Genomic DNA, 288,358 nt, shown 5'->3' with positions numbered 1-288,358 from the left:
TAGTGTCATATGCACAATATCATAAGAAAACACAATACACAGATATACTAAAAATAAAGGTACTTTATTTTTATGACAATATGCCAAAAGTATCTCAGTGAGTACCCTCAGTATGAGGATAGCAAATATACACAAGATATATGTACACAATACCAAAATATGCAGTAATAGCAATAGAAAACAGTGCAAACAATGTATAGTCACAATAGAATGCAGTGGGGGCACATAGGAATAGGGGCAACACAAACCATATACTCTAGAAGTGGAATGCGAACCACGAATGGACCCCAAACCTATGTGACCTTGTAGAGGGTCGCTGGGACTGTAAGGAAACAGTGAGGGTTAGAAAAATAGCCCAACCCAAGACCCTGAAAAGTGGGTGCAAAGTGCACCTAAGTTCCCCAAAGAGCACAGAAGTCGTGATAGGGGAATTCTGCAGGAAAGACCAACACCAGCAATGCAACAACAATGGATTTCCAGACAAGAGTACCTGTGGAACAAGGGGACCAAGTCCAAAAGTCACAATCAAGTCGGGAGTGGGCAGATGCCCAGGAAATGCCAGCTGTGGGTGCAAAGAAGCTGCCACCGGGTGGTAGAAGCTGTGGATTCTGCAAGAACGACAAGGGCTGGAAACTTCCCCTTTGGAGGATGGATGTCCCACGTCGTGAAGAGTCGTGCAGAGGTGTTTTCGTGCAGAAAGACCACCAACAAGCCTTGCTAGCTGCAAGGGTCATGGTTAGGGTTTTTGGATGCTGCTGTGGCCCAGGAGGGACCAGGATGTCACCAATTGCGTGAGGAGACAGAGGGGGCATTCAGCAAGACAAAGAGCCCACTCAGAAGCAAGCAGCACCTGCAGAAGTGCCGGAACAGGCACTACAAAGTGGAGTGAACCGGAGCTCACCCGAAGTTGCACAAGAGGGTCCCACGACGCCAGAGGACAACTCAGGAGGTTGTGCAATGCAGGTTAGAGTGCCGGGGACCCAGGCTTGGCTGTGCACAAAGGAAATCCTTGAAGAGTGCACAGGAGCCGGAGTAGCTGCAAAACACGTGGTTCCCAGCAATGCAGTCTAGCGTGGGGAGGCAAGGACTTACCTCCACCAAACTTGGACTGAAGAGTCACTGGACTGTGGGAGTCACTTGGACAGAGTTACTGAGTTCAAGGGACCTCGCTCGTCGTGCTGAGAGGAGACCCAGAGGACCGTTGATGCAGTTCTTTGGTGCCTGCGGTTGCAGGGGGAAGATTCCGGTGACCCACAGGAGATTTCTTTGGAGCTTCTAGTGCAGAGAGGAGGCAGACTACCCCCAAAGCATGCACCACCAGGAAAACAGTCAAGAAGGCGGCAGGATCAGCGTTACAAGGTCGCAGTAGTCATCTTTGCTACTTTGTTGCAGTTTTGCAGGCTTCCAGCGCGGTCAGCAGTCGATTCCCAGGCAGAAGGTGAAGAGAGAGATGCAGAGGAACTCTGATGAGCTCTTGCATTCGTTATCTAAGGAATTCCCCAAAGCAGAGACCCTAAATAGCCAGAAAAGGAGGTTTGGCTACGTAGGAGAGAGGATAGGCTAGCAACACCTGAAGGAGCCTATCAGAAGGAGTCTCTGACGTCACCTGCTGGCACTGGCCACTCAGAGCAGTCCAGTGTGCCAGCAGCACCTCTGTTTCCAAGATGGCAGACGTCTGGAGCACACTGGAGGAGCTCTGGGCACCTCCCAGGGGAGGTGCAGGTCAGGGGAGTGGTCACTCCCCTTTCCTTTGTCCAGTTTCGCGCCAGAGCAGGGCTGAGGGATCCCTGAACCGGTGCAGACTGGCTTATGCAGAGATGGGCACCATCTGTGCCCATCAAGGCCTTTCCAGAGGCTGGGGGAGGCTACTCCTCCCCAGCCCTGACACCTTTTTCCAAAGGGAGAGGGTGTAACACCCTCTCTCTGAGGAAGTCCTTTGTTCTGCCTTCCTGGGCCAGGCCTGGCTGGACCCCAGGAGGGCAGAAACCTGCCTGAGGGGTTGGCAGCAGCAGCAGCTGCAGTGAAACCCCGGGAAAGGTAGTTTGGCAGTACCCGGGTCTGAGCTAGAGACTCAGGGGATCATGGAATTGTCTCCCCAATGCCAGAATGGCATTGGGGTGACAATTCCATGATCTTAGACATGTTACATGGCCATGTTCGGAGTTACCATTGTGACGCAATACATATGTCGTGACATATGCATAGTGCACGCGTGTAATGGTGTCCCCGCACTCACAAAGTCCGGGGAATTTGCCCTGAACAATGTGGGAGCACCTTGGCTAGTGCCAGGGTGCCCACACACTAAGTAACTTAGCACCAAACATTTACCAGGTAAAGGTTAGACATATAGGTGACTTATAAGTTACTTGAGTGCAGTGGTGAATGGCTGTGAAATAACGTGGACGTTATTTCACTCAGGCTGCACTGGCAGGCCTGTGTAAGAATTGTCAGATCTCCCTATGGGTGGCACAAGAAATGCTGCAGCCCATAGGGATCTCCTGGAACTCCAATACCCTGGGTACCTCAGTACCATATACTAGGGAATTATAAGGGTGTTCCAGTAAGCCAATGTAAATTGGTGAAATTGGTCACTAGCCTGTTAGTGACAATTTGGAAAGAAATGAGAGAGCATAAGCACTGAGGTTCTGGATAGCAGAGCCTCAGTGAGACAGTTAGTCATAACACAGGTAACACATACAGGGCACACTTATGAGCACTGGGGCCCTGGCTGGCAGGGTCCCAGTGACACATACAACTAAAACAACATATATACAGTGAAATATGGGGGTAACATGCCAGACAAGATGGTACTTTCCTACAGTGGTTTGCCAACTGTGCCATCCTGGGGAGTGCAAAGCCACAGTCTCTCAAGTCTTTCCAGTGGGTGGTTTGCCCACTGTGCCATCCTGGGGAGTGCAAAGCCACAGTCTCTCAAGTCTACACAGTGGGTGGTTTGCCCACTGTGCCATCCTGGGGAGTGCAAAGCCACAGTCTCTCAAGTCTCTACAGTGGGTGGTTTGCTCACTGTGCCATCCTGAGGAGTGCAAAGCCACAGTCTCTCAAGTAGATGCAGGTCTCTACTGGTACTGGGGGGGACTGGTGCCCAGACTGGATGAGTCTCCCCGTGAAAGTTCCTGTCCTGCCACAGTCCCAGCTGCACATGGGATAAGGATGCCTGATGTGGCGGTCCATTCATTCCTACCCGGTCTTTGCCCTGTTCAGTGGTGCTTTGCCATGGCGGTCTTTGGCCTGTTCAGCGGTGCTTTGCCATGGCGGTCTTTGCCCTGTTCAGCGGTGCTTTGACATGGTGGTTCAGGACTGTTCAGCTGTGCTTTGCCATGGCGGTTCAGGACTGTTCAGCGGTGCTTTGACATGGCGGTCTTTGCCCTGTTCAGCGGTGCTTTGCCATGGCGGTCTTTGCCCTGTTCAGCGGTGCTTTGACATAGCGGTTCAGGACTGTTCAGCGGTGCTTTGACATGGCGGTCTTTGCCCTGTTCAGCGGTGCTTTGCCATGGCGGTCTTTACCCTGTTCAGCGGTGCTTTGACATGGCGGTTCAGGACTGTTCAGCGGTGCTTTGCCATGGCGGTTCAGGACTGTTCAGCAGTGCTTTGACATGGCGGTTCTGATACGGACATTGGTGTGTGGCATGACGTTATCTACACTGTACGTTGGTGTGTGGCATGACGTTCTCTACACTGGGCATTGGTGTGTGGCATGATGTTCCATCATTTCCCAGCGAGGCTGTGGCAGCCGGGGCCCTCCAGGGCACTGACTCCGGTGGTGGTCTCTGGACCAGTGACGATACTTGAGCCCTCCTGGGCTGTGACTCCGGCGGTGGTCTCTGGACCAGTGACGATACTTGAGCCCTCCTGGGCTGTGACTCCGGCGGTGGTCTCTGGACACGTGACGATACTTGAGCCCTCCTGGGCTGTGACTCTGGCGGTGGTCTCTGGACCAGTGACGATACTTGGGCCCTCCTGGGCTGTGACTCCGGCTGTGGTCTCCTGACCAGTGACGATACTTGGGCCCTCCTGGGATGTGACTCCTGCGGTGGTCTCTGGACCAGTGACGAGACTTGTGCCCTCCTGGGCTGTGACTCTGGCGGTGGTCTCTGGACCAGTGACGAAACTTGGGCCCTTCTGGGCTGTGACTCCGGCGGTGGTCTCCGGACCAGTGACGATACTTGTGTCCTCCTGGGCTGTGACTCTGGCGGTGGTCTCCGGACCAGTGACGACGGTGCTGGCGGTTGTGTCTCGACCGCCGGAAATGATGGCGCACTTCTCCGCCGTGACACTCACAACAGGCTGGGCAGACTTCCTCTTGCCCTTCCCCACCTTTGGTGGAGTCACAGCTGACTCTCCAATCCCCTTGGAACCCATGTCAGTTGTTTTCCCACCAGGAGTCTTAACACGGTCCCGTCGTCCACTCTCCAATTTTAGAGCCTTTACAGGGGGTGGGCTGCCAGTGCCTTGGCTCCGGGTCCTACTGCCTGCCCTAGTGGCCGGTGCACTCCAAAAGCCTTGAACACGCACCACTGGTATTGGAGGCTTTTTGGCTGAGGCGCTACGACGGAACTGATGAATTGGAGGGTGGGGGTGGGGGCAAAAAGGTCAATTTTACAGAGGGACAGTTTCTGACGAACACTGGGATGGGTAGCTGGAGGGGGTCTGGGAGTGGAGGAAGAGGAGGTGGTTGTCGGAGGTGTCACTTTAGCTGTTTTGGGTGCAGGTGCAGGTACTGGAGGCTGTCGTGAGGTGGATGGATGTTGGGTGAGTGATTGCCAGCGTTTGTGTAATTTGGGAGGGGGCATCACAGACACACTGGGAGAGGACACAGGAGACGTGTAAATGGCAGTGGAGGTGGTGAGTGCAGGTGAGCGGCGTGTGGTGCTGGGTGTCCTGGTGCGATTCATGGTGCCTGTAGATGTGGTGCATGCAGGTGTGTGTGTAGACGAGACTGGGAGGGAGGAGGGAGAAGAGGAGGAGGGGGACACAGTGCAGTGAGTGGATGTTGCTGTGTCTGTATGTGGGTGAGGCTTGCGTGAGTGCCTGTGGTGTGTGTGGTGCCTATGTTTGCTTGAGCTACTTGTGTGTGGTGACTTGTGTGCATGCTGGTCTGTAGGTGTGCTTGGGATGGGCTGGGGTACAGGGGATTGGGTCTGGGTGGAGGAAGTTGGAGGGGGGAGGCTAGACACAGGGACAATGGCTGCCATCAGTGCTGAGGCCAGAGATTGCAGGGTTCGCTGAAGGGCAGCCTGACCAGAATGAATGCCCTCCAGGAATGCATTACCGTGTTGCAACTCTCGTTCTACACCCTGGATGGCATTTACAATGGTAGACTGCCCAACAGTGAGTGACCTGAGGAGGTCAATGGCCTCCTCACTGAGGGCAGCAGGGGAGACTGGGGCAGGGCCTGAGGTGCCTGGGGCAAAGGTGATGCCCTCCCTCCTGGGTGAGAGGGCACGGGGCGAACGCTGAGGGGCTGCTGGGAGGGCGGGGCTGGTGGGGGAGGTGGCGGCTGTACCTGTAGAGGTGGGGGGCACAGATGGTGCCGCCACCACAAGGGAGCCCCCATCGGCGAACGAGTCCGTGTTGCTGCTTGGTGATCCGGTGGCCGACGTGAAGCTCCCCTCGCCCTCCGTCCCACTGGTGCATTCAGAGTCCGTGGTGTGGCCCTCCACGGCCATGTGGGATGCAGCTCCCTCGTGCTTCGGTGCCACTGTACCTACGCCTGTTGATGCTGATGTACAAAAGGACAGGGAGAGCAGGAAAAGGGGGGGGAGACAGAAGAAAGAGAGTTTTAGTGCATGGCATACCGCTACCGCTGGCGGACAAGACAGACACAGCAGCCCCCTGCATTACGACGTGCTCCTGCCCTCTGCACACGCAATTTCTGGGATATGGCCTACATGGCAATGGTGGACATCTGCGCACATGGATGCCACAGGGGCAACTATACCTCGACTTGGCACTCTGCTGAGGTGGGGTAGAGTGCCACATGGCCTACATTACGGAGGGGCCTTGCCTACCTAACTCGTCCTGGCCTAGGGACACCCACAGCCCACCTCCCCCACCCAGACACCTCCACTGCACGCAAAGTCCGCAGAATGAGGTGGTATTCACCCCCTTGTTTCTGCTGTGATGCCCTCAATCACCCATCCAACTCCGGGTAGGCCACCGCCAGGATCCGGAACATCGGGGGGTCATGGTGCGACGGGCACCCCTCCCACGTTGGGAGGCCATCCCCAGCTGAGCCTTCGCCGTCTTCTTGCTGCAGCGGCGAATGTCCTCCCATCTCTTCCGGCAGTGGGTGCCCCGTCTCTGGTGGGCCCCCAGGGTCCGGACCTCCTTGGCGATGGCACGCCAGATGTCCCTCTTATGGTGGGCGCTGACCTACATGACATGCATAAGGGAAGAGGAACAGTCATTACCAACTGCACCGTCGTTGTGAGTGGCCCCCTCCCTACTCTGCCCATGTGGCCCATTCATTCCCATGCATTAATGTTCTATGAACTCTGCCCCCTTCCCTTTTCCATCCAGCCCTCTCCACCCAGGCCTAGCCCATACAACGTGCTCCCTGTGTACTCACCTGTTGGTCTGGAGGACCGTAGAGTAGCGTGTACTGGGGAGGACCCTATCCACAAGTTTCTCCAACTCCTGTGCAGTGAAGGCAGGGGCCCTTTCCCCAGACGCAGCAGCCATTGTCGCTTCCAGACCGAGGTCACAGCAGTACTTGCAGTGTAGGTCCTCTCCTGTCGAAGGTCAGGTATCTAGTGATTGAATAGATAGAAAATGGCGGTGACGTCCGCGGCGGTGACGTCCGCTGCGTTGCGCATCATCACCGCCGGTGCACCTGTTCATTGGCTCCTGGGACCCATAGGGTCCAATGTTAACCAATGCAGCATTGCGCCGCAGTCTACAACCGCCTACCGCGACGGTGAACAACGCCAGCGCAGTTACCCCACAATCCCATTGTCCCAGTTTAGAGGTCAGGCAGCCGCCATTTCAGGGGCCCACATGGCTTCAGTTACGACTGCGTCACACATAGCTAGGCCTACACTCAACACACATACAGGAAGGGTTTTGTGAGTGGTGTAGTCTTGTGTGTAACAGTGGGAAAATACCTGGAGGAATAATGACTGGTTCTTCGCTGTTGTCCTTCGTAGGCACCGTCAGCTGGGACATATGAGAAGATGGCGGAATCCTCCGGTGTACCGACCGCTGGTGGACCTGTTGACAATGGAAGAGAGACATGTCATCGTCACCTACCGGTTTGACCGTGCTACTATCCAGGAACTATGTACTCAGTTGGAGCCAGACCTGATGTCACCAATCCGCCATCCGACTGGAATCCCCCCTGACGTGCAGGTGCTGTCAGTGCTCCATTTCCTTGCAAGTGGGTCTTTTCAGACTACTGTGGCCATGGCATCAGGGATGTCCCAGCCTATGTTTTCCAATGTGTTGTCCAGAGTGTTGGCTGCCCTACTGAAACACATGCGGAGCTACATCATTTTCCCTCAGGTGGAGGATTTGCCTACAGTGAAAGGTGACTTCTATGCCCTGGGACATATCCCCAACGTCATAGTTGCCATTGATCGGACCCATGTAGCTCTGCCCCCCCCCCCCACAGGAGTGAACAGGTGTACAGGAACAGGAAGAGTTATCATTCCATGAATGTCCAGATGGTCTGTTTGGCAGACCAGTACATCTCGCAGGTAAATGCTATGTTCCCTGGCTCAGTCCATAACGCCTACATCCTGCGGAATAGCAGCATCCCTGATATGATGGGTCAACTCCAGAGGCACTGTGTATGGCTATTGGGGGACTCTGGTTACCCCAACCTTTCCTGGCTATTGACCCCAGTGAGGAATTCCAGGACCAGGGCAGAGGAACGGTACAATGAGGCCCATGGGCGGACTACGAGGGTGATCGAACGCATTACTGGGTACACAGTTCCTGGATTGTGGCACGGTCAAACCTGTAGGTGATGATTAAATGTCACTCCTCCATTGTCAACAGGTCCACCAGCGGTCGGTACACCGGAGGATTCCGCCATCTCCTCACATGTCCCAGCTGACGGTGCCAAGGAAGGACAACAGCGACCACAGAGTCAAGCAACTCAGAGGTATGTACCCACAGCTACAGAGAACACGAAACATAATCCCAAAAGTTGTCTGTATTTGTGTTGAGTCCAGGCCTAGGTATGTGTGACGCAGTTGAAAATGAAGCCATGTGGGCCCCTGAAATGGCGGCTGACTGACTTCTAAACTGGGACAATGGGATGTGAGGTAACTGCGCTGGCGTTGTACACCGTCGCGGTAGGCGGTCGAAGACCGCTGCGCAATGCTGCATTGGTTAACATTGGACCCTATGGGTCCCAGGAGCCAATGACGAAGTGCGCCGGCGGTGATGATACGCACCGCCGCGGACGTCACCGCCGTGGACGTCACTGCCATATTCTATCTGTTCAATCACTCGATACCTGATCTTCGACAGGAGAGGACCTATACTGCAAGTGCTGCTGTGACCTCATTCTGGAAGAGACAATGGCTCTTACGTCTGGGGAAAGGGCCCCTGCCTTCACTGCACAGGAGTTGGAGAAGCTCGTGGACGGGGTCCTCCCCCAGTACACACTACTCTACGGTCCTCCAGACCAACAGGTGAGTAAACAGGGAGCAAGTTGTATGGGCTATGGCTGGGTGGAGAGGGTGCAAGAAGGAAGGGGGCAGAGTTCTGCGAGCATGAAGGGCTGTGAATGCATGTGCCACATGGCAAGGGTAGGGATGTGGGCCACTCACTTTGACGGTGCACTTGGTATTGACTTCTCTTCTTCCCCTGTACATGTCATGTAGGTCAGCGCCCACCAGAAGGATATTTGGAGTGCCATCGCCAAGGATATCCGGACCCTGGGGGTCCACCAGAGACGGAGCACCCACTGCCGTAAAAGATGGGAGGACATTCGCCGCTGGAGCAAGAAGACGGCGGAGGCTCAGCTGGGGATGGCCTCCCAACGTGGGAGGGGTGCCCGTCGCACCATGACACCCCTGATGTTCCGGATCCTGGCGGTGGCCTACCCTGAGTTGGATGGGCACTTGAGGGCATCACAGCAGACACAAGGGGGTGAGTACACTCTCATTCAGCGGACTTTGCGCGCAGTGAAGGTGTCTGGGTGGGGAAGGAGGGCTGTGGGTTTCCCTAGGCGAGGGCGAGTTCTGTAGGCTAGGCCCCTCCGTAATGCAGGCCATGTGGCACTCCACCCCACCTCTGTAGAGTGCCTAGCCCCTGTGTCATCTATGTGTGCTGATGTCCACCATAGCCATGTAGGCCATATCCCAGGAACTGCATCTGTAGAGCCCAACAGCGCGGCGTAGTGCAGGGGGCTGCTGTGTCTGCATTGTCCGCCAACGGTAGCGGTAAGCCATGCACTCAACCTGTCTTTCTTCTGTCGTCCCCACCCCTTTTTGTGCTCTCCCTGTTCTTCTGTGCATCAACATCATCAGGAGGAGGTACAGTGGCACCGGAGCATGAGGGAGCTGCATCCCACATGGCCATGGAGGGCCACACCACGGACTCTGAATACACCAGTGGGACGGAGGGCGAGGGGAGCACCACGGCGGTCACAGGATCAGCAACCAGTGACACGGACTCGTCCTCCGATGGGAGCTCCCTTGTGGGGGCGGCAAAATCTGTGCCCCCCCCTTCTACAGGTACAGCCACCACCCCCCCCCCACCAGCACCGCTCTCCCAGCAGCCCCTCAGCCTTCGCCCCGTACCCGCTTACCCAGGAGGGTGGGCATCACCTTCGCCCCAGGCACCTCAGCCCCTGCCCCTGTCACCTCTGCTGCCCTCAGTGAGGAGGCCATTGACCTCCTCAGGTCACTCACTGCTGGGTAGTCAACCATTTTGAATGCCATCCAGGGTGTAGAAAGGGAGTTGCAATACACTAATGCATTCCTGGAGGGCATTCATTCTGGTCAGGCTGCCCTTCATCGAACCCTGCAATCTCTGGCCTCAGCACTGATGGCAGCCATTGTCCCTGTCTCTAGCCTCCCACCTCCAAATTCCTCCACCCAGACCCAATCCCCTGTACCCCAGCCTATCCGAAGCACGCCATCAGACCAGCCTGCACACACATCAACACACAAGGGAAGCTCAGGCAAACATAAGCACCACACATCCCACAGGCTCTCACGCAAGCATCACCCACATACAGACACAGCAACATCCACTGCCTCCGCTGTTTCCCCCTCCTCGTCATCTCCCTCCTCCCTCCCAGTGTCGTCTACACTCTCACCTGCATGCACTACCACTACAGCCACTAGTTCCCGCACCAGCACACCCACCACCACTCCCTGCTCACCTGCACTCACCATCCCCACTACCATTTACACGTCCCCTGTGTCCTTTCCCAGTGTGTCTGTGACGCCCCCTCCCAAAGTACACAAACGCGGGCACACACCCACCCAACATCCATCCACCTCACGACAGTCTCCAGCGCATTCACCTGCACCCAAAACAACAAAAGTTACACCTCCTACAACCACCTCCTCTTCCTCCACTCCCAGACCCCCTCCAGCTACCCGTCCCAGTGTTCGTAAGAAACTTTTCCTGAGCAACCTTGACCTCTTTCCCACCACCCCCCTCCAATTCATAGGTCCCGTACTAGCACCTCAGCCAAAAAATCTCCGGTACCAGTGGTGCCTGTTAGAGGTATGTGCAGTGCACCGGGCACCAGGGCAGCCAGTGTGAAACGGAGCCACAGCACAGCCAGTCCCCCCCGTGAAGCACCAGAAGTTTGACAGTGCCCAACAGGAGAGGGGGAAGACTGCAGCCGGCAATGCCGCTCACAAGGGTCCCGGGGGGAGTGTCCACTCAGCTGTGACTCCTCCCAAGGTGGGGAAGGGGCAGAAGAAAGCGCCAAAGTCTGGGAAGAGCAGCACGGCGGAGAAGCCCGCCATCATCCCCGCTGCCCAGGAGGCCACCGCCAGCCCCATCGTCACTGGCCAGGAGGCCACCGCCAGAGTCAGTGCCCAGGAGGGCAGTCCCATCATCACTGGTCAGGAGGCCCCCACCAGAGTCAGTGCCCAGGAGGGCAGTCCCATCGTCAGTGGCCAGGAGGCCACCGCCAGAGTCAGTGCCCAGGAGGGCAGTCCCATTGTCACTGGCCAGGAGGCCACCGCCAGAGTCAGTGCCCAGGAGGGCCCCGGCAGCCACTGCCCCGCTGGGCAATGAGGGACCACCATAGCAAACACCGCTGCACAGGTCAGAGACAGCAAAGTCAAGCACCGCTGAACAGGGCAAGCACCGCTGAACAGGACAAGCACTGCCATGGCAAGCACCGCTGAACAGGTCAGAGACAGCAAAGTCAAGCACTGCTGAACAGGGCAAGCACCGCTGAACAGGGTAAGCACCGCCATGGCAAGTACTGCTGAACAGGTCAGAGACAGCAAAGTCAAGCACCGCTGAACAGGGCAAGCACCGCCATGGAAAGCACTGCTGAACAGGTCAGAGACAGCACAGTCAAGCACCGCTGAACAGGCCAAGCACCGCTGAACAGGGCAAGCACCGCCAACTCAAGCACCGCTAGCCCATGTGCGGCAGGGCCAGTGACGGAACTGGGACCGTCACGGGGAGAGTGATGCACTCTGGGCACCAGTCCCCCTCCAGAACCAGTGGAGACATGCATCCACTACCTCAGTCCTTAACAGGAGGAAGCACTCTGGGCACCAGTCCCCCTCCAGAACCAATGGAGAACAGCATCCACTCCGTCTGTCCTTAACAGGATGAAGCACTCTGGGCACCAGTCCCCCTCCAGAACCAGTGGAGACATGCATCCACTACCTCTGTCCTTAACAGGATAAAGTACTCTGGGCACCAGTCCCCCTCCAGAACCAGTGGAGAACAGCATCCACTCCGTCTGTCCTTAACAGGATGAAGCACTCTGGGCACCAGTCCCCCTCCAGAACCAGTGGAGAACAGCATCCACTCCGTCTGTCCTTAACAGGATGATGCACTCTGGGCACCAGTCCCCCTCCAGAACCAGTGGAGAACAGCATCCACTCCGTCTGTCCTTAACAGGATGAAGCACTCTGGGCACCAGTCTCCCTCCAGAACCAGTGGTGAACAGCATCCACTCCGTCTGTCCTGCACAGGATGAAGCACTCTGGGCACCAGTCCCCCTCCAGAACCAGTGGAGACTGTTATCGACTTGAGAGACTGTGGCTTTGCACTCCCCAGGATTGAACAGTGGGCAACCCACCCACTGTATAGACTTGAGAGACTGTGGCTTTGCACTCCCCAGGATTGAACAGTGGGCAACCCACCCACTGTATAGACTTGAGAGACTGTGGCTTTGCACTCCCCAGGATACATCAATGGGCATGGAGCCCCGTCGTGGGTCTGGCGTGGCGCTGTCATCCGGCTGAGGTGCCCCCCCCCTTCCCTTCCCCCTGAGGTGCCTGTTGTATTTCTATCTGATGCCCCAGCAGTGTTCTCTCTGTTTTGCTCAGGTATCGTGTGTGGGCCTCGCCCATGCATTTTGGGCCTAGTGGTCCACGGACATTGAATGGTGCATTACCTGCACTACTAATCGTGATGTATATTTTGTTGAATGTGAAATTCTATCTGTATATATTTGCTTACTGATTTTTGATATATTACAATGGTTCAACTCATTTCCTTTTGTCTTTGCATTCTTCCGGGGGGGTTGGGGGGGTGTTACTGTAATGTATAGATATGCATTGGTGTGTGTGTTGTAGTGGGTGAGGGTCAGGGTGGGGGTGGGGGTGTTGCATGTGTGTGTCCCTGACTTTTGCCTCCCCCCTCCCCTATGTCGTAGGTGCAGTACTCACCGTTGTCTTCGGCGCCGGCGTTGATGATGATCGTACAGGAGCAGGAATACTAGCGCAGGGAGTATTTGGTTCGGGTTCCATGGTGTCCTCCTTCCTCGTGGAGTGTGTAGAGGTGAGCGTTTTCCCATTGAAATGGCTGTTTCCACCGTGTTTTTATCCACAGTGAATCCACCCCGGAAAAGGTGGCGGATTGGTAGGTTGTGATACTGTGGATGGTACTTTGTCTCCCGCCTGTCTGTTGGCGGTGACCGCCGCGCTGTTTGTCTGTACCGCCGTGGCAGTCGGAGTGTTAAAGTGGCTGTCTTTGTTGGTGGTTTCCGCCACGGTCGTAATTCCCTTTTTTTTCCGTCGGCCTGTTTGCGGTCTTACCGCCGCTTTAACACCGGCCGCCAGGGTTGTAATGACCCCCTTAGTGTCCATGTAGTCTTCTGCAGCTACTTCTAAATAAAGGCAGGCAATGAATTATCTGTGGATTATCTCTATCTCAGACTCCCTTATGAAGTGGAACATGTATTGGTTTTGAACACTGAAAACATTGAAAAGAAGATAGCGTTTAACATTCATATTTATTGTAATCAGTGATTCCTAATATAACAATGCTTGCATTTGTAAATGTTGATACATGTAATATGATTTCTGGTTACAACTTCTGTGAACTGAAGTATACAGCATGAATCAGTATAGCATTATCCATCTGATTATAATAATTATCCTTCTTGAACTATCAATACATTAAATTCGTGTTTGCAAATTGCTCACATATGTTTTGCGTCCTGTTTCTGATTTTGCAATGCAACCTATGTGATAATAGTTTACTTGTCAAAGTCCCTAGTCACAGGGGTCAAGGAATAACCTGTCTAAGATTATTAGAGATGTTGCTTTTGGTGAACCACTGTGAATGAGAACAAGGGCAGTAATAGTTGTCCACCATTCCTATGTTTGCATTCTCAAATGGGAAACAAGTTTTTTAAGTAACTCATGTTCCTTAAAGTAAGCAGTGCTTCTTTAAAAAAAAAAAAAGTATGCTGTTCGAGCAAACTTCGTAGGGAAAGCATGCAGTGGTACATTGGACCACTGACTTCTTTCTTGAGGTCAGCCAACACCATTCACTAAGGTAAACATATCCCTTGTGGTTGTAAAACGCAATGATACATACCAAATCACAATTAGGAGGGGACACCCCTTTGAACATTTTGGTGTGATTGTGGTACTGTGAAAGCTTGTCAAATATGTTAATTTCTGTGGCATTATGCAGTCTTGGCGGTTATGTTTATTATTGCTAAAATGTGCACACTAGACAAATATATGCATTACTGTAGAATTGTTCGATCTAGGCAAATAAGTTGAATATGTTATTGTGGAACACCTCTAGAAATGTGCACTCTGAAGCTTCATGGAAACTTCAACAATATGCTGTGAAAACAGAAATATGTGAACTACTGCTACATTGTAGAAACAGGGTTTTTTGAAAACTGGGCCATCATGTGACTTATTGCAGCATTGTGTCTGGGCAGATGTGTTAATTACTGTAACATTATTGTAACTGAGCAGATAACTGAAATAAAGTATCACTCTGAAAATTGCCATTGTTTCCTGAAATGTATTTTGCCTATGTGGCAACTGTGGGCCCATATCACAAAGATAAATATACATGGGTATATTTATGTGTCTTCATATGTCATCTAACACATAAGTGGAGCTCTCCACTTTTTTACCATTCACAATTTTTAAGTAGAGATTTACAACTTGTTGTAGACACTCTGTTTATGCTCCTTTCTAATTATGATTTGCTATGGGCACTAAACCCATTTTATGAGTCAGAAATAATTTTCCAACGTGCAAAATGTATTTAATCTATACCTAAAAGCCAATTAAAGATTGCAAGTGCTGTGTTTTTTTGTGAATCAAAGGGTTTGTGTCCACAAAATGAATTTGTACATGTGGCACAATACGCACATCGTAAGCCTATACAGTACAGTGCTAATCATAAAGGTAAAGGTAAATTGCATTTGTGAGTAAATCAACACATACTTTACTGAGAAACTTTAGTACTTTTGGCTATTTAGAAATTCAGATTGTAAAGTTACTCAAAGGTGTAGACTAACACCTTCTCACCCTCTGAAATAGGGAGTGGAGCCACTACAAAAAAGCAGGATACTGCAACCCCTCCCATAGAAAATACAGGAGTTAGGAACTTAAAATAAAACCCCATATGAAATGACCTTAAATTAATTTGTTACATTTAAATAGTTAGTTAAATATATAAGTAAATACAAACTAAGTTATAAAAAGTGTACACATTTTTAATTTATTTATACAACATTTAATAACTGTTGATTTTAAAAATTAAAGTCATAAATCATCTTATTAAAATATAATAAAACAACTTTCCTTAAATTGTATACATCCCATTTATTGAGTATAAATAAATGCATTATAAAAATATTTTTTACATTTATTTTCAATTCAAATTTCAGAAAAATAATTTTAATTTAATACATTTTATTTACATTAATTAAAGACTTAGTTCAAAATTAAGTTTACACTGATATAGCATTTTGTTCTTTATCTCTACATTTAAAATACATTTATAAAAACAATTTACATTAATATTTATAAAAAAAAAGTTTTAAAACATTTTTTGAGTCAAAATAATTGTTTAATTTTGCTTATACTTCACCATAGGGAAACTCCACAGTCAGGGCTAAACTTAATTTATTGTGAATCACTGTGGGCTTACTGTTTTTGGGTGGGTGGATGTCTCTCCCTAATCCTCTCCCTGGCCATCCCCTAACCCTTCCTTACTCCTCCCTAATCCCCTCCCATTTATGTGTAAGGATTCCCTAATTTCCAGCCACTTCCTGTGTCCCTCCCACATTTACTAATAAAATGTTTGTGCAGCCTCCACAGTCTGGACAGAGTTCTCCGCTCATAAACATATTGGAGAGCCAGTGGCATAAACTCTGCACTTAGATGTATAAATAGAATTTTGTAGTATGTTTTGTAGGCTACAAAATATACTACAAAAAGCAATTTGTGAATAGGCCCTAAATGCTTCTTGAGTTTTAAGGAGCCTTTCAATCAATCGATCAGGGAATTTGTAAAGTGCACTACTCACTCGTGAGGGTGTCAAGGCACTGAGTGGGGGACTGCTACTGCTCGAACAGCCAAGTCTTGAGATGGCTCCTGAAGGTGAGGAGGTCCTTGTTCTGATGCAGGTGGGTGGAAGAGTTTCCACGTCTTGGCAGCGAGGTGTGAGAATGATCTGCCGCTGGTGATTGTTCTGCGGATGCGTGGGACGGTGGTGAGGGCAAGGTCGGCAGAGCGAAGCTGTCGGGTTGGGGTGTAGGAGGAGAGCCGTATGTTGAAGTATTCTGGTCCGGTGTTGTGCAGTGCCTTGTGAGTATGGGTCAGGAGTTTGAAGGTTATTCTCTTGTTGACGGGGAGCCAATGCAGGTCTCTCAGGCGGGCTTTGAGGTGGCAGTGGCGGGGGATGTCCAGGATGAGGCATGCAGAGGTGTTCTGGATGCGTTGCAGTCTATTCTTGGGTTTGGCCGTGGTTCCTACGTGGAGGGCATTGCCGTAGTCCAGTTTGCTGCTTACAAGAACTTGGGTGACTGTTCTTGTGGTTTCAGTGGGGATCCATTTGTAGATCTTCCGAAGAATGCTGAGGGTGTTAAACCAGGAGGACGTGATGGCGTTGACTTGCCTCGTTACAGATAGTTAAGAGTCTCAGATGAATCCCAGGTTGCGTGCGTGGTTGGTGGGTGTCGGCACTGTTCCCAGTGTGGCAGGCCACCAGGAGTCGTCCCATACGGAGGGGGTGGAGCTGAAGATGAGGACGTCAGTGTTGTCGGAATTCAGGTTCAGGCAGCTGTATTTCATCCATTCGGCGATGGCCTTCATTTCTTCGTGGAGGTTGGTCTTGGCGATGTCGTTGGTGAGGGAGAGGGTCAGCTGAGTATCATTGGCCTATGAGATGATGTTGAGGTTGTGAGATTGGGCAATGTTAGCAAGCAGAGCCATGTAGATGTTGAAGAGGGTCGGACTGAGGGACAAGCCCTGGGGTACGCGGCAGATGATTTTGGTGTTTTCAGAACAGAATGGAGGGAGGCGGACTCTCTGAGTTCTGCTGGTGGGAGAGGAAGTGATCCAGTCCAGGGCTCTGTTGTGGATTCCTGCGTCACTGAGGCGTGTGCATAGGGGATGGTGGCAGACAGTGTTGAACGCAGCTGAGAGGTCCAGAAGGATGAGGGCCGCGGTTTCACAGTTGTCCAGTATGGTTTTGATGTCGTTGGTGGCGGTGATGAGGGCAGTTTTGGTGATGTGGTTGCTGCAGAATCTGGATTGGGATGGGTCCAGAGTGCTGTTCTCCTCAAGGAAATGGGTAATTTGTTTGTTGACAATTTTCTCTATGACTTTGCTGGGAAGGGGAGTAGGGAGATGGTCCAGAAGTTCTTGAAGTCCTTTGGGTCCGCCTTAGGTTTCTTGAGGAGGGCGTTGATGTTGGTGTGTTTCCATCTCTCCGGAAAGGTGGCGGACTCGAAGGAACTGCTGATGATCTTCCGGATGTAAAGTTGATCTGTTTTAAGTAATGTAAATGCAGTAGCATAGTCAGCAGAGAAATAACAATCTCCCATATGGTATATGTATCCCATATATGGGCAACATGTTAAGAATTTTAATGTTACATAGAATGTCAGTGGCATGCTTTTCCATTTCTAAAATATGATTGAAGAAAGGGAATGTGAATGCAGTAATAAGCCATTATTTGCCTAGGTATATTCAGTGTACAACGTTTCAACAATTTCATGGGGCATTTTAGAGCATTATATGTGACATAGGTGTGATCATACTTATGGTGTACAGAATAAGTAATACACATCCATTCTGGTTTTCTCCCACATAGTTACCCTGGCATGAGAAGAGTGAAAGAACCTCAAGTGTACTGTCCACTAGCAGACCTGTAGACCATGGAGGAGCGACATGTAATTTAGATCTTTCGTCTTGATATGCATACAATCATGGCTCTCCATTGTCAGTTGGAGCCAAATCTGATGCCTGCCATTCGTAATCCCTATAACATACCATCTATTATATAAGTTATGTCAGTGCTGCACTTCTTGGCCATGGGCTCCTTTCTAATTACAGTGGCCCTAACTGCAGGGATTTCTCAGCCTATGTTCAGTCTGGTCTCGAAGTCGGTACTGTCTGCATTGTTGAAACACTTGGACAGCTACATCAGATTTCAACAACGTGACGATTAGGCCCATGTAAAGGCTGATTGTTTTTGATTTGGGACACATTCCACATGTGGTTGGAGCCATAGATGGCACCCATGTAGCCTTGGTTCCCCCAAATGCCAATGAACATGTGTTTAGGAGCATGAAAAACTTCCACTCCATTAATGTCTAAGTGGTCTGTTTGGCTGACCTCTTCATTTCACAAGTTTGTGCAAAGTACCCGGGTCAGCCCATGATTCCTTCATCATGCATAACCACTGCTGATGACACAGCAATACACAGAGAGGGCCGGGGCTGGTTGGTAAATCACAAATGTCATGTGTGTCTGCAACTTTTATCTGCTAACAAATGTGTGGATGTCCATCACTTAAGTTTGCCTTTCTAAACTCTTCTTTACAGGGGACTCAGGTTACCCAAACCATCCCTGGTTGTTGACACCAGTGTGCTACACAACCACGCCAGGGTAAGTCCACTTCACTGAGGCCCGCGAAAGACAAGATGTGTCGTGGCATGGACTTTTGGGCTCCTGAAGGCAAGATTAGATAGCATTTATAAGTCTGGTGGAGTCCTCCTCTACTCACCCACCAAAGTATGTCAAATTATTGTTGCCATCAGGGCAGATTTTATCATTCAGTACTTCATTTGACTTTAGATATATGATGTTATGTAATTTGATTAACTCAGTGGGGTATTGATGGGGTTAGGGATGCTTGATAAGGGTCTTAGTATGACTATCAGACAAATCATAAGTAGCTTCAAAGCCCACAACTCAGATGTGCATGCAGAATACTACACAGAGTAGTGTGCAGCTTTTTTTTCACCAAAGTCTAAGTTTATCACAATGCACAGTCTGAGTTACCATTGTATGTAGGATTTGGTTGAATAATGTTTTTGTTTCAATGCGGCCTAGACCTTATGTTTGAAATTTATAATTTGCAAATTACTTCACAACGTCATCCTCATTTGGCAGTATCAGACAGTGTCAGAGGCAGGTGGGATTTGCAGACTGAAAAATGAAGTGAACATTAATTGAACCAGCTACTGTCAGGCATGAGATTTGTGGTGTGTGAGTTCTATGCCCAGACTGTCAGGACAGTGGGATGGTAGTGTCCTATTCCACTCAATAGGCCTGTTTGGCATTGGAGGTTTGTTCAATGGTGTCATGTGCGTGTTCATTTGTCTCTCACACGTGATCCTGTGCTATCCATACCTTCAACCCTCAGAATGGTTTGTATTGGTAATATCAACTTGTATGTAGCTGTCACTGTGTTTCCTCACTGTAAGCCACTGTGCATGTGTAGCAAGACTGGCATAGGTGAGTGGCATGCCTACTGATACCTGACAATGGTAAGTGGAAGTTTTCATGCCTGAGGGCCTTTGAACTGACCTCTGGCAGTATCATGGAGTATGGTCATTTTGGAGCAATGGCATGGGTATGTGATAAGGCTTTAGCTGATGATTCATTGAAACAATATGCATTCTCCCAACCTACATGTGGGAAAGATAACTGAAAGTGATTTGAGTTAAGTCTGTCATTATTATTCAGTGCAAAAGTGACCAAGATGTACCTCTGAGATGGAACAATACAAATGCCTTACACTTGAGAGAAAGGTTTTTGTGCAAGAGGTGTTATAGAAAATAGTTACATGTGGTTGATAAATGACTCTCACACATGATCTGTTGTTAAATATTATTTATTAAGGAGTGAACAGCAACATGAGTGAATTGTAACACATATGGCACAAAGGAAATATTGAAGGGTTCAGTCACGGTGGGCGAAATCATCAGGGTAGCTGCTACAACATTTTTGAGAAAGAAGTCCAGTATCCTTGTACGATAGGAAAATGGAGATAGGTTTAAGAAAAGTCAACAGGGTGTATCAGTGCCACAGAAGGAGAACCAATCAGTAGAGGTTCACTTCCTGGCAGTGGTTAGGGTCTTGGTATCTGCTCCTCCTGGATGTTATGGGGGACGTCCATGTTTGCCAGGGAGTTCTTCAGCTACAGAAGCAGGGGTGCCTGAGGCATGTCCTTGCCCTGGCAGGACCTCCATTCCACTAGCAGCCACAGATGTGAAAGGGGCAGATGTCTCATTGTTAGTGGAAGGGGCCACCTACTCAGGGTCATATTAAAATCTCTCACCACCCCTGCAGTGGAAGCCAAGTGGGCATTTTGGGCCTGCCATTGCTGTATGACTTCCTGGTGGTTGTCCCTCTGCTGCTGATTTATCTCCCCCATCACGGTAAATACCTGGCCCATCACGCCTTGGGAATGTTGATAAGCTCCCAAGACGTCAGAGATGTTGGTTCTGGCCAGTTGTATCCCTTGGAGCACCCACACTCTGGCTCATGCCATCCCTCCCACGAACGCTACCCCCACATGCATGGGCCCGTGGCACAGTTGGTCCACTCCCATTGGTGCCAGGTCCGTCATTGTCTGGTTTTATGACAGGAGACTCAGGTACAGGTACTGGGGGCACAAGATGGTAGACACTGTCCTTGGAACAGAGATTTGTGGATAAATGGTTGCCTGTGATATTGAAGAAATAGGGCTGGAAGGAGTCGATGCGGGCAGGGGTAGACTGACAGTTGTTGACTGACCAGGTGTCCCAGTTGGGCCAGCTTCATCCTCAATGTCAATGCACAGAAAGCCTTTACTAGATCCCCTGATATGACAAGGACACCTGCTTCCAGGTTACAGCTATATAGGACACAGAGATTTCCAATCGCATACACCTTGCTACAATATATGGGAGTATCTTGGTGGTTAGATGCCTGTTCATTGACTAATATCTTTTCTGATTGATGACTTGAAATTTTAAAGTGATGTAGAGGTTAGGTGTATAACACCATTGAGTCAATTAACAGCTGCATAAAGTACTATGGTAACAGAGCTGGCCCACAGTATAGGTGTTACCATTATACCTGGGTCTCTGTATGGGTGTACTCCATGTACATCCATCTTCCTATATTGGTGTCCCTTCCAGGCGAATATATGACATTGTTTGCATTGAGATTTAAAGGCAAGTTTAAAAGGGAACACAGCTGTAGCTGAGTGTTGCTTGTAATATTACTGGCAGATGGCCATAGCATTGATGTAATTGCCATGGACTTTATGATAGTGGAGAAGTCATGTGGGTTGAATTGATTATTAGTTTCACATGCAAGGCTATTCCACTTGTAGTACAATATTCTGGTTTCCTTAATGGTAGAACAGCACATGCTTGGAGTTGAAGTGCTGTCAGTCCCTGTACTACCTAGGCCATACACAAGCAGCGTGACCCAGGTGAGTTTAGTTGGCATTTGCTATGCTAGATAGGGGTATCTGGACATTAGGACACAAGGGTGGTGAGTGGGTTGGCTGTTAAGGTGGCCAAAGGTGACCAGAAAGCATGCAGTAAATTGCAGTTTGGTGACAGTTGTTGTATTGTGACTTACCTGACTCCACTCCCCCAGGTATTCCTGGCAAGCCCTCAGAATGCAGGATGTCCAAGACCTTTTCCTCCCATGATGTGAATGTTGGGGAGGAGGTTGGGGGCCACCGCCAGTCTTGAGGACTGCCAGCTGTTGTCTGGTGGCCATGGAATGTACCTTTCCCCTGAGGTCATTCAACCTCTTCCTAATGGCCTTCTTTGTGCGTTGGTAGCAGCCTACAGACTTTATCCTGTTGACAATTCTTTACCACAGCTACATTTTCCTGGCTATAGATGTTTGCTGGACTTGTGCTCCAAATAGGTGTGTCTCTACTCTGATGATTTCATCTACCATGACCATCAATTCATCACCTGTGGAATGGGGAGGGGATGTTTTTGTGGGGACATGGTAGTGGTGGACGAGCCGTTGAGGAAGAAAAAATAATAGGAAAAATAAGTTGGTGATAAGGTGTGGGTGCTGTGATGTGAGTTATTGACCTGTGGTGTTGAATGTGTGGGGTACTAATGTATGTGTTAGGTGGGTTGTGCAGATGTGGGATGAGTGCTATGTGAAGTGTGTAGAGGTGCCTATTTTATGTTTAGTATTTTTTTTGTGGCCTTGATCTAGCAGTGTAGGGCGTTCTAGTTGCAATAGATTGTGGTGTGTGAAGGGGTGTGTTTTATAGTGCAATGTGTAGGTGTGTGTCTGGAGAAGGATTTTCAAACTAATGTGGTGTAGTGTATTACTAATGTGACCACTGACCGCCATAGTTCACTCAGCTCTTGGTCTTCCACCATGGAAGAACCTCTATGTTTGAATGTTGTGATAGGTTTGGAGGGCTGACAGTGCTAGTGGTGGAACCGCCTTTTCCACACCCTCCCGTGTCCTGGCGGTTTCAGAATTTTGGCTGGATTTTGGTGGACTTCGCTGTGTGAATCATGATATGGCAGTCAGATTACCACCAACATGGCGGTCACCGCCATGGCAGAGTCTTGCCAAAAGACTGCCAAACTCTTAATGAGGGCCTGAGTCTCTTATAGACTAAGTCCACAGCTATTAATAAAACCTGTCCATTAGGCGATGGCCTTCATTTCTTCGTGGAGGTTGGTCTTGGCAGTGTCCTTGGTGAGGGAGAGGATCAGCTGGGTGTTATCGGCGAATGAGATGATGTTGAAGTTGTGAGATTGGGCGATGTTAGCGAGGAGAGCTATGTAGACGTTGAAGAAGGTCGGGCTGAGGGACAAACGCTGGGGTACGCCGCAGATGATTTTGGTGGCTTCAGAGCGGAATGGAGGGAGGCGGACTCTCTGAGTTCTGCCGGTGAGAAAGGAGGTGATCCACTGAAGAGCTCTGTTGCGTATTCCTGCATCGCTGAGGCATGTGCGTAGCGGGTGGTGGAAGACAGTGTTGAACGCGGCTGAGTGGTGCAGGAGGATGAAGGCCACGGTTTCACCATTGTCCAGTATGGTTCTGATGTCATCGGATGCCGTGATGAGGGCAGTTTTGGTGCTGTGGTTGCTGGGGAATCAGGATTGGGATGGGTCCAGAGTGCTGTTCTCCTTGAGGAAATGGGTCAGTTGTTTGTTGACAATTTTCTCTATGACTTATGCCGGGAAGGGGAGTAGGGAGATGGGCCGGAAGTTCTTGAAGTTCTTTGGGTCTGCCTTAGGTTTCTTGAGGTGGGCGTTGATCTCTTCATGTTTCCAGCTCTCCGGGAATGTGGCGGACTCGAAGGAACTGTTGATGATCTTCCGGAGTTGGGGTGTGATGACGGAGCTTGCTTTGTTGAAGATGTGGTGAGGGCGGGGGTCGGATGGTGAGCCGGAGTGAATGGTGTTCATGATTTCCATGGTGTCATTGTCGTTGATGTGGGTCCAGGAGAGCAGGAGGCTGGTGGGCGGTGAGTCTGAGGTGTAGGTGGTTGACAGGGGGTCTGAGTGCCGAAGCTGTCATTGATGTCCTCAATCTTGTGGCAGAAGAAGGTGGTGTTGAAGCAGATATGCTAATTAAGAGATTATTAATGAATGTTTATGTGTTTTGATTAACAAGAAATTGTTAGAAAAATAACATAGAGAAATAATGTGCACGTTTAAAAAAGGTGCCCATGAAGAGTGATTACCAGAATTCAAGAATTATACTAAAACAACTAACAATGAGTGAAATATTGAAAATGTGCAATAACAATGTAGTAATATATCATATTAAGATGTATAACGTATGTTTTGCATTATATTGTAGAGCTAACTGAGCCGAAGTTGTGGCCTAGTTTTGCCAGGCCTCATGCAGAAGCTGAATTACTAGCGCACTGTAGAGAAGCTAATGTAATGAACTGTCCCTGAACTTCTCATGTTAATAAAGTCTGCTTAGCTAGAATTTTCTTCAATGAACTGATGGACAGGAGATGAGCGCATAAAAATTGTAACAAAGGTCGTGTAAGGCAGACTTGATGTACTTTCCCGGGACTAGAACAATGAAGACACTGACTAGAGAAGAAGATGCAACATTTTCGATACCTGATGAGCTGGATGATGAGGACATTGTGTACGGTGAACCAATCAACACCTTGAGAATGACGTAATATTAGAATTCCTAGATTTGTAAAATTAAAATTATTGGTTAGGGAAATAACTGGTGATCAACTGACCAATCAGAAATTAGGGGGAAGGACTGAGTAACCTTAATAAAATGTCATGACACAGGGAAAAAACTTCAGAATTGAGGGAGACATTAGAGATGATGATCGAGGTTAGGTGTGGACGTTCAAAGAGACTTGATATTCTGTCATTGGGCTCATGCTCTTGAGAGCCTGATGCGTTGCTGGTCGATTGATGACCTGAAGATGAAGACTTACTTTGTTGCTGATCCATTCTGTGGATAAGTAGCCATGACAATGTGACTGTTAACTTTTGTGCCTTTCTTTCTAGGTACCAACTGCACTGTTTAAATAGTTTTTTCCTCTTAGCTAGATGTTTTTCCAAATTGATGTTCTAAATTGTTGTTGCATGAAGTCCCACATGCTAATGCTAATCTGGGTTAGGTAAGGTTCTTTTGGGAAACGCTGACAGTGACAAATGATTGACAAACTGATTGCTGAACTCTGCTATTAATGTTGATATATTTGTCTTTGTTGGCTTATGCTGAAGCATTAGAGCATATGTTTTCTCAAGTTCTTATTAGACTATGTTATTGGTGGTCATTGATGAATTAATTCTGAGTGAATTGAATAAAGTTTGAATTAACTGTATGACTTAGAATTGTGAAAAATAGGGAAATAAAACAGCTAAAACATATATTGAGTTGTGGTTATTCATGGAATGTTGATCTAATTGACTAATGATTAATAATTCTCTTAGTGGTTATTGATTGGATATTGAATATAGATAAACATTGGACACTACATGGCTAAGATGCTCCATGCGATCCAAAATGTTCATCGGCCTATACGGATCCCCTTATAAGTTTATTTACTAAGGACCAGGCGAGCCAGCAGTTTTTGCTAGCAGCTTGATGGTTAGTTTTCTTGGAGAACTAAGTTATGCGGTGGCTAAGGGTTATGGTGGTAGTTTGAGTTAGGGTAAGTTCTTTATTATTATTGTGATTTGGATTTTATTTTTCGTAATGGCAGTTGTAGCAAGCATGATGCCCCCTTAAGCCCAGAAATGACTTTCCCAGATCCTGGATCCCGCTACTAAAGTTGGGAATGTTCTCGGCGTTTTAGTGATAGTGTGAAAGTGATAGGTTGCGCTTTGTGAAGGCTTATGCAAATCGCAGATGAATTGTGATGTGTGAGAGGTAAAGTAGGGAGTATGCATACTCCAGTTGAGGTTTAGTAGGAGTGTGCGTACTCCGCAGTACGAGAGTAGGGAAGTCGTCGAACTTCATATGTGTGGCACTTTGTGCTAAAAAATTGTCCATGTGGCTGTTGGTGATGTACGGACCCTGCGAGGTCCAAGACTCCGGAGTATAATGACAGGTGTAGGAGACACTTGGTTATATGTTGTAATCTGTCTGGTTTAGTAGATTGATCGGGTGTGGTCAACAAGTCGGTGTGTGAGTTAAAGTGAGTACGTGTAAAATTTTGACTAAGATTGGGCGAGTCCTATGTGCACCAGGACAGACCCATTGATCAGTTGAGAGTGAAATTTGTGGGTCAAATTTTACCTGCGAATGTGGAAGACTGAGAAAGAGGACTAGCTGCCTGAGCGAAAGGGCCATCAGTGAAAATCCGCAAGGTCTCTGAAGCGATTGTGTACCTTCCTGTAGTAAACCAGCAGGTTTGTTTTTGGTTATTGGTTTTTGCATTAGTTTTGTGTGAATCGGAATTTAGGAGGACAAGCCACAAGACTTTTGTCATCCGCAGTGTGTGAGTGTGATATCAGAGTGAGTCACGCTGGGATAGGTTGGTTAGTGAGAAGAGTTGCAAGCGGATTGGCAGCCGTGCGTAAGAGGCAATTGGTTGAGAAAGCAGGTGAAGGGAATCTTGGGAGTAAAAGTAATTTCCTTATTGAATCGAATACACAAAAGATAGAAACGATGAAGCTTTTCAAAGCGTTTAAGAGTGCCATAAAGGGTGAAACATGCATTAAAGCGACAGTGGGGGAGCTGTGCCCACTGGAACATTCTCCGGCATTTATTGAGATGGAGGATCGAGGTGTCGCGCCATGTCTTTGGTTAAAGCAGTGGTGCAAATTGACAGAGAAACAGGGAGCTTTAGCGTTTCCGGGGCATGGAACATTTAATTTGAGAATTTTGGATCAGTTGCGAATGACATTATATGAGATGAAGCCACTTCCGAGACCAGCACAGTTTGAGGCTTTTAAGCGGTTTGGGAGCTCATACCAAGAAAGCAGCAAGAAATGAAATTCCAGAGGAGAATAAGGAAGGTAGAGAAGTCCCTAGCAGAGGCGAGATGGGATTGTGGACAGAAAAGGTGGAGAACAGAGACATTATAGGGTGTTAAGTTGTTTCCTGCTATCACAAAGGAAAATGAGTCAGTGATAAGAGTTTGTCAGGGAGTAAGAAGAAGAAAAAGAGCTATGTGTAAGAAGGTGATTCAGATGTTGAGGATCTTATTACTCAGGTGTTGAGGGATCGACCTCCACCATATGCGATACATGAAGGGGGTCCAAGTACTAGTTCTGCTCCAACTGCCCCAGCCCAAGTGTCGGGGACAGTGGGACCAGTACAGATAGATAATGGACATGTAAAAGGGGTAGTGCAGAGTACGTCAGTGGTGCAAGCGCATATGCACCCACCACCGATACAGGGAATTTATCCAGAGATACCAATTCTTGAGACAACTTCGAACTTAGAGGTGCTGACGGAGCAAGTGGTTCAGAGGTCAATGCTGGTTCAGACTGAGCCGACTCCAATGTTGTTGCCTCAGGCACAGCCACAGGGTTTGCAGAAGTTCACAACAATGACAGGGACACAGTCAGATGTGACACCAGTTATGAATCAGAGTATGGGAGTAGCCCTTCCACAAAATGCAGGTGTCAGAGCAGCACCAGATGCAATATGGTTTCCAATTACTGTTGGTCCAGCGGTACCATTGTTTGTGCAAAAGAAGCCGGTTACAGGATAACAAGGTGAAATGTCACAAAGCCTCATAAGGAAGGGGGTGAGAGATCATGTACAGGTATTATCATCTATGGGACAGACATTTGATGGATTATGCCGTTAATGGATCTTAGTCCACTTGTTGAGCTTCCAGATGCTGTAAATGGCCCGAGTGTAAGTCAGAGCTTGAAGCTTTTGACACCGCAAACTCCAGGTACAGTGGTACAACAGGTGCCAATGCCGAACGCGAGTAACATCACATTACAGGGATTAACAGCACAGCAGTTGAATGAGTGGTTAGATAGTTTGAATACTCCTTGAAAGACATCCAACGGTGAAGAGCAGATTAATCTTGTAAGATTGGCTACAGAGATAATGGAACTAGTCGAGGGATCGATGGGAGTTAATAGGTTAGAATACTATACTGATGAAGAACTGAAATATTTGTGTCCAATAATTACGAGAGAAGTGGGCAAGATACATCAGAAATTGGCAGATCTGGCAGATAAACATGACATAGAAATTGAGAAAACAAAGCACTTGAAAGGGAGTTACAGGTTAGATTTTGAGGCAAAGGATGTTGAGCACATGAGGTCAGCAGGGATGAAAGCGCATCTCAGAGAATTATTGCAGAATGCTCAGATTTGGGGAGCATTAGAGAAGTGGGAAGGCAGATGGGCAAAGAAGAAAGGGAATGGAAACGAGATTCACAAGAAGGGTCTGAGAGTGCTCAGAAAGAAAAGGATCCAGTAAAAATTTTACCAATGAGGGAAATTCCAGGAGGGCAATTTGTTCATGTTCCTTGGCACAGGAGTGATATTCTGTCATTCACAAATGATTATCCAAAATTTAGAGAGAAACCGGTTGAGTGGTACCAGCAGAAAGATAAATGTGTGAAGCTTTTGAAATGTCTGTGGGAAGACCTGAATACTCAGTTGGAGATAGTGGTTCCAGCTGACTTGTGGGTTGAGTGCAAGAGGGCAGTGGGTTGGCCGACGAGTGAACCGGAAAGAGATAGAGGTACACCCTCACCTGAAGTGATGAAACATTATTATAAGGTGACTGAGTTCCTGAAGACGAGAATTTCACCTAAACGTATTGATTGGCAGAGAATTGACAGGACAATGCAGGAAGGAGTCAATACATACTTATTATGAGAGAATGTTTAGGACGTTCAAGGAGTACAGTAGTAAGGAAGCAATCAAGCTGAAATACATGTTGCACTTTGTGTTCTGGTCGTGGAAGGATTGAGTAATTTGATTTGTTGGCAAGCAAAACCGATTGATGAGGTGTTGCAGTATGTGAAATACTGTAGTGACGAGATTGAATTGAAGCAGAAAAAGCTGAAGGAGAAGGTGATGGTGATGCAAATTAAGGCAGCTCAAACAGGAGTTCAACAGATGCCACAGCAGCAGGGAACTGTCATGTTCCAACCTCAGGTGGGAGGTAGGGGTCGTGGAGTCAATATGAATTGCGGTTCGGATTTGAGTACTGTAGTGGTTCAGAATTATGTGCAAGGGATGAAAAAGATGTTACCATATCATCTTTGCGGAAATATGGGACACTGGAAGCGGGAGTGTCCATTGACGGTGCAGGATGGTGTTGTTGTGGTGATGTTAAATCATTTCAAACTGTAAAAGTCCCTAGAATGAAAGGACTTAGGCCCTCATTCTGACCTTGGCGGTCGGCGGAGAGGCGGCGGTCGGACCGCGAACAGACCGGCGGTATTAAAAATGGCATTCTGACCGCGGCGGTCACCGCCGCGACCGACCGCCACTTCCCCACTCCGACAGCCACGGCGGTCATGACCGACGGGCTGGAGTCTGCGCACTCCGGTCCGGCGGTCGACCCAAGACCGCCAACGGTATCATGACCCTGCTTACCGCCGCGGTTTCTGGCGTTCGGGAACCGCCATGCGAACCATGGCGGTAGGCACTATCGGGGCCAGGGAATTCCTTCCCTGGCACTGATAGGGGTCTCCCCCACCCCCCACTGCCCCCCCGAGTCCTCCCCCCACACCCTCCACCCCCCTGCCACCCCCCAGAGGTGGTACGAACCCCCTCCCCACCCCCACCCCGACATGCACATACACGCACCCCGACATGCACACACCCCCAACATGCACATATACACACCCCCTACACACACACATACACAACGGGGGCACATACCCGCACACATACATGCCGACATGCGCACCCGCCGAACTACACACATTGCCCATAGGCACAGCAGCACTCCCCGCCCGCATGCACGCACTCACACACCCCCTCTACACACTCACACGCACACCCCCATGCACGCACACATCACACAACACCCCCCCACCCCCTCCCCTCACGGACGATCAACTTACCTTGTGCGTTGGTCCTCCGGGAGGCGACGGGAGCCATAGGGACGTGACCGCCAACAGAAGACCGCCAACAGAAGACCGCCACACAGAAATGTGGGTCGTAATTCTGGGGGCGGTGTTCTGCTGGCGTGGCGGTGGAGGTTGACCAGTCTCCACTTTCCCGCCGACCGCCAGTGTGGCTGCTGGCGGTATTCCGGCGGAACGCTCCCAGCGGTCGGAATACGCGCAGCGGCATACCGCCGCGGTCGGCGGTCTTTACCGCGGCGGTAACTCGGCGGTCTTGCGAAAAGACCGCCAAGGTCAGAATGAGGGCCTTAATCTGAATTTTCTAAATCAAGGGCAGAATTTTTAACCCATCCAGCAGGTGCAAATGCCTTATGCACAAATGACACAGTTGCAACCAATGCAGCAGCAGGTTCCTATAGTACCTAGATAGCAAATGCAGATACCTCAAGCCCTATGGAACAGCAAAAGATGATGCTTACTCAGCAGGTCACAGGTAAGAGACAAGACAGAAGTAGTGACACAGTGCACCAATTCCCATTTATTAGAGAGAATGAAATAAACGATGAATGGATGAGTATCAGTTTGGATGAAGAGTCATGTATGCTTGCAGCTTCATTAGAAGTAGATCATCGAGGACCCTTTGTAAAAGGAAAGGTGATGGGTCATAGGGTTTCATTCTTAATGGACACAGGAGCTACCTACAGTGAGAAGTGCAGAAGTTCAGAACTTACCTCTTTCAGGCAGAACAGGTTAGGTTGTGGGAGTAGCAAACAGACAGTTGATAAATCCTATCACAGATCCAGTACAGTTTGAGATTGTCAACTTCCAGGGACTGCATAAGTTTGTAGTTTGTGACTCAAGCCCAGTATCCCTACTGGGAAAGGGACTTATTGTGTAAGACCAGATGTTCGATCAATTGTTCAACCAATGGAATAGCGGTTCAGATGAACAGTGATGATGAGGAAGAACAAGCTCCTGAAACTGAGAATGAAAGCATTAATGAAGAATTGATTTAGTTTTTCCCAATGTTTACTGTGAAAGAATTGCATGCAGACTTGCAGAGAACAGTACAAGAGAATGTGTGGGACCTGACAGGTAAAGAAGTGGTTTTGATCAAGGGAGTGGAGCCGATTAAAATTAAGATCACTTTGAAGCCGAATGTAGTGTTTTCGCAGCTTCCACATTATAATATGACACAAGATGTTCTGATGAAAGTGGCTCAAATAATTGGAGATTTTCTGAAACAAGGGGTTTTGAAAGAAGTGTTGAGCAGTGTAGGAAAGTACCATCTTGTCTGGAATGTTACCCCCATTTTTCACTGTATGTATGTTGTTTTAGCCCTTGTGTCACTGGGATCCTGCTAGGAAGGACCCCAGTGCTCATAGTACGTGCCCTGTATGTGTTCCCTGTGTGGTGCCTAACTGTATCACTGAGGCTCTGCTAACCAGAACCTCAGTGTTTATGCTCTCTCTGCTTTCTAAATTTGTCACTGCAGGCTAGTGACTAAATTTACCAATTCTCATTGGCACACTGGTACACCCATATAATTCCCTTGTATATGGTACCTAGGTACCCAGGGTATTGGGGTTCCAGGAGATCCCCATGGGCTGCAGCATTTCTTTTGCCACCCATAGGGAGCTCAGGCAATTCTTACACAGGCCTGCCACTGGTCACATAGGTTTGGGGTCCATTCGTGGTTCGCATTCCACTTTTGGAGTATATGGTTTGTTTTGCCCCTATACCTATGCTCCTATTGCAATCTATTGTAACTTTACACTGCTTGCATTACTTATATCTTGTGTATATTTGTCATCCTCATATTGAGGGTACTCACTGAGATACTTTTGGCTTATTGTCATAAAAATAAAGTACCTTTATTTTTAGTATATCTGGTATTGTGTTTTCTTATGATATTGTGCATATGACACCAGTGGTATAGTAGGAGCTTTACATGTCTCCTAGTTCAGCCTAAGCTGCTTTGCCATAGCTACTTTCTATCAGCCTAAGCTGCTAGAAACACCCCTTCTTCACTAATAAGGGATAACTGGACCTGGCACAAGGTGTAAGTACCTCTGGTACCCACTACAAGCCAGGCCAGCCTCCTACAGGGAGTGGTCACTCCCCTTTCCTTTGTCCAGTTTCGCACAGAGCAGGGCTGGGGGATCCTTAAACCGGTGTAGACTGGCTTATGCAGAGATGGGCAGCATCTGTGCCCATCAAAGCATTTCCAGAGGCTGGGGGAGGCTACTCCTCCCCAGCCATCACACCTATTTCCAAAGGGAGAGGTTGTCACACCCTCTCTCAGAGGAAATCCTTTGTTCTGCCTTCCTGGGCCAGGGCTGCCTGGACCCCAGGAGGGCAGAAACCTATCTGAGGGGTTGGCAGCAGCAGCAGCTGCAGTGGAGACCCCAGAAAGGCAGTTTGGCAGTACCCGGGTTCTGTGCTAGAGACCCGGGGGATCATGGAATTGTCTCCCCAATGCCAGAATGGCATTGGGGTGACAATTCCATGATCTTAGACATGTTACATGGCCATGTTCGGAGTTACCATTGTGACGCTATACATACGTAGTGACCTATGTATAGTGCACGGATGTAATGGTGTCCCCGCACTCACAAAGTCCAGGTAATTTGCCCTGAACAACATGGGGGCACCTTGGCTAGTGCCAGGGTGCCCACACACTAAGTAACTTTGCATCCAACCTTCACCAGGTGAAGGTTAGACATATAGGTGACTTATAAGTTACTTAAGTGCAATGGTAAATGGCTGTGAAATAATGTGGACGTTATTTCACTCAGGCTGCACTGGCAGGCCTGTGTAAGAATTGTCAGATCTCCCTATGGGTGGCAAAAGAAATGCTGCAGCCCATAGGAATCTCCTGGAACCCCAATACCCTGGGTACCTCATTACCATATACTAGGGAATTATAAGGGTGTTCCAGTATGCCAATGTGAATTGGTGAAATTGGTCACTAGCCTGTTAGTGACAATTTGGAAAGCAGAGAGAGCATAACACTGAGGTTCTGGTTAGCAGAGCCTCAGTGAGACAGTTAGTCATCACACAGGGAACACATACAGGGCACATACTTATGAGCACTGAGGCCCTGCCTGGCAGGGTCCCAGTGACACATAGACTAAAACAACATATATACAGTGAAATATGGGGGTAACATGCCAGGCAAGATGGTACTTTCCTACACAACCCCCCACCCCAAACAAAGGACAATAAGACTAGCCATGACCTGATGAGTCTTCATTGTCTAAGTGGAAATATCTGGAGAGTCCATCTGCATTGGAGTGGGTATTCCCCGGTCTATGTTCCACTGTATAGTCCATTCCCTGTAGAGATATGGACAACCTCAACAATTTAGGGTTTTCACCTTTCATTTGTTTTAGCCAAAGTAGAGGCTTGTGGTCTGTCTGAACAATGAAGTGAGTGCCAAACAGGTATGGCCTCAACTTCTACAGTGCCCAGACCAACGCTTTTCTCTAGGGGTCAACCTCCTGCTGATAAAAGCAACAGGTTGATCCTGGCCCTTATAATTGAGTTGTGATAAGACTGCCCCTACCCCTAATTCAGATGCATCAGTTTGAACAATGAATTTCTTGGAGTAACATGGGCTTTTTAGGACCAGTGCAGTGCACATGGCCTGTTTGAGCTCCTCAAAAGCTTACTGACAGCTAGCTGTCCACAATACCTTTATAGGCATCTTCTTGCTAGTGAGATCATTAAGTGGGGCTGCAATGGAGCCATAATTGTTAATGAATCTCCTGTAATACCCAGTGAGGCCTAGGAAGGCTCTCACCTGGGTCTGTTTTGTAGGGGGAACCCAATCCATGATTGTCTCGATTTTCCCCTGAAGTGGTGCAATCTGTTCTCCACCTACCAGGTGTCCCAGATAAACCGCCTTTCCCTGCCCTCTCTGGCACTTTGAAGCCTTGATAGTGAGCCCTGCCTTTTGCAGGGCCTCCAAAACTTTCCACTGGTTGACCAGGTGATCATCCCAGGTGGAGTTAAAGACAGCTATATCGTCCAGATATGCTACACTAAATGCCTCCAACCCTTGCAGGACTGTATTCACCAACCTCTGAAAAGTGGCAGGTGCATTTTTCTAACCAAAGGGCATTACTGTGAATTGGTAGTGCCCTCCTATAGTAGAAAATGCAGTTTTTGCTTTAGCATCCTCTGCCAATTTGATATGCCAATACCCTGCAGTCAAATCAAAGGTGCTGAGATACTTGGCAGATGCCAGTGTATCTATGAGCTCATCTGCCCCGGGTATAGGGTGAGCGTCAGTTTTTGTTACCTGGTTGAGACCTCTGTAATCTACACAAAACCTCATCTCCCTTTGTCCATCTTTTGAGTGAGGCTTTGGTACAAGCACCACAGGAGAGGCCCCTGGGCTTTCAGAAGGTTCAACCACTCATAAGTCAAGCATTTTCTGAACTTCTTGCTTTATGGAGTCCCTGACATGGTCAGGCTGCCTATAGATTTTACTTTTGACAGGCATGCTGTCTCCAGTATCAATTGTGTGTTCACACCAAGATGTGATGCCTGGCACAGTTGAAAAGAGTTCAGAGAACTGACCAAGGAGATGTATGCAGTTGTCTTTCTGTTCTGCAGTAAGACAGCCTGTCAAAACTACTCCTTCCACTAGAGCATCCTCTTCTGTGGAAGAGAAGAGATCAGGGAGAGGGTCACTCTCTTCTTCCTGTCCCTCATCTTTTGCCATGAGCAGGGTGAGATCAGCCATGTCATAGTAGGGTTTTAAGCGGTTGACTTGAATCACCCTAAGGGGACTCCTGGCAGTGCCTAGGTCAACCAAGTAGGTGACCTCGCCCTTCTTTTCAACAATTAAATGGGGTCCACTCCATTTGTCTTGGAGTGCTCTTGGGGCCACAGGCCCCAATACCCACACCTTCTGTCCCAGTTGGTACTGAATCAGAACAGCCTTCTGGTCATGCCATTGCTTTTGGAGCTCTTGGCCTGAATGTTTTTACTGGCCTTTTTCATGTACTCCGCCAGTCTGGATCTTAGGCCAAGTACATAGTCCACTATATCCTACTTAGGAGATTTTAAAGGTTTTTTCCCAACCCTCCTTCACAAGTGTTAGTGGACCTCTGACAGGGTGCACAAATAGGAGTTCAAAGGGGCTGAAGCCCACTCCTTTCTGGGGTACCTCCCTGTAAGCAAAAAGGAGGCAAGGTAACAGGACATCCCATCTCCTCCTGAGTTTTTCAGGGAGTCCCATTATCATTCCTTTGAGAGTTTTATTAAACCTCTCTACCAGTCCATTTGTCTGTGGATGATAAGGTGTGGTGAATTTGTATGTTACACCACATTCCTTCCACATAGCCTTCAAGTATGCAGACATAAAGTTGCTACCCCTGTCTGATACAACCTCTTTTGGAAAACCCACCCTGGAAAATATTCCCAGGAGGGCTATTGCCACTGCAGGTGCTGTAGTGGTCCTTAGAGGAATAGCTTCAGGATATCTTGTGGCATGGTCCACAACCACCAAGATAAACCTATTGCCTGAAGCAGTAGGAGGGTCAAGGGGGCCAACTATGTCAACCCCTACCCTTTCAAAGGGAACCCCAACCACAGGTAGTGGCAGGTCACGCAAGACTTAGAAAAATCTTTAGTGTCCTCTGACATCCTAGGCCAGTGAAACAGGGGGACAAGTCTTTCCCATGTTTTAATCTGGCCCAAATGCCCAGCCAAGGGAATGTTATGTGCCAGAGTTAGGAGGAACTCTCTGTACTGCAGGGGAATGACCAATCTCCTGGCTGCTCCAGGTTTTGGATCCCTTGCCTCTGTGTACAAGAGGTTGTCCTCCCAGTAAACTCTATGTGAGTCAGTGACATCCCCATTTTGCTGCTTGACAGCTTGCTGTCTGAGACCCTCTAATGTGGGACAGGATTGCTGTGCCACACTCAGCTCTTCCCTGGCAGGCCCCCCCTCCACCCAAAATCTCAGCAGTGTCTGCTGCCAGCTCCTCTGGTGAAGGCTCTGCACAGGGAGGAAATTCTTCTTCCTCAGAAGTTGAATCATCTGTAGAGGGAGGGATAGTGGGTAAGGATTTACCCTTGCTACCCCTAGCTTTAGGGAGAACTTGATCCATTGTTTCAGGATCCAAGTCACCCTGTCCTTTTTGCTTTTTGGCCTGAGCCCTGGTTAAAGCATAAATATGCCCAGGAATGCCCAGCATTGCTGCATGAGCCTCCAACTCCACTTCTGCCCAAGCTGATGTCTCTAAATCATTTCCTAGTAGACAGTCTACAGGTAAATCTAAAGCAACCACAACTTTCTTTGGACCAGTAACCTCCCCGCCCCCCAGTTGGGGGTGGCTAAGAGTGTTGTTATGAGCGTCTGTCACTTGGTACTGGTGACCAAGTAGGTATTGTTCAGGGTGTACCAGTTTCTCTATCACCATGGTAACACTGGCACCTGTGTCCCAGTAGGCCTGAACCTCAACACCATTGATTAGGGGAAGTTGCTTGTACTTATCCATATTAAGGGGACAAGCAACCAAGGTGGCCAAATCAATGGCACCTTCAGAGACTAACACAGCCTCTGTGGTCTCCCTAACACGACCAACCCCAACTAAATTCTCAAAAGTGAGCCCAGCTACTCCCTTGGATTGGCTATTAGTAGGTTTGCTCCCACCACCACTGCTATTACTAGGGGCACTAGAGGTTGCAGTAGGGGTTGTGGTAGTGGGAGGTTTGGTGTTTTTCTTTGGACAACTGGCATCAGTTGTCCAATGGCCTATTTTCCATAAATAACACCAAGGCTTTTTTACTTGATTTGAAGAGGATTTGGACCCACCACCCCCACCAGAGTGTTTTTGTGGGCCTGATGAAGACTCATTTTTAGATTTGTCCCCATCCTTGTCAGAAGACTTACCATCCTTCTTCTTGCCATCCTAGTCACGCCCTGTATGAACTTTTCTGTTCACTCTTGTTCTGACCCATTTGTCTGCCTTCTTTCCCAATTTTTGGGGAGAGGTCAGATCTGAGTCCACTAGATATTGGTGTAACAAGTCAGACACACAGTTATTCAGAATATGCTCTCTCAGAATAAGATTATACAGGCTTTCATTGTCAGAAACTTTACTGCCATGTAACCACCCCTCCAAGGCCTACACTGAACAGTCAACAAAGTCTATCCAGTCTTGTGAGGGCTCTTTTCTGGTGTCTCTGAACTTAATCCTGTATTGTTCATTGGTTAAGCCAAATCCATCCAAGAGTGCATCCTTCAAAACTGCAAAATTATTGGCATCACTTTCTCTAACAGTAAGGAGCCTATTCCTACCCTTTCCATTGAAAGATAGCCGTAGGATAGCAGTCCACTGCCTTTGGGGGACCCCCTGTACCATACAGGCCCTATCAAGTGCAGCAAACCACTTGTTAATGTCATCCCCCTCCTTGTAAGGGGGAACTATCTTGTGCAGATTCCTGGAATCATGCTCTCTCACAGGATTACTATCAGGAATACTGCTGCTGCCACCATGGGGGCCAAACCCCAATCTCTGTCTCTCCTTCTCCAGGTCTAGGGATTCCCTGTCTAGAGCCAGCTGTTGCTGTTTAAGCTTCAGCCTGGTCTCTTCCACTCTCAACTTTTTGAGTTCCCTTTCTAACATGTTGTCTTCAGGGTGGGTGGGTTGGGAATGCTTGGACACTGAGGATATATTGGAACCAACAGAGGGAGACCTGTCCCTAACAGCTTGCACTCTAACAACCTGGCCTCCAGGAACAGAAACATCCCTACTACAATGGGAGCTTCTATTACTACCAGCATTGCTAGGTGGTCTGCTAAAGGGCAAATGTGGAATAGAACCCTCCACACCTCCCTCAAGGGGTTCCCCTGAGTCAGAGTGTGAGCTATCTACCATTTTCTCAATTGAAGTGCCAGCTAGGGACTTATCATTCTCAATGAGCAAATTAAATAGGAATTCTCTTGAAGGATTCTTTCCTATCACTAAACCTCTATCAATGCAGAGACTCCTTAGGTTCTTAAAGTTTAGATTGTCATAAGTAGTATTGACCATTTTAAGAGAAGTTCCTACATCAGACATGATAGAAGAAGGTTTAGAGACAGTGAGAAGAGAGAAAAAGTTTCAGGACTTTTTAAAGAACAGGGAAAAAAAAACTTTTTCAAACTTTTTCAAACTTTTAGAAAGTTTAGGAGTACTTTTCAGCACTTAGTAGAAAGTGAAAGAGAAGAAAAGCAAAACTGTTTGGTTAGGTGTACATACATACACTGAACTTGTTTTGTATATTATTTTCTTATGAAAAGTACAAAATGACAAAGTGGTAAGTAGTTATAAGTACTTATCCCACTTATCCTGCACAATCAATGTAGAAGGCTTGCCTGGCTTTTAGTGGGTACCAGAGGTACTTACACCTTGTGCCAGGTCCAGTTATCCCTTATTAGTGTAGAAGAGGTGTTTCTAGCAGCTTAGGCTGATAGAAGGTAGCTATGGCAAAGCAGCTCAGGCTGAACTAGGAGAGAGACATGTAAAGCTCCTACCATCCCACTGGTGTCATATGCACAATATCATAAGAAAACACAATACACAGATATACTAAAAATAAAGGTACTTTATTTTTATGAAAATATGCCAAAAGTGTCTCAGTGAGTACTCTCAGTATGAGGATGACAAATATACACAGGATATATGTACACAAACCAAAATTATGCAGGTTATAGCAAGAAAAGTAATGCAAGCAGTGTAAAGTTATAATAGATTGCAATAGGAGCACATAGGTATAGGGGCAACACAGACCATATACTCTAAAAGTGAAATGCGAACCACGAATGGACCCCAAACCTATGTGAGCTTGTAGAGGGTCGCTGGGACTGTAAGAAAACAGTGAGGGTTAGAAAAATAGCCCACCACAAGACACTGTAAGGTAGGTGTAAAGTGCACCTACAACCCCCAGAGAACACAGAAGTCGTGATAGGGGAATTCTGCAAGGAAAACCAACACCAGCAATGCAACAACAGTGGATTTCCGGACCTGAGTATCTGTAAGACAAGGGGACCAAGTCCAAGAGTCGCGACAGTGTCGAGAGTGGGCAGGAGCCCAGGAAATGCCAGCTGAGGGTGCAAGGAAGCTGCCACCGGATGGAAGAAGCTTGGTGTTTTGCAAGAACGAAGAGGACTAGGAACTTCCCCTTTAGAGGATGGATGTCCCATGTCATGAAGAAGCTTGCAGAGGTGTCCCCACGCAGAAAGACCGCAAACAAGCCTTGCTAGCTGCAAGGGTCGCGATTAGGGTTTTTGGATGCTGCTGTGGCCCAGGAGGGACCAGGATGTCGCCACTTGAATGAGGAGACAGAGGGGGCGCCCAGCAGGTCAGGGAGCCCTCACAGAAGCAGGAGGCACCTGCAGAAGTTCCAGATCAGGCACTTAGAAGAAGAGTGAACCAGAGTCCACCCAAAGTCAGAAAAGTGAGTCCCACGACGCCGGAGGACAACTGAGAAGGTTGTGCACTGCAGGTTAGAGTGTCGGGGACCCAGGCTTTGCTGTGCATAAACGAAATTCTGGAAGAGTGCACAGAGCCGGAGGAGCTGCGAATCATGCGGTACCCAGCAATGCAGTCTAGCGTGGGGAGGCAAGGACTTACCTCCACCAAACTTGGACTGAAGAGTCACTGGACTGTGGGAGTCACTAGGACATAGTCATACGCTGGCCCTCCAGTCTTCTTACCTTTTCTCTTGGAAGGTTGGGCCATTATTCCAGTCTCCAACATTTCTTTTTCACCATGTGCTCTGCACTCCGCTCTTCTTTTTACACAAACCAGTTCAGGGATTCCCAGCATGGCTACATGGGTTTTGAGCTCTTCCTCAGCCCAAGCTGAGGACTCCAGATCATTCGCTAGTAAGTATTCAATTGGGATTGCAGAAGAGACACTACCTGTTTCAGGCCAGTAACCCTTCCCAATTCTAAAGCCACTAAAGCTGTGGGATGGACCTTAGTTACATTGTCAGCATTGATGACTGGATAAGTTTGTCCGGCCAAATACTGTCCTGGGGAAACCAGTTTCTCTGTCACTGTGGTGACATTGGCACCTGTATCCCTCAGGGCTTCTATCTTTGTCCCATTAATTAAGAGGTGCTGTCTGTATTTTGCATGTTAGGCAGCCTGACAGCAAGTGTGGCAACATCTAGCCCACCCTCAGAGACTAAAGTAGCTTCAGTGAGGACCCTGATTTGCTCTGCGCACCTTGTTGATCCCACCTGGAGACCGGCTATACTAGTACTAACTGGAGCAGTGCTAGGGGGATTTTTTTGGGGACAGGCCAAGTCTCCAGTTTGGTGTCCATGCTGTTTACAGTTGTGACACCAGGCTTTTTTGGGATCAAAGGTTTTACCCTTGTACCCATGTGAGGACAGTGAAGATGCTCAGGCCCACTCTTCTATGCAGGTTTTTGGGGCCCTTGTGAAGACTCTTTGCTTTTGTCCTTAAGTGTCTCACCATCCTTTCCCCGGGGAAGCTCTGCAACCTCTTTCTTTTGGAAACTCCCAGTGGAAGTCTTGGTCACCCTAGTCTTTAACCAGGGGTCTGCCTTCTTTCCCAATTCCTGGGGAGAACTTAACTCTAGGTCTACCAGATATTGATGCAACTTGTCATTGAATCAGTTACTTAAAAGGTGTTCTTTCATAAACAAATTATAAAGCCCATCATAGTCATGCACTCCACTGCCAATTATCCAGCCATATAGTGTTTTCACTGAGTAGTCTACCAAATCAACCCAGGACTGGCTCAAGATTTTGTGAGCCCCCCTGAACCTAGTTCTATACTCCGTCTTGGTGAATCCAAAACCCTCAATCAGGGTAGCCTTCCTGTGGTCATAGGATTCAGCATCTGCACCAGAGAATGTGAGGAGTCTATTCCTACACTTACCAGCAAACAGTTCCCAAAGGAGAGCTCCTCAATGAGATTTGTTTAGCTTTCTGGGTGCACAAGCTCTCTCAAAAGCTGTGAACCACTCAGTGATATCATCACCTTCTTCATATTTGAAGACGATCCCTTTGGAGATTTTTAAGCCATCAGAATGCTCTCTGACCCTATTTAAATTGTTGCAACCATTAATCGGTGCTAAGCCCATTTCTGCTCTCTCCCTCTCTATAGCTAGAAGCTGTGGATCCAAGGCTAATCATTTTGCCATCCTTGCTAAAAATTATATCCTCTTCATTGAGGCTGCCCTCAATGTTCCCAAAGGAACCGCACTCCCCTGTGGAAAATCCAGATCATCTGAGCACTATCTTTGGAAATAAGGGCCTTGGGGTCCGGATCTCCCTAGTTGGGTGAGGAGGCAGGGTTCATCCTCCTTGTCGCTAACATCTTTCCTATCTGAGGGGAGGTCTTCATCCTCAGCAGGGTGGTTCCTTGTGTACTCCGCCAAGATCTCCTGGAGCTTGACCTTGGTAGGGTTGGAATCTGTTTTAATATTTTTCAGTCTGCAGAGGGACCTTAACTCTCCTATTCCTAGATGGAGGCAAGGGGTGAGGTTGAGCTCCACCACCATTTCCTCTGAGATGCTCATGATGTTGCTAAAGTTGGGGATTACATTGAGGAACTAGAAACTACTTCTAGTTACTAACCCCTAATTTAAAATAACTTTAAAAAAAAAGAAATGCTAAAGGGGACTCAACGAAGACCCTAGCAGTACTTTTAAAAATTTAGAAAAATTCGCAAATACAAAAATCAGTTTTTAAGGCAATTTTGGAATTTTTCTTGGATGATCAAGTATTGGCTGAGTAGTCCAGCAAATGCAAAGTCATAGACCCCACCGCCGATTCACTAATGAATGAAGCGGGCTCTCTTTATACTATATCAAAATGAGATATAGTGTGCAAAGAGTCCAGGGGTTCCCCAGAGGCTTAACAGATACTAAAGTAGATAATACTCTCATTTGTGGTAGTGTGGTCAAGCAGTTAGGGTTATCAGAGGGTAGTGCAAAGAGATTGCTGTACACACACACAGGCAATAAATGAATCACACACTCAATGACTAACTCCAGCCAATTGTCTTTATATAGCAAACATATATTTTGTTACTGTTTTTCTAGAACCACAAGATTCAAGTTGCAGGTAAGTACATTTGCAAGTAAGTATCCACAATATGTATCAATACCACTTTGTCTTGATTTGGCAAGTTTTAAGTTTTTTGAATAAATAGCAATAATCTCTTTTAAAAGTTGAAGTCGATTTAACATGGGCTCCTATGGAGACAGGGGGGCACTCAGAATCAGGCCTGCTTGCAGGTATGTATCTCCGTCTTCGGTGGGTAGACCTGGGGGGTTTAGAGGAGCACCGGTGGGCCACAGGTCAGCACCAAACACACACCCTCAGCGGCACGGGGGAGGCCGGATGCAGGGTCCAAACACAAAGTGAGGCTCCCAATGCTTTCCTAGCTGGATACCCAAGGGGTCACAAAGATGCTGCAGGTGGTGCCCAGAGGTTTGGCTCCAGAAAACCAAAGGCTGGATACGGACTAGGGCCACTTGCTGGAGATTGCTGCACCAAAGGTTGGATTGTACAAGCCCAGTGGGCTGTGGGTGCAAAGGTACGTTTTGGTGTCTGGAATCTTTGTCTGATTCTGTCGAGGTCAAGGGGGTCCTCCAGATTTAGGCTGCAGGCATTGTCATGTTGGACAGGAGGGGTCAACCCAGGGTGGGCACTTACTCAGAGTCACCTGGGGACCAACTCTAGTTAGTTGGGCCACCTGGACATGGGCCATGGGTGTCGGGTGCAGGGCGGACAGAACTCATGGATCCGGGGAGGCTCTGGAGTCCTTGGATGGAGTTTCTTCTTGGACAGCGCTGATGTCCACAGGAGTTCTTGGTCCTCTGGGGTGCAGGCAGTCCTCTTGAGGCTTTTCAGAGGTCACTGGTCCTGCAGGATGTGTCACCTTCTTTTAGCAGTGCTTTAGAAGCTGGAGACAGGCTGGTAGGGCTGGGGCCAAGTCAGTTTGCGTCTTCAGTCTTCTCTGCTGGGGGTCAGCTTAGCAGTTCTTCTTCTTTCTTCTTGTGAGGTCACCAGGATTCTGATTAGCTAGGTTCAGGGTAGTCCTTAAATCTTGGATTTAGGGGCGTTACAGAGGTCAGAGGGTAGTAGCCAATGGTTACTGTTCCTGAGTGTGACTACACCCTTCTGGTGTTCGCTCCCTTAGGGGAGGGGGACACAGATCTTACCCTATTGGTCCCTGTGCTCCAAACCAAGATGGGGGACTTTGCAAGGAGGGGGTCACTTCAGCTCTGGACACCATAGGGTTGTTCCCAGCTGAAGCAGTCACTCCCCCTTGTTTTCCCTAATTTTCCCACTGGACTTGCAGCCAAAATGGAGCTTTGTTGGGGGGCGGGTATCTTCAGTAGCTGGAGTGCCCTGGGGCACTGTAACAACAGGCCTGAGCCTTTGATGCTCACCGCCAGGTGTTACAGTTACTGCAGGGTGGGAAGTGTGAAGCACCTTGACTCAGTGCAGGCTTTGTTTCTGCCCACAGAGAGCACAAAGGCTCTCACCCCATGTGGTCAGAAACTCGTCTGGAAGTGGCAGACTGGCGCAGACTGGTCAGTCCTGCACTAGAAGTTTGGTTAAAATACAGGGGGCATCTCTAAGATGCCCTCAGAGTGCATTTTTCAATAAATCCAACACTGGCATCAGTGTGGGTTTATTGTGCAGGGAAGTTTGATACCAAACTTCCCAGACATCAGTGAAGCCATTATGGAGCTGTAGAGTTTGTAATGACTAACTCCCAGCCCTTATACTTTATTTGGCCACACTGCACTTACAGCGGCTAAGAATGGACCTAGACACTGTAGGGGAATATTGCTCATGCAGCATGCCCTCGTCTGTGGTATAGTGCACCCTGCCTTAGGATTGTAAGGCCTGGTAGAGGGATGACTTACCTATGCCATAGGCAGAGGTTTGTGGGCATGGCACCCTGAGAGGGGTGCCATTTCGTCTTTGCTTTTTTCTCATCACCAGCACACACAAGCTTCAAAGGCAGTGTGCATGTGCTTGGTGAGAGGTCCCCCAGGGTGGAATAATACATGCTGTTGCCCTTGGGGACCTTCCCTGGCCACAGGGCCCTTGGTGCCATAAGAAACCTTTTACAAGGGACTTAACTGTGTGCCAGGGGTGTGCCAATTGTGGAAGCAAGGGTATATTTTTAGGAAAAGAACACTGGTGCTGGGGCCTGGTTAACAGGATCCCAGCACACTCTCAGTCAAGTCAGCATCATTATCAGCCAAAAGGTGAGGGGTCACCATGCCAAAAGGGGCAATTTCCTACAGGTGTTACACCGCTAAAGGCCAGGAGGACAACATAAAATCAAGAAACAATGATTTCATGTAGCAGCCTAGGTTAATGCGTATATGGCAATTATTAAATTTGGCTGCCAATAGGTCTCTAATTATGGGCACATCCAGCATTGAAAGGCTCTGGACTTTTTATAGGTTGTCTATGATGCATTCCACCTTTCTACTAGGCCTGGGTTGAATTAGTGGCGTTCCAGTATGTGGAGCTCCGCGAAGTACCCATAAAACTCAGCTGTGCTACCTGGAGTTCCGCAAGCGACATAGTGCGTTAGGTCGCACTTGATATTTGGTGCCAGGTGTTTGTCGCATGCTGAAATATCAGGGTGAATGGCTCCCTGTGCAGTGCAAGAGGACGCTGCTTCTTTTCTGCTGCTCAAGTAGATTTTCTACTCGAGCTACAGCTTCCTCAAGGTGAACAAAAGGTTTCTCAACACGAGCGGTCGCAACCATCTGCAACCACCCACATTGAGAAATCTCACCGGAAGGTAGTCTTGAGTAAGATTTTCTGTGCTCACGACTTGACCACCTCAATGCGAGTGGAGTTCAACACCCACCCCTACGTTCTACACAAGAGCAACTAAGTACTTGTTTGGCTGGAGGAACAAGAGATGCACACAGGCTAGGCATGCAAGAGTAACCCACTGCCTGAGATGTTAGAGCGCCAAAATGGGGGTGTCTAGGTTTGTGGGCAGGCTCACAGGCTCCATGTACCTGCATGTTAAATTCCTGGATCTCCGTCAGTTTATTCCCTCATTGCATCAAACTAATACTGTGGCATTGCCTCACATTATAGACACTCATCATAACAAGAGTATTTTAGACGACTTCTGTCTCCCACAAAAATACACAAATGTATCCGCCCATTATATACTTAAAATAATAAAATAAACAGCTTTGTACAGTTGCTCATGTTTCAGGTCAATGCGAGGTGTCAAATGGGAGAACTGTGTTTGTGTTTGTACCAGGATATCAGATCAGAGGGCAGCAAGGAAGTAGTCAGAAAACGAAAACAACCCATACTTTGAACCATAATTCAAAAGGAACTATGGAAGCAAAGCCCAACCCTTCCTAAAAGAGTTCCTTTCTCCTATTCCTTCTCTCTTCCATTCAGCTATCCTTCATCCTTACTTTCATTCACCCTCCTTCTTTCCTTGTAGACTTCCTTCCATCATTCCTCCTTCCTTCTACATGTCCTTATTATCTTTCACCCTTCATTCCTTCCGTCTTCCACTTTTCCTCCTCATCTTTCTTTCTTTTTCGCTCCTCCTTAATTTTTTTCTTGTTTTCCTTTCCCTCTCTCACTGAGCAGTCTTCCAGCCAGCTATGTCTCGCCTGGACTACTGTAATGCTTTCTACCCAGCACTCCAATGAAACTCATTCAATACCTGATGGTCAGTTTTTCTCGGTCTGCCTTGCATGTGCTAGGTAACTGAGTTTCATAGAGCCCTAACTGGTTACCAGTAAGAAATCGCTCTACATTCCAAACAAGGTGTATTACTCACAGAGCATTCCATAAGCAAGGCCTCTGGTGCTGAAATCAAAGATTAGATGTTACGTTGAGCTTTAAGGTCAGCGGATGTTTTCTTGCTAGACATTGCGTATATCTTTCGTTCTCACAAGAGAGGTAGGGATTTCTCTTACCTTACTTCCAAACTGTGGAATTTGCTCCCTTTCTCTTTGGGCTGACATTTTGGCTTTCTATGCAAGTTATTTCTTTAGCGCCAGGACACCACACTTTTTGGGTAATCATTGAACTTTACAAAGACCCATCATCATCTTCATCAGTCTAGTTGTATTTCTACCTCGGCCCATTCTTTCTATTTTCATCTTTCCCATGGTTCTCCACTTGGCAGCACCCAACAAGGTACTCCAGTACAGTGTTATTTAGACTTTTTTGTGTTTGAAGGCAGGTGGGTAGAAAAGGGCCATAAAGCACTAGTGGACGTTTTAGTGTGAACAAGCTTATCAGCCCATCAATCCCATTGTTAACCTCCACATCAGCTGTTAGACTAGGGTATTCACACGACCGTAGGTGTGAAGTTCAACCCTGTGGGTATCTCACCATAGGATGGCAGTTCATTTGGCAGATCAAATGACATGTGCCCTGAATGAGCTATGCCCATGGTCTGGGACGCCAGTGCCGATGTTTCCAGGTAGTTTTGTCAAACCCTGACTTATGGTGATATCACGAGTCATCAATAATGGGACCTCTATGTGGTCTGCCAAATCAATGCACCTAAACAGTGACACACATCAGCCTCCGCCACCCTGGAGATAGAGAGTCACACAAATGCATAATTTAAACGAACCTTTGACAAGATGGTGTAGATGCTATACCTTTACAGAGACATCACTACTCTGAGTGTGAAAGGAGCTAGAGAAAGAGACCATTGCCAGACGGGGACGTTTTAGGATAAAGTCCCCCTTTCCTTTTTCTGCCTCTCCCTTTTGCCCAGTCTTGGTCCCCCCTCTTTCACTTCTTTTCATCTCAGTTGTTCCTGTTCTTCCAGTTCATCTCAATGTTTTTCAGTCTTTCCATTTACAACCTTCTCCACACATTCCTCTTTCTTGTGCCTCCCTCGCTCTCCTCTCTTTTTAATTCTTCGTTTTGGCCCTCGTCTATATCTCGAATGTATCCTTTCATATGTACTCCTATCTCTTACTTCTATTTCCGTCTTCACATCCTAGAGCAAGTGCAAGGATTGCGGGACCCTTTTAGACGGCACTTTCTTCTCTACACTCCCTCTCGCAATGGTGCTATGCTTTCTACTTACATTGGGAATAGGCAAATCCTTGAATGAGGACACCTAAACATCCACTTACCTTACCCAAAACGTGCCCATCAATTCTCCTTTGTCTCACACATCATCTGGTGTTTTCCACACTTCCTCTCTCTTCAACTTACCCACACTCAACCATTTTTCCTCTGACACACAGGCTCACCACAACCTCAGCCTTCTCACCCCTTTACTCGGCCTGTCACATTATCCACTCACCTCGTCCAATGTGTTGGGGTTTTTTACCACACCCATCTCTCTTTGTTTTCTGGCACTCTGATCTTGGTTCCTTTGTCACATCTTCCATTAGCTCACTACATACACACTCCTCACCTCAATCTGTTCTTCACTCACCAAATTCGCATCATTTTCCTGAAACGTCGTTTCCCACATCTTCTGCTTTCTTCTCACACTTCACCTGTTTCCCATATGCTCTTTGTCACTCTATCAGACACACTATTCTCAAGAGTGGCTGAGTTTTTTATGCTATCACCATTGCAAGTGCTAAACCATAATTTAGCAAACAACACTCGTGAAGAACCTGTGCTTCACGAATAAGAAATATCAGGGTACAAGCCTTGCTATTTTATCGTATTTTAGCAAGTACTGTACACTTAATACAATGCAGTGATGATTTCAAGATGAAACAAGGCTATTTAGCTATAAAAATGAAGCAAAAAATGGTTGGTGGTCATTTTCAAACAAACTTGTGTGGATTTTTGTTTTTCATGAGTTTTATTTATACAGTTGCCACGCGAATCAGTGGTTCTTGGTGTAGCTCAACCATCTGCTAAGTAATTTAAATCAGGACAGGCAAATTCCTGCCAACCTCTTCAAAAGGATTTGAATACAGATGTTGTTGCACTACTTCAAATTGTTAGAAAGAGCTATAAGGCTATTAGAATATTCCGCCACTAGAGGGCAGAATATTCTAATAAATAAAACTAAGTCCTCACGGAGCCCAAGGGGATGAACCCATGAACTGGCCGACTCCCGAAGTACCTCGCTGGTGCGGGTCATGATCAGTGCCCGACGCCAGCGAGGGGTTGAAAAATCCTCCGGTGCATTGCTGTTTTTTTATTTAATCCCCCATTGGGAGACACAGAAGAGGTTCTGTGTCAACCCACTTCCCCCCACCCCCCCACCAGCCCCTATCTGGCGTCAGAACGCCATGAGGTGCGCTGACGTCACAATCTGTTTTCACCACCGGAGCAGGAAGCAGTGGTAAGGTCGCTTCCTGCTCCAGTGGGGAAAACGGGCCCAAACGGGCCTCCTCACCATTCTGGAAGGCCTTGTTTGAAAGGGGGAATTCAATTTCAAACAAGGCCTTCCTGAAACGGTTTCATGGCCCTGCATCACACTAGAAACCAGGGATTTCACTTGGGGGGTCGGCCCCCACTGAAAACGGGCTGTCCCCCGGAGGCATATTTTCCTTTTTAAAATAAGTGTACCCGGGGGGGGGGCTCAATCTTATCCCCCCTCCCCCCAGGGGTTACATATATATATATTTTTTTAATGAAATGGACAGGGCGTCTCCCGTGAGCAGGGCGACCTCCTGTGGTGGGAATGTGTTTTTTTAATAGGCCATATGCATAGATCTATAAATGTATACATATATATATGTAGAGAGAGATAGATATCACTTATGTCAATGCATGAGTGGTTTCCCTGGGGGCTGTGATCGGCCCCCAGGAAAACCACACCCACATATAAAAGTGATCTATATATATATATATATATATATATATATATATAGACATAAATATTAATATATATATATATATATAGAGAGAGAGAGAGAGAGCAATATATTCGCCACCAGTTCTCTTACAGTTGCAGCTTGTATCTTCAAAGCAATGCACATACTTCAACTGACGCGTTTCAACTGCAGCTTTTAGGCAGCAATAAAAAAGTCAAGTCAGTCTTGTGATTATGTTTCTGCTACAAAAGGATCTGACTTTTGTCTAGTGGGTGTTTTGATGCCATAAAGTAACGCAGAATGTTTATTTGCCTACTGCAAAGATCAAATCTGTATTTTATGTAAATAGCTGCGTGGATTAGTAAATTCAACCATTAACTGTGCTATAATATAAATTAAATGTATGTGCGAGGGGGGCTATGGAGAGATAAAGGGCACTTTTGCTGGGTGGTAGTGAGGGAATCTGAAGAGAAGGTCATTGGAGTGGGAGCACCAATAATGATTGTTGGACTGGATGCCAGAGGCGCTAAAGACTGTGACGATTGGTATGTGACAAGGCGAAGTAAAAGTGTGTCTTTTTTGTTTTTTTTAGTTTCTTGAGAGATCGTGCTGGTTGAGGGAAGAAGCGAAGGTAAGGTGGCTGACTTTTACTGTTGCATGCATCACACACCCACTGGCAATTTTGTGACTGTCTACCTAGCCTAGTGTATTAGAGCAAGAGTTTAGCCAGTAGCAGAGATGGCGTCTCTTGGATGACTGCTGTTCAAGCCCTAACTCGGGTTATAGAGGACATGTAGGAAAGTACCATCTTGCCTGGCATGTTACCCCCATTTTTACTTGTGTGTCAATTTGTTTTTGCCTGTCTCACTGGAAACCTGTTAGCCAGGACCCCAGTGCTCATAGCTGTGGCCTGAATGTGTTCCCTGTGTTGTGCCTAACTGTGTCACTGAGGGTCTGCTAATCAGAACCTCAGTGCTTATGCTCTCTGCTTTTAAAATTGTCACCGCTGGCTAGTGACCATTTTTGACAATTCTGATTGGCACACTGGAACACCCTTATAATCCCCTAGTATTTGGTACCTAGGAACCTAGGGTATTGGGGTTCCAAGAGATCCCTATGGGCAACAGCATTTCTTTTGCCACCCATAGGGAGCTCAGACAATTCGTACACAGGACTGCCACTGCAGCCTGAGTGAAATAACGTCCATGGTATTTCACAGCCATTTTACATTGCACTTAAGTATCTTATAAGTCACCTATATCTCTAACCCTCACTTGGTGAAGGTTAGTTGCAAAGTTACTAAGTGTGAGGGCACCCTGGCACTAGCCAAGGTGCCCCTACATAGTTCAGGGCAATTTCCCCGGACTTTGTGAGTGCTGAGTCACCATTACACACGTGCACTACATATAGGTCAATACCTATATGTAGCTTCACAATGGCAACTCCGAATATGGCCATGTAACATGTCTAAGATCATGGAAATGTCCCCCCATGCCAAATCTGGTATTGAGGTGCCAATCCCATGCATTCCCGGGGCTCCAACATGGACCCCGGGTGCTGCCAAACTAGCTCTCTGGGTTTTCACTGCAGCTACCGCTGCTGCCAACCCACAGACAGGCTTCTGCCCTCCTGGGGTCTGGGCAACCCAGTCCCAGGAAGGCAGAACAAAGGATTTCCTCTGAGAGAGGGTGTTACATCCTCTCCCTTTGGAAATAGGTGTTAAGGGCCTGAGAGGAGTAGCCTCTTCTGGCCTCTGGGAATGCTTTGAAGGGCACAGATGGTGCCCTCCTTGCATAAACCAGTCTACACCAGTTCAGGGATCCCCCAACCCCTGCTCTGGTGCAAAACTGGACAAAGGAAAGGGGAGTGACCACTCCCCTGTCCATCGCCACCCCAGGGGTGGTGCCCAGAGCTCCTCCAGTGTGTCCCAGACCTCTGCCATCTTGAATGCAGAGGCGTGAGGGCACAATGGTGGCCTCTGAGTGGCCAGTGCCAGCAGGTGACATCAGAGGCCCCTCCTGATAGGTGCTTACCTGGTTAGGTGGCCAAACCTCCTCTTAGGGCTATTTAGGGTCTCTCCTGTGGGTTTCTATTCAGATAACGAATGCAAGAGCTCACCAGAGTTCCTCTGCATCTCCCTCTTCAACTTCTGCCAAGGATCGACCGCTGACTGCTCCAGGATGCCTGCAAAACTGCAATAAAGTAGCAAGACGACCACCAGCAACATTGCAGCGCCTAATCCTGCCGGCTTTGTCAACTGTTTCCTGGTGGTGCATGCTCTGAGGGCTGTCTGCCTTCACCCTGCACTGGAAGCCAAGAAGAAATCTCCCGTGGGTCAATGGAATCTTCCCCCTGCTACCGCAGACACCAAACGTCTGCCTCACCGGTCCTCTGGGTCCCCTCTCATTCACGAGCGTGGTCCCTGGAATACAGGAGCTGGATCCAAGTGACCTCGACAGTCCAGTGGTCCATCAGTACACATTTGGTGGAGGTACGTCCTTGCCTCCCCATGACAGACAGTAATCCTGTGTACTGCATGAACTGCAGCTGCTAGGGCTTCTGTGCACTTTTGCGAGGAATCCTTCATGCACAGCATAGTACAGGTTCCCAGCACTCTGTCCTGCAATGCTCAACTTCGTGGGACCCTCCTTTGTAGTGTTGAGATGACTGACATGCTCAGATATCTTGAACCCCTGTTCAAGTGCTTCTGTGGGTGCTGTCTGCTTCTGCATGGATGCTCTGTGTTGCTGAGCGCCCCCTCTGTCTTCTCCTCCAAGTGGCGACCTCCTGGCACCCATTTTCTTCAACCATGACCTTTGCAGCTAGCAAGGCTTGTTTGCGGTATTTCTGCCTGGAAACACTTCTGCAACATCCAGCATACCTGTCAGGATACTTCTATTCGATTTCCTCAGAAGCAGAAGACAACTCCTCAGTCCCGACCCGAGCTACTCACAACGAATATTAATCCTTCGTGCTGAGTACCCCGGAGGGGGAAAGGGGAATGGGATGGTAGAGAGACTGCCACAGAGATGATGAACGCCAGTACTCAGTCTGCCTCTTCACATCTAAGATTGGATGCAGCACCTGCAAGAGTCACAGTCGCAATTACTAGGGACATACAACATCAGTTTTTTCACTTTCTACTCTCAACACTTAATTCTCTTTAATTCTATTATTTCTTCACTCACCCTGAGTTCTCTGTAGCCTTGCTTCTCTCTATAAATGATAGCTCTTCTTAAAAAAAATGCTTATTACTGATTCTGGAAGAACTTCTCAACCTTTGTTAGAGATTGGTTTTAAGTTGCTATATATATATATATATATAGTTGGTGATAATGCGTTCTTCAAATCAGCTGATGTTATTTAATTTCTCTTGTCTTATTGTGACTTCTGTCAATACTTGTATTTGTAAATGCTTGTTTATTAAATTTCGTTTCTCCTTTCTTACTTCGACATTTGTTGATAACTTGTATTTGTAAATGCTTGTTTATTACAGTTAGTTTCTCCTTCCTTACTTCGACATCTGTCGATAACTTGTAGTTGTAAATGCTTGTTTATTTAAGTTTGTTTCTCTTTTAAACTCTGTTTTGGTTTATTACCATTGAATTTGTAAATGCTTATTTGTTAACAGTTCGTTTCTCCTTTAAACTTGGCCTTTGTTTATAACCTTGACATTTGTAGATACTTGCTCTTTTAAAGTTCGTTTTTTCTTTGACTTTAATATCTTAAACAAGAACCTTGTAAACATAAGGTTAATTCATACATTAACTCTGTAGCCTTGCCGACTTCCACGGGAACGGTCTACTATCAAACTCTTTGAATAAACCTTCACTATATTTATCTTTTTTCTGTAATATAATCTTCAAATGTAATTTTACCTCACAGGAGTTTCTGTTCTGAAGCGCGCTCTCTCTCCACACAGCTGATTCCTGTCAGACCTCAGTTGAAGTGCAAGGCTTCCAGCTGGAGAGCTCGTAACCTAGCAACCAACCGATTGCAAGACTAGAACTGTAACTAACCTTCAGGACTCACAGCGGCCATCTTGGATCTTCTCTTCTTGATTCTTCTTTTGAAATAAGCGCAAGATTACTCTGCAAACCTTCTTCCAGTTTGGGCTTTGCTGTCTCCACTGAGGATATCTCTTTGCTTTTCTCATGCACTTCTTTGTTTTGACTTGGCATGTTTGTGTGGTCATGACAGTACTCCCCCTCAAGGAACAGTTCTCCAATTTAGGTTTGCTTGGGTAGGTTCTATGAAAGTTTCTCACTAATCTTGAAGCATGTACATACTCGTGTGGCTCCCAGGATCGTTCCTCTGGACCATAACCTTTCCAATCAATTAAATAATAAAGCTGGCCATTACGGATTTTGGAATCTAAGATTTGATTGACCTCATACTCTTCTGCAGAGCTAATCTGGATAGGAATTGGAGGGGAGTTTTGACGTAAATTTGGAGGACTGTTCTTTAACAAGGAGACATGGAAAACAGGATGTATCTTTAGATGAGCTGGCAACTGCAATTTAACTGCCACTGGATTGATCACCTTGTCAACTTTGAATGGACCTATAAATCGTGGCTGAAATTTGCGATTTCCTTTGAGACGTAAATGACGAGTGGATAACCAAACTTTGTCTCCTTTCGAATAAATGGGGCTCTCTCTTCTTTTTCTATCAGCCTGAGTCTTATATGAGTCTTTTGCTTGAATTATGTTTTTTCTAGCCCTAACTAACGTGGTCTGCAAATCCCTCACCATCTCTTCTACTGCAGGCACTGAATCATCTTCTTTACCCAACATTACATTAGGATGTCTACCATGGTTCAGATAAAAGGGGGTGAACCCAGTGGTGGAATGAACAGCATTATTGTAAGCAAATTCAGCTGCCCACATCAACTCAGGCCATTCCTTCTCTTTATCGAATAAATTGAGTCTTAAATACTGTTCTAACTCTTGATTCACTCTCTCTGTTTGCCCATCGGTTTCAGGATGGTAACTGGTAGAGTAACGAGAATCAATTCCTAATCTTTTACTAAAGGCCTTCCAAAAGCGAGAAACAAATTGGGACCCCCTGTCAGAAACTAGAATTTTTGGGATACCATGGGCGCGTACTATGTGTTGTGTAAACAACTGTGCAACCTGTGGGGCTCGAGGGATTTCTTTCAAAGGAATGAAATGCGCCATTTTAGTGAAAGTGTCTACAAAAACTAGGATAGTGTTAAAACCTTGGCTACTAGGGAGGTCCACTATAAGATCCATAGTAACAGTATGCCAGGCATGGGGTGCAGTGGGCAAAGGTCTTAACAGACCTTGTGAAGCTGTTCTATTTGATTTCCCTCTTTGACATTTGTCACAAGTTGACACATATTGTCTTATCTGAGTTTTCATTTTTGGCCACCAAAATTCTCGTTGTATTAGATTTTGAGTCTTTTGAATTCCTTTGTGTCCAGCCAATTGATCGTCATGATAAGCCTGAATAATTTTTTCTTGCAGCTCCACAGTCGGAACATACAGTGCACCTTTAAAGTATGGCAAACCTTTTTTGATTTCTCTTCCTTGGCCTTCTTTGGACCACTTCAGCATTCCTTTGAATGCTAAGTTTTCTTGAATTTCTTTGGTTACATTTTCATACAATATGGCAGATATGAACTTCTCTTGTGGAATAATCAATTATTTTTCTGGAGGCTCTTTAACTGCACCGGTATCGATTCGATATAGAGCATCTGCCTTCCCATTTACTTTTCCTGGTCTGAAAGTGATAACAAAATCAAAGTCTGCAAAATATAGGGACCAACGCAGTTGTCTAGCTGTTAGAGTTCGAGCTGATTTTAAAAACTGTAAATTTCGGTGGTCCGTGTAAACGGTCACTTTATGCTTAGCTCCCAAAATGTAATGCCTCCACTCACGAAAAGTTTCTTTGACTGCCAATAGCTCCTTATCTGCAATTGAATAATTTATCTCTGGTGGTGTTAATTTTCGAGAGAAATAGGCCACTGGATGTAATTGACCTGTATCTTTATGACGCTGGGAAAGGATACCTCCTATGGCAACATCTGAAGCATCTGCCTCCACATAATATGGCTCATCTGGATTGGGGTGAAGCAAGATTGGAGCTGAGACGTAGGAATTCTTCAAAAAATTAAAAGCATTTTCAGCTTCTTTTGTCCACTCAAACTTCACTCCTTTCTTCAACAATCGAGTAATGGGTGTAACTGTTTGAGAAAAATTGGATATGAATCTTCGATAAAAATTAGCGAACCCCAAAAAACTCTGGATCTCTTTGACATTGCAAGGAGAAGGCCAATGTTGCACTGTCTTTATCTTGGCAGGATCCATACTAACGCCTTCTGGTGACAAAATGAATCCTAAGAACTCAACTCGTTCCACATGAAATGCACACTTCTCCAATTTTACATAGAGATGGTTTTCTTGCAACCTTGTGAGGATGGATCGAACATGGGAAATGTGCTCCTGTAGATTGTCGCAAAAGATTAAAATGTCATCTATATAAACCATGGCAATCCGGTCGAGAAATTCTCGTAATATATCATTAACGAAATGCTGGAAGGCAGCGGGAGCATTGCATAACCCATAAGGCATCACTTGATATTCAAATAATCCGTATCGAGTCCGAAAAGCGGTTTTCCATTCATCCCTTGAAGCCACTCGAATCAAATGATATGCTCCTCGCAGGTCCAATTTGGTGTAGATTCTAGCATTCTTTACTTGATCTAATAAAACTGACACTAAAGGCAGTGGGTATCGATTCTTGATGGTAACCTGATTGAGGGCTCGATAATCAATGCAAGTTCGAAGAATCCCATCCTTCTTTGGTATGAAAAATAGTGGGGATGACACTGGAGATTCAGAAGGGCGAATAAAACCATTAGCAAGATATTGATCCAAATACTCCTTTAAATGTTGATTCTCTGCTTCGGTCAATGCTTATATTCTGCTACATGGCAATATCGCACCTGGCTCCAGTTCAATTTTGCAGGCGTAGGGTCGATGTGGTGGCAATTTCTCAGCCTCCTTTTCATCAAAAACGGCGACTAAATCCTCATATTCTTTTGGGATTTCTGCTGTCTTTAGTGCACAGATCATTGAAGAGTGTGATGAGAAACAGGCCGCTTGGGACTTGGTGGACACTTCCACTCCATCATAAAAGCAATTCTCTTTGCAGTAAGAGGAATTCATCTTGATCGTTCTTTTGCTCCAATCAATTTGTGGATTATGCTCTGTAAGCCAGGGCAGACCCAAAATGAGTTGAAATTGTGGAGCATCTATCAAATTAAAGATTATCTGCTCCTGATGTCCACCAAAACCTTGCATCTGAATTGGTTCAGTCTCATGGGAAATGGGTCCTGAAGAAAGATTGGTTCCATCCAAAGCTCTTACTACTTCCAAAGTAGATTTCTTGATAAATCGAATACCCATTTTACGAGCGTATTTGATATCACAGAAGTTGCCCGTAGCTCCAGAGTCTATCATAACTGAGATCCCTTGAATTTCCTTCTCAAGGGTCTTAACTGATACTGTTTGTACCAAATGTGGCGCGGCGGTTTGTAAGGTATTCGCCACTCGTTGATCTAAAGGAGTTGTCTTGGGTTCTGCTTTCATCAGGGCAACTCCCTCTACTGATGAAGCTGGCCTTTTCCCGACTGAAGAGCTTTGGGTTTCTTGGGACAGTTTTTAACAAAATGCCCAGATGCACCGCAATATAAACATAGTTGATTCACTCTTCTTTTCTCTTTTTCTTCCTTAGATAAAGGACCTCGGATGGAACCAATTTGCATTGGTTCTTCTGTTGTTATCCCTTCTCCGGCTCTCGTATGATCATTTCTTACACGATCAATTCTCAGGGGAAATGGTCGATACTCTCTTCTCTTTTCTGCTCTTCGTTCAGTTAACCGGTGGTCAATCTGTAACACAAGATCAATTAACTCCGAAATTTCGGTGGGTCTATTTGGAACTTGTGCTAAGGCATCTTTCAATTCATCTCTCAGTCCACGATAAAATATGGCGGCTCTTTTTGACTCCGGCCAGGCAGTCTCTACAATGAGTTTATTGAAATGAGCCAGATAGGCTACTAGATCTTTATTACCTTGCCTGATTTCCAGTAGTTCATTGTCAGAGGCTTGAGCTGCAGTTCGCCGATCAAATATTCTTAAGAACTCTTCCTTGAAATTTTGGAAATTATATAAAACAGGATAATTTCTGGAAATTATTGGCATGGACCATGCGGCCGCATCTCCTGTCAGATAAGACAATATAAATGCCACTTTGGACTGGTCTTCGGAAAAAATGACTGGTCTACATAAAAAATGCAATGAACATTGGGTCAGAAAAATCTGCGTCTTATTTGGATCCCCACCGAAGTGCTCCGGTTGAGCCAAAGGAATAATAGGGGAAACCGCATGAATTACTTGAGTGGATATACCTGCAGACTGTGAAGGGCTATGGATTTGTGAAAACACAGATTCATTTGATTTAGCGGTGTTCCCTAACTCATTTATTCGCTGTTTTATTTGGACTGTTTCTTCTATGGTGTTATTTAATTGTTTCTGTAACCCTTCCAAAACGGTGGCTAATGCTTTTATATCAATTCCTTCTGCCATTCTGCTCAGGAGGAAATCTGTTTTTTTCCCTAAAATTAGGGTGACGGCACTTCAATCTGTCAGGATACTTCTATTCGATTTCCTCAGAAGCAGAAGACAACTCCTCAGTCCCGACCCGAGCTACTCACAACGAATATTAATCCTTCGTGCTGAGTACCCCGGAGGGGGAAAGGGGAATGGGATGGTAGAGAGACTGCCACAGAGATGATGAACGCCAGTACTCAGTCTGCCTCTTCACATCTAAGATTGGATACAGCACCTGCAAGAGTCACAGTCGCAATTACTAGGGACATACAACATCAGTTTTTTCACTTTCTACTCTCAACACTTAATTCTCTTTAATTCTATTATTTCTTCACTCACCCTGAGTTCTCTGTAGCCTTGCTTCTCTCTATAAATGATAGCTCTTCTTAAAAAAAATGCTTATTACTGATTCTGGAAGAACTTCTCAACCTTTGTTAGAGATTGGTTTTAAGTTGCTATATATATATATATATAGTTGGTGATAATGCGTTTTTCAAATCAGCTGATGTTATTTAATTTCTCTTGTCTTATTGTGACTTCTGTCAATACTTGTATTTGTAAATGCTTGTTTATTAAAGTTCGTTTCTCCTTTCTTACTTCGACATTTGTTGATAACTTGTATTTGTAAATGCTTGTTTATTACAGTTAGTTTCTCCTTCCTTACTTCGACATCTGTCGATAACTTGTAGTTGTAAATGCTTGTTTATTTAAGTTCGATTCTCTTTTAAACTCTGTTTTGATTTATTACCATTGAATTTGTAAATGCTTATTTGTTAACAGTTCGTTTCTCCTTTAAACTTGGCCTTTGTTTATAACCTTGACATTTGTAGATACTTGCTCTTTTAAAGTTCGTTTTTTCTTTGACTTTAATATCTTAAACAAGAACCTTGTAAACATAAGGTTAATTCATACATTAACTCTGTAGCCTTGCCGACTTCCACAGGAACGGTCTACTATCAAACTCTTTGAATAAACCTTCACTATATTTATCTTTTTTCTGTAATATAATCTTCAAATGTAATTTTACCTCACAGGAGTTTCTGTTCTGAAGCGCGCTCTCTCTCCACACAGCTGATTCCTGTCAGACCTCAGTTGAAGTGCAAGGCTTCCAGCTGGAGAGCTCGTAACCTAGCAACCAACCGATTGCAAGACTAGAACTGTAACTAACCTTCAGGACTCACAGCGGCCATCTTGGATCTTCTCTTCTTGATTCTTCTTTTGAAATAAGCGCAAGATTACTCTGCAAACCTTCTTCCAGTTTGGGCTTTGCTGTCTCCACTGAGGATATCTCTTTGCTTTTCTCATGCACTTCTTTGTTTTGACTTGGCATGTTTGTGTGGTCATGACAGTACTCCCCCTCAAGGAACAGTTCTCCAATTTAGGTTTGCTTGGGTAGGTTCTATGAAAGTTTCTCACTAATCTTGAAGCATGTACATACTCGTGTGGCTCCCAGGATCGTTCCTCTGGACCATAACCTTTCCAATCAATTAAATAATAAAGCTGGCCATTACGGATTTTGGAATCTAAGATTTGATTGACCTCATACTCTTCTGCAGAGCTAATCTGGATAGGAATTGGAGGGGAGTTTTGACGTAAATTTGGAGGACTGTTCTTTAACAAGGAGACATGGAAAACAGGATGTATCTTTAGATGAGCTGGCAACTGCAATTTAACTGCCACTGGATTGATCACCTTGTCAACTTTGAATGGACCTATAAATCGTGGCTGAAATTTGCGATTTCCTTTGAGACGTAAATGACGAGTGGATAACCAAACTTTGTCTCCTTTCGAATAAATGGGGCTCTCTCTTCTTTTTCTATCAGCCTGAGTCTTATATGAGTCTTTTGCTTGAATGATGTTTTTTCTAGCCCTAACTAACGTGGTCTGCAAATCCCTCACCATCTCTTCTACTGCAGGCACTGAATCATCTTCTTTACCCAACATTACATTAGGATGTCTACCATGGTTCAGATAAAAGGGGGTGAACCCAGTGGTGGAATGAACAGCATTATTGTAAGCAAATTCAGCTGCCCACATCAACTCGGGCCATTCCTTCTCTTTATCGAATAAATTGAGTCTTAAATACTGTTCTAACTCTTGATTCACTCTCTCTGTTTGCCCATCGGTTTCAGGATGGTAACTGGTAGAGTAACGAGAATCAATTCCTAATCTTTTACTAAAGGCCTTCCAAAAGCGAGAAACAAATTGGGACCCCCTGTCAGAAACTAGAATTTTTGGGATACCATGGGCGCGTACTATGTGTTGTGTAAACAACTGTGCAACCTGTGGGGCTCGAGGGATTTCTTTCAAAGGAATGAAATGCGCCATTTTAGTGAAAGTGTCTACAAAAACTAGGATAGTGTTAAAACCTTGGCTACTAGGGAGGTCCACTATAAGATCCATAGTAACAGTATGCCAGGCATGGGGTGCAGTGGGCAAAGGTCTTAACAGACCTTGTGAAGCTGTTCTATTTGATTTCCCTCTTTGACATTTGTCACAAGTTGACACATATTGTCTTATCTGAGTTTTCATTTTTGGCCACCAAAATTCTCGTTGTATTAGATTTTGAGTCTTTTGAATTCCTTTGTGTCCAGCCAATTGATCGTCATGATAAGCCTGAATAATTTTTTCTTGCAGCTCCACAGTCGGAACATACAGTGCACCTTTAAAGTATGGCAAACCTTTTTTGATTTCTCTTCCTTGGCCTTCTTTGGACCACTTCAGCATTCCTTTGAATGCTAAGTTTTCTTGAATTTCTTTGGTTACATTTTCATACAATATGGCAGATATGAACTTCTCTTGTGGAATAATCAATTATTTTTCTGGAGGCTCTTTAACTGCACCGGTATCGATTCGAGATAGAGCATCTGCCTTCCCATTTACTTTTCCTGGTCTGAAAGTGATAACAAAATCAAAGTCTGCAAAATATAGGGACCAACGCAGTTGTCTAGCTGTTAGAGTTCGAGCTGATTTTAAAAACTGTAAATTTCGGTGGTCCGTGTAAACGGTCACTTTATGCTTAGCTCCCAAAATGTAATGCCTCCACTCACGAAAAGTTTCTTTGACTGCCAATAGCTCCTTATCCGCAATTGAATAATTTATCTCTGGTGGTGTTAATTTTCGAGAGAAATAGGCCACTGGATGTAATTGACCTGTATCTTTATGACGCTGGGAAAGGATACCTCCTATGGCAACATCTGAAGCATCTGCCTCCACATAATATGGCTCATCTGGATTGGGGTGAAGCAAGATTGGAGCTGAGACGTAGGAATTCTTCAAAAAATTAAAAGCATTTTCAGCTTCTTTTGTCCACTCAAACTTCACTCCTTTCTTCAACAATCGAGTAATGGGTGTAACTGTTTGAGAAAAATTGGATATGAATCTTCGATAAAAATTAGCGAACCCCAAAAAACTCTGGATCTCTTTGACATTGCAAGGAGAAGGCCAATGTTGCACTGTCTTTATCTTGGCAGGATCCATACTAACGCCTTCTGGTGACAAAATGAATCCTAAGAACTCAACTCGTTCCACATGAAATGCACACTTCTCCAATTTTACATAGAGATGGTTTTCTTGCAACCTTGTGAGGATGGATCGAACATGGGAAATGTGCTCCTGTAGATTGTCGCAAAAGATTAAAATGTCATCTATATAAACCATGGCAATCCGGTCGAGGAATTCTCGTAATATATCATTAACGAAATGCTGGAAGGCAGCGGGAGCATTGCATAACCCATAAGGCATCACTTGATATTCAAATAATCCGTATCGAGTCCGAAAAGCGGTTTTCCATTCATCCCTTGAAGCCACTCGAATCAAATGATATGCTCCTCGCAGGTCCAATTTGGTGTAGATTCTAGCATTCTTTACTTGATCTAATAAAACTGACACTAAAGGCAGTGGGTATCGATTCTTGATGGTAACCTGATTGAGGGCTCGATAATCAATGCAAGTTCGAAGACTCCCATCCTTCTTTGGTATGAAAAATAGTGGGGATGACACTGGAGATTCAGAAGGGCGAATAAAACCATTAGCAAGATATTGATCCAAATACTCCTTTAAATGTTGATTCTCTGCTTCGGTCAATGCTTATATTCTGCTACATGGCAATATCGCACCTGGCTCCAGTTCAATTTTGCAGGCGTAGGGTCGATGTGGTGGCAATTTCTCAGCCTCCTTTTCATCAAAAACGGCGACTAAATCCTCATATTCTTTTGGGATTTCTGCTGTCTTTAGTGCACAGATCATTGAAGAGTGTGATGAGAAACAGGCCGCTTGGGACTTGGTGGACACTTCCACTCCATCATGAAAGCAATTCTCTTTGCAGTAAGAGGAATTCATCTTGATCGTTCTTTTGCTCCAATCAATTTGTGGATTATGCTCTGTAAGCCAGGGCAGACCCAAAATGAGTTGAAATTGTGGAGCATCTATCAAATTAAAGATTATCTGCTCCTGATGTCCACCAAAACCTTGCATCTGAATTGGTTCAGTCTCATGGGAAATGGGTCCTGAAGAAAGATTGGTTCCATCCACAGCTCTTACTACTTCCAAAGTAGATTTCTTGATAAATCGAATACCCATTTTACGAGCGTATTTGATATCACAGAAGTTGCCCGTAGCTCCAGAGTCTATCATAACTGAGATCCCTTGAATTTCCTTCTCAAGGGTCTTAACTGATACTGTTTGTACCAAATGTGGCGCGGCGGTTTGTAAGGTATTCGCCACTCGTTGATCTAAAGGAGTTGTCTTGGGTTCTGCTTTCATCAGGGCAACTCCCTCTACTGATGAAGCTGGCCTTTTCCCGACTGAAGAGCTTTGGGTTTCTTGGGACAGTTTTTAACAAAATGCCCAGATGCACCGCAATATAAACATAGTTGATTCACTCTTCTTTTCTCTTTTTCTTCCTTAGATAAAGGACCTCGGATGGAACCAATTTGCATTGGTTCTTCTGTTGTTATCCCTTCTCCGGCTCTCGTATGATCATTTCTTACACGATCAATTCTCAGGGGAAATGGTCGATACTCTCTTCTCTTTTCTGCTCTTCGTTCAGTTAACCGGTGGTCAATCTGTAACACAAGATCAATTAACTCCGAAATTTCGGTGGGTCTATTTGGAACTTGTGCTAAGGCATCTTTCAATTCATCTCTCAGTCCACGATAAAATATGGCGGCTCTTTTTGACTCCGGCCAGGCAGTCTCTACAATGAGTTTATTGAAATGAGCCAGATAGGCTACTAGATCTTTATTACCTTGCCTGATTTCCAGTAGTTCATTGTCAGAGGCTTGAGCTGCAGTTCGCCGATCAAATATTCTTAAGAACTCTTCCTTGAAATTTTGGAAATTATATAAAACAGGATAATTTCTGGAAATTATTGGCATGGACCATGCGGCCGCATCTCCTGTCAGATAAGACAATATAAATGCCACTTTGGACTGGTCTTCGGAAAAAATGACTGGTCTACATAAAAAATGCAATGAACATTGGGTCAGAAAAATCTGCGTCTTATTTGGATCCCCACCGAAGTGCTCCGGTTGAGCCAAAGGAATAATAGGGGAAACCGCATGAATTACTTGAGTGGATATACCTGCAGACAGTGAAGGGCTATGGATTTGTGAAAACACAGATTCATTTGATTTAGCGGTGTTCCCTAACTCATTTATTCGCTGTTTTATTTGGACTGTTTCTTCTATGGTGTTATTTAATTGTTTCTGTAACCCTTCCAAAACGGTGGCTAATGCTTTTATATCAATTCCTTCTGCCATTCTGCTCAGGAGGAAATCTGTTTTTTTCCCTAAAATTAGGGTGACGGCACTTCAATCTGTCAGGATACTTCTATTCGATTTCCTCAGAAGCAGAAGACAACTCCTCAGTCCCGACCCGAGCTACTCACAACGAATATTAATCCTTTGTGCTGAGTACCCCGGAGGGGGAAAGGGGAATGGGATGGTGGAGAGACTGCCACAGAGATGATGAACGCCAGTACTCAGTCTGCCTCTTCACATCTAAGATTGGATACAGCACCTGCAAGAGTCACAGTCGCAATTACTAGGGACATACAACATCAGTTTTTTCACTTTCTACTCTCAAAACTTAATTCTCTTTAATTCTATTATTTCTTCACTCACCCTGAGTTCTCTGTAGCCTTGCTTCTCTCTATAAATGATAGCTCTTCTTAAAAAAAATGCTTATTACTGATTCTGGAAGAACTTCTCAACCTTTGTTAGAGATTGGTTTTAAGTTGCTATATATATATATATATAGTTGGTGATAATGTGTTTTTCAAATCAGCTGATGTTATTTAATCTCTCTTGTCTTATTGTGACTTCTGTCAATACTTGTATTTGTAAATGCTTGTTTATTAAAGTTCGTTTCTCCTTTCTTACTTCAACATTTGTTGATAACTTGTATTTGTAAATGCTTGTTTATTACAGTTAGTTTCTCCTTCCTTACTTCGACATCTGTCGATAACTTGTAGTTGTAAATGCTTGTTTATTTAAGTTCGATTCTCTTTTAAACTCTGTTTTGATTTATTACCATTGAATTTGTAAATGCTTATTTGTTAACAGTTCGTTTCTCCTTTAAACTTGGCCTTTGTTTATAACCTTGACATTTGTAGATACTTGCTCTTTTAAAGTTCGTTTTTTCTTTTACTTTAATATCTTAAACAAGAACCTTGTAAACATAAGGTTAATTCATACATTAACTCTGTAGCCTTGCCGACTTCCACAGGAACGGTCTACTATCAAACTCTTTGAATAAACCTTCACTATATTTATCTTTTTTCTGTAATATAATCTTCAAATGTAATTTTACCTCACAGGAGTTTCTGTTCTGAAGCGCGCTCTCTCTCCACACAGCTGATTCCTGTCAGACCTCAGTTGAAGTGCAAGGCTTCCAGCTGGAGAGCTCGTAACCTAGCAACCAACCGATTGCAAGACTAGAACTGTAACTAACCTTCAGGACTCACAGCGGCCATCTTGGATCTTCTCTTCTTGATTCTTCTTTTGAAATAAGCGCAAGATTACTCTGCAAACCTTCTTCCAGTTTGGGCTTTGCTGTCTCCACTGAGGATATCTCTTTGCTTTTCTCATGCACTTCTTTGTTTTGACTTGGCATGTTTGTGTTGTCATGACAGTACAGTGGGACATATTCTGAGCAACGGAGAAGTTCCTGGCATCTTCCATTGTTGCAGAATCTTCAACTTCTTCCACCAGGAGGCAGCCCTTTTGCACCTTCATCCGGGGTTTAGTGGGCTCCTACCCCCCGGACACTTTTGTAACTCTTGGACTTGGTCCCCTTTCTTTACAGGTCATCAGGTCTAGGAATCCGTCTTCAGTGCTGTGCAGTCAGTTGTTGTCTGTGCAGAATCTCCTATCACGACTTTAGTGTGTTTCTGGGGAATTAGGGTCACTTAACTCCTACTTTTCAGGGTCTTGGGGTGGGGTATCTTGGACACCCTTAGTATTTTCTTACACTCCCCGCGACCTTCTACACACTTCCTAGGCCTGGGGTCCCTAAGTGGTTCACATTCAACTTTCTTAGTATATGGGTTGTGTTGCCCCTAGGCCTATTGCATCCTATTGTATTCTACAGTGTTTGCACTACTTTTCTAAATGTTTACTTACCGGATTTTGGTTTGTGAGTATATTTTGTGTATTTTGCTTACCTCCTAAGGGAGTATATAGTCTGAGATGTTTTTGGCACATTGTCGCTAAAATGAAGTACCTTTATTTTTAGTAACTCTGAGTATTGTGATTCTTATGATATAGTGCTATATGATGTAAGTGGCATAGTAGGAGCTTTGCATGTCTACTAGTTCAGCCTAAGCTGCTCTGCTATAGCAACCTCCATCAGCCTAATCTGCTATAACACTACTAATCTACTAATAAGGGATAACTGGACCTGGCACAAGGTGTAAGTACCAACAGGTACCCACTATAAGCTAGGCCAGCCTCCTACAGGACAGATCTGACGTAGGATCAGGGACTGAGGCAGCAGATACTGAGACAGCATCCGAGGTTTAGGACAATGGCGCATACTCTGGGAGTGATTTTACCAACAACTCCTCTTCCAGTGATTCTGAGGGAGGTGATGAGGACAGTCCTGCTGTCTCTTCGCAACCACAGTCTATGCCGCGGGAAAATAGCAGGTTAGCCCAACCCGGAGAGCAGGTGCATGTGGTGGCTGGCACAGAGAGAGTGCTCTCTTCGTAGCTCCCCAATTTAGTGCAGCCCCAAATTCCACCGTCCAAATCGTATTGTAGAGACATCAAAATTATCTATCACAAAACAACCTGTTTTTGTAAGGCAGGCACCTGAGTTTTTGATCCTGGGCTAAGCCGCTATATAGGGAATCCTACCAAACCCAGACATTTCTGGAAACTAGACACCCAGGGGAGTCCACTGAGGTGTGACTTGTGTGGATTCCCCAATATTTTCTACCCAGAATACCCTGCAAAGGTGAAATGTTGAATAAAAACTCTATTTTTTCTTCCATTTCTGTCACACAAACTACAGGAATATGTTGGGTTTCGCAAAATTCCTACCACCCCACTTGAGTACCTGTACCTAGTGCCTGTGTTACAAATGTATCACCCCAGGGACAGCAGTTGCCCTCATGTAAAGACTAACATTGCCCGTTGTGTGATCCATTCCTGACATGGGCACTAGTGAGGTACCATTTTTATCGGGAGACTTGGGGGAATGCTGGGTGGAAGGAAATTTGTGGCTCATCTCAGATTCCAGAACTTTCTATCACTGAAATGTGACGAAAAAGTATTTTTTTTTTGCCAAATGTTGAGATTTGCAAATGATTCTGGGTGACAGAACCTGGTGAGAGACCCACAAGTCACCCTATTCTGAATTTCCCCAGGTGTCTAGTTTCCAAAAATATTTAGGGTTGCTGGGTTTCCCTAGGTGCCGGCTGAGCTAGAGGCCAATATCCACAGCTAGGCACTATTCAAAAAAAGGTCCGTTTTCTTTGGGAAAATGTGATGTGTCCAAGTTGTGTTTTGGGCATTTCCTGGTGCGGGCACTAGGCCTACCCACAAAAGTGAGATACCATTTTTATCTGGAGACCCGGGTGAAAGCTGGGTGGAAGGAAGTTTGTGGCTCCTTGTAAGAAAGTAGCTTCTTTCTAGCATGGTTACCCCCACTTTTGGCCTGTTTGTGAGTGTGTGTCAGTGTGTTTTTACTGTGTCACTGGGATCCTGCTAGCCAAGACCCCAGTGCTCATAGATAAAAACCTATATGTCTGTGTGTTTTGCCTGTCTCACTGGGATCCTGCTTGCCAGGACCCCAGTGCTCATAGTTTGTGGCCTAATGTATATGTCTGTGTAGTGCCTAACTGTGTCACTGAGGCTCTGCTACTCAGAACCTCAGTGCTTCTGCTCTCTCTGCTTTTAAATTTGTCACTGTAGGCCAGTGACTTCATTTACCAATTTCAATTGGCATACTGGACCCCCCTTATAAGTCCCTAGTATATGGTACCTAGGTACCCAGGGCATTGGGGTTCCTGGAGATCCATATGGGCTGCAGCATTTCCTTTGCCACCCATAGGGAGCTCAGACAAACCCTTACACAGGACTGCCTCTGCAGCCTGCGTGAAATAGTGCACACACTATTTCACAGCCATTTTCACTGCACTTAAGTAATTTATAAGTCACCTATATATCTAACCTTCACTAGCTGAAGGTTAGGTGCAAAGTTACTAAGTGTGAGGGCACCCTTGCACTAGCAAAGGTGCCCCCACATAGCTCAGGGCCACTTCCCCGGACTTTGTGAGTGCGGGGACACCATTACACGTGTGCACTACATATAGGACAATACCTATATGTAGCTTCACAATGGTAACTCAGAATATGGTCATGTGACATGTCTAAGATCTGGAATTGTCCCCCCATTCCAAATCTAGTATTGGGGAGCCAATTCCATGCATCCTGGGGGCTCCACCATGGACTCCCAGTACTGCCAAACCAGCCCTCTGAGGCTTGCACTACAGCTACAACTGCTGCCAGCTCACAGACAGGGTTCTACCCTCCTGGGGTCTCGGCAGCCCAGTCCCAGGAAGGCAGAACAAAGCATTTCCTCTGAGAGTAGGGTGTTACACCTTCTCCCTTTCGAAATACAGTAGGTGTTAGAGGCTGGGGAGGGGTAGCCTCCCCAAGCCTCTGGAAATGCTCTGAAGGGCACAGATGGTGCCCTCCTTGCATAAACCAGTCTACACCGGTTCAGGGACCCCTTCTCCCCTGCTCTGGTGGGAAACTGGACAAAGGAAAGGGGAGTGACCACTCCCCGGTCCATCACCACCCCAGGGGTGGTGCCCAGAGCTCCTCCAGTGTGTCCCAGACTTCAGCCATCTTGCTTTGCAAGGTGTGGGGGCACTCTGGAATGCTCTGAGTGGCCAGTGCCAGCAGGGGATGTCAGAGACCCCTCCTGATAGGTCCATACCTGATAAGGTAGCCAAACCCCCTCTCAGGGCTATTTAGGGTCTCTCCTGTGGGTTCTCTTGAGATTCTGCTTGCAAGTTTCCTTCAGGAATCCTCTGCAACCATTTCAGACTCTTCTGACCTCAGATCAACCGCAGCCTGCTCCAAGAAACACTGTAACTGCAACAAAGTGTGTACAAGAGACACTTTTCTTCAGCAACCTCAGCTCCAAGTCAGCAACTGCAACAGTTTCCATGGTGTGCACGCTCTGGGGATGCCCTGTCTTCATCCTGCACCAGAAGAACCGAAGAAATCTCCAGTGGAGTGACGGAATCACTCCACTACTCCAAGCAGGCACCTTCCAAGGCGACGATCAGTACACTGGGACTCCTCTCACGGCAGCGGGCATGCTCCTAAGGACACAGAGGGTGGACATCATCAACATAGACTGTCCTGAGGTCCTGCTGATGCAATTTAGAGAAGGAAAGACCTTGCCTTCCCTGAGAACAACTGTACCCCTGTGTATGGTGTCTTCTTTGCCTCCTGAGGCCTCTGTGCACTCTTTGCAAAATTCCTTCATGCACACCCTGGCCTATGTCCACAGCATTCCACCCCACAACGCTCAACTCACTGAGTTGTTCTCTGGCAGCGTGGGACCTTCTTTTGTTGTGCTGCATCAACCGCATTTTGCACCTCCTTTGAACCCAGATCCTGCAGCTTCTGGGGGTGCTGGCTGGCATCCTGAGGGCTCTCTAAAGTGCTGAGAGTCCTCTCTTCCGACTCACACAGGGTTGAGGCCCCAGGTCCCTCCTGGGTCCATACAGTGCCATTTTGATGAAAAATGCACTTTTGCTATGGCCAAGGCTTGTTGGTGCCTTCCAACATGAAATCTTGTCTGCAACGATCTTCTGTCATGAACTGCGCACGGCTTCTCACCTCTGGATGCAGGCTTGGAAAAGACACCCGGTCTTCTGCTGGTTCTGGATAATCCCAGATAGGGGTGACCCTTTCTAGTAGCCACGGTGCCGCTTGACAGAAAAACACCTAAGCAGACCGTACCCTCCAGAAGGAGTCCCAGAGGAAAAACCCCAAGAAATGGTGAAAAAATCCTCAAAACAGGAATTCCTGGAAGGAAGAAAAAACAGGACTTGAAAACAGGACAAAAGGCAAAAATCACCAACAGCGAAACAGGAACGACGAACAGGAGAGAAGAGCACCACCAAAGGGAAGTGTTTGCAATGCAAGGCAGAACAAGATTGAGTGACTTATATACAGGAAAACAGGAAGTAACCTCACAGGAAAATGGAACAACACCATGTTGAATTGGGAAAAGCCCATAGAAAAGAATAGGAAAACAGGATGTAGTATAAAAGAAAAGGGCATTCTGGGAAAAGGAAACAGGAAGAAGACAAAATGGAGACCAGCAGGAATACAGAGGAAATGAAGAACACAGAAACCAAGAAAAAAGGTTAAAAAAAAGAGACAAGAAAGAGACCACCACCGACAGAAGAAAAGAGAATCCCTTAAAATAGATAAGGGCGACATGACCAGGAGCACAAAACATGCTTCCTGGAACGCGTTGCCAAAACGGGAAGAAAACGCGCAGGACGGCGCTCCGAAAATCAGAAGCGCGATCCGACCACGGTCGGAGAAAGAGACGCCGCGGTGAGGTGCTGCATCACAGTAGGTCCCCTCCCCGAGGCCCCAAGTTTGTCAGGGTGACGGGCAAAAAACAGGCGAACCAAGCGGGGAGCATGGACGGAGAGGCCTCCTCCCAAGAGCAGTCACTGAGAGGGTAGCCCTTCCAGTGAATCAAAAACTGCAGTCTGTTCTGAAAACATCGGGAATCACAAACTTCCTGTACTTCATATTCAGGATGGCCGCCCACAGAAAGAGGAGGAGGGCGCTGGAAGTGTCAGTGGTATGGATCAGGAATGAAAGGTTTCAATTGGGACACATGAAAAACTGGATGAACCCTCCAAGTATGAGGCAACCGCAGTCAAACAGCAACAGGATTCAAGATTTGCAAAATCCAAAAGGGTCCATAAAAACGTGGTTTTAATTTATTGAGAGAAAATTGGGAGGGTAGAAATCTGGAGGAAAGCCACACTTTCTGGCCCACTTGATATGTCGATGACGATCCACTTTCTGCTTCATTGCTTGTTTAGAAGCTAAGAGAGTTGTATGGATTAGGCCCTGGATTTGGCGGATCCATCGTGCAAAAGAAGTGACTGCAGGAACAGGAGAAGTTTTATAGGGAACAGTGGACATGGCCTAGGATGAAACCCATAGGTGCAATAAAAAGGTGTGGCCTTGGTCGCACTATGAACTGTGTTGTTATAGGAAAATTCAGCAAGGGCAAGAAAATCCAACCAATTACTTTGAGTGGCATTACAGTAACATCTCAGATATTGTTGGAGTTCCTGATTCACTCGTTCAGTTTGACCATTAGTTTGTGGATGGAAACCAGAGGGCAAGGATACCTCAATGTTTAACAAGGCACAAAAAGATCTCCAGAACCGTGATACATATTGTTGCCCTCTGTCCGAAATGACTTCTTGCGGAAGACCATGGAGGCGAAAAATATCTCGCATGAATATGCGACTCATTTCATGAGCGGTTGGTAATTCTTTCAAGGCTGTGAAGTGTGCCATCTTGGTGAAGGAATCAACTGTTACCATAATTACATGGTGTAGAAGGCTGGCCTGGCTTGTGGTGGGTACCAGAGGTACTTTCACCTTGTGCCAGGTCCAGTTATCTCTTATTAGTGTAGAAGAGGTGTTTCTAGCAGCTTAGGCTGATGTAAGGTAGCTATAGCAGAGCAGCTTAGGCTGAACTAGGAGACATGCAAAGCTCCTACTATACCACTGGTGTGATATGCACAATATCACAAGAAAACACAATACACAGTTATACTAAAAATAAAGGTACTTTATTTTTATGACAATATGCCAGAAGTATCTCAGTGAGTACCCTCAGTATGAGGATGCCAAATATACACAAGATATATGTACACAATACCAAAAATATGCAGTAATAGCAAAAGGAAGAAATGCAAGCAGTGTAAAGTTACAGTAGATTGCAATAGGAGCACGTAGGTATAGGGGCAACACAAACCATATACTCCAAAAGTGGAATGCGAACCACGAATGGACCCCAAACCTATGTGAGCTTGTAGAGGGTCACATGGACTGTAAGAAAACGGTGAGGGTTAGAAAAATAGCCCACCCCAAGACCCTGTAAGGTAGGTGTGAAGTGCACCTACAACCCCCAGAGAGCACAGAAGTCGTGATAGGGGGATTCTGCAAGGAAAACCAACACCAGCAATGCAACAACAGTGGATTTCCAGACCTGAGTACCTGTAAGACAAGGGGACCAAGTACAAGAGTCACGACAGTGTCGAGAGTGGGCAGGAGCCCAAGAAATGCCAGCTGAGGGTGCAAGGAAGCTGCCACCGGATGGAAGAAGCTTGGTGTTTTGCAAGAACGAAGAGGACTAGGAACTTCCCCTTTGGAGGATGGAAGTCCCACGTCGTGAAGAAGCTTGCAGAGGTGTTCCCACGCAGGCCGCAAACAAGCAATGCTAGCTGCAAGGGTCGCGGTTAGGGTTTTTGGATGCTGCTGTGGCCCAGGAGGGACCAGGATGTCGTCACTTGGATGAGGAGACAGAGGGGGCGTCCAGCAAGTCAGGGAGCCCTCACAGAAGCAGGCAGCACCCGCAGAAGTACCTGAACAGGCACTTAGAAGAGGAGTGAACTGGAGTCCACCCGAAGTCAGAAAAGGGAGTCCCACAACGCCAGAGGACAACTCAGAAGGTTGTGCACTGCAGGTTAGAGTGTCGGGAACCCAGGCTTGGCTGTGCACGAAGGAAATCCTGGAAGAGTGCACAGGAGCCGGAGCAGCTGAAAATCACGCGGTACCCAGCAATGCAGTCTAGCATGGGGAGGCAAGGACTTACCTCCACCAAACTTGGACTGAAGAGTCACTGGACTGTGGGAGTCACTTGGACAGAGTTGCTGAGTTCCAGGGACCACGCTCGTCATGCTGAGAAGGGACCCAGAGGACCGGTGATGCAGTCTTTTGTTGCCTGCGGTTGCAGGGGGAAGATTCCGTCGACCCACACGAGATATCTTCAGAGCTCCTGGTGCAGAAAGGAGGCAGGCTACCCCCAGAGCATGCACTAACAGGAAACAGTCGAGAAAGCCGGCAGGATGAGCGATACAAGGTTGCTGGTAGTCGTCTTTGCTACTTTGTTGCGGTTTTGCAGGCGTCCTGAGCAGTCAGCGGTCGATCCTTTGGCAGAAGGTGAAGAGGGAGATGCAGAGTAACTCTGGTGAGCTCTTGCATTCGGCATCTGAAGAATTCCCCAAAGCAGAGACCCTAAATAGCCAGAAAAGGAGGTTTGGCTACCTAGGAAGGAGGATAGGCTAGTAAGAAAGGTAAGAACCTATCAGAAGGAGCCTCTGACGTCACCTGCTGGCACTGGCCACTCAGAGCAGTCCAGTGTGCCAGAAACACCTCTGTTTCCAAGATGGCAGAGGTCTGGGGCACATGGAGGAGCTCTGGGCACCTCCCCTGGGAGGTCTAGGTCAGGGAAGTTGTCACTCCCCTTTCCTTTGTCCAGTTTCGCGCCAGAGCAGGGCTGGGGGATCCCTAAACCGGTGTAGACTGGCTTATGCAGAGATGGGCAGCATCTGTGCCCATCAAATGCTTTTCCAGAGGCTGGGGTAGGCTACACCTCCCCAGCCTTCACACCTATTTCCAAAGGGAGAGGGTGTTACACCCTCTCTCAGAGGAAATCCTTTGTTCTGCCTTCCTGGGCCATGGCTGCCTGAACCCCAGGAGGGCAGAAACCTGTCTGAGGGGTTGCAGTGGAGACCCCGGAAAGGCAGTTTGGCAGTACCCGGGTTCTGTGCTAGAGACCCAGGGGATCATGGAATTGTCACCCAATGCCAGAATGGCATTGGGGTGACAATTCCGTGATCTTAGACATGTTACATGGCCATGTTTGGAGTTACCATTGTGACGCTATACATAGGTAGTGACCTATGTATAGTGCACGCATGAAATGGTGTCCCCGCACTCACAAGGTCCGGGGAATTTGCCCTGAACAATGTGGGGGCACCTTGGCTAGTGCCAGGGTGCCCACACACTAAGTAACTTTGCACCCAACCTTCACCAGGTGAAGGTTAGACATATAGGTGACTTATAAGTTACTTAAGTGCAGTGGTAAATGGCTGTGAAATAACGTGGACATTATTTCACTCAGGCTGCACTGGCAGGCCTGTGTAAGAATAGTCAGATCTCCCTATGGGTGGCAAAAAAAATGCTGCAGCCCATAGTGATCTCCTGGAACCCCAATACCCTGGGTACCTCAGTACCATATACTAGGGAATTATAAGGGTGTTCCAGTATGCCAATGTGAATTGGTGAAATTGGTCACTAACCTGTTAGTGACAATTTGGAAAGCAGAGAGAACATAACCACTGAGGTTCTGGTTAGCAGAGCCTCAGTGAGACTGTTAGTCATCACACAGGGAACACAAACAGGGCACACTTATGAGCACTGGGGCCCTGCCTGGCAGGGTCCCAGTGACACATAGACTAAAACAACATATATACAGTGAAATATGGGGGTAACATGCCAGGCAAGATGGTACTTTCCTACACAACCCCCCCAAACGAAAGACAATAAGACTAGCCATGACCTGATGAGTCTTCATTGTCTAAGTGGAAATATCTGGAGAGTCCATCTGCATTGGAGTGGGTACTCCCAGGTCTATGTTCCACTGTATAGTCCATTCCCTGTAGAGATATGGACCACCTCAACAATTTAGGGTTTTCACTTTTCATTTGTTTTTGCCAAAGTAGAGGTTTGTGGTCTGTCTGAACAATGAAGTGAGTGCCAAACAGGTATGGCCTCAACTTCTTCAGCACCCAGACCACAGCAAAGGCCTCCCTCTCAATGGCAGACCAACACTTTTCTAGGAAGGCTCTCACCTGGGTCTGAGTTGTAGGGGGAACCCAATCCATGATCGTCTGGATTTTCCCCTGAAGTGGTGCAATCTGTTCTCCACCTACCAGGTGTCCCAGATAAACCACTTTCCCCTGCCCTATCTGGCACTTTGAAGCCTTGATAGTGAGGCCTGCCTTTTGCAGGGCCTCCAAAACTTTCCACAGGTGGACCAGGTCATCATCCCAGGTGGAGCTAAAGACAGCTATATCGTCCAGATATGCTGCACTAAAAGCCTCCAACCCTTGCAGGGCTGTATTCACCAACCTCTGAAAAGTGGCAGGTGCATTTTTCAAACCAAAGGGCATTACTGTGAATTGGTAGCGCCCTCCACTAGTCAAAAATGCAGTTTTTGCTTTAGCATCCTCTGATAATTTGATCTACCAATACCCTGCAGTCAAATCAAAGGTGCTTAGATACTTGGCAGATGAAAATGTATCTATGAGCTCATCTGCCCTGGGTATAGGGTGGGCATCAGTTTTTGTTACCTGGTTGAGACCTCTGTAATCTACACAAAACCTCATCTCCCTTTTTCCATCTTTTGAGTGAGGCTTTGATACAAACACCACAGGAGAGGCCCACGGGCTTTCAGAATGTTCAACCACTCCTAAGTCAAGCATTTCATTTTCTGAACTTCTTTCTTTATGCAGTCCCTGACATGGCCAGGCTGCCTATAGATTTTACTCTTGACAGGCATGCTGTCTCCAGTATCAATTGTGTGTTCACACCAAGATGTGGTGCCTGGGGCACAGTTGAAAAGAGTTCAGAAAACTGACCTAGGAGATTTATGCAGTTGTCTTTCTGCTCAGCATTAAGACAGTCTGCCAAAACTACACCTTCCACTAGAGCATCATCTTCTGTGGAAGAGAAGAGATCAGGGAGAGGGTCACTCTCTTCTTCCTGTCCCTCATCTGTTGCCATAAGCAGGGTGAGATAAGCCCTGTCATAGTAGGGTTTTAGGCAGTTGACATGGAGCACCCTAAGGGGACTCCTGGCAGTGCCTAGGTCAACCAAGTAGGTGACCTCGCCCTTCTTTTCAACAATGAGATGGGGTCCACTCCATTTGTCCTGGAGTGCTCTTGGGGCCACAGGCTCCAATACCCACACCTTCTGTTCTGGTTGGTACTGAATCAGAACAACCTTCTGGTCATGCCATTGCTTTTGGGGCTCTTGGCTGGCCTGAAGGTTTTTACTGGCCTTTTTCATGTACTCCGCCATTCTGGATCTTAGGCCAAGTACATAGTCCACTATATCTTGCTTAGGAGCTTTTAAAGGTTGTTCCCAACACTCCTTCACAAGTGTTAGAGGACCTCTTACAGGGTGCCCAAATAGGAGTTCAAAGGGGCTGAAGCCCACTCCTTTCTGGGGTACCTCCCTGTAAGCAAAAAGGAGGCAAGGTAACAGGACATCCCATCTCCTCCTGAGTTTTTCAGGGAGTCCCATTATCATTCCTTTGAGAGTTTTATTAAACCTCTCTACCAGTCCATTTGTCTGTGGATGATAAGGTGTGGTGAAGTTGTATGTTACACCACATTCCTTCCACATAGCCTTCAAGTATGCAGACATAAAGTTGCTACCCCTGTCTGATACAACCTCTTTTGGAAAACCCACCCTGGAAAAGATTCCCAGGAGGGCTTTTGCCACTGTAGGTGCTGTAGTGGTCCTTAGAGGAATAGCTTCAGGATATCTTGTTGCATGGTCCACTATCACCAAAATAAACCTATTGCCTGAAGCAGTAGGAGGGTCAAGGGGGCCAACTATGTCTACCCCTACCCTTTCAAAGGGAACCCCAACCACAGGTAGTGGAATAAGGGGAGCCTTTGGAGTGCCACTAGTCTTGCCACTGGCTTGGCAAGTCACGCAAGACTTGCAAAAATCTTTTGTGTCCTCTGACATCCTAGGCCAGTGAAACAGGGGGACAAGCCTTTCCCATGTTTTAATCTGCCCCAAATGTCCAGCCAAGGGAATGTCATGTGCCAGAGTTAGGAGGAACTCTCTGTACTGCAGGGGAATGACCAATCTCCTGGCTGCTCCAGGATTTGGGTACCTTGCCTCTGTGTACAAGAGGTTGTCCTCGCAGTAAACTCTATGTGAGTCACAGACATCCCCATTTTGCTGCTTGACAGCTTGCTGTCTGAGACCCTCTAATGTGGGACAGGATTGCTGTGCCACACTCAGCTCTTCCCAGGCAGACCCCCCTCCACCCAAAACTTCAGCAGTGTCTGCTGCCAGCTCCTCTGGTGAAGGTTCTGCACAGGGAGGAAATTCTTCTTCCTCAGAAGTAGAATCATCTGTAGAGGGAGGGATAGTGGGTAGGGATTTACCCTTGCTACCCGTAGCTTTAGGGAGCACTTGGTCCATTGTTCCAGGATCCAAGTCACCCTGTCCTTTTTGCTTTCTGGCCTGAGCCCTTGTCAAAGCAAAAATATGCCCAGGAATGCCCAGCATTGCTGCATGAGCCTCCAACTCCACTTCTGCCCAAGCTGATATCTCTAAATCATTTCCTAGTAGACAGTCTACAGGTAAATCTGATGCAACCACAACTTTCTTTGGACCAGTAACCCCCCCAGTTGAGATTCACAACAGCCATGGGGTGGCTAAGAGTGTTGTTATGAGCGTCTGTCACTTGGTACTGGTGACCAAGTAGGTGTTGTTCAGGGTGTACCAGTTTCTCTATCACCATGGTAACACTGGCACCTGTGTCCCTGTAGGCCTGAACCTCAACACCATTGATTAGGGGGAGTTGCTTGTACTTATCCATATTAAGGGGACAAACAACCAAGGTGGCCAAAACAATGGCATCTTCAGAGACTAACACAGCCTCTGTGGTCTCCCTAACAAGACCAACCCCAACTAAATTACCAAAAGTGAGCCCAGCTACTCCCTTGTATTGGCTATTAGTAGGTTTGCTTCCACCACCACTGCTATTACTAGGGGCACTAGAGGTTACAGTAGGGGTTGTGGTAGTGAGAGGTTTGATGTTTTTCTTTGGACAACTGGCATCAGTTGTCCAATGGCCTTTTACTTTACATAAATAACACCAAGGCTTTTTTACTTGATTAGAAGAGGATTTGGACCCACCACCCCACCAGAGTGTTTTTGTGGGCCTGATGAAGACTCATTTTTAGATTTGTCCCCACCCTTGTCAGAAGACTTACCATCCTTCTTCTTGCCATCCTTGTCACCCCCTGTATGAACTTTTCTGTTCACTCTTGTTCTGACCCATTTGTCTGCCTTCTTTCCCAATTCTTGGGGAGAGGTCAGATTTGAGTCCACTAGATATTGGTGTAACAAGTCAGACACGCAGTTATTCAGAATATGCTCTCTCAGAATAGGATTATACAGGCTTTCATAGTCAGAAACTTTACTGCCATGTAACCACCCCTCCAAGGCCTTCACTGAACAGTCAACAAAGTATATCCAGCCTTGTGTGGACTCTTTTCTGGTGTCTCTGAACGTAATCCTGTATTGTTCAGTGGTAAAGCCAAATCCATCCAAGAGTGCATCCTTCAAAACTGCAAAATTATTGGCATCAATTTCTCTAACAGTAAGGAGCCTATCCCTACCCTTTCCATTGAAATATAGCCATAGGATAGCAGCCCACTGCCTTTGAGGGACCCCCTATACCATACAGGCCCTTTCAAGTGCAGCAAACCACTTGTTAATGTCATCCCCCTCCTTGTAAGGGGGAACTATCTTATGCAGATTCCTGGAATCATGCTCTCTCACAGGATTGCTATCAGGAATACTGCTGCTGCCACCATGGGGTCCAAACCCCAACCTCTGTCTCTCCTTCTCCAGGTCTAGAGATTCCCTGTCTAGAGCCACCTGTTGCTGTTTAAGCTTCAGCCTGGTCTCTTCCACTCTCAACTTTTGAGTTCCCTTTCTAACATGTTGTCTTCAGGGTGGGTGGGTTGGGAATGCTTGGACACTGAGGATATATTGGAATTAACAGAGGGAGACCTGTCCCTAACAGTTTGCACTCTAACAACCTGGCCTTCAGTAACAAAAGCATCCCTACTATGATGAGAGCTTCTATTACTACCAGCATTGCTAGGAGGTCTGCTAAGGGGCATATTTGGAAGAGAACCCTGTACACCTCCCTCAAGGGGCTCCCCTGAGTCAGAGTGTGAGCTATCTACTAACTTCTCAGATGAAGTGCCACCTAGGGACTTATCATTCTCAATGAGAATGTTAAACAGAAATTCTCTAGAAGGGTTCTTTCCTACCACTAAACCTCTATCAATGCAGAGACTACTTAGGCTCTTAAAGTTAAGATTGTCATATGTTGTATTGACCATTTTAAGAGAAGTTCCTACATCAGACATGATAGAAGAAGGTTTAGAGACAGTGAGAAGAGAGAAAAACGTTTCAGGACTTTTTAAAGAACAGGAAAAAAAAACTTTTTGAAACTTTTAGAAAGTTTAGGAGTACTTTTCAGCACTTAGCAGAAAGTGTAAGAGAAGAAAATCAAAACTTTTTGGTTAGGTGTACATACACTGAACTTGTTTTGTATATTTTTCTCTTATGAAAAGTACAAAATTACAAAGTGGTAAGTAGTTACAAGTACTTATCCCACCGCTGCACAACCAATGTAGGAGGCTGGCCTGGCTTGTAGTGGGTACCAAAGGTACTTACACCTTGTGCCTGGTCCAGTTATCCCTTATTAGTGTAGAAGAGGTGTTTCTAGCAGCTTAGGCTGATAGAAGGTAGCTATAGCAGAGCAGCTTAGGCTGAACTAGGAGACAGCAAAGCTCCTACTATACCACTGGTGTCATATGCACAATATCATAAGAAAACACAATACACAGTTATACTAAAAATAAAGGTACTTTATTTTTATGACAATATGCCAAAAGTATCTCAGTGAGTACCCTGAGTATGAGGATGCCAAATATACACAAGATATATGTACACAATACCATAAATATGCAGTAATAGCAAAAGGAAGTAATGCAAGCAGTGTAAAGTTACAGTAGATTGCAGTAGGAGCAAGTAGGTATAGGGGCAACACAAACCATACACTCCAAAAGTGGAATGTGAACCACGAATGGACCCCAAACCTATGTGATCTTGTAGAGGGTCGCTGGGACCGTAAGAAAACAGTGAGGGTTAGAAAAATAGCCCACCCCAAGACCCTGTAAGGTAGGTGTAAAGTGCACCTACAACCCCCAGAGAGCACAGAAGTCGTGATAGGGGGATTCTGCAAGGAAGACCAACACCAGCAATGCAACAACAGTGGATTTCTGGACCTGAGTACCTGTAAGACAAGGGGACCAAGTCCAAGAGTCGCGATAGTGTCGAGAGTGGGCAGGAGCCCAGGAAATGCCAGCTGAGGGTGCAAGGAAGCTGCCACCGGACAGAAGAAGCTTGGTGTTTTGCAAGAACGAAGAGGACTAGGAACTCCCCCTTTGGAGGATGGATGCCCCACGTCGTGAAGAACCTTGCCGAGGTGTTCCCACGCAGAAAGACCGCAAATAAGCCTTGCTAGCTGCAAGGGTTGGGGTTAGGGTTTTTAGGTGCTGCTGTGGCCCAGGAGGAACCAGGATGTCGCCACTTGGATGAGGAGACAGAGGGGTCACCCAGCAAGTCAGGGAGCCCTCACAGAAGCAGGCAGCACCCACAGAAGTACTGGAACAGGCACTTAGAAGAGGAGTGAACCAGAGTCCACCCGATGTCAGAAAAGGGAATCCCACGACGCCGGAGGACAACTCAGAAGGTTGTGCACTGAAGGTTAGAGTGTCGGGGACCCAGGCTTGGCTGTGCCTGGAAGAGTGCACAGGAGCCAGAGCAGCTGCAAATCATGCGGTACCCAGCAATGCAGTCTAGCGTGGGGAGGCAAGGACTTACCTCCACCAAACTTAGACTGAAGAGTCACTGAACTGTGGGAGTCACTTGGACAGAGTTGCTGAGTTCCAGGGACCACGCTCGTCGTGCTGAGAGGGGACCCAGAGTACCGGTGATGCAGTCTTTTGTTGCCTGTGGTTGCAGGGGGAAGATTCCGTCGACCCACATCAGATTTCTTCAGAGCTCCTGGTGTAGAAAGGAGGCAGGCTACCCCCAGAGCATGCACCAACAGGAAACAGTCGAGAAAGCCGGCAGGATGAGCGATACAAGATTGCTGGTAGTCGTCTTTGCTACTTTGTTGCGGTTTTGCAGGCGTCCTGAGCAGTCAGCGGTCGATCCTTTGGCAGAAGGTGAAGAGGGAGATGCAGAGGAACTCTGGTGAGCTCTTGCATTCGGCATCTGAAGAATTCCCCAAAGCAGAGACTCTAAATAGCCAGAAAAGGAGGTTTGGCTACCTAGGAAGGAGGAAAGGCTAGTAAGAAAGGTAAGAGCCTATAAGAAGGAGCCTCTGATGTCACTTGCTGGCACTGGCCACTCAGAGCAGTCCAGTGTGCCAGCAACACCTCTGTTTCCAAGATGGCAGAGGTCTGGGGCACACTGGAGGAACAGGTCAGGGGAGTGGTCACTCCCCTTTCCTTTGTCCAGTTTCGCGCCAGAGCAGGGCTGGGGGATCCCTAGCCTGTAGACTGGCTTATGCAGAAATGGGCAGCATCTGTGCCCATCAAAGCATTTCCAGAGGCTGGGGGAGGCTACTCCTCCCCAGCCTTCACACCTATTTCGAAAGGGAGAGGGTGTTACACCCTCTCTCAGAGGAAATCCTTTGTTCTGCCTTTCTGGGCCAGGGCTGCCTGGACCCCAGGAGGGCAGAAACCTGTCTGAGGGGTTGGCAGCAGCAAAAGCTGCAGTGGAGACCCGTGAAAGGCAGTTTGGCAGTACCCAGGTTCTGTGCTAGAGACCTGGGGGTCATGGAATTGTCCCCCCCAATGCCAGAATGGCATTGGGGTGACAATTCCATGATCTTAGACATGTTACATGGCCATATTCGGAGTTACCATTGTGACGCTATCCATAGGTAGAGACCTATGTATAGTGTACGGGTGAAATGGTGTCCCCGCACTCACAAGGTCTGGGGAATTTGCCCTGAACAATGTGGGGGCACCTTGGCTAGTGCCAGGGTGTCCACACACTAAGTAACTTTGCACCCAACCTTCACCAGGTGAAGGTTAGACATATAGGTGACTTATAAGTTACTTAAGTGCAGTGGTAAATGGTTGTGAAATAAAGTGGACGTTATTTCACTCAGGCTGCACTGACAGGCCTGTGTAAGAATAGTCAGATCTCCCTATGGGTGGCAAAAGAAATGCTGCAGCCGATAGTGATCTCCTGGAACCCCAATCCCCTGGGTACCTCAGTACCATATACTAGGGAATTATAAGGGTGTTCTAGTATGCCAATGTGAATTGGTGAAATTGGTCACTAGCCTGTTAGTGACAATTTGGAAAGCAGAGAGAGCATAACCACTGAGGTTCTGGTTAGCAGAGCCTCAGTGAGACAGTTAGTCATCATACAGGGAACACATACAGGGCACATACTTAAGAGCACTGGGGGCCAGCCTGGCAGGGTCCCAGTGACACACAGACTAAAACAACATATATACAGTGAAATATGGGGGTAACATGCCAGGCAAGATGGTACTTTCCTACACAACCCCCCCCCCCCCCAAACGTCCAGTTTCGCGCCAGAGCAGGGCTGGGGGATCCCTAAACCGGTGTAGACTGGCTTATGCAGAGATGGGCAGCATCTGTGCCCATCAAAGCATTTCCAGAGGCTGGGGGAGGCTACTCCTCCCCAGCCTTCGCACCTATTTCCAAAGGGAGAGGGTGTTACACCCTCTCTCAGAGGAAATCCTTTGTTCTGCCTTCCTGGGCCATGGCTGCCTGGACCCCAGGAGGGCAGAAACCTGTCTGAGGGGTTGCAGTGGAGACCCCGGAAAGGCAGTTTGGCAGTACCCGGGTTCTGTGCTAAAGACCCAGGGGATCTTGGAATTGTCCCCCCAATGCCAGAATGGCATTGGGGTGACAATTCCATGATCTTGGACATGTTACTTGGCCATGTTCGGAGTTACCATTGTGACGCTATACATAGTTAGTGACCTATGTATAGTGCACGCGTGAAATGGTGTCCCCGCACTCACAAGGTCCGGGGAATTTGCCCTGAACAATGTGGGGGCACCTTGGCTAGTGCCAGGGTGCCAACACACTAAGTAAGTTTGCAGCCAACATTCACCAGGTGAAGGTTAGACATATAGGTGACTTATAAGTTACTTAAGTGCAGTGGTAAATGGCTGTGAAATAACGTGGACATTATTTCACTCAGGCTGCACTGGCAGGCCTGTGTAAGAATAGTCAGATCTCCCTATGTGTGGCAAAAAAATTGCTGCAGCCCATAGGGATCTCCTGGAACCCCAATACCCTGGGTACCTCAGTACCATATACTAGGGAATTATAAGGGTGTTCCAGTATGCCAATGTGAATTGGTGAAATTGGTCACTAACCTGTTAGTGACAATTTGGAAAGCAGAGAGAGCATAACCACTGAGGTTCTGGTTAGCAGAGCCTCAGTGAGACAGTTAGTCATCACACAGGGAACACATACAGGGCACACTTCTGAGCACTAGGGCCCTGCCTGGCAGGGTCCCAGAGACACATAGACTAAAACAACATATATACAGTGAAATATGTGGGTAACATGCCAGGCAAGATGGTACTTTCCTACACATGGTTACCAGAAGAGCATGGTAAGGAACAAATGAAATCCGTGGAAAGTGTACACCAAGGAGCTGAGGGAACAGGTAAAGGCATCAATAAACCTGCTGGTTTAGTCCTGGGTGTCTTGGTCTGGGCACATACTGGACATGCTAAGACATAGGTTTCTGTATCTTTCTTAAGGGAAGGCCACCAAAAAGATTGTTGTGGCAGCTCCTGGGTCTTCTTGATTCCTCGATGTCCGGCTACCGGGGAATCATGACACATTTATAATGCCTCCATCTGTACCGTTTTAGTAGGTAAGAAAAGAGCCTTCTGATGATAGAAGTAATCATTTTCCTCCTGTAAGAAGGGTGTCACTTTATTCTATTCTGCAATGGGAGGAAACTGGTACTCAGATTTGACGCGTTCCTGAAAAGATTGAGCAGCTCCTATGATTCTACTGGACTCAATAATGTGTGGAGAGGAGATCTTAGTGACGTCAGGATATCAACGGGATAAAGCATCTGCCACTACATTCTGGGAGCCAGGTATGAAAGTTATTATGAAATCATACTGGCTAAAGAAGAAGGCCAATCTTGCTTGGCGACTGTTTCGACACTGGAAACTTCGAAGACATTGTAAATTACGGTGGTCAGTCCTGGCTTCAAAAGGTTCTCTGGTACCCATCAAGAAATGTCTCCATTCCTTACATGCTACTTTGATAGCAAGTAATTTTCGTTCCAATACTGGATAATTGCGTTCTGCTTCTGTCAAAATATGAGATAGATAGAATATAGGATGTTCTAATCCATCGTTGTCTTGTTTCTGAAGCAGAACTGCTCCTATGGCTCTGTCAGGGGCATCTGTCACAACTATAAATTTGTTAGTAGTGTCTGAATGTCGCAGAATGGGTGCTTGGGTGAAGGATTTCTTTAATTTTTGAAAGTCCCGTTCAGCATCTTCTGTCCAGACAAAGCCCTTCTTCAAATTCTCTTTCTTGATAGTTTGGGAAATGAAACTTTGATGGTAGGCAAAGTCCTGAATAAACTGGCCGTAGAAGTTTGATAGCCCTAGAAAACATTGAGTTTCTTTTACTGAAGATGGAGAAGGCCAGTCTAGGATGGCTCTTACCTTGTCTGGGTCCATGGATATTCCTTGTTGATTGATACTGAATCCCAAATTTTTCACTTTGGTCTTATGAAATTCACACTTCTCTGGTTTACAGTATAACTGATTCCTTTTTAGTCTTTCCAAGACCTGCAGTGCATGTTCCGTATGTTGCTCAGGATTACGGGAATATATCAAGATGTCGTCCAGATAGATTACTAGATCGTGATTTAATAAGTCAGAGAATACTGAATCCATGAATCGTTGGAAAACAGAATGTGCATTGGTGAATCCAAAAGGCATGACACGATACTCATAGTGTCCGAAGGGAGTACGGAAAGCTGTTTTCCATTCATCTCCTTCTTTTATTCGTAAAAGATGATAGGCACCCCTTAGGTCTAATTTGGTGAACACCTTGCCTCATTGGATGGCATTCAATATATCCCGAATTAAGGGCAAGGGATAACGATCCTTAATGGTTATTTTATTGAGTCCACAAAAGTCGACACATGGACGCAGATCTTTTGTCTTCTTGGGGACGAAGAAAAGAGGAGCTCCAATAGGAGACGTAGAAGGAGCAATTAATCCATTTTGTAAGTTGTCATCTAGGTATTCCTTGAGCACCTTTTTTTCATGGTCTGTCAATGAATACATTCGACCAAAAGGTACTACTTCATTGGGAACCAATGGAATAGCACAATCATAGCTTCGATGGGGAGGTAGAATGGGACTACTGGGCTTCTGAAAGATCCCAAAGTATTCCTGATAACAGTTTGGAACTCCTTGAATCATATTTATAGTGTTGTTAATATCCTAAGTTGACTGAAAGGATCTTTTAGGAGACCAATAGGAGTTAGTTGAATAACAATTGTGCTGACAAAACAAAGATGTTAAAGATATGGTTCTTGTTTCCCAATTGATTTAGGGGTTGTGCCGGGTTAACCAGGGTATTCCTAAAATCATTGTGTGATTCAGTGAGGCTATAAGATCACAGGCAACATGTTCTTGGTGCACCCCAAAAGTCAAACAGAGCGTAGGAGTAGAGGCCACCACTGGACCGGAGGTTAAAGGAGAGCCATCAACCGTATACACCTGCTCAGGATTTTCTTTAGAAATATGAGGAATTCCTTTATTCTTAGCCCAGGTCTCATCCAAATAGATTCCACTGGATCCAAAGTCTATAAGCGCTAGGAGGTGTTCCTCTTGACCTTGTGAACATTGCAACGTGACCGAAAGGATAAACAGGGTGGACATACTTTCTCAGGAGGAAAATATCGATGGTACTTCAGCTCCTCCCGTCTCCTTCCCCCTGAAGTTGACATTTCCCAAAGGTCTGGAGGGACGAACAGGGCAACTACGAATCAGATGGCCTGCTTTGCCATAATAGAGACAAAGTCCTTTTCGTCTTTTATCCTCCTTTTCTGATTCGGTTAATGGACCATGGACAAGGTCAATTTGCATGGTTTCTTCTGTGGCAGATGGAGAGGCTTCGGAAGGGACATCGTCCGTTCGCCGACTGCTAGTTCGATTATTACCAGGCTGGTATGGAACTCGTGTTCTTCTTCTTTCCATCTTGCGCTCTTGCAGTCTAGATTCAATGTTCATGACTTGGTGCATTAATTCCTTTAAGGAACAGGCTGGAGTGGAATGTACTAATTCATCCTTAATTTCTTCACGCAGACCTCGGCGGAACAAGGTTACAAAGGTGGACCGAGAAGACAGGACTTGTCGTAGAGCAGTGTTTTCAGCCCCCAATTGCTGTAACTCTTGAGCTTGTTGTTGGGCTGCCTGCAGCATGGCTTGTGCATTTTCTGCTGTATCTCCCTGTGATCCTTCCATGGCTGCCTCGCAAAGTGGAATTTTTTTGCATTGCAATCTGTCACGAACTGCACACAGCTTCTCACCTCTGAATGCAGGATTGGAAAAGACATCAGGTCTTCTGCTGGTTCTGGATAATCCCAGATAGGGGTGACCGTTTCTAGTAGCCATGGTGCCGCTTGACAGAAAAACGCCTAAGCAGACCGTACCCTCCAGAAGGAGTCCCAGAGGAAAATCCCCAAGAAATGGGGGAAAAAAAATTTCAAAACAGGAACTCCTGGAAGGAAGAAAAAACAGGACTTGAAAACAGGATAAAAGGCAAAAATCACCAACAGCGAAACATGAACGACGGACAGGAGCGAAGAGCACCACCAAAGGGAAGTGTTTGCAGCGCAAGGCAGAACAAGACTGAGTGACTTATATACTGGAAAAAAGGAAGTGACCTCACAGGAAAATGAAACAACACCATCTTGAATTGGGAAAAGCCCATAGAAAAGAATATGAAAACAGGATGTAGTATAAAAGAAAAAGGCATGCTGGGAAATGGAAACAGGAAGAAGACAACATGGAGACCAGCAGGAATACGGAGGAAATGAAGAACACAGAAACCAAGAAGAAAGGAAAAAAAAGAGACCACCACCGACAGAATAAAAGAGAATCCCTTAAAATAGGTAAGGGCAACGCGACCAGGAGCACAAAACATGGTTCCTGGAACGCGTCGCCAAAACGGGGAGAAAACGCAGAGGACGGCGCTCCGAAAATCGCGGTCGGAGAAGGAGACGCCGTGGTGAGGCACGGCCTCACATCTTCACGCTGTGTGACATCTTTTGCATCATGCAGGAACCCACTGGCATCTTACTAGGATGATTTTCTGCAGTCTTCTACTAACCAGGGACTCTTCTTTTGCACCCTCTTCTGAGTTGGCAGGGGCTCCTGTCCTTCTTGGAACTTCTTTCGACTTCTGGACTTGGTACCCTTCCTTTGCAGCTCTTCAGGTCCAATAATCCAGCAGTTGTTCTTTGCAGACTTGGTTGGCTTCTGCAAATTCCCAAAAACAAGGTGTAGTGTGTCCTAAGGAAACTTGCAGTATTTTACTCCTGCTTTTCTGGGCTCTGCGGTGGGGTAATTTACTTACCTTTACTGTATTCTTACTCTCCAGGGATTCTGCACACACTACACTTCTCTAGGGGGGAATTTGTGATTCACATTCCACTTTTTTAGTATATGGTTTGTGTTGCCCCTAGACCTATTTTCTCCCATTGCATTTTATAGGATTTCCTACTGTTTGCATTGTTCTATGACTATTTACCTGTCTAATTTTGGTGTCTAGTGTATATATTGTGTAGAATACTTACCTCCAGAAGGAGTATTGTCTCTAAGATATCTTTGGTACTGTGTCACTGTAGGAAGGTAGCCTCTTTCTAGCCTTGTTAACCTCACTTTTGGCCTGTTTGTGAGTATATGTCAGGGTGTTTTTACTGTCTCATTGGGATCCTGCTAGCCAGGGCCAAGTGCTCATAGTGAAAACCCTATGTTGTCAGTACGTTTGATATGTGTCACTGGGGTCCTGCTAGCCAGGACCCCAGTGCTCATACGTTTATTGCCTATATGTGTTCCCTGTGTGGTGCCTAACTGTATCACTGAGGCTCTGCTAACCAGAACCTCAGTGTTTATGCTCTCTCTGCTTTTAAAATTGTCACTGCAGGCTAGTGACTAATTTTACCAATTTATATTGGCACACTGGAACACCCTTATAATTCCCTAGTATATGGTACCTAGGTACCCAGGGTATTGGGGTTCCAGGAGATCCCTATGGGCTGTATCATTTCTTTTGCCACCCATAGGGAGCTCAGACAATTCTTACACAGGACTGCCACTGCAGCCTGAGTGAATTAACGTCCACGGTATTTCACAGCCATTTTACACTGCACTTAAGTAACTTATAAGTCACCTATATGTCTAACCCTCACTTAGTGAAGGTTAGGTGCATAGTTACTTAGTGTGAGGCGCCCTTGCACTAGCCAAGGTGCCCCTACATCATTCAGGGCAAATTCCCCGGACTTTGTGAGTGCAAGGACACCATTACACGCGTGAACTACATATAGGTCAATACCTATATGTAGCGTCACAATGGTAACTCCGAACATGGCCATGTAACATGTCTAGGATCATGGAATTGTCACCCCAATACCATTTTGGTATTGGGGGGACAATTCCATGCATCCCCAGGGCTCCAGCATAGAGCCCGGGTACTGCCAAACTAGCTCTCTGGGGTTTTCTCTGCAGCTACCGCTGCTGCCAACCCTCAGACAGGTTTCTGCCCCCCTGGGGCCTGGGCAGCCCAGTCCCAGGAAGTCAGAACAAAGGATTTCCTCTGAGAGAGAGTGTTACACCCTCTCCCTTTGGAAATAGGTGTTAAGGGCCTGAGAGGATTAGCCTCTCCTAGCCTCTGGAAATGCTTTGAATGGCACAGATGGTGCACAGATGGTGCCCTCCTTGCATAAGCCAGTCTACACCAGTTCAAGGATCCCCCCAGCCCTTCTCTGGCGCGAAACTGGACAAAGGAAAGGGAAGTGACCACTCCCCTGACCAGCACCTCCCAAGGGGAGGTGCCCAGAGCTCCTCCAGTGTGTCCCAGACCTCTGCCATCTTGAATGCAGAGGTGTGAGGGCACAGTGGAGACCTCTGAGTGGCCAGTGCCAGCAGGTGACGTCAGAGACCCCTCCTGATAGGTGCTTACCTCTCTCTGTAGCCAATCCTCCTCTGAGGGCTATTGAGGGTCTCTCCTGTGGGTTTCTCATGAGATAACGAAGACAAGAGCTCACCAGAGTTCCTCTGCACTTCCCTCTTTGACTTCTGCCAAGGATCGACCACTGACTGCTCCAGGACTCCTGCAAAATCGCAACAAAGTAGCAAGAAGACTACCAGCAACATTGTAGCGCCTCATCCTGCCGGCTTTCTCGACTGTTTCCTGGTGGTGCATGCTCTGAGGGCTGTCTGCCTTCACCCTGCACTGGAAGCCAAGAAGAAATCTCCCGTGGGTCGACGGAATCCTCCCCCTGCTAACGCAGGCACCAAACTTCTGCATCACTGGTCCTCTGGGTCCCCTCTCATCTTGACGAGCGTGGTCCCCGGAACACAGGAGCTGGAACCAAGTGTCCCTGACAGTCCAGTGGCCCTTCTGTCCAAATTTGGTGGAGGTAAGTCCTTGCCTTCCCACGCCAGAGAGTAATCCTGTGTACTGCGTGACCTGCAGCTGCTAGGGCTTCTGTGCACTTTTGCAAGACTTCCTTTGTGCACAGCCTAGCCCAGGTCCCCAGCACTCCGTCCTGCATTGCCCAATCGCTGAGTTGGACTCCGACATCGTGGGACCCTCTTTTGTTGTGCTGAGTCAACCCTCATGCTCAGATCTTCTGAATGCCTGTTCAGGTGCTTCTGTGATTGCTGCCTGCTTCTGCATGGGCTCCATGTTCCTGAGCGCCCCCTCTGTCTATTCCTCCAAGGGGCGACTTCCAGGTCCTTCCTGGACCCTGGCAGCACCCAAAACCTTCAACCATGACTCTTGCAGCTAGCAAGACTTGTTTGCTGTCTTTCTGCATGCAAACAACTCTGCATCCTCCAACACGCCAAGGGACATCTTCTGACCAAAGGAGAAGTTCCTGGCACCTTCTGTTGTTGCAGATACTTCATCTTCTTCCACCCTGAGGCAGCCCTTTTGCACTTTCATCTGGGGTTTAGTGGGCTCCTGCCCCCCCCCCCCCCCGGACATTTGAGTGACTCTTGGACGTGGTCCCCTTCCTTTGCAGGTCCTCAGTTCCAGGAATCCGTCTTCAGTGCTTTGCAGTCAGTTGTTGTCTTTGCAGAATCCCCTATCTCGGTTTTTCTGTCTTTCTGGGGTAGTAGGCTAACTTTACTCCTATTTTTCAGGGTCTTGGGTTGGGGTATCTTGAAAACCCTTAGTGTTTTCTTACACTCCCAGCGACCCTCTACACACTATACTAGGCCTGTGGTCCATTCGTGGTTCGCATTCCACTTTTGGAGTATATGGTTTGTGTTGCCCCTAGGCCTATTGTCTCCTATTGCATTCTATTGTGTTCTATAATGTTTGCACTACTTTTCTAACTGTTTACTTACCTGATTTTGGTTTGTGTGTATATTTTGTGTATATTACTTACCTCCTAAGGGAGTATATCCTCTGAGATACTTTTGGCATATTGTCACTAAAATAAAGTACCTTTATTTTTAGTAACTCTGAGTATTGTGTTTTCTTATGATATAGTGATAAGTGATATCAGTGGTATAGTAGGAGCTTTGCATGTCTCCTCGTTCAGCCTAAGCTGCTCTGCTATAGCTACCTCTATCAGCCTAAGCTGCTAGAACACCTCTAATTTACTAATAAGGGATAACTGGACCTGCACAAGGTGTAAGTACCACTAGGTACCCATTATAAGCCAGGCCAGCCTCCTACAGTCACCCAAATAAATACCTTTAATTTTGGTAACACTGAGTATTATCTTTACTTGTGTATAAATATTGTGTAACTATAAGTGGTATTGCATGAGCTTTGCATGTCTCTTAGTTCAGCCTAAGCTGCTCTGCTGTAGCTACCTCTATCAGCCTAAGCTGCTAGAACACTACTACATTTCAATAAGAAGGGATAACTGGACCTGGTATAAGGTGTAAGTACCCAAGGCACCCACTACAAACCAGGCCAGCCTCCTACTCTCCTTTGAATTTCCAGAACTTTGCAGCACCAAAATCTGAGGGAAAAGTGTTTTTTTTGCCAAATTTTGAGGTTTGCAAAGAATTCTGGGTAACAGAACCTGGTGAGAGCCCCACAAGTCACGCTGGATTCTCCTAGGTGTCTTTTTTTAAAAAATGCACAGGTTTGCTAGGTTTCCTAGGAGCCGGCTGAGCTAGAGGCCAAAATCCACAGCTAGGCACTTTCCAAAAAAACACATCAGATTTCAATGTAAAAATGTGATGTGTCCATGTTGCGTTTCCTGTCGCTAGCAGTAGGCCCGCCCACACAAGTGAGGTACCATTTTTATTGCAACACTTGGGGGAACACAGAATAGAAAAACAGGTGTTATTGTCCCTTGTCTTTCTTTACATTTTTTCCTTCCAAATGCAAGACAGTGTGTAAAAAAGAAGTCTGTTTGAGAAATGCCTTGTAATTCACATGCTATTATGGGGACTCCGGAATTCAGAGATGTGCAAATAACCACTGCTTCTCAACACCTTATCTTGTGCCCATTTTGAAAATACAAAGGTTTCCTTGATAGCTATTTTTGATTCTTTACATTTCACCAAATGAATTGCTGTATACCCGGTATACAATGAAAACCCATTGCAAGGTGCAGCTCATTTATTGGCTCTGGGTACCTAGGGTTTTTGATTAACCTACAAGCCCTATATATCCCTGCAACCAGAAGAGCCCAGCAGACATAACAATATATTGCTTTCAAAAATCTGCCATAGCTGGAAAAATTTATATAAGAAAACGTGGACAGAAATGGCTCTTTTTTTCACCTCAATTTCAATATCTTTTTTTATTTTAGCTGTTACTTTCTGTAGGAAAACCTTGAAGGAGCTACACAAATGACCCCTTGCTGAATTCAGAATTTTGTCTACTTTTCAGAAATATTTAGCTGTCTGGGATCCAGCATTGATTTCTCACCCATTTCTGTCTCTAACTGATAGAAGGCTGAAAGCACAAAAAAATAGTAAAAATAGGGCATGTCCCAGTAAAATGCCAAAATTGTGTTGAAAAATGTGGTTTCCTGATTCAAGTCGGATTGTTCCTCAAAGCTGGGAAGATGGTGATTTTAGCACCGCAAACCCTTTATTGATGCCATTCTCAGGGAAAAAAAAACATATGCCTTTTTCTGCAGCCCTTTTTCCAATTTTTCTGAAAAAAATTAAATGTTAGCTGTATTTTGGCTAATTTCTTGGTCTCCCCCAGGGAAACCCACGAATTCTGGGTACCTTTAGAATCCCCATGATGTTCGGAAAAAAGGACGCAAATTTGGCATGGATAACTTATGTGGACAAAAATTTATGAAGGCCTAAGCGTGAACTACCAAAGATAGCCAAAAAAGGGCTCAGCACTGTGGGGTGTGTTGGGAGGAGGGGTTGTGGAGGGGGGGGGGGGGGATGTTAACGCTCTGGCCTTTTACCAGGCAGTTAAAGCCCAGAGCACTCCATTGTCTCCCAAAATTCCAATGTAGTAATAAAAAGTATTTGATAGGATGGCAACATTACTTGCTGTGATTTCATGCCACGCCATTGCACTTTGCTTACTCTAATAAGTACCCCCAGTAATGTTTTTAAGACTTGTGCCCCGCTAAAGGTCGTACATATAACTCCGAATTTCTCCGATCTAATGCATGGACTTTCAGCATCCCAAGTCGGAAAGAAAGAGGAAGTCCTTGCTCACTGTATGCAATTTGTGCTGTCTGCTGTACACTTTTCATTCATTAACTCAGAAAATTCCGAGTTATATCTACAAGCTTTAAACTCTGCAAGCACATAGAACAAGCATTTACAATGCGATGGGTCTCGCGTTTGCTCATGTTAGAGCTGACCGCGTTGTAAACTCTTAACCCGACTTTTCACCTATCGGGCAAAAGTGCATTTATGTACATAACCCAAAAAAGTGAAATCAAGTATGTAAAGCGCTCGACTTCTGCCAAGCAAGATCGCGCTCTAAATTAGAGAAAAAAAAGTCCACGAGCCCGATGGAAAACAGCGAGCCTCGCATGTTTTCTGTACTTGGTCGCTGCGCTCGAGGAGGGCTTGCCACCGGAAAAGGCATGACATATGGGTGCCTTCGACTAATGAAAGCAAGCAGATTTTATTAGGGAAGCCCACGAACCAATAAAAAGCACTGACGTGAAGTTGACAGGGCTCCGAGCCCTTTTTTAAATACAAAAGAGTCTCCCTGCGATACGCATGCGCGAGCGCATGCAACGCAGGCTCGACCCTAAAAAGGTGCCTTCTCTGAGCCAGCACAGTTCTTCATGATCTGACCCATTAAGGCGTCCCGTTTCGACACTTGTGTGACTGCACACGCACGCGTCTAAATGGAGGTGTCAGACAGTCCACGTGCATACAAGTCAGCTCGTGTACTGAATGCATATCTGAGTCTGTGTGCATTTGCATTTCAGCGTGCCTGTAAGCCAATCCGTGTCAAGATGCGTGGCATGCTAGCATGTCTGTCTCTTCATCTACAAATGACAATTCTAGCGAGCCACAAAGACAAAAAGTTTTGAATTCCGAAATATTTGCAAAGATTTAATAAAATAGATTGAATATTGCTGATCGGTAACATCGGTTTAAGAACGGAAAATACTTTTACACACATGAACAGAATATATATATGTAATAACCCAAACTCGAAATGGTCTCCCCATAAATCATCATGGTTACAGACACAAACCCCGCTGATCACTAGAACAATTACACTGTTTACCAATAGGCAAGAAAAGAGAGCGCAGCCCGTAACTTTGAAATAACGTTGGAAGCTCCAAAGAAAACGGGGGGATGGCGTCACAGGAGGGATAAGACTGTCCAACTGTTTTTCTAGGCCTCTGAGAGCCGAAAACAGGGGTCGCTCTCTAGGTGTCTCATGCACTGTCCATTTCATGTGACTTTGCGTCCCTTCGAGATAGGATTTCCACTTGCTTTTCGAGGCGTCTCAGACAATGAATACCCCATGTAACCTTGTTAGAGTCTCGGGCAATAAACATTCCACGTGACATTCCAACAGTCTCATTCAGTGATCATTCCATGCGTTTCTTCCAGTGTCTCTTGGTGTGGGCATCGCGTCTAAGTCTCCTGGTCTTTCAGAGCATGGACTTTTCATGGGCCTGTGCAGGAAAACGAGCATTTCAAGTGGCTTACAATGTGGGTCGGGAAATAGGATTTTCGATTGACTATTCGTGTTTCATGCATTCAGTGGTGAAGACCTGGGTCCCAGAGGCCCTGCGCATGGTATTTTCTGGTCTTAGCTCTGCCTTTAATCTTTGAGGAGGGCGGGTGAGTTGGGGAAGGGACAGTAAAGGTAGAAATGGAGAAGAGAGAAGAAAGGCGTAAAAAGGAGAGGGTAAAGGACGGGAAGGAGAGGGGAAAAAGGGACGGACTCGGAACAGAAGATGATGGTAAAAGAGAATTAACATTAGGACGAGCAAAAGGGGCAGCGGCAGAGCAGCGAGTAACAGAGAGGAAGGAGATGAAAGGCGAAAGTGATGGAGATAGGGAGGCAAGAAAGAAAGAAGTGCACAATGAGGAACTTAGTGACTCGTAAGCCCTAGCGCAGTGATTGTTGGGGCAGTCACACAGGGACCTAGGGGCGTGCGGGAACAACTGCTCCCCGACCAGGTTTATAGCTTATTACCGGCAATGAGTGTGTGTTATGTTGTTAACTCACGGCGCATTCCGTTTTCCCTATGTAACCCAAGTGTCTTCGGGATGAAGCCCCTGCCCCATTGGAACCTGTTGGTCCTGACCATGACGTCAGGACCTAGAGAATAAAAAGAATTGAACTTCCCGCCAGGAAGTTAGTCAGCCTCACAACTGGTGTCCATTATCACTCATTCTTTGGTTGCGGCGTTCTTTTAACTACAGCCGGAGCTGACCCACATGGCACTGGAGTCGTCTTGTGTCACTCAATATATAACAGTGTGCAGTGGACCATTTTCCTTCCTTGAATGAGGAACCATGACAACCAAGCTACGACACTAAAGTAGTGTCCCATCCCACCCTCCATGTGATTCAGTCAGTTCATAACCATACCAATCTGATGACAACTCAGGCGATGAGGATTTCTGGTATCCACAGAATAAACATATCATGTGATTCTCCTGCCGTTTCACACAAGTTACTCCGTGCCACTTTGCAGGTATCTCAAACAATGGACGTTTCCTACGACTAGACAGATTTCTGATACAATAGGCATTTCTGTGGCTGTGCATGTGTCTCCGACAGTGGAAAGTCTATGGGACTCAGTAGGTTTCTGAGGGACTCAATATTTCAGTGAGTCTCCAAGTGCCACAGACAATAGGCATTGTACAGGGGTCACAGATAATAGGCATTTCACAGATCTGTGCTGGCGTCCTAGAAAATAACGTCTTGTGTCTGCAGGTATTGCAGAAAATTGGTATGTCATGTGAGTAGTCATTGCCTAGGGCAACTGTTAGGTTTCTTGAACTGGGCGCACATCATGTGATTCTGATTGTGTGACATTTAAACATCATTTTAGTTAGTGTACAGATGTCCCAAAAATAGGAACTTCAAGTCTCTACTTCTAAGGAAATGGGCATTCAGGCAACACTCTGCGTACCTTAGAAATCACAAATGGTTTGGTGGAGTGAAAGCACTGTCGTAAATCAAGAATCAACACTGCATGGAGTTTATCAATAGTTCCGCACTCTATTTAGAGTGGGGGAAGCACAATGTTTTCACCGGTGTAGCTTCAGCTGGCTCTGCCTAAATAAACCGCTGATCTGGAGGCCTGATTGCCATGGAGCCACCAGGTCATAGTGGCAGTCTCCCAACTTTACTTAGGACAGCTTGCCTTCCATGCTATTCATCGCCAAGGGCAATGACCCAGGTGAATCCGGTGCACTCGGGCCATTGTTTTTTGTTCCTTCCGGACACAAACTCCACTTTTAGAGTTTATGTGCACAAGCAAAAAGAAAATTGCCGTATGGGACCATCAAGCATGGCACCCACTCAGCAAAGGATCAGTTCCTTCAGTACAGCCAATGCAGCAGCGACTCCACTGAAGATACAGCGATCTCCGCCAGTGTAGAAGGGAATCTGTAAATCTGGCAGATAGTCTTTGTCATGGCAGAAAAGGCCATAATCTCTGGTTATCTTGTGAACCAGCGGGCTGAGAACCAGACCATAAATGAGGCTTTTAGTCACAGTTGCTTGGTCCTATTCAAAAACACACAATCAGCATTTCATGTGACTGTGGATTCAGCAGGGATCCTGTTCATATCCCAAGGTCTCTCAGCCAACATTGGCCCCCGTGAAGCATTTTAGATAATGACAATTCCATGTTTATGGAATTGCAGTGGCATGTAGAGACTCAACACTGATGCTGAGAGGTTACTGAAAAAAGGGCTATTTTGGCATGGGGGGATTCCAAGGCTATTTGTTGACAGGAAATACTTTTTGACAAAATTTGAATTGTACAAAACACTTAATTTTAACTCTGGGAGTAGCTGTCTACGCAGTTTACCTTTTGTAGAGCTTTTCTATGGTTAAGGGCAATGGAAAGCAGAGGAACACTAAGGCCCTCATTACCGTTACCTTGGCATCGGTAAATCCACGGGTGGGGAAAATCTGTCCAGTTTACAGGGCCACTCATAATGAGGGCCTAAAAGCTAAATTCTGAGTTGGCCAGTAATGGAAAAGAAGATACCAGGGACGGCGATTTTGATTCAAGCTGTACCTTTACCCTAATTACTGGACATTTTGAGGTTTCTGCGATAAAAGGGGGGTATCATCCCGGGCTGAAATTGCCAGATCCTGTATCATAAAGAGTCCCTGATTTTGGGCCCTTTGCAGTGCAGATTTTCCTTTTGCTGCCACAAGGAGGAAGATCTGTGTGGAAACACATCGTTTTACAGGGGGCTCCATTCAAAATGAATAGGCTGGGGAAGTAACTCCCATGGAGATATTGCTCTACTCAACACAACATCAGGCCTGAACAGCTTTCTACAAATGGTATTTTTTTACAGAACCTATTGAATGCTCCTAAATAAGAATCTGCGCAAAAAAAAGATGTTGCAAACGTCATAATTATTAAGCATAACACAGAGTGAAAAAACGTTGCCGCTTTCAAGATGTTGCCAAGTGTTCCCTAGACCTTTGTGAAGGTTGTTAACAAACTTTTCAAATCCGGAGAACCAGCAGTCTAAGGCCCTAGACAGCATTAAAAGTGCCTATTAACGACAGGTGTGACGAATACAGGAAGGACATCATAACATTAAACCCACAGGGATTTGGCCCCCAGCTCAGGGCTGCACAGTCAGAATGAATAATGTCTAGACTCTTTGGATGAGGTTACATGTTGACTCTACGTGATAAATTAGTTGCAAGCTGAGATTTGTTAGATCTATTAGAAAAACAGCGATGGCTTTCACAATTGTAATCGGCAGCTTGGAAACTAATCATAAGTCACTTGAGTGCTAGTTTGCTTGGTAACTGTTGTGGTTATAGTGGTTGTTCTTGTGCTACTGTCAAGTACATCTGTTGTTGTCACTGTTGTTGTAGTGGTTGAAACTGGCTCCTGGATGAATGGGCGTGATGGAATTTGCAGGACCTCATCATTAGAGCTTAAGTTATCCTCTGCCACATGTGCATGATCTGTGGTATTTGTGGTTTCTACATTTATATGTGCATCTATGGTTATGATTGTAGTCATGCATGAACTGGAGATTACTGTTGTTTTTCTTGTTGTTTCATCTGTTTTTGCTGTTATAAGGGTGGTTGTTGTTGTGGTCTCCTCTGTGGTAATAACAGTGACTGCTATATTATCGATATTTCTGGTTTCAGTTGTGGTATGAACTTTGTTTTCAGTTTCTGTTTGGATTATTGTAACAGTGGGCTTAGGTGCAACAGGTGAAGTTGATTCAACATGATTTGTTGTTGAAGGCGCAAATGTAGTAGACACCAATGTTAATTGCTCAGGTGGTGGAGACTCAGTTTTTGAAATATTTTTTGTTGAGTATTCAGTGGTTGAGGGTTTAAAAGTTGAAGCCGCAAATGTTGAAGGTTCAGTTGATGAAGGCACATGTGTTGAAATATTCTCTGTTGAGCTCGCAAAATTTGTGATTTCAGGTGTTGAGGTTTCAACTGTTGACTGCTCAGTTTCTGAAGTCCCAAACGTTGAAAGTGTTACTGTAGAAGACTCTGTTGTTGGAAGTGTTGACTCAGGGGTTGAAGGCTTGAGAGTGGAAGTTTCAACTGTGGAAGTCTCAATTGGTGAAGCCTCAGTAGTTGAGGGTACTGGTGTAGAAGGCACCACAGTTGAAGTCTCAAATGGTGCAGTTCCTACTGACTCTGTGGATGTTTGTTGTGTTGTTGTTTCATTTGTAGCAGCTTCTGTGCTGGAAGTGGAGGATTCTGTGGTAGTCTCCATGGATGTTGTGGGTATTGCAGTTGTTATATCAGGGAGCCCGGTTTGTGGTATTTCAGATGGATCAATTGTTGAGGGTCCAACTGTAGAAAGTGTTGACTCAGGTGTTGAAGACTTGAGAGTGGAAGTTTCAAGTGTGGAAGTTTTGAATGTTGAAGGTTCAGTAGTTGAGGGTACTGATGTAGAAGGCACCACTGTTGAGGTTTCACTTGTTGAAGTCTCGAATGGTGTAGTTTCTACTGACTCTGTGTATGTCTGTTGTGTAATTTCAGTTGTAGTATCTTCTGTGGTGGCAGTGGAGGACTGTGTGGTAGTCACTATGGATGTTGAGGGTATTGCAGTTGTTGTTGTATCAGGGAGCCCGGTTTGTGGTATCTCAGATGGATCAATTGTTGAAGGTCCAACTGTAGAAAGTGTTGACTCAGGTGTTGAAGGCTTGAGAGTGGAAGTTTCAAGTGTGGAAGTTTTGAATGTTGAAGGCTCAGTAGTTGAGGGTACTGATGTAGAAGGCACCACTGTTGAGGTTTCACTTGTTGACGTCTCAAATGGTGTAGTTTCTACTGACTCTGTGGATGTCTGTTGTGTTATTTCAGTTGTTGTAGCTTCTGTGGTGGCAATGGAGGACTGTGTGGTAGTCACTATGGATGTTGAGGGTATTGCAGTTGTTGTTGTATCAGGGAGCCCGGTTTGTGGTAGCTCAGATGGATCAATTGTTGAAGGTCCAACTGTAGAAAGTGTTGACTCAGGTGTTGAAGGCTTGAGAGTGGAAGTTTCAAGTGTGGAAGTTTTGAATGTTGAAGGTTCAGTAGTTGAGGGTACTGATGTAGAAGGCACCACTGTTGAGGTTTCACTAGTTGAAGTCTCGAATGGTGTAGTTTCTACTGACTCTGTGTATGTCTGTTGTGTAATTTCAGTTGTAGTATCTTCTGTGGTGGCAGTGGAGGACTGTGTGGTAGTCACTATGGATGTTGAGGGTATTGCAGTTGTCGTTGTATCAGGGAGCCCGGTTTGTGGTATCTCAGATGGATCAATTGTTGAAGGTCCAACTGTAGAAAGTGTTGACTCAGGTGTTGAAGGCTTGAGAGTGGAAGTTTCAAGTGTGGAAGTTTTGAATGTTGAAGGCTCAGTAGTTGAGGGTACTGATGTAGAAGGCACCACTGTTGAGGTTTCACTTGTTGACGTCTCAAATGGTGTAGTTTCTACTGACTCTGTGGATGTCTGTTGTGTTGTTATTTCAGTTGTAGTAGCTTCTGTGGTGGAAGTGGAGGACTGTGTGGTAGTCGCTATGGATGTTGAGGGTATTGCAGTTGTTGTATCAAGGAGCCTGGTTTGCGGTATCTCAGCTGGATGAATTGTTGAAGGTCCAACTGTAGAAAGTGTTGACTCAGGTGTTGAAGGCTTTAGAGTGGAAGTTTCAAGTGTGGAAGTCTTGAATGTTGAAGGCTCAGTAGTTGAGGGTACTGATGTAGAAGGCACCACTGTTGAGGGTTCACTTGTTGAAGTCTCAAACAATGTAGTTGCTACTGTCTTTGTTGATGTCTGTTGTGTTGTTATTTCAGTTGTAGTAGCTTCTGTGGTGGCAGTGGAGGACTGTGTGGTCTTCGCTGTGGGTGTTGTGGGTATTGTAGTAGTTACTAGGACAGGGAGCGGAGATTGTGGTGTTTTAGATGGATCTAGAAGTCGAAGAAAAAAGATAAACCATGTATCAGGCAATCAAGTTTTAACTTTCAAGGCATTTAAAATGTAGCCCACATAATTAATACAGCCCAGTAATTCCTACATTCATCAATTAACATCTGTGTCACCATATCAATACTGAAAATGCTTGCAACACTGACTCAAGTTCAGCCCATATTAAGTACATTATTCTCTATCTAGCATCTGGTTTCTGCAGAAGCTAGATTGTGACCCTTGATCGTAGCCTGCAAACATTAGGCTATTGCATACATTGTGATGCAAACTTGTATTATCCTAGAATAACTTGCATTTGATGAGTATGCAATATTCTCAGCACTGACCAACATCTAAACTAGCATGTGTAGTGTTGGAAAGTGGATTATTGGTAAGGGCAGGAAAGTACCTAAACTTAGCTATAGCCCACAAACCACCTCCTTAGCACTGACCAATATCTAAATAAGAATGTGTAGTGTTGGAAAGTGGATTATTTGTAAGGGCAGGTACACTTAGCTATGACCCACAAACCGCCTCTAGGTCCAGTCAAGGTCTCAGTAAATTAAGCCTGGCTCAAACCTTAGTAGCTTGGCAACGAGCAGTTAGGCTTAACTTAGGAGACAGGTGTGTAAAGCATTTAATAGCCACTAAATATTTAAATAAGTAAAACACAAACCACAATAAAAATCCAACACCAATGTACAACAGTAAATTATATTTTTATCATTACAATGACACCAAAATGACAAAAATCTACTAGAGGGAACCAGAGATATGAATTAAAAAAAAAAATGTTTTTTAGTGGTTAGAAATCAAAAGCGCCAATCTGGCCATCTGGCCGTAGTCGACCGGGGCAAAGTCAAAAGCTGAGGTCGATCACGATGGAGCCCTCCTTGGCTACAATGAGCAGGAGGCCTCAGTTAAAGTTTTACCTTCACACAGTTGTTTTCTTGAAGATTTTTCCTCGACTGCGACAAAGTCACAAGTTGAGGCCGACCTCGCTGGAGCTCTCTTCAGATACACGTTGCAGGAGGCCTTGGTCCAGGTTCCTACATTCGCACTTAGAAACTTTTTCAGGATGGAAATGTTTGTCCGGTACTAAGTCAAAAGTTGAAGCCGACCTTGATGGAGCCCTCCTCAGATACACAGCGCAGGAAGCCTCGGTAAAACTTTTACCATTGGACTTAGAAACTTTTTTGGAGCTTTTCTTCCCTGACGTCAGACGACTCGCCTCAGCAAGCCTATTTAGATGCAAAATTGTCAGATTGACTTTCCACAAGCACCCAGTGAAACCCTTGTAGTCTGGGGCTCCGGAGCTTTTCAGCGGGATGAACCTGTAAGTCAGGCTGGGTCGCGGTTGACTTTGGCCGGTTGACTCACAACATTGGGTCAGTCAACTTATGCAGCTTTTTTCCAAAGTTCCTCTAAATGTCTATAAACTTCTGGATCTTCTTCCAGAAGTACCTTTAAGTTCCTTTAGGTGACAACAACTCACCTCAAAGTTCCAGAAGCTCTGAGTTGCTCCTTGGGGTTAGGACTCCGACTCCCAGTATGCACCTGGTTCAAATCCAAAAATGACCATTGGCACTGGTCAGCTGGGCTACTTTTGCAGTACTTGATGCAGGGGGGCTCTGGCCAGCTCCTTTTTACCTGTAGCTCACAGGGAATCCCTCCTTGAAGGTGTAGAAGTAAGGCAAAGTCATTTTCTTGGTGAAGCCCAAAGTGTGCAGCTGGTGCAGTTCTTCTGAGTGCAGTGTCCAGGTGCAGACCAGGGGCCCAGCAGGTCTGTCCTTCTTGTTTTGTTCCAGTGGGGATCTGAAGTGTGCGGCAGCTCTGCCATAGTTATCGTTGTTTCGGGGGTGAAAAGCAGTCATGTGCAGGCCACCACCCTCTTGACTGACCACTTCCTGGGACGTGTGGCAAAAATCAATCCCAGGAAGCAACATTCCTCCAAAATCCAAGATGGAAAAAATTCAGACTTAGAGTTTAGATCTGGCTGAGTCCAACCACTGGTGTGGCTAAGTTTCCTTTAACAGATCCCTTTCCAGCCCTCTCTTAATCTAATCAGGGGCACCCGGCTCTCTGGGACTGCAGGAAATGGGGGAGGTACAGTTGCTTTCCCAAATGTTCTTCCCTCCTTTTAAGTCCAGTTTGTGTGTTCTCCCCCCATCCTGTTCTACCATCTGCTGAGGCAGACCTCCTACCAGCAGATGCTTCCTTTGTTTCGGCCCAGGCCACTTCACATCTCATCAAGGCAGCCTGGCTCAGGCTACCAGAGGCCGACCAATCAGAGAAGGGCACTGCAGGGCTGAAGCTGGTAACTTTTTAGCAAGAGTTCTAAAACTCTTTCCCTGTTCAAGTTATATTCAATTCAGCAGTGGCAAGGTGTTGGATGTATTGTAACTTTGAATTCAAAACTAAACGTGCTATATGTAGCTTCTTCCTATGGAAAATAAGACTATATTATTTTAACATAAAGTCTCTCCATGTTAGCCTATAGAGCCTATTCACTACAATGGGGAAACACAATTTTGGCTATTTTTCCCTCACTAGGGCTTATAAAACATATTTTATAAAGTCTCTGCTCATAGTTACACTTCAGCCATCCCTGGGGGTACTTAGGGCATACCTTGGGGGTGATATGTGTACAAATAAGGTAGCTTAGGAGTTTGGAAGTACTTTTAATTCCACAGTCTAATTTTGGGTTAAATTTAACTTAAAAGCACCCAGGAAGACATGCCTGCTTTTAAAAGGGCACTGGGCACCACAGGAGTACATGTATGGGTGTTCTACCGATGCTGGGACACCTAAACCTACATGCCCGACCATATACTGGAGACTTATAGGTAGGTAGTGCAGCCAATTATATCTAGCCTAATTTGCGTATACTTTTTAAATCAGAGCACAGGCCCTGGGACTGTTTAGCAGTGCCCTGGACACCATCAGGTTCAGAAAAACACATGCATGAGTGCAAAATAGGGGCAAAAAGTGAGGGGACTTCTGCAGTCAGCCCAATTTTCCCACATGTAGTAAGCTGACTGAGGATCCACATCTAGAGAATATATAGCCTACCTCTACATCAGTATATATAATATCATGAACAGTAACCAACATCTGTATCAGTATAAAAACTCTGGCGCTCAGATTCAAATCTGGATCAGAGAATGTAATATACTGTGCACTGACCCACACTGGGCTCAGATTTTGTGATATCTTGAGCTCTGACTCTTGTGTATATCATAATCGTTAATGCCCTGAACATATACCAGAACTTGTTCAAAGTCTTTAATGGTCCAAGCTCTACCCCATATCTGCATCAAAGTCTGTACACTCCTGCGTGCTAATGCCCATCTGGATCTGTTTCTTATATCTGAGCAATGATCCACATGTGCATCAATGTTTGTAACAAGGTTTACATTTATCCTTATCTGTCTCAGAGTCTGTAATGTCCTTGGCACTAATCTCCATCAGGTTGAGACTTCATAATATCAGGACTTCCGTAAACACATTGAATAGCCTGTGGCTTACACACTATCTTTACCATAGCCTGTAACATCTGAGAAACTGTCCTACATTTGATGGAGCGTGCTTTGCAAATTAGTTAGTCTGAGATCATGGCATGAACTAACACCATCCATTTTATTTTTACATTTAATACATCCACTTTTTCTTCTTTGCCCTGACAAGACACTGACACAAATTTGATGCTCTTTTCAGAAATTGTGATTCCGCGATTCATGTAAGATTTTGTTTGTTCTCAATATCTTGTCAGCTCCTACTTGAATTTCAACAACTATCATGAAGCCCAGAAGCTAGTGCCAGCGTCAGGACAGCGGCAGAAGTGAATGCTAATGTTCGTGCCAGTTTCCTTGTATCGGAAAAAATTAAACAGGTATGTCTTATATCAAACCAACTTCCATCTTCTTTGCCCTTTTTAATTCTACATTCGCAATCTTCATACTCTTAGACAGTCTATTTAGCTATTAATTGAACAAGTGTTCATAAGGAAGCACATGCACAAAATGTCAACGGTAGATGAAGTGACATCACACACCATTCGACCCTCCAGTGGCATCACAAGTTTGCTCACTTGTCCGTTCCTTAAACACTCCTCCTGTTTACTGTTGAGGGTCTACTGGGAGGTCAAGTAGGCAAACTGTGGGCAGTAAACATTGCTGCTTACTTTGTGTCCAGGTCACTGCCTTTATGATTCCGAGAGCATGTTAGAAAGGACAGTGCAGGATTAGCGAAGGACAGGCCGGGATAAGAGCAGCTACCCCAGGCTACCTCTATACGATGTTATTGTTCAAAAACGTCCAAAATACAAAAGGAATTTCTTTTGTAATAATACCAATATGGCTGTTTCAGATTCGTCTTCTATATTATGAGCACAGTTATGCCATTCAAAATGCAATTTTTTTTTAACTAGGCATATTGTAATAATTTCACACTATTTAGTTTCAAAGCAATTTCTTTATCTTATCATGTTAACATAAAAGACAGACATGTGACACATTTGCTTTTTTTTCTGTCCGTGTTTGAATAAATATGGTGCACAGCTTGGTTACCTACCACATGTTCTTCTTTCATTACGTAAGAAATTGGCTCCATGTGGTTTACGATATTGTACATTTATATACGTGCATACACATTTTTTTCCAATGTCTTGTGGCCGTACTAAGAGCCTGATGTAGAGAGCTATTTTGCAGTCGCAAAGTCTGCAATTTGCATACAGGGGTTGTGAAAGAAAATGGCTATTTGTTATGTACATATAATGTAAGAATGGGGGAGGGACCGGGAGATTGATTGGTCCAGTGTACGCTCTCCCTATAATAATACAATACAACCAAAGTACACTGTTCCATAAAGAAGAAGCTCTAGGGGGATCTGAAAAATCAGGAGCAAGGGCCCTCAAGCATCACAATGGATGGCTGGTATCATCATTGGGTATTGCTCCTCGTCAAGCCGGCAGTGCAATGCCTGACGGTCTCCCCGTATAGAGGAGAACTAAGCCGTGTGTGTGTTAGTTACTGGTGAGTACTAACCATATCAAACGGGCATGCCTACATTCAAGCACCAGTACGTGAAGGAGAGAACAAGAAGACTCAAGGGTAAAATTGGTTACTCATCCCTACATATATCATCAATTTAATCAATAGTCAGAGATGAGGCCAAAATTAAAAACCAGGGGGAAGTAAATCTTGAGTGGCAATGCTCAATTACTTCTAGTGGACAAAAAAACTCGGAGGGATAGCCATCTAGGCATCTACCTCAAACAGGGTAATGAATTATTATTTAAAAGCCGCGTATTTGGGACGCCCCTTCCAAATAGCGATTCCTTTAATGATGTTATATTCCGGTCGCAAAACATTGACATTTACGACTCCTGAGTTGGAGTGGTAAAACACAAACGGCAAAGAGTCTTCTTGGGGCCCCTTTCACTTTGTGAATATAAAAAAAAGTTTGTTGGGGAGTAGGTTGTGTTCCAGGGGACCACTGCCAACTCTCACACAAACTTTAAAAAAATGTTTCTTTATAAATGCAGTCCCAATTCCCTTTAAAGAAAAAAGGCTGCATGTAAGAAAATGTAGCCTATTAAAATTCCATCACAGGCTGAGGGGGTCTTCCAACCCCAGTTGTCCACAAAGCCTGTGGTGGTGTCCAATCATAGTGAGTCACAATTCACGACCTACCACATGAATATTGATGAAGGTCAGCCTGCGACCTACTATGATTCAGAACTTTATGAACCAATCTTATAGCACATAGATAAGTTTCCAAAATTCTTTTCCATTCACAAAAAGTCAATCCACAATTTGCAATCACATTTTGAGAATAGAAACTTCATGTCAGACACTAGAATGTTTAAATTCTTACGAAGGAGCCACGTTTTTAATGCCCTTTACGAAGGTCGAGGGAAAGCTTTGGAACTTTGCAAAGTCTGCAAATTTTTTCACTTTGCCTCATTTGTGTGAAACTCGTGACATTTAGGACAATTTGGGTCAAACTAACATATTACTTTTGCAGAAGATGTACTTTATGCAGAAGGTGTTCTGATCCTCCACATTGGAAAAATCCTTGACACGTAAACTTGTTGAAAACTATTCTTCACACATTCGCTGTGCATAGGAAACACTTACAAAAGTTTCCACCTTCCCCGAAATGAACCACTGTATCTCATTAAATTTATTTCAATTGCCATCGCTTGAAGGGATTCCTGGGAGGATTCAGACATTTATGGTGCCCTATTGAATTAAAAGTGAATAAATGATGTGTTGTCTGTGTAGAAGTGTGCCATATGCGGTTTTTCAGGTGTGGCAAGTTGTTTGATCACTGTCTTTCCTGATCACCAAAATCTGATACATATAACATCATATTAAGTAGGGATATTAAACAAGGATCTGTCACAGTCTATCTGAGCCAACAATATCGAGATACAGAAATCAGAAATATTGTGTCAAAAAAATCGTTTCCCTATACTTATAATGGTAAGTAAAATATTATTCACACTAATATTGCTAAAAAAAACATACAAAAATATTGGGGCTCATTATGAGGCTGGTGGTCTTGAAACCGTCACTCTTGCGGTGGTGGTCAGACCACCAGGGTTCTGCCGTCTTCGCCGGGATCAGTGATCCCAACGGGTTGACGGTTGATGGAGGTCTAAATCAGCCAGTGTGGTGCTGCATGCATCGACGTCCTGCTGATTATGACCTTGTTGTCCACCAGCATTTCCAAGGCTGGTGGAAAACAGGTGCATTGGGCCACAGAGGGGCTCCTGCACTGCCCATGCACTTGGTCCCCCTGCCCAGCACCCTCACATTTCACTGCCTGCTATGCAGACAGTAAACATTGCAAGGGTGCTGGTGCACCCTGCAGGCACAGCATTGCCACCGGCTTGATTTTGAGCCGTAGACAATGCTGCCGCCAGTTTCCCGCTAGGCTGGCGGGCGGAAACCTAGGTTTCTGCCCGTCAGCCTAGCAGGAAACTCATAATGGGTCCAGCGGGGTGGTTGCAATTACGGTGGCAGCCACCCTGTCTGGAGTTTGGCAGGCGGGTGTTCCCATCCGCCAAACTCATAATTAGGCCAATTGTGGATAGATAGATAGAAAGCTAGATAGATGGATAGATAGATAGATAGATAGATAGATAGATAGATAGATAGATAGATAGATAGATAGATAGATAGATAGATAGATAGGATAAGCACTCTGTGCAACACACGCCATGTGCACTCAGAAGGAAATAAGCCAAAAGTTGATTTATTGAAAGGTGCTCCAGACCGTCTCTGTAACGCGTTTCGGCCCATCAACCTTGATCAGGCATAAAGGGTCACATGATATCCACCACCTAAATACCAGCAAAGTAATACTTTAACATCAACATAGAAGAAGGGCTGGTCATTGAAATGCAATGCATAAAAGGTTTTTGGCCATTTTGGAATGTAGTAGACCACAGGACAATGCTATTGTATAAAGTGTAAGCAGACAAATCTGGTAATCACACGAAAGCAATATATGCATAATTAATACAGAATATTATGAAACATCTGTATTTGCTTAGATCTAGTGGGCATTGACTTACATTTTACAGGTAGTCATACTCAATAAAATCATGTCACTGGAGGTTGAGCCTGTAAGCAAAGTTGCAAAGCAATGTAAATTAATATAAAACATATTGTAAAATATATAATAATGTACATATGCTCATTTGCTTGCCTAGAGGGCAGAATGGTATTCCAATAAGCTCAAGTGGGCATGCAATATTGCCCAAGTGGGCATAATAGCCTTGGGCAGCCTCTGGCAGCCTGGCCAGGTTGCCTTGATGAGGTGTGAAGTAGCCTGGGCTGAACACAAAGAAATATGCCAGGGGGAGGAGAACTTCCCTCAGCAGATGGAGAAGCAGGAAGGGGGAAGGGCTGCCAAACAGGTCTTCTAAGGCAGGGAAGGATATTTGGAGCAACCCAGCACCTCACTCACATCCTGCAAACCCAGACAATTAGGTGCCCCCTTGATTAGATTAGGAGAGGGGTGTGCTTAACATTTTTGCCAGACCAATGGGTGGGCTCAGCCAGATGTAAACTTCAAAAATCAGTTTTAGCCATGATGGATTTTTGAGGAATGTTGCTCCCTGTGATTGATTTTTGCCGCACTTCCCAGGAAGTGGTCATCACAGGGGGACTGACCCTGCACCTGATTGGAGAACCAGGACCCCCCTGTTTTTCACCCAGGGGCAAGGATAAAACTGGTAGACCTGCACCCCCACCTCAGATCCCTACAAGGAAGAACTACAGGAGAAGAAGGACTGCCCTACTGGACCCCTGACCAGCACCTTGACACTGCACTCTGGAGGACTGCACCAGCTGCACACTTGGGTTTCACCACAAGAAGGACTTTGCCTGGCTTCAACTGGTTCAAGGACGGACTCCTTGTTTGCTACAGGTAAAAAATGGCTAAACAGAGTCCCCTGCACCAACTCCTGAAGAAACTGACCAGCTGACCACTGTCCAGTGGCCAATTTGGAGTTTGCGCCAGGTGCATTCTGGGAGTTGTAGTTCGCACCCTCAAGGAGCATCTCAGAGCTTCTGGAACCTTGGGGTGAGCTGTGGGCCTCAAAAGAACCTTAAAAGAACATCTGGGAGGAGATCTTTTTGAAAAAAGCTCCATAAAGGGACTGACCCGTCGCAGCAACTCTAGCCGGCTTGCCTCAACCGTGACCCGGCCTGACTTGCAGGTTCGTCCCGGTGAAGAAAATCTCAGAAAAAGTGACTAAGTCCGAACATAGAAAGTTGACCGGGACCTCCCAGGCAGTGTACCTGAAGAGGGCTCCAAGGACGTCAAATGAGGATTCAGGTTTGCTACGGTCGAAGGATTTTCATCTCGGAAAAACAACTAAGTCTGAAGGTAGAAATCTCCACCGAGGACTCCCGCGTGGGTATCCGAGGAAGAGTTCCAGGAGGTCGGATTAGACTGACGCCTTGGTCCGACTGAAGAAAATCTTCAAGAAAACAACTAAGTTCGAAGGTAAACTTTTGACCGAGGCCTCCTGCAGGCTGTAGTCAACCAGGGCTCCATCGCGGTCGGCCTTAAACTTTGACTTTGCCCCGATGGAGGTGCGAGCAGATGACCAGATTGGCGCTATTAGTTTCTAAGCGCTAAAAAGCATTAATTCTTTAAAAATCCATACTTCCGGTTTCCATTAGCCGAGTTTATTGGTTTTGGTGTCATTGTAAAGCTAATAATATTTACTATGTTTATAAATTGGTTTTGGATTTTTAAACAGTTTCCTGTGTTTTATTTAATTACTATTTTGTGATATTTTAATACTTTATGCTTTGTCTCCTAACTTAAGCCTTGATGCTCATTGCCAAGCTACCAAGGGTTGAGATAGGTTTAATATTTTGAGACCTAACTGGACCTAAGTGGAGGTTAGCGGCCTATTGCTAAGTGTAGGTACTTACCTCCCCTTCCAATAACCCATTTTCCACAATTTGTGGTGCGCAGTGTAGGATCCTGTACTCGGGTTCAGTATCACGTTAGTTTTAAGAAAAGCAAATTAAAAATCCTTTAAATTGTCCTAGTGCAAAAATTGTTTTTTATTTTTAATTTGTATTAATTGTAATTATTGAATTTTTGAGATTTTTCCAAATTCTTCTTTCCAATTTTTGCAAAACGTTTTTGTTGACACCAAACTAGGGGACCATGGAGCTTGATCTGGTTAGCCTACCCACAATGACAGTAGTCCAGCTTAGAGGGATGTGTACTGAGTAGGGGGTTGTCTGCAGCCACTAACCTCAGGAAGCATGCTATGATTAAATCCCTGACAGCATGGGGTGAGGCCCAAGAAGTAGGCACAGAGGAAGCGCCAGAGGAGGAAGAAGTAGGGGAGAATGCTAGCTCCAACCACTCAGGGGAGGGAGGGCATCTGAGCCTAGGGGGGAGATGGTCCCTTTAAGAGGAGAGAACCTGTCCCTTAGGGAAAGAGAGCTGGAGGCCCAGCTAGCATTTATAGCTTTGGAGGCAGAGACGCTGGCCCTAGAAAAGAAAAAGTGAGTAAGGGAAGAGAAAAGAGATGGTGGCAGTGACAGAGAAGCTGAGGTGTCCAGGGGTGGGAGTCTTTGCCCCAGATTACCCAAGGGGGTGGTTCCTACCTATGTAAAGGGGGATGACATAGGCAAGTGGCTGGGGGCCTTTGAGAGGGCCCTCCAGATGGGGAGAGTTAAGCCTCAGTACTGGGGTTGACTTCTTTGGGAGTTGGTCCCCAGCTCTGGGAGGGATAGGCTTCTGACCTTAAGTGGGGAGGAGGCAGATTTATACGCTAGTATGAAGAGGTGCTTAACTAAAAAGTTTGGTCTGACCCCCAGAGCAGTATAGGCTCAAGTTTAGGGACAACCAAAAGACAAGCACCCAATCCTGGGTGGATTTTGTGGACATCTAAGTTAAGGCACTAGAGGGCTGGATATGGGGCAACAAGGTAAGTACCTTTTGAGGGGCTTTACAACTTGATTATGAGAGAGCACCTTCTAACTAATTGTGTCCAAGAGAAGCTCCACCAGTATCTAGTTGACTGTAAGTTGACTAACCCCAGAGAGCTGGGGAGGCAGCAGATGACTGGTTAAGAACTAGGGTTAACCAGAAACCCCACAAGAGTCCCCAAAAACGTCTCAGGGTGGGGGAGCCCCGAGCCAGGCCACCTCGAAGGGGAAGGGGTATCAGGGGAAGCATTATGATCCTGATAAGGCAGGAAAATTTCAGGAGCTTGCTAAGGCCAGCAAGTGTTTTGAGTGTCATCAACCTGGACACAAAAGAGGAGATGCTATCTGCTCCAAGAGCCCCCCCCCAGTGGGCAATCCCATGGAACTGCTAGTGTAGAGATGAGGGTGGAAGTTCGTCCAGGGCCGGGATCAGGGTATACCAAAGTCACCTTAGTGTCTGTGGGTGGGATGGACATTGCAACTATGTCCACCTTACCTCCCAGCATGGAAAGGTATAGGCAGAGGCCTGAAGTCAATGGGACTGAGGTGGAAGCTCTGATAGATACAGGAGCCAGTGTGACAATGGTCACAGAGAAGCTGGTTTCTCCAGAACAGGCTTTACCTGGTGTCTTCCACCAAGTAACATATGCAGATAGCAGAACCAAACTTCATCCCATGGCCTTGGTGAGCCTGGAATGGGGTGTGACTGGCCCTTAGAAGGTAGCAGCAGCTCCTGCCCTCCCAGTAGAGTGTCTGCTGGGAAATGATCCAGAAGCATCTGAATGGTAAGAGGTGGCAAGAAGGGTCCATGCACAGATGCTGGAACTCCCGGAGTGGGTGTGTGCTGTGACCAGGTCACAGGCAGCACAACAGGGAAGTGCTGGACCCTTGGACCCTGGAACAATGGGCCAAGCCTCCAATAAAAAGAGAAAGGGCACTGGGTCTGGCTTGCCAGTCCCAACCAGTACTGAGAGTCAGGAGGAATCCAATCCTAAGGGGAAGGATCTGACCTCTGGGGGAGGGCCCCCACCCCTGCAATCTCTGCCTGACATAGCAGAACTGCAAGGGGCAGGTTGGCCCACCAGAGAAGAATTGTACCAGGTACAAAGAGAGTGCCCCACTCTTGAGGGCCTAAGGCAGACCGCTGCCAGGCAAGAACAAAGGGGATACCAGTGGAACCCACAAGGTTTATTGAGAGGATGGAGTTCTCTACACCGAGGCAAGGGACCCCAAACCAGGGGCAACCAGGAGAGTGGTGGTCCCCCAGAAGTATAGAGAATTCCTCCTGACTTTAAGCCATGATATTCCCTTAGCTGGACATTTAGGACAGACCTGGAACAGGCTGGTCAACCATTTTTATTGGCCCCAAATGTCAGAAAATGTCAGGGAATTTTGCAGCTCCTTCGTCACCTGCCAGGTCAGTGGCAAGGCAGGGGGCAAGCCAAAGGCTCCCTAAATAAAACTGCCAGTGGTTGGGACTTCCTTTGAGAGGGTTGGTATTGCCATTGTTGGTCCCCTAGACCCACCAACTAACTCAGGCAAAAGGTAACATTTGGTGGTTGTGTTTACAGGCCACCAGGTACCCTGAGGTAATACCCCTCAGAAGAGTCACTGCTCCCACAGTGGCTATGGCTCTACTTGGTGTGTTCACCAGAGTGGGATTCCCAAAGGAGGTGGACTCAGATGGGGGCACAAATTCTATGACTGCCTATCTGAAAGCAATGTAGTATGAGTGTGGTGTTATTTATAAGTTCACCACCCACTATCATCCACAGACAAATGGTCTGGTGGAAAGATTTAATAAGACCCTGAAGGGCACGGTCATGGGTTTGTCTGACAAACTTAGTAGGAGATGGGATGTTCTCCTCCCATGCCTGCCGTTTGCCTACAGAGAAGTGCTACGGAAAGGGGTTGGATTCGGCCTCTTTGAGTTACTGTTTGGGCACCCTGTAAGAGGCCCATTATGCTTGGTGAGAGAGTTTTGGGAGAAGCCTCTCAAAGAAGCCAAGAAGAATGTGCTGGAGTATGTGCTGGGCCTGCGGTCACACATGGCTGAGTACATAAAGAAGGCAAGCAACAACCTGGAAGCCAGCCAAGTGCTCATGCAGCTCTGGGATGATCAGAAGTCTACTACTTCACATGAAAATTTGGAATGTTCTAAAAGAGTCAATGTCAGGGAAGGTTTCAGACCACAAAGTGGGAGATCTGAGAATTCTAGATTGATAACATTGCCAGCTAGGTATCAGATTTTGAAATGTACTAGTATTTCTTTATTCTTAAGCCTTCATATATTTTATTCTATAATAACAATTGCTGTGTTTTTTTGTTGTAATGGGGGAGTGAGGTAGTATCTAAGCATCCGCTAAAGTGCATTTATTAAATTGTACATGTATTCTGTAACACAATGATGTCATGTTCTATCTTGCAGCATTGGGTGAGTTCTTCGAACTGCAAGGGTAAGTTGATCGCAGTAGTCAGAACTGATCAGATGCTTCTTTGGTTGTGGCTCCACTGTTCATTCATTCTTGAAATAAAAGAAACCTATTTCATGAGGGTTTGTGTTGTATTTGTCATTGTTCATCTCCAGCCTGCTTTACAGATACCCTTGTCTCTCTTCCCGGGCACCCAGGGGCCTTGTGGTCGGACAGACCCACTCAGGCAATCCCATCATCTCCAAGTGAGACTAGAGCACTACCTCCCTCCACGTAGTGTGCTCCAGGTCATTGCCTAACAGACAATCTACAGGCATGGCAACGCTCGCAGTAACTTTCAAGGTACCTGAACCCCCCACCAACTCAAAGGGAACCAGAGCCACCAGTATATGGCTCTCACAATTGTTGGCGAGTATGACTTGGTGGAATGTGTTTGGTAGAACCTACTCTGCTGATACCAGCTGACACTTGACAGTTGCCATGCTGGCTCCTGTGTCATGCAGAGCCTCCACCCGCTGCCCATTAATTGTGACCCACTGCCTATACTTATAAGTATTTGCAGGCATGTGGGCTTTTGGCACCATTTCTTTATCCCTCAGAGACACTAGGGTTACCTCTATCTGTTGCCCAAAAAACTAGCTGGGACTACCTCCTCCCCGAGTGCACCACTGGCAAACACTGGTGTCTGCTGACCAGTGGAGGTCTGTGCCCTCTTGAGACATTTGGAGTTACCCTTAAAATTACCATACTTGAAGCATTCTGTACATTGGGGTACAAACCTCCCTGTCTTATGGTCAAAGAACCTTTTCTTTTTAGAATCAGACTAGGACTAGTTAGAACTACTCCACTGGTAATTATTTTGTGGACCTTTAGAGAACAACTCATTTATACGCTTTTCTCCCCTCTCTTTCATTTGATGGGAACTCTGACCAACTTTGTGGTTGCTCCCCCCCCCCCCGATACCTTTTTGGACACTGGTGCTAGCCCAGAGGCCCACCTTCTCAGCAACTTCCTGGGATCAGTCAGCTTACTGTCAACTAGGTGCTGGTGCAACTCTGTAAAACAGATACTGAACATATGCTCTTTCAAGATTAAATTGTACAACCCAATATAATTATTGACTTTGCTGCCCCGCACCCAGCCATTCAGTGTCTTAGTGGTTAATCAATTAAATCTGTCTGTCCCTGAATCTTTGGCAATACTTCTCAAGGGTCAGTCCAAATTTGGCAATCAAATGGCTTTCATGGGAGTGTGTTTGGTCTGATCCCCAACCTCTGTTAGAAGTGTGCCCCTCCTAAGTGTTGGCATGTGTTTCCACAGACGCACTCCCCAGTGCTTTTCAGGAACCCTGTGTACCTTCAGTGCAACTTCACAAGCAGAAAACTATTTATCGGTCTCATGTCCCATTATATAACTGGGCACCAAGTCCTTGAGAACCTTCTTATATCCATCAAGTACTGCATGTATGCTGCCACAATCACTGATGGAATCCACATGTCTGGCCTTGAGTTCCAGCTCTTTCAAACTCAACTCATGAGCCAACAAATGTTTCTTCTCAGCTAAGGATCTTTCAGTCTCAGCCTCCCTCTCCTCAGCCTCCATTTTTTATTTTGCCAACTGCTGCTTGAATTTTTTCTCCTCTCTACTTTTCTCTAGGGTCAGGCCATGTCTAGAGACACTGCTTCCTGCCCTCATAGATAGCACAAATCCAAGGGTGTCCTCCTTCACTGTTGCAGGTAGCTCCCTGGAAGAGCCATTCCTAGGCCCCCCAATTACTTTCTTGGGAGCAGGCCATCAGCACCCTTTGAAACTCCACCTTCTTAGTAGCTCCTTGGCAGGTAACCCCATCCTTTTGCAAAAGCCCTGAACCATGCATGCATCAACAACTGCTGCCTCATATCACTGTGCTCCAAAGAAGGACATTTCACCTGCATCCACTGCAGAGGCACCGCCACCACAACTTCATTAAACACCACATCCAACAATGCCACTTCTACTCCAGATGTAGACTCCACACCAGTCTAACTCAAATGCCTCCTGATCATTGCAAGATCACTCAGAAAACACGCCACAGAAACCTGGGACACCCTTTGCACCATCACCCTGGATGTGACCTTCATCACAGAGACCTGGCTCGTCCCCAAACCCTGCCCCAGGCATCGTTACGGCAACCCCTGGTGGCTATGAGATGAAGCACTGCAACAGCACCAACAGACCCGGAGGGGCAATCTAAATCATTCACAAGGAATCAATCATGTGCACCACCACCAAAGATGACACCACTCAGATTATGGAACACATGAACTTCCAGCTCCATGCCAACACCATCATCAAAGGAACTGTTGCATACAGACCACCAGGACCAAGAACCAGCCTCAGCACGCCATTGCCGATTTCATCACCCTGCTCGCCGTTGAATTAGAATACTACATCTTCCTGGGTAACCTCAACTTCCACCTGAAAGACTCCTCAGACACAAACACCACTGACCTCCTGGAAAGACTAGACAATGCCAGCCTCAAGAGGAGAGTCACCGACCCCACACACAAAGCAGGACATCCGCTAGGCCCCATCTTCACACCTTCACATCCAGGAACAGAATCATACACAGCCAGACAACTGAACTCACATGGATGGATCAACCCATCATTCACTTCTCACTCACCGGCTCTCTGTGCACCACCCCCAACCAACACAGCACCCCAAACCACAGCTGGACCAATGCAAATCATCAGCATAGGACCAATGCCTTCAGTACTTACCAGCCCAACACAAATAGCAACCAGGACCAAACAGTAGAGAATTTCAATGCTTGAATCACCAAAGCAGCCGACAAAGTCACCCCCACCAAGCCACCCAGACACACAGAGCCACTATTTGAGCCAGCTGGTACACAAGTGAATGCATCAAAATATGAATACAAAAAGCTGGGAAGAAGCTGGTGAACCAGAAGAAATGGCACTGACTGTGCCATCTACAAGGCAGCCCTCAAAGACTACCACCGCCAGCTCAAAGCTGGACAAACCGGAGATCCTGACACTCCAGAATGAGAACAGCTCCACCCAAGTCAAGGAACTTTTCAAAATTGCCAGAGAATTCACCTGTGTGTCAGACACACAGAAACCAATCCCACCTTCTCAGGAACTCTGCGATGCCCTCGCTAAGCACTCCCACAACAAAATAGCAACCACCTACAGAAACTTCTATCCCCAACCCTCTGACCTCCTCAGCAAACCATCAACTGCAACCATCCGCTCACCACATGGAAACAACTAAGCATACCGCAAATTTCCTCCCTGATGAACTCCATCCACTCAGGAGCACCCACCGGCCCATGCCCCCATTGTTTCTTCAACCCTTGAAACACTGAGATCAACCACCAAGTCACCGTTATCCTCAACATTTCCATAACTACAGCCACCTTTCCCAGTGCATGGAAGCGTGCAGAAGTGAGATCCCTCCTCAAGAAACCATCGTCCGACCCTAGCAAGCTTCAGAACTACCACCCCATCTCCCTCCTCCCGTTCCCTGCTAAAGTCCTAGAAAAAGCCATCAACCTCCAAATCACAGAGCATCTACAAAGAAACAAACTTCTGGACCCTTCACAGTCAGGCTTCAGAGCCAATCATAGCACCGAGATAGCCTTTATTGCTGCAACAGATTAAATCTGAACTCGTCTTGACAGAGGAGAATCAGCCACCCTCATTCTCCTGCACTGCTTCACAGCTTTCGACACCATCTACCACCATGCGCTCATCAACCAACTAGGCCAGATTGGAATCACCAACAACACATTCAGATGGATTACATCCTTTCTTACAGGGTGCACCCAGAGATCTCACCTCCCTCCCTTTTCCTCACAACCCAAGCACACCATCTGCAGAGTACCCAAAGGATCACCTCTCAGCCCCGCTCTCTTCAACATCTACATGATGCTGCTCGCAAGCATTATCAGATCCCACCACTTCAACATTATCTCCTATGCTGTCAACACACAGCTCATCCTCTCCCTTTTAGAGGACCCCACATCAGACCAACTTTTACAACTGCATGATGAACGTCACAACATGGATGAAAGACAACTAAATGAAGCTCAACCTAGACAAAACAGAAGTGCTGATCTTTGGCAGACACACCACCCACTGGAACCACTCCTGGTGGCCGACGCAGCTTGGACCGACCCCCATGCTGAAAGAACATGCCCCAACCACGGTATCATCCTGGACAGAGAAGTCTTCATGAAACGACAGATCAACGCCATCTCTGCAGCCTTCATCCACATGACCTGCATGCTCTGGAAAATTTTCAGATGGCTCCCGCTCAACACCAGGAAAACTGTAATTCAGTTACTCTTCACTATCCCACTTCACGACGGCAACTCTCTATATAATGGCACTACCACCAAACTCATGCAAAGACTCAAGACTGCCCAGAACACATCAGTCAGACAGATCCTCAACCGCCCTAAGAGAACACACATCACCCAGCACCTTAGAGACCTTCACTAGTTTCCTGTCCAGAAAAAATGCCATTTCAAACTCCTCACCCATGCCTACAAAGCTCTCCATGACCAAGGCACAGCCTACCTGGACCACCTCCTGACCTTCCACCTACCAACGATAAACTTCTGTTCCACACACCACATCCTCGCTCAGACACCTCGCATCCACCACAGCCGCTTTGGAGGACGCTCCTTCACCGACCTTGCCACCAAAACCTGGAACGAATTGCTCCTCCACTGTTGCACCACACCCTCACTGAACCAATTTAGGAAGGGACCCAAGTCTTGGTTCTTGGACTGGATCCTGCAGCACAGCACCAGGATTCTCCTTGGGTTGATTAGCTGCACTATATAAGTATGTTTGATTTGATTTGATAAGACGAAAACAACAAACATCCATTCATTGGAAGGCGAGATATGAATTTTTAAAGATTAAACGCGAAAACAGTGCTTACGAGTCGCTAGCAGTCAAATGGTTACTTGAAGTTGCACGGGACCAGTGCAAATCCAAAATCTAAGACAATTGCCATGAAGCATCAATATTTTCTATGCAGTTGCATAACTGCATTGTCGGCAGGCTCCGTTGTGGTAAATGCGATGAATCTTCGTCAGGCAGCAGCATCATTGTCGGAGATGCAAGGCTCCAATTTTTCTGCTCCACTCAGAACAATTGATCTAATTTGTTCTGTCACACTCAGAGCGATGCATCAGATTTTTTTGCCGCACTAGGGCGATGTGGCTATTTTGGCAGAATTCAGCTGCAGAACCCACTTCTGAGGCCTAGAGCTTGGAGGGGGCACCTCAGGCATGGGAGAGACTCACAGAGAGCAGATTCCAGCAGCACTACGATATATGTGGGCAGCCTTTGATGTCCCTGAGACTGCAGGAGAACAGGAGGCAAACCAGCAAGCCTTTGGAGATCACTCTAGTGGGAAGGCAGATTCCTTCCAGCAGGGTTAGAGGGCAGAAGGCAGCAGGGCAACAAGCAATCTGGATGGAATCTACAAAGGGACTGTCACCCAGCACAGACCAAACATGGATTGGAGACAGGCTGTAAGGCACATTGAGCAGTATCTGCAGAGAAATGGCTACTTTCTAATAGTGGTGTTTCTAACATAGTAACATTAAATTTGGCTTTACTAGTAAAGAGTATTTATCATTACCATTCCAAAGATAGCACACATGAGGGAGCTACAACTTTCTGATCAAGAATTACAGCTTTAAAGTATTTTAGGGAACTCCCAATTCTGGCCTAGGAGAGGAGAAGGTTTTGCAATAGTGAAACACAACTTTGGGTTGTTTTTCATAACCAGGACATGTAAAACTTAAAAGTGCATGTCCTGTCTTTCTAAGTACACTGCATCATGACCTGTGGTTCATATAGGGCCTCCCTTAAGGTGACTTATATGTAATAAAAAGGAAGTTAAGGATTGACAAAGGGTTTTAGATGCCAAGTCGAGGTGGTAGTATAACTGCACACACAAGCCTTGCAATAGCAGGCCTGAGATGTGGTTAAGGGGCTACTTATGTGGGTGGCACAATCAGTGCTGCAGGCCCACTAGTACCATTTAATCTACAGGCCATGGGCACATATAGTACACTTTACTATGAACTTATAGGTGACTTAAATATACCAATTAGGTAGGTGCCAATGTTACCATGTTTTAGGAGAGAGAGCAGAAGCACTTTATCACTGGTCAGTGGTGGCAAAGTGTGCAGAGTCCTAAATCCATCAAAAACAAGATCAGAAGAATGGAGGGAGACAGGCAAGAATTTGGGGGAAGGTAACCCTAAGGCTGTCAGGTATAATATTTGGCAATACTTTTCTGAACACCAATGTTGAAAGAGATGTTCGCTAGAGACATGTCCTTTCTTGGCTTGTATTCTTCATGCAGGGGATAAGCATTTGACCCAAAAGAATCTTTGCTGTTTTCACTGCCTGGGATAAAGAGAGGTGAATAGACCAACATGAAGGAGAACTGACTTTCCAGGAAGTTCTGGACAAGGCCTGTTGACTGAAGATGTGCACTGAAGCCACCTCAGAGGCCAAGCAACCCAGAAGAACAAAATAGTTGCTGTCCATCAGGCCAGAGTCATGCTGGCAAATTAAGAACACCATCTGGGTAACGGAGCCATAGAGATTGGTTTCTTGCTACAGCACTGGTGAGCCAGCAGCATCATCTACTGACCCACACACTAGGGACACCCATAGTAGTCCCAGAGGTGTACCGAGGTCTTTTCTTGTATATTCTGCTATTAGGGTTCTGCTCCTTTGCCTGCGAACAGTTGTCCTGACTTAATAACCATTTATCCCGCCCCTCTAGTGCCTGCAGACTAGAGATTTTATACATTTTCGGACAGTTTTACTGTAATCTCTGTCAGGAGGCCTCAAGCCCATTTTGTCATCCAGCTTACACCTAGAAGTGTAGTGAATCCTAGTTTGTTTTAACGGGATAACAGGAGTTAGCTTAGCCGTAGGCTTGTAAACTCGTGCCCCCGTCACCCAGTGACTTTTAACCTACTTAGCTTGCTCTGTCTTAGTCCATTTAATTATTTATTTCTGTTAAGATGGCGGCCTTGTTTATAGTTAGGCCACTTGGTATGGGTTCTATTATCAGTGTCACTGCGCCAAGGCGTCAAGATCAAGCACGAAAGACAAACATACAGTAGGCATTCACACTTAGGGATTTTCCCTCTCTATACTTTCGAGGGATTGTTGATATTAATTGCCGTCCCAAGCATGCCTGTTATCTATTGTTATGAATAACACTTATGTCAGGGGACCTTGTAGATCTGTATAAATACAACACACTTTAGACAGATAATCAGAGGGATTCCGACCAGAGGGCATCGCCACCATCGCTGATACCGATGCTGCAGTCATCTTGACGCTGACCCAGTCTTCGTGTCCCTGCGAAGTCTGAGATAGAGACCTTATTCCAAGGTAACGAGGGTTGGGGGTTCCTCTCATGGACACGGCTTTGGCAGATTAGGTTTAACGAACCCAGCTCTCCTTTTAGGTAGGAGGTTAGACCTATTCTCCTTAGGGTATTAGGGCTTATTCCAATCTTATACATATACATATATTTCTTTCATATATTGCACAATGGTGGGGGTCTTTATAACAATGACTCTCTTCTTCACAATACTGTTGCTTGGTATATTCATTATCCTAATCATTGCAGTTCATGCAACTTATCACAAATTGCAGTTATGTTGAATAAAAACTATTATAACTTCACTGCATCTGTGTTATTGCCTTTGTTTGTATGAGACATAATAAATCTGTGAGAAAAGGGTAATTTCCGTTTAAGCATGACAACCCTGAGAGATCTTACTTTGAGTCCATGCGTAAGCGACTGCTACAAATTACCTTTTACTATTGTGTTTCTGGTGAGGTACTGCTAGTAAGCCGGTAAGGTTTGGACAACAGTTACAACTAGTTGTAGGAAGAGACTAAGTCACCTACAAACGAAAGTAGTCATCCTGAGACCAGAAGTCTTGCTCAGAGCAAGAGTCCAAACTACGACATGGCGCCACCAACGATGGTGTTTAGGCACTAATTTACGGATACCCTGACTATCACTGTCTCACAGACAACAGGTACCCTCAGTACCATTATACGGAGACGTCCGTGGTCTTTGGGAGAATCCTCCTCAGCCAAACAGGTAACACCTAATTAGGATGTAGGTTGTTCGAGCTCGAACTCACAAAAGGAAAAACTTCCCCTATTTGGGTGTTCCGTTTCTCTAAACAACTATGGCTAATACCATAGACATTCCTGCAAATGCTAGACATGCACTTACACAACATTTATTAGCGCATGGCCTTACAGAAGAGGGCGGGGATGTTACTCTGATTATAGAAGCGACTGAAGCCTACCAAACAGAAACATTTTACTGTTGGGTTGTCTTTCCTGAGGCTGACCAACAAACGCACACATTTCACACTTATGACATTGCGGACGTACCCATAAGATACGAGGCATACCAGTATCATGAAATATCGCTCACATATCAAGAGCATCAGAACTGGTTTGAAGGCGCCCTACCACATGTACTACGACGGGTGAGGCTAGGTCCTTTAAGTAATGAAGGGCCTACATGGCCCATGTTTGCCACATATACACCTCACCCAGGCATACAGACTATGCCGATCGTAGATTTAAGAATATTATATAATGAATTAGTGGCATTATATAGACGATTGGTTCAGTTCGTAATGCGAACATTGAACACTACACCAGCGCGTCCAGCACCGCCAGTAGCTGGTGGATATCAATTGGCTACTGGGATTAATCCACAAACAGTGCATACCATTATGGGTAAAATGCCCACGGAACGAGAAAAAATACTGTTCTGGATTGCTCAGAAAACAAATCAGCTGGAAGCTGTGTTCCCTCATACAGGGCCACAGGAGAAACATAGATTGCTCACTATGTGCTTGCCATTCGGGATGGTTCCCTCGGTGGATGAATGTGCCACTTGGGGCACAGTCTTCGCTGCCGTGTATACTATCACACATGGTACCCCTACACTTGCCAATTTACCGGAAGTGTTAAAACAAATACAAAATGAGCATGGGGCTGCACCGGCCCTAGATCTGGGGATGAAATTGATGCGTAACTTTGATGCCGTCTCCTCTGTAATACTAAGTAATATTAAAGGGGAAGCGGTGGCACTGGCGATACGCCAGAGTCTCCGGGTAAATCCACATGTGGAACAGGAGAGACAACTACCGAAAATAATATCAGATACCTATACTAGTATAGGACGGGATGGGCTGGGAGCCAAACCTAAAAAAATTGGACATACCGAGTACCGCCCATAAGGAAGGTACAAAGCAAGCGCAAGAAGGCTCTAAAAAGCGCTGGGACAAACAAAAAGATTTCAAAGACAGGAGAAATAAAAGAGCTGATTCTCCACATCCAGAGTACTCCGAAAGGAGGTATAATCTCAGGAATAGGGATAACATTAGAACTCCAGACAGATATACTGATTCACGTCCTTCTCGTTCCTTTCAGGACGCACCGGATAGACGTAGCGAGAGAGGGGGTCGTCAAGATCGACGCCCGGAATACGTGAAAGAAAAGAAAGACTCGCCACAGTCTACCATTAAAAAAGAAGAAAAGACTCCTCAGCAAAAGCCACAATTTAAAAAGAAGAAAGTGGCAGCACTGACCATTAAAAATGCCAGTAGTATTGAGAACACTGTTGAGGAACAAGAGGTGGGCAGTGACTCTGTTGGACAGCGCGGCAGAGGTCATGATATGTCGCCAGAGTCTGAAAGATCATCTGGATGCGACAGCAACTAGCGATTACATCGCAGTTGAGACGGCAGATGGCCGCGTTCTCCCACCCGATCGGGTTTATGATTTAACAATCCAGATAGAGGGAGACGTGGAACGCATTATTAGTGTAATATTCTGGGATGAACTTACTAGTGATATCCTGTTGGCCGAGAGAGACTGGCCACCTGAACATGTCCTCAAGCTCCCACATGGGGAAGATGTCATTTTGCCTTATTGCTCCGATCTTGTTCCGGAGGCAGACAAAAAAGCCTATGCTGCTGAATGGGCTTTAGCGCAGGCACCTGCATTATACCGTAATCATGTAGGTTGGGACAAGGACTCTCCTTGTCATGTTATTCCCGTTCGGTCTACACCACACCCGCAGCCACAATACCCTGTTAAACATGAAGCGAAAGCTCCAGTAACGGAGATACTGTCACAACTTGAGTACCAGGGAGTAATTGAGCCCTGTACATCGGCAATGGATAATCCGCTATTTCCCGTTGCGAAACCTGATCATTCATATAGAATAGTGGTTGATTATAGACACTTAAATAGTCATACTCGCACATATGCTATAAAAAATTCACACAGCATGGCACTGATAAACAATATAGTGCGTAAAAAATATAAAAGTCCAAACTACGACAGAAGCAGAGAGAGTAAAAAAAAAGTGCCACACATATAGGCCCTCATTCTGACCTTGGCGGGCGGCGGAGGCCGCCCGCCAAAGTCCCGCCGTCAGATTACCGTTCCGCGGTCGAAAGACCGCGGTGGTAATTCTGACTTTCCCGCTGGGCTGGAGGGCGGTCGCCTTCAGACCGCCCGCCAGCCCAGCGGGAAAGAGGCTTCCACGATGAAGCCGGCTCGGAATCGAGCCGGCGGAGTGGAAGCTGTGCGACGGGTGCAGTTGGACCCGTCGCGTATTTCTCCGTCTGCGTAGCAGACAGTGAAATACATGTAGGGGCCCTCTTACGGGGGCCCCTGCAATGCCCATGCCAGTGGCATGGGCACTGCAGGGGCCCCCAGGGGCCCCGCGACTCCCCCTACCGCCATCCGGATCCCGGCGGTCGGACCGCCGGGATCTGGATGGCGGTAGGGGGGGTCGGAATCCCCGCGGCGGTGCAGCAAGCTGCGCCGCCGTGGAGGATTCAATGGGGCGGCGGTACACTGGCGGGAGCCCGCCAGTGGTGCCGGTCCGACCGCGGCTTTACCGCCGCGGTCGGAATCCCCATTGGAGCACCGCCGGCCTGTCGGCGGTGCTCCCGCGGTCCTCCGCCCTGGCAGTCAAAGACCGCCAGGGTCAGAATGACCGCCATAATTTCTTACCTTAGTACATGGTTTGTTTGTCTGGCAGCGGTGTTCGATTGATTGGAACTGTGCACAGAAATTATAGTGTACTGGGTGAGTCCCTAGAATTACAGAGCACCCTTAAGACTACGAAGCTCAATGTTATTTAAAAATTAAACATCTTGGACTCAATTATAAAATAGGTACAGTGGTATTTTCTGCATGCCGGAGTAAATAGCTTATATTTATTACGTATGGTAAAAACTGAAAGTCCATGGTCCGCCTGTATTATTAAGGACATACGCTGTGTATCACATATAGCATTTATCTCAAGCATAAAATAATGCACGCAGTAAATAAAACCTAATTACAAGCAGAAGGGTTATTGAACAGCACTGGAACAGCTACTACCACAGGGCCCTGGACTCTTGTGCGATTGATGCACCTGTTCCACCCACTCACACTCTCGGAGCCGACGGAGGAGCTCCTCCTCAAAGTGGCCCACGCTGTTACCGCAGGGCACTGCAGCTCATGAGGGGAACCGTCCTGTTCGCTCTGGCATTGGCATTATTGGGCACTGCCTTGTGGCTCTGGAGTCACATCTGGGCTGAACTCCGGATGTGGCATGCTGCAGATCTGAACACCCTGGATGATCTGTACAGCGATGACAAGCTGATTCCGTTCTCCACTCTGGTCACTGACATAGGCCTCCTGGTGAGACAGTTTCTGTTGTATAATTCACTATTGAGATCTTTATGAAGCAGGTGGGGAGACTTGACGATTGTTCCTCCAACCCACCTCCTAATACAATATATACAGGTCATGGGACAGGGCAGACATCTGATTAAATGGTTCAAGGAAGCACTCCGAACTCACCTGGGGCATGAACATAATACACTGCGTGCTGCCTGAGAGAGGGACTCGGGCGCGCCCTTCACGGACCTGCAGTGGAGTTCTGTTCTGTCCTGCCCCACCACTATTCCTCGCAACTCCAGGTTTGGACTCATACAATTCTACATTATTCACAGGACATACCTTACGCCAGCCTGCATCAATAGATATTTCCTTCGTTGTGACGCAGCCTGTCCCAATGCAAACATTTAGATGTAGACATCATACACATGCTATGGTCCTGCCCCTCACTGCATAACTATTGGGGATCCTTGGTCGCCTGTTTATCAGCATGCAGAACACGCACACTGCTACCCACAATGGAGACCTGTATACTGGGTTTGCTTCCAAGAGGACTGCGATACAGGCCTACTGCTAGATTCTTAGATCTGGGATTTATAACAGCCAAAAGCCTGATAACCTGCAGATGGAAAGCCTACGAGGCGCCAACTGTATTGGCCTGGAAGCAATCGTTCTTGATCTGGGCGGGAGCCGAGGGAGTGGCACTGAGACAGGAAGATACACTTGGCCTACGCAGGTACCCCCTTTCAGATAGCTGGGAAGTGATGTTGTTATTCTTACGGTCCCCAGAAACTGATTCTGACTCAGCGGAGATGATCTAGCACTGAGAGCAGTCCAGCGACCATTAGATGCTGGGGCCACCACGAACGGGTTACCGACACACTTAGCATTTATTGTACCCCCATGCTGATCACTTAAACTAGGACAGGGATGATACTGATTACCTGGTTCTAAAACACGGCTTACGTGCACAGATGAATCCCCACGTCATCGAGGGAGCTCCACACACACGAAGGCATAGCAATACTAGCACCGAATGTTTAAAGATAAGGTACTCCATTGTTTAAGAATGTTACTGTTTTCTATCCATTGTTATTCCAGGATCAGCATTTATATGCAAATGCGCAATAGTGTTCACAGTCAAATAGAAGGGCAAAAGAGCGGCATGATGATTGGTGTTATGGTTTTAGACCCAGAGATACAGCTATTTTCTATGCGCAATACTCCTACTTAGGCTTAATAAAATTCTACAGACTACAATATGTGATCCACAAGCTCGGGTCATTAGCTTATTATCCTTACTGTAATTGTTACATATATACTAACTGTTGTTGGACGACCTACGAGATTGTGAAATGTACAACCGTTGTAATTATCTACTGCGCCAATATTATAATGGCATTAAACTGTATTGATGTAATTGAAATGACAATAAAAAGATCCCTGAGAGATTGAATAGCACTGGAAGACACCACTTTGAGTGTGCGAGCATGGCAGTAACTGAGGTCTTAGTGTCAGAGTTAGGGTTTCACTAGTACGTGGTGTGACAGCAGCCGTATGGCACCACTTAGCGGGATGATGCCAAATTGTACGAAACATCACAAAATTTGATTTCTGTTGATGGGTGAGAGTGAGCCACTGGCAAAATAAAAGTTTAATTATCTTAAGTCTAATCAGTGATCTAAAAGTTCCTAACCCTTCTGATTTTCTGTGTTTACCTTACTTTTGACTGCCCCTTTTCATCTTAACTGCTCATAAAAGTGCTGTTCATCATCATCATCCGCTTTATTTCGGTAGAAATATACCATAAAAGCACAGTACAAAATATTTAAAAAGAATAGAACATAAAATCATTAACTTTAAAATAAAACATTAAAATACAATAAGATTTAAAAACAAGGCAGAATGCTTGGAGGTTTAGATAAATATACAAATGTTGTAGATAGCGTACAATATGAGTGGTACATTACCTAGAATGTGTTGCTAGTCGTGCGCTATGTTGCACAGCTATAAGATTACATTGCCTGCTTTCAATATCTATAGCTAAGATTTATCTTTTGAAACTCCAAGTCGGAAGTGCCAAATGGATTCAAACATTTTTGCCAGGGAACACGCCAGAAGCACAGATGGATCCGATTTAAATAACCTCAAAGCCGGTAGACAATTCCTAAAGCCCATCCATTTGCATAAAGCAGTGGTTCCCAATCTGTGCGCCGCGGCTCCCTGGTGCGCCGTCAAAACTAGCCAGGGGCGCCGCACACAGTTTGGGAACCACTCAGAGGTGCTTTGAATCGGTAGCTTTCATCATGGTATTTATTGTAAACAGAACACCCTGCATTAATTGCTGTGACCAGCGGAGAGCGCCAAAGTACCATTAATAATATCCCTATGACAAAAGAACAAAAATAGTTTCCAGTAAATGATTTTCAGCAACCTGAACGAGAGAATAAAGAAGACAAACTGTAAATAGTGTAGGAACAGGTAAATAGAGACAGACATGAGACTCCAGAGCGCCCAGCCTCTGTGAAAAATCTGAATGTGGGAACAATGAAACCAAAGTTCATTTCTCTGGCGCTGACAAAGCAAGACGGATACCAGAAAGACATAGGCCCTCATTCCAATGTTGGCGGGCGGCGGAGGCCGCCCGCCAGAATTCCCCCCTCCGAAATACCGCGCCGCTGTCAAAAGACTGCGGCGGGTATTACAAGTTTTCCCCTGGGCTGGCGGGCGGTTGCTGAAAAACCGCCCGCCAGCCCAGGGGAAAACGACCTTCCCACGAGGATGCCGGCTCGTAATCGAGCCGGCGGAGTGGGAAGGTGCGACGGGTGCAGTGGCACCCGTCGCGTATTTCAGTGTCTGCAAGGCAGACACTGAAATACTTTGCGGGCCCTCTTACGGGGGCCCCTGCCGTGCCCATGCCATTGGCATGGGCACGGCAGGGGCCCCCAAGGGCCCCGCGACCCCCCCCTACCGCCATCCTGTTCATGGCGGCTTTCCCGCCATGAACAGGATGGCGGTAGGGGGGGTCGGAATCCTCATGGCTGCGGAGCGCGCTCCGCAGCCATGGAGGATTCACACGAGCAGCGGAAAGTCGGCGGGAGACCGCTGACTTTCCGCTTCTGACCGCGGCTGAACCGCCGCGGTCAGAATGCTCGTTGGAGCACCGCCAGCCTGTTGGCGGTGCTCCCGTGGTCGGTGGCCCTGGCGGCCACCGGCCGCCAGGGTCAGAATGACCCTCATAATGTATGAAGGTGTCTGAGAAGAAAAGAGAATATCCAAGAAAAACTGAAAAATAATAACTGACCCATTCTAGCACAGGAAGGAGATGTCAGAAGCAGCCGCCAGATGGGTTACATCCTTTCATCAGTTTTGTCAAAGGAGGAGATATGGCCTAGCAGTTAGAGCTGTTGACTTTAGAACTGGGGAACAAGGCTGGAGTCCTGGCGTCGACTACCATCCTTTGATTCTGTTACTTAATCTCATCAGTGCCTATTTAAAAATAAAGCCTGACCCTATGTAGTATCATCTGGTGCTCTTCTAAAGCTCTCTAATGCCCTCATGAGTTTCATCCCAATTATTTTCCAGGCTAAAAATGGTAGTACTCCCGAGGCTGGGATTACGTTCCCCCACTTGCCAAAAAAAAGTAACATAATGGGGAGCCGTGGCCAACACGGCCAATAGGTCAAAGGAGCCGGGGATCGAAAAAGTTTGGGAACCACTGGCATAAAGGGATAATCCAATGGGCCCTCTTTTTGGAATATGCAGGACATTGGAAGAGGACATGAATCATAGATTCTTCATTCTCACAACCCAATGGGCATGACTTTGACTTGTTGGCTGAATTGGGCCATTTGTAAGTTAAGGTACGCAAGGGAAGGGACCCTATTCTAAATCTAGTATACAGAGAACGTGCAAATGGGGAGAGTATAATGTCCATATAATGCTCAAGCTCATAGTGGCATTTGGTTTGTAAGAAGCTGCCGGTCATGGTGGAAAAAGAATCTTCTTCCAGATGCGATGTTTGAACATTGAGCCAATATGCGTCCTTCAGGATCTCGGTGGCGGGTTTTGGAATAGAAAGAGGAACCCTCCAGCCGTTCCCCAGGCCAAGGGAGGGAAAGGTCTGTTCTACATAGATGCACCACTTAATTTTTGTAATAGAGCTGGTGCTCACCAAATTGCTCAGCCCAAGTCTATATGGGATGAGAGAGTCTGATGACCAGAGCTGAATCCAATACAACAGTGGCCATAGGGCAGCAATCTGGCTGATTGAAAACAGATTTCAATCCATTCGAATTGGCAGCATCTTTAAAAAGGAGTTTTCCACTTTTCCCAAGTCCTCCAAATTGCAGTAGCCCCATAATTCGGCTCCATATAGGGCCCCCCCTTGCTTGAGATTTATATATTTCTATAGCGGGAGTCATAGAAAATCTGGGGGACCTAGCTGCGAATCTCACAATGCTGCCTGCCCTTTGTTTCAAGCACATTGCGGATTTCTGGAGGTGGGCATGCCATTTATGTGAATCTTCCAATTTTAATCCTAGGTAGTCAAAGGCACCCACTCTTTCCAATGTGACGCCCTCCAAGCAGATGGGTCTCCTCATCTTATGCCTTGTGTCCCCAAATACCATGTATTTGGTTTTGATTGAATTAATTTCTAGGCCATGGTCTTTGCAAAAGGCCACATATGTCATGAGCAGATTGGAAAGGCCAGTGGCTGTTTGTGATATTAACAGGGTGTTGTCTGCGTATAACAGCCATGGGATCTTTTGCCCTCCCAATCTAGGGGCGTCCTTAGAACATTCCAGGAGATAAGGGATGCATGCATTTATAAATAGAAGGAATATTGTGGGAGCCAGCACACAGCCCTGCCTCACACCACGATTTGTGGGAAACTCCGATGTTAACTCACCTTTCGGACCCCACCGGATTGTAGCGCAATTTCCAGTGTAAAGATCTCTAATTATATTTAACATAGGGCCGGGAACCCCCACACTGCTCATGACTTCCCATAGTTTTTGGCGTGGGACGAGATCGAAGGCAGATTTTAGATCTACAAATGCCACAAAGAGATGACCTAAGTCCACGTCGACTATTTACCATTTAATGGAGAGAAATGGAACGCCTGATCGACTGTGCTTACTTTGTCTCTAAACCCCGCCTGGAGATGGCTAAGCACTTGGTTATCCGCTTTCCATTTTTTTAGCCTACTTAGTAACTTGTAGCAAAAGATTTTTTGTAAATTGTCTAAGAGGCTAATAGCTCTGTAGATCCCTGGGATTCCCTTCTCCCCTTTTTTATGTTTAGGCATGATGGTTGCTTCCTTCCATGACCGAGGGTAAGATCTATTTATCAAAACAGCATTTGAGACCCTATTCACATATGGGCCCCAGTTGTTCAGGTCTGTTTTGTACATGTCTGAGGGGATGCCATCTGGCCCTGGAGCCTTCCCTGGTTTTTGAGCAGTGATGGTGAGCTCAGTTTCTTTCAGTGAGAAGGGTGTCAAGGTGATCGAGGGCAGATCTGAAAGTAATGCCTCCCCAGGACTTGCAGAGTCACAGTCAGATGAAGAGCCATACAGTTCCCTGAAGTGATTAAGCCAAACTTCAGGGGGAATGTAGCACTCTGGCTTTGATACTTGGTTTTGATCACTTCGGGCCACCAAGGACCAGAAACGTTTAGGATCAGGGGCCCTGGCGGCCTAAGCCAGTTCTCTCCAGAACACCTCTTCCCAGTCGTTTTTGCAAGACTTACATATGGAAACATAGTTTTGTCTAGCATTAGCAATTGCATCTCTGTCTTTTGTTCGTAATGCTTCTATCAGGGAACTCTTGGCCTCTCTGCATCTCTTGTCAAACCACTCGTTTTTGGAGTGGGAGGGTAGATGGGCTGTTACCGTAACAGATTTAAAGAACACATTTTTGAGAGTAGAAAAGAGGTCCAAATGTAACAACATGACCTCAAATGGAGTAAGTAATGAGTAATCAACAAAAAGCTGATGAATGGAAACTAGGGTGCGTAGTTTACCCCATAATTTATTGGAGTTCTGAAAGGAATCCTATCTCACCACGCGATTGTTACTGGACACCTGCAGAACTCCGATGAATACAGGATCAGGGGAAGACACAGCGCCTAAAGAAAATTGACTATCATATGCTATTAGAAGAGGAGCATGGTCAATGGGGTACTGGTTGCCCACTTTCACGTCTTTTATGTGGTGCCAGACCCTTAAGTCAAAAAGAACAAGGTCCAGGGTGCTTCTGAATGACCCCCTAAAAACGGTTGGTCTGGCAGGATTATCAGCAGGGAAACGCCCATTACCAGGGCGAAGACCATGGAGTATCATAAGGTCTATTATCTGCAGAGCCCTAGTACTAGCTTTAGGGGGATTTGTCTCAGAGGAGTGAGAAGGGATATTCCATATGGCATCTTCGATCTGCGTAGCCTCAGAGAAGGTAGGGTTGGGCTTGATTAATGCATTGAAGTCCCCGGCTATGATGATATTGTGTGTTGGATGGAGATTCAATACAATAGTATTCAGAAGCTCTATGGTGGGGGACCGCTGATTGGAAAAATCCGGTCTGTTATAGATATTTATACACTGGACAGGGGGACCCGGATTTGGCTGTATGACTATAGCCAAGATGTCGGGGGAGTCTACATATAATTCCTTTACACCACCCACCTCTGTCGTTTTTACCCAAGTGGTAAGGCCCCCTGCTGCTCTGCCAGCGGGAGACGGTTTGGCTTTTTTCGAAAAAGAAGGAACCCCTGCCTATACGTGCTATGAATGGCCCAAATTTCCTGGAACATACAAATGTTGAAATTGTCAACGTACGCTCCCCAGTCTATGTCAGCTAGTTTACTGCTGATGCCAGCCACATTTCAGGACAAACACTTCGCTGTTGAGAGGACAGTAGAACAATTGGATTCATAAGGAATATCAGCAAAATAAAGACTATTGGAATGCTCAGCAGAATTTATAGTTGTTAGAGTATTGATGGGTACGAGTTGCGGCCTCCATAAAAGAACAGCTCCTAAAATTGGGGGTTTATTAATAGATGGTAAAACAACTGGACAGAGATTGTTATTAATATTATAGAGCACACATGGACATAGTCAGTCAATGTCAGAGGTAGCCCCCTGGGAGTCAAGTTCACATGCCTTATTTGCTTTAGGAACAGATCTTGTGTCCTTCATGGGGGCAGGGCCAGGTATTGTCCCATTAAAAACAGGATGTCCCAGGACCTTGCTCGATGTCATAAGGGCCAAGGTGGACAAAGGTTTGGGTCTCACTGTACCGGTGGCAGGCCAACTGCCACTGAGGAAGATAGCAGTTCCCTTTCGAGTGCAATTGCGTGCTTCCATATGCAACAAGCCCTTTACCAACTAAGAGCTGGTGAGACTAAGTTTTATGGCATCCCAATCACCAGATGTACTGCGTAGATGATCAGCTGATAGTATATCAGCATGGATAATTGAACCACAGCCTCTAACATGATGTAACCAATGCGAAGCCTTGTTGATGAGCGAGGATTTGTCTTCCCGCAACTTCGAGGGTAGGGGAGGGACATTACACATATAAATATGGTGGCGACTATTAGAATGTGAAATCTGGCCGTGTGCTGATGTTGTGTCCCATTCCAGTCCTGCACAACGCTTAACTTATCAGTGCTCTGGAAGAAGCTAGCAGCTTCTGGTTTCCAGCGTTTAGCTTCATGTTGATGGCCCTTTTTTTTTTACCTCACCTGTTCATAAAAAGGCCAAGTCTTTTTGGAAGTCACAGTGCATACTAAATATTGAGTTTACTGGGTGTTAATTAGTGTGTAAAAACTCATGATTTTTGGCCCTCGTAAACTCCCCACAATAGCCAGGAATAGTATGGCTACAGCTCACAGTTTTCAATGTTTTCTGCGTGTTAATTTCCAAATTAAAATCAGGAGTTTCGCATAAAAAGCATAACTTAATTTAAACTTTGTGACATGATTGGCAGCTCAATTTCAAATGGATGCTTTGCCAAGCGCCAGCAGCAAAAACACTCTTTTGTCTTTCATCTCCCCTTTGGAGTGCTCAAGCGTCACTCAGTTGCGCTACTAGGTACTAGGACAAGACGCCCATTTTGTTGTTGGTTCATTCATTTATTCATTCACCCACTCTATGTTCCTCTTACCGGTGCAGTAAACTTCAAAAGAAAATAGCCCCAAGAATTTATAGACGTAGAATCCGTTGCTCGTGCTCGTGTCCCCGGCTGGCTTCGGACAGGCTTTGATTAGGATGGAGCTGCTCTCACCGCAGGAATTCATGAAGTTCGAAAGCAGCTTCACGGTTTGGATCCCAGATCCCAAGGGCGGGTGGCTTCCCGCTGTGAGGGGCTGCCCTGAGCCACACTTCACTGGTCCAGTGCAGCCTTCGTGCATCCACACTCCCTCATTTCCGGTGAACCGGTACCAGCCGAATAAATACCTATCAGTTTGGAATACGCCAGTGGATGTGGTACTGGAGAGACGAGTAGATCCATCTATCGTCCCGTGGTTGCCGCTGTCGCAGGGGTCGGCACACGAGTAAATTTCATTCTTCTTAACACAGTCAGTGTTGTCGCCACAGGTCTCCCCCGGACTGCACTCGAGCGAGCGGTTCGATGAACACACGTAATTGGTGTTTAGATTTATGCAGGAAGCCTTAGGGGCGCACATGTTTAGGGTGTCACTGCTGCATTCATTGACGTCCATGCACCTCTTCATCGCAGTACTCCACGTGGTGCTGCCGGGGACACAGCACCGGGCCGTGGTGCAGCTCGCCATAGAGTAGCAGCTGATGCCGTTACCGCTGTTTCCCGGTAAACAGGTACAGGAGACGTATGTGGGGCCAGGCTCAGTGCCGAGAGTTTGACGGGCGGCCCTTGGGGAGCAGTAGTATGATGCCGCTGCATCTGGGGAGGAAAGAAGAAAGACGGTTAATGTTAATGTCTGGGCACGTCAATATCACATTTTCAATGCATCAGACAGAAATTACATTATAACCATCTTAAATTTTATTCTGAAACGATACTTGCTGGAAGTTGTGCGAATTACAAGTTAGGTCTATGTGTACATAAACCAGTACTATTCAAACTATAGGTGATTTTAGCTTAAAGAATAATGGCGTTATAGTTCCATTGTTTATATCAATTAATATTACATCCATGCGTTTATAAAATGTACACAATTATACACTGTCATTACACACCAGTAAATATATATAGTCTAAAAATAAATTCGCTAAATAGCACACTTCTACATTTGTAGAATCCACCTGAACAACTGTTTCTATATCATCAAAATTTACTACACTATTGAAAAACAGTTTTATCCTCAATCCATCTAATTTAATACATCTTTGTCAAGGGTCGTATCCATGCCAGATTTTTAGAATTACCAGTAAGTAAATTAACTCTCTTTAGATTGTTATTATTGTGGTGGATCTGGGATCCTGGCAAACCTCAGTGAAATGTGCTGACTATGTCCTAATGCAGTTTACCAACCCAGTACAAATCCAGTGCCACTCACATTTTGCATGCTTTGTGTACTGCTCAGCAACCTGCAGGGGGTGAGGGAGACCTCATACTCCGAGTTATACCCGGGCTTAAAAACAAATACCTCACTAAAGGGCCATCAGTGCTGTTCCAGACTCATCTGTTGTGTGGGCGTCTAGAGCATTAAAACCTTAATTCCAATGTCCAAAAGGATGCACTGGTATTTAGTTTGTCAGTTCACAAACATTTCAGCTAAATCATAACTTGTTAACAGGTTTTTGAGTGTTTCATACATAATCAGAATGCATGCACTGTAAGAAAGTCAGAGACATATATTAATGTAATTACATTAATCACCATGAATAAAATATTACTAATAATTCTTTAGCACTACCCAGAGGAACTTTGTAGCAATGAAAGAATGAGAAAAAACAGCATAGTTCTACACTTATACATTGTAGTTGGCATGTAGCACCTTGATACAGGTTGGATTATAACTTAATCTGCAGGAAAAATGAGGCTCTCTGTAGCAAAATCAGTAACCCACGGAGCAATTTACATAAAACACAAACCTGTGATCTCCATGTTACACTCTGTGCTTTGAAGCAGACACACTAACCCTTGATGCTGGTTTGTGATGGATAAAACGCTGAACTTGACTTCACACAGATTTCTCCAGCAATTTAATTAACCACTAAAACTATCGCATTTTTGTCATACCTTAGAAATTATGGTGTGCACAAAGATTTTAGCAGCACATGCCTTAATCCGTAAAATATTTTAAAACACAGCCTGTTTGTGACCAATTAGGTAAGCCAGACCAGATTCACTATCACATTTGTCCTCTTGCTAATTTATCAGCAGCAGAGTATTAACAACATAAGTGTGTACATTGACTCTCAGACTCTGCTACTCATGACTTTGTTCTTTGTGACTCCATCCCTTGGCCTTCAATTTATAGGACTCCAGAGCCATTTTATGCTCTGGTTTGACAGCATAGCTGTTGTCAAACAATTATGTGAGAATCACCAGATGAGGGACTTTGGCTCTGCCCATATGTTGGGAGCCAGAGTGCGTATGTTTTGATTGGGCAGAAGTTGTGTTTGCTTCCAAAAATGCTTGCCCTCCAAACAGCTGTGATCAATAAATGTATTTATCCAGCTGCCTGAGCTTGCATTTTCAGGGGCACACTTGACATAGTGATGCTATTAAAGTGTCTTAGATAGCTAGTTATTTTCTGGTGTTTTTCTCTGGCAGCAGCTCAGATGGGAGGAGGGCAGCCATAAACCAATATAGCATTTTAGGTCTGGTTTGACAGTGCCACTCTCACCTGATTCTTTATGGTCAATAAAATATGAGCTTGCAGAGTCCTACTGAGAGAGCGGCATAGGCTCCACCTGCATATTTGTCCCCTTGAACACAGGACTTAATTTTGCAGAATTTTTGTGCTTCGACTAAAGGACTGCATATATTGCACTTTTTGGCTTGTAGCAAAGTCTATACTCAATGCCGTAGGACTGAGTTGGTTATGGTAGCAAGCCAATTATCATGTCTATTGGCTTGATTTTTCATTAGGAAATGTTATGATAAAACCATTAGGCCTGGCGTATTTATTGTTAAAATCATATGTCAGCCCGTTGGGTGCCTAGGACGAGGTAGTCTCGCCCTCGTCCATGGCGCTGAGGCGCCACAGACGTAACCACCTCGTCCTGTCAACATCTTATCTTGTGACCATTTTGGAAATACAAATGTTTCCTTGATACCTATTTTTCACTCTTTATATTTCACCAAATGAATTGCTGTATACCAGGTATACAATGAAAAGCCATTGCAAGGTGCATCTCCTTTAATCCTTCTGGGTACCTAGGGTTCTTGATGAACGTACAAGCTTTATATATCCCCACAACCAGAAGAATCCAGCAGACATAACAATATATTACTTTTGAAAATCTGACATTGCAGGAAAAAGTTAGAGTAAAACGTTGAGAAAAAGTGTTTTTTTCACCTCAATTTCAACATTTTGTTCTTTCAGCTGTTATTGACTGTAGGAAAACCTTGCAGGATCTACACAAATGACCCCTTGCTGAATTTAGCATTTTGTCTACTTCTCAGAAATGTTTAGCCTTCTGGGATCCAGCACTGGTTTCACACCCATTTCTGTCACTAACTGGAAGGAGGCTAAAAGCACAAAAATAGTAGAAATGGGGTATCCCCCAGTAAAATACCCAAACTGTGTTGAAAAATCTGATTTTCTGATTCAAGTCTGCCTTTCCCTGAAAGCTGGGGAGATGGTGATTTTAGCACCACAAAACCTTTGTTGATGCCATTTTCAGGGTAAAAACCACAAGCCTTCTTCTGCAGCCTTTTTTTTTTTTTTTTTAAAGAAAACCAACTTTTTGCTTTATTTTGGCTAATTTCTTGGTCTCCTCCAGGGGAACCCACAAACTTTGGGTACCTCTAGAATCCCTAGGATGTTGAAAAAAAGGACACAAATTTGGCGTGGGTAGCTTATGTAGACAAAAAGTTATGAGGGCCTAAGCGCAAACTGCCCCAAATAGCCAAAAAAAGGCTTGGCACCTGAGGGGGAAAAGACCTGGCAGCGAATGGGTTAAAGTCCATAAGCTTTTAGGTGTTGATTATTATTACTATATATTAAAGCTTACTGATAGGTATTTTGCAACATGGAATCTCACAAATTAAAGTAATAGGCAAGGGTTTTGATGTTGACCACCCAATCTGGCAAACCTTGGGTGGGTAGGGATTGGAGGGGGGGTTGTTGGAGGGATTGGGGTTCAGTGTGATATTTCTTGTTAGGCTCTGTTCCAAGGGACTGTATATTGTGTTGCAAGCGGCATTTTTCTAAATATGTGTAATTTTATATAACTGTATACATGATTGTTACCAGTTTATGTACACTTGCGTAGGCCAGAGTTGGGTAAAGTGTAAAACCAATGTTTAAGGATAAACGCTTCAACAGTTAATTAGGAAAAGAACACCACATTTCATAGGTTTGATATGTTTATTATTAAACTTTAGATAAAGCCAGTAGGCCTGACATATTCCTTGTGAAAAGCATGCTGTTAGACTTTTTCATCCTTGGCGAGGTCTCCCTTAACTTTTTGACTCTGTTCCCAAGGTTGTAAATCAAATGCTACTAGTGGGCCTGCAGCACTGGTTGTGCCACCCACATAAGTAGCTCTGTAATCATGTCTCAGACCTGCCACTGCAGTGCCTGTGTGTGCAATTTTAACTGTAAATTCGACTTGGCAAGTGTACCCACTTCCCGGGCCTAAACCTTCCCTTTTCTTACATGTAACACACCGCTAAGGTAGGCCCTAGGTAGCCCCAAGGGCAGGGTGCAGTGTATGGTTAAGGTAGGACATTTAGTAATGTGTTTTATATGTCCTGACAGTGAAATATTGCTAAATTCGTTTTTCACTGTTGTAAGGCCCTGTCCCTCTCATAGGTTAACATGGGGGCTACCTTTAAATCTGATTAAAGTGTAGATTCCCTTTGGGAGCGGATGGACATGTGGAGTTTGGCATCTCTGAGCTCTCAATTTAAAAATACATCTTTTAGTAAAGTTGATTTTGAGATTGTGTGTTTGAAAATGCCACTTTTAGAAAGTGAGCATTTTCTTGCTTATACCATTTCTGTGACTCTGCCTGTTTGTGGATTCCCTGTCTGGGTCAGTTTGACAGTTGGGCTGGTTGCACCTCACACTAGACAGTGACACAAAGGGAGCTGGGGTGTAGCCTGCATATCCTGATGAGCCATCTGTGCTAGGAGGGAGGGGAGGAGTGGTCATTCACACCTGAAAGGGCTGTGCCTGCCCTCACACAATGCAGTCTCCAACCCCCTGGTGAGTGTCTGGGGCCTGGCCTGGGCAAGGCAGGATCTCACATTCCAAAGAGACTTTACTTTGAAGTAGGCCTACTTCAAAGGAGAAATTGGATATAAGAAGGGCACCCAAAACCACAGACTTTAGAAACACTTCTGGAACCAAAAGGAACCTCTGCCTGGAGAAGAGCTGAATAGCTGAGGAAGAAGAGCTGCCCTGCCTGTGACTGTGCTTTGTGGAGCTATCCTGCAGTTGCTGCTTCTGCCAGAGTAAGAGGGCAATGACTGGACTTTGTGTGCCTTCCATCTTGAGAAGAAATCTCCAAGGGCTTGATCTAGAGCTTGCCTCCTGTTGTTTGAAGTCTCAGGGACAGCAAAGACTTCTCTCTGCCAGCACCTGGAGTCTCTGGAGAGACTCCTACTCTGCCCTGTGGTGCCCATCCAGTTTCTGGGACCCTGAAAGGAGAAGCTGGCAGCCTAAAGACAAGAAAATCCACGCACAGAGCGCCGTGCGGAGAAAAGATTGACGCGAATCTGATCTGCGGCTGAGAAAAACGACGTGCCGTCGGCTCTGCAGCTGAGAAACGACGCTCACAGGAAACGCAACCAAAGAATCGATGCTCGGAGCAGGAGAAACTACGCGCAGAATCGTTGACGGAGGCTGGGAGATCACAACCTGCGCTGCGGGATTTTCGGATCATCGTGCGGCTGGATTTTCAACTCACGTACCGCCGTACGGAGTTATTTTTGATGCACACCCGCCCGTGCGGGGTTATTTTTGACGCGCACCAGGTACATTTTCACTCTAGCAGCGCTAGTGTGCATTTAAAACTACTTAAAGACTCTTTTTGATTTTTAATTGATAACTTGACTTGTGTATGGTGGATTTTTGTCGTTTTGGTCTTGTTTTTTCTAAATAAATATTTCGTATTTTTCTAAACCTGTGTTGTATAATTTTTGTAGTGTTTTCATTAAGTTACTGTGTGTGTTGGTACAAATACTTTACACCTAGCACTCTGAAGTTAAGCCTACTGCTCTGACAAGCTACCAAGGGGGTAAGCAGGGGTTAGCTGTGGGTGATTCTCTTTTACCCTGACTAGAGTGAGGGTCCTTGCTTGAACAGGGGGTAACCTGACTGTCAACCAAAGACCCTATTTCTAACCCATGTTTTAAAGACAATAGGATTTTACTGATGGTTTGTTGTTACACTGGGCTACAGCTTGTAGGCAGATAGCTTGTTAAATGGAATTTCATAGATTACTGTTGTAGGCAAGGGTTTTAGTGTTGGTGTTCTACCCAAACGGATTGTGGGATAGAGGATATGCACTACAATAATCCTCATTAGACTCTTTTAGGAAAAATAGCGTTATACTTTTATGATTGCATGCAGAACGGGTGCCTTGTGGAAAGCTTACACTCAATACAATGAGTTTATATTGGTTATGGTGACACTCCAATGCTAAAGGCTATATTTTTGGTTGTTTACTTTGAGAAGTTATGATGAAGGCAGCAGCCCTGAACAATTAATTATGAAAAGCATATGCAAAGCCAATAGGCAATTGAGGGTGGATTCCTATTATTCTGAAAAAAAGCCTACCAATTTTTGTTACATGGAATTTCATAAGTTATCCTACTAGGCAAGGAGTTTGGTGTTAGTTACCGCCTCTGACAAATTGCACTGTGAGAATCCTTGATAAGTACAGTTAGGAGATATACTATTTTGCTTTGCCAAATCTACTTTTATATATGTTTGCAGTTTTATGACTCTATGCCTGATGATTGCCTTATAGGAAAGCTCAATATCTCAATACAGTAAGCCTAAATTGGGTATGGTGACAAGCTAATAATACTAGCCATATGATTGCGATTGGTGTGCAGGGAAGTGTTGTGACAGATGCAATTAGTCTGGCGTGTTTATTACGAAAATCTATTACACAGGTAGTCGGCCTAGCTTACTTATTGTGAAAAACATATGGTAAAACCCATAGGCCTCTAACAGTGGATTGTTATCACATTTTGTCATAGTTTGCAGAAAGATAATTGGTTACATATAATCCCACAGATTACCATAATAGGCCAGGGATTTGGTGTTGGTCACCCACTCTAACAAACAAGGGAGTAGATTTTTACTATAGTTATTCTTGTTAGGCCCTATTGAGAGGGATGTATGTTGTTTTACCAATTTATTTTGTACATATTTGTAATTTTATAAATGTACTCTTGATGGTTGCCAGCTTCTGCACACTACTGAAGGCCTGTGTTGCATATAGTGTCAACCCATTGGTAAAAGGTAGAGGCCTTATCTATTCACTGGGAAGAGGTATATCAGATTCCTTAGGTGTGTTCAGTTAATAGTGAAAAGTTAAGACAAAGCAAGTAGGCCTTACTTCTTTTGAAAAGCATAGGTTAAAGGCCATCAGCTTTTAAGGATGGATTGTTATTACACTTTGCTAAAACCAGTAGGCAGGTTGTTTTTATACAATCTTAGAGATTACCAAAGAAGACAAGGTTTTAGATGCTGTGACCAAAGCTATATGTGCAAGCATTCAGAATTAAATACAAATAAAAGTCTTAAGCTACTTTTTAAAAATAGCTCCAGAAGGGAGGAACATAGATTGAGTGGGAAAAAATTCCAGAGCTTGAATGTAAGGTAAACAAACAATCCCCTCGGTCCCCTTTAACTTTATGGACCATTGGGATTTGCAGCAGTTTAGAAATATTTGTTTTCACTGTTCTGACCTGGCACTAAGATTTATATTTCTTCCTATAGTAGAGGTGTTCCTTCTGCTCAAACACTCTTTGGGCAAAAATTATCACCTTAAAGTGAAAGTGTTTGATTACAGGAAACCAATGCAGTTGTTGCAAATAAGATCACACTATTAGTCGAAAACTATTTTTTGAAATTAATTGAGCAGCATTTTGAAACAATCAAAGCTGCTGGACCAGATAAACCTGGAGGCTCAGATACGGACTGTTCGCATAGTAAAGCCTAGAGGTTACCATAGTGTGAACAATAATCTTTTGATTATGCTCTGGGACCAATTCTAACATTCTCCCTAAAGATTTGAGCGTTGCAAAGCAGCAAAAGGAAATTGTCTTAATTTGAGGTTCAATAGACTGATTAGTATCAAATTTGATACTCAAAATTTCGTAATGTTGATATAAGAGTTGGGGAAGGCCCAAGGTCAAACAGCCACCAAATGTTAGAACCTGGGAAGCATTTTGTCTCAAAAAAAGAGCCTCTATTTTATCAGAGTTCAATTTGAGAGAATTATGGTTTATGCATTCTACTACTGATTTAGACACTTTGTAAACAAGATGGGAACCTCCACTTTATTTTCCTGACTGAACAGGGGAAGTGGAATGTCGTCAGCATTTGAGATCACTTGCAAGTCCCACAATTCAACAAGACTCGTTATCAGCTCCAGGTATATAGTAAAAAGAGTGGGAATAAGTGCAGAGCCCTGTGGGACTCAGTATCAAAGAGGTTTTTGAGTGGATTTTAAGGCAGAAGATAAACAGCTGGAGTCCTGTCTTCAAGCTATCATCTCAGCCAAGTCAAGGCGCAACCTACGATTCCAATTTTCCTGGGCCTATTTAATAAAATTGAATGAGAGACTGTATCAAACACCAACAATAGGTCGAGTAGTACCACAGCTGCCAAATAAATCTGATTGAGATTGTCTTTAATAAATTCTGTCACTTCTAAGAAGGTGGAATCAGTACTACAATCTAAATGGAATCTGGACCGAGAGTCACGCAAGAGATAACTGGATTCCAAGCACTGGGTGATTTGTTTATAGACTAGTTTCCCCAGCATTTTCACCATGGTCAGCAAAAGGCAGATTGGTCTGAAATTGCGCATAAAATTTGGTTCACCATTTGGCTTCTTTAATAACGGAAGCAGAACTCTTTGGAACCATTGCAGACTCCAAAGTATTATTCATGATCTTATTCAGGATAGGATTAACAGGTGGAGAAACACACTTTAAGATGTATGGAGGATATTGACCTAAAGGGGATCCCCAGTTCTGAGATTAAAGACTGTTAGTCAAGAACCAGAAGTGAAGCTTGAGGCATCAAGATTGTCAATCATGCTTTGACTGGAAAACTGAGAATATATTGCTTGAATTTTCTTAAAAACAGATCTGAAAAATCGTCACATAGTTTATCCAAAGGAGTAATTTTATTTTCTAAGGCACAGGGATAAATAAAAGAACCAATGGTTTTAAAGAGTTTGTAGGGCATATTAGATGCAGGATATACTGAGGGGGAGATATAATCACTGTGAGCGTTTCAAATAGATTTACAAAACCTTTTTAAAGCATTTTTTTTTTTTTTTTTAGCCTTATCATCAAATAATTTCTCCATTTTCTTTTCAGTAATTTACATTGATGCTTTTCCTCTTTTACAACAGGTGAGATCCATGGAGCAGAAGGCTTTTTTGAGATATAGGCCCTCATTACAACGCCCGCCAAGTTGTATCCACCGGGTAGCCGTCAATGCGGCCGCACTCCTGCGGAGGCCATTTGGAGATCCCCGCTGGGCCGGTGGGTGGAAACCTGGTTTCCGCCCACCGGCCCGGGGGGATGTCAGCCACAACACGGGAGCCGGCTCAAAATGGAGCCGGTGGTGTTGCGGCGGTGCGACGGGCGCAGTTGCACCCATCGCGCTTTTCACTGTCTCTATGCAGACAGTGAAAAGCTCCATGGGGCCGTGGCAGTGGGCCCCGCGACTCCCCTTTCCGTCAGCCTTTTCATGGTGGTTCATACCGCCATGAAAAGGCTGGCAGGAGGGGGACTCGTAATCCCCTGGGCATCGCTGCAAGCAGCGCTGCCCTGGGGGATTACAACCACCAGGACAAAAGTGGTGGGAAACCGACGGTCCCAGCGGTGCGACCGCGGCGCTTTCGCTGCGGTCATAATTCCATGGGAAGCACCGCCAGCCTGTTGGCAGTGCTTCAGTCGAAACAGCCCTGGCGGTCTTTGACCGCCAGGGTTGTAATGAGGGCCATGTACTTTTTTTGTAACAATGAGATCTAAAGCCTCAGATAGCCATCTATTGAAGCTTTCAGCATAAGTAGCTTGAGAACTCGAAAGATGTAGTGGAATGGATTGAAGGGCCTCAGGCAATCGAGGTTCTAAGATTTTGTCCTAATTTCTTTAATGCTTATGTATTGCTTCTTGACAGCTGTAGTTCGAAGCAGTAGTAAGCACAAAAGGTATCAGAAAATTATCAGACTGAATGTGTTTAAGGGCAGGTTTAACATGTAGATTAGAAAGATAAAAAAACGAGATACCAAGTTTGGCCCACCTTATGTGTAGGTGCAACCACTAACTGATTTAAATTGAAACCTTCTACAACAGCCTCAAATTGCTTGGCTTCCTGACATGCAGATTAAAATCACATAATACTATAAAATTAGAACCATGAAACTACATTTACCCTATTGCATCCAGAAGTTATTGGAGGGAATCAGTATGGCAGTCTGGAGACCTATTGATTAGGGTACCAGACAGAGAATAAAAAGATGTCAGGTTAATTGAATAGGACAATCCTTCAATGTTTCCTACATCAGTCAATTTTGAAGTCAAACATTAAAAGATCGATCGATAAACTACTGCTCTCCACCTCCCATTTTACACTCCCAGTTTCTATACTGAATTGAAATACCTATGGTGGTAGCTACTGCAATATAAGGTGAAGCAACCTTAGAAAGGTCTATAGTGTTACAAGAAACATATTGACTGGTCAGATTAATTGAAGGAAAAATTACAAGATTTGCACCTATACATATGGCAGTAGCTAGAATTTCAATTCAAATTAAAGTGTGAGTCATATGGAGTACTTTGTAGTTTAATCAGTTCTTCCATAGAAAAAAGCTGAGAAGTGGAGTTTTGGCTGAGCCCCCCATCAGCAAGGCTGGCGCTGGACGTGATCCGGATGTGGGCAGTTGCAGGTGGACTTGCCTTTGTTGAGTCAGCGGGCACTAGTGGAACATCCCTTGCACAGCCATGGCTGGTTTCTAATCTCTAGATTATAACTAATCCAAAATAGCACCCCTGTGGTGAAATCTATGAAGAGTTAGGTAAAACAAGTTTCCATAAGAATTAAAAAAACATAAAACTATAGAGCAACACTCCTATCCCCCTATTTGTAGCTTAACAAATATATTACAAGAATGACAATTATCACCTATGAAACACTTTCAAATTATTAGCACATGCAGCCGCTGCATTTCTGCGGCATGGCCCCATTTATATGCCCATAATGAAGCTTTGTCTAGAGTTGGATTCCAACCACTACAGTGCAACTAAGCCAAAATGGCTCCTCTATAGTGGAATCTACAAAGAGAGAGGTAAAACTACAATTTCCCAAGAACTAAAACCTTTAAAAACCATAGAGCATCACTTCTCTCCCACAAAGAGCAGGTTAACAAATATTTTAAAAGAGTAACATTTGTTGCCTTTGAAACACTTTCAAATTACAGTAAAATACAGCCGCTGTGCACATGTGACATGCTTTGCTAAACTCTGCTTCAATCCATGACAATGAACTTCATGAGGTAAAAGTATATTTTTTCCCTGAGAATGATTGCATTTGTGGGCCATGCATGTAATTACCCCTGTAAAAGTCCTTTGTGTATCAGGGCTCGTCGGCCAGTCCTTTAATTTTGAATTGTCTGCTTTTATATTTTCCCCTTTTTTTCTTTGCTTGTTTCTTGTTTATTTTAATACTTTTAAGAAGATTCTGCAGCTCTCCAGGCAGTGCTAATGGGTTGCTTGGCTGCCACTCATTTGATCTAATATGTACCTCATTTCATGTGGCCTTTTCTGCTAAACCAGGAGATCATATAGGATTGCTATTGTCTATAATATTGCCCATGGTGTATCATTGTTTTACCATTCCAAGAGGGCCAACATATTGGATTTAAATGTGGCTGCATGCTTGAACTTTAAAATAAGACTATTTACAATACCTTTGCAAGATGGACACCCACTGCTAGGTTTCATATTAGTTCTGCAAACATATGTCCGCCATGTTTATAAGGGATCATGTGTTCTTTTTTTCTAAATGTAATTTTTTATGTATCTTGCATCTGTGGTTGAGTTTGTGTTCAATACAGTGTATCAGAGGGTGAATGGAAGGATGATTAAGTGGATTGAGGAATGGCTGGATTGAGTGTTTTTCCATCAGTTTCATAGGAAGCATACTCATTCATAAAACAGACCTATTTGCATAGCCAATGCTTATTTTCCATTTCCATCACTATATGAGGATACCTGGAATATTCGGCATGGAACCAGCCCTCCTGGCCCTATGTTTGACACTTTTCCATCTACATCTTCTAACAATTCTTCCTTTTGACATAGTTGGCATCTCCCATTATCTTTTTTCTTACCTAGCCCAGAAACTGTCACTGGTAAAATATGTAGTTGATTTAAAATAAACCACACCTACTTATTTCCATCCTCAAATGAAAGCGTTGCTGTCAAATAATTTGCCCTTTTATCAAACTTACAATGCACTCCGATGCAAGAGTGTGCTTTCTCTTTATAGTGAAATTTATCTTTGCACAGTTTAACTCAATTTTCTCGTACTAATTTATTCCTTGCACCAAATCACACACAAATGATGCCACCATGGCAAGTTTACAGTCATTGATTAGTCCGCCTTTGCCTGGTTCAGGTCACAGTAAAGGGTTTTGTTTTAACAGACCATTGACAGAAAGGTAATTTTGCCCAGTGTTGCACTCATCCTGCCACACAAACTGCATACAACAGCGTGACTGGTGTGTGACTGATCTCTGGTCCGGCTTGGAGGGTCTTAGTGCTTTGGGCTCATCAGAAGGCTCCTTTTTGGTTAGACACTAAAGCTCTTTAGTCACTGATAACAGAAATGTGTTGAAGAAGTCAGTGAGAATAGGGCTGGCAAGTTCATCCTCTCAGCCCGATTCCTGTTACCTTCTTTCTCACAGAGTATGGTCTACAGTTTTACATTGAGTTGTTCAGTGCAAATTTCCACCACTTTCTTTTCAAGGACCCTTGTTTGCTACAAGGTAGCCCCCTGCATTAATTTTCCATTCTGTGAAAATATATTTGTTACTTTTACTCTAAATTCATGCATAGACCTCGGTACTTAGGCAAACAACTCCAGAGACAAAAGCAGCTTTTGTACTTGCTTTGTACTTATCTGGAAATTTGTCTTGCCCCTTTCCCTCTGTGCAGTCATCATTCTATGTTTACATTCACGGTCCTCTCTTATTTGATTTAGCAGTATTTACTCAGCATCGGGTTCAGAAGTGGCTCCACACTCTGTGTATCCCATGACACCAATCTGTGGCCTTGATAACGAATAACCCAGTTTTGGATGCACTAATTATCTCACCCAACACAATTTGACACAGCTGCAATTGGAATTGGTATTTATCAACTAGGACAAATGTTGACATTTTCCAAGTTCCCCCCTCAAAAACGAGGCACAACATGGATTTTGGTGGTAACTACACTTAAATCTCAAAATTCCGGACAAGATAGATGATCATCTGAGCCAATCTCCTGAACTTGGTTGATGGTGTCCCCGCGCATACTGGGCTCCGGCTCGCTGAGACCTACCGGCGGCCCCAGGTAACGTCCCATGTTGATGAGACAGGGTAACTCGGATGTCGCCACTCTGTTGTACACCCCAGTGGCTTTACTAAGGGTGGGGGTTTCTCACTAATTAATTGCAATTGATCCGACACGCAGGAGGGGTCCACCACTCCACTCAATGGCAGTCTATACGGCTGTATTGCCCCGGATGGGCTCTAGGGCGACAGATGCTTCAAGGGTAGAAGTATGGGGTGGGGGGAGGTTGGGATGTTTAAAGCTCACGTTAGTGCTTAGTGTAGTGGTTAGGATAAGTTACCGTAACAACACCGACACCTATCGTATAAACCCATCTCAGTCAGTATGTCCATCTCTGGGTCCCAGATCGAGTCCTTGACTCCCCACCACACAGGAATGGCACAAGTAAGTCACCCACTGACACATATTCTATCTTGGAATGTTAACGGCCTCCTAGATAAAATCAAAAGATCCGCAGTGTTTAGCACGCTGCGCAGATACGCCCCCACAATGGTCCTTCTGCAGGAGACCCACCTGCTTGGAATCAAATGCCCCTTCCTTGCGCGGGGGGGTTTTGACAAGGTTTTTCACGCAGGCTTCGCAAGAGGTTCCAGGGGGGTGGCCATCCTATTCCATCGCTCACTACCAATAGTAGTTACCTCCACTACATCGGACCCACAGGGTAGATTCGTAACGGTGACCGGTACACTACACGGATCAACAGTTAACTTCGTATGTGCATACGCTCCCCTAGTTGGCTTCGACGCCTTCTTATTAAATCTACGCCGGACGCTCACTGACCTCCCACAGGGACTCACGCTCATAGGGGGAGATTTTAATTCTGTGTTAGACCCCAACTTAGACGTTTCTGGACCTGTCTCCTTAATCAGAGCCGGGAGAGCATCCAGCTTAGGCGGGTGGGCTACAAAGTTGGGACTGTGTGAGGTATGGAGGACAGGGCACCCCAGGGCAAGACAGTACACCCACACTTCAGCGGCTCACCACTCTCAGGCAAGAATTGACCTGGTGTTCATGCCTGCACTGGACATCTCTAGAGTCACTGGCACGGAGATATTGGCCCGAGGAGTCTCGGATCACTCCCCAATACGCATCCGAATGGCGAGTGTAACCCCCAATCAGCGCCCCACATGGCGCATGAATGCATGGTATTTACAGGATAATGACTACACCCGTGAAATAAGGGACCACCTTACCCAATATTTTGATCACAATTTGGGGTCCGTTCAGGCTCCGGGCACGATCTGGGCGGCATGTAAAGTCACACTTAGAGGCTACGCTAAGCATCGCGTTCGCGCCCGGGAGAGAGCTCGGGACCAGCGGGTGACAGCCCTTGAGGCCAGGGCCCTTGCACTGGAGCGGTCTACGACCACCGCCGCATCAGCTTCAGTTCTGAGACGCCTAACGGTAATTAGAGACGAAATAAAGCAGCTGGTACTCGAGGCCGCAAAACATGCTTGGAGGGCATCGGTGGCCCGTGTCTATGGATGGGGTGATAAAAATGGCAAGCTCCTTCATTGGTTGGCCTCGTGCCCCCTGGCCAACAGAGTTGTCCCCGAGGTCGTGGATGAGGCAGGATTGGTCGTGAGAACCCCCAGTGGAATTGCGAGGAGCTTTGCCTCCTATTACGCCCAGTTATATGCGGCGCGTCACCGCCCGCTAGCTGAAAGGGAGTCCCCTCTCCTGGACGACATTACTCTCCCCAGCATCTCACATACGACCAGGATGAGCCTGGATGAAGCCATAAACCTGGCCGAAATTACAACAGCTATAGCTGGCCTGACGTCGGGTAAAACACCCGGACCCGATGGCTTTCCGGCTGAGCTCTATAAAAGATGCGGGGACATCTTAGCCCCACACCTACTTAACATGTTTAATGAAGCTAGAGATGCACAGCAAAGGCTGCACCTATTTAGAGGTGAAATATTTAAAAGTAACAGAGTTCGTTTTTTGAGGAAACTACATTTACCATGATGCAATGGGGCTGATTACTTGCTGGGATGTTAGGCAGGTGTGCTCCAAACTGTTTGTGACTTTAAAAAGGCTCCCTTGAGCCACTGGGCTGACGAGCTCTGGAGCAGGCACCAGCATGCCAGTGAAGAGGTATTGAAACCAGATGATTAATGGCAGCATTTCCAGCACCCCGCAAATGTGCTTTATTTGTTCTCTGCTGAAGAAGGGATTAACCCAGAAACACATATGTGTCCAGAGATGCACAGCAAAGGCTGCACCTATTTAGAGGTGAAATATTTAAAAGTAACAGAGTTCGTTTTTTGAGGAAACTACATTTACCATGATGCAATGGGGCTGATTACTTGCTGGGATGTTAGGCAGGTGTGCTCCAAACTGTTTGTGGCATGTTTAATGAAGCAGAGAAGATCGACCGCTTCCCCGCTGGGATAGACCAAGCCACAATAGTGGTCATCCCAAAGACTCAGCCGCCCTCATGCAATCGTTCGACTTACAGACCAATCTCCCTGTTGAACGCGGAGATCAAGGTGCTATCAACACTACCTGCTACAAGACTGAAAGCGGTGCTCTCCACACTGGTACATCCTGATCAGTGTGGCACGAGACACTGCATAAGGAGATTACATGTCGCGCTGGCCCAGCGCGGCACCCTGACTGGATCCCCCCTCGCTCTTCTCCTGATAGACTTTGAAAAAGCCTTCGACACGGTGGACTGGTCATATCTAGAGCAAGTCTTAAGAAAAAATGGCTTTGGACCCAAGTTTCGAGGCCTTGTAAAATTACTTTACTCCAATCCAACTGCAAGTATTCAGGTAAACGGAGTGGCTTCCGATCCATTCCCTATCCGTCGCGGGACACGGCAAGGATGCCCGTTGTCCCTGCTGCTCTTTGCACTAGCGATTGAGCCGCTGGCCACGCTGTTGAGAAAGGACCCGCTGGTGACGGGCTGGGCGTGGCCCGTGAGCCCGGAAGACCGGGTTGCATTGTACGCAGATGACGTTCTCCTCTACCTTTCCAACCCAGCGACGAGTGGCCCTCGTGTCTTAGAACTCCTGGACCTCTTCGCGCAGGCCTCGGGTCTAACCTTAAATCCTAGTAAATCCCTGCTGATCCCCCTACACCTCTCTAGAGATTGCATAAGCTGGCAGGAAAACATCCCAATCCGCCGTAACAGTTTTAAATATCTAGGAGTCCATATAACGCTGCTTCCCGAACTAACATGGGAACTTAATATAACACCGCTCCTTAAGAAGACTAAAAAAGATCTTCAACGCTGGCGGGATTTACCACTTAACACACTGGGTAGAGTTGCACTATACAAGATGATGATACTCCCCAGTTTTCTATACCAGCTGCAGAACTTCCCACACCCAGTCCCATAGGAAGTGGTTTAACGAAATTGGGTCGACTGCACGCCAATTTCTATGTTACGGCTCACGAACCAAATTATCCCTTGCTATATGTCAAAGGGACATCTGTGAAGGGGGATTGGGGATGTCCAACATTTATTTTTATTTTCTGGCCATGCGCCTACAGGTGATTAATGATTGGCTGTCGCGGGGCTGGACGGACCCCGCATATAGACTGGAGCTCCAGGCGTTGGGATACAAAGGGGTTTTCGATGCTTTATACGGGGAACGATTCCACAAACCATCCCTGAAGTTACTAGGCTGGTGTTGATAGGGTGGCGAGCGGCACAGATGACCACGGGGTGGTGGCCTCGACTAACGCAACAGACACCTCTTTGGCGGGGGAGGTGGCTGAGGGAAGTTTCCACGCTGGGGGGGTTCCGAAAATGGGACATTATAGGGATATCCACACTGGGGGATGTCTGGGGGGACTCACAAATCAGGTCTGTTGAGGAGCTTCAGAGATCACATTCTTTAAACAAGACCCAATTTCATAAGTACCTTCAACTCAGGCATGCCTTGTCAGTACACTTACAATCGGGGGACAGCATCCCAGAACACAGCCCCCTCGAGGCGAAGGTCATGATGGGACACCTAAACAAAGGAGGGATCTCCCAGATTTATCGAACTATCCTTACAAATACTTCCCCCCCCCCTTGAGAAGCTTCGCCGGAAATGGGAGGGTTGGGTGGTCCCCATAGAAGACCTAGATTGGAAAGATGCGCTAGCGGCACCCCGAACATTGGCCATATCTACACGATTTCAAGTGTTACAGACCCTCTACTTACACTCAGCCTACCTCACCCCCAAAAGGCTTCACCAAGCTAACCTCCGCCCTACAGACGAGTGCCCCCGTAGCTTTCAAACAGGCGCTGACTTCTTCCATATGATTTGGACCTGCCCAATGATAGAGTCATACTGGGGGTCAGTCCTGGGGGAGATCTCCAAGGTCCTACAGACTGAGATAGAGGCATCCCCGATCCCACTTTTGTTGGGGGCCATGGACGGGATGGGGCTAGGCAGAACGAGTCGAACTTTCCTGGGGAGGGCCTGCTTGGTGGCGAAGAGAGACATCATGTCAGATCGGAAGGCAGCAAAAGCTCTGACCCTCGCCAAATGGAGACAAGGAATGGACTGGTGTGCAAGATGTGAAAAACTAATATATGAGGTGAGGGGATGCCCAGACAAATACATCAGAGTATGGGGGAACTGGGACAGTCTACTGGACACCTGATTAACCTATGAGAATAGAACTCCCCGGAGACTCCCTGGAGACACCGTTTGGCCCGGAGGGAAGTGACACAACTAGCTGCAACCCCTGCTTTGTAACAATGGAAGGGCCGGACCCACAAAAGGCGGTGTGAAGACGAAGTTGAACCCCATCAGATAGTGTGACATTGGGGACTGCAGACCCCGTGCTCAGGAGATGGGACCAAGCCCAGACTCTAATCCATATCCTAGACCACAAGGAACTGGAGAGGGCCGTTAAGGCCGTTAAGGTCATTAAGACCATTAAGACAAACAATTTGGATGTGGAAGATGTTATATCCCAATGATGGTGTCAAGTTGTCGGTCGTTGTCGGTATTTGTATTTGTATTCATAGTTATAATGTGTTTTTGCTGTTCCTTTTAAACAAAATGAATAAAAAATCTTTATAAAAAAAAAGAAAATCTCAAAATTCCTTTATTGAAGGTATCGGATGGATTTACCTGCTGAAATTCACCTTGGGGTTGCAGATTTTTATTGTTACTTGGAATTTCTATTGCACACTCCCATGATTCGTAAGGCGACTTACAGCCTGATTTTGATTCAAGTGGACAGGTTACTCCGTCACAACGTGGCCGGTGTCCAGTCTGCCGAAATATAAATCCTATAGAAAACAATGGGATTTATATTTCGGGGGACGGAACATCTGTCACCGTTGTGATGGTGTAACCTGTCCGCCGAAATCTAAATCAGACCCTAACTAAGTGTCCATCTACTCCCACTGTCTGCTTTCTGTTTGTCTCCTGGCATCTCCCTCATCACTTTATGTCTTGAATACTTATCTAAGGATTGCTTTTAAAATGCTGATGCATTTACATGGCTGTACTCTATCTTTATTTTTACATTCAGTCCCTTCAAATTCCAGATTGTGCTGCTGGTTTTACTCATAAAAGGACTTGAAGCCTTTCTTTACGATCTCGCAACATTTACCTGTTTCTGCAGCTTTGACCTCCTGACTGCCTCTCCTGCTCATTGATGTTCTTGTTAATACTCTCATGTGACACTTGTTGATGTGTTTCCTGTATTTCAGAATGCTTTACCAGAATCGTTTCTACCACCTCTCTTGAGTACCAAAATGCACTTCCCTTTCTGCTTTTAACTGCTTGCTTGCAATAAACCTTTGATGTTCAACTCAATAACTTTCATAATTTAAATTCTATAACAGGAAAGATTTACTACCAGAATATTGAGCTTTAAATATGGTGCTACATAATTACCATAACAAGAATATCGACAGCAAACATGCCACATACTTTTAAGAGCACGCAGGATTTTCATTGGGAGGGAGATTTTGAGACAGAGAATGTGTTTTCTTGCTTCAGTTGAGGGGTAACTGATATTAGTGTTGGAGGTTGGTCAACCAGAGCCAGAGCTAAAAGCAGGGATTTATTAGTCCATTCTGAGATGAACAATAACCAGGGTGAAATAGAAAGAATTATTCAGACATGTAGATGTATCATGTAATACATGATGGACAGTGGTTGTGTCAACAACATTCTGAAGAAACACTCAGAAAGGATGAACACTTTAAATAATTTCTCAGGAATGCATTCCATAAAAAGTATATCACTTGAAGATATCCTAACTGCCAGTCATATGAAACCTGTCAACACTGTGGGACAACATGATTGGCTTAGCAGTGAAAGTGAAGGCTTTTGAAAGTGTGGCATGTGTACGGCCTGTGACAATGGAGTTAATAAAAATACTGTACAATGTTTTAAGGATCTAAGAGAAATGTCACAAACAGGATCACAAGCCACATGGAATATGTAGTTTTCGTCCTGGATGGATGTCACAAGTTGTATATTGGCAACACCATCAAGAAATTAATGGTGAGGATTCAACAACATCTTGGAGCAATAAGAAACAGAGAAGTGATTAGTCCCGTTGCTAAATGCAAGTGGGAAAAGCATGAGAGAATTTAGTGTTTTATGGCATCAAGTGCATCTTGAAGAACTAACAAGGGGTCAATAGCGAGCTCACCTTACAAAATGCAGGAAATGGATTGAGAACAGGGGTAGGTTAGTTAACCAACCACACGCTCAGCACAAAGCCTTTTTAGATCAAGCCACGTCTTTGATGTCCAAGGAGCCCTTTCCTGCATTCAGGAGGGTCACTGACTTATTGAACATAAACTTAATAGTAAACATTGTCTGCCTTTGTATATATATTGTTGGTAAATAACACTTTCCACATAGGGAAAGATACACAAATATATTACAGGCATTTCCATTGTGTTGGGGAAGATTAGGTATATCATTTTATGGGTCCTGAGGAAATGCCATTTGATCCTTATTTGATATTTCTAGGCATGAAACATGTTGATTGAGAACTAAGACCAATGCAGATCTACTTGATTCGACCATATTCAATATACCACGAAATCTGAATCTTTTCTTTAGAAACCAGAATCATTATGTCCTTGAGTTTCTCACACTGGTTTTAATTGGACATAGATCTGGATTTTAAATTAAACTAAATCTTTATTAGATCTATAGTAAATTGCAATCTATGCACTCTGGGTAGTTCCCAAGTTTAGGTGGAGAGCAGCTCTTGCCAAGCGCATCTACAACACCACCGACACTCTAAATCTACCCACCTCAAATTTCTGTTTTAATATCAGTTTTCAAGCATAGGAGTAGAACAGTGCTATCCATGGAAAGCTGGAGAAGTGACAAACCTTTATAGCATTTTTTCAGCAAAGTCCTTAAGAATAGAATAGTCATTGTTAGCCAGACCGAGTTAAAAAAATGAAATCACAAAATACATTTACTACTTCAGATACAGTATTATAGCTTTGGAGACGTAAAATATTATCAAAGCAAACCTTGAGTGATGGAAAGCAACCCCTGTGTTTAGTCCTCATCAGAGCTTTTCAGAGAAGCATAACTTTGTCTCAGCACAAGGGAGCACCCAGTACAGGCCAAAACCAAACACTCATAAGTTTAGAGTACCACATAAATTATGCCCATGAAGGTTAGGAACTCTGAGCAGTTCCCAGACTTAAGTGGAGGAGTCTTTGGCAAATAGAGTAACAGTAATTGAGATGATGGAAACTATAGTCACTGGAGAGAATACTTATTTCATGATTAGGCAAAAGAGAAAACAAGAGGAAAGAGAACTTTGGAGAAAGGAATCAATGCAACTCAACAGAATTAGTGAAAGAAACCATCAGAAAACGGGAAAATGGAACTCTAGCTACAGACGTAAAATAACTCTAAACAAAAGAGAGGAAATCTGGAGACGTGGTACAGCTGTACAGAACACAGTGGGTAGTTTTCACATAGGTATACTGACACCCAAGTATCTACATATGTTGGTTTACTCTGAGACTTTTAAGTAACTTTACTACTTTGGGCTAGTCACCATTTACAAGTTTAAAGTTACTCAAAAGTGTAGATTTACATGTGTCAGGGATGGAGGCACATTTACAAGTGTAAACTGACTACTGCCAAAAAGGAGCAGTAGTAAGTCCAGTACCATAGATGGTCAACCACGAATACCGAAGCACTCTCCTGTAGAATATAATTGCGGTAGGAACTCAAGAAGAAATAATGTTAAATTAAATTAGAATATTTAAAACAGTTAAAATATAAATAAATTTAATTTAATGTAAAAAAATTATCTAAAAATAAAAAATATTTTCTATTTTATTTTAACATATTTAAATACAGTTTTAATTCTATATGTCAGTTTTAATATTAATTAATAAATAATAGAAAAATACATTTCCACATTAGATAGTAATTTTCCTATTTTAAATCCAATTAATGATAATGTACTATGTTTAAATGATTTAAATAATTAATTACAAAATAAGTTATGCAAAGGTTGTAACTGGAAAGTAGCCTGGAGAGGAAATATGAAAGAACAACCACTCCCAACCAGTTCTGGTATCTAAAATACAATCATGTTAATCTTTGCACCCATAAATACGAATTTGTGTTTTCTGAAATATAAAGGAATGCTTAAGAGCACCCAAGCTATCTGAAGCCGTGCTACTTTTTCTATCTGTAGTCCTGGAACAGTGTAACCTAGCAAATACAGAGCCAAAATGATGTAACTGGAGAGTGATCTCTTAATGTGCAATAGTTCAGTCTGTTTTGGTTATTTATGTAGGGAACGAACTCCATCATGCAACCATTCTCTTTGCCTTGATTGGTTCTGAGGCTTTTCTGCATTACGACCCACAGTGAGCATGCTGGAAAATAGAGTGCCACAGCAGGAGACTCAGAGCTTAAGGCACTGCTATGCCGGTTCCAGTTGCCTATCGGGGGCTGGAGGACTGATTACAAAATTATCTTTGCCCTTAAAATGCTACACAAAACGTGCCCAATGCCCCTCCAAGTTATCACTAGTGACTGCACAGATAGCAAGCCCTTAAAGGCGCCGACAATTAAGCTGTGTTTCCTAAACATTTCTAATACTAGGCTATGGAAGTCCAAGCATAAGCAGGACACCATCTTGCCACATTGTGGACATGATTATAGTTATACACATGCACACAAATGCATGTGCTTATGCAGGCGCACGTCAGAAAAGAAATTCTAGAAAGTCTGAGTAGTACACTAGGCTTAGGGTGAATCGACCAGTTTAGCCACACCTGGCGCCGAGCTCGGAACACTTTTTTTAGAAATAACTGATGGGTTTAAGAACACCTGTTGGTTGAGTGTCCAGCAGTTTTCGAGAACAATAAAAATGTCAAGATAACTCTGGTGATTAATGTTCTTGCTGTTGAGAGACTGAGGTTTTGTCTAGTGGCTGTTTTGACTCTCCATAATGTAGCACAGATGGTTAATGTGCCTGTTGTAAAGAACGTGTAGCAAGCACAACACAGAGCTGTTTCCTATGTGGATAGCTCAGTAGCTTTCTGCTTTTGTCACAGATATTCTTTTGTGATTTGCATTTCGTAAATTATAATCCATATATAAAACTGTGACCTATCAAAGAGCTGCATGCAAACTGCTATTAATGATTTAAATGTTATGTTTTCCTCCCCAGTATTTGATTATCCTGATGTTGCTAAAAAGGGTTCATTTGAGTGGAAATACATTGCTATGTAGTAAAGGTAACCCGAAGCACTGGTATGTTTTAAATCCTGATTTTGTGCTTCTCCACAGCAAACACTCTTAACCCCTTGGATGCTCAGGACAGTTTGAAACCGTCTTTAGCTATATTGGCCATGTGCTGAGGATGACTCCAAGCCATCCTAGCACCCATCTGTGTTGGGAGCACTGGTGCTTGCCCTACGGGCCACCCCACCATGTGCCCCCACCAGAGATGGCAGCAGAAGCGCTTCCGCTGCCACCCTCAACATCCCAGATGATCTAATGACTTTAGCATGCACTGCTCATGCAGACATCATAAAACATGGCAGGGATGTGCTAGAAGCCATTTGCTTCCAGGGTGTCCAGGAAGAAGGTAAGGTTTTCCCCAGGGAGGGATCGGGGAGGGTAGAGGCACTGGGGGAAAGCAAAGAGTTTTTCCTTTGTCCTGGCGTCTCTGTGCAGTGCATCCCTGATGTGGGATTGTGGGTGGGTCTGCAGTTGTGCAGCAGGAATGCACCTATTAGCCCCCAGGGATTTTGTTTTCTTGAAGGGAGCGGCCACTTGGACAAGGGTAGCTTCCCAGTTTTGGGGCAAAATCTTGTCTGTTTTCTCAGCCTCAAGCAGGGCAGAAAACCACTACACACCAGGGATTTTCTTTTTTATATATATTTTTTTTATATATGAGCAAGGGTTGCTCCCCATTTTTGGGGCAATATTTTGGCCATTTTCTGTTCCCAGGGGCAGATCAGCCATATTTTTAGGCCCATCTGCTCCCAAGGAGGGCATAAAACCACAAGACACCAGGGATTTTTTTGTTTATATTTCAGGAAATGGCCACTTGAGCAAGGGTCGCGCCCCAATTTTGGGGCAATATTTTGGCTATTTTCTGCTGCCATACTTTTTAGGCCCATCTGCTTCCAAGGGGGACAGAAAACCACAAGACACCAGGGATAATGTTATATGTCGGGGATCGGTCCCTTGGGTAAGGGTTGCTTACTATTATAAGGGCAATATTATGGCCATTTTCTGTCCCCTCTGGGGGCAGATCAGCTATAATTTTAGGACCATCTTCCCCCAAAGGAGCAGACAACTATTAGACACCAGGGATTATTTTATTTAGATGTTGGGGAGTGGTCCTGGGGGAAGGCCCACTACCCATTATTGGGGATGTGTTTTGGTCATTTTCTGCCCCCATTGGGGCAGATCAGCCATTATTTTATTCCAACATGCAACCAAGGGGGGGGGGGCAGAAACTCATTACCACCAGGGAAGAAATTTCTGTGTGTGTGTGTGAACTGGAGTTTGGCTGACGGTCTACATGTACTTTTGTTTGTCTGACTGTGTGTGTACTGGCATTTGGCTGGTGGCGTGTGTGGACTGGCCTTTGGTTGATGGCGTGCTTGAACTGTGGATTTTGCTGGTGGTGTGTGTGGACTGGCTTCTGGCTGGTGATGTGCGTGGCTGGCGTTCAGACGGTGGTGTGCTTCAAGTGGTGTTTAGCTGCTGTAAGAGTCACTCCCCTCTACAGTGTCAATTTCTTGCCTTTGCTTTGTGCCCCCCCTTGCGGGCAGATCAGACATTTGTGATGCTGATCTTCCCCCACGGCCAGACTTCATAGTTTTTATTATGTTAACTGTTTTAAATCTTGTCATCATTTGCATTTGTTATCTTAATGTTTTATTTCTACTTTTTATTCTACTTCAAAGCTTTTGTTTACTTGGTGGAGACTCCTACTTGCGGTTTCGGCACTGGTATATCTGCAGTTTCTGTAGTTACATCTGTTTAGTAAGAAAACATTTTTTGTACCATTTACTTCAAATGAATATCACTGCCCTGCATAAATGTGTTTTTTTAAATGGTGTAATAATTTCAGCATACTCAGCTTCTTCTTTATTGTGTGTCAAAATGTCTTTGGATTTGTGCAAGATGTGTAGAGTGTTGTGTGTAATTTTCCTTAGTTTTTCCTTTTTAGGGGGATATCGTTGGTGCTTACTGTGTCTGTGAAGAGTAGGCGCAGGTGATCCTCAGTCTAGCTGTCTCTAGCAAGTGAGTGGTATTGTTTTTGAGTATATAGGTCTTTGTGTACTTAGTATTGTTTGAAATCCTTCTGAATGACTATATGCCAGTAATTAAACTTTTTGTTAGATAAAGCCACAGTTTGTTTATTGCCTATTTATTTTACCCAGTGTTGGTTATTGTTGACTTATTTGTTATGTTACTTTTATTAGCAATGATTATGGCTAACCCCAAGTTTACCGCTCAGCAGGTTGTTGGTATGCGTTTTGAATCGTAGTCTGACCATGGTTCTGAGAATGACTCTGCATCTGAGGCAGAGGGTGAAGTCCATGATTCTGGCAGTGAATTTTCTGCCCAAGAGGAATCATCTGATGGTGAAGGCTCTATCAGTGCTGAGGAAGTGTCTCTCTGAGAGGAGGACATTGCACAGCAAGGGGAATTTCTACTGCAGCCTGGGGCTGGGAGACTTCCCATTGAAAGTGCTGAACCCTGGGTTGCCCCAAACATGGTGCAGCCTATGTTGCCTGCCTTTAGTGGTGTCGCAGAGTGTAGGGTCAATACAGAAAACTTTTTGGCTATAACTTTTTTTCAGTTGTTTATGGACAATGTATTTTTGAGATAGTTGACCAGACTAAGGCCCAAATTCTCAAGTTTAATGTTACCTTTGTAAAGCTAAACCAATGCTAATTTTTTTTATTTTTTTTAGATTTACAAACCAACGCAAATTGGCATGTGCATTGGTTTGTTCAACAAAGTAATGCAAAGCAGAGCAAAACACTACTTTGCATTACTTTGCGTCAAGGGGACATTACATGGGTGGTACATGGGTGTACCCATGATGCCATCTATGCTTTTTTGAGGCTAATCCCTTTACTGAAACATCAGAAGAAAGGGTTTAACCCCCAAAATTAACACCACTGAAAAGCAGACATTAAATAGAGAAATTATTTTATTTCCCCCTGCTTTTCTAACTTTGCATTTGTGCTGCACTGCACAGCATACATACAAAGTAGTAAAAACATTTTCACTTGTCTAGGCATTGTATTCTGTACAAGAAGGGTACGGTTACTGTCCAAAACTTGTGCTAGTCTCACGCACACATCCTAGCACTCTAGTGCTAAGGTGTGTGCGAGGGACATGGCTGCTGAAATCAGCCAGCGCTAGGGAGAGAGGAGAGTGCCATTTCTATGTGAATATGGCACTCTCCTGCTCTCTCCTTGTCATAAAGTGCAGCATTTGTGGATGCTGCACTGTGCTACGTGACACCTTTCAGAATCTGGAACTAATTTGAATACTGAACAGTATTTGAGGAAAAACAGTGTCAGACTTAAGCCCTACTCTGGAGCTAGCCGGGAGACTCCCACAAATGTGGATGAGGTGAAGAAGCTCTGGAGTTTAAATTTGGTAATGGGATTGATAAGGAAGCTCTTGCTTTCTTCATATTGGTCTCCTAGTCCCCTGATGGCAACTGCTATATTTCCTGCAAACATGAGATGTGATCATATTTCCTTCTGCTTTGGATGCTGCATTGTGTTGATAATGTTCCTGCTTTGCCAGAGGATCACCCTGATTGTGACCCTCTTTTCAAGATTCAGCCCATCCTTGAGCATTTTCAAAGATCTCTGTTACAGGGAAAGAAACAGCTCAGTATAAGTCTTTGGTCCTAGTCGAGGGCCTTTTGGTTTTTAGACAGTGCATTCCTAGCAAGAGGGCATGTTATGGAATTAAGATGTATATGCTGTCTGAGAGTAGTACTGGATAGGTCTATCATTTCAGGGTGTACATTGGTAGGGATTCTTCCATTGAACCCCCTGTTTGACAGTGCTCTTTTGGAGTCAGTGAGAAAATTGTGTGGTATTGGACTTTTTTTTTCTTATCAAAGATCATCATTTATATGTAGGTAACTTGTACACTGGTATGCAATTGTTCAAGGGACTGTTCCAAGTGAGTACTGTTGCATTTGGCACAATCTGCTCTAACTGTACACGTTACATTAAAGAGCTTGTATGTGAAAAAGCTTCAGAGGGGACAGTGCAGTGCCTTGCAAAGTGATGAACTAATTTTCAGACAGGAGTGATTTGCACATGCCTATTACCATTCATGGTGAAAGTACTTCACCTGTGGCTGTTTGTGGTCAGGTTGCTGAACTGCGCAAACCTTTGTGCATTTTAGACTGCAATAATCAAGTAGGTGGTGGAGATAGAGTCGATCAGAGGCTGGAGCCTTACAGTGCTGTTTGTAAGTTATACCTTTGGTATAAGAAGTTGCCTGTCCGTTTGGTTCATTTGGCAACCTTCAATGCTTTTGTTGTATTCAAGGATTGTTATTTAGATTTTAAGATGACTTTTGTTTATTTTCAGCAATCTGAAATAGGCAGTCTTGTTGTAGTGGAGCAGGCAAGAGATTCTTGAGCTAGAGTTGTGGAGGATGTGGCTATATTGAAAGATCTCCACTTTCCTAATTACATTCCTCCCCCACCCAAAAAGAACTTTCCCTGTAGGTATGTCCTTCTAATCCTGGGCTGTTTGTGCCCGTATGTTTTAAATTGTACCATACACAACTCAAGTATTAGGAACAACCATGAGAGTAAAAGTGAACTGACTTGTCTGTATCGTTTTATATTTTTAGTTCAGTTTCACAGCTTGCTGTAGTTTTATGTATTTAGTTAGACTTGTTGTGCTTGTAGTCATAGTTGTTTTTTTATCTCCTGCAAATTGGTTTGTGTGTTCTTTTGTGTTAAAAAAATGTGATGGTGGTGTGCGTGGACTGGCACGTGGCCGTGGTGTGTATGGACTGACGCTTGGCTGGAAGTGTGTATGTACTGGTGCTTGGCTGGTGGTGTGTGTGCACTGGCGGATGGCTGGTGGTGTGTATGTATTGGCACTTTACTGGTGAGGCATATGGACTGGCATTTGGCTGGTGGTGTGCTTGGACTGGTGCTTGGCTGGCGGTGTGTGTGGACTGGCACTTAGCTGGCAGTGTTTGTGAGCTGGCATTTGGATGGTGGTTTATGTGCAGTGACCTGTTGCTGATCACAAAACACACATTGCCAGCCAAATGCCAGACAACATGCTCCGTCAGCTGCCAACTGAATGCCATGTCAGTACTGTGGGTGTATGAATGTGATGGGCCCGTGAATGGTGCTGTTTGTTGATGTGAGTATTGTAATGTTCTGAGCCGCGGCTGGCGGTGTGAATGGTTTTGTGTGTGTCATACATGAAAGGTGTGTGAATGAGCAGTAAAGTGGTCGGTGCCTTGTTGTGGCTTTACACCTCACAATCTGTAAGTCATTGGTTCAGCAATTGTGAGCGTTCAGTTGTTAACACTGAATTTCATTTTTCTAAAATTCTTTCTTATTAAAATGTATATTTTGAACTTTTCATTCACCCTTTGGCAGCCACATAGGAAAACCTACCAAACCTAGGTATTTCTGAAACCTAGACACACAGGGGAGTACAGGGTGGTGTGCCTCTCATGAATCCTATGAAGTTTTCTTATCCACAATGCCCTGCAAATCTCACAATTTGACTTTTGTCGCAGATTTTCATTGCATTTCTGTGATATTCTTCCAGAATCAGAAGGAATCCATACAATTCTTATCACCCAGCATTTCCCCACTTGACCAAATGAAAATGCTGCCCCACTTATGTGATTGGGCCTCTTGCCCACGACGGGAATGGTTCAACCTAACATTCGTGGAAGTTTTCGCAAAGGGAAAGCCATTGAATTTAGTTTGATCTGTTCCTGCTAGAGGAACTAGTACCAACCAAACAAGTGGGACAACATTTTCATTGGAATAAGTAAGAGAATGTTGAATGGAATGAATTGTGTGGATTTCTGATGGTTCCAGAACTTTCCATCACAGAAATGTGAGGGAAATGTGTGTTTTTCAAGGTTTGAGGTTTACAAGGGCGACTAGGTAGGAAAACCTGCTGGAAGCCACACAGTCACAAGTCACCCCAGCCTGGATTCCCTTCAGGTGTCTAGTTTTTAAAAAATGTGCAGGTTTGCTACATTTCAATATGTGCCGGCTGAGCTACGACCCAAAATCTACAGCTGGGCACATTGTAAAAAAAAAAGGGTCAATTTTTAGTGGAAAGATATGCTGAGTTCATGTTGCATTTTGGTGCCTTTTGTGTCGCAGCGGTTAGTCCTACCCACACAAGTGGGTGCATTGGACCACGGAGGGCAGAAGGAATGGGATAGGGACATTGGCTCAGACAACAGAGGGCAGGAGAGAGGTGGGAAGGGGTACCATAATGGGCAGGCATCAGGGGTTGCAGCACAATAGACCACACAGGCAGTGATGTAACGTAATCTGAGGAGGGCCCTCTGTTAAGTACATGGAGGGGCTTCCTTTCTGACTTACTCTGAAACTGTCAGGCCAGGTAGCTGTGCTGAGGGGGGCCCTCTGGAGCTCTGGGGCCCACTCACATTGCAGGGTTGCAGGGGCCTTTGTTACGCCTCTGCACACTGGGACAAGTGGGAAGGCAGTGCAGCACAATGGACCATGGAAAGCAATAGGGAGGGGGCAGGGCCATGCACAAAGACAGATAGACAGAGAGGAAAGCAGCAAGGTCATAGCTGATCATACCAGCCAGACAGGAGGGACAGTTGCAGCACAACAAACTATGAAGTACATCAGGGAGGGAGCAGGGGTACGCAAACAGATTGGGAAGGGGTGTGGCAGAACCATAGCCACACAGGGCTTGATGAGGGGGCTGGGGTATGAACTTTGACAATAGAGGACAAGGAGGAGAGGAGGCAGGGTCAGCATGCTTGAACGGGGCAGCACAAAGAATAATGCCAAGCCAGACCTTGCATCCAGTACCCTGCTGTGCATTATGATGCACATTTTACTTTACATTAAAAAAACAATAGAAATTCACAAAAAAAACAAAGGTTAAAGTTACGTCATAGTTAGGAATTGTAGGAATATCTAACTTTACAATTTAAAAAACCTTGCAAATTCACTGAAAAAAAAAGTTAAAAGGATGTTATAGTTAAATGAAAATGTAATGCAAAACATACCATTTGAAACTAACAAAACCACTGCAGTTCACCAGCTATTCTTATCTAAAATATCTCTGCTTTTACCCTCACATATTAAATCACTCATGGTGTATTAATTGACTACATTTATAATATCCCTAACCACATTTGAAATGCCATTATTGTTGATAATACTGTGTAATGTGAGGGCACAAATTATAGTAGCTTTAGGGTACGCATTTAGTAGCCTGATGTGCAAAGCATTTTCCAGTTGCAAACGGCCAGATTTACAGATGCTTTTTCAAATGTACGAAATGCAATTTGCGTTCGCGATTCAATATTTGGAAGTAGGATGTTTAGGTTGTCCCCTCCAAATACCGAATCGGTATGGTATGAATTGTTCTTTTGTGACAGAATTCCTAATGAAAAATAGTAATACTTTACCACCAATTTAAAACTGATGGTATCACATTCGAAAATGGGAGTGGGTCCCCAAAAGACCCTTCTCCTTTGAGAATGTAAGTAATATTATTTTTTAAGAGCAGGCATTGGTCCCACGGAGAAAAAGGGGGTTCCCAAAACACATTTCTCACATTCATTGTTACATAGGGATTTCGAACAGCGATAGCGCCAAAACTACTGGATGGAATTACACCAAATTTGGCAGAAAGGTAGGTCATGGTCCATAATGAGTAGAAAAAATAAATAAAAAGGGCCAGGGTATGAACACCCTAACCCCTTTCTCTGGTAGAAGGGTCCCACAGGGTCCCCCTGGGCTATAAAGCATTTGTTTAAATTAATGATTGGCGTTGCGGTGGATCTGCTGATCTGCCATAAAATAAAATAAAAAGCGCAGGCTCCCACGCTTCATTATTATAAAGCCTCGGTGGGCCAAGTCCCAAGTGCATTTGTTTAAAAAAGCGGTGGGAGCCTCATGGTCCCCTCCCACTGCCCTGGTGACTGTCACCTACCCGGGGCTTATAATTGATTTTGTGGGACCACGTGACCCCCCACTGCCCTGGGGCCCACCACCTCCCAAGCACTGTGATTAAATATGCGGGGGGCTATGGGCCCCCACGCTGCCCCGGGGACCAATACCTTGCTGGTGCGTTACAGTAATAATATGTGGTGGGCCGTTTGCCACCCTGCTGCTCTGGAGACCACCACCTCCCCATGGCTGTGAATATGCAGGGGGGGCATGTGCCTCCTCCCGCTGCCCAGGGGACCCCCACCTCCCTGGGCCAATCAATGAGATTTATGTGGGGGGCTGTGGCCCTCCCTGCACCCTGGGGACCACCACCCCTTGAGGCAAATGGTTAAAAAAGAAAGTGGGTCCCTTTTAGACCCCCAGCCCTGGGGACCACCACCTCACCGGGGCTATGCATACATTGGAGGGGTGCCACACGGCCCCCTTTGAGGAGCCACATCAACACTTTTGTTTGACAGTGGAACCTGTCCAACAGGTTCTGCTGTCAAAAACTGAAGCTTTCATCTATGCCCCCTGCACAGGCGCAGGGAACAGAGACGCAATGCTTCAGCAAGGAGGGAGCTGCTGTCAAAGCAGCTCCTTGTTTGCTGAAGCAATGGCACCACAAGGGAAGCCTTCATTCCCCTGCAGTTCTAGTTAGCCCATAGTGGCATTTTTGTAAAATAAAATATTAAATAATTAAATATGGAGGGACCATGGGGGAGTCCTTGAGGACTTCCTCACGGTCTCAGATAGCCCATAAAGGGCTAAAAAAAATTATAAAATAAATTAAAATCAAAAACAATAACTCAGTGTGAAGGTTGCAGTCCTTCACAGTGTGCACTCAGGGTTTGATTTGAAACCAGCCAGACTTGCTACCCTTTTTTTTAAATTACAAATTAATTTAGTTTGTAACAATGACAAATACAGTTTTTATATTAAACTGCACAGAAATATTTTATTCTAAGTAGATCATACATCAAAACCTAAAAAAAATCCCTATCTCTCTCCCTCTTTCTCTTTTTCTCTCTCTTTCAATCTTTTTCTCCAACTCACACACGTACTCAGACCCTTACGCACCCACTCACAGACCTACCCAGACCCTCATGCACCCACTCACAGATCCACTCAGTCCCTTGTGCACACACTCACAGCGCCAGTCAGACCCTCATCCACCCACTCACAGACTCACTCAGACAGTTACGCACCCACTAACAGACCCATTCAGACTCTCACGCACCCACTCGCAGACCCACTGACAGCCTCATGCACTCACTCACTAACCCGCACACACTGGCACACTCACTAAACCACTGATGTATACAGTCTCACACCCAGACAGACACTCTCACAGCCACTCTCACCCCCAGATTCCCCCTCTCCCACCTATTCTGACACCCAGAGAGGCAGCAGTCTCTAAGGTAACTATAACTTGCACGCTCGCCATGCACTGCTAATTACCCCACACATTACGGCACTAATGACATCTTTGATAATATCATTGATAATATCAAGTAATCTTTGTATGAGTTATAGTTACCTTAGGGCATGAGTTATAGTTACATGAGGTAACTCTAACTATACCTGATGAATTCCTATGGTTCTGTACGTTTGAAATGTGAGCCTAACCATAACATTTCATGTAACCTTTGGTGTTTTAAGTGTGTACATATATATATATATGGATATATATATATGTACATGCATATATATATATATGTGTGTGTGTATGGTCATTTGTTAATTATGTTTTAAATGTTAAGTATTTTTATGATTTTTTTCATGTTGTTAGGTTTATTGGATTATTGACTGAGTAGAGTATTTTATTATTCAAGTATTAATTAATGATAGTTAAAACATGTGTTGATTGTTTTATATATTTTAATGGTTATTTATTTGTACAATTAGTAATAAGTATTGTATTTATGCATTACATTTTCCTTTTTCTTGTGTGGTTTATTGGGTGGGTGCTGTTTTAAATGTAATAGATCATGTATATTGTAGGAAAGGGAAGTATTATGCAGTGATGCTGGTTAGGCTTCACAATGTAATACTCTCACAATAATCCAAAGATAGTCCTTGGATTCTAAATGATAAATCCCTAGCTTAGTCCTGGTAGTGTGGCAAAGAGCAGTCAGCTTTTACTAGAGGAATATGTGTTAAGCATTTCAGAGTACCAACATGGGCGATGAGTAATTTACATGACTCAAAAGAAATCAGACACAAATTTATAAAAATAAAGCAGATTTTTATATGAATTTAGACACCAAGAATATGTAAATCAGATATGTGTAATCAGAGTTATGGAATGTCAAGTAAAAAATAATTCAATGTAGTTCAAGCAGTTAAACCTTAACCATTGTCGTAAATGGGGAAACTCACTAGTGACACTCGGCCACTGTTGGGGTGAGTTCAGAGAACCTCACTTGTGGTTAAGGTCACGCAGGTGCAGGACTCAGCTGCTACAGTCAGACCAATTTTACCTGGCTCACGTGGCCGGGATGCAGAGGTGTCCGGCTGTCCTTGGTGTGAACGTGGGAGCCACGGTTGCTGAAAAATGGTACTTGTGACACTCTGGGGGTCATTATGAGCTCGGCATATGGCTTTTACAGTTCGCTGAACTTCCGACAGGGAGGTTGCCACCACACAGGATATCTACCCGCCGGCCCCATTAAGAGTTTCCTGCTAGGTCAGAGGTTCCTCCCCCTGGCCTAGAGGGAAACAGGCTGCAGCATTGTTTCCAGCTCGTAATCGAGTTGGCGACAATGCTGTAGCCTGTAGGGTGCACCAGCCTGTAGGGTGCAAAGCAGACAGTGAACATTGTGATGGTGCTGGCCAGGGGGGCCCCTGCACCCATTCTCCACCCGCATTTGCATCTGCATTGGTGGCGGTCCGATCACCATCTGCAAGTCTGGCGGTCTAGTGACCACCAGACTCGTAATGACCCCCTCAGTCACTTGCAGATTGAGTTCATGGGGAGCCCACTGGTGGTTAAGCCTGTCTGGGTCCCTGGACCAGGATTCACCAGGCAGAACAACTCTACCTAGCTCAGGCGTCGTTGGTGCAGAGGTGTGCTTGGCTATCCTTGGTGCTGAATGTGAGCTGCGGTTGCTGGCTTTACCATTGTGACGGTGCAGTCAAGGAAACAGATGCAAAAACTCGACAATAGAGCCACTGGTGACGTTGGATGTGGATGTTTTGGTGTGCTCTCTGTTTGTAGCATCAAGTAAAGTTAGTGATGACCTGTCTAGCCACCAACAAGCCTTGGCAGTAGTAAGGTGGGGGAAAGCTATCTCCCCTTCCTGAGGTCCTGAGGAAAGCGATAATCACCTGTAACTTGGTGGAGAGCTGGATCCCTTGGGCCGGTCACAGCTCCCTAGCCACTCCATGGCCTTCCCACCAGGTCCTCCCACAGTCTCTCAGCGCGTCTTCTGATGCTACCTTTCTGCATCTGCTGCTCATATCCTCCTGCCCTCCCACCTCCCACCCAGGCCCCTCCCACCTCCTAGGACATTTAATGCCTGCCGCTGCACAGTCTGGTTTTAAGGAGTGCGTGACCCCTTGAGTGGGTCACAGCTCCCCAGCCACTCCATGGCCTTCCTGTCAGCTCCGCTGACATTCTGTCAGCGCTTCTTCCGATTCTATTTTCATGCCTCTGCTGCTTGCTCCCTCCTGTCTCCCACCCATTCCCCTCCCATCTTCCAGGACATTTAATACAGGCCACGGCATGGCTGTGCAGCAGACGCACCAAAGACATCCTTCCACTGCTACAACACCAAGGAGCTTCAGGCCCTGAACATCGGACTTCGCAACAACAGCTGCAGTTTCTCCTGCAACTCAGAACCACCAACCCTCACTGACACCTGCACTGTACCCTCATAGAGGATTGCAACCAACCCAAAACCTCTCTAGTGCATCATGCTCATCGCCTGTTCCCTATGCAAATACCATGGAAATCTGTGACACCATCACCATCTATGACTTGAACACCGCTTTCATCACCGAATCATGGCATACCCCTTCTGAAACCCCAACATCACCACAGCCACCCCTGCTGAATACAAGATGATACACAAAGGCCACACTAACACACACGGTGGTGGCATAACCCTCATATCCAAGGAATCCATCCAAAGCACCATCACGGACGACAACCAAACAGTCATCATGGAACTCCTTAACTTCTGACTCCAGACCGATGCCAACACTACAATAGAAAGCACAGTAGTATCCAGAACCCCAGGACCACCCCCTGCCTTCTGCAATACCATCGTCAACCTCATCACCACCCTTGCCATCGCTTCCCTTCACTATTTTCTACTCTGCGATCTCAATTTCCAATTTCTCCATTTCCACCTCAATGACCCCAACAACATCAACTCCACCTCCCACCTGGAGAACCTCAGTAACATTGGCCTCACCCAGCTGGTCACCAAGCCCACGCACAAAGCCGGGCCCACACTGGATCTCATCTTCACTTCCAGTGAGAGAGTCAAATTCACCCATGTTGGAACTCACAAGGACTGACCACAACATCATCCACTTCACCATCTCCAATGCTGAGCACACCATCGCCAAGCACCACAGCACCCGCCTGAAACTGGGGCAAGATAACCAAGGTCCTATGGACACAGGCCTTAGGCACCTCACATCACGAGCCCACCGCAGACCTCAACCAGGTCGTTCCGAACTTCACCACCTGGATCACCAAATGTGCTGACAGAGTCACCCCACTGAAACTAGCAAAAACCAACAACACCTCCAAGCAAGCAAGTTGGTAGACTTCAGAGCACAGAACTGCCAAAGGTAACTGCCACTGACTTGAGAAAAAATTACACATAATGTAAGACCCGATCCACAGAGCAGCTCACAAGGCAGCCTTCAACAACTACTACCATCACATTAAGGCAGCAAGAGAGCAGCTATTACCGCCCGCATCAACACCACAGCCAAGCACACAAAAGAACTCTTTAAAATCATAAAGGAATTCTCCAACCAGCCAGGGAAACCACCATCCACCCATCCCAAGAACTCTGCAATATTCTCTCAGACTACTTCCACAGCAAGTTTACCTCTGTCCATAAAAACTCTGACCCCCAAACCACAACTTCCAACCTTGACAACCTCCCTCAATCAGAGATCACCAGCCACATGATAACCACCTGGTCCCCGATCACCACGCAGACCACTGCAACCCTCATGGCATCCATCCACTCAGGGGACCCCACCGTCTCTTCAAACTCAGAACCAACACCATCAGCATGGAACTAGCCAGCATCCTCAACACCTCAATCTCCACTGCAACTTTCCTGGACGGATGGAAGCACCCACAGGTCAGAACCCTCCTAAAGAAACCCTCTGCCAACCTCAGTGACCTCAAAAATTATAGACCAATCTCATTTGTCCCCTAACCTGCCAAAGTACTCGAAAAAGCCATCAATCAACAGCTTGTCAAATACCTAGAATGAAGCTATCTTCTCGACTCCTCACAATCTGGATTCAGTGCCAACCACAAAATGGAGACCACACTGATCCCTGCCATTGATTTACATCAGGACCCTCCTCGACGTTCAACACAGTCTCCCACCACAATCTCCTCTACAGACTCCACAACATAGGTATTATACAAAATGCCCTCAAATGGATCGCCTCTTTTCTCTCAGGCTGCACTCAGAGCATCCACCTCCGCCCTTTCACCTCTGCACCCTAAACCATCACCTGCGGCATACCCCAAGGTTCTTCCCTCATCCCCACCCTCTTCAAAATCTACATGACCCACCTCGCAGACATTGTCAGAGCCCATGGACTCAACATAGTCTTCTACTCTGATGACCCCCAACTTATACTTTCACTTACCAAGGACCCCCACAATGCCAAAACCAATCTCTGCAACGCCATAACCAACATAGCAACATGGAGGAAGACAGCTGCCTCAAACTAAAAACGGACAAAACGGAAGTCCTAATCTTCGGGAAGAACACTTCCGTACAGGTCGCCAGAAGATCTCGGACCAACACCCTCTCCATCTGATGACGCACAAAACCTCTGCATCATCCTCGAAAGCCAACTGGCCATGATTTAACAAGAAATCTCAGTTGCCTTCTCCCGCTTCCACATACTCAGAATTCTCTATTGAATTTTCAAATGGATCCTAACCAACACCAGAAAAACTGTCACACATGCACTGGTCACCAGTCACCTTGACTACGGCAACATTCTTTATGCCAGAATTACCACTCGGCTACTCAAAAGACTACAAACCACACAGAACACTATAGCTAGACTCATCCTGAACCTCTCCAAATGTGCCAGCATCACTCCTCACCTCAAGGTCATCCACTTGCTCCCGAGCCAGAAGAGATGCCAGTTCAAGATCCTTACACTGGTGTACAAAGCTCTGCACAATCAAGGGCCATCCTACATCAACCACCAACTAAGCTTCCACCTCCCCACAAGACGACTGCGCTAAGCCACACTCAACCTTGTGCAGACCCCTTGCATCCATCGCTCTGGAAGCGGGGGTCGCTCCTTCTCCTACATCTAAGCCAAGTCCTGGAACAACCTCCCCCTTCACCTTCAGACAGCTCCCTCTTTGGAAGTTTTCAGAAGTAGACTTAAGACATGGCTCTTCGACGGAGACACAACACCTTCAGCGTCCAGATACCCTTAGGGGTGATAGTGCTGTTCTATGCAGATGATTGATTGATTGACCAAGCTTCCCTCAATGCACCGGATAACCTGCTATTGGACAATCCTTCAGAGGGCCCAATGGTCAACACTTCTTTAGTTCCAGTAGATGCTTTATACCTGTGCTGTGCAGTGGACTAGTGTCACTAGTCTAGGGGTGTCTGGTCATGCTGTTGGCTCACAAACAGTTTGCCTCTTGCTGCGGGAAATTTTACTTTGCTTAAGGATGAGCCACAATTGAGCAGATCCAGAGAGGTTGCTACAGGTTCAAGGTATTAAGTCTATGGTTTGTGCAGGTTTATGTTGTTATTGATGCAGGTTTCCTTCTGTCCTTTCTTTGCAAGTTGTTGCAGATCTGAAGTTCTGGTGCCAGAGGTGCCCTTTAAATCATACATTTAGTGGCGTTAGGGATGTGAGTGCATTGGCTAATCTGCCCTGAGGTGACCACATCTGGTGGGTTGTGGCAGCTTTTCTAGCCATAACCCTCCATTTTGACACTTTTCAAGATAGCAGACATTTTCCTAGGCTGTACAGACCAGAAAGCCCACCAGAGAGAGGTGGATAGCCTTCTGGGGGTATACCCCTCATGACTTACTAATTGTCCTGCCTGCGCCGGTGCAAATGTGACCTCCACTGGGGGACAGCCTACTTGCATATCAGAGGCAGTGTGCCCTTTGAAGCTCACTGCCTTGATGTGCCACTTGACCTCCTTCCTTCCCTGGCCTTTGTTCTGAGCCCTGGGAGTGTTCACACTTCTGCCCAAGAGTCAGAATCTTGTCTTGATAGCAGCATCTGCGAGAAGGCAGCCAGGACACTGGAAAACTGGGACAAATAGGTGGACAACTTCTAAGATCACCACCTGAGTGCATGCCACATCGCCCTCAACATGAGATTCGTGACAGGGGTGAGAAAGCATGTTGTTTGATACCGAATTTGATAACCATTTTGAAGGTACCATAATGGAGCTGGCAACCTTGGGTTTGCCCAGATGCCAGCCTATGTTATCCTATAGACCGCTTTTCACTTAAAGTGGTCTTCAATTAAATAGGCCACTATAGGAACATATAAGCTTGCACTTATATGCCCATACCTTCAATATAATGCACCCTGCCTTCTGGGCTCAGGAGACCTTCCTTAAGGGTGTCTAACTTACATTAAAGATAGTGCTCTGACTGTGCTGCACATGGTGTGGGCACTGTCCAGTTCAAGCAATTTACACTTCTCCTGCAATCTGCAGTGGCAGGCCTGCTTTCATTCATTTAAGTGGGTCACTCAGGGTAGCACAAACAGTGCTTCATGCCTTTGTGACCTCTTTAACACCCACGCCCTGGGTGAGAGTCTCCCCTTTCCATCAATGCCTTCCTAGCACCGTTTCTTGGCCATGGATCGCAGCGCGGCTGTGATCCATGGCCAGGAAAAGACCCTATTCACCAGGGATATTGTTTGGGTGGTCGGCCCGTGTGAGTGGGTCGCCCCCCTCCGTGGGAGCACAGTTTACAGGAAAGAACTCTACCCTAAACCCTGTAGGCTGCCCTCCCACGATAGGGGTCACAGGTAAGATTGTATGGGAACTTGTCCAGCCACTCCTTCACGAAGGTTATAACCTTTATATGGACAATATCTATTCAGGAGTAGAGCTGTTCGGTGAGCTCTACAAAGCTGTCACTGTGGCCTGCAGTACAGTTTGTTGTAACCACAAAGGATTCCCGCAGGAGCTTGTTTGCAAGAAGCTCCAGAAATCCCAGAGTACTGCATTGCATTGCGTTCCAACAAACTGCTCGCAGTCAAGTTCTTGGATAGGCATGATTTATACATGCTCACTACAATTCATGAAGCAAGCACTACCCCCATCAGGGTTTGGGGTCAGATGGCCAAAGTAAACAAGCCCATTTGCATACTTGATTACAATAAGTACATGGGCGGAGTGGACAAGAATGACCAGGTTCTTCAGCCATACAATATGTGTTGTAAAACTCGCACTTGGTACAAGAAACTGTTTACCCACATGATCCAGGTGGCAACATACAGTGCGTATGTTGTTTACTATCAGACAACCACAGGAAGACTCATGACTTTCCTTGACTTCCAGTTGTCTGCAATTAAAAGCCTCACTGCTGTTACAGAAGAAGCAGCAGCCTCTACCTCATATGTTCTGGAGGATGTTGCAAGGCTGCAGGAGGGACACTTTGCTGATTGCATTCCTAAAACACCCAAAAAGGATTGTCCATGTCATCGCTGTAAAGTGTGCTCAAAGCATGGAAAGGGGCAGGAGAGTCGGTATTACTGTCCCCAGTGCCCATCTCAACCAGGCCTCTGTGTCCCTATTTGCTTTACGTTGTATCATACTGAAGCAAAGTTCTGGGAAATTGACTGAGGTGGCGCTGCTGTTGGGTTATCCTTTCAGTGGCTGTGCATGGATACCAAACATCCATGAGCCACTGCTTCGTTAGGCAAGCAGCAACAGAATTTCACTTCATCTACTTCAGCAAATCATGGACTTCCTTATGGCCTGCTCGAGACCTATATCCACCGTCAGAACATGGTAGGTGTTCTGTTCAATTAACATGCATTGTTGTCCCCATACTGCACATACAAGTGGACAGAACATATGCCACATTGTCACGGAGTACCATGTGTGGCAAAATATTAAAGGCATGACTGAATTTTGAAGTGCTTGTTGGGGAACTTATGTATGCTACACAAGGACCACCATGATTCCCAACGAGAACCAGAGTAAGTGTAATAAGTCAAACAAATGTCCTGTCAGACATATTCACCAACATTTCTACTTGTTTGAAAGTGTGCAAACTCAATTTCTAGCTTCACTTTCAAAGCAAAAGTAGAAGTGTTGGTGAACGAGTCCCACAGGATATTTGACTTTTTACTTTAGAGACCTTAGGATTTCTTCACCAGCATGTCTGCCTTAGTTTCAACTGTAGATATGCACGTTCAGTCCAAGGAATAGGCCTCCCAAGGCATACTCAGAGACCCCCAACTTGCATCCACAAACTAGTATAGGTTCATTTGGCAATTATACAGGATTAGTCAGGACCCTGATAGGGACAGAGACATGAGTGGGTAAGGAAAGTTTATGGTAGGTGTGCCTTCACAGGGATATTGCACAGGTAGAAGGCAGATAGTAAAGGTAGTACAGATGTACATCATCTACACCTATGGATTCAAACCCATTAGTGCCATCCCAGCACTGAAGGACAGTGACACGTATGGGTCAGTGTTTGACCTGCTTTTCATGTTCATCCTCCTTCAGAACATAGTGTATGTTCAATTTGCTGTATGATAAGTGCATTACAGTCACAGCACTGCACATAATGTTGGCTGGGACATATGCTACATTTTCACTGGCTCCCCTGTGTGCCAAACACTACCCCTTTTCATAGCCTATGACCTTCTCTTTAGGGAACATCGCAAGAATTCCCAAGTACGTCTGCCTTAGTTTAAAACGTCGATATGCTCACTCAGTTCGAGGAATCAGTTTGTACAGCATACTCAGACAACCCCAACTTGCATCCACAAACTGGAAGGAGTTGGATTTTAAGTTTTTAAATTTTAAGAGAAGGTAAAGAAATTGGGAATTTATGTATTTTTGTTTGTTTGTTTTTAGATAGATCTGAAAAGTATATAGTGTTGGGAGTATATTTTATTGTCCTGAAGAAGGTGGTGGAAGGACTTTGAAAGACCACCAAAACGTGTTGATGCAAATTGGATTGTGGACCCATTGGAACTGGCCTAAAATTGAACAGGGACTGTGGACAGAAATCGATTGGCCTGTATATACCAAGATTGAGACAGCTTATACATAATAGACCCAATTGGATGTCTTTCGTTTTGACTCCTTTATTTTTGATTTTTATATGTGATGGTTTTATCATTTTTCTCTGTCTTTTGAAGGGTGGTTTTATTTTGTAATTTTATGGGATTGCATTATTAAATAATTTTTTTATTGATTCCTTTATTTTAGATTGATCAATGGAGTGATAGAGTGGTTGAGATAGTGTATTGTGTGTTGTATAGTCTTCTGATCTCACTGTGGAGTTACTCTTTTTCACTGTGTCATGGTGCCCTATCCCCTTTGGGTGATAGGTTTAGGAGGGCCCTCTCTCCCTTTTCTGGAATTAGGAGTTGGGTTTAGGACAGTGAGTGTGCTAAAGGCGCATGAAAAACATGGCTTCCTGAGCCTCGGGTGGCTGTCATGGGAGTCATTAGTAAAGGTTTGTTATGTATGCCTTCGGTAATTTTCAGGAAGAAGGAGGTGGTTACCAGACAGGTGGTAAAATGTAGTCAAACTTATTCCGTCCTGTGGCATATAAATGTGATGGGCCCTTGTCTGGCAGCGATAAGTTAATGTGAGTGCAGTGATTGGTTGGATTGGGCCCGTGGCCGGCAGTATAGCCGGCGGTATGAAAGGGTTGTTTGTTATGCATGAATGGCGTATGAATGGACAATAAACAGGTTGGTGCCTGGACGTGGCCTTATGGCCCACCTTCGGAAGGCTTGGTTTCAATATTCAGATACTTTGATAAGTATTCATGCTTTGAAAGTATAATTTCTGGAGGTGTTTAAACCAACCAGTGTGAGTGGTGGATTAACTTTAACATACTAGCACCAGGGGAGTCCAAGGGTGCAGGACTTGTGTGGCTCTCACTAGTTTTCCTTCGCCCAGAATCCCCTTAAAATCACAAACTTTGCTTAAAAAACACTTTTGCCTTGCATTGTAGTGAGGAGAAGTCCTGGAATCTGCAGGGAGCCACACATTTTCTACCACTCAGAGTTCCACTAAGTCTCCAGAGAAAAGCATTGCCTCACTTTAGTGGGTGGGCAAGTGACCACAACAGGGAAGTACCCAAAACGGATTGTGGAGACATCAGAATTACTTACCACAAAACAGCCTGGTTTTGTAAGATCTTTGTGGTCAATATTCTGTCATAGCTGCTCAAACAAATCTCATTGAGAATCATAGACAAGCAGCGGAAGGATATCTAATAAACAGAAGTTAAGATAGGTTTGTGAAAAGAAAGTGACAGGCTTATCTGTTATCATTCTGGCAAACATTTTCTAGTTCTCAGAATGAAGGATAGGTAGTTGAATAGGTACGCAACATATAGTACACACTCTGAAGGGAAATTATTAAAATTGTTGGAGAATCTGATGAAAATACAAACATCAGAAAAAAATATAACATTTGGAGATGATAGGAAGAACAAACAAGCAAATCTGGGCTTGTGTGATTGATGTTAGATTTATCTGTAAGAAGAAAGTAAATCACTTATGGCTTAACAAAATAAAATCTAAACAACCTGGTGGTAAAAGATAACAGGAATGCCTAATTATGGTTGTGCTAATGGCAGCAATCTGGATTAGTGCAGCCAATTTGATTTTGTGTATAATAATGCAAATGCAACATTTGTTTACAGTATGAGGCAGGTAGTAAAAAAGGCAGAGGACCAGGGTGCAATTTATAGTACATCAATCTTTCCATCTGCAACTTGTGAATTAGGCAACTTTGTGATCTGTATGAAGTTGGACAAGTTTAAAAAGGTGAGCAGAAAAGCTTGGACAAAAATTCAGATTTTATGTAACAATTCACATCCCATTTTTTAGGGACAGTGCCCTTTCAAGACTGTTTTTGGAAGAAACTTCAAGCACAGCCAAGGCTGTATCAAGTTCACACACTTTACAATTTCATGACGTGCAAATCTTGTACCTTATTTACAACTTTGTTGGTGGACTTTTAATTTAGCACATCACTAGTATTCATAATTGATAAATTTTGAATATCTAATTTTGCTTAAGGAAGCATGATATCATAATTAAACTGACACATGTAAGTTAATTCAAATATGGTGGGCCAACAAATGAAGGTGACAGAGGGATCAATGTACGAAGAGTGTTTAAAAGAGACTGAAATATCTGGTGATTGAGATCAGAGCTGGTTAACTTTTTAACTGATGCTCTGAAATAATCCAAGTTTTACATCCAAAACTCTGAATCAAGATTGCAGAGTTTGGTTTGGATTCGTTTGTCCTAGGACTTGTCTAGTCATAAAAAGAATGTATTCAGTTTTTGCCATTAATTAATTTCTCTTACAATGTTACTGTGCAAGATGGTTTAGCATCACAAACGGGTAGTTCAAACTGTGTGGAAACAAAGTTTCCCAAAGTGTGACCATTTCTAGTTATAGCATTTCAATATAAATATGTTAGCAACAGTGTAGATAACTGTATGGGACATATTTGATAATTTGATATATATGAAGAAGTACTACCACAAAAAGCAATTGTTTGGTACTAAACCTTTTTCAGTATTAGTGCATCTGCCTGCAGTGTCGCTCTGGTTTGACATACTTATGTCAGGATTTATGCACAGCATATTCAATACACATGAATCCCACATTTTTGCACTTCAGAACACAAGAAGCATAAGAATGGCAGGGTTCCTGTAGTGCAGCAAGGGAGGAGCTTAATGATCTCATTGTACTGGTGATAACGTTGGAATAATACTCAGAGGCACCTGTGCTCTAAAATGGGGTGGATGTAAAAATCATTGAGTTCTTTGATTGCAAATGTGGGTACGTATAATGACCCTGTGGTTCATACACTGCCCAAACTGGTGGACATAGTGATTCCAGGGTTCCAATACTACAGCTGAATATGGACATAATAATGTCCTGAATTCTGAACTGCACATGAATTGAATATAATGATGCACCACAGCAGTGGCTGAATAAATGACGATCTGAGGAATATTGCAGTACATTATAGAGTGAATATAATTGTCACTTCTTTCCTGCACAGTAGCATGGGCTAGATACAATGGTTCTTGCTTCCGTGCACTGCAGCAAGGGATGGGCACAGTCCACAGTCCTGTTTCTCAGTCAGTTTTGGACTGGTTTGTGGTATCCCTGCTAACTGTACTAGCACCCGAGCATTCCTAAGCAACTGACTCTTGACTCTCATGCAGTCATTTATCAAAGAGGTAGGAAAACAGGCATTAAAGAGTTTGATACTCACCACCAGAATACGTCCCTCCAAAGAAGGTGAGCAGCAGCATAAGTACGAGGAGTGCCTTCATTTCTTCTGGAGGCTGTCTTTAGTTTCACACCTGCGAACAGTCACATAATTCCCTCAGTTATTGGCCAGTGGTGTTAGTACAGGAACATCAAAGCCAGCTCCGACAGAATACTCCCCTTCTTCATAATATAGCAGTCAATAAAGACAATAAAGTTGGGTTGTCTGGCAAATAATTATGGATCTCCCAAGTCGTACTATTGAATATCAAGACCAACAATGCTGAGATACAATAATATCGAGGACAGAATATTGAGGGATGAAATGTTGAATGGTAGGTGCATGTGGATAAGAATAGATGTACTCTACCCAACTATACCTCTATGCACTTTGCAGCTATATGTACCGTGAAGGCACATTTATGTGGCGTTAGCTAGAGAAATACTGACTTACTTACCTTTCAATTGTTTTTGGATATTTTGTCCCTAGTATTCTGTCCCACCAATACAGTATTGTGGGATCAATATACAGGATACATACCAATTATGACCAACTCTTCCTCCATCCCCACCCTGATAGACCAAAGGGCAAAGAAAAAATGGGTGTATGTTGAACACTTTAATGCACAGCCCACTAATGGCTTGTGAGAAGCTGCCATGGACAAACTTTTCATATTCTAAAACTGTGCTTCTCAATTTTTCTGCCCTGAGAGGAGAACACTTGACTTGTTTATTCTTTACCAAGCTACCTGGATGTTCCCGACATACAATCTGTACTAGTCTGACTCTATGAGTCAAAGAGAAATTATGGGTAAAATAAAGGACCTGAGTATAATTTGCATAGACACATTTTCCTAGAGAAGGCCAGAAACACTGACTATACTCACATTTTGGGGCTGGTAAAAACACATTGTTCAGGGCTTCCCTTAAGTCCCACTCTACCACTGCAAACAAGTTCAAACTATGTTTACTGTGAATGTGATGAAGAGAGCTTGGATACCGGTGGCTTTCTATGTATTCCACAGGTCTCCTGTTTTAGGGACGGAAGGAAGATGTCCTTCAAGAGCACAACAAAAGCCCACAACATCTCTCTTTGCTCTTTTATATTTTTAGAGGGAACATGGGAATGGGCCCTTAAATTGTTTTCATGGTGTATTTTAAAAGAAATCCATTTTGGAATTCAACAGGTTAAAAAATACTTGACTGTAGCAACAGTTATGACATTATAAATTAAACCCTGTAAATAGATGCACAGAGTCCCTCTACTTTGGTATTGAAACATGTGAAGTCCTCCTATAATGCAATTTTTCTGAGCTAAGGTTGGAATGATGGAATAAGAAGTGGTTATACAGAATTTTGGAAATCCGTAATAGCTATTATTATCCTTAATCAAATGCTGATATTGTCTCAGCTAATAAGAATACTTAGGATGTTAGAACTAACTATTTCTGTTTTCATGCATGCTTAAGTTGTGGAAGCATGAAGCAGGGACACAGAGGGAATGGGAACAGTAGACCTGTTTGTCTGCTTGCTTATCTTTTTATGCTGTCAGATGTTGATAGCTGTTATGTTCCCTCCTGCCCATTATCTGTCCATGCCTTTGGCATTGACCCGTTATTTTAGGATGTGCAAATAACAATGGTTAATGTTTTCTGATAAGACATTAACCAATCTTAAGAAACTGCACTGAAAAGGAAGTCTTAATTAACAGGTTCAACAATTTAAATAGATAGTTATTTCAGACAGCCAATCAAACACCCAATGAGATTAACTGGAATGCAGCCTGTAACTACTATGGGATGACCGCACCTGCAACTTTTTTCTTAGGGAGCAGAGAACAAATGTGGTGACAGAGCAGAAACACCCCTGTGCTCATATGAAAACAGACCTTAAAACAAGTCAGTGAGGTTACAGCAGTGCCTTTTCTCCCCAGGTACACACTTCCCTGTAATACAGGGGCATACATTTGTGCAAGGAAAATTAAGTAATGGTGCTGCTGGGCTTTCTCAGTTTTTTAGTTTTGATTGTATTGACTATAGAGTGATTCCTAGAAGGTGCAGTAGTGAAAGACCATTTTCTCCACACTGACCCGAAAAATTGCATTCTAAATCTGCAATGGTCTTTAGTGGGAGTTGTGATCAAGCAGTCAGGGTGCAACTTAAGGGCGGTCGTATGAAGGTTGATACCATACACAATATAGAATAAGTTAGCACAGTCTCATCATAAGGATTTTGGGGTCCTGGGCATACATACTTTTGGGACCCCTGTATGGAGTAACTTTGAATGTTATTACCCATTTACAGGTAATTTACTCCCACAAGATGACAAACAATACTAAACTATATGTTAAACTTTAGGAGAGACACACAAAAGCCGTTGATATATGCCTTGCCCAGAACCCCAAAAATCCTTAAGATGTTACTACAGAGAGAGTCAGAGGTAGAGGTAGGCAGAGAGAGAAAGAGGTTTAGGTGAAAAGAATAGCATAGGCAGCATAACATTGAGGCAATTTTCACTTTCCCAGTGGGCCGCTTGGAAGGTGGGGGCTCTGAGCAATTGCCCACTTAATCCACGCTTTAAAACATTTCTGAGTCAACAGTAGACTGGCATGGACACTGGGGTCACTTCTTGGAATATACAATTTTAAAGATTTTTATTGCTCCTAGGGCCTTGTAAGCTTTTGCCGCTATGTAGTTCATATTAGAGACACAGAGGCAGTTATATTGTGCTTCTAAAATTATCATGGTACAGCTTTCCTTCCTGCTTGGAGTTACTCTTGATACTTCAGCCTACTGGATCTGCTTAAGGTCTAAAACAGAAAGGAGGGGTCAAATGTATTTCAGGAGTGGGCAGTTGGCACCAGTGCTAGACCTCAGCACTGCTGCAGCAGTGTATGAGTGTATGTCTCCTGGGACACAGCCCTGGCTCAATAGCAGCCTAAATAGAGCAGGCATGCTTTGGGGCCAAGGGGGCCAGCGAGGCCTTCTTGAAAACAGAGAAGGCACAGGCCCAATCTACCGAGGTGGTGCATCAGGTAAGACGCTAGTAAATTGCTTGTGCAGGTGGGGTTAAACCACCAGCGCCTACCTGATTTTTACACCAACTAGGTTAGCCATTCATTATAACTCATTAGTTTTGGGCAGTTTTAGATGTTCAGGGAGCTGTCAGGCTTATTGTGGGCCAAGGATTGTGTAGATCCTTTACTGAATGGTGCTCTTTTCTCATAAACAGGGACTTCAGACAAGCACATCTGATCTCCAGGAAAGGAAAATAACTTACTCAAGTTTGAATCCAGCTGCAGTGGAATGGGAAAAGTGAGGCCTACTACGAGGAATGTACTCCCTAAGACTGTACATATCATCCTGATTATTCTGTGTACTTGTTGAAGAACCCAACTCAGAAGAGATCTACACTGGTGCAGCTACCATAGAATGGAGAACACTGTTTGAATTTCAAATATACTGAGCATTGCGAGATAAGAGATTCACATTGGTGTGAAGTGGGCCTGCAATGGGAGTACAGCTCGCTCTGGAGTGAAGGTGCCCTGCCCCAAGATATGCCAGAGCACAGGTTGGCAGGACACTGAAACTGAACCCTGATCAGTTCATCTCCTTTCTATTTGTACCCTCTGGCCACGCCCAGCCATTAGGTTGCGGGCATCATGTGGACTGCTTTATTGAGCTGGATGGCTCACTACACCCCCCAAACCTCAGTTCAATACACAGCCCTGGGACAGCCTAATGGCATACACAAGGGCTCAGATTCTGAAAGGTTTAGCTTCGGGTTAGTGTTACCACTGATAAACTATTTTTGCGTCAAGGGGGAGTTACAGTGGTGGTATATGGGCGTACTGTGCTACCACCCATGCTTTTTAGCACTAAATCCTATTGAGAAACATGAGTAGAAACTGTGAAGTGCCTAAAATGAATGCAGCTGAAAAGCAAGCATTAAATGGAGAAATGTATTTATTTCTCCCTGAGTTTCCAGCTTTGTATGTGTGCTGCACTGTACAACACACATATAAAGTGGGAAAAACATTTCCACTTGTCTAGGCATAGTATTTTGTACCCTTTCTGTACAAAACCTATGCTAGACTCACATACACACCCTAGCACTATGGCACTAAGGTATGTGGGTGGCACACAGCAGCTGAAATCAGCGCCAACGCTAGGGAGAGGGAAGGAGAGTGCCATATAAAGAATGTGAATGCTCCTTCTCTCTCCTTGTCACGCAGCACAGCGCAGCAATTTTGGCTGCTGCACTGAGCTGCGTGACACCTTTCAGAATCTGGGACATAGTCTCAAAATATTTTGCTGCGCGCAGGGGTAAGGTGCATGTTGAATATATGACTTCTGGTGGCACTAGGAGCGGCTGCTTGCTCCTCTGGGTGTTCCCATCCAGCATCTCGTCTGGGGAGGTGTGGGTGATATTAAAAGGGGCCACACCAGCCTGTGTGTCCATTGATGTTGATGGTGGTCCCAATTCCCCTAATCCTTTGTCGTACTCATCTCTCCAGGTGTCCTGGTTACATTTGCTAATTCCTTTATTGTTCTGTTCAGCTCTGATATTAATCTTCTTAAACCAAGACATGTTCCAGTCCCCACTTTGTGTCATCAGTGTGCTGAGACCAGAGTTTCTTTTACTTAGGTTACAGACCACTGTCCTCGCTCATATATGTGTGGAATTTTCATCTGGGGTGCCTGTCAGAAATGAGGACCTGGTCTCCCACAGGTAAACCCGATACCTGGACTCACCGACAGTGGTTGGCCAGGTTGTTGGTGTTTCTCCATCTGTCTTAGGTCCCATCGGGGTCAAATGCTGGATATTGCCACAGAGAGCTCGCTCGGGTGGTGTCCCATCCTGGCAACCCTAGCATCAGCGCAAGGGGTGAGCATCTCATTGTACAGTGCAGAGTGCCCTGATAAATCCATAGGAACTGGTACGGTCTGACCTCCAGATTGGCTTCCAAATCGTTGGTGATGCACATTGGCTTGTTAAGGATGCACCTGAATCATTCTACATCGCTGTTGGCCTGAGGTCATTGGGTTGTGATTATCGGGTGACAAATCTTTAGGTTCTCCAAAAACTCTCTGAACTTGGCCTTTTCTTTTTTTAAAGTGTTTATTATCTGTCCACACTTCTTCAGGGAGACCAAGGCCCTCATTATGACTTTGGCTGTCACTGAGCAAGACCACCAAAGCCATGGGTGCCAGAAGACCGCCAGTGCTGGAGGTCTTCCGCCCACCATATAATGGGTACTGCCGGATTTCCGCCACACTGTGGGCTGATATCGGGCAGTAGCCATGCTGGTGGGTGGTGGCGCCCTGGCGTTGCTACCTCCTGCAGTGCCCCACCAGTAGGATGCCGCCAGCCGTATTCAGACCAATATTACGCCTGGCGGTGTCTTGCTGGCAGGGTGCTGCCGGCGGTGGCAGCACCCCTTCCTTTCCTGACAACCTCCTCGCCGGATAAGGTAAGTCAGGCTTCCAACAGGGGAGTGGGGTGGGAGGACGGGGTGTGTTGTGTGTGAATGTGTGGTGTCTGCGTGTGTGAATGCAACTGTGAATGTTGTGATATATGCGTGGTTGTATGCGTGTGAGTGAATGCATGTATGAATGTTGAAGTGAGTGCGTGTCTGCATGTCAGTGTGTGAGTTTGCGTGTTTGGAGGTTTTTTGTGTGTGTGGCTGAATGTGTGTGAGTATGTGTGAGTGAATGCGTGTATGGATGCGTGTGAGTGAATGCATGTCTGGAAGTGTAGGTGAATGGGTGTAAGCGTGGTGCATGTGGGTGTCTGTGTGCATGTATGCTGGTAGGGGGTGGGGGGATGGGGCATCATATAAGTAGAGGGTGGGGGCGCTATGTAAGTAGGGGAGTGGGGACGCTGTGACTGTCAGTTGCTTGCTGGGGGGATGGGGGAGCTGTCTACTGGTGACAGGAAAGGAATTCTCTGTCACCGGTAGCCCTACAGCCATGGTTTTCGTGGCAGTGCTACGGCTGCGGAAACCATGGTGGTAGAGCAGCTCCTAATACCGCTGGCAGTCCTCTGTGGACCTCAGGGTCGGAGATGAACATCTCCAGCCCGGTGGTTCATACCGCCATGGCGGTATGGGTGGAGATGTGGTGGGTTGGCAGTGGCCAGCCCGCCACACTCATAAAGTGGCGGTCTTCACCACCAGCCTGTTGGCAGTGATACCGCCACATTAACCCTTGCGGTCGGAAGACCGCCAGGGTCATATTTACCACCCAAATGTTGTGGAAGACTTTCTCCACCAGAGGCTCCAATCTGCTGAACTCCGTGCACTCTGTCAGTTCCACCAGCGAATATTTTGAATATCCATCAATCATCACCGCAGAGAGATGTCTGTTGGGGAAGCTTCTGAAGTTCAAACTGACTCAGCCCACAATGCTATGCCTGGATCTTCCATGCTCACAGAAGCCAGCACGCTCATCCCACTGGTCAGTCATTATGGCAGACAATGTGCTATGGTGTTGTCAACAGAGGCATCAATCCCTGGGAACCACACTTTCTTTCACAAGCACACTTTCATCTTTGCAATTCTCTAATGACGTCTGTGCACCAAACCAACTACCCTCCCATACAGGGCTGAAAGAATTCTGATGCAGTGGCCTCTCAGGAGCAAGCCGTATGATGACATGCTCAAGTCATCTCTCATCCGCCACAATTTAGATAAATAGTCTTTGTCCATGCCTATCAATTGGTTGCCACTCTGCCTGATCCTTACCACTGTCAGAACCTTTGGGCATGTTCTGCAGGTCACTGGCCACATGTGTTTTTCCACTTTGGGTTCCATTGTCTGAAAGCAGTCTTGTAGACTCACTGAGTGAGGTTATTTTTCCCTGGGCCGTAGATGACATTGACATGAAACTACTGCAGCTGAATAGCCCATCATTCGATGTGTGACATGGGTGAGGTTCTGTGCCTGACAAACAACGTGACTATAGGCATGTGATCTGTGATCACCGTGAATTTCCTACCCCAAAGCTATAGATGGAAGTAATTGCACCCCCATTTGATGGCCAGGGCCTCCCTCTCAATCTGAGCATATTGGGCCCCAGTAGCTGTGAGGGCTCTGCTTGCAGACACCCCGGGACAACTGGCTCTTGTTCTTGCATGAGCACTGCCCATAGGCCAATGGGGCTGACATCGATGATTAGTCCTGACTCGGAGAACTTCTCTTGTTCAAAGTAGGCCGCCATTAACAGTGGACATTTAGGCCCATATTTAACAAAAAATGACGGAAAGCAACGCTGGGTCACAATTGGCAGCGGCGCGCTCTGTCTTTTTCACAATGCAGGGGTGTGCCGTATTTCATTGACTATGGCGCACCCCTGTGTCCCCTGTGCCTTCGCTAAATTGAGCTGCCTAGCGCCAATGCAGACATCCTTGCACTATTGTTCAAGGATGTCTGCGCTGAGGGGTTTGATTGTTTATGTGTGGGAAGGTGTTCCTTCCTGCACATAAACAATCACTAATGGTGATTTGGCGCTTCTGTGTATGCTGCATAATGCAGCACACACAGAAGTGCGAAATCGTAATTTTGTAATAATTGTTTAGGTGCAGGAAGGGACATCTTCCTGCACATAAACATTCATGTCTGGCATTGTGCTCCATCTATGTTTGCTGCTGAATGCAGCACACATAGAAAAAGCAAAAAAACAAGAAAGAATAAGAGTAGTCCTCCTCTTTGCACCTTGCTAATGCCACCCTAGGGGGTGGCATTAGATGTTACCACTGATTCAGGTTTACAAAAACTTGGAAATCTGAGGTAGCGTCAAAATGCAGTGGGTGTTGCAGTGGCATGCCCACAGCAACACCAACTGCACGCCCCTTCCAGGCAAAGGGCTGTGAGTGAAGGGGCTGTATTTAAGGGCTGTGTAAGGTGGCGTAAAGCCACAAAAAGTATTAACGCTACTTTGTAAATACTGCACAGAGCATTGTGCCACTGGAGCGTCACGAAAAATGATGCTCCAGTAAAGCTAGAGTTTCATAAATATGCCCCTAATATTCTCAGATACCTTTTCCTTCATATCAAGGCTTTTGACAGGAAAGCGGAATTTGATAAAATATCTACTTGTTCATTGGGCAGGGTACTTAATAAATCTAATTGTCCTGTAAAAAAATCTACCTGCTTTGGTGCCATGTAATGCAGCGAACATTTAGGGCAGCAGTCTTGTTACATAATAGACCATTTTGATGCCAGGGCTAAGTCTATAGTATGGTTTGAATATTAGCAATTTCTTTATTTTTCCACCTTTCTGCAGAGCTACATACTGGTTCTGGAGGAAACAGTACGCAATAGTTTTAGGGCTGGAATGCCTTTGACTGCAAACCTATTAATGTGCTTGTTTCAAGGATTTTCACCATACAGAGGAAGGTTTTCTCCTGACAAGGGCGGAATTAAGAGTTCTTCCAGGGTTGGGAAAAAGTGGTTGGAGGGAAAGGGAACTTGTAAACGCTCAAAAGATTTTCGCATGAGGAAATCTACCCACGCATATTTGCTTGTGGTAAAATACAGTTCACAAATATTTTCTAGGAGTACAATTTCCTGGTCTACTTATGTAAATTCTAGGGAATTCATGAAAGCCACAATTCAACACTAATGTAAAGATCTATACCATGGGTTCACTTTTGTGACTTTCCTTAAGAATTGGACTCCTCATTAAATTGGACTTTAACCTAGGCCTTTTGTTTTTATTAAAATGTTATTTCTCTTTTGATCCATCTATCAGATGTCTTTACTGTGAGTGATAGCATTCTGCTTTTTCACAAGGAGCATATTGGCACACAAAGTAGTTTTGTTCAGTGCCTGGAACTACTGTGGCAGTGTGAGCTTTGGGAGATTTTTTGCTTTTTGCCAATATTAGTTACAATGTGAGGGCCTAGTAGCTCCCACAACAATAAGATTTTACAAATTCCATGTCAAAACAGGACAGGCATTAACAAAACCAAAACACTGACCACCAATATCAGAGCTCTGCCAATGCTTGTTTATTTTCTCTTTTCTGATAATAGTGTGGAAACTGGTTGCATTGATTTTCCATAATGAATATTTTTGGGAAATAGTGGCATGCATCAACCCATTTTACTAAAGGATGCTAGAAAGAAAATGGCACCTAAAATTTCACAGTAGTTTAGCAAAACGATTTTTTCCTAGTTGCATTTTTTTATGAACATTTTATTTTAAAAGTAAAAATCATCAATCTTCCTTCAAGCTTCTTCAAACATTTGGATCCAATCAAAGAGCATTCTGGGAGCATTACACATCACCTCACATTGGTAAATCTTTCAAACGTGTGTACACATGTGTTTTTTAGTGGAACCCCTGTCAGTAGAGCAGTCCGAGCTGACCACATTTATTTAGAGAGCTCACCCTAATAAAATAGATTTTGCATTGATTGACCATAACTGCAAGTTTGAACAGCAATAACATACAGCCACAAATAAGACCTTCCTTCCTGGACAGTTCCCTTCCAGGTAAACTACCAACTAAAGGATTTGTGCTACAGGGGGTACTTGTCCCAAAAACATGCGACCTTAACCTCAATCAATATGGCCTGAGTATCAGGTCTGAGTCTTTCTAGGTCAAGTTCCACTAATGGTTGGAGGTGAAATAGGATTCTATGTTGTTGAAGAGCGAGGGGCTTGACTGACTTGCTTGAGTGTAACTTCACAGGAGCACCCTTTAAGCATTCTAGACCTTGAAAGAGTAGTGGAAAATATTCAAGGATGTAGTCTTTCTGGAGGGAGTGGACAGACTTTGCAAAGAAAACCAGTTCAAAATCTGCTGTGGTGTGACACCTCAGGGGTGTCTCCTCCTCCTGTTTTGCAACATGAAATATGGCCAGTGCTCTTTCTGACTACATTGCACCACAATGCCAATCCCTCCTGCCAATGGGAGAGGTCATTGGCTTGCTAAGGCATACATTTAGGTCTTGGCTGGCGATAGTATTGGCTGCTGTTTCAGGTGATTGTACTGTTTCATACTCATGACATTCACGGACACCCCTGTGTCAATCAGGGTTTTGACCATTGTGCCAGTCATCAAGACTTCACAGACTTGCTGGGGTCACCTACCGCCAATTGCAGGAGAGATGAATTAATTGAAGAACACATCCTCCTCATTAATACCCTCTTCCTTCCGGTCTTCTACCTAGCTAGGTTGCATAGTCAGTATGCCTGCACCTTTCCCCTTCCTCAATATTGAGATTGCAAATCACTAAGGACGGAGTGGTTCTTCCCTTTGGTTTGTGCCCCTTCTCTCTACAGCAACAGATGAGGGTGAAATAATTCACCTTCCCGCAGGTACATCACATCTTCCCCTGCACAGGGAATCTCTCCGCAGCACAGTATGCTGACAGGACATAGGAACCTGCTAGGACTAGAATATCCTCCTACTTGATGTCAGGATGATGCAAGATGAGTTCCCGGATACTGCAGATTTGCACCCGTTTATGATTTTGGCCCAGATCTTTATGCCCTGGTTGTTGTCCGTGCATGTGGTTGCCAGTTCACAGAGACATGCGCAGAAAGTAGGAATGGTTTTGCCCTCCCACTGGTGAGCTTAATGGAGTTTCAATCATTAAAATTTCAGATTGAGCTTGGAGTCAAAATGCTCATTTAGCGCTCTGACCCCAGTGTCGTAGATGTCAGCAGTGCCTATCAACAGTAGGTACTCAAATTATTTTATATTTCCTCAACGGCAAAATGGAGCAGGAGTGACATCTAGTTGGCACCATCCATCTCCCCAGTGGCCATGAAGTAATTATTTAAATGTCCCCCCAAGTCTTCCACCTGGGGCCACAGTGGCTGAGTCTGTAAGTTCACTGAATGACTAGGGTGCCATGAGCTTGCTATGAACACTCACCACACGAGCAGGCTGACCAGCCAGAGCTCCACAACTAGCCAGGACATTACAAGTCTTATCTAACATCTTTCTCCTTGTTCCTCGCGGTTGACAGGGTCAGACACAGTACCACTCTTCAGGAAGGGTGTCCAGGTGGGCAATGGGACATCCACATGGGTGATTGGTGGCTTTAATGGACAGTGGGGCTGACAGGCCTTGTCACTCACCATCTATGCTGGGTTTGTAGAACGGTATGCAGTGCTCCAAAGCAACTCTCTAGGATTAAAGAGTGGCGGGCTGCTCACTCAGGAACACCAGGGCAGGAGTAGCTCTGGAAGTGCACAGGTGCATTGTCACAATGCACCACAGGAGGGCGGAATGCTTTCTTCCCCTGCGTTTGCACAGCAGGAAATACAGCCAAATCTGCCATCTCCTTCACAAGGCTCGGTGGTCCGACCACGCTCTGAGGCCACAAGGGGTGCTGTCTTTGACCGGCATAGGCAGGACCAATGTGGCACTGAATGACGTGCAGGCAGGTGCGGGCCCCCACCAGAGGAGCAGGTGTGCTCAATGGAGGCTGCACCCACCTCATTGTCAATGTGGAGCAAGTCCACACTGGGAGAGCAGCCTTCTTGCTCCAGAGTCAAATTGCTGTGCCCCCAAAAGTGCACACAGCACACATGTTCTTGTGATACTGTGACTGAATCCCAGGCAGTTCATTCTCCCTTTACCTATACCCTCCACCCACGCCTGGACATCTGGTTGAATGCGTTGAGCGGAATACTATGATGAGTAGGGGTGAGCCGTGAGCTCTGCTCCACTGGTGGAGCTAATGGAGTTTCTCATGGAGTTTGACCAAAAACTCCCCTAGCCCCACCAGCAGAGTGGAGCTCCCTACGTACTCACTGCATTCCAGACAGTCTGCGCTTGCATTGAGTGGCCCATAACTGGGCTGCAGTGCGCACTCACCCGATGTAGGCATTATCGTGAAGCTGCTCGCCAGCTGCCCAGCCCAGCAGCTCCGGATCTGAGGCCAGGCCTCCCTCCGCCAGCAGCCCGGGCTGGGAGCAGGAGGCAGAGAGCTAGGTTGCTGGCAATGAGGACCCCCTAGGAGGACCCAGGTAAGTCCTCTTTTTTTCTATGTGCACACTGGTGCACAAAAGACCTGAAACTGCCCTGGCCTGAATTCAGACCAGAGCCAAAGGCAGTGAAAGCTGCTGTTCCAGGCCTCTTGTGCACTGGCCTGTCTCGTGTGCAGTTAGTGCTAACGGGGCAGGCCAGTGCACAAGAGGCCTGAAATGACAGCTTTCACTGTCTAAGGCCCTGGCCGGAATTCAGACCAGAGCCGTAGGCAGCAAAGTCTGCCATTTCAGTTATCTTGTGCACTGCCCTGCCCCATGTGCAGTGACTGCACACGGGGCTTGCTGTTGCACAAGAGGCCCAAAATGGCAGCTTTTGCTGCCTCTGGCCCTGACCTGAATGCGACTGATCTCGGAAGCACTAAGGCCTCACCTGCTTAGCGCTTCTGAAAGCAGGTGCATTCAGGACAGGGTGCCACTCCCCAGCTCATGGAACTCCGCCTCTGCAGAATTTCATGGAGTTTTAAATCAAGTCCACGGAATTCCACGGAGTGGAACTCCATGAGCTCCACCCACCGCTAATGATGAGGCAGTTGGCTCACTACAAAGGGCTCCCTTGCTGGCAGGCATGCAGTGTTAGACTAGCTTAGCAGGAAGCAGGTCCTTGCGAAGGGAAGGGGGCAATATTTCCAGGCCCAAGCTTTTTTCAGCACGCTATGCTTGTGCTGCAAAATTTATTTATAGTTTTGAAAAAAAGTTTGCCCTGTTTATAAATCATGAGGCTGCTAATTATAGTGGATGGAGCCATGTCTTCTCTTTTGTTGCATGTCCTTTCAAACATAGAAATAAATGCTTGTTATATGCTCCAAACCCATACTTGCCAATAGACTTGATTCAGGTGGGAGACTCCTGATTATTTAAGCAGACAATGGTTTAATTTTGGCGGTCTACTGCCTGAAACACCGGAACACTCCAAACCTAGAACCACAGATGCCCGCCGCGACCTCATCAACTGCCTCCTTCTAAATATACACTCCCTCCATAAGCACACCACAGAACTTTGGGACCTGATCGACTCTACCCATCTGGACATCACATTCCTAACCAAGACCTGGTCCAACCCTAGCTCCGGACCAGACATTGCCATCACAATCCCAGACGGATACAACATCCTAAGGAAGGACTGGCCCTCCCGTCCAGGTGGACGACTGGCCGTTGTACACAAGTCCTCATTCTGCATCACGGTCAACATGGAGGAACATTGCTCTTCAACGGAACACCTACATTTCCACACCAATCACAACTCCCTCAGTGGCACCCTGGTCTACAGACTGCCACCCCCCATGCCCTGGCATCCACCGACTACCTCCTCCTCTCCAACTTGAACTTCCACCTCGAGGACAGCAACGACCAAAACACAATTTTCCTACTCGACAATCTTGCCACCCTCGGACTCCAACAACTAATCACCGTGCCCATGCACGTGGCAGAACACACGCTAGATCCCATTTTCACCTCAAGTAACGGGTTACCATCAAGAATATCTCCATCCCGGACTGAACTGACCATCACTGCCTACACTTCGCCATCATCGCACAACAGCTGCCTCCGGGTCCCCAGGGCCCCACACAGGAAATGGAATGAAATCACAGACGAGTAGCTCACCACGATCCTTGCCAAATCACCCCAGCCCCCCACTGACAACGCCAACACTGCAGCACGCAACCTCAATGCGTGGATCACTGAATGCACCAATTCCTTAGCCCCCCTCCGATCAACTCCGGTCAAGCGCATCCCAAAAAGAGCCAGCTGGTTCACCACTGAACTCCAACAATCCAAGCGCACTTGCAGGCACCTAGAGAAGAAATGGAGAAACAGCTAAACCAGCAAAGGCTTCTCCTCCTTCAGAACCGCCACTGCTACCTATCACAGATGCATCAAGAACGCAAAAAAAGCTGCACTCTGGGAACGCATCAACACCTCCCCGCACAACACAAGAGAACTCTTCACGGTAATCAATGAATTTGCCAATCCCCTCTCCGAAGCCACCAACATCCCCATATCGCAAGACGTCTGTGACAAACTGGCCACCTTCTTCCACTGCAAGACTAAGGACATCTATGACAACTTCCTCACGCAGAACCCGCCCAGCATCAGAACCTACAATCGACTCAGCCCCCCAGAACCCACCCATATTGTCCACAGCTGGTCCACTCTCACCACAGAAGAGACTGAAATCATCATGAACAGCATTCACTCTAGAGCTCCCAAAGACCCCTATCCTCACCACATCTACAAAAGAGCCAGTGCATCCATCGCCCCTGAACTCCGCAAGACACTAAACTGCTCTATCAAAACAGCCACCTTCCCCAATGATAGGAAACACGCTGAAGTCTGCCCTCTCCTGAAAAGACCCACAGCCGACCCATCAGAGCTAAAGAATTTTCGGCCCATCCCGCTACTACCCTACCCGGCCAAAGTCCTGGAAAAAGCCATCAAAGACAACAACTCTCTCGATACCTCCCAGTCTGGCTTCTGCAGAAACCACAGCACGGAGATAGCTCTTCTTGCAGCCACTGATGACATCCACAGACTCCTCGACCGTGGCCACTCTGCAGCACTCATTCTCCTCGACCTCTCAGCAACCATCAACACCATCTCCCACAGCACCTTATGCTCCAGACTCCACGACGTAGGAATCCAAGGAAAAGTCTTGCAATGGATTCACTCCTTCCTTACCAGAAGAACACAGAGTCAGGCTCCCACCCTTCATATCCAAACCAACAGAAGTCAGCTGCTGAGTCCCTCAGGGATCCTTCCTGAGCTCTTCAACATCTTCATGGCCCCGCTTGTAGCCATCGTCAGAGGCCATGGAATGAACATCGTGTCATACCCTGATGACACACAACTCATCATTTCCCTCACTGAAGACGCGGACAAAGCCAAGAGGAACTTTCACACCAGAATGACCGCCGTCCCCACCTGGATGAGGGAGAGCTGCCTCAAGCTCAACTCAGAGAAGACCGAGTACATCATCTTCAGAAAATCCACTTCAGCCTGGGATGACTCCTGGCGGCCCACATCGCTCAGCATCCCACCTACAATGACTGACCACACCCGCAACCTGGGAATCATCTTCAACTCCTCCCTAACAATGACCCGACAGATAAAAGTAGTCACCTCTTCCTGCTGGCACATCCTCTGCAAAATCTTCAAATTGCTCCCGGACGACTGACACAATATAGTCACCATGCCCTAGTCACAAGCAAGCTCGACTACGATAACGCACTTTACGCCGGCCCCACGACAACGAACATCAGGAAACTACAACTCATCCAAAATGCCACCGCCAGACTCGTCCTGAACCTCCCCCACCAGGAACACATCTCCCAATACCTGAGACTCCTCCATTAGCTTCCGGTGTAGAAGCGAATCAACTTCAAACTACTCGCCCACACCTACAAGGCCCTTCACAACATCGGACCAGCCTACCTGAATCATTGTATCTCTTTCCATAACCCTGCCAGACACCACTGATCTGCGCAGCAGGCACCAGACACCATTCCACGCATCTGAAAAACCACCACCGGAGGAAGGTCTTTCACCTACCTCGCGGCCAAGAGCTGGAACAAGCTATCCACGCACCTCAGACAAAGCCCATCGCGCACCATTTTAAGGAAGAACCTCAAGACATGGCTCTTCGAATGAGACCCAGACCCACCACCAGTGCCTTGAGACCCTCATGGGTGAGTATTTGCGCTTCATAAAAACTGATTGATTGATTGATTGATTGAAATTGCTTCTGCTTCAGTAGGAGCCATTGAAGGAAATACATTCTCTGGATTTTTTTTTCTAAAACTTCCCACTTTCCTCTTCTAAAATGTTGGCATGTATGCAAACCCCCATAAAAACCTCTGACATGGCTGCCTGGAAGCAATGTGTATTCACAGCCAAGCCGTGCATTAGAAAAACAAATTGTAAAGGCCCCAAGCAGAAGCACTAGTATAAGTCAGCTTTGCTGTATGTTTGCTAAGGGTTTGTGAAGTTAAAACTTTGGCACCAAAATCAGGTGAAGTTGGGAATCTTCACTCTTTCTAAGGGGGATCAGAATTTCCTGACTTGCCAATGGGATTTACGTCAGAAATAAAACAGAAAAGGGACTATAATTCAATGTGCGCGGCCATCTTGTAGGGTGTTTTTTTCACATTCCCGATAAAGATGCCCAAAAAAAACTAAAGATGGACACAGTAAATTCTTCCTTGTGCCAACACGGCTCAGTAAGTGAATAAATAGAATCCAGAAAGAGAGTAAATGGAAGAAATACTCGTAAAAAATGATCTATTTGGTAAAACTACTGACAGTGTTGTGACAAGAATTAATTAGAGCGTGGTCCTGTACGAAAATAGATAGCATAAACATGCTGGTTCATGAACATACAAAGGAAAGAAAGGTGTCCACCAAAAGAATAAGTGTTAGAAAATGATGTATACTTGCATCTATTCCATGTTTAGAATATTGTTAGTGGATAGCAAAGGTATTAAATAGAAAAAAAGAACAGTATCAATGTGAGTCAAAAGTTCTGATCCTTTCTGTGATGTGATCATAGGTATTTGTTGATGCAAAGAATCAGTAATATACCAAATCCGTCACAGCCAATATGTGAGCCATCAAACATAAATATGGGGCATCAATAAAGTCATAAGCGGTACAAAAATAGTAGAGTGAATTTACATAGAAGTAGTTAACAATTGTCAGTGCTTGTCAGCATAAGTTTCATAACTTATCTTGTTCACAGTCTTTTTGTGTGCATAGTTCAATCATTGACAATAACATGATACAAATACATACTACGAGACTGATCATGTTCTTTTTCTTATTGACATAGGATGTCATCATGTACTTTTATAGCTTCCCAGGATTTTACGTTCTTTCTTAAGGCAGCTAATATCATATCTAACTGACCTTAATCTCCTAAAAAATATTCTTATTCCCGATCTGTATTGAGACCTACTTCTACTACTCTAAGACGTAATATCCACAATGCTTCCTTCCTACGTAAAGCTAATTCTCGATTACCCCCCTGGGATCCATTGCTACGTGTTCAATATCAAAGAATTCAAAGGTTTTACGGACACCTTGTGATTCACATGTCATTATGTGTGCAACCAATGGGTATCTGAAATCTTCATGTAAAAGTGCCCTGACATGTTCCCCAATCCTCACTCTGAGCGGATGAATTGTACTGCCCACATAAAAACGATTGCATTTGCAGGAAACAATGAAGACCACAAATGAAGTGCTGCAGTTCGATCTGATTTTGAAAGTCTGGCCTGTGATATCAGTGAATTCCTTCTTTCCCTGGCAGGCCCATTTGCACAATCCACAGTGCCCACAACTGTTGAAGCCCACTCTATGGGCAGATAACCAATCCTCTCTATTGTGTATTATAGGAAAGCTGGGGCTGAGAAGACTCCTAAGGGATTTACCTCTGCGATATGTGATTTCCGGTTTGCTATTAATAATATCCCTCAGAGTTTCATCTTGTTTTAGAATGTGCCAGTGCTTGTGGAAATATGTTCGCAGCATCTTTGAAGTTTCGGTATAATCTGTGACCAGTCTCACCTTACCATGATCATCTCGTGCTGTGTGCTCTCTGGGTTTGAGTGTATCACCCCTATTAATGTGTTTAACTCTGCGCTGTGCTTTATCAATAATATGCCTCTGATATCCTTGTTGTTCAAATCGTTCGCTCCTTTCTACAAGGCATGCCTCGAATTCCTCATGCTTACTGCAGTTATGTCTTGCCCTGATCATCTCCCCAAAGGGTATTGAAGTGATTTGATGTTGTGGATGGGCACTTTCAGCGTGTAGGATCGAATTGCACGCTGTTGACTACCTGTATAGTCTGCTATGTATTCTATTGTTTTCTGTAAACAGTTGTACATCAACAAATTCAATAAGATTAGCACTGTATTGGTAAGTAAATCTCACATTCATGTCATTTAGATTAAGAAATTCACAGAATTTGAGCAATTGCTCTACACTGCCCGTCCAGATCATGAGGCAGTCATCAACGTAAGGGCCCCAGTATAGTATATCCGTGTGCCACTGGGCAGCATCAAGGCCCCAGACCCACCTCTCCTCAAAGCAACCCATGAATAGGTTAGCGTAAGAAGGGGAAAATCTTGAGCCCATCGCCACCCCCTGCTTTTGTCAGTACCAATCGTTTTTGAAGAGGAAGAAATTATTATTAAAAATTAGGTCAATCATTTCCAATATCATCCTTGTATGTTCCCATAAAGTAGCTGATCTCCTATTAAGAAACAATTCAGCCGCTTTAAGACCCAAGTCGTGTTTTATACATGTGTACAGTGAAACAACATCCAAGGTAACTAATAACATGTAGGTGTCCCACTCAGTATCACTTAATATACTCAAGATGTGTGTTGTGTTTTTAATATATGAAGGAAGATTGTTAACTAGTGGTTGAAGGAACACATCCACATATTTTGACATTTTTTCGGTGGGTCCAGAGATACCCGAAATAATGGGTCTCCCTGGAGGGAAGGGTAATTCAATGTGTATTTTTGGCAAGGTATATAAACATGGAAACCTGGAATGATCCACCAAGAGATATTGAAATTCATCTTTATTTAATAGTTTGTGCTCATACCACTTCCTTAGTTTGTTGTGGATAATATTAGACAATCCAGATATAGGATTGTATGTTAGTTTTTCATAACATTGGGCGTCATTCAATTGTGTAAGAAGTTCGTTCTCATAGTCAGATTTGTTCATGATCACCACATTACCTCCTTTGTCTACTTGCCTAATCATAACATGATCATTTTGTTGGAGTTCCCTAAGAGCTCTCCGTTCCACATAATTTAAATTGGAGGTAGTGTTGTGTGATTTAACTTTGGAATTGTAGTTATCTAGGTCCCTACATACTAGATCAAAAAAAGTATCCAAGTTATTGTTACCAAAAAGCCTGGGGACCCATTGTGATTTCTTTCTGAGACCACTACTGACACTAGTATCATACGTTATATTTAGATCCTCCAAAACCTGCGAAAAAATGATTGGGATCTCCTCGTGTTCAGCAACAGATAATAATGTAGCAGTGTCATGAAGATCTTTGATTGATAAAGCATTCAAGTTTAGACCTTGTGCTGGACTATCCGTCCTTTGTGTATCTGATGAATTCAGTGTAAAGTACTTCTTCAATTTCAATCTACGTATGAATTTGTAGAGGTCTATCTTAGATCTGCATATATCACCTCGATTCGTAAGGCAAAAGTTCAAGCCCTTCTCTAAGAGCGATTTCATTTCATTTGAGAGACTCATGTCAGACAAGTTTACAACATTTATTGAGTGCATTTTGTTATGATTTAGACTCGTTTGTCCCAAGATCTCGTTTTCATGCCTGCTTTTTCTGTTGTGTTTTCCCCCTCTCCTTCCCCTTCTAATCTTACGGTATTTAATCTCTTTTTGTTTTGATTGCGATTGTTCTGCTTGATCCTCATTAGCTCCCGTAAAAAACCTCCCCTGTTATTGTCTGAACATTGTGAAGACATTCCCATACCACCTTCAGTATCACTGTCACTGGACACCTGAGCACTTGTGTAAGTAGAGCCAGAGGCAATAGAAGACTGGGATCCTTGTCTAGTCACGTTTGACTGAACCAAATGATCATATTTTCTAGCAAAAGTAAAAACCCTACCCGATTTGTAATCCCTTTCATCTCTTTTTAGCTTCCTTGCCTTTCTCTGTGTAACTTCCTCTTGGAATTGTAATAAGATCTCATTCAAAATTTTATAGTCTTTTTCAGTTGCTTCAGGAAAATTTAACTCTTTGATCTCAGCCTCAAGAATAGCAATTCCTGATTGCAAACTGGAAACCTTTCTTTCTGCGTTAGTGATAAGGATTTCCATAAGTCTTAATGAACTAGAAGTTAGTTCCTTATCCCAAAGAGACAGTAAATCTGTATCCAGATCATCGTAGGTTGGAAAAATCTGGGATCTTAAACCCTGTGGAATACGATTAAGTTTTACATATTGTTTTAGTGTTGCCCCATCCCACCATTTTGATAGTTCGTTTTTTTAAGCTTTTCTAGTCTTATAAACTTATTTCTTAAACCCTCCTTATGAGAGCTATTGACATTAGTTATTGTATCTGGAATTGTGCCGCCTCGTGCCAAATTTCGGAAGAGTTCCTCAGCTAACTTTACTCTATCCATATTCTGAAATTAAAGACCTCGTCTCAGCAGCCCTTCCCTTACTGACAAAAATTCCTACTTTGGTGAGGGTGTATTCTTGTGGGAAAGATTGGCGCTCAAGGCTACGAGGTGACTGTAAGTATTGGCATAAGTTCTCACATGGTGCACTCTTAGAGGACCACACCCCTGATCCCCAACTGTGTGGCGAACCAAACAGATAACCAATAGAGAACAACAAGAGGCACTCGTTAAATCAGCATTAGTATACTAGATAGTACAATAATATCCGTCGAAGTTGCTGGAACTATCTTTTAAAATACCATTCACTGTATCTTTGGGATGGTGTGAAATACAAACACTTAAATCGAGAGGCGAGTCAATCTTCAGTACGATTCCAAAAATTCTTGGGCTTTAATTTCAATGTCCAAAATCAATCCAGGAAGAACAATGTCCAAGTTCAATCCAGTTTGTTTATTCAGCAGCGAATGCCTTGAGTAATGTTCCAATCCTGATACCACAGCCAACACGTGTTTCGTCTGGGGGATACCCCATCGACTTCGTCAGGGCTGAAATTTACCAAAGATAAGCCTAATAACCAAATTTGAACAATCTACAATTGCTTGGATGATAGTGAACCTGTCACCATATCAAAAAATTGTTCACCACTGGTTCGGTGGTGTGCACACTGTTCACCTGCGCTGCGTTTGGCTTTCCCTGACACAGCAGTGGCGCTACAGCAAACTTTTGCAAAGTGATTTAGACAGCCACATTTGAGGCACAGTTTTCCTTGTGCTAGGCACCCTCTTTAGGAATTATGGATCATTCTGCAGTTTCCACACCCATTTTCACTGTGTCTTGTGCTGTTACTCCCACATGGTCTAATCAGATGTCGTTGTATTGCCTCATCTTGCTTCTCTTTGACGTTTACCACCTGTAATGTTGCCTGACCAGTCACGCTGCATGCAAAAGTGGATTCTATTTCCCCTGCCCGACTGTCTGCCAGGTCATGGGAGCAAGCCAGGATTAGGATATCATCCAGCGTAATGCCGGGCAGCCTCAAGATCAGTTTATGGAGGTTGGATGAATGGCACCTTGAATCAATTGTACCCTTATCTCGTATTGCTTTTCAGTCCCAGCGTATGTGCTCCCTAAGTTGTGCAGCCATATTATAAATGTGTCCACCATTTCTCTTCTCTTCTTCCTGGTGTGCTTGCTGGAGTTTAACTCTTTCATAGTCTATGTATTGATCAGGTTCAAAATGCCTGTTCAGGGCCACAACGGCAACATCGAAATCATCAGCCCGAGTGTTGGGTAAATCTTCGAGAAACTCATACAGCTCATAATCTCCCATGTGTAGCATCATTGATCTTTTACCAGTACTGTTTTACTTGTGGTGAGAAAGTGATGCTTCAAGTTTCCAAGCCATTGGTGCCACTGCAGCACTGCTGTAACAGGATCTGCCAGTTGGCTAAATGGCAGTAACACAGTGACTGGGGCATGTGCACAACGCTGTGGTGCAGGAGGTGCTATTGCTTGAGGTGGTGCTGAAATTGCTCCATAGAGTTTCTTGGCCTGGGCGTTTGCCTGTTGATGGCTGTAGTGCTAGCTGCTCACAAAGGTTTGCCTGTTAATACTACTCCTTACCAGTTCCTCAGCCAAAAAGTATTTATTGTATTACCACTTCACCCTCCACCCTGTGGCTAATGTGCAGCAAATGCAAGTGTCTTTTTTGGCATAAAAGTGCCACCCCTAAATCTGCACCAGAGAGAGAACTGAAGAAAGAATGCCTTGCTATTCTCTGGACCCAGCAAAGAGAGACTGCACCAAAGTCTAGACTGCACCTGCGAATTCGTATCTATATTTGCTTGATCACCACTGACCGCTAAAGCAAAACCTGGGAGACCAGGGTCCTCCTTACGACCCTGGTGGTCATGAGACCACCAGGGCCGCAGTGGAGGTCGGATCACCGCCAAAAAACTGGTCTGGCATCCACATTACGACCGTGGCGGAGCTGACACGGTCTGACAGCCGGCACTGCCGGGTTGCCACCAACTGACAGGCTGGCGGTACCGGTGGTCTCAATATGTCAGGGCAGTGCTGCGAGGAGCGCCACGCTCCAGATTATGAGTCCTATTTTTGCCAGCCTTTGCATGGCGGTCCCACCACCATGCAAAGGCTGGTGGAAAGGAGGAGCTGGGGGCCCCATAGTGGCCCCTTGCACTGCCCATGCACTTTGCATGGGCAGTGCAGGGGCCCCCATGGACAGCCCCGTTACAAATTAAAAAATCTGTTTTTTGGCTGGACTTCAATTGGACTTCTCAGGAGCATCTATCTCTATGGCCGAATTCACCACATCATGTTTATGGACCAAGGGGTGGCCCCAGGAAGAACCCCAATAACAGAATGAACATCTTCAGTGTCTTCTGCATCAGGTATCATTTGCGTCAGGACCACTCCATTGATGTTTATGGTGGTTCGCCCCTAGAGCCTGGAACTGGACTGCAGATTTCTTTGACTGTAAGGTAACTGTCCTGCTAAGCCTTATTGACCCCTGTAACTCGTTTCCTGCCAGAGTTGGTCAGCCAGAGTGGACTGGAGTAACCAAAAACAACTTTTTGAAAACTTTTCCAAAGCCTTTGAAATAACCACTAACCACAATAGATGCCCATGCTTGTTTGTGATATGAATGGAAAGCAGTGATTTATTATTTTCTTAATAGTTTATGACTTCAGAACCCTACGGGGGATTTTGTTCATTTTAGTGTCTAAAAATTCATTAAAATGATAACTATTTTTATAAATTTGTGTTGGATTTTCTTGGTGTCATGTTTTTTTGTTATTCAGCTGTTTTGGTACTACTAAATGCTTTACATTTGTTCCTTTGACAAAGCATAACTGGTTAAAGCCACATCTATCCAAGGTTGAGCTAACGTCTTGAAAATGAACCTGACGGGACCCAAGAAGCATTGGCAAGTTTATTACACTGTGAGGTCACACAACCACACCATATAATAAACCGGTTTCTTCACATACACTATGGAAATCACATAGAAAAAGTTTGCATGTTTAAGCATTGCCCTTAATTACATAGACTACACCCCTTTAAGAGACCCTCCGAATTGTTTTTTATTTTGAAGACTATACCGAAATGAAAGGGAAAATAAAAAGTGCATGGAAATAGGAAAATTACATAACTTGTAAGTATGTATGCAATTTTACAGGTGAGTTGTGACTACCTCCCTTTGACCTTGGAGAGTCTTTGGCATGACTCTAACAAGCAAATGTGGAGTGTTCTGAGTGGTGGTGGTGTTGCCTATAGAGCCCTAGGTTTCAGGTCCAGACTAATTCTATTTCAGAACCTTTAGAAGATTGTTGATTGTCTGATCCAGGATATTAGGAAAAGCCAAATATTTGTGATTGCCTAAGAACATCAAGCATGAACCCCAGATGGCCCCCAGGGCCTTTGATTACTTCATAGATGTTGTGAATGCTAGCCACATTTTGTCCAATACATAGACCTTATTGTGGACTATGTTGGATAGCTTCTCCATTGCAAAAAGGGCTCATAACTTGCTCCATTCGATAGTGAGATGTTGTGTTGCTGATTGTTTCCAGAACGGAGTGATTGAGAGTCAAGCTGCCATCAGCAGGTGGGAGTCAAGTTTGCCTAGGGATATATTGAAAGGGAAAACATTGTTGTTACCTGGATCACCCCGTAGGAGGACCAGTGGCTGTAGGTTGGTGATAGATTTAATGTGGGATAGGGTTTCTCTAAAACATATTGCCATGTGAGTGCCCCCTCATCAAACATGGATAAATGTACTTCTCTCCCTGCAGCCTTTCTGACATAAATATGACCCTTCAGGCATTGCTTTTGCCAGTGGGTCATTATTTTGTAGTCATTTGTATTGGCCACAGATTGATACTTTGATTGCATAATACCAAATCACAATCCAGAAAGACTCTGGGATCTCTGTCCTTCCGTTTTGCTCCCATAGCTGGGTGTAGATATGTTTGGATTGGGAGTGGAGCTTTGAAGGTATTTTTAAAACGAAAGTAAGAAAAATGCCCTTGCATCGACATCTCTTGATGAAAAGACTTTCGGGTGGAGTAGGTGATTTTTGGAGGTTCTCTTTCACATTTTACTGGATGGGCAGTGAGTTAATTGTGTGAGTCTGAAGTTATTGGGGGGGGTTAGTTGAAGCACTGCTGAATTTCCTCTGGAGTCAACATTTTGTTGTCTTTAAAGAGCTACCCCAGCCTGGGCGGGTCTTCAGAGTTCCAGGAGCAGAAAAGAGGGTAGGTCATCCATGGTGGAAAGTCAGGGTTGTGAATGATTTGTGTTGTGCAAGGGATGTAGTGTGGAGCTTTTATTGAACATTACCTGTTTTCAGTATTTAAAAAAATGGTTGTGGAGAGTAGGTCTGGACTCCCATTTGGGACCTCTGTAGAAGCCAGAGAATTAGCAATAGAGTAATGGCGAAAAACTCCTGTTCTTCTCTGATCCCGGTTTTATGATCAGTGTCATAGCTCCAGTGTAGCGGCAGGTGAATTTGTACTCCCTGAACATGAGGGTATGTGAGGGAGTCTCAGGCCTCCATCAGTCATAGTTTAGTTTAGTTTTAGGAATTTGTAAAGCACATGGCTACCCGATGACCTACCAGCGCTAGACAGTAAGCAGAACTACAAGGAGAAGGCTTATGCTGTAAACAGGAGGGTCTTCAGATTCTTACGAAAAGAAGGTTCTTGGCTATCTTAACAGAGCTCCAAGGGAAAGGAGTTCCAGAGATTTGAGGCTTTATATGCTAGGGATCGGCCTCCCCATCGTGCTTTCTTAATCTGTGGGACTTTAATTAGGAAGTCAGTCGAGGATCTAAGAGCCCTTTGAGGGATATAGGGCATTGCGAAGGCTGGAGCCTTAATGTGCAGGGCTTTGTGCAAAGTGCAGCGGGCCTTGAAGTTAATCCATTGTTCCATAGGCAGCCAGTGAAGGAAGGCTAAAGCAGGTTTTTCGTACAAGTGTCTGGGGATGTTCATGAGTAGGCGTGCAGTGGCGTTCTGCGACACCTGAAGTCTTTTTAGTACATATTGAGGTGAACTAGGGCTATCCTCCCATCGTAGATTGGGCACGCGCCAGACTCTGACCCCCTAATGGCCTGCATACTGGTGGGGCGTATCCCAAGCTTGATGAGCAGTTGAGGGACTCGTGCTAATTGACTGCTGCTGCTGTTGCTGCCGGGGCGGAGGAGAAGGCCCCTTTAAATCTCAAGGAGCGCTCCCGCCTCACGGGACGCGCTGGTTTCTGCAGCCTGGGGCAGGGAGGAGCCCCTCTTTGAAATATCGTGTAGCGCCCGCTTTGCGGGTCGCGCTCATTGACTGCTGCTGCTGTTGCTGCCGGGGTGGAGGAGAAGGCCCCTTTAAATCTCAAGGAGTGCTCCCACTTCGCGGGACGCGCTGGTTTCTGCAGCCTGGGGCTAGGGAGGAGCCCCTCTTTGAAATATCGTGTAGCGCCTGCTTTGCGGGTCGCGCTAATTGACTGCTGCTGCTGTTGCTGCCGGGCGGAGGAGAAGGTCCCTTTAAATCTCAAGGAGCGCTCCCGCCCTGCTGGACGTGCGCGGGTGGGCCCGTCCTTCGCCTGTCAGCGCCTGGCCGAGGCTGGGCTGGGCCTCCCTCTGACATTTCCTCTGCGATCTCTGGACTTGGTCATTAAGCCTCTAAGCAGGTACTTTTACTTCTTTGATTTCTTGCAGCAGGGTATTTAACTTTGCATTTTTGACCACCCTGCAAAACAGACTTTCAGCACTGTGAGATGATAATTTTTATTATTAACCTTGTATTGTCACAGTCACATAGAGATTGTTTTATCTGTGTTAGTCTTTCATTCTCTATTAGCAAGGAGTGTTTTTAGAGCATTACTGCTGAACCTTTTTAGGATTAAAGAATTAGTACGAATGGGTAAAAGGGAGCAACCTAGTGCAAAAGATACTACTTCTTAGAAAGATCATTCATCAATACTAACATTTATCTCAGGAGCCATGGGGGCAATTGATAAACAGATTACTAATGTTGAGGAAAAGATATTAATTCTGAAGGGCCCGTCGGGACCTCCTCATTTACTCCCACCAGCAATAACCTCTCAAAAACCGACCAACTTTTTGGCAAGCGGAATTCAAATTAGAGGTATAAATTGTTGTATCCAAGATACAATTGATTTTATTTCAAATGCTGATGAGCGTTCACCTTCTCCTAAACGTTTAAGAAACCCTAAATTAGCCAGGAAGGATAAAGTCTCCAGTCAAGAGCCACTCGATAGTACCAGACGCAGTACTTCTGGAGCTCAATTCATGGAACCTACGCAATACGTACAAATCGTTTGTGAGAAAATAAAATCTGGCCAGAGGAATAAACAACCTAAAGCGAAAGTGAAAACCAACCCCCTAGAGACCACTAATGCCTTGGAAGATCTAGTTAGGTCTTCTTTTGACCAAATGATAAAACGTTTAACCCAATTGGAGGAAAATGTGGAGCTAATGTTCAACTTAATGAAGGCACAGTTTGCAAGCTTAACAGCTGCATCTACTCAACATTGTGATGATTCAGACCCAAACGGTAATCCCCTAATAGAGCATCAACAGCCACCATTCATTCCTCAGTCTACCCAAAGATATGTAGACTCACGTACTCCACCAGTTAGTACCAGAAGTCCCCAATACCAAAATGCGAAGACAAACAGAGGGGAAATACCGAACAGTTAGAAACTTTCCCGGGATTTTTCCCCAACATCAAGAGATATATTAGATCTTCCTCCTGCGGCAACTCCCTACGTGATAGTCCTCGCAACTGTTCCTACCCTATCCGGGGATCACAGGGGATCATGGACAGCTTTGAGGAACAAATCCCTGAACTGGATAGGAACTCGTATGAAATCTGGCATGACAGATGTACTCTTTGAGGATATTAAGATGGTCAGAAGGGTAAAATGGGTGGGCAGGAACCACAAAATACTCAGGGGTGACTGTGTGGTACTCTCGTTTAAATCCCCGAAACTGGTTGAAGGCATTCTGAGAACCCTAAGCCCACAGCAGATCACAGACCACGGCATTGTACTGCTCCCTCTGGGTTTTTTTATACCCGTAATCCTGGCCATGATTGCTTTGGTCCCAATCCTGAAAAACAAATAAGCAGGTCTGAGAGATATTACACTATTCCTGTTAAGAATAGATTTCATGCTCTTTGCTCGGAAGAAGTTGATTGACTGCCATTCGATCAGGAAGCGGGTGGGTCTAAGCCTATTGTGATAACCCCAGTTCCTGACTTATTGAAGGATGGCGATGGTCTGGTGGAGAGCATCGGAGATGAATGGATGGACATGGAATCTTCACCGAGACAAATTGTCAACGATGAAGCTCCAATAAGCGGACTTCCTGTCCTATCGCTCCTCTCTGCATCAACTTCTTTTCCCCACAAAGAGAGTCTCTTGCGGGACAAGGTACTAATACTTGGAGAGAGGATTTTTTATTTCTATTTTGGAATGTGGCGGTCTGCATTCTAAAATCAAGAAAAAGGACTGGTTAGAATACATTCGATCTTTTTCTTGGGTGTGCTTACAAGAGACTTGGTCCGTGAATCCTATTCACATAAACGGTTTCAGGACATTTCATACCCCCGCAGTTCCTTGTTCACGGGGCAGGGCAAAAGGTGGTCTGTGCACTTTCATTTCTAACAAGTTCGATTTAATTAAGGACACTAGCTTAATTTCTAATACATTTTATCAATTGATTACATGTGAACTAAAAAACATAGCATAACTGGTGATTATTAATTTTTACAACAATGCTCCTCAACAAAAATTTCTATCTGTACTCAAGCTGTTGCAGGAAGACCTGGATCGAGCATGTAATTCATTGCATAAAGAGACTTTTATTGTGTTGGGGGGGGATTTCAATACACATTTGTGCCCTCAAACCGCTGAGAAATTTTGCTCCTCCGGCACAGGTGGAGATGATGATTCATTCCATTTCACACATAATTATTATGGTAACCTGTTGAATGAAGCACTATTTAAATTTGACCTCCTACGTGTAATAGTTTAAATCATAGTAAATCACAGTTAAAACCCACTTTTAATGGCAGACACGCCAATCCAATAATTGATTTGATATTATTATTTAATAATTTTCTTTTTTATGTATCTGAGTATAAAATTCAGGATGTCATGTTTAGTGACCATTACCCTCAAAGTCTAAGCCTTGCATTGCCACAAGCTATAACCAAACACAAGGAACCAGTAGAGAAGGTAGTGAACATTGAACTGGGAGCAAGAAATGGCTATACTATCCGGTGGTCACAGATTGAACCTATGGGTTTTATGAAACAATTAATGAGTAAATTTTCCAACAAGTTTGAAACCTGTCTTTCAGACAATATCAGTTTGCAGGATTGTATTAAAGCTTTCATTGCTATCACCACCAGAATAAAACAGTCCCTTACAGTTAGTTTTGGCAAACCTAGGTCTCATGTAGACAAAGGATGGTTTGATAGCGAATGTACACAAGCCCACAAGAACTTAAAACAGTATTTACAAAGACAAAATCCTGACAAACATGGTATAAGCCTTCGGAGGAAGGAGTACAAAAAGGCTATAAAAAAAGGAAACAGAATCTAAAAAATAAGGCATGGCACTCTCTTCATGACGCAAGTCTTCAGAATGACAATGTCAAATTCTGGAAAATTGTGAACTCTCCTCTTCTATGTGATGGAACGTCACCAAAAATTGAAATAGCCATCACGGAAGAGGATTGGGTCACTTTTTTTTCCAATATATACTCCTTAAAAAACTTGGCTCTGGAATCAAATCCCCCTAGACCAGATTCCCACTCCATCACTCCACCATTTAGTTTAAATGAGGTTACTGGCGCTATTAACGCTAGTAAAAGCGGGAAAGCACCAGGCCTAGATGGAGTCCCAATTGATATTTACAAGTCCAATGTTTCACTATGGGGCCCATTACTGACACAGGTTTTACGTGCCTGCTGTGCCACAGCCTTTATCCCGACCTGGGCCGAATCCATTATTGTTCCAATCTTTAAAAAGGGAGATCGTCAAAACCCTGCATGTTATCACCTAATCTCTTGCAAAGATTGCTGGACGTATTGTTCTAAATAGGTTATGAGATTGGACGGAAGAAAATAATATTCTTTCAGACTAGAAAAACGGCTTTAGGGCAGGGATAGGGCCCATGGAGCAGGCTCTGAACTTAGACATCATACTTGGCAAATACACGAGGGCCAAGGCAGGAGTGTTATACCTTGTGTTTGTCGACCTGACTTCAGCATTTGACTGTGTGGTTCACAGCAAATTGTGGCCCATCTTATTGGACATGGGGGTAAATACAACTATAGTTAATTTCATTAGGGAACTATATGCCGGAGCTAATGCCAGGGTGCGCTATGGGCCTCAGGGGGAATGTACCTCAACTTTTCCCATTGAGCAGAGGGTACGTCAAGGCTGTGTTCTAGCTCCCTTATTGTTTGCTTTATATATTAACAAACTAGAGGGGGTGTTATCTGACGTTTGCAGTGATCTCCCAGAAGTTGGTTCTCGAAAGATCCCAGCACTTCTGTATGCGGATGACGCCGTTATGATGGCCCGTACTCCAGTAGCCTTGCAGCAGCTACTAATAATTTTTGATAATTATATGGAAGCCTTAGGCCTTAGAATCAACCTTTCTAAAACCTTCTCAATGACATGTGGTAGAAATTCCACAAAGAAACCCCAGATCATGCTAAAAGGCGTGAAACTAGATGACACAGGAACCTTTTCATACTTAGGCATCATGTTTGATAATAAAGGTTTATGGTCACAAGCCATAAAATCGAGGAAATTGTTATTTACAAAAACTATTATGGCTATAAAAACAAATTCTAAAACGGTTGGTAGAGCGACCCCTAAGGACATAATGTAAAATTTATTTCTGTTGCATTGTATGGGGCGGGACTCTGGGGATATAGGAATTGTAATATCTTACAGCTAGCTGAAAACGATCTTTTAAAGGCTATTTTAAGTGTTCCAAAATCTACCTCAACATGCCATATAGAAATGGGGGCAACATACCTCATAGACTTAATTCGCACTCAACCAATCTTATTATGGCATAAAGTATGGACTTCTGACTCTGCTAGGCTGAACAGGGCCATTATAGAAGACGCACTAGCATTAACTCACTCGCCGAAAATCCCATGGCTGAATTCCATAAAGAATTTTCTCACAGAGTTGGGCTATTCTGAGCTATATTTTACTCCGGACAAAATGGAAACAATCTCCAGGAAAGACTTGAAAAACATTTGTCTTACTCATCTGGCTGATTTGAGATGGGCTACTGAGGTAAAGAAATCTAGCTTAAGGAGGAACCTTATGTTGCAACAGATGGCATGGAACCATATTTAAGAAATGTATTCCGGTTTGTCCTTACGCGCCTAAGACTAGAGATTTTTCATTGTCTCGTTAGCTTCCCGCTTATTAATGACTGGACTTTAGCTTTGAAAAAATGTCCTTGTGATTCAGTGTCTGATCAAAGTACAATGCAAATACATTTTTTCTGCAAATTTTATTCAGAATTGAGGAAAGTGTTTATGATCCCACTTTTAAAATCAATGCATTTTAAACAACGTCGCCCAGCCTTTATTTATCTCTTGTCCCTCCCATCAATTATGATCTGTAATGGATTAGCTTTATTTGTATGTGCAGTGATCAAGGCTAGATCATATTATTAGGTAATCCAGTGAGGTCTTTTAACTTTTACAAGTATTTTACCTAAGATAACATCTTCTGTTTAAAACACACTGTTTTATTGATTTTATATTGCTTCCCATGAGAATTCATTTAACCTCTTGTAATGTAACCTGTTATATGGCCCTTATTTTTAGGTATGGCTTGATTTATTATGAGTTTCTTTTATCTTTTTCGATTATTGACCGATGTTATCAGTATGTATTATTTGCTTTTATGATTGTTGAATTCAATCGAATAAAGTATCTTGATGATGATGAGGGGAACTCAAATAAAGGATAGTTCCATAGTCCATGTGAGAAATTATGAGAGCCTGAGTGATCATTCTTTTGGCTTGAAATGGAACTATCTTAAGGACTTTTCTAAGAAGTCTTAGTAGACTAAAACAGGTAGCTGCCAGCTTTTTAGATTTATAGTCCATAGTAAGGGGGCAGTCCAGCCAAAAGCCCAAGGACTTTATGTTATCTCTTGGCGGAGACAGTCCTTCCAACCCTTCAGGGAATAGAGAAGGGGATTTGAGTGGGCCATAATTACCCACAAGCTTTACTTTGGTTTTATCTTTGTTCAGCTTACGTTTACAGCCGGCCATTCATCTAGCTACTGCTTGAAGGCAGGGTGCCAAATTAGGCTGGTCTGTCTCAGAAATGGTTGAAAATGAGAAGACTAGCTGCGCATCGTCAGCATAGGAAACCAGTGACAGACCGTAAGGATCTACTAAGTCAGCCAGAGGGGACATATAGATATTAAACAATGTAGGGCTGAGGGTGGAGGCCTGGGGAACGCCACAGCTGAGAGGAAGACTGTTGAAAAAAAGGAGCTTTCAAGAACTTGAAAGGTTCTATCCCCCAAAAAGGAGGAGACCCGTTTCAAAGCGTGCCCCTTGGTGCCTGCATTGAAAATTCTTTGAAGCAAGATGTTATGATCTACGGTGTCAAAAGCTTTGCTTAGGTCCAAGAGAATGATGGCGGCAGCACCCCTGAGTCCAGTCGTCATCGAACATCTTCGACAACTGCCAGAAGGGAAGTCTCAGTACTTTGTTGGGGTCTGAAGCCCATTTGAGTATTATGAAGGATCTTGTGATCCTCAAGTAAACCTGACAGATGTCTATTGACATGTTTTTCGAGCAGTTTAGCTGCTATAGGCAAAAGAGAGATTGGCCTATAGTTACTCAGTAGGGCTGCATTTAGATGAGACTTTTTAATTAAAGGCTTAATACTGGTATGTTTCCAATATGATGCAACATGGCATTTTATTAAAGACTCATTAAGGGCCTTAGTCAGGATAGGGGCTATGATGTCTGAGCCTAATGCCAAAATGTAGTGGGGGGCAGGGTCCAGTGGAGATCCTTATTTTATAATGTGTAACAGGTTGATTACTGAGTCCTCCATTAGGGGTGGAAAATCTAGAAGAGGATCTCTGGAGTATAGAACCTGAACCTGACCGGCAAAGTTGTCTTTCTGGGCAGTCATGTCTGGGAAGGCTTAGATATCAACAATTGTCTTTTGAAAAAACAGGCCAAGTTTTTGCTGTGCTCCTCAGAGGGCACCTTAATGATTTCTTTAAATATTGAGAAGATTTATTTTGGACAATTGGAGGACTGATCTATTTTGGAAGCATAATATAATAGCTGTTTGGCTTTAATTTCTGTATGAAAGTATCTAATTGCTTTCCTATATTCATTTTTTGTGGACATATTGTAAGTTTTCCTCCATTTCCTTTCAAGGCATTTACGCTCCTTTTTTAACAGCAGTAGCTGAGGAGTGAACCATGGAGATTTTTTATGACCTGCACCTCGGGTGATAGTTTTTATTGGTAGTACAGAGTTTTGGGATGTGGAGATCCAGTCAGTGAATTTATCTGCTGAGCTTAAGGTGGAATTAGGAAGAGTAGCTCTAGTGTTCTCAAGAGCAGAGATCCATTCCTTGAAGTTTAGCTTTGACCATTGCCGACCAGATCACTTGTTAGCCTGTCGACCTGTATCAGTGGCGGAATCGGTTAGCAAGACAGAGGAAATAATGGCAATCCCTCCACCCCTTGCATGTGCCCTATTGTACCGGTTTATTGAGTAACCATGAGGCAGGGCCAGGGTGACTTCCGGAGAGGATTCCTCACAGAGCCAGGATTCTGTCAGAAATAAAACTTCTGGGGCATAGTCACTCAACAGTAAATGAATATCAATTTTGTGGGCGGGTTGGGCAATTAACTAATAGGAACTTGCTGGCTAACCCATTGTACTTTCTTCGAAGGTGCACGGATACACTCTGAGGAGTCCATAAGCAGTTATTGCAGACCCATTGTGGGAGATAAGGGTCAAAGGAGTGCTGGCAGCAGTTCGAAATAGGCGTTCTAAGGGCAAGGAGTTGACTAGCTGCAAATGCTATTATATCTAGGCTGAAATGGGCAGCATCTCTGGCCCCTGGTCCAAGCTGTGGCGTAGACAGGCGCAGACGGGCTTGCCACTGGAGCACCCGCTGCATGCATCTGCTGTTTCATCACCCTTATACAGGGGTCAGAGAGGCGGCAGACAGGGCAGCTAGACTGGCTCCCGAAATGGCGTTCCCTCGAGGCACAGAAGCCTAGATGGAAAATGACACCTGTTACTGGCAGACAACAGAAATAGATATCTATACCATGGAAAAGACCAGCACTTCTAGGCGCAGGCCAAAGAGTGAACGCCTAAAAATTTTAAAAGTGTTAAAAATTGTAAAGTAAGACACTTATAGGTAGCAAGCACCACCTGCTGCCACTGAACACAGGCATCAGGGGTAAATTGAGGAAAGAGGGAGGAAGGAACAGGGAAAAAAGACATGCACACAGCAATGAAGCAAAGCGATAGACAGCCTCAATGAAGTCTGTCTTACCAATTGTCTTCAGGTCCGCAGTCATAGACCTCATTAAGGTAGCTTTGGGAACTCTGGGCTTCTTTCCCTTCCAAACCAAACCTTCATGAAATGAAGCACCACTTTTCTTAAATCTGGGTCCAAATTAATTAATTTGTTTTGAATTCGAGCTAGGATTGGGGCTGATAGACTGAAGGACAATGTTTGCACCACTTATAGGACACAAGGGAGGACGTTTTCTTAGGCTTACAGTTGGACCCATCCAGGAAATGTCAAACTTATCTCAGTGATAAAGGTCTTTGAAAAGGGTCTACAACAAAGGAGGACGTTGCTGCTATACAAATGTCTCATCCCTAGGTGGGAGATAGATGCGTAAATATTTTTTCAGATTTCCAGTCCATCTAAAATCTGCCTCTCGGACCCCTTGTTTAGCCTTCTGTGGGGGATCTGCCACCCTCATTCCTTGAGATTATTTATAGTTGTTTTGGAATTGCAAGACCTCATAGAACCTTGACAGTTCCAGTTGGAGGGCAGGCTAAGAGGAATGGGGATCTGTGGTGAAGTATAGGATGTTGTCAGCAAAAAATGCCAGTTTGTGTTCAACTGTTTTCAATAGAATTCCCTGGATATCCGTTTGCAAATTATGCCCTAATCTAATGGTTGCATAAAGGGAGCGAACATTGAGGGCAAAATAGGGAAGCCTTGGTGCATTCCTTCAGAGATCGGATTAGGGCCTGAAAGTTCCTCTTTAATCTTGAGCCTTGTAGAGGGGTTGCAATAGAGGGTTTGAATGAATGTCTTCATTTTTATCCCCATGGCCGTGCAATCTACATGCCATACTATTCCAAGGCTAGTTCAACCAGCATTTATAACCTTTAGGCTCAACCCATGCTACTGCAATATTCTCACCTTTATTGTAGTGAAACAGGCTTTTTGCAGGTTCCCCCCACTCACTTTTTGCCCCATCTGCATTACTACCTGCTGGTTTATGACTCATAAAATGTCTGGGAGCCTGCTAACCAGGCTCCAGTGCCAGTGCTCTCTCCCTAAAAATGATCTATGTGAATTGGTATCCCCAGTTGGCAAGGACTTAAACCCCCTTATCAGTCTCTCGTAAATGGTACCAGTGGTACCCAGGGCGTTGGGGTAAAAGGGGTCTCTAGGGACTGAAGCACTATTTGTGCCTCCCTGAGTGACCCAGTAAACATATGTCAGCAGGACTGCTATTGCAGAGTGCAGGAACAGGGCAAACTGCCCCCACTCAACATCTCCCTCACCATGTGCCGCAAAGTCAAAGCACTACCTTTAATATGTGCGAGTCACCCCTAAGGTAGGCCTCCTAGGCCCAGCAGGCATTATATTAAAGATGTATATTTATAAGTGCAAGCTTATATGTCCCTATAGTGGTTTCTTTTGATCAAGAGTTACTATAAGTAGCCCTGCTCCCCTTTCCAGCAAAGATTCTCAATAAGGCAATCAATCAGCAACTCACTGAACACCTGGAACACAACAATCCCACTGACCCCTCTCAATCCAGATTCCAGCACTGAGACAGCCCTGATTGTGGCCAACTATGCCATCTGGGCCATCCTGGATCCCTGCATGGCAGCAGCCCTCATCCTACTGGACTTGTCAGCCACCTTTGACACCATCTCCCATCACATCTTGACCAACAGACTCCACCACATCAGATTCCAGGGAGACACCATCAAATGGATCACCTCATACCACACCAGAAGAACCCAGAGAATCTCTTTCCCAACATTCAACTCTGAACTCAAGAAGATTACCTGCGGCATACCCCAAGGATCGTCCCTCTGACACCCCCTGGATCTGTTGAGGCAACAACAGAGGACACTCCTTCTCAGACCTTGCAGTCAAAGTTTAAATGATCTTCCCCTGCAACTCAGGACTACCTCATCACTCCAGCAATTCATAAAAGGACTCAAGACTTGGCTGTTTGAATGAACAGATCACCATGAAGCAGTTAGCAACTCCAGTGCCTTGAGCCCCTCCAGGTGATTTTCTGTGCTTTCTAAATCCTTGATTGATTGATTGATTGATTAATTGATAAATGGTCAGTGGCCATAGGCTAAAATGAGCTGGTACCTGGGAATCCCGAGGTCACGCGCTTCATCATGGCCCTGCTGAAGTATGTCATGTTTGGCATCAAACGACTTATCTCATTCAGCCGGATTTTATTTTGAAGTCAGATTTATTATGAAGTGCACCCAGGTGGCTTCCCTAGAGGTTGCCCACATGGTTACCCTAGCATTTCCTGTGCCTCTGCTGACAGCCTGCAGGTGTTGCAGCCAAGACAGGAATCAGACCCCCTGCAAAGATCTGTAAACACTATCAGGAGCCAGAAACAAAGGCCTGCCTGGGCTAGGGGTGTCACCTCCCTCCCTGACAGGATGGCTAGTGAAGTGGCACATCACTTCCCCAGGCAGATTTCACCCAGCACCCGGGCAGGAAGGAAAATTAGGTATTCCGGGGGCGTACACCTCCAGAAAGCTAGCCACACCCTTTGAGTGGGCTACATGGTCTGCACAGCAGACATACGGTTCTGCAATTTCTAAAAGTCATAGAATAGGGGCTTCTTAGTGGAAAAGCGACACACACCATTGATGTAGTCAACTCAGAGACAGATTAGCCACTGGGGATGGTAGCCCGTTAGCCACTTGCACCCACCTCCCTAACACTCCTAAATATAGGATTTAAGGGGCACCCCTGACACCAGAACCTCGGATCTGATTTGACTTGCAAGAAGGACAAAGTAGAGACCCAAGACTGCAGCCATAGGATTTGCAAAAATCAAACTCATGATATTCAACACCTGTGGCAAACACCCTGCAACTGCACAATCAAGACTCATCCCGAACCAGAGATCAGTTCCAAAGGCAAGACAAACTTCTCCGAGCACCTAAGGCAACTCCAGAACTTCCTTGTACTAAAGGCATGAGTCCTCTGCAGCCCACAGGTAACCAAATGCTCCTGTAACCAAAGTATCACTGGGCATTGGGCCCACCAAGGGATCGCCCAAAAGTAAATGGTCTAGTGCATCATGGGAAATGTAGTCCTGATTTTCTGCAAGTTACAGGTGGCTACTGTCTTCCCCTAGACTTCAGAATGCATGAGTAACTGTACACTGGATTTGCCGCTGCCAAAGCTTTTTGGTGGCCAAGCAGGCTATTACTACCTTCGTTGGACGTTGCACATCAAGGGAACCTCACAGCACCTTCACCCATCTACCTCATTGGCACTGTTGTAGAGTTTCTGCATCTGTTTCTTCACCAGCACTGTCTAAGTGGGTTTCTCTGAACTCGACTTGCAAGTGTCTGGGTGTCAATAGTGTGTTTTTTCAGCACTCAGCTCCTGCATTTAGCACCAAGTAAAGCCAGAACAAATTTGCACCACGGCCCAATGAACCTGGTATATTTGTACTGACTGCTGAACCCTGGTCCTGGGACCCACATCACCGTAATCCCCAGTGGCTTCACTGGACTCGACCTGCAAGTGACCAAGTGTCACTAGCTTCTTTCTCTATTGACCACAATGTTAAAGGTTGACAGTAGTGAACTGCACTGATTTATTTTTCCTTCTAAAATCCATAACTCAGTATATACATATCTGATTATGTCAATTTTTGTGTTTACGTTTATATAAAAAAACCTGCTTTATGTTTATAAATTGCTGTCTGACTTCTTTAGAGTTGTGTCAATTATTTATTGTCCATGTTGGTACTCTAAAATGCTTAACACACGTTCCTCTACTGCCTGACTGGTGTTAGAGAGGAAACGAAATATGAAGAAGTTGCATCACAGACAATAATAGAAGGTGTTACAGAGTCATACATGGTTAAAAAAACAATGTAGGCTCAAGTTCCACAATGGCGCAAGACAGGTGAAGAGCTCACTGGAAAATAGAATGCATGATCAGCAAGGTCTTAGCTAAAGGAAAATCTGTGTTTTGCAAGCTTATAAGAATTTAAGATCACAGCACATAAGCACTCTTTGTTCTTGGTAAATTGAAAACAAGACTGAAACAATGTGAGCAGGAGATATGATTTCCCAGGTACACACAGAATCAGATCAGACATCTTGGGAGCAGAGCAATAAAAACACACTCATACACATACAAACAAAAGAAGCAAACAAAGAGTTGGATAACCATTGATACAATTACGATGAAGAATCTTTAGAGCTAAGGTGAGGAGTTCAACAAAGATTTCTTATAACAAAGATCTACTTGTTGAGTAACATATCATGTGACCTTTAGTGAAAAACATTGTTTATGCAACTATATAAGTGGCTGTCTGTGAACAGCCAATTGGGACCAGCTGTCTACCTGTGGCAGGATATCTACTCCCCCTGCTTGGACAGTAAACTTGCTTTGACCTTGCCAAGAGGGCTCCTATTTTTACTTATTTCAGTTTCCCTACAACACTGGTTTGTGCCACGCCACCAAGACCAAGCTAGGGATTTAGGCCCGTATTTATACTCCGTTTGCGCCGAATTTGCGTCGTTTTTTTCGACGCAAATTCGACGCTAAACTAACGCCAACTAACGCCATATTTATACTATGGCGTTAGACGCTTCGGGCGCCAAAGTGCGTCATTTTTTAGCGTGAACCCCTTCCTTGCGTTAATGATATGCAAGGGAGGCGTTCCCGTCTTAAAAAATGACTCCCAGGCCTTTACGTGGTATTTATAGTCCCGGGCAAAAATGACGCCCGGGAGTGGGCGTGGCCAAAAACGGCGCTTTTGCGCCGCTTTTTAACGCCTGGGTCAGGCATGGCGTTAAGGGACAAGTGGGCTCAAAATGAGCCCAGAGTGCCCTCCCCTGCCCCCAGGGACCCCCCCTGCCACCCTTGCCCACCCCAGGACCAAACACCCAAGAACGGAGGGACCCATCCCATGGACATTAAGGTAAGTTCAGGTAAGTATTTTTTTTTTTTTTTTTGTGGCATAGGGGGGCCTGATTTGTGCCCCCCTACATGCCACTATGCCCAATGACCATGCCCAGGGGACAGAAGTCCCCTGGGCATGGCCATTGGGCAAGGGGGCATGACTCCTATCTTTACAATGATAGGAGTCATGTTGATGGGGGATGGGCGTCGAAAAAACATGGCGCAAGTCGGGTTACGATGATTTTTTCGACGTAACCTGACTTGCCCCATTTTAAGACGCCCATACGCCATTTTCCCCCTACGCCGGCGCTGTCTGGTGTACGTGGTTTTTTTCCACGCACACCAGGCAGCGCCGGTCCGCTTGCGCCGGCTAACGCCATTCCATAAATACGGCGCCCGCATGCCGCTTCAGAATGGCGTTAGACGGCGCAAAATCTTTTGACGCTAAACTGCGTTAGCGCAGTTTAGCGTCAAAAAGTATAAATATGGGCCTTATTATTTAGAATCCAAAAGACTCATTTTGTGGTAACATGAGAGTATTGCATGGAGAGACGTAGCCAGCCTCACTACATAAAACTCTATTTTCTTACATTGTTGCTAGAGCGGTGGGATCCTGAACTTATGTTTCCCAGTACCACTTGGTCATCAGTGATTTGTTGCACAAGAAAATCCACTATTGACATTAGACCCAAATTTAGTTTTCAGATTTTTTCAAAAGAGTTTTTTTTATTTGAAACGCTTAGGACAGCCTTTTCAAAAGTAATCCAAAATTTTTAGAAAGCTAGGCAAAAGTTTTAAATGTTCTTAAAACATTTTGAAAGGGCTCAACTTCCAGATAAGGTTGGTGCACAATGGAGACTAAAAAGTATCTTGACCTGTCTGTCATCCCAGCTCTAAAGATCAGTGATCTAAGAGTGTTCTGCAATGTTAGGAGCATTGGCTATAGAGCAACAGCTAAAAGGGAGGACCTTAGAAGGGCCCTGTGCTCCTATGAGAAAGCAACACTAGAGAGGGTGGGCCATTCCTCTGAAGAAAACCTTGAAAAATGTAAGGAATAGCTTGAGGAAAGGAGACTAGCCCTTCAAGAAAGAAGGGGCAAGATGGACTTCAAGCTTAAAGATAATGGTGGCAGCAATGCTCATTGGGAAAAAGAGGAAACCTTTAACCCTAAGATTCCAAAGGGGTTGCCCCAACGTTCTGTGATGGTGATGACATTGATATATGGTGATGACACTGATAAATGGTTTGCAGCCTTTGAGAGGGCCTGAACATAAGGAGTATAGTTCACCAGCACTGGGGGTCTCTGATATGGGAGTTGTCTTCAGTGAAGGGCAGACTTCTGACCCTTAGTGAGGATATGGCTGAGTCCTATCAGCATATGCTGAAGACATTGATAGAAGGATTTGGACTCACCACAGAAGAGTATAGACTGAACTTTAAGGATGACCATAGAGATTAAAACCAGACATGGGTGGACTGTGTAGAATTCTCAGTCAAGGCACAAAAAGGCTGGATAAAAATAAATAAGGCGGACACTTATGATGGGCTATATAATTTAATTATGAAAGAGCACATCTTGAGCAATTGTACCTCAGACAAATTACAGCAGCATCCAGTGGATTCTGAATTTTCTCGCCCTAGAAATTTGGTCAAATGTACCCAGGAAAAACCAGGGGGTGTTCCCAAGAAAGGGGGTAAGGCCCACAAAAGGAAAAGGAGGGAGGTGGTAAGCCCATCACAGAAACTCCCTCAGAACCCAAGGCTTTTTGGTTGTCAGCCAGGCTATCTCTCCTGTGGTCAACACTGGACCTCCAGGGAATCCCACAGTACCTTCAGCCATCACGCTCAGTTGCTCTGTTGTTGAGTTTTTGCATCTGTTTCCTCACCAGCACCGTCTAAGTGGTAAAACCAGCACATGCATGTCTCACGTTCCACACCAAGGACAGCCAGGAACTCTATGCACTCAGGACGTACAAGCTAGGTTAACTTGTACTGCCCGGTGGACCAGGCACCCACACCATCTTAACCCCCAGTGGATTCCTCTGAACTTGACATGTAAGTGACCAAATGTCACTAGTGTTTTTCCCAGAACCCACGATTCCCACTTTCAGCACCAAGGAAAGCCAGGACAACTTTGCACCCAGACCCTTTCAGCCAGGTAAAATTATACTGACTGCTGAACCCTGGACCTCGGACCTGCATCAGCTTAACCCCCACTGGCTTCCACTGGACGTGACCTGCAAGTTACCAAGTGTCACTACCTATTCTCGCCATCAAGCCAAATATTAAAGGTTGCCAGTAGTGAGCTGCACTGATTTATGTTTCCCTCTAAAATCCATAAATCTGGTTACAAATATCTGATGGAGTTCATTTTAGTGTCTACGTTTTTATAGAAATCTGCTCTATTTTAATAAATTGATGATGGATTTCTTTCGAAGTTGTGTCAATTACTTATTTTTCCATGTAGGTACTCTGAAATGTTTAACACATTTTCCTCTAGTGAAGCCTGACTGTTCTGTGCCCCACTACCGGGACTGAGCTAGAAATTCATGATTGTGAATTCAAGGGACCAAGGCTGGGGTAATGTGAGAATACTGAATAATGAGATCTAACCAGCCTCATGGCATAGTACCCCACATTCCTACATATAGTCAGTATTTAAAAAGAACACTAGTCATACCCTGCATGATTCCATCCTATTCCAGTAATGAACACAGATCAAATAGCTCTACAAATATACCTCAATCCTGCCATCAATATTAATATGCAGTATCACCTGATATTGCAATACTGGAGTTCAAACACTGCACCAGTTATGCACTAACGAACTGATCCAGAGCATCCCTTGTCTTTCCAGAACTGCAACCTACACAGGTCTTCCAGTGATCTCCTGCACCTCAATTATTTTTCACCCACTGTGAAAACCTAGCTGTAAAAATGCTTCTCTAGGATAGTATGAAACACTATTTATATAAATCTATAAACACTATTATATAAGTCTATATATAAGTATATATGTCTATATATATACGTATATATCAAATATGTCTATACAAATATGTTCGGCTGCATGTAGGGGGAGGTGGAGATCCATGTCCAAAAAATTTGAGATTCGGGGGTCGCCCTGTGTCCCATGCACAGCATTGTACATGGGACCATCCTGCCGATCGAGCTCACAGGCAAAAGTGCATGGCTGGCAATGGCTCTGTTGCAAGGCCCTCTGCCTCGGCCTGCCTGCCACTCCAGTCCCATGGGGAACTTGTAACATGGTGGGCCAACTACCGTTAGGCTGCTGAAATTCAAAGGACCACCACCAGTCAGATCGTCAAACTCATAATGAGGCCCAAAATCTTCACTGCGACTTCGTCCAATGGCTCCCCAATGACGTCTTCTCTTTGGACACCGCCTGCCCCACTGAACTTTACCTTCTCAAACATTTTCCATAAAAATTTGCCTAATTCTGAAGGTATGCACCACCTCTTGTATCCAACCCCCTCTATTTCAGTCATCTATATTTTTTTTACTTTGACCCAGTCTCACATGACTATATTTCCACAGTTTGGCAATTTGATCTTTTAATTGCTAGTTTTTACCTTAAGCTTTCAAAATTGACAACACTGGCCCTCCTGGGGTCCAAAAAAATTATTAAATGTACTCTAGTTTTCTAAATTATTGTGGGATTTTTCTTGTGTTTTGTTCTCACTTTATTACTGTTTGTGTGTTGCATAAATACTTCACACGTTCCCTTTAAGTTAAGCCTGGCTACATTTGTGTCAAGCTACCTGAGGGCTAAGCACAGGTTAATTTAGTGACTTTAGTGGGTCACCTTGATGGGGATTGTGGTGGTTGCTTGAGCAGGGTTATCACTCCACTCAATCAACATCCCATTTTCTTACAGTAATTATAAGCATTCAATTCCCGACCTCCGACACACTGGCTATATTAGTATTAACTAATCGAAGCTCTGTTGGTACATTTCTGTCTTAACCTGCTGCAATCCCTGATAGTCCAGATTTGGGACACCCTCATAGTTCTTTGTAAGTAGAACAACGAGCAGGGAGCGATGAGGCTTATTTTGCAGCATAGCTTTACAAATTTTAGATATGTGGTCAGTAAATTTACCCTCTAACACTGCACCTCAACTCAGATGAGATTCGCAAGATCTAATAATATACGGTCCTGTAATATAATAACACCAGTTTAGACTGTGGCCTTTTAAAATACAATTTGCATTAATCCAGCTCCTGTGACTCTTCCTTGTACTTTTCCTCCAGCTCTTACCTTTCCCACCAGCTGGTGGGCAGCATGCACCCTTTCTTCCCTGCACATTGCTGGTTCAGTAGTAGACACAGTAAGGTAATTGGGGCACTCATGAAATTAAAATCAGCAGAAAGGTTGACACTGAGAAATGTCACAATGCAAAGCATAGCCCCTTACTGACGTGACTGCTATCTGTACAATTCTTCTCTTCCCTCAATTAAAACTGAAGTAACTCTTTTTTTATTCAAGAATAAAAAGACAATAAATCCTAACATAAGCCAGTATGCCATATAGTCAACAACATAGTAGGATGTGATCTATATATCTATATATCAAAATAAAAAGAAGAAACATACATTAAAATGAATAAGTCACCAAAAAGGCTGTACATACAGAGTGATATTATAACTTAAGCTCCCAGGTTTTAATTTTTTACTGATTTTTATAGCTAAATACAGACAGCAAAAAATGTGTTTCCTCTCTGTATTTATTTTTAAAGGTGGAAAATACAGAACACTTGGCATCTTCCCAGTGACACCACATCTTGTTTATGTATTCCAAGCCAATAGTCAGACAGATTGAGAGCATGTGGGGTTTTTAAAAAAGCATGAGGTTTCCTTGAGCAACCTCTGATTTTGCTATTAGGCTAATGTTTTCATGTGGATTTATTGTTTTCTTTTATTTGGCCCTGTAATGTGCTAGAACTGGATAGGCATCAAAGTATGAGTGCACATTTAGTTGTTACATTAATTTGGAAATATATGTGTTACTGTTTTATTTATTCACGAATCACAGTTATGGATAAATACTAATGAAATGACCAAAAAATAAATATGGATGAATACAGATGGAAATGTTAAAAATAAATACCATAAAACTGGGAGCCCTAATTATAATATGAAAAAAGAAAGCTAGAAGGAGAAAGAAAAATATTTAAAAAAGGAGAGAGTGAAAAGATGAATGTATGAAGGATATCAAGTACATATGAAGTTGGGGTTAAATGTATAAAATAGTAAGAGATGAGAGAATGTCCTATTAAAGTATGAGTGAAATATAAGATGAATAATAATTCATAGCCTATATGGAATTCATCAAAAAGTGGTTAGTCTTATAACAGGATATCAGCATTAGTGATAGCACTATTTGCTAAATAATTGGCAACCACATTTTGGCACAGTTAAATGCTAACCTTAGGGAGTTCAGATTAAATCTGCCCAATTAGTGGCTGTGACATATTAAATTCCATCAACAGTTAATAGAAATATTTTGTTTAGAGTTCCAGTCAGAAAGAATAACTTGTAAAGCAATTGCTATTGAAAGGTCTATAAGTTGTCCTAGCAATATGTTATGATGGCAACTATAGTGTACCCCTCCTAAAACAATTTATCTAATGAAAAAGAAGGAATCATTGATAATGACTTCAACCTTTTGCCAAACTTGAGCCGAAATTCAGAAACAACAAGGCACAGAAACAACATATGCAAGTATGAACCAGCATGAACCAGCATTTGCATAACATGATGAAACATTGGTAATAACACCAGCCTTTTGAAAAACATGAGTCCAAAATTCAGAAACAACAGGGCATAGAAGAAACATATGCAAGTATGAACCAGCATGTGCATCACAATGCCAACAAGTATCTTGTTGAATGAGTTTAGTTTTAAAAAGAAAAAACAGAGTTTGTGTTAAAGTAACTCATCAAACTGTAGAGCCTACTTTGACCTAGGTTTTATCCAACGTGAAAACCGACCAAGCGCAATGAAACTCTAATTTCCATAAAGTTAGGAACCTTAGGTCTTTCCATATTGGGTGGTTGGAATAATTTTTATATGACAACTGCTTCTGAGAGCAAATGCCTAGAAATAGGATTATTCTGCACATGAGGTGCCAGAAGGCTAGAAGAGGTGAGTGGCCAAAATGCAATGTAGGGAAGACCTTTAAGCTTATTATATAGTGTTAACATATAATTTGAGAGATTGCATGTGCTGGATAGTTTGGAAAACGAAACAACTGAGCTATTCTTTCCACAATATAGTTTTACAATTGTTCTGAAGTAGTATACCAGATGGGACTGCTAAAAAACTAATTAAAAGTGGATAAATCTGAAACTATAGACGGTTTCAGAAAGGAACAAGAGTGTGATATGGTAGACGACAACCAAAACTTGGGTGTATTAGACATAAAACTAACATTTGTCTGAGAAAAAGGGAAACCAAAGCCCGGTCTAGATAGAACCATAACTTACCAATGTTACAACCAGGATCCACTAAATGAACCTGAATTGGTTTAAGCCGAAATGCCCAGTGATAAGTGGAGAAATCCAGAAAATTAACACCTCCAGACACTTTGGGATTTTTCAATCTTTCTACAAAATATTCTAGGTCTCTTCCTATTCCAAGGAAACTTAGATAATATGCTATCTAAGGTAGCAAAACACGTTTAAAAAGTTTAATCAGCATCATTATAAGAAAAAAGATTACAATTGACAGAATCATGATCTTGATTGTGTCAGTGCAACCCCACCAAGATACAAATACATGAGGCAATTTTTGTGAAAGGTGACAGGTTTGACTAACTATTTCATCTGTATTGATGCTAAGAGTTTCCCTAATAGAATCACAGTACCAGATCACTAAACATTTTATCTTAGTTGTATTCCAGAGTAAACGTGCTGCAATAAATGGCTCTTTTGTGCAATGTGTTTTAAGAGGCATAACCTCTGATTTATCTATAATACGTTCATAATCCTAAACCTAAGAATTATGCCATTTACTATCACTGACAATTTATGAGAAGAATACAATAGTGAAATAAGCTCTAAAAAGTTCGGACCAAAACCATGCCACTTCACTGCTTCCATGAAAAACTGCCATTTAACCCTGTCAAAAACCTTCTCTGCATCGAGAGTAAGTGCAGTCATGGCCATTTTGAAAGCTTTGTTGATACTTTTTTTTTTTTTAAAGTACAAGAATTATCGACTATGTTTTTTATTTTTAACAAAACCAGACTGTTCAAGGCCAATTAAGTCCTGTATGAGCTAACTAGTCTAAGGGCCAGCTCTTTGACAAATATTTTACGTGCAGTATTGATGTGAGAAATAGGCCTGTAGATCTCAGGTTTTTTTTTAGGAATATTACAAATCACAGCCTCTGCAAAAGAACCGAAAGAGCCATTCGAAGTTGACAAATGATTAATCAGCTTACATTACATATTAAAAATATTCTTTTAAAAACACAAATAGAATTCTAATATGAATCCATCTGGACTTGGTGCTTTCCCTTTTGGGGGGAGAAGTTTAACAACAGAGTATAGCTCTTTGATTTGTAAATGGTTTTCTATAAGGGGCAAATCTATATTATGTATATTCCTTTTCCTAAGCCTAGAGCAGCAGGAGTTAATAAGAACCTCAGAATGATTAGCCCCAGGAGAGTATACATTTTTGTAGTATTATGCAAAGCAAGCTGGAATATCAGAATCTCTGAACACTTTCAATACCAAGTCAATTACAATAGATTTAATAGGTGACTTCTCCCTTTCCCACCTCAAATAATTAGTCAATAAAGAATTCTTCCTCTCACCATAATACATAGCATTCATTTTAAGAAGAACCCAAAAAGCTTTTTCAGTAGTGTATTTGTTGAACTATATTTTGGCTGCCATCAGCGTGTCTAAATCAGCATTATTATGTTTTGAAGTATAGTATTTATGCTCTAACTGTTGTCAGAAATAGATGCACAATGTTTTTCAGCATTCTTCTTTTCGAAGAAAACATAACTAATTATACTATTCTACCCGGGTGCCTGTGCCATTACTGACCAATGATTATAAACGTGTTACCTGGCTGAAGGGGTTGGAAAACCATTTTCTGCGGGAGGGGATCTACAAAATGTTTATTGATGCGTTATCCTACTATGAGGACTTTGAAGTTGAAAATATTCAAATTCTTGATATTTCTGAGACCCTGGTTCTTAAACCACGGGGTAGTTTTTAAAGTAAGACTACTACCAAGAGGATTGCACCTACAAATGCTAAAAACGATAATAAGTGGCTCAGCAAAGACTGTCAAAAGGCAAAATCAGCACTGAAGACAGCGTTCGTGTCTTGCTCACAGGGAAGATTAGGTTGGCTAGAGCGGGTTATAATAAAGCGCTAGCACAGGCGACAAAAGATTGGGGTGATACTGTTTGGCAGAATTTGCTTGAAGCAACCAATTTAAATGACAGCAGGTCCTTTTGGAAGTGACTCTCCCAAAATTACAATGATATAGGCAGTTACAATCATTATTACATCCATCCAGAGAGTTGGGTTGATCATTTTTCCAATCTTATTCGTGGCACAATGGCGAAATCAGTAGCGACTCTTTTCTCTTGAGGTAGATAAAACCGAACCCGTGTCAGGTGGGCTTGAGGTGGGCCATAATAGTCCTGATGACCACATTGTTTTCCCGCTGGGAGAAACTAGCACTGCAATTGCTTCCCTGAAATCCTCCAAAGCCCCTGGCCCTGATAAAATACCTGGGGTTTTATATAAATCTGAGCCAAAAATTTGGTGTAGTTACATAAATATGCTATCCAATGCTATAGCAGCAGGGTCCCCACCCCTGCTACCTGGAACAGTGCTGAAAATATACCTAACTATAGAAATGGAGAAGTGAGCTCTCCTGCTAACAATATACCAATCAGCCTTATTGACAATCTACAGAAAATCTTGGCAAAACAGGTTTTGGATGGGCTTCTAGAGTGGATAGATGATAACCATATGCTGTCCCATCTCCAGGTGGGCTCTAGACCCAAAACAAGTACTGTAGACTAAGGCGGTCATTCTGACCCTGGCGGTCAAAGACCGCCAGGGCGGAGGACCGCGGGAGCACCGCCGACAGGCCGGCGGTGCTCCAATGGGGATTCCGACCGCGGCGGTAAAGCCGCGGTCGGACCGGCACCACTGGCGGGCTCCCGCCAGTGTACCGCCGCCCCATTGAATCCTCCAAGGCGGCGCAGCTTGCTGCGCCGCCGAGGGGATTCCGACCCCCCCTACCGCCATCCAGATCCCGGCGGTCCGACCGCCGGGATTCGGATGGCGGTAGGGTGGGTCGCGGGGCCCCTGGGGGCCCCTGCAGTGCCCATGCCACTGGCATGGGCATTGCAGGGGCCCCCGTAAGAGGGCCCCTACATGTATTTCACTGTCTGCTGCGCAGACAGTGAAATACGCGACGGGTGCAACTGCACCCGTCGCACAGCTTCCACTCCGCCGGCTCGATTCCGAGCCGGCTTCATCGTGGAAGCCTCTTTCCCGCTGGGCTGGCGGGCGGTCTGAAGGCGACCGCCCGCCAGCCCAGCGGGAAAGTCAGAATTACCGCCGCGGTCTTTCGACCGCGGAACGGTAACCTGACGGCGGGACTTTGGCGGGCGGCCTCCGCCGCCCGCCAAGGTCAGAATGAGGGCCTAAGTCTTCTGGCCGGCTCTTTTAAATTGGAAATATGTAACACTCACCAAACAAAGTCTGTATGTTGTTTTCATGGACCATCGGTCTGCTTTTGATGATGATTCCCAGACGGAAACTATGGGAGGTTTTAGACAAAGTGGTTATACCCAGGAAGTTAATTCCTAGTGTGGCTCCATGAAGATACACACACCCAGGTGTGATGGGGTAAATGGGGGGAATTAACTGATCACATCCCCATCCTGCGGGGGGAATTGGCAAGGTTGGGTTCTGGCACACTTGCTATTCACCTTGTATATAAATGGGGGGGTGCAAGCCTTGTCTTCTTGTCAGAACGATGCCCCCTCTTTAAATGCTCAACAAATTCCCATATTACTCTTTGCGGATGACCCCTCCTCATTTCTAAAACTCTGAAAGGGCTACAGATCCCTACGGGTAGGTGTACAACTTTTTGTACAGATCATGGACTCAAATTAAATGTTAGCAAAGCCAAATTGATGGTGCTTAGTCCTGGGCCACCTGAGAGATACACAATTTCTGTAGATGGTGTCCCTTTGTCACGGTTGGTTCCATAGACTACCTTGGTGTTAGGATTTCAAATAATTTTAAATGAGAGGATCAGATAAGTAATAGCAATCTTATCATGCAATATAGATCAGGTGCTATTCTGTGGTTGAATAAGAGCACCGGTGCAAGAGCAGTATCCCCGGCCTTGAAGATTTATACAGCCTAAGCACAGAATGCTGCAACCTATGGTGTAGAGGTGTGGGGTTGCTATGAAGTTCATAGATTGTGTGTGTGTGAGAACAATTTTGTCAGAGGATTACTTGCATGCCCAAGCAGCACTCCTTTAGTTCTTATTTACCTTGATCTTGGTCTTAATCGTATTTTAGATATATTCGATTTAAAACCCTTGTTATACTGGATAAGGTTATGGGCAACCCCGGAACTCAGTACCTATAGAATTTCACATACTGCTTTTTGCAAATAGACCTAATGTACCTTCTATTCCATGGTTTAAGCATGTGTCAAATTGGTTCCTATCTTGGGTCTTTGGAGCTTTTGGGAGAATCCTCAGGGACTAGGGAAAGCCCAAATGCTATCTTTGAAATCAGTTTATTGGACGTATGCTAGGCACACACATCTTCTCATTATAACTCATGGGTGACTGACCAATCAATTTCTCAACCTTAAGTGGTATCCTCGATATGAGCCTTTCCTATATATTATCTTCGATCCCCTTGCCATGAGCTTATACATTCACGCTAATGTCCGTGACAAGTAGCTGGAGGGCAACACCTGTATCGAATACATGCCTAGTTTGGGTGTAGACCCTGAGACCGTTGAACATATTTTACTCTTTTGCACAGCTTCTGTTCTCCCTCGACATAAATGGATAATACCCATCTGCCGGAACCTGGGCACTCGGCAATATGCTACTGCTTTTAGGATCTTAAAAAGTGATACTTCTTCTGTTATGGTGCTGGCAGTTGGCAAGTTTCTTGTGGCTGCATGGCATATATGACCCATTTTTAAAGGACTGTATATGAATTTTGTTAACAAGTTGTGCTAATCTTTCACATATGGTGCAAACATGCTAGTTTTGTTTTTAATCCTAATGAATCATGTTATTAAGTATGGAACTATGTATGCTGAGCACCCTAGGCTTGGGGTATGATAGGATTTTATTCCCCCTGCTCGTGTTTTATCTTGGCTTTTATCCAATGTATTTAATATTGTCATTAAGTGTGCTTCTTGTTGGTTGCTTTGATGGTTCAATGACCGAATAAAGCTTGTGTGACAGTGAACTAATTATGAAACTTCTGGAACCTGCTTTAAATGCATTTCAAATCTAGTGGAAAGTAGTGTCCCCTGTGTTATTATTATCAAAATATAAATTGACAACATTTTTAGATAGTAATTATTAGCAATTTAGAAAGTAATCATACTTTTACTTAAAAATAAATATTAATTTCAAGTTTGAGAATTATGAGTTGCTGAGTAATAAGAGAACTCTTGAAGATATGCGTTAACCTCCAGGATTCATATAGGGAGTTTTGTGAACTGGCACTCTTAAATGCTTTATGAGCACTGCTAAGAACAAATCTAGCTGATGAATACCTATCAAGAAAGGGGTCCAATAATTGATTATAATCCACACCTAGCTGGAAATTATCACCAGAGCATTCAAGTATTTTCTGTGAAATGAGATTTCAAAACAGTTGATCCAGATAAGTAGTGCCATATACATCCACTATTAAAAGAATATTATCCACTTTTTTGAGTTTAACTAAAATCCACAGTCCCTCAGAATAATTTTCTTGTGAGATAAAACAATAGGCAAATTCTTGTGACAAATTATAGTAACACCATTCTTATTAGAGATAGAGGAAGAGAACAATACTTCACCAATCCATTACTTTTTTAATTTTAACAACCTAAATATTAGAAAGATGTGTTTCTTGTTATACACATTAGCTGGCCATTGAGCCTAGATAAATGTAGCAAGACTACTTGCCTCTTAAAAGATTTTTGTAAATCCTTTGCATTTCACATAACAATTCTAAGATTAATTACAAATAATGTGGTTGGAAACATCTTGACTTAATAAATGTGTATTATGTAACACTTCTATGAAAAAAAGAAAAAAAGAAGAGCAGGAAGGAGTAATAGTATAGAAAGAAAACAAGAAGTGGGGAACAATCCCTAACAGACTAACAAAGACAAGAATGATGAAATAGGAAATGAAAGCTGCCTAGATGTAGTTGACCCAATATTGATATGAAATGAAATACCTCGAAGCATTTGAGAATTGTGGAGCACCTTAATGCAGACCTTGACTCCAATGGAAGGAAAAGGAAAGAAAAAATGTATATACCAGAGTCATGAATTAAAAAGAAAAGAAAACATGAGGAAGAGCAAGGACAACAGGCAAAACAAAGCTCAGTATTGAAGAGTAGAAACGGAAAAACAACATAATGACAATTTTTACAACCATTTCTGAAATTACCATTAATGACCTAAGGACAGGTCAAAAACAAACTAGTAGAGGAACAACAACAGAAGGTGGAAACAGAACAAACAAGTGTCCAACAAACCAGTCTGAAATATAAAAATAATTAGATATTGTTTATGAATAACCATGCAGTCACCTAAAACCAGGAAAGATGGAACATGTTAGATACAATTAGAGATTTCCTAACCGTGAAGATGAACACTTAAATCATTTACTAACTTAAGAAGTCAGTTCACTTTCTTCAGATGCATGCTGTCTGATGAGCTTTCTGAGTTTGCCAGGATCATCAAATGTAAAAGTCGTACATTCCTTGAAAAAGTAGGGCTGCACTAAACCATATATAACATTCATATGTTTGAGTTGCAGGCAAATACAAGAAGGTGTTTCCCTCTAAGTGCTGTATTATTGGAGACATCTTGAGAAAAGAAGACTTTGTTCTCTGACCAGTACAATTCTCTGATGCTGCTGAAAGAACAACCATCAATTCTGTGAACTGTAGGAACAGAATGATGATGCCACTTGGCCTTGTGCTGGATGGCGATTAACATGTGTTGGAGGCAAACTATGGGGGTCATAATGAGTTTGGCGAACGGAAAAGGCTGTTCGCCAAACGTCTGTGGTCAGGTTACCGCCAGTGCGGTCCCCTTCTAGTGGGCCCCATTAAGATTTTCCTGCTAGGTCGGCCGGTGGAAACAGAGTTTCTGCCCACTGACCCTGTGGGAAATGGCCTACAACATTGACGTGGTCCGTGCAGAGTGAAACATTGAGTAGAAAGTGGGTGAAGTTGGAGATTGGTCATACTTGGAACTTGAGGAGAGTTGCTTTGATCCAAAAGGATAGGAGAGATGTGCTGGAACCAGTGAGGGCAGTTAAGAGGTGTTCTCGTGGTTCATGATGGAAGGTGCATATTTTCAGGTGATTGTGTGCTAGAGGAGATACCTTGGGTACTCATGTGGATGGATTGATCATTTGAGAATGCGAGCAGTTTGGTCCCAGAGACCTCCAGGGTGGTTGGGTGACTTTATGTGGGGGTGCTGCTTCTCTGTTATGTGTGTTGCTTCCTCTTTTGTATAGTTTCAATTTTGGGGGTTAGTGTCTTGTTTCGTTTTGGCCCAGTTGCCTTGCCTACGTTTGGTGGGTATTCCAGGGTATGTGTCTTGTTTCATTGTGGTCCAGTTGTCTTGTCATTGCTTGTTGTTTGTGTTTTGTGTGGGAATATTTGTGTTTCGGGAAAGAAAGGGATTGTGTTATAGTATGGGCTTATGCTATCTAGCCTGTGCTCCTCCAGCCATCTAGCCCAGTAATGTTACCCCAAAATTTATGTGAGGGTGTGTGATTTCATGGTGTTCCCAGGCGGTTGGTGGAAGAAAGAGGCTGTTGGTGTCTGGCTTGCCAGGCACAGGATTCTGTCTGACAATAAACTTGAAGACGATCAACTCCATTAGAACTGTTTAAAAGAAGCCCAAGGCTTTGAAACAATGTCAGACTGTGCTTTATAGAAACACCAATGTCAATAACATAACAAACTATGGTAACATAATGAACAGGCACCCCCTGACATTTTTAACTTGTTTTTGACCTGTATTTAATAATATAATGATCACATTTTTCCAGAACCTGAATTTCACTGACGGGCACTTAGCAGCAAAGGAATCATCAGCTATTCCCACCAGTTTAGCCTCTCCAGTTGCAAATGGGGGCTTCACTACTCTTAACTGTACTGGCAGAACGACACAGGGAACTCCAAAGACAAAGACAAATCAGCCTTTTGACTTGTATTTGGACTTAGATGCTTCCTCTTCTATATGTGGATACTCCGAGTGCTTAATTTTTACAAAAATATTTTCACCTGCCCTTGTCCTGAAACTGCTAAATGTCCGAGTGGTTGTCTTGCCTCATGCTTTTTTCATCCACCATGCTACACTTCTTGCCTCTTTATCTCACTCTTGAGGATGCTTTTTTATCCCATCTTTCTCCCTTTGTCACTTTTTTCTCTTCTTTCCCTTTCTTCTTAGTCTGCATTTTTCCCTCATCCCATAGATCAAAGTTTGATGATGAAAAATGTGCTGGTACCCTGAAATGAGTCTTGTGGCACCACCTGCAATCACTACCTCACATGGGGCACTGCATATTCCAGAAAATCGCTAATAGGTGAATTTAATCTTCAGTTGACTTTGAATATGGTATCTAGGCCTAGCAAAGTCTGTTACATAAGTTACAAACTCAGTATCAGGGAACGTGGCATAGTTTCCTGGAGCAAGTGCTCTGAGGGTCAGAGTCTGCAATACCAAGTATTTAGATTTGGAATTGTACAACTTTGATATATAGTTGTGTCTGCCTAGCAGCCAAGGACAATTTTTGAATTCCTTTCTTTTCTGATCTGTCGCTCTTAAGAGCATCACAGGAAGAAAAAAGGGCCCAGTATTCTGTGGTGTTATCAAACATCAAACATTAGAGAGAATTATCAAAATAGCGAGAACAGCCAGGGTAGTCTTCCATTGTGTTGGCTAGGAAAGTAGAATGGCACCGATGTGGTCGTTTTCATTTTGTTCAATATTGGCACTTCTCTGACCTGTGAACCTTATGAAAAATATAGTTTTTCTATGTTTCCGCAATATAACTTCCCTTTAGATCACCTCAGTCTGGTCCCTTCCCATTCTGCAGTGAGCGAACCTCTGAAGTGAATCGTGTGGGCCATGTCACAGATCTAGGGAAACTGCTACCCAATGGTTTGGTCTGTCAGTGATGAGTAGGTAGGGATACATTTGAGATTCCCCCTCGTTGTGGAATTGTTTAACCTACTGATGGCAGATGTGAAGTTGGTAACCTGTTTCCATTAAAAAAAATTCACGTTTTAAGACAATGTACATATACCTGGTGTACTTTATAATCCTAGGTGAGAAAAGCTTATTACTCAAAATGCGGGCATGCTCAGTAAGGTAACAAAGGCCCCTGCAGTCCCCACGGCGCGGGGGGTGGCGACCTCTAGGGGTCCCGTCAGCACAGCACCTGGCCTAATTGAGTCCGGAGGGTGGGGGGGCTGCGTGTTCTGTGCGGGCCCCCCACCTTCACTTTCGATACGCCACTAAGTATGCTCTACAGGCTATCACCTCAATCCAAGAATTCGAGACCACTGGGAAATCACACTTGACAGTGACTGAACATTTGCATTTATAATATACATCCAGCGAGGCTTTTTGTGGTCCTACTCGACTGTTCATCATGTCTCACAGCTGTCAATGTAACCACCCAGACATCTTTGTTGCTTGGACTGCATTATATTGTGCAAAGGATTGCTCTTAAGCCACTGGAGTACATTTTAGACTGTAATGTGGTGACAAACATAGCATTGCCAGGCGACAATGCTAAATAAATACATTGCACTTTGTTAAATCCTAACACGGAGTATCAAATTGTATGAGAATCATGTAGTATACCACCAGAAGATGTCAGGTTGCTGTGGCCTATGCCCATCAGCTGAGAAAAGCCCTAGATCGATGCACAAATGGTATCAGTTGTCTCTGGTACATGCACAATTGAATGTAAAGCATCAAGGACATGTACACACGGTGTCAGGAAGCTGCAGACCATCAAAGAAATTATGTGAGAAGGCTGAGGTGCAACTACAAAGGGACGTACTGATTTAATGAAGAGTTTAGTAGAATACAGGCACAACGAGTGTAAAGATCCTCGACGGAGGCATGCTTGGTGTGTTAGACCTCCTAATATGTGTATTTTCAGATAATAGTTGGTTACAGGTGCTTTCAGACAGGTATGGTGAGGTGTCTGTCGGATTGTACCAGGAATTTACACAGGCCAAAACATCACACACAATTTATCTGTTTTGAAAGTCTTCAAAAATTTAGGTTATTTTACAAAATATGTAATTTTCTCTCACTTACCACCCCTACCAGTCCACATTCCTCTCCCATTCCACTGCCCCATTAAGGCACTCTCATTCATCCTGATTATTGTGAAGGTAGTTTAACATATGCCAATGTGATTGTTGGAAAATCTGAAGCTCACCCCCTTCCGCCCAATATTACTGTCCAGCTATGCTCCTGATCCTCGAACATCTGCATGTTATGTTGGCAGCTGAAGGCACACACAGTGTCAGCAGCTTGTAGTAATGCCCCAATGGCGTCAAGAGCCTCCAATCTACATACAAAATCCAGTAAGTCGCTGTAGGAGGCTGGCCTGGCTTATAGTGGGTACCTTGTAGTACCTACACCTTGTGCCAGGTCCAGTTATTCCTTATTAGTAGAATAGAGGTGTTTTTAGCAGCTTAGGCTGTTAGAGGTAGCTATAGCTGAGCAGCTTAGGCTGAACTAGGAGACATGCAAAGCTCCTATTATACCACTTATATCATATAGCACTATATCACAAGAAAACACAATACTCAGAGTTACTAAAAATAAAGGTACTTTATTTTAGTGACAATATGCCAAAAGTATCTCAGAGGATACCCTCACTTAGGAGGTAAGTAATATACACAAATTATATATACACAAACCAAAATCAGGTAAATAACAGTAAGAAAAGTAGTGCAAACACTGTAGAATCCCAATAGGATGCAATAGGTAAAAATAGGCCTAGGGGCAACACAAACCATATACTCCAAAAGTGGAATGAGAATCACGAATGGACCCCAGGCCTATGGTAGGTTGTAGAGGGTCGCTGGGACTGTGAGAAAACAGTTAGGGTGTCCAAAATACCCCACCCCAAGACCCTGAAAAGTAGGAGTAAAGTTACCCTACTACCCCAGAAAGACAGTATAGTCGAGATAGGGGATTCTGCAAGAACCACAACTGCTACCAAAGCACTGAAGACAGATTCCTGGACCTGAGGACCAGTAAAGGAAGGAGACCAAGTCCAAGAGCCAAGCAAGGGTCCAGGGAGGGCAGGAGCCCACTAAACCACGGATGAAGGTGCAAAAGGGCTGCCTCTGGGTGGAAGAACCAAAGATTCTGCAACAACGGAAGATGCCAGTAACTTTTCCTTTGGTCAGAAAATGTACCACAGTATGTTGCAGGATGCAGAAGTGTTTTTACGCAGACATACCGCAAACAAGCCTTGCTAGCTGCAAAAGTTACATTTGAGAATTTTGGGTGCTGCTGGGGCCCAGGAAAGACCAGGATGTCGCTCATTGGAGGAGGAGACAGAAAGGGCACTCAGCAACTCAGAGAGTCCCTGCAGAAGCAGGCAACACCTGCAGAAGTACCAGAACAGGCACTTAGAAGAGATGAGGACAGCAGTCAACTCAGAGTCACGAAGGAGGGTCCCACGACATTGGAGTCCTACTCAGCAAGTTGGGCAATGTAGGACGGAGTGCTGTGGACCCAGGCTAGGCTGTGTACAAAGGAATCCTTGGAAAAGTGCACAGTAGCTGGAGCAGCTGCAGATCACGCAGTACACAGGATTACTGTCTGGCATGGGGAGGCAAGGACTTACCTCCACCAAATTTGGACAGAAGGGCCACTGGACTGTGGGAGACACTTGGATCCAGCTCCTGTGTTCCAGGGACCATGATCGTCAGGATGAGAGGGGACCCAGAGGACCGGTGATGCAGAAGTTTGGTACATGCGTTAGCAGGGGAAAGATTCCGTCGACCCATGGGAGATTTCTTCTTTGCTTCCAGTGCAGGGTGAAGGCAGACAGCCCTCAGAGCATGCACCACCAGGAAACAGTCGAGAAAGCCAGCAGGATGAGGCACTACAATGTTGCTGGTAGTCGTCTTACTACTTTGTTGTGGTTTTGCAGGTGTCTGGGAGCAGTCAGCAGTAGATCCTTGGCAGAACTCAAAGAAGGAAGTGCAGAGGAACTCTGGTGTACAGCATCCATTTTAGGACATCCTCATTCCTCACTCCTCATCCCTACTTCTCATCCCTGCTTCTCATCCATCATTCCTACTTCTCTTCCATCATCCCTACTTCTCATCCATCATCCCTACTTCTCATCCATTATATATTATCCCTACTTCTCATCCATCATCCCTACTTCTCTTCTATTATCCCTAATTCTCATCCCTGAGTCTCATCTCTGCTTCTTATCCATCATCCCTACTTCTCATCCATCATATATCATCCCTACTTCTCATCCATCATCCCCACTTCTCATACATCATACATCATCCCTACTTCTCATCCATCATACATCATCCCTACTTCTCATCCATCACCCCTACTTCTCATCCATCATCCCTGCTTCTCTTCTATCATCCCTAATTCTCATCCATCATCCCTGCTTCTCATCCATCATCAATAATTCTCATCCATCATCCCTGCTTCTCATCCATTATACATCATCCCTACTTCCTACTTCTCATCCATCATCCCTACTTCTCATCCATCATACATCATCCCTACTTCTCATCCATCATCCCGGCTTCTCATCCATCCTACATCATCCCTACTTCTCATCCATCATCCCTACTTCTCGTCCATCATCCCTGCTTCTCTTCCATCATCCCTACTCCTCATCCCTGCTTCTCACCCCTACTTCTCTTCCATCAACCCTACTTCTCATCCCTCATCCCTGATTCTCATCCCTACTCTCATCCATCACTCCTACTTCTCATGCCTCAACCATCATCCCTACTCCTCATCCATCATCCCCACTCCTCATTCCTCATCCCTCAGTCATACTGATAAATTTTCAGTTTTGTGAAACACACCATCACACTGATTGGTTAGGAACAGCCAATCAGAGTTATGAGCGAGAGCTGCAAGGTCTGCTGGTTAGGGAAATACAAGGAGCCCACAGCTAGGGCCATAAATCAGCTCTTGGAGAAAGGGTTATACAGTTCATCTACAGTTCATCGAAAATCTTTCTGGTTTCAGAAAAGGAAAAAAAACAACTCTCAGAGATAAAAGCAGCCTCAGATGTACACATGTTATTTGTTACAAATAAAAAGCGGGCTCAGATTTAAAAATGTTATTTGTTACAAATAAAAATGAAACCAGAAAAGGTTTGGATGAATTGGATTGCACTGTCACCAGAGTTGATTTTAAACATTTTGTTTCTACATATGAATCTAAACCTGAAAGGTTTTCGGTTGAATTGTAGATGTCCTGTATAACCCTGTCTCCAAGAGCTGATTTATGGCCCAGGCGGTGCACTCCTTGTATTTCCCAAACGAGAAGAGCTTTCTGCAGAGGCCTGTGCAAACAGAAATTTTAAGTAAAATGAAATATTGTGCAGCCTTGAATTGACTGGAAACAAACACACAGTTGCATTTCCTCTCCTCCCTCTTCGTCCACCATGTGCAATGAGGAGGCTGTTTTTCATTGAAATAGAATGCTGATCTCTCTCATAACTCTGATTGGCTGTTCCCAACCAATCAGTGTGAAGGTGTGTTTCACAAAACTGAAAATGTGTTGGTATGACTGAGGGATGAGGAATGAGGAGTAGGGATGATGGATGAGGAGTGGGGATGATGGCTGACGCATGAGAAGTAGGAATGATGGATGAGAAGTAGGAATGAGAAGCAGGGACGAGGGATGAGAAGCAGGGATGAGGGATGAGAAGCAGGGATGAGGGATTAGAAGCAGGGATGAGGAATTAGAAGTAGGGATGATGGAAGAGAAGTAGGGATGAGAAGCAGGTATGAGTAGTAGGGATGATGGGTGAGAAGTAGGGACGATGGATTAGAAGCAGGGACGATGGATGCGAAGCAGGTATGATGGATGAGAAGTAGGGATGATGTATGATGGATGAGAAGTAGGGATGATGGATGAGAAGTGAGAAGTAGGGATGATGTATGATGGATGAGAAGCAGGGGTGATGGAAGAGAAGCAACAATGATGGATGAGAAGTAGGGGTGATGGATGAGAAGTAGGGATGATGTATGATGGATAAGAAGTAGCGATGATATATGATGGATGAGAAGTAGGGATGATGGATGAGAAGTAGGGATGATGGAAGAGAAGCAGGGATGACGGATGAGAAGTAGGGATGATGGATGAGAAGCAGGGATGATAAAGGATGATGAGATATAGGGATGATGGAAGAGAAGCAGGAATGATGGATGAGAAGTAGGGATGATGCATGATGGATGAGAAGTAGGGATATGGATGAGAAGCAGGGTTGAGAAGTAGGGATGAGGAGTGAAGAATGAGGATGTCCTAAAATGGATGCTGTACTGGTGAGCTCTTGCATTCGTTCTCTGAGGAATAGCCCAGAGGAGAGACCCTAAATAGCCCAGAAAGGAGGATTGGCTACTGAGAAAGGTAAGCACCTATCAGAGGGGGTCTCTGGCGTCACCTGCTGGCACTGGCCACTCAGAGCTGTCCATTGTGCCCCAACACCTCTGAATCCAAGATGGCAGAGGTCTGGGACACACTGGAGGAGCTCTGGGCACCTCCCCTGGGAGGTGCTGGTCAGGGGAGTGGTCACTCCCCTTTTATTTGTCCAGTTTCGCACCAGAGCAGGGCTGGGGGATCCCTGAACCGGTGTAGACTGGCTTATGCAAAGATGGCACCATCTGTGCCCATCAAAGCATTTCCAGAGGCTGGGGGAGGCTACTCCTCCCCAGCCCTTCACACCTATTTCCAAAGGGAGAGGGTGTAACACCCTCTCTCAGAGGAAATTCTTTGTTCTGCCTTCCTGGGACCATGCTGCCCAGGCCCCAGGGGGACAGAAACCTGTCTGAGGGGTTGGCAGCAGCAGCTGCAGTGGAGACCCCGGAAAGCAAGTTTGGCAGTACCAGTGTTCTGTGCTAGAGACCTGGGGATGCATGGAATTGTCCCCCCAATACCAGAATGGTTTTGGGGTGACAATTCCATGATCCTAGGCATGTTACATGGCCATGTTCGGAGTTACCATGGTGATGCTACATATAGGTAGTGACCGATATGTAGTGCACACGTGTAATGGTGTCTCCGCACTCACAAAGTCCGGGGAATTTGCCCTGAACAATGTGGAGGCACCTTGGCTAGTGCCAGGGTGCCCACACACTAAGTAACTTGGCACCCAACCTTCACCAAGTGAGGGTTAGACATATAGGTGACTTATAAGTTACTTATGTGCAGTGAAAATGGCAGTGAAATAACGTGGATGTTATTTCACCCAAGCTGCAGTGGCAGTCCTGTGGAAGAATTGTCTGAGCTCCCTATGGGTGGCAAAAGAAATGCTGCAGCCCATAGGGATTTCCTGGAACCCCAATACCCTGGGTACCTAGGTACCATATAAGGGAATTATAAGGGTGTTCCAGTGTGCCAATGAGAATTGGTAAAATTAGTCATTAGCCTGCAGTGACAGTTTTAAAAGCAGAGAGAGCATAAACACTGAGGTTCTGATTAGCAGAGCCTCAGTGATACACTTAGGCACCACACGGGAACACATACAGGGCATACATTATGAGCACTGGGGTCCTGCCTGGCAGGATCCCAGCGACACATAGGCAAAAACAAACATACATACAGTGAAAATGGGGGTAACATGCCAGGCAAGATGGTACATTCCTAGAGTTGCCTGTTGCAAAGGCATAAATTATGTCACCAGCTCGCGGTACATGCACAAATTGTGTCAGTCACTGGTGCATTTTAAATGATGTCACGAAAATTCAAGCATGTTCAAATGGTGTGGGAACCTTCCATATACACAATTCAGTGCTGTGAGGAGCCTGAGGAATATGCACAACTCCAATGTGCAGCCAGCGCTACAATCAGCACTGGTATCAAGAATTTGCAGTGCATACACAAATCGTGTGAAGACCCTGGGGTATGTGCACAACTAGTATGAGGATTTGTGAGACGTGCACACAATGTGACTCACTTGTGCTACAAACACATAGGGTGTAAAGGGCCTCAGTACATGCTCAAAATATCTCAGGAGCACAAATAGTGGGAGCAGCCTGAAGTACAGGTACATATGCCTCTAGGAGCCTGCAGCAAATGCTCAAATTATGCATTTGCTGAAAAAGCTGGGACCCATGCCCCTCTTCAACTTTATCTGACCCATACAGTGTTCTCACCAGCGGACATAATCCTCTGGGCTGACTTAAGGTTCTCTATAAATTTTTTCTGCTGATAGACCCTCAAAGTGTATCACCACCATAGTTGAGTATCACCACCACAGTTGAGGGTCGCTGCTGTACGCTCACACCTAGCTATAGCTTGGGGGGATGGTTGTGGACACAGGGCCTTTTTTCTAAACCCTCTGGACAATAGAGGTCCTCAACATCTTGAACTTGATCAACACCAAGACTGAGATTGCACAATGCTTGTTGGATGTAATCAACACCTTTTCCAAAAGGTTGACACTTGTGTACCTGTTTAGAACATAGTTACTTAGACTGTGTCTGGGAGGCCCCAAAAAATAATACATTGGGAATGGCTACTTCTCAATACTTGGATAACCAATGAAACAGCAAATAGCAGGTCTCTGGGTGACAGCAGAGGGGTGTCCGGGATTGTTGACAAAGAATATCACCTGTCAGTACTTGCATATTCACTCACTGATTGACCTATACATTCTTCTCAGTTAGTTACATATCCTCTCCAGGGATCAGACTGTAACCTAATTGTTATTCATGACACAACTGAACTTGTTCTGTGAGCAATGAAAGCTTGCAGTAGTCTGCCCTACTGAATCTGTTCTTCAGCAAATGGAAGATTACACTTGTAGCCTTTTGTGAGAAAAGGAAAGCTGCTTTGCTACTGCTGTTCATTGCCAGTTTTGTGAGAAAGCAAAGCTTGTACACCTGTACTCTTATTGCCTGGTTTGCGTTTGTCCCGATCTTGCACTACACATGGTAAGGAAAGAAGCTTGCACTATTTCTGCCTCAGTCTATGAAAAACGGGTGTATCCATTGCTGTTGTCTGACTGAAAAATCTGAGGGTAGATTAAATGCACTTACATATGGTACGAACCAGAAGCTATTTCACAATATTTGATGTGAGATACCTATAAATCCTGACAAAGTCCCTTGGCTCTGTAGGGGCAGTATTTGAGCAACAGCCATGTCAACAGAAATGAAATTCAGGGTTTGTTGATTATGCCATTTTAATCTTCTAGTAGGGAGACGCCACTAAAAATATTTTTAGCTTAGCCGCACTCAGTTTTAATGTGTGTCAGTTTAACAAGAAGGGGGGCATAGGTGCCAATGTAAGGGACACAATCTCACACAGAACTATGAGGCAGTGCACTGCAAAATCATGTAGCTTTATTTAAAGAGCAGACACATAGTCCACGCGAGGACAAGGAGTACTATCTGTGTTTCGTGTAAATAGTGCCCTTGCCCAAGAATCCATAGTTGGCAACATTTTTGCTTGCAAAGTTTTTTTTGACCATCCGTTGACGCCAGAAAACGATGCAATTGGCCATCAAAATTCAAAACCTGGTGGAAAAATATTGCAAGCATGAAGTAGTTCAAATCTACGCTTACACAAATACATGTACCACATTAAAAATTATGCGACTGCTTAAGCACAGTTAATGGAATAACTGTACAAACTACAGGTATTTGCAAACGTAGTCCTACCCAAAAAATGCTTGCCCAGAAAAATGATGCACACCTGTACTGGCAGATGTTAGTCCGCCATAAGGCTTTACAGTGATAGATTCAGAACCCACTGATGAAGCATACCACACTAAACAGATGGGGTTTCTTCATCGTATATGAGTAAATGAAAGTATGGTGGTTTTATGAGAGGATTGGTGGTTTCTTGCAGGAGTTTTTTACTCTGTGAAGGTTTATGTCTTTTTATGGAGAGCTTGCAACAATTATCTAACCCCTTCACTCCATCTTTCATGTGTTAGCTATCTGTGTGGTACCAGACCTCATGTGTGAAAGAATGATGTGATGGTCCTCCGGCTACAGCAGCCTGTTCTTTACTCATTCACTGTCTTATGGGTTGCAAACGAAAGAGTGATCTCTCTCTTAAAACATGTATAAGCAGTTTACTGTTGGTTTATGTGTGAAATTGTCTTGACAACTTTGTCAAAATGTATAACATAGCTGACAAGTAGCTCTATGTTATGTATAGTTATGTGGCCTCATGTTTTTTTTTTTTTTTTTTTTCTTTAGTGGCACCTTCTTGCAATGCCAACTAAAAATTAAAATAAACATTACACCAGCCTGCCAGAGCCAGACCTTTTGGCTTTGCCAGTGGTTGTTTTTGTAGGTAAAGATCAAATAGCCCAGTACGTGAGTGGGCCGTGAGAGCCTTTTAAACACAAATGTGAGCATCTAACAGCATATATTTACAGTCCTTGAAAAACCAAACCAGCATCCAAAAAGGTGTTCTTTACCAGAATAAAGCAAGCAGCGGCAGCTGAGTGTGCCTGGGGAGACAGTGGAATCTGAAAAACAAGTCTTCCCCGCCCAACCTCGGCCTTGAGTTTGCTGTGATTTAGGTGAAGTGCCTGCAATACTATCTTGCGTACCAGTGGCGGACAGTAATTTTAGGAGGGAGGGGGCGGATGGGACACTCACACAGACATACACACTCAGACTCATTCATTCACACTCACGGGCACACACACACACACACACACCCATTCAGAACACTCATTACCAAATATACAAACATACACGCACACAAAAAACATTAAAATTTAAAAAAGACACACTTACCTGCAGCTCAGCCTCGGAGGTCCCAGGAGGGATGGGACAGCTGCCTTTCCTCATTGGTTCACCCTAAGTCAGCCAATGAGGGATGGCAGCAGTCCTGAACCTCAAGGTCCCAGGATGGTTGGGACTGCTGCCTTCCCTCTCTGGCTGACCTTGGATTAGCAAATGAGGGAAAGCAGCAATCCCAACCTCGTCACAGAGTGGGATGGGGTCAGTGAGACTGCTGTCCTTACTCCACTCTGTGACGATGTGTCTCTTATTGGCACTCGGCCCTGGGAGTTTCAGGGCTTAAAGCTTCTTGCCCAGGTTTGAGGCAATGAGTGACACTACCCCTCGTCACCAAGGAGGAGGGCCTCGAGGACCTTTGCTGAGCTGAGGAGGTCACGCACACAGGAACTGTGACCTTCTCAGCCCAGCACAGTTTAGCTCATGCAGCTCGGAGCCTGTGGAAATACTGCATGTCTAGCTCCTGGCTGGCTAACCTAAAAATGAAGTGTCTGCCAGGCTGATCTTTGCTCAGCCTGACAGATACTCTTTTTGAGTGGCAAAAGGCAAGGAGTTGCGACCCTTTAGTCCCAAAGGACGGACTGTGGCTGTTGCGCACTTCATGAACAGGTGCACATGTGCTGCAGGTGCAGTCCTGCCTGGTAGGGCCATGGACATGGAGAGGAGACTTAAGACCAACACTGGTCTAAATAATATGTTCCTTCTCTTATAACTAGGGCTCTTACTTTCTGCATGGTGTGCGTGTGGTGTACTGTGTGTCTGTATAGCTCAGACGTGTGCATGAAAAGAGGTTCATGTGCTGGCTGAATGCTGTGGAGAGAAGGACACACTGAGCGCATGCTCGAAATGGTAGTTCCTCTTCGGGTTCTCATTATATTTCCAGTGATAACGGACGGTACCCAATACAGACACCACCCAACAACAACGGGAGGACGCAGGACCCAGACAATTACCTTTAGAACCCCTGTACCCGAGCCACCCCTTACATTCTTCAACACCTCCTGTCCCTATGAATCTGCTGCACCCAGTATCCTCACCCTTGAAGAATCATACCGTGCGTTCCTCAGCACGAAAACCTGCACGCATTTTCTCATGCTGGAAATTCTTTTGTAATTACAGCTCACTCCCTTGTGCTCTTGAATGACTACAAATACGTAAATTATAAGAAATGCAGTTCCTCGTGACCAATTTGTGATTGTCGCAGAAAGAGGCGTTTTGGCCCACTTTCAAGTTCACCAACCTATATTTTAACACACCATGCCATTCACTTTCACCAGCGATATGCTCTGCACCGGCGCGTAGCTTGGTCAGTAAGATTGGCGTAAAATGTCAAAATACATAATATAACAAGCATGGAATACGATTGACAGGGGTACTTAGTGAAGAAAATCCAATATTTGCAATAATAATCAACATTTTTGAAGACTTCGAAAGCAGAGGGGAGACAGAATGTGTGTGTTTTTGTCTGTATTTATGTAAAAATTCCTTGTGGAATCCGACAGACACTTCACCATGCCCGACTGAAAGCATATGTACCAAACTATCGTCCAGAAAATACATTTATTAAAGGGGTGAACACCCCAAACATCCTACCCCCACGCCCGAAGCTACGCCCCTGCTCAGCCCGACATTATGGGTGTTTTCAACATACATATTTTATCTTTTGTATTACCATCTAGAAGGAATAGTTTGTGTGTCTACTCGACGATGTAAAACATTATATTCTGGAAATAAAAGCCGGGTGCTTTATGTACCGGGTCGCACTGCAGCTTCCTCACTTCCAAGGCAGCAGAGCCAATGTTTTTGCACTGTGCACAGTGCAAAGATGATGGTAAAAAGGATATGCAGGAACCTTGCCTAAATATTTATGGGCCAGGAATTTTTTCTGCGAACATCTGCAAAGGCAGAGTTGGGGGACTGCAAGAGTCCCCAGACTCCGACTGTGCATTCACAATCGCAGAGTGTCAGTTTTGTAGACCCTGTGTGTAAAATGGCCAATATGGGTATTTACAATATGCAACCCATGTGATTTCCCCCCATGTCCGTCCTCTGGCACGCCTAGTAAATTTTTCATAAGTGTTTAAATGTCTCATTGGTCCTTTCATATATGTCCGAGACAACCATCGCATTTCTTCTTGCGTCTCTCGCAGACTAGCTCTGTCACCACTTGAGTATCTCTCCCTATCTCTAATCGCATATTTCCTTGTTTCTGCTCCATACAACTACCACCTTCTCTACCCATCATGTGCGTCCCTGTATCTCAACACACATGTAACTACCGCCACCCACACTCACCCATTTTAGTTTGTTTCCCTCTGATACAGCACACTGTGTCTCCCCCACAAATCTCTCGAGGTTTCACACTCACTTTCTGCACGCTGTAGCATACTCGTACAAGTATCTGTGGTATCTCCCCCACAAATATCCTACTAGATTAGATTATTTCCTACCTGCACTCCCATGCACCCCTACACATTTCCCCATGACCCTCTCCCTCATACATTTCCCTTTGTTTTCCATCTTGTAAAAAGGAAAATAAAAGAGTTGAAGATGCTCCTCTTTAAAGAACACTATATCACAACGCAACAGTTCACGTACCAGATACCTCTCATATCACTCATTGACTTTATGCTTGTGTTTAACTCTGCAGAGGGCTCTATTGCCTTTCGGCTAAATTTGCGATCTTGAAATACCACATAAATTAAAACATATATATATATATCTTTTCGGATCTCCCCCTCATATCCCTCCCTAGGTTTCCAACTCACATCTCTCTCCTCGTCTTAATCACTACTCTCTCCTCTCTCTTTCTCTTCTCATATCTCCCTGGCCTCTCCCTTATATATTACTCTGGGTCTCCTTTGGCTTATCTCCTTGAGTCCCCCTAGCCAGCCTTTTCACATATTACACTAGCTCTCCCTACACATATTAATTTAGGTCTCCCCACGCACACCCTTTCACAAGTATGAGTTCCACAATCTCTACGGTGCCTGTGGGAGTTGTGCCCAGTCAACAGGCATGAGTTGAGCTTCCCCTGCAGCCTTGGGCCTCACAAGCAGGAAGGAGATACTTATCTTTTAAGTCAAATGAGTTATTTAGAGGTGGGAGATAATTAGTTATCTGTCAACACTGTTGATGCTGTGTTCGCCAATCTCTTACAACCTTTGCCTCATTTAGAGGTTGAGGATTGTAGTTTTTTTTGGTGGTGGAAAAGCCACCACCTCAACCATCAAGAACACCATTTGGGCAGGACACCCACTGACAGACATGTTGTGGGAAGGCCCTCCTATTCGTGAAGGGCTTCCCATGTTGTGTACCAGAAGGAAACATCTTAAAAAATGCCCTTCACACCCCCCAGGGTTTTTCAGCAACATACATTTTGCATCTTGCTAGGAAAGATCCTTGCTTTTTTGGGGGCGGTCTGTATTCAGAAAATGGAAAAAGTGCAAACCATTCTCCCACTCTACTATGGCTTGGCAGACTGGAGGTCACACTTTTTTCACAGAAGTGTTCTAGTTTCATTATTTTGTCAATTTGTTCATACCGTTTTAGCAAAGAGTTCACTTCGCTAGTACCAAATTAATATCCAAATAAAGCAATAAACTACTAAAATATGACCATTCAGCCTTTGCAAAGGATCTTCCACTACGTGGCTACAAGTGCTGCTGTTTTTTTTAGTAACTTTTGATCAATTTAAACTAGAAACCATTTTTGTTAAAATCTGCAAATTATGGAGCAGATAATGGATTATGTGGCAAATCCATACTTATGCAAAAAATGTCACAGCCGCAAAATTACATGCGCATGATTCCAGTGTCCCTACTTATATGTCACAACACACTACAGGACGGGTCAGAAGAACAGTGACTGCACCTCCCTCACCCCTGATGGAACTCCACTGACTTCCCTTGTTGACCCACGCTATTTTCACAGTTATCTGCATCATCTATAAAGCCACCATGATAGCCTCCCGCTACGCTGACTCAATAGCTCCCCACGTGACATGGTTGTCAGCAAAAGCTTAGTGAGGAGACCATTTGACTGAATGCAAAGAGGAGCATAGAAGTGCAAAATAGAAAAAACAAGACAATAGGTTTTCATCATCTATGCATTCAAGATCTGGAATGGCATCACTGCATCCATCAAAGGCTGTAGTACAATAAGTGGACTGGGGGCAATGGGCATTTGCACATGCTTCATGCACACCCAGGGTATTTTTGTATTACAGAAGCATCAGCAAATTCTCATGCAGCTACATCAGTAATACAGATTGCATCAGTGCACATATTGAATAGGCACAATCATGAAGGGGCATTCTCTCATTTATATAGGGTGTGGTCCCATGCACACGAGGGAACAGTTTACCTCTGAGCACACTCTATATTACATATGTGGGCGAGAGGTTAAGAGAAGTAAAGAGACCTTCCAAAAGCTCATATCTTGTTGGTATTTTCGTAGCCAAATGATACATTGTTAAGATGACCCAACCTTGGAGGAATTGCGAAATGTGTCACCAAAATAGGACTTTGTTGATTAAATATTAAATTTTCATACCCCCAGTGTCTCACTTTCACAAGAGGACATATCTTTTAATGCCTTGGCCTGCTGTCCATTGCCCCCGGCCCCGTTGCAACACATACATTTGTGGTGTCAAGGAGCGAGGACTGATTACTAGTTGCATCTTCCCCTATTCCCATTGTAACTAGTACCCAATAGATGTGGGATTTAAGGATTAGAGAATTATCATTGTTTTAAATGTACTTGTATCCGGAAATACATTGCAGGACTTAGATTCTGCTTTGACTGACATTTAAGGAATGAACTGTAATTACCGCGATGGGATCGAGGACGATTGTGGCTCTGCAGCCAGATCACCAAACTACACCAATGCCTGGCAATTGTGCACTGATTCTGGCAATTTTACACTAGCCCGGGAAAAAATTCAGTAGATCGGGCCAATTTTGCACTGGATCCCGGCACCTTTATACTAGTTCTGGGAAGTTTGCACCTGTTTTTTTTATTGTTGCATTTCACTATCTGAGCATTCTTAGACTTCGTATATTTTTTTATTTTATTTTTAAGAGCAGTGATGAAAGTTTGTCTTCAACCTGTAACAATATTTATGGAGTTTTAAAAGAAAATCTCAGTGATGCTTGTGGAGGAAACCATACATTTAATTCGTGAAGGTTTTGGAAAGTGAAACTTTATGAAGTTGCGAGAATTGACAACTTTCGCAACACTGCTTGGAGGCAAAAATCATTTTCAGAATAAGAGTTTGAAAAATTGAACAGCAATGTTTGAGAGGCCAGACTCCTGCTACACAAACAATTGGAAGGATTTTTTCTTGCAGTTTTTTTTCAAAACTTGTTAACTCCTGACATTAATTTCATAAACTCTTCTGAAGGAAAAACTTTGTCACTTCGTCCTGCCTCTCCAAAACTGCACTGCTCCCTTTCAAACCTATGCATAAGATAACTTTGCTCCTCATTTTCTCCACTGTCTCTATCTCGCTAACCTACTTTTAATCAGATCTCTGGCGTTTTAGAACTGCTATGAGCTGATTTACTTCCCCTTATTGTCCACAAGTGTTTTTTTTGGGATGGTACCAATGAATATGGAGGATATGAATATTGTGCTACAAGAATATTGTGGGCAAAATATCGAATACCCAAATATCGAAAAGTGCATAGAGAGGAAGTATAGATTTACCATTCCTAAATCCACATCTATGTATCTTGATAATTTATGTAAATGGTTAAGGTACATATTTGTGAAGTTAGGTATTGAAGATCTACACTTACCTTTCAATATTAAGGATTTGATGTTTGTACCTGGACATTTGCCTTCCTCAATATTCTGGCTTTGATGTTCAGGGTGTACACCCTTATTTCGAATCACCCTCGTTTCATGGAACAATATTGTAAGCGCAATTGACCTGCACAAGCATTGAGATCAGACATTCACATTTTTTCACACTCCCACAAATCAGACTTGTGAGAATGGCTGCGAGAGCATTCTCTGAGGCATCAGAGTTTGGAGCCCTCTCCCACCACCCACCACATGCTTTGGGTTCAGCCAAACTTACTACAGTTTTGTAAGAAAACAAATAGATTGTTTTATGCTATATATGGTGTTCCAAGTCTGTTCTACTCCCCATTCTTCTACAGTGCCAAGAAGCTCTGCTGCAGTGGGACAACCAAATAGAAATAACATGACATAATTAAATATTGTTCTCGTTTTGCTAAACGGGGGGGACGTTATGTTGTGCTATGTTATTATATGTTATGTTATGTGTATTTGTAGATTATAAATCAGGAAGCACTCCATATGAGTCTAACGTTCGTAAGCATCAAGCAATAAAAACAATTGATTTGTTCTTTTTCATCTTCTTTGATACAGATGCCCATATTTATACTTTTTTAGCACCGCATTTGCGTCATTTTTTTACGCAAAAGCGGCACAAACGTTTAAAATACAATTGTATTTAGTAAGTTTATGCCGTTTTTGTGTCAAAATGCGGAGCTGAAAAAGTATAAATATGGGCCAGAATCTCCATAAAAATGACTCCGCCACAGCCAACACGTTTCTTTCTCAAGAGAACTTCTTCTGGGTATAAATATGTTTACATGTTCCAACTTGTTCAAACCATAGTCGTGATCAATTGTATATTTATATTAATACACCATCTCGAACACACTGTGTCAACCACGGATTACAGTGGTTATATCTGTAATTTGGAATTATGGTTGTCTAAGAAAATCAAACACTGGACTATGAATTGAAAAATTTGAGACATATGAACATAGTTATGGCCTGAAGAAGGTCTCTTCAGAATAAAACGCATTGGCTGTATGGTTTATGGAGATTTTCTATTAAAACTGGCAAAAAAGAACCAATCCACTGTTATTATTGTGTGATGCGTTCATACACTGGACTCATACATAGTGCTTCCTGATAAACCTTCCATTGCTTTCTGCCGTGGCAGCAGTGCATTTTGCATCTACTGCTGTTGAGGATGTACCCCCCTTGATTACTGTGAGGACGGATTTGGGTGTGTTGTTGCTTGTTTGGCTTAGCTCCTTTGTAGTTTATTTTATGGGTATTTGCATTTAAAAGCACAGACACCCTCATCGAAATAAGGACCACACAAAAATAAGACACTGTTGCAGCTGCTGGTTACAAGACTTGCATCTACAGATTGCCCTCCCTGGGATGATGAGCATGCATGGGCTGTATGACAATACAAAGACAAGGACACTGATTGACATATTCACAATCTATGGGGAAGTCTGCAGAGCACAGCCCTCTAGAGTCATCTTAAGGATTTCGGGCACCCCCTGCAAGACATACTTTAGGAGCCCTTGCTCTGAACAACTTCGTATTATATTGCCCATTTTCTTTTAACTCGAACTCCATGATGTCAAACACTAATGAATAATACATTAAAGATTGAGAAATAAACCGATTGGAGATAGAGAGAAAATGCTATTTGTGAGGGGCCACTTGGAAGGAGGAGGCCCTGGGCTTTTACCTATCCCTTAAAACCTCTCTGCACTCTCCATTGACAGCATCCACATTGCAAAGGCTCCCTAATGTCATAATCTAAAGAAATAAGATTACACCACCCCTGGTTTTAAAGACTAGCACTGGTTCTCAGTGGCGCTGGGAATAAAGTTCAGACTTCCAGGCGCATACTTCAAGTCATAGGCAGACCACAGTCCAAAATATGGCCACTTGCAATTCCTCAACTACACATCCATTAAAACCTAAGACCTAGTAAGACCACCCTGCTCTCACAAACCAAATTTAGTTGCATTTCCAAAGAAGACAGGTTGATCCATGTGGTGTGAGCCCAAGTGCCCTGACATGAGAAACCCGTTAGCCTAACACAAGAAATCGCCCACACTTGTCATAATCCAAAAAATAAAAAGTTTAAGACTAGCCTCTTCAGGTAGTGTTTCCTTCCCTTTGATTAAGCACTGTTGCTACATATCCTCTCTCAAAAGGAACAGGTTACCTCACAATACAAAACATCTTCCTGAAGGTTGGATCAAAAAACGTGGAATCAGATCTTGATCCTCCAGTGTCAAGGACTTTCCCATTGCCCTGGAAGGGGTTATGTTTAAACAAGATCTAACTTTCTGAAAGAGTCCTCTGCACAACAAAATATCTACCTATCCTACGCCAGCTGACTACAAAATCAGTAAATCAAGAAATAATCTCACACACAGGTTAAAGGAATGGTTAACACAACAGTCTCACTGTTTTGTTTAACTGGAATCCAAGTGAAAAGCTTTGGAGAAGTCCCACCCGCTGACCTCTTTGAGATATATCAGCATGCACAGGCTATTTGACAATCCTGGCAAATCCAAGGTAGAGGAGATTATTGTCCTTGGCTAGAAATAGAGCCCTCTTAGTCATGCCGTTACTTATGAAGAGAATCCTTAGCAGACTGCACTTGTGGTCAGACAGAAGACTTGTCTCGTTCTTGCTGACCTGTCCACGCTATGAAACAGTCAGAGGGAAATGATCAAGCACTGCCTAATCAAAGGACAGCTAGAGATCAAAAATGAAAGCATTTTTGCCTGTTTCATGACATCTCTGGGACCAAAACAAGACACATGGATCGATGATCGATATTTGATCAAAAGTGGACCACAGGGGAAAAGACTCCAACCCTGAAATGCCTCCATGGAGCTAAAAATCAGGAATTACCACTAACTCTCAAATACATCCCCAGACTACATTTCTTTAGATTGCAAAGAGACATACACGCCAACATGTGATATAAAGCTTGACCATGAGAGGGTAAAAACTAAAAACTGCGAGCAGCACTCATAAATCTTACAGAAAATATACCACTACAGGCTTCCAAATAAATCAGTTTATTCTGCTTGTTTTCGTTTTTTCGATTTTCTTCTTTCCTTGTCTTTCCCCTATTCGTTTCTCTATTTTCAGAAAGAATTCCTGTTTTTCTTCGTAATACAGTAGTTCTTTTGCAAAGAGCATTGATGGTGAAAACGTGTTCATAAATTCAAACTTACACACGGTTTCTCAGACAGATGACGTTACTACATTCATAAACCCAAGACTGATCGTAGTCTCGGATTTGGAGAGTTCTATGTCACTACATAAAGGTTCAAAATATGGAGTGGTCAAAATACCGGCCACCACAATATTGCAAAAGGTTTCTATATTTTGGTAAGTATTGACTTATTATTTAATTCCACATCTATGTGCCTGTATTGGCAATGCACATATAAGTGTAGTTAAGAAAAGTAAATCTATACTTTATTATAAATACTTACCTTCATTATTTTGTGGTCATTGATATTTTGGCCACAGTAATTTGGAAGGTCGAAATTAAATGTTCGATCTTTTGATAGAATATCCCTCTTAGGAGCACCCACCAATGGAAAACATTCATCACGAAGACTAATGGACCACATTCACATAGGTTAAGGTATGCAACAAGTGACGAGAGGCAGTTTCTCATTTTCTCACAGGATCCACACTATCAGGTTCCGTGGATGGTTAGATGCTTCATCAGCTCCTTTTGGAGCACAAGCCACTGAAACTATCAACAATACACATACCAACCAAACATGCCCATATTGACAAGTCAGAAAGTCTGAAAATAATGGCTATGAAATCCATTCCTTTGCTGAAACCATAACGTGCAGACTACAGCTTCAACCCGGACCCCAGCAAGATTCTGTGCTGAACCTAACTGCAAATTACAATAAGTGAATCATTTCTCCCAAGGTCAGCTCATACATGTCAGCCCGCTGCTTGCTGGCATTCTCTTTCAGGAGCCTCCCTCTCATATGTCTCCCTGTTCTTCTCCATATAAATTGATCTCGGTGTCTCTTAACTCTCACTGATTCTTAGCCTCACATAGGTCCTCGAATAACCAAGATTCCCTGCCAAACTCTCCTCCTGTGACTGTCTCATACATCCCAGGACTCCACTATCATCTCCTCCTTGACGCCTTCCTCGAGCATCACTGCTTCTCATTTATCTACTGTCTGCTTCCTCAAACACCACTCTCCTGATCTTTCTCTCGCGTCTCCCTCAGTCTCCTTCTAAAATATTTACTTGTTATCTACCTTGAACATCTCATTGAGTCACCCAACATATCTCTCATACTTTTTCGCACATATTTCGTAGGTGTCACCCTCTTAGATGTCTGTGTTGGTTTCTCCCTGGTCTCCCCATCCCATCACATTTCCTACATGAGTCTGTCTGGACCATTCTTTCACATACCTCTCTGAATCTCACTATATAACGATGTGTGCCCCACACATCTCTCTGTGCCGCCTCAATTTTCTCACCCCTGAGTCACACTCAAAACATCCCCCAGACTCTCTTTGACACCCACCTTTCCTAGTAGACCATCGGCTCCTCGCCTCACTTCTCTGACTAGTGTATCTCACCTCAGCCCTATCCCTCCATTCTCCCTTCATCCTCCCACTCACTGTCACCCCCTTACCTGTCTCTGTCTTTCTCCAGCTCCTCTCTGTCTTTGCGCAGGTCGGATGCGGCTATTAAAGGTGATGTACCGGGAGAATTCAGCGCAGCCAATCAGCACCAGTGCCATGCCTCGCCCCGAAGAGACATCTCTCGCACTGAGGCCCCGAGGCCATTGACTCACTTCTTACACCTTTTTAGGGAAATTAACATTACAGAGTATGTGTGTTTCTGCTGCACCCAGCGGTTGTGAGTAGGGGGCAGGGGTGGGCGGTTAGAGAGAGTTCGTTTGTATGTTGGAAGGTTATTCTTGTGGGTGGATGACGACACGGATGGGGGAAAGTGCAAGACCTTCCTCCACCTTCAAACTGAGAGGAAAGCACCTCAGAACAGATGAGCCCAGTGAGTGCGTACCCTCGTAGTTCAGGTTGAGAGATGCAGGGAGTGTGTGAAGTAAACGAGATTGTGGCTCGTTCTTCTGTTACTCGCACGGGCCCTGTTATTCTCAAATAGCACAAATACCTGCCCTAAACACAGATCACAAGAAGAACGCAACAGTAGGAAGTGGGGGACCAGCTGATTAGCCTGAACCAGGGCGGGGTCTCGGTGTAACACAGGATATGAGGAGCAGAGATGGGAAAACGGATAGGGCATCATGTGGCTAGGACAAGGCATCAAATGGAGCTGTATAAGGCACTATGGCTGAGCATGGGGTAATGGGTGTACGAGTTGGGGATACGGCTAGGGGAGGGTACATCAAGAAGTAGCTACCAGCAATAGAACAGAACATGGGGCGGCAGCAAAGCAGCGTCGTATCAAGGCAAGGATTAGGAAAAGGCGTGGATCTAGGGCAGGGTTCGGGATTAGAGATGGACAGCAGTTGAGGGGAGGTGGCTCACCTTTGGGATTAGGGCATCACATTTGATTAACACGACATAGTACTACGGACAGGTATGAGGTTGCCGCAGTAGATCTGCGTACTGCAGGGCACGGGGCAGGGCATGGGACAATGAAAACACATGGTGCTGGGTCAGAGCATGAGTCAAGGACAGGATAGGGCACTAGCGCAGGGCATTGGATTTGTACTAGACTAGGTGAGGACACGGGATTAGGACAGGCCATGTTGGTGGGCAATGCATGGAACAAAGACAGTACATACGGCTAGAGTAGGACCTAGAGCAGTGTATGGCATAAAACCAGAATAAACCAGGAGTACTATAAAGGAAAGAACTATGACACGGTATGAGATTAATTCAGGGCATGGGTTGAGACCATGGTGCAGAGCTACGTCTAGATTTTGGACTAGAACAAATCACGAGATTAGAGCAGACCATTGACAAGGGTGGTTCAAGGCGTGGGGTAAAGGGGTATAGAACTAGGGCAGAGTGAAATCCTAGAATAGGACACCTGGCTAGGGCAGAACAATGACCTTGGGAAAACCATCTCCACCCAAAATGATGTCCCCCCTACCCCTCCATTGGCAGTACTAGAATATAATAGGACAAATGTAGAGCTGTTGCCATGTTGGGCCCTTTTAAAGGAAGTGCCATAGGGGAGCGACTGGTAGTGGTGTCCACTTTTTTTGACCCTCGTGGTATTTTGGTGATACAGAAGGGGCTGCAGACACTTGTGAAGGGAAATACCCATAATTCTAGTCCAATTGCAAGTTAATCACCATTGAATGTGGAATAACTTTGCAAACTCATTATATCTGGCTCAAATTATGCCTAGATGTGCCAGTTGTGTGGGGACTAACATTTCTTATCACCATCTGCTCAGAGCAGTTGTATATAGGAGCAGTGGGCCTGTGCAGAGTAAGGTCAGCGGTAGCAGGTGGGGAGGGTGACAAGGGATTGGGTAGGCTCTGAGCTGGCAAGGGGAGCTTTCAATGCTCCCTTATGCTTTAGGAGAGGTTCAGCGGGGTTGCCGGGGCGTGGATCTTGATTTTCCAGCTGTTAAAATGAGGCCTGTTTTTTTGGGTTCCTGGAAAATCTGAGTGTGAGAACATCAGGGCAGTTGTTATTGGGTACAGTGATATTCCATCTGCAAATCTCACTCCGCCAGACGTCTAAGCGGGACTTATGTTTGGCTTCTTTCAGCACCTCATTTTGCTATAAAGGGGTTTTGTCATTAACAACAGCACGTTCTTTAAATGTAAGTTTTCAGTAAGTAATTCGATTGGCTTAAAAAATATAAAAAGGTTGTGCATTATCGAGAAATTACATACCATGAGGACTTGAAGGAGGCATTCCCCAACCCTGGGATATAGATGTGCTAAGCAGTCTTGTGCAGTTCCCGAAAACTGGCCTGAACGTACTTCACAACAGTTTTTCCTATTTTAAACGCGCCAAGGCCCTTTAGTTGGAATAGGTCACGTGTGAGCATTTTCTGTGCAAGTGCAAACCTTCCTTAACTTTTTCCATCGACTATTTTGATACTGTTACTCACAAGCATTTAGTATGTGAGTGCATACATTGCCTAGATTGTCCTTTCAAATGGCTAAACACCTGCTATTCTTGCATGAAAAATGCGTGTGAAGGTTACATTCTTCATGCAAACGTCCAGTTCAGATACAGAATGATGACCTTCGCTTATTTTTCGTAGTTTTTGAAAGAAATATGCAGTTTCATTAAATATGTTGCGATGGTACCACTTCTTGTGTTGGAATGGTACCAGGTTAAGGCCGGTAGGCTCAGAATTAACACTGTTTACTTACAGGACTATGCTGTTCATACTCACCAATTTCTAGGGCAGATGAGGAGTGATTCTCCGACAGGTTAGTGTGGTTAAAACTAGTTTTGCAATGCGGCCAAGCTTATTGTTACCTAAGTATTTCTCTGTGCTTACTCCACGAGGGCGATTTCCTGTTACTATAATAGGCAGTAATGCTCTAGGTTGCTTTTCTTTGACAATCATGTGGATGATTTTTCCATACCTTTGCAAAATACTGCTTGAAGAACTGCTTCCGGCAGGGGCGCAACTTCCGTTGGTTCAGCAGGTGCAATGGCACCGAGCTCAGATGCCCGTGAGGCCCACAAAATACTAATTATTTATGGTATTTGCAAGCTAAACAGCAGGCAGGTGTCTAATTTCCTTCCTGGCACTGGGCCCCGGTGACTTCCGGCCCTTACAGTAAACGCTTTAAGGGCTCTTGTCATTGCTGTTCCAGCCTGCAATTTGTATAATTGACATGCCGTCCTTGCAGCGGCGTTCTTCATCAATCTTTTCGTTTGAGGGCTATTGTTAGAAGTAGATTTTACCGGTAAATCACTTTAGGGAGTGAAAGACACTTCACTGAAAGACGATGGAGTCAATAGATTATGATTTGGAGCCCTGATCGGCAGTGACGTAATATAAAAAACATGATCGGACCCCTTTTAGGAATGTGATTAAGGGCCCGTGGGTCTTTCATATCTCACAGATTTTCTGTAATTTTAAGTAGTGGGCACACTCAGTTACGCTCGATCACAAGTGTGCCATAAAATTTGATTTTCGGCACAAACCTGTTCAGGGATCAGAATTCCAAGTAATGCAGAGTTTATCACCCAGCTAATTAACGGTTGTAATAAACATCGCACCCTCACAGTTTTACCTGGGTCGATTTTAGAAGATCAAACCTGCTCAAATGTATCCAAGGAAAATGCTTGGTTTTCATCAGGACATGCATAATTTATGGCAGTGTGCACTGATTTCTGAATGCTATCCCCCATTTCTGAGTTTGACCTCAGAGTAGTTTGTAGCTACCAGAAGAGGCAAATAAGTGAGAGTCTGTGAAGTTTCACCAGGAGCCCCCATCATTCTGAAGTGTGACCCCGTAACTCACTCTGTAGTGTCAGTATTCACCAGGACGTGTAAATACCTCATACCTCCCCCGCCCCTCACTTTTGATGGATGCCTAAAAGCCGACTGGAGTTAGGCAAGTGAGGGTAAGACAGTTCAGATATGGGGATTTTCTCAATTCCACCTTTCAGTTATGGTGGTAATAAAAGGGTAGTGCAGAATACACAGTACTGGTGGACTAGGAGTTCACCATGAAGCACTAGTAGGTATGTATTTGTCACAACCATTTTCAAGCGAATATGCTTCATTACCTGCTTTTCAACAAAGCATTCCCTGGGTGTCATTAGTGATTTCGGGATTTTATGGGTGACTGCCTGCAGGAAGAGGTGACAATATAAATTTAACAGAATATAGCAAATCAGAATGCCAAGGGCTTTGGCTTGAACTCCATAACCCCTACGCTTGTTAGGACAAAGAATTGTGTTAAAGCTTTTCTGCATTTCTTAAAATGTTCATTTTTAACACAGTGTGGTTTTATACACAAAGTTACATGTGTACACTTATATGATGTTATTGCATTTGAAAATAATTTGCAATGCCTTGTTAAATTGCCTTTTCCTAGGTTATGCTAACGAGGCCTCAGTTATGCCTCGGCCCACCTTGTTTTACATGGAAGTCTACCCTGCACGTTCACTCTTTTCTAAGAAAAGCAATCTGTTTAGTTTCAATGACATTGCTCTGGCAGTTCTCCAAGTAAACCTTTCAACATGGGCTCAGTAATATTGCGATCACTCGAGGCCCCTTTGGCTTGCTTACTGAATGTATTCACTTACAATATAGTTCAGTGTTATTTTGTAGCCAGTTTGTACTGCAATTTCCATGTGATATTAGCATAGAGGGGTTGAATCAATATTCATAGAGTGGAATAGTGCTTAGGTAGTAAGGCAATATGACGTTTAACAGAACCATGCCCTGATTTGCTGAAATTATTACTCTTTTGCTCACACCATGATGATTTAGCAGTTTTCACTATGTTCTTTGGGTAGATTTTTAAATAAACCCTTGATTTTGAGGGGTAAGCCAGAACGCAGGTGCAATTTTTCAAATGCCACTAGGGAGGCTGTCCGATGTCTTATTGATTTTACTGGTGAATTGAGACGAGATTTTTCTGAGTTTGTTCTTTATTCTGTATTGCTCTATTTCAAAGAGCCTTCACAGCAAATGCCTTCTGCATTTGCATTTACAATTTGTGTACCACACCTTTTGAATTTGTATCATACGTCATTCTGAATGGTCGAATTCTGCCTTAAAACTCATGTAATGTGTCTCTCCTTACCTAATTGACTGTATTTTGTAATATGTCTTGTGGCGTTTTATCTTGGTACACACTGCCTCATGAATTGAGGGGTCCAGCCCAGACCCATCCACCAGTGAACATGCTATTGAGGGATCTTGTGTGGTATAAGAATTTAGTGTTTCCCCGCACCCACAAAGTTTTTGTAGTAGAGGATGTACCTTCTATCTGCTTTATGAATTTCTTTTTGCCATATCCTTATTTTTTGTTGCATTGGAAAATTCACCACTTCTTATTTTCCATTTTCCACTATGTATTTTCTTAGAGGATTATATGCTGAGCTCCTGACATGAGCACTGTTCTGGAGCAAAGAGTAGTATGCATATGAATAGGGTGGAATGATTCTAGAGATTGAAGCCCATATTTATACATTTTGACGCGAACCAGCGCCGGCGCTGGTTTGCGTCAAAAATTTTACCGCCGGCAAATGCCATTCCTACGTTCCATGCCGGCGCCTTATTTAAGGAATGATGTTAGCCGGCGCTGCGGACTGGTCAGAGTAAAAAAAAAGACTCAAACCAGGCAGCGCCGGCGTAGGTTATGCATCAAAAAATGGTGCAAGTCAGGTTTGAAGCAAAAATCATGCCTCAAACCGGACTTGCGCCATTTTTTGACGCACAACCCCCATTGAAATGACTCCTGTCTTAACAAAGACAGGAGTCATGCCCCCTCGCCCAATGGCCATACCCAGGGGACTTCTGTCTCCTGGTCATGGTCATTGGGCACAGTGGCATGTAGGGGGGCTCCAATTAGGCCCCCATGCCACTTTAAAAATAATTAAAAAAAATACTTACCTCAACTTACCTGTACTTACCTGGGATGGGTCCCCCCATCCATGGGTGTCCTCCAGGGGTGGGTGAGGGTGGCAGGAGGAGTCCCCGGGGGCAGGGAAGGGCACCTCTGGACTCCTTCCATGGTCAGAGACCATGGAAGTGAGCCCACAGGTCCCTTAACGCCTGCCCTCACCCAGGCGTTAAAAAAAGGCGCACCACAGGCTGTGAGTATAAATAAATAAGGCGCACAGGCCTTAAAGTCATTGTTTGGGCAGGAACGCCTATCTTGCATGTCATTAACGCAAGGCAGTTTCCCGCATCCAAAAAATGACGCACAAGGAGGAATTTTGACATCCGCTGGCGTAGAAGATTAAATATGGTGCACGGTTTGCGCCAAATGTGCGTCAACATTTTTGGTGCACATTCGGCGCAAACAGCATATAAAAATACCCGCTGAGAGTGTTCTTGTGGGTTATTTATGTGTTGAGTGATGGATGTGGTTTTGTAATGTTGATTCTAGGTTCAATTGGTGGTTTAATCACTGTGATTTTGATGAAGTTGCGTTATTTGTGATCTGCGTTGAAGAATTTTTGGTTTCTTTTTGGTTGATTTGGTAATCAGATTAGTTAAAATCCGGGTTCTCAAGATATTATTGTTGAACTTGCCTGCAGAAAGGGTAGTATATTTTGAGAAGCACCAGATTCACACAGATGCAGATTTTCTTTTGGAGGATTTGTGTGTTGAATTTAAGTTAATGCTATTTTTTCTTCAGTGCACTTTAGTAAGGTACACTAGCTAGAAATGGATTGCGGCTGGACTGGAGTCTGCTTTAGGGTAAATTGGGTTTGGCAAGTGCAGCAAAGGTACCTATCTGGTTTCTATAGATTTTGAAATTTCTTTTTGTTTAAACAGCTGATTTCCTCCTAATTAGAATGAGCAGACAAGGTTTATTTTGTTTATTTGTGTGCATTCAGTGAAGAGAAGATGGTGTATTGTTTTTCCCATTCACAGAAAAAGCCGCACTACAATAGGCTAACTAATTTAGAGAGTCGTGCTGGGATTGTTGAGATGTCACAACAGAGTCACACTATTATTGGTTGGTTCATGTCGAAGGTGCGCTGTGGTTGGTTGTCCTTTGGTATACTGCACAGGGATTGGTTGTTGTTTATTTGTCAATTTTATGAGCTTTTTGGATTAATTTGAGTAAGAATTATGTGTGCCCTGTTGAATAAGCCTAAAGTTCCTAGTATACCTGCTACAGAGGAACCGAAGACTTCCTCATAAGGTTTGCCTGCATATGAAATGCTGATGGAATTTTGGGCTTTGTGAGTGTACCTGGATTCCTGATTGGCAAGAAAACACTTACGGTGACAAGGATTTGCAGTGTCCTTTAGAGCAGAGTCTTCAAACTGGGGGAGCAGTGGGGAGCACAACAGTACAGCAGTGTTCTAGAGAAGCAATTCTTAACATTGTGACATCTGTGGACACGGACGCAATCAGTAGAGGAAGCCAGGGACCCCTACCTAAACAATTTCTTTGATTTGAATAAAAAAAAAAAATGCACAAAATTACAGAAACCAGTATATGTCAAACAAATGCCCAAATTATGAAATTGCTACTCTGTGCAGGCGTTGAAAATATCCGCTAAAAATGGCGTAGTGGAATCGATTAGATTCCACTGCGCCATTTTTGCGGTCCCCTAACAGATGAACGGCCCTCTTGCATACATTATGGCTGACACAGGCATAAGGTGGCGCAAGGGGTTACAAAGTGGCACAATGCATGCAGTGCCCCACTTTATAAATATGGCGCAGCAAATTTGGCCTCATTGGGCCGCATTAGCATCATAAAAAATGAAGCTAATGTGGCGCGAGGGGGCACTATGCACTCCTAAATCTGGTCCAAAGTCAGACCTTTCCAGCAAGTTTACATTAAATTTTTACCTGAAAATTATAGGTCACACGAAAAAGTATGCAACATGTGCTTTCAACCCTGTACGACGTTTTGAAGGGAAGTGCCCCTGATCTTGGGGCCCAGTGTAGCAACACCAATCTCAAACCACTGGATCAATTTATTATTATTACTTAGAGCCAGATTTACAAGGCCCTAGTTCCTCCTTGCGCCACACTAGCATAATTTTATTTATGCTAATGTGGCCCAAGGAGGCAATTTTCGCTGTACAATATTTACACAGTGGCAAAATGCATGCATTGCGCCACTTTGCTCCCAGTTGCACAAAATTATGCCTGCGTCAGGCGTAGTGTTTGTAACGGGGGTATCCCGGCGTTAGAAAGCCTGCAAAAATGGCTTTCACTGCACCATTATTGGCATCATTTTTAATGCCTGCTCAAAGCAGGCGTTAAAGTGATGTGCCCATTTTAATCAATGGGCCTCTTTGCACTTTGCTGCACCAGCATCACAATTATTGGCGCTATTGCAGCAAATCACCACAGTAGCGTCAAAGATTTTGACGTTATTTGTAGGAGGCTGGCCTGGTTTGTAGTGGGTACCATAGGTATATACACCTTATGCCAAGATCAGTTATCCCTTATTAGTGAAATGTAGTCAGTGTCTAGAAGCCAGGCTGTCTAGAGGTAGCTGTAGGCAGAGCAGCCAAGGTTGAACTAGGAGACATGCAAAGCTCTTGCAATACCACTGTAGTCACACAGTACTCACACACATGAAAGACAATACTCAGTGTTACAAAAATAAAGGTCCTTTATTTTAGTCACACAATGCCAAAAATACATTTGAGACTATACTCCCTTAGGAGGTAAGTAATTTACACATTGTATACACTAGTAACCGAAAACAGGTAAGTAAATAGTCAGAAAATAGTGCAAACAGTGAAAATCACAATGGGTTGCAATGGGCCTGGGGGAACACAAATCATATACTAAAGTAGTGGAAAGCAAAAGTCAGTTTCCCACCTAGGCAAGTGTAATGTGTAGAGGGGTGCTGGAAGTGTAAGAAAACACCTAAGATAAGTAAAATACCCCACTCCAGAGCCCAGGAAAGCAGGACTAAAACACAGCAAGTTTCCTAAAACACACTAGAAGTCGTGATAGAAGATAATGCAAGACCCAGAAGAGACTGTAAGACACCAGTGATGGATTCCTGAACCTGAGAACCTGTGGAAGAAGGGGACCAAGTCCAAGAAGCACTGAAGAGTGCAGCAAGAACAGGAGCCCCTGCTAACCCGGATGAAGGTGCATAAGTAGAACCCCTGGTGAGAAGACAAAGTCAGTGTTGCACCAAAGAAGACAGATGCAGAACAGTTCCTGGTTGGTGCAAAAGATGTCCCACGCTGGATGGATGAATGCAGTCTGGCTTGTGTTGCTGGATTCCACCAACAAGCCTTGGCACACGCAAAGCTCGCGGTTAGCAGAAAATGTTGCTGCCCGGCACCAGGAGGGACCTGGTGGCCTCTACCCATGAGGGGGAGAGAGAGGGGGCTCTTAGCAACTCATAGAGCCCTCAGAAGACCAGGCAGCACACATGGGAGTCCCACAGCACAGGGACAAAGAAGGTGGAAATAGAGGCCCATGCAGCACGACACAAAGGATTCCCACACTGCCGGGGAACCACCCAGGAAGCTGTGCATCCCAGGATGGAGTGCTGTGGGCCTAAGCTGTGCTGTGCATGAAGAACGTCTTGGAAGTTCGCACACAAGCCTTGGCAACTGCAAGTCACGTGGTGCATGGGGGCACTGTCTTGCGTGGGGAGACAAGCTCTTATCTCCTCTGAAGTTGGACAGCTGGACGTTGGGACTGCCGGAGTCACTTTAGTCCACCACTTCTGTTGCTGGATCCACGCCTGTCATCTGGGGAGGGGATCCAAGCCACCAGTCGTCACTGCAGAGAGGTGCCTGCTGAAGCAGGGAAGTGACTCCGTCACTCCACAGGAGATTCCTTTGGTTCTTCTGGTGCAGGCTGAAGACAGGCAGTCCTTGGAGGATGCACAGCCTGGAAACTGTTGCAGTTGCTGGTAGGAGCTGAAGATACAATGTTGCAGAAGTCATCTTAGCTTTTTTGTTTCAGTTTTATAGAGTTCCCGGAGCAGTCAGCGGTTGATCCGTCAGTAGGAGATGAAGTAAAGGACGCAGAGGATTCCTGCTGGAGTCTTGCAATCCAAATCTGCAGAGACACCCAGAGGAGAGACCCTAAATAGCCCTGAGAGGGGGATTGGTCACCCATCCAGGTAATCACCTATCGGGAGGGGTCTCTGACATCATCTGCTGGCACTGTCCACTCAGATGCTCTCAGAGTGCCCCACCACCTTGGAAGCCAAGATGGCAAAACCCTGGGACACTCCAGAGGAGCGCTGGGCACCACCTCTGGGATGGCGATGGAAAGGGGAGTGGTCACTTCCCTTTCCTTTTTCCAGTTTTGCACTAGAGCAGGGACTGTGGGTCCCTGAACCGGTATAGACTGGATTATGCAAGGAGGGCACCATCTGTGCCCTTCAAAGCATTTCCAGCGGCTCTGGGAGAATACCATTGTGAAGTTACCATTGTGAAGTTGTACATAGGTATTGATCTATGTCCACTGCACACTTAAAATGGCTTCACTGCACTCACGAAGTCCAGGAAAATGGGCATGGACAGCATAGGGGCTGCTCTGCTAGTGCAGGGGTGCCCTCTCACACAGGTACCTTGCACCCAGCCTTCAGGCTCTGAAGGCCTGACATATAGGTGACTTATATACAGTGAAAATGGCTGTGAAAAATTGCATGCACTATTTCACTCAGGCTGCATTTGCAGTCCTGTAGAAGCCTTTGCATGGGCTCCCTATGGGTGGCAAAATAAATGCTGCAGCCCATATGTATCCCCTGGAACCCCAATGCCCTGGGTACCTAGGTACCATATACTAGGGACTTATAATGGGGGTCCAGTATGCCAATTTTGAGTGAAATACTGGGCTATCAGTATGTGAGGACAAATTTGGAGCATAAGCACTGGGGTCCTGGTTAGCAGGATCCCAATGACACAGTAAAATACACTGTTGAAAACAGTGAAACATACTGACAAGTAGGCACAAACCATAAGCACTGGGGTCTTGACTAGCAGGATCCCAGTGACATAGTCAAAACACACTGTCAAACAGGCCAAAAATGGGGTAACCATGCTAGAAAGAGGCTACTTTCTCATCCAATTGGCCTAATGTGCGCCATGGTGCGCTGTATTGTAAATGCGGCACATGTATGTTGTCGTTCGGTGGGGCAGAGTGACACTTCCTGTGCCAGTTTCTTGTAAATATGCCCCTTAGTTTTCTGATCTAGACAGTAGTGGAACCCCTTTGAAGGAGTCAGGAACTCCCAGGGGTCCATGGACCACAGGTTAAAAATCACTGTTCTAGAGTAAAGAGGCCTTACAAGTGTAGCAGAGAAGGAGAAGAATGGAACTCAGAGGGAGCTGGCAGGGTGGGAAGGAAGAGCTGAAGGAGCCTCGAAGAATGGCGCACTGCTGGAGACCCAAGGAATGGGGGCTCTACAGGAGCTAGTGCAGGTGGGGTGATAATCATTTTTCGAGAGGCTGAGAAGTGCATCAGTCAGGAGATAGGGAGAGTTCCTAAATCCTTGGAAGGGAGTTCTGCATGAAAATGAACCAAGTGAGCACTAGAGGAGAGTGGAGGAGCATGGGGCAAATAAATCTGCAGGTGAGTGGGTGGAGAAAATGCTGCAGGATCCTCAGACTTGAGTCTGCAAGTCTGGTGAGATGGAAAGGTTTTGAAGGGTGATTCCATTTAAATGAATGACAAGAAAGTATGGTTTCCAGTCAAGGACGCTTTTCAGGGCAAGTGATTGCCATTCCGGAGATTTTAAAGGTAAAAATGAGCCCTCTCAAGGTGAGACTGTTGAGATGAAGGTGAGTCGTGTGGTCTGTCTTGGAGGGAGGGAATGCTGCAAGAATTCAGAGGGTTAGCATAGTGGCAATAAGGAGGAAGGACAATTTGTAGGAGTTAATAGGAAGGGAGTAGGCAGGAGACTGTGCAAGCCTTCCAGTAACAATGCAGGAATCAGCAGTGAGAAAGGGCTGCAGGAACCTGGGCTGAGGTGGAATGAGAAAGGCCCACTCCTTTAGCCTTCATGCCCTAGCAATCCTCACTTTACAAATTCCTTGATTTGCAAAAATGTAATCACATCATGCACGTCAGATTAAGGGGGGCATGATGTGAAAACAGTTTGCTTCTGGGGGCTGGTGTTGTAAAATTTGAAGACCACTCCTTTAGACGGTATCTTTAAAATCCGAATGCTAGGCTTCCTGATGCAGACAATAAATGAGAGCATAAGCCATTAAATAAACATGATTGAATGGCTACTGAAAAAGAAAAGGATGAAGAAACAGGTTAAGAGTTCATTTAGACAGTGGTTAGAAACCAAGTGGGACAATCAAAAGAGATGCTGGATAGAGAATGTGGTAGAGATAATGAGAGTTTTCCCTGTGATATTTAAAGAAACAGCAGAGAAAAAGAAACCGGATGAGAGTGACAAAGAAAAGCAGAGCCAAGGACAGGATTTGGATGAGGATGATAGTTTTTTTAACTCTAGACCTCCTCCATACACTGATGTATAGAGACACAGGTGCAGGTCTCCACAATACCTGATATAGGTGTAGCAAGGGAAGGTACAAGTGTGCAAGCGCAGGGATTGACAGTGCTTGTAGTTATGAGTGCATCAACTGAGAATATATTGATATATTTGACAAGTCCTTGCAAAGATAGTACTAGAGTACCAACACTGGTTTGTAATGACGCCTGCTACTGTCTCCGCTGAGCCCTCCTGAAGAGAAGGAGTTTAATGCTGGACTTTTAAAGAATTCATTTTGAGGTACTGTACAGGGAACAGTTGATTTACATAGTCTTATAATGTTCAGGAAATAAGGTAGCTTTTCAGAGAAACAGCAAGGTGTGTGAGTGAAGCACATGAGAAACATGAGTAATTGGCTGAAGAATACAAGGTTGAAATCAGCAGAATTAGGACTGTACAGAAAACTTAAAATAAAAGAATTGGATTTGGTGACTCTACAAGGTCACATTAAGGATTTAGTTGAGACAACTCATTACTGGGGAGATTTAAAGAAGTACAGAGAAAAGTGGGAGAAGGAAGGTAGAGAGGCAGAAATAAATCAAAGGTGACTTTTAATGATACAGAACCAGAGAGAGAGTCAGACCTTCCTCTGGGAGAAGTGCATAGAGGAAATTATGGGCCAGATATTAAAAACTTTTTGCACGTCGCAAACAGCGACGACCAATCCCCGTTTTGCGAGTCGGTGACCTGGTTACCGATTTGCAAAACGGGTCTGCGAGTCGCAGTTAGGAAGGGGTGTTCCCCTTTCTAATTGCGAGTCGCAGCGCGATGCTGTATTGTTTTGTGACCGCGAACGCAGTCGCAAAACAATCGCTAGCCATTCTCAAAAGGGAAGGGGTCCCCATGGGACCCCTTCCCCTTTGTGAATGGCATTGAAAACATTTTTTCAGAGCAGGCAGTGGTTCTATAGACCACTGCCTGCTCTGAAAAAATGAAATGAAAACGTTTCATTTTTTAGTTCTGTAATGCATCTTGTTTTCCTTTAAGGAAAAAGGGCTGCATTACAAAAAAAAAACTGCTTTATTTAAAAGCAGTCACAGATATACTGGTCTGCTGTCTCCAGCAGGCCACCATCCCTGAGTGCTGCGAATACCAAGGGGGTCGCAATTTATTAATATTAATGAGGTGGGCCTTTGCGACCCCCTTGCGAGTCGCAGATGGTGTCAGGGACACCAACCTACATTCTGAATTGCGACTCGCAAACTGCGAGTCTCTCTGACTCGCAATTTGCAAGTCGCATTTCAGAAACTACTTACATCTGGCCCTATGTCCTTGTGCCTTGAACTAGACATGATTTTTATGTCTTTACAATGAATGTTTCAAAACTGGGAGAGGAACCTGGCAAGTAGTACAAAGAGGTTTACAGATTGGTGATGATTTTGAAACTATTTTGGGACGATGTGGATCTGTTATTTGAAATTGTTGTCCCCAGTGAGCTTTGGGCCGAGTGCAAAGTTGCTGTAGCTGGGCCAGCTAGATTGGCCCCTAATAATACACCAGCTGAGGTAGTTGCCAACAAATACAGAGCAGTGATAGGTCACTTGAAGAAGAAGGTGCCAGAGAAGGAAGTGAACTGGGTAAACATCATGAGAGGTACACAAGTGCATGGTTACTTATAGAGGTTTAGGAAGATTTTTAGTAAATACAGCGGAATTAAAGAACATAAAAAAGGAGGTGTTGGCAAATTCATTTCAGCTTGCTTTTGTTTTGTGTTTGTGTCTTGAGCTTAGTCCGCTTATTTAGCAGCATGTGTTGCCAAACTGAGGGAAGCAACGACATTTTGAAATACGCCAAGTAGTGCACTGACTTTTTTGATGCAAAGCAGAAAAAGATTAAGAAGACGTTGATGATTGCTCACACAACGGTGATTCAGAGGAGCAAATCCGATAGAGGCACATCGACAATTCTAAAGCTTGAGAGGGCAACTCCAGTGTCAAAGTATTTTTTCGAATCTAGACATCAGTTCATCCATGGATCAAAAACAGATGATCTGGATTCATTCCACCTGCAACAGATATACATTAAACGCGAAGTACAATATCAATAAGATGCACCTATTAGGTTTGTTCATTAATGCTGACATGAATCTGTAATAAAAACAAGTTCCAAGAGGGTGCCTATTATATAAATGACCAATACAGGCTCGGATAGAGCAATACTTAATCTCTGCGTGAGGAGTGTTTGCCAAGCTGCAGCTAGAACTACTGCATGCTACTGAATATTGAGCAAAAGTTCACTTTTTACACATTTAAGAATACATGAAAACATGTTTTTAAGTGGCGCCTATGTGAATCTGAATTAATTTGGGCCACTAAGATAGGGTGGTTGACTCAAAAGTTGAGTGAACTCTGAGCGCCATGTTGGGAAATGGATTGGTTTCAACAAATTGTCTATATTTTGTGACCATTGAAATGGAATAAATACGTGTTCCAATATGGCGCTTTCCCAGTACTTGCGAATGCGGATAGGGTTGAGCGGGTGTTGATTTGTGATGAAAAGGGTGTGATGTGTATAGAAGCTGAGATGTGGGTAATGGCAGCATTGCAGCTGATGAAATGAGCGAGCGCCTGGTGTTGAATCAGTATCCAGCACTACTAAAAAAACTCGTAAAGAGCAGTAAGTTGAATGAGCACTGCGTTTGAGTAATTGTGCCAGGGAAGGCAGTGGTAACATTGTTCATAGATATGAAGACAGATGTATAATATAGTGGTTGGTCTGTACGCACTGTGGCAGGTTTACTGGTTCAGTAAGCCGGTAGGTGTAAAAACCGTTCAGTATGGGAACATTTCACAAACCTTATGTGATGCTTGGTTCGTGACAATATTCAGATTGGAGTATTGGGCCATGTGGAACATGTTATACATCAGGGGAGTAGGATAAGGTCCGAACTATTGTTGATTATTTGGAACGTCTGGCTCTCAGACACTCTAATGTTACTTGGGAAATAATTTTCCTAATTTAAACTCGGCTTTAGACTGCAGGTATATATATATTGGTATTGTATTTGAATTTGTGGTATAATTTTGTTCCAGATGGTAAATTGATAATAATGAGTTTTTCTCACCAACGGTTTAAATGTGAATAGACACCATAGGCCGGTCTGGATTCTCGTCTTGCCATTGACATTTCAACAATAATCATTGTGATTAAGTTTAAATAATGCTGATACTAACGATGTATAGGACATTATGGCCCTCATTCCAACCGCGGCGGTCAATGACCGCCGGGTTGGTGGACCGCGGGAGCACCGCCGACAAGCCGGCGGTGCTCCAATGGGCATTCCGACCGCGGCGGTAAAGCCGCGGTCGGACCGGCAACACTGGCGGTCTCCCGCCAGTGTACCGCCGCCCATTGGAATCCTCCAAGGCGGCGCAGCTAGCTGCGCCGCCGAGGGGATTCCGACCCCCCCTACCGCCATCCAGTTCCCGGCGGTCCGCCCGCCGGGAACCGGATGGCGGTAGGGGGGGGTCGCGGGGCCCCCATAAGAGGGCCCCTAAATGTATTTCACTGTCTGCTTGGCAGACAGTGAAATACGCAACGGGTGCAACAGCACCCGTCGCACCTTCCCACTCCGCCGGCTCGATTACGAGCCGGCATCCTCGTGGGAAGGGAGTTTTTCCCTGGGCTGGCGGGCGGTCTTTTGGCGACTGCCCGCCAGCCCAGGGAAAAACTTAGAATACCCTCCGCGGAGCGGTATTTCGGAGGGGGTAACTCTGGCGGGCGGCCTCCGCCGCCCGTCAGGGTCAGAATGACCCCCTATGTCTAATAGGATATTATACAGAAAACAGTTTCGGTTAATAGGAACGTATTGTGATCTTATTTACAGGGATAAATGATCATTAAGGTATTCAGTGATGGTCAGGGGGTTGTTTATATAATGGTACTGCAAAAAAAATGAGTGAAATGTCAGTCAGATGGATAAGATAGTGCTGGGTTTGTTGCTACTTATTTTATTGTAAATATTGTTTCAAACATATTTTTGTGTTTGTGTATACTCTTATAGGCTCTAATGAAGTCCCAAGATAAGGACAAATTGCAATGGCTGAGCCGTTTGTACCGGAACTAGAGCCACAGTATGGAGAAACTTCAAGATATATGTATAAAGAAGTTTAACATTTTCCTGGGCTTGAATATTCTGGTCATTGCAACAAACTGTGTGGAATGACTCCTGACATCTGTTTGAGATCCATGGATGAACTGACGTCTAAATTTGAGAAGATATTTGGACATTGGAGTTGCCCTCTCAAGCTTCAGAATTGGCAGTGTTACGTGATGTGAGGTTTGTTGTCAGTCTGATGTCACGGAGTGCGCACTATTTTGCAAAATGGGAGATATGGACCCATGTGGTGTTGTGGGGCTACAACTGCCTTTTGAACTTCATTAATTTACAGATACAGGCATAGCTGGTTGCCCCAGACCAGCAGGCATCTGTGCAGAGTGTGCAGAATCAAGGAGAATTCCATATGAATATGCCTGTAGCTTCACTGATTCAACAAAACATAGGAAACAAGATGCGTTAGAGTCCAGGATATCAGCAGAATCCATTGATTCAGAAAAATTATTTTCCTCAGCTTTTATCTGAGACTAATTCACATTGAGGATGCATGAGAGGGGATGATGATTGCATGTTTGATGCAGTCCTAGAGGTAGACCAGAGTGGTCCATATTTCGATGGTGAGGTGAATGACCACCCTGTTTCATTCTTAATTGGTACTGCTGCTGCCCACTCTATGGTTAATTCTATGGAGGTTCAAAATGTCGCCCTCTTGCGAACAGAAGTTCAAGTTGTATGCATTAGCAATAAACAGATTAAAATCAGATTATGGTACTACCGGAAAAACTAGGGTCAGTGGAAGGCAATCATCAGTTCATATTGTGTGATTTGAACCCTGTTAATTTACAAGGTAGAGACATGCTTTGCAAAATGAACTATGTGATTTATTGAAACCAGAAGGTGTTGCAATTGAAATTCAAGATGAAGGCTAAGTGTTTAAGGTGAAGTCACAAGATTCACAAGTTCAGTTGCTTCCAGATCTTACAGAAGAGGGCCTACTCTAGACTTAAGCCATACTGTCAAACAAGAGTTATGGGGTTTTACAAGTAATAACATAGGGTTGACAAAAAGTGCCAAACCAGTAAGAATTCAGGTCAAACCCAAGGCAGTTGTCCCTAGGAGTAGGCAATAGGGATTTTCAAAAGAAGTAGCATAAGTAATGAATCCTATCATGTAACGAATGATAGAACACGGCATTCTACGAAAGGTGCTTGGTAGGCACAGCAACTCTCCACGGATGGGCATTAAAAACCGAGTGGTGAATAGAGAATAGTGCATGAACCTAGGAAAGTAAACCAAATCTTTGGTACCAGATCTTGCTGTAGTGTTGTTCAAAATACCTGCAGATGCATCTATGTATCAAGATTGTCAATATCTTTTCGCGTTTTGGTTCCAAAATGAAGTTGGCATTTGGTGTTGAATCCCATAGGAGTATACCGAAAACCTCTTGATTTTAGACAGATTCTAAACCAAGATTTGGAGAATTTACAGCTGCCCTGTAACTCAGTTATTGTGTAGTACATTGATGACCTGTCCTTGGAATCACAGACAAAGGACGCTGTAAGCTACAAAGAACGTTTTTCTGCAATCCCGAAGTCAAATCCTACAACCAATCCAGAGGGAAGTGAGAATGTTCCTGGGAATAGTTGTCTACTGTCATCAGTGGATGCCAAACTTTTACCTTTCTGCAAAGCCTTTAATAAGGCTACTTCACAGTGATATCAAGGATCCGGCACAATTTGATGCCAAATGTATGGACTTCTGGGAATAAAGAACAAGCATTTGCAATGCAATAGCTCTCGCATTTGTGAGAGTTAGAGCTATTGTCATTGTGAATGCATAACTAGACTTTTCTTGCCAAATAATTGGTCATAATTTGGTTATTTCCTGCCACATAATTCCAGTGGCCCTGCCTATAACTAAAGCACTTGCATTTACCCTTTTCTTCTATCTGCAGCTTGCAATACAGACACATTACTTTTTTGGATTTTGGAAAAGTCGACACTGCCTGATTGTAGGAAAGTACCATCTTGCCTGGCATGTTACCCCCACATTTCACTGTATATATGTTGTTTTAGTGTATGTGTCACGGGGACCCTGCCAGCCAGGGCCCCAGTGCTCATGAGTGTGCCCAGTATGTGTTCCCTGTGTGATGTCTAACTGTCTCACTGAGGCTCTGCTAAACAGAACCTCAGTGGTTATGCTCTCTCTGCTTTCCAAATTGTCACCAACAGGCTAGTGACCAATTTCACCAATTCACATTGCATTGGCATACTGGAACACCCTTATAATTCCCTAGTATATCGTACTGAGGTACCCAGGGTATTGAGGTTCCAGGAGATCCCTATGGGCTGCAGCATTTCTTTTGCCACCCATAGGGAGCTCTGACAATTCTTACACAGGCCTGCCACTGCAGTCTGAGTGAAATAACGTCCACGTTATTTCCCAGCCATTTACCACTGCACTTAAGTAACTTATAAGTCACCTACATGTCTAACCTTTACCTGGTAAAGGTTGGGTGCTAAGTTACTTAGTGTGTGGGCACCCTGGCACTAGCCAAGGTGCCCCACATTGTTCAGGGCAAATTCCCCAGACTTTGTGAGTGCGGGTACACCATTTCACGCGTGCACTATACATAGGTCACTACCTATGTATAGCGTCACAATGGTAACTCCGAACATGGCCATGTAACATGTCTAAGATCATTTGGGGAGACAATTCCATCATCCCCCGAGTCTCTAGCACAGACCCGGGTACTGCAAACTACCTTTCCCGGGGTTTCACTGCAGCTGCTGCTGCTGCCAACCCCTCAGACAGGTTTCTGCCCTCCTGGGGTCCAGCCAGGCTTGGCCCAGGAAGGCAGAACAAAGGACTTCCTCAGAGAGAGGGTGTTACACCCTCTCCCTTTGGAAAAAGGTGTCAGGGCTGGGGAGGAGTAGCCTCCTCCAGCCTCTGGAAATGCTTTGATGGGCACAGATGGTGCCCATCTCTGCATAAGCCAGTCTACACCGGTTAAGGGTTCCACCAGCCCTGCTTTGGCGCGAAACTGGACAAAGGAAAGGGGAGTGACCACTCCCCTGACCTGCACCTCCCAGGGGAGGTGCCCAGAGCTCCTCCAGTGTGCTCCAGACCTCTGCCATCTTGGAAACAGAGGTGCTGCTGGCACAGTGGACTGCTCTGAGTGGCCAGTGCCAGCAGGTGACGTCAGAGACTCCTTCTGATAGGCTCTTACCTGTGTTGCTAGCCTATCCTCCTTCCTAGGTAGCCAAACCTCCTTTTCTGGCTGTTTAGGGTCTCTGCTTTGGGGAATTATTTAGATAACGAATGCAAGAGCTCATCAGAGTTCCTCTGCATCTCTCTCTTCACCTTCTGCCAAAGGATCGACCGCTGACTGCTCGGGACGCCTGCAAAACCGCAACAAAGTAGCAAAGACGACTACTGCAACCTTGTATCACTGATCCTGTCGCCTTCTCGACTGTTTTCCTGGTGGTGCATGCTCTGGGGGTACCCTGCCTCCTTCTTGCAGCAGGAGCTCTGAAGAAATCTCCCGTGGGTCGATGGAATCTTCCCCCTGCAACCACAGGCAACAAAAGACTGCATCACTGGTCCTCTGGGTCCCCTCTCAGCACGACGAGCGTGGTCCCTGGAACTCAGCAACTCTGTCCAAGTGACTCCCACAGTCCAGTGACTCTTCAGTCCAAGTTTGGTGGAGGTAAGTCCTTGCCTCCCCACGCTAGACTGCATTGCTGGGTACCTCGTGATTTGAAGCTGCTCTGGCTCCTGTGCACTATTCCAGGATTTCCTTCATGCACAGCCAAGCCTGGGTCCCGACACTCTAACCTGCAGTGCACAACCTCCTGAGTTGCCCTCCGGCGTCGTGGGACTCCTTTTTCTGACTTCAGGTGGACTCCGGTTCACTCCTCTTCTAAGTGCCTGTTCCGGTACTTCTGCGGGTGCTGCCTGCTTCTGTGAGGGCTCCCTGACTTGCTGGGCACCTCCTCTGTCTCCTCATTCAAGTGGCAATATTCTGGTCCCTCCTGGGCCACAGCAGCATCCAAAAACCCTAACCGCGACCCTTGCAGATAGCAAGGCTTGTTTGTGGTGTTTCTGCGTGGGAACACCTCTGCAAGCTTCTTCACGACGCGGGACATTCATCCTCCAAAGGGGACGTTTCTAGCCCTCTTCATTCTTGCAGAATCCACAGCTTCTACCATCTGGTGGAAGCTTCTTTGCACCCTCAGCTGGCATTTCCTGGGCATCCGCCCACTCTCGACTTTGTCGCGACTCTTGGTCTTGGTCCCCTTGTTCCACAGGTACTCTCGTCCAGAAATCCACTTTGGTTGCATTGCTGGTGTTGGTCTTCCTTGCAGAATTCCCCTGTCATGACTTCTGTGCTCTCTGGGGAATATAGGTGCACTTTACACCTACTTTTCAGGGTCTTGGGGTGGGCTATTTTTCTAACCATCACTGTTTTCTTACAGTCCCAGCGACCCTCTACAAGCTCACATAGGTTTGGGGTACATTTGTGATTCGCATTCCACTTTTGGAGTATATGGTTTGTGTTGCCCCTATACCTATGTGCTCCTATTGCAATCTACTGTAACTTTACATTGCTTGCATTACTTCCTTTTGCTATTACTGCATATTGTTGGTATTGTGTACATATATCTTGTGTATATTTGGCATCCTCATTCTGAGGGTACTCACTGAGATACTTTTGGCATATTGTCATAAAAATAAAGTACTTTTATTTTTAGTATATCTGTGTATTGTGTTTTCTTATGATATTGTGCATATGACACCAGTGGTATAGTAGGAGCTTTGCATGTCTCCTAGTTCAGCCTAAGCTGGTCTGCTATAGCTACCTTCTATCAGCCTAAGCTGCTAGAAACACCTCTTCTACACTAATAAGGGATAACTGGACCTGGTACAGAGTGTAAGTACCCCTTGTTACCCATTACAAGCCAGGCCAGCCTCCTACACTGATCATCTGAAATATGAGTGAAGTTTGAATGTGACTCATTGTACTGCAATGACTCCACATGGCATTCTATCAACAGAGTATCTTGAAATATTCCACTACCGGTGAAGCGGAGCCTTGTGTGTACCTGACAGAAATAGAAAGTACAGTAGACTACTAAATGGAATTAAAGAATATGTATGGTTAAGGTCATTCCACCGAGGAAGCCTGCAGTGACGTCATACTTTAAGGACTTATTACAAAGCTGTTTGCACAACTCACCAATGACCTGAACGGAGAATAATAGCAAACATTGTTGTGACCTAGCTGGCAGCTGAGTGAAGTCATGTCATCTTTTCCTGTGGAGGAATAAGCGACACATCAGCAGCGCAAGGGGCTTGTAAATGAGCCCCTGTGTGTGTTCTATGCTGGGTGTTCACTTAGCACAACAGTGCACACAGTGAGCTGTAGTCTTGCTTCAGCTTAATTGTACTGATGCATCTGAAAATACGATTCTTTAAAAAAAATTCCAGAGCCGCAAAAGCAGCGCCTAGATGAGAACTGATAATATATAACACTAACTGACAAACATATGTATGCAGCAGATACATTAACCCGCTATGCTGCCTTGCTCTCAAGAGGTAACTGCCCCGAGGAGCTGCTGCTGCTATTTGCTCTACATAAGTCATTTGTATTTATTACTCAGCCCGTTCAGTCCGGAAACCACCTGGCCCCGCCAGCCCCTCAGCAGTTAGTGCGCTACTGGACAAGCTACCACACAGTCTCATGAAAATAGGGTAGCCATGTACACCATCACTTACACCACGGGAAGAAGAGCTTCCTTTCTCAGCACATTCTAGACACCTGGGCACATGCACCGGCCAGACATTAAATGACCTGGCTGCGTACCACACCTGTCGGTGTGTACACTGTGATTCATGTATTACATTTAATACATCAAAGCTAAGTAGAATACGTGGTTTTGCAGAATCCTGAAGCCAAATCCACGGGCCTTCTGACATTACTTCTCAATCCACACTTAAGCATACCGAACTTCGTTTTTAAAAGAGCACGCCATCTCTGTTCTGGAGTGCATGCATGGATTTTCTTGGCGTTTTGGAAGCATAGAAGTCGGAAAGGAGAAGCACTGAGAGAAAGTGTGGGTGGAGGGAAGGGCAAAGTAAGACAGAGAGGTGGATGAATGGAATGCAACACGTCTCACATTTCTCCGAGTTACAGCTATTAGCAGTTGTGAACTCCCAACCGGATTTTTCTTGCCACATTAAATGGAGAACAAGGTCTTCGGAAGATCTGTCGGGTCAGATGTTGAATAAAGCACGGGTGGGAGTGAGAACGTGGTGTGTGGGGGGGGCGGTAAGGAGGAGCAGTGTTTACAGTTCCTGTTGGAAAAACTGTTCGGCTGTGACGGCACAAAATAACAAGCATTTGGAATGCAATGGTGTCGTGTTTGCTCGAGTTAGAGCTCTTAGCATTGTAAATTACTGACTGGACTTTTATTGCCAGATATACTGAAAATGACAAGAGGAAGAGAGCGAGCTGGCCCTGTAAAAGCCCCCCTCTGTTTTTATTATGTTTGCAGAGGGAGCTGGTGAGAGGAGGGACTGAACAAGCACCCACACTGTTGAGGTGAAACAGGCAAATGCCAATGAAAGTCCCTTACAGAAGAGATAAACAGGACATAGCGTAATTACACAGTACTTTGTACTGCTCCCAAAGTGAAAAAATATATACATTAAACATTGGTCATACGGCTGGGATAAATTAAACCAATTTCTAACAAGCAAAATACTCAATATTTTCCTGGCATAGTTATTTCTTTATGAAATTAAATGTATTACTCATATAGGACAAAGAGAATCATCAATTAGACAAAAAGTCCCTAACACAGAAAAAACACAGAAAAAATATTTATATCACATCAAACTCAAATATTTACACACAATCAAATGAAAGTAATCATCAGTTCATTCTGAGAATTGTCCCAATTCAATCTCCTCCTTCGGAGGTAGTGGTACACAATAAACATAGAGGTGTTATCGACTTTTTAGCAATGGCTGTGGTAAATTGAATACACAAGTGCTAGATCCAGATCAGTTGTTTCCTGAGGTTTCTCGCACTCTCCAATCTATTTCTTGTAAGTTGTTAATATTTTTTGTACCCAACCCTGCCAAAAGCCACATGGGTAAACCTCTTTTTTGTTTTTGGCCAAAGTGAAAAAAGGCAGGTCAAAGAGGCAGAACTGATCACTAGCAAGCAAGGATTTTTGAAGGACACTGCAACTAACAAATCAAATGGCTTTTCTTCACAGCATAAGTATACTTAAGTATACTACACGTCGAACGCTAACGCTCGCCCATTAAATGTGTGTAGTTCACCTGCCATTGTATTGTCTGATTATGAAAAGGAATTTCTCCATTATTGTCATGAGAAGGGTGGGTGCTCATTATCCTTCTTTTCTTGAAAACACAGAGGGGTTATGAGACCTGTTATGGGTTTTTATACTGTTTTAGATCCAGTAGTTATAGCTCTTCCTGGTTGCCTCAAAGCTTTTGAAGCTGTTTGCATCGCAACTGAATTAAGTAAAAAGATTGTAAAAGGACACATGCTAATTATGTTTTCCATGTTCAGTCAAGAGTTTGTTGACCAGAATTCAGCACACAACAAGCAGCTGTCTAATAAGGTACAAGCAAGTAATAATAGAGGGTGAAAACATGTTAATAAGGAGGTCTAATCATCTGAATCCTGCAATGGTGCTACCTACTTGCGACAGCAATGGAGACATAAAATAATAATGATGATGATGATGATGAATTATGTACCAAACTATGACCAGACATCAATGGTGTTCTTCTTAAAATGGCTGACTTGATTTTGTCTGTAGATGTTTCTCATTTAAGAGACAATCGTGGAATACTGAAAGCTGCTTATGCAATTTGTTCTTTTTCTTAAATTGTAGAAGCATTATACCTTCGTAATATAACTTCAACATAAGAGGCAGAGGTGATTGCACTGACAAGAGCTTGCTGTCTTGCAGATAATTTGAGTGCTATAGTTTAAGCAGAAAGTCAGTCTGGATTTTGAGTGGTACAGGATTTTGGGCAGTTGTGATCACAAAAGGGTTTTGTGACATCCTCTGGCACTAGCATTAGGAATTATTCCTATATTCTTGATTTGTTGGAAGCAATACAACAGCCAAAAGGGATTGCAGTGGTCATGTGTGCTACCCATACGGCTGGTGATTATATGGTCACATTAGGGAATAAATATGCTGATCAAGTTGTAAGATATTATTAGTATTATTATGAGATTTTTATATAGCTCACAGCTACTCACACAGGCTTTCTTGGCACTGCAAAAAACAGGTAGGGCCCGCCAGAGCACACTGGCTCAGCACATTCGGATCTTTAGTTGCTTGGTGAAGGTGGTCAGCAACGTGCAGCTTTTCAGATGTTCCAGTAATGTGCTCCAGAGCTTGGGGCCAAGGTATGCATAGAAATGCCCTCCCATGCTTGTCCATTTGCCCCTGTGGACAGTACACAAGGAAAGATTGCTAGAGCATAGAGAACAAGATGGCTGGAATGATTTAACCAGTTCAAGAAGATGGAGGAGCCAGCACCTGCTCTCGCTTTATGAACATAGCACAGGACTTTTAATTGGATACTTCTCTCCACCTTGAGCCAGTGAAGCTTGTGTAGGATGGATGAGGCCTGTATATGTTCTGGTAATCTATAAATCAGCCTGACAGCTGAGTTCGGAACCACTTGCAAACATCTCCTGGAGGCTTTGTCTACCTCAAGTAAAGGGCATTGTGTAGTTGAGTCTAGACAGGATAAGTTCCTGGATAACAGTTCTTTGAGTTGAAGAAGGAAGTATTCAGATGATCTTCTGTAGCCATTTCAGAGTAGTGAAACATGTGGCACCTTTGCTACCCAAGGTTTCATGGAAAGCTTAGAGTCCAATAAAAAGCCAAGGTGCTTAACATTGTGAGCCGAGCAGAAATGTCACCCAGAGTGTCTGGCCAGTGCTGTGGGACCCAGAGGGACAAGTTATTTCCTAACACCAGTACCTCAATCTTGTCTCCGTTAAGTTTGAGCGAGTTGTTGTTCATCCACGAGGCTGGTCGACCTAGACAGAGGTTCAAGGACTCAGAGTTGTGGTCCTGGGCAGATGTCTAAGAAATAATGATTTGTGTATCATCGGTATAAGAGAATAAAGTAAGGCTGCATCATTCGACCAGGCCAGCCAATAGGTGAACATAGATGTTAAATATTGCCAGACATAAGGCTGATCCTTGGGGAACCCCAGGTGTCATGGCATGAGGTATGGAGGAGGCACTACCTAAGGAGACCTTTAAAAAGGAGGACCTCCAGGATAGTTCAGTTCCTGGGAGACCTAGATGCAGCAGTACCAATAAGCGATAATCATGGGACATAGTAACGAAGGCAGTGCTAAAATCAAGCAAAATTAATGATGCCATCTCACCTTTATCTAAAAGTCGCATAAGGTGTTCTGTGACATCTAGAAGGGCAGATTCAGTATTGTGTCCACTTCTGATCCCTGACTGAGATACATGTAAAAAGCTTTGGTTCTACCCAAATGTGGAAAGTTGTTTTTTGACATGTTTTTCCATGATTTTGGATTAGATGATGCACAGAGAAATTAGTCTGTAGTTGGACCAATTAGAAGGATCCAGATGAAGTTTATAAGAGTGACAAACCCATGGCATGCTTCCAAGGCTAAGGAATGTACCCCTATTGCAAAGAAGAATTGAGAAGTCCCACCAGGACCGGCATAATATCCGTGTCCAAAAGACAAAGCGTAGCAAGGGGGAGAGGATCATAAGGTGAGCTACATCTTATAGATTGTGCCAAAAAACTAAATCCAGGAAGATCCAATACATCCCATGAGTCCAGTTTCTGGTGGGCAAGTATGATGTCAAGAGTAGTTAAGTCCTCAAAGACAGGGGGTGGCAGGTAGATGTTAGGCTGAGAGGACCCCCGAAAATGAGCGTTGAATATCCTGCACATTGTTAACAGAATAGCACCAATTTGTCGCACTGAGGCTAGGAGAATATAGGTATGGAAACAGCTATGCTAGGGTCAAAAAGCTCCTTGACTACTCTGAGGAGCATTTCTGGACAGTTTTGGCCAGAGGTGATCTGATCTGAATGAAAAGTGGCTTGAGCTGTTCAACAGAGGCATCAGTGCCAGTTTATATTTAATTTTGGAGAATTGTCATATCTAAGCCTCCAAGCCCTCTCCAATCTCCTAGATCTAGTTTTCTCTACCCGTAATGCCTCAGTAAACCATGGCGCCAGAGGGTGGGACCTGTCAGATCGGCAAATTTTTGTGGGCAGCACAAGGTTTAAGGAGTCCCGCAGCCAGCCATTAATTGTAGGCTGAGCTGATTCAGCCACTTGCATGAAGTTGGGCATCAAATCAAATTGTTTCTTATTAAACCCAATTCAGTCTTCAATAGCTGAATTGAGGAATCTCCAGGTTTTATCTTTGTAAATAACATTTATTTTTTCTAATTATTGTTAACGCAAATGTCTTGATTAGAACTTATTAATGAATGTTTATGTATTTTGAATAATGAAAAATGAAGAAAAATGAAGAAAATTACTAACGTACAAAAATAATGTGCATGTTTCAAATTGTGACCTCGGAGAGTGGTCACCAAGATTCACAAATAATATTAAAAGAGCAACTAACATATGTGAAATGCTGAAAATGTATTAAAATAATGTAGTAGTATGTCATAGTGAGAGATATAACTTATGTTTTGTATTATATTGCAGAGCTTAACTTAGCCAAAGTCGTGGCCTAGTTTTGCAAGGCCTCATGTAGAAGCTGAATATTACCATTCAATGTAAGACACTGACGGGATGAACTAACTGTGAACTGCTTATTGTTTTATAAAAACTGCTTAGCTGAAAACATTTGTGTGAACTGACGGACAGGAGATGATGAAATAAAAAATGTAACAGAAAATGTGAAAAGCATACTGGATGTACTTTTCCAGGACTTGAACAATAGAGACACCGACTGGAGAAGAAGATGCAACATTTTCGATACCTGACGAGCCGTATGATAAGGACATTGTTAAGTGAACCAATCAACTACATGGGAGCTGTGTAATACTAGAATTCATAGATTTGAAATACGGAAATACGAGGGTTATTGGTTAAAGAAGAATCGTGTGGTTAATTGACCGATTAGGAATTGGGAGATAGTCTGGGTGACTTTGATATAATGACGTGACCAAGGGAGAAAACGTCAGATGGATGGAGATAGATATTAGGCGAGAGACCCTATTCTAAATTTAATGCGAGACAGAAGAAGGTTCGAGATTCTGTCATTGGACTCATGGTCAAGAGAGCCTGATGAGATGCTGATTGACTGGTGACCTGAAGACAAAGACTGACTTTGTTGCTGATCCATACTGTGGATAGGTAGCTATGACAATGTGAATGAATTACCTTTTGTGCCTTTTCTTTCTAGGTACCAACTGCACTCTCTAATAGTTTTCTCTTAGTTAGATGTTTTTCCAAATTCATGTACTAAACTGTTTTCGCATGACGTCCCACATGCTAATGCTAATCTGGGTTAGATGAGGTTTTCCTACCATATGACATTGACAATGACGAAGACAATTGATTGACAGACTGATTTGCTGAACTCTGCTACTTTTGTTGACCTATTCATCTTTGATTCATTTGTTGACTTATGCTAATGCTTTAGAATGTATTCTAATGGAAACTGGGATTAAATTGTGTTTTTGGCACCTTATAATGAATTAACATTGAATTGATTCTAAATAAAGTTTGAACTAATTAAGTAGTATTGTAACTAATAGGAAATAAAAACTACTAAATGTATCTTGAGTTGTGGTTATTCATGACCGAAGGGTCATGGTGTGATGTTCATTGACTGTTGATTAATGACCAGTGTAATGGTTATTGATTTTTGTGTACTGATTATTGAGAAACATTGGTCACATTGTAGCTAGGATACTCCATGCGAATCCAAAGGTTCATCGACCTATATGCGTCCCCTTATAAGTTTACTTATTAAGGACCAAGCGCGGTAGCAGTTTCAAATGTCTAATATTTTTGATAGTTTTGAACAGGCATGTGGAACGTTTAAGAACAAAATGCGATGTGTATTTTTTAAACATTAAACTTGCTTTCAAGATGCATTTGCTTACTGATGACGTTCTCATCACAAAGCACAAAGGCCCATAATTTATACTTTTTTGCGTCACTTTTTGATGCAAAAGCGGCACAAACTTACAAAATACAATTATATTTTGTAAATTTGTGCTGCTTATGCATCAAACAATGACGCAAATGCAGTGCAAAAAAAGTATAAATATGGGCCAAATTGCCTCCAGTTTGCAGTTAGTTAAAGAATAGGATAGTAAATACTGTCAAGGTCTGTGTTCCTCAGCTAAAAGTTTAAAACATAACTCCTGACTTATCTACCAATAAAGGGGTTTCTGCTAGCGGGACAGAAGTTTACAAATATCCCTAGGTTAGGTTACAGGTTTTAAATCAAGCAACTGTAGTGCTGAGGCACAAAGTCACACCTCTCAAGTTCACGTTAAGGGGAATGAAGTCCTCTTTCTATAAATAGTGGAGACATTCTACACCCACATCCATCCCTAACTTGTACCCAGATCCTGGGGCAGTGACACAACACAAAATGATGGGGTCTCCCTGCAGAATGGGATTAGCGATGAGGGACTACTGCGGTTCATTGGCTTTAGGCTGAATGGGTCCCCTCGGAAAGGTTGGGAGCTACTTCAAAAAATTGGAGACCCACAAGCACCTGATGGGCTTCAGGGTCTTCTTTAGGGCCCGACTTCAGTTAACAATTTAGAGTGATAAGGGGCTAGTGTTGAGCCACATACACATTCGGGTTATGATGCATGAGCCCTCTCTAATGAAAGGTTGTGCAGGATGTTTTTTGGCTCTTAGCAGCTCTCAACTAGGCCATTGTTAGAAAATGTAAATGTCTTTTTAACGGTACAGTGGGTTTGATCGCACTGGCCATTGCAGTTAAAGGGATTCTAGAACAGTAGGGAGTTGCCACATATATGGGGAAGATTGTACAGCTCTTCACTTGAGTGGGAAGTCAGGTGTTGGAGGAACAAGAGAATAAAGCTTTTTCAACTGAATTTTGAATTGCCCATTTCTTGACAATGCATAGGAAGTTGAACGTTGGGGCTCTACAAATGGAGATTGGGTTCCCACCTGTTGTATACTTTTCATCATTCTCAACAGAACCAGTGGCATAGCAATGGTACCAAGAGCCCTAGTTCAGGTAAGGAAATGTGGCCCTAGCTTCCAACTATGTAGTAAAACTGTTACCACAGGGAGCATGGACAAGAATGATTTGCAAATGGCTGGATCCAAACTGGAATGGCGTAGCAAGCAAAACAAATGATGGATGTAGCCCCACATCTGTGACTGGGGTTGAATGTTTGACATTATTCAGCTTTCCATCCATCATCTGTTCTTTATCCATTTGTCACCCTAAATGGGAAGGGTATGCCCAGACATGGGTCGTGTGCTTGTTAAATTACTGGATTTAAGCTAGCCTGGCTGACAACAGGTGATATCCCCAAAACTGGTCCCAGGATGCTTGCTTCCAGCCTAGGGAGGATGTGGTCTGGCTGTTTGGGCTGGACTGTTCCCATGGGGAGCTGGGTCAAAAGTACTTTTCATATGGCTGGGTCCAAACTAAAAGGGAGTGGTAAGCAAAAAACAATGAATTTAGATCCAGATCTGTGACTGGGGGTAAATGTTTGACATTGTTCACCATTCTGTCCATCATCTGTTCTTTTTGCATTTGTTGCCCTAAGTGGGAAGGGTATGCCCAGATGTGGGTCCTGTGCTCACTATGCCACTGGATTCAAGCAAGCCTGGCTGAGGAGAGGTGGATCCCTAAAACCGGTCCCAGAGTGTTTGTTTCCGGTCCCGGGAGAATGTGGCCTGGCAGTTCAGGCTGAACTGTTCACATGGAGAGCAGGGTCAAAACTGATTTGCATTTGGATGGGCCAAAACTAGAGTAGCGTGGCAAACAAAAACACAATGGATTTAAACCCAGATCTTTGGCTCGGGTGAATGTTTGACATTGTTCAGCATTCTGTCCATCATCTGTTCTGTTTGCATTTGATGCCCTAAGTGGGATAGGTATCCTCAGAAGCCTGGCTGATGGAGGGTGATATGCGGAAGCCAGTCCCAGGATGCCTGTGTCAGAGCCAGGAAGGCTCTAGCCTGACAGTTCGGGTTGGACAGTTCCCATAGAGAGCAAGGTCAGGACGCATTTGTATATGGCTTGGTCCATGACACAGTGAGCAAAAAAGCAACGGATGTAGGCCCAGACTTCTGAGGGTGAAAGTTTGACATTGTTCAGCATTCCGTCCATCATCTGTTCTTTTTGCATATGTAGTAAAATACAACAATAGTCAGGATTCCGGTGGCCCCTCAATCCTCTTGGCCTCAGTGCCACGGCACCTGTTGCACCATTGATAGCTACAAACGTGCCTACAACTTGTTTGACTTTAGCTTTTTTTGACATTGCCATGCAAGGCCTGGTGCTTAGCAGAACAAGGGTCAGAAAGAGCAGGTGGGTCAGCCCTTAAGGGATGAGAAGACAAGGAGGGATTGTCCTTCTTTCAAGTTGTATTGGAACCAGCTGCCTGAGCCAGTGGAGACATAGGTTAACAAAAACATTCTTATGGGGCCTTGAACTCTCTCAGCTGATCATCCTGCACAGTAGCAAAAACGACATGGAAGGCGCAAGTGGACATTCCCACTGTGATCTTTTCCTAATTAGCTTGCCTGGTTGGCATGCTTGCTGCCACGGCAGGGACTGCCATAATTCCAAATGATGACACTCAGAATAATATGGTGCAGGAGGCATGCACTCAGTAGGTTAGTGTAAGAAAGTAGCCTCTTTCCAGCATGGTTACCCCCACTTTTGGCCTGTTTGTGAGTGTGTGTCAGTGTGTTTTTACTGTGTCACTGGGATCCTGCTATCCAGGACCCCAGTGCTCATAGATAAAAACCTATATGTCAGTGTGTTTTGCCTTTCTCACTGAAATCCTGGCATGGACCCCACTGCTCATAGTTTGTGGCCTAATGTGTGTGTTGTAAGTAGTGCTTGACTGTGTCACTGAGGCTCTGCTAATCAGAACCTCAGTGCTTATGTTCTCTCTGCTTTTAAATTTGTCACTGTAGGCTACTGACTTCATTTACCAATTTCAATTGGCACACTGGACCCCCCTTATAGGTCCCTAGTATATTGTACTTAGGTACCCAGGGCATTGGGGTTCCAGGAGATCCTTATGGGCAGCAGCATTTATTTTGCCACCCATAAGGAGCTCAGAGAAACCCTTCCACAGGCCTGCCATTGCAGCCTGTGTGGAATAGTGCACACAATATTTCACAGCCATTTTCCCTGCACTTAAGTAACTTATAAGTCACCTATATGTCTAACTTTCACTTGCTGAAGGTTAGGTGTAAAGATCCTAAGTGTGAGGGCACCCTTGCACTAGCATAGGTGCCCACACATTGTTCAGGGCCATTTCCCAGGACTTTGTGAGTGTGGGCACCATTACACGTGTGCACTACATATAGGTCAATACCTATATGTAGCTTCACAATGGTAACTCCGAATATCGCCATGTAAGGTGTCTAAGATCATGGCATTGTCCCCCCATTCCAAATCTGGTATTGGAGAGCAAAGTCCATGCATCCTGGGGGCTCCACTATGGACCCCCAGTACTGCCAAACCAGCTTTCTGAGGCTTGCACTTCAGCTCTAGCTGCTGCTACCTCACAGACAGGGTTCTGCCCTCCTGGGGTCCAAGCAGCTCAGTCCCAGGAAGGCAGAACAAAGCATTTCTTCTGAGAGCAGGGTGTTACACCCTCTCCGTTTAGAAATAGGTGTTACAGGCTGAGGAAGGGTAGCCTCCCCCAGCCTCTGGAAATGCTTTGAAGGGTACAGATGGTGCCCTCCTTGCATAAGCCACTCTACACCGGTTCAAGGATCCCTTGTCCCTTGCTCTGGCATGAAACTGGACAAAAGAAAGGGGAGTGACCACTCCCCTGTCCATCACCACCCCAAGGGTGGTGCCCAGAGCTCCTCCATTGTGTCCCAGACTTCAGCTATCTTGCTTAGCAAGGTGTGGGGGCATTCTGGAGGGCTCTGAGTGGCCAGTGCCAGCAGGTGATGTCAGAGACCTCTCCTGATAGGTTCTTACCTGATAAGGTAGCCAATCCCCCTCTCAGGGATATTTAGGGTCTCTCCTGTGGTTTCTCTGGAGATTCTGCTTGCACGTTTCCTTCAGGAATCCTCTGCAACTACTACTTCATCCTCTGACCTCGGATCAACCGCAGCCTGCTCCAGGAACCAATTTAAGAGCAACAAAATATCCACAAGGGAAACTTTTCTTCTGCAACTTCAGCTCCAGCCAGCAACTGCAACAGTTTCCATGTTATGCACGCTCTGAGGACTCTCTGTCTTTGTCCTGCACCAGAAGGACCAAAGAAATCTCCTGTGGGGTGATGGAGTCACTCTCCCGCTCACACAGGCACCTTCCAAGTCGACGAATGGTACTCCTGGACTCCTCTCACAACGACAAGTGTGCCCCTGGACTCACAGAGGGTGGACCCCATCGACATAGACTGTCCTGAGGTCCTGCTGACGCAATACAGAGGAGATAAGACCTTGCCTTCCCTGGGAGTGACAGTACCCCTGTGCACTGCGTCTTCTTCACCTCCTGAGGCCTCTGTGCAATATTTGCAAAATTCCTTCTTGCACAGTCTGGCCCAGACCCCAGCACTCCATCCTGCGATGCTCAACTTGCTGAGTTATTCTCCGGCGGCGTGAGACCTTCCTTTGTTGTGCTGCACCAACCACGTTTTGCACTTCATTTGTCCCCATGTCCTGGGACTCCCATGGGTGCTGTCTGGCATCCTGGGGGCTCTCTAAAGTGCTGAGAGCACCCTCTTCCTCCTCACACAGAGTTGTAGTGAATCATAGTTTGTTTTAACGGGATAACAGGAGTTAGCTTAGCCTCTGGCTTGCAGACTCGTGCCCCCGTCACCTAGTGACTTTTAACCTACTTAGCTTGCTCTGTCTTAGCCCATTAAATTATTTAATTCTTCTAAGATGGCTGCCTTGTTTATAGTTAGGCCACTTGTTATGCTTTGTATTATCAGTGCCACCACGCTAAGGCGTCAAGATCAAGCAGCAAAGACAAACAAACAGTAGGTGTTCACACTTCTGGATTTTCCCTCTCTGTACTTTCAAGGGATTGTTTATATCAATTGCCGTCCCAAGCATGTCTGTTATCTATAGTTTGGGAACACACCTACGTCAGGGGTCCTGGTAGATCTGTATAAATGCATTGCACTTTAGACAGATAATCAGAGGTATTCCGACCAGAGGGCATTGCCACCATCGCTGATACTGATGCTGCAGTCGTCTTGACGTTGACCCAGTCTTCGTGTCCCTGCAGAGTCTGAGATAGAGACCTCATTCCAAGGTAACAAGGGTTGGGGGCTCCTCTCATGGACATGTCATTGGCAGATTAGGTTTAGCAAACCCAGCTCTCCTTTAGGTAGGAGGTAAGGCCTCTCACGTTAGGGGATTAAGGCATATTACCTGGTGCATGTCTTTTCTATGCATTGCAAGATGGTGGGGGTCTTTGTAATAATGACTCTCGTCTTCACAGTTCTGTTTCTTGCATTATTCATTATCCTGATCATTGCAGCCCATGCAACTTATCGCAAATTGCAGTTGTGTTAAATAAAAATGATTGAAACTCTACTGCATCTTTGTCATTGCCTGTGTTTGTATGAGACATGATATATCTCTGAGAAAGGGGTAATCTCTGTTTAACCACAACACTCCCTGAGATGTCTTATTCTCGAGTCCATGCGTACAGGCTGCCACAAATCACCTTTTACTATTGTGTTTCTTGTGAGGTGCTACTAGTGAGCCGGTAAGGTTGGGACAACTGTTGAGACTTGTTGTAGGATAGGCATAGTCGCCTACAAGCAAAAGTACTGTCATCCTTTAACCAGTAGTCTTGCCTAAGGCAAGAGTCCAAACTACGACATGGCGCCACCAACAATGGTGTTTAGGCACTAATTTACGGATAGCCGGACTATCACTGTCTCACAGACAACAGGTACCCTAAGTTCCATTATACGGAGACGTCCGTGGTCTTTGGGAAAATCCTCCTCAAATGAAAAGGTATCACCTAATTAAGCTATAGGATGTTCGAGCCCGAACTCATAAAAGGACTAATACTCCCCATTTTGGTGTTCTGTTTTTTCTAAACAAAAAAGGCTGCTGCCATAGACATTCCTGAAAATGCTAGACATGCACTAACACAACATTTATTAACGCATGGCCTTACAGATGAGGGCGGGGATGTTACTCTTATAATAAAAGCTAATGAGGCATACCAAACAGAAACATTTTACTGTTGGGTCACCTTTCCTGAGGTAGACCAAAGAACACATACATTCCACACATATGAAATTGCAAATGTACCTTTACGTACCGAGCATACCAGTATCATGAAATATCTCTCACATACCAAGAGCATCAGAACTGGTTTGAAGGCGCCCTACCACATGTATTACAAAGAGTGAGGCTAGGTCCCTTAAGTAATGACGGACCAACATGGCCTACGTTTGCCACATACACACCTCACCCAGGCATACGAAATATTCCAATAGCAGATCTGCGAGATTTATATAATGAATTAGTGACATTATATAGACGATTAGTTCCGTTCGTAATGCGAACATTGAACACAACACCAGTGCGTCCAGCACCGCCAGCACCTGGTGGTTACCAATTGGCTACTGGGATTAATCCACAAACAGTGCATACTATCATGGGTAAAGTTCCAGCGGAACGGGAAAAAATACCGTTCTGGATTGCCCAGAAAACTAATCAGCTGGAAGCTGTGTTTCCCCATAGGGGACCAAAGGAAAAGCATAGACTCCTCACTATGTGCTTGCCCTTTGGGATGGTTCCCTCAGTGGATGACTGCACCACATGGGGTACAGTCTTCGCTACCATATACACTACCACACATGGTACCCCAACACTTGTCAGTTTACCAGAAGTGTTAAAACAAATACAAAATGAGCACTGGGCTGCACCTGCCCTGGATTTGGGGATGAAATTAATGCATAACTTTGACGCAGTTTCCTCAATAATACTCAGTAATATTAAAGGGGAAGCGGTAGCACTGACGATACGCCAGCGTCTCCGGGAAACTCCACACCAGGAACAAAAGAGACAGCTACGGAAAATTATTTCCGATACCTATACTAGTATAGGATGGGATAGTTTGGGAGCCACAAGGTATCACCCATAAGGAAGGTACTAAGCAGGCACAAGAGGGCCCTAGCAAGCGCTGGGACAAACAAAAAGATTTTAACGATAGAAGAAATAAGAGAGCTGATTCTCCACACCCGGAGAACTCCGAAAGGAGATACAATCTCAGAAATAGGGAGAATATTAAAACCCCTGACAGATATACTGATTTACGTCCCTCTTGTTCCTTTCAGGACTCACCGGATAGACGTAGCGAGAGAGGGGGCCATCCAGATCGACGTCCTGAATACGTGAAAGAAGAGAAAGACTCACAACAGTCTACCATTAAAAAAGAAGAAAAGACTCCTCAGCAAAAGCCACAGTTTAAAAAGAAAAAGGTGGCAGCACTGACAGCAAAAAATGCCACTGTACTTGAGAACACTGTTGAGGAACAAGACGTGGGCAGTGACTCTATTAGACAGCGCAGCAGAGGTCACGATATGTCGCCAGAGTCTGAAAGATCATCTGGATGCGACAGCAACTAGCGATTTAATCGCAGTTGAAACAGCAGACGGCTGCATTCTCCCCCCGACAGGGTTTATGATTTAAAAGTTCAGATAGAGGGAGACGTGGAGCGCACAATTAGTGTGATATTTTGGGATGAACTTACTAGTGATATCCTACTAGCCGAAAGAGACTTGCCACCTGAACACGTCCGTAAGCTCCCACATGGGGAAAATATAATTTTGCCTTCTTTCTCCGATCTTGTTCCGGAAGCAGAAAAAGAAGCCTATGCTGCTGAATGGGCTTTAGCGCAGGCACCCAAGCTATATCGCAATCATGTATGTTGGGACAAGGAGTCTCCTTGTCATGTTATTTCCGTTAGGTCTACACCCCAACCGCAGCCGCAATATCCTGTCAAACATGAAGCGAAAGCTCCATTGAGGGAAATTCTCACCCAGCTTGAGTACCAGAGAGTAATTGAGCCCTGTACATCTGCAATGAATAATCCGTTATTTCCCGTTGCAAAGCCGGACCATTCACATAGAATAGTCATTGATTATAGACATTTAAATAGTCATACATGCACATATGCTATACAAAATTCACACAGCACAGCACTAATAATATAGTGCGTAAAAAATAGAAAACAACATTAGACATATCTAATGGCTTTTTCTGCCAGAATTTAGCACATGAAAGTCAGGACCTGAGTGCATTCTCATTTGGCTCTCAGAAACGCTTTTGTCATTTACCTCAAGGCTATAAAAATACCCCGGGGCTATTTTCAGCCCGTGTAACATCAATATTACATGATATTGATT

The 288,358-nt window shown here is 44.9% G+C and overlaps 1 protein-coding gene across 1 annotated transcript; it reads right to left on the bottom strand.

Annotated features, from left to right (window-relative positions):
- Nucleotides 1-92,107: 92,107 nt before the first annotated feature.
- LOC138284824 (uncharacterized) lies at nt 92,108-251,317 on the bottom strand. Its single transcript, XM_069224010.1, has 4 exons — nt 251,173-251,317; nt 176,688-176,778; nt 131,498-132,256; nt 92,108-98,648 (listed from the first exon to the last, which is right to left on the bottom strand). Exons 2-4 carry the CDS (start codon nt 176,746-176,748, stop codon nt 96,004-96,006), a joined length of 3,465 nt encoding a protein of 1,154 aa, XP_069080111.1. The 5' UTR covers nt 176,749-176,778; nt 251,173-251,317; the 3' UTR covers nt 92,108-96,003.
- Nucleotides 251,318-288,358: the final 37,041 nt, after the last annotated feature.

The sequence above is a fragment of the Pleurodeles waltl genome, chromosome 3_1 (genome assembly GCF_031143425.1).
Source record: "Pleurodeles waltl isolate 20211129_DDA chromosome 3_1, aPleWal1.hap1.20221129, whole genome shotgun sequence".
Classification (NCBI taxonomy): Eukaryota; Metazoa; Chordata; class Amphibia; order Caudata; family Salamandridae; genus Pleurodeles; species Pleurodeles waltl.
This window is presented reverse-complemented; position numbering and strand designations above follow the sequence as displayed.

Excerpts from the sequence above, each read along its gene's own strand:
- LOC138284824 (XM_069224010.1), bottom strand. The coding sequence starts at position 176,748 with ATGAAGGCACTCCTCGTACTTATGCTGCTGCTCACCTTCTTTGGAGGG. Across the intron at positions 132,257-176,687 it reads TGGAGGGACGTATTCTGGTG|ATGCAGCGGCATCATACTAC; the intron begins GTGAGTATCAAA and ends TTTCCTCCCCAG. Across the intron at positions 98,649-131,497 it reads TTTTGAAGTTTACTGCACCG|ATCCATCTAAAACACCACAA; the intron begins GTAAGAGGAACA and ends TTCGACTTCTAG.